The sequence below is a fragment of the Somniosus microcephalus genome, chromosome 11, assembly GCF_052327205.1.
Source record: "Somniosus microcephalus isolate GS21.2 chromosome 11, FLI_Smic_1.0, whole genome shotgun sequence".
NCBI lineage: Eukaryota > Metazoa > Chordata > Chondrichthyes > Squaliformes > Somniosidae > Somniosus > Somniosus microcephalus.
The window spans coordinates 61,939,526-62,227,883 of NC_140997.1; positions in this window are offsets into that span (position 1 = coordinate 61,939,526).

The following is a 288,358-nucleotide window of genomic DNA, read 5'->3' on the forward strand; positions in this document are numbered from 1 at the left end:
GGAAGGGTCTGCGCTGTACCTGTTGCCAGTCTGTTGCTGGATCGTCGTGGCTGGAGAACCAAGCCCAGCTCTCAACAGCCTCCCCTGCGATGTTCACTCTCTGCCGGATGAATGGGCGGTTGCTCGTGGTCGATGCCCGTGCTTCTGGCCTCGACTTTCTTCCACCGTCCTCCCGGAGCGAATCCTTGAAAGAAAATGCAGAGTTGCAGGTAGATTCGAATCGACCTCGTCACCACTGTTGAATCCATGATTCTTAAAGTATGATGTTTTCCAATAACTAGACGGAGGCTGTAAATTAACAATCAACAGGTGTTTTCTGGAGGAGGGTAGTCTAAAGACTAACGGTACAGAGGCATGCTCAAGGCTTATATACAGGTGTGGTCACTGCCGGTACTACAGTATACAGGAGCTGTAAAAGTAGTTCTCTCTTAAAGGTACATACACTACAGACCTGTATCGCCGTTCCTTCACTGTCGCTGGGCCAAAATCCTGGAACTCCCTTCCTAACAGCATTGTGGGTGTACCTACACCATATGGACTGTAGCGGTTCAAGAAGGCGGCTCACCACCATCTTCTCAAGGGCAATTAGGGATGGGCACTAAATGCAGGCCTAGCCAGCCAGCGACGCCCACATCCCAACAATGAATTAAAAAAAAGGGTGGGAGGGAAGAACCACAATATAAGTCAAACTGAGCTTGCTCTCTAATCGTTAATTTACAGAGCACCCTTGGCAAAGACCTGGGAACATGCTGTCCTGCTGATACTTTCATTCAGGAAGTGTCTTGGAAAATCCAAAAGAGACAGCATAATTTGTAAAATTGGACTGAAGTGAGAGAGGAAAGCAACACTATTCAATAGAAAGGCAATTTTACAAAGTGTGTGATTACTGTAGTTAAGACTAGTGGAATTTAGTGGGTTTTGAATTTATCCTTATTCCTGGATGAAGGTTTTTTATCATGGCCTTGTGTACATTGTCCCGACGATCCACACTATTGTAGGTGGATCTGTAGCATCAAATTGGGGCAAACACATTTTCTGGCCAGCAAATTGGGCCGGAAGCTGTTTCCAGCGGCCCCCCCCACCTCTTCTACAGCAAAGTTGACCCCCCCTACCCCGAGTTACTTAGTGCACTTTGGCCCTTCTGCGATCTGCCCGCTGAGTCCCCATGTACCTTTAAGTAAGGGCCAGTGGCACTGCAGCCTCGAATTTCCTGGTTTTACACTCACAATGCACTAGGGATAAGTTTGTATGAGAAATATAAGATGCAGCTGTTGCCAGGATCAGCTGAGATTGGTGTAAGTATGGAGTTATCAGGCCTGAAAGGGTAAAGAGAGAAAAATAATCTTAGAGTATTTTTAGTTTTGGTGGCTTTTTGGAAGGTGTTAATAAATGGTATGAGCTGATAGGAAAAGAAGCTGTGTTCAAAATTCCTGGCAGCCTACTGGAAAAACACATCAGTGCTGAGCATTTGAGTCACAATTACAACAGCTGGGAAGAAGCTTCAGCCTAGGCAACCTAGCTTCTGACAGCCTGTGGGAGTGGGAGACCACCGGAAGATTTTTGATCACCAGATACCACCCCCCGGCACCCCCCCCCCCCCACCAACCACCCTCCATCCCCACACATAACGAGGGCTTTTCATTCCTTATGGGAATACTTTTGTATACCATTATTGTGGTGAAGTACAGGGAGCAGGAGAGGATGGGGGAGAGAAAGGGCTGGCTGTTCCAAGCCCCGAGGAGGCGGGCATAGAGGCGGGACTGCCGGTAAAGTAGCAGAAAGTGGGGGCGGATGGCAAACCTGCCCCCACCCTGCCTCCGTGCCCTTTTGCCAGGAGGCGGGAAGATGCGTTGCTTCGGGTCCCATCTCCTGGAGGCGGGAAAGGCATTAAATCCTTTTAACTGCCTGTTAACAGGCAGAAAAAAGGATTAGTGCCATTTTACCTTCTCAGGTGAAGGCTTCCCGACCTCGGAGAACCCTGCCGGGTTGGAGGAGATGTGGAGGAGGTCTGCGGGGGTTCGGAGGCACCTGGAAGTAAGATGTAGAGGTGAGTGATGGGTGAAGGTGTGGAGTGGTAAGTATGTAAGGTGAGTGATAAGTGTTAAAACATGTTCACTTACCTTGTTTTCTTCCTACAGCTTTCATCCACCCTGGATCGGGAGACCTGACATCTTCCTTGTCGATTTCACAGACTGGCTGTTGGATCCTCCGAACCAACAGCCATCTGAAATCGACAAAATTGAAAGGTTTGATGAGTCCTGAACACAAGGGCTCATCAAACTACAGAGAATGTCAGTGTTTGACAGCTTCACACAGCTGTCAAATGCTGACATTTCTTCTTTCAAGAAGTCTTGACAGATAGCACGTCTGACGTTGATGTGATCTGTCAGTGACTTCCTCCCTAATTGGCCTGCTGAGCCCGCAGAGTGGGCTTAACAAGGTCAATCAGGGGAAAATCCCTCTGGTTGGTCAGACGATGATGGTGGCAGGACATTGACACGACAAGCAGCAGTCCCGCCTCCAATTCGTCTCCATTGAGAAAATCCCGAGTCAGGCAGCATTTAAGGAGAATGCATCCCACCAGATATTTCCTCCCCCTTACAGAATATGCAGGCAACACAGTACCTATAAAGAAAATGACCCATAATTTGCGGCACCTAAGGGTGTGTACGAGGTGTGTACGCGCCCGTAAGGGTCGCGCACGTTCCAGGTTTAGGCATGCGAAGCACATGCGCAAAAACCCGGAACTTGCGATCTGACAGATCCTCCGCATCCCTGGGAGAAGGGCCTCTGCGGGCGGAGAGTTGCGTTATTTGCCCAACTACTGCCCAGCGAATGCCCGTGAAATTCTTATGCCTGAAAAAAGCAGGCGTATGGCCTGCTTTTACCAGCAAGAGAGTTTCAAAAAAATTCAAATAATTTTTTTCAATCATTTATACATTAAGAAACCTGTACAATAAGGTAAGTTTATTTTTAACCCCTTTAAAACATTAAAATTTATTTTTCAAAAAATTAAATTTCTGTTTTAAATATTTAATTAAATGGCATTATAATTCATTTTAAATGTAATTTTTTTTATTTATTTGATGTGTAGATGTATTTTTGGGGTATTCCCATTCATGCTTATGGGGTTTCCGTATATAAGGAATCCACAAAAGCATGAATGGGGATTCCACTTTTTTCATTCGTTGGTCCAGCCCACGTGATCCCAGGGGCTCTCGTGAACCGCCTGCACCCTGGGATACGTGGGCCTCTACCCGCGGGTACCCACGGAGGCCCAGGACCGCGACTCACCTTACCTCCCGGACCACCAGGTACGCGGGCATTTTATTTGCGGATCGGAGGCATTTCCCCGCGGGCAGCCTCCGACCGCAAATTCAGGGCCATTAGTGTAGAGATGTGTATTAGGATACAGCACTTCACCAAGCAGTCAATAGGGGAGCCGTGCTAACTACTGTACAAGAAACCGCAACCGCAGACATCTACCCACACTGCTCTGCCTGTAGCTGTGAAGGTAATGATCCAACTCAACACTTGTGGCACTGGACCATTTGAGGCAGCTGCAGGGGACCTCTGTAATATCAGCCAGGGTGCAGGACGGAACAGTACACTTCGGGTGTGCTGCTTCTGTCTAGTGCCAAAGGAGAGGGGTGGAAAATCTGCCCTATTAACTATCGCTCAAGTAGATAAGGTGCGAATAGCAGGTCTGTTCATTATTGAGTCATTTAAACTTGCCACTTGGCCTCCAGAGAAACCATCATGATTATCTGGTGTGGATCTGCAAATTTGCACCAATTAATACTTCAAAGTTCTGAGGTAATTTTTGAACATAGGCAGCAATGTCAATGTGGAGAAGTAGCTAGCTTTAATGGCTCCCTTGCCAATATTAATGTTTCTAGGCAGTTTCATATGATTATTTTCTCCCCTGACTGACACCGTGACAAAAGAACTCCAACTTATTCATAGCTAACTGAAGTCCATTTCAGAACTCATTGTGCTTATCTAAAGCCACAGAAAATGATACAGTAAAGAATTTTTCCCATTTGAGGCGTAACAGAGTTCTGATTCGGTCGCACTGAAAATAGGCAGGAGGTCCTCATGGGGGGATTCTTCCATCGGTGCTGCTTCTTTCCAAAAACAAATTTTAAAAATTGTATTCTCTTTTGTGGGATTGTAATATCTCCTTGGAGCTAGTCCTCGATGTTGGGCTGGGGTGATTCCTACCTGCATGATCCACGAGGTGCAGTTTGTCATGACATTATTGTAGGATTCGCAAAATTGTACTTTATATTATAAAGGGTCGAATGGCAGAAGAGGCCATGATTTTAAAGACTATTTTAAAAGAAGCCCAGAAAAAGGGGCATTCAAAATGGCCGCCATACCACGTGACCGGCTTATTGGGACACTTTAAAATGGTTCCTGCGAATCCTCAGACAGCTTTGTGGATTCAACCCACAGTAAGTTCTGGAAGCCGTTTCTGAGAGAACGAAACCAGACACCCACATTTACATATGGATTGGATGCAGATCCAGTCAAGATCGGCCTGGAGACAGAGGCCATCTAAATGTTGACCCAGACAAAAGGGGACAATTTCATATTCATGAGAACAGCACCAAGGATTGATAATGAGATCAGCAGGACATTAAAAACAATGAAGGTCATTCCAGACCAGAGATGGGCCTTTACCGGCCATCTAAAATATTTTAAAATATAATAACTACCCCGCTGTGCTCCCAGCCCGCCAAAAGTTAAACAAAGACTAACCTGATTTTGGGCGGGAGGCAGAAGCTTCTGAAGGAAAAGTATTACTGGAAGACTGGGGTAGGAAGTGGAGCAGTTGAGTTAAGTTGGAGTGGAGTTGGAGCTTCTTCGGAGTGGTTGGGTGAGCCTCAGTCTTTCGAGCTCAGCCTTGGAGCGTTGGCAGCCGGTCCAGCTTTTGAGCTGGGTAAAGAGGAGCTGGTTTGGGAGAAGATCAATGAAGTCCTCTCCACCATCGGAGGAAGAAGAAGAAGACTAAGCCACCATCAAGAAGGTCGTTCGAAGCCGGCGTCCCGCCCCGGGGTTAAAACTTCGGGAGATCATCGACCAACCCCGGGCCGTTGACGAAAACGAAAGGCCATCGACCCGCTCCGGCTCGGGAGAAGAGACAAAATAAAACAACAGAAGCAGCCGGTGTCCAGCCACCCCCGACCCCCACCTCAGGAGAGAGGTGTGGCGCAGCTCGCTGGGGTTCCACGATCCACGAGGAGACGGGACGCCTGAAGGGATCAAAACCCAGACTTGTTTTCAAAACCTGGTACTTCCTAGTTGGATTGGTGAGCATGTTTCTGGCCCTTCATAATCAGATCTAGATAGGTTTAAGGGGGTGGATATTTAAGGGTACAATTAACATGAGTTGTTGTCCCTCGATGTTCCGTGTGTTTCCTTATTTCATGATGGTCTTTGTAGAGTATAAGATGCCTGTATTTGCCTTAGTTAGTATTGTGTCGTTATGATTTGTTTGTGTTTTTCCCTCCCATGTACTCTCTTATCTGCTTGCATTTGATTTATTTTTCCTTATGCAATAAAATTTCATTTTGTTTCATCAAACTTGGTCTACAAGAGTTTTCTCTACATTGTAGTTCCTGCCCCTAAGTCCAGAGTATAGAATCTAAGGGGCGAGTGGGTCGAACCACTCAAGGTTTACTGTGCAAGAGAGAGAGGCCTCTAGAGAGAGAAACCTCTGTGATCTAAAACCCCTTACATTATCTACAAATGAATTTGTGCATACCATTTCATAAATGCAATCTGCTGACAGGCAGATATTAAGATGAAAAGAAAGGGTTTGGTCCGAGTGCTTATAGTATCAGGATTGCAATTGGACTAGAAATCGGCTGAGCTTGTGGGACAGCAGAAAAGTGGGTCAGCACAGTGTCCTCTCATATTTAGAATATACAGGACACTGGCTAGCCACATCATGGCATGCTTCTTATACAGTTTGCTTGGCAACAGAGATTCCATTTAAGCTGGAAGGACACATTTTGATCACCAAAACCAAACATTTAAAACTCTCTCTCAAAGATTGCACAAAAAATAAAAAAAGTAAAAATTTCACAATTTTGTAATTTTTTTTAAAGAGTGGCTTTAAAACCCCGGTGAAAATGAATTGTTTCTATACATCATGGAGACATAAAAATATCTCTTGGCTTGTTTATGTGACTAATATTACTTGATAGACTGACTCTCGAAGAAGGATTTATTACTAGTGGAGGGAAAGATGCTCTTAATATATTGAAGTAATATGATTAATGCTGGAATGGCTACATATTGTATTGATGGTCAGTTTCTTCGAGTATCATCCTGGTTTGTAGTAACTGTAAGATTTCTTCCCCATTTCATTGAAGCAGGCATCTTGTCCCTGAGCGTTACTTAACTCAGCAGAAAATTGCATGACAAATTGCTAAGAGTCAACTTAGACAGTAAATGCTAGTAAGAACAAGAGCAGGAAACTTGTGATGTTGCTGAAAAAGATCTATTGCACCCAACTGACAGTGAAACAAATGCAATAAATATTGAATACAATCACTGATAGTTAAATATTTAATTATTTCACAATTTATTTGGTGCTCTTATAACAGCCTAGCGATAAGTCTGATAGCAAGTGAAAAGTCTATTGAGTCATTGTAAGTAATGGGGTCCAGAAGTAACTGTGCTTGATGTTTATTGAACTGTATTTGTCGGCTCAGGATAAACATGCAACAGTGGGCATTAATGTAAATGTTTTTTTTCCTCCCGAAATACATGTAAGCTCAGTAAATGAGAGAGAAACCTGGGCAGATTTGGGCAGCTGACTGCAGAGTGCGCCAACCAACCGCCTGTTCGTGGGGGAGAAGAAGCCGGAGCCATTTAGAGGCCTGGGCCTCATTTAAATGGAACCGGTGAGCTGAGGGCGCCCAACATGTGTCTTGATCCAGCTCCTTGGTTTTGGGCCTGGTGACGGTTAATGGGGGAGGTGGGAGATCCTGGAGCCTGGGCTAGCAGCAGCCCACAGTATTTTTGTGGAACCAGGAGGAACACTCCTGCTCCTCCTGTCTCCACAGAAATGTAACTTCGATAAAGTTTTGGGGTCGTTTTTTGGAGCAGAGAGCAGTGGTCCTTTTAAGGACCGCTGGTTAGGCCGCTCAGTGCCAGGATACATGGGTGCACATTGGGTGCTCCGGCCGCCTAAGGGAAGGCCCCTTTTAAAATGGCAGCATTTAATGAGTTGACATCTGGTAAAAGAGCCTGGCCAATTAAAGCTGCCATACAAATAGTGGTGTTGATGGTTGTTACTATTGGGAATCTCCTCTCTGCAAAGACTGATATTAGACACTTCGCTGAGCAGGATATCATTTATCCAAATGGTCCATGGCCAATTTTTCTTCTATGATTATAAATAGGAGGAAAATCCGACCTTCCTCACCTGATTTTCCTCTCTGGGCTGCAGCAGGTGATAATTTATGCTCAGGCACTAAAAACAAAAATCTATCACAGTGACATTTGGATTTACAATAGGATTAACTCCTGCGTCCAGTTCACACATAGAGGCTTTCTCAGCCTCCATCTCCTCTGGACCCAGTTCACAGAGATGTTGGCCGGAATTTTCTGTACCTGGGCGGGTCGGGTGCAGGCAGTCGCCGTGGCAGGTCGTGACCCCGTTTTTCATATCATGCCGCTCCTGAGATCGACTTTGCGTTAATGGGGCCTATTAAGGCCGCCCTGCGCGTTACCCGGCCCTATTAAATGGTGCGGGTCTGATGTTGTCAGCGATGATGTGTTTTCAGCCGGGATACTTAAAGGGCCATGGCCACATTGCATTTGAAGGTTCATCTAGGATTGTGCAGGCAGCACACTGCACCATTGGACTGATACAACAAGCGAAACCTGACTGCACAGAGACTGAGGGCTGCACCCAGGTTCTCCGATGACTCCCTCCATATGCTTGTGGAGGGAGTGAGAGCACGCAGGGAGGTCCGCTTTCCTTCTAATGGGCGTAAGAATCATCCCCAGGAGACAAAAGAAGCCTGGCTCCAAATAGCAGAGGAGGTCAACAGAAGGGGTGTGGTCAGGAGGACCTGGGTGCAGTGCCGCAAACATTTCAATGATCTAATTAGATCAGGAAAGGTGAGTACAAAGCCACACTCAACTTCATCCTGCTGCGCCTCCCATCATATCCCCATCACTCTGCCTTCCCAACCCTGCTCCTGCACATCCTTACTCACACCAACAAACCTTGCATGCCCACCCATCCCTCTCTCTCTATCTACATTATCACATCCCCATCTTACTAGCCACCCCTCATGCTCACCCTCAACCTAATGCAATCATACCAACTAACAACACACAAGGAGGCCACTTGGCATTGCCACCCCACTCCATCATAGTCACCCTCTACAGATGTAACCCATTCATTCCTTACACTCATTCCATCACTCTCACTCAACCTTCTCTTCTTCCCAAACTTGCAGGAAAAGAGAGCCCACAATAAGAGGGAGAGGGAGAGAACCGGAGGTGGCCCTCCATTATTGGCCACCCTAACATCAGCAGAGGAGGCTGCCTTGGAAGTGTCTGGAGTTGCCGAGCAGCTGGAGGTGGGAAACAGAGAGAGGAGCAGATCTCAGCAATTTTGTAACAGAATGACATATCATACACTCATATGGGGACTGATGTCAGCAGCCATTGAATGTTCATCATGTGCATAATGGTATCTGTACCCATTCTTCATATGATAGATCTAACTCATCTCTTTACTCTCCCACAGATCCATCAATAGGCCCCCCCACCCGCACTCTCCAGGAGGAAGAGCAAGATGACTCCTCAGAGGAGCCTCCAGCCTTTGAGGGCACACAGTCACCAGGCATAAGCGCACCCAGCAGCAGCGCAGATACTTACGCCTTGGTGGGTCCTTTACGCCATAGAGTAGTGTTGTCACCTGGTGTCTCACAAGTCACAAGTAAACAAGAGCAGATGGTGGAGACAGGGACAGCAGTGGAGACTCCTGGCCAGAGGCCGAAGAACGCTCCCAGCTCTGCTCAGCTGAATGCAGACGCTGAGCCTCGGGGGCCATCCAGAAAGAGGGCGACCCTGGAGGTGCAGGAAGAAGTACAGGGGGCTTTGACAGGTTTTGCAACCACGATGTCTGCAACTGTGCAGAGAATGGAGGAGTCCATCTCCAACATGAGCACCACCGTGTCGCAGGCGATGGCGACTGTAGCCTCTTTCATGGATATGATGGCCACCTGCATGGAGCAGCTAATGCACCACTCACAGGAGCACATGGTCTCTATGGAGAATAGATGGCTATCGATGGAGAATAGATGGCAGAGGCTCATAGATGTGCTCTCTAGGAGAAATGTCAACATAGAAGTGGGTCCTCATGGCCCCACTGCTGTGCTGCAAGGTGCTCTCCCGCTCCTTGCTAGCAGGGAAGTGCGGGTGGCCCATGAGAAGGATGATAGTGAGAGGAGACATGCAAGTGGGGGCTCCTTTCAAAATGCTCACACTTCTCCCCCATTGTCCCCTGCTCAGTAAGCGCCCCAGATGCCTCTTTGGATCGCAATGGCCGAGTTTGCCCCTTCACAGTCGCAGGAGGAGCAGACATTGGCGGGGCCATCAGAGGCTCCAAAATCCAGAGGACGTCTGCCAAAAGAGTCTGTGCTGTCACAGCAGGGAAGTGAGCAGGCTGCCTCTATCTCTGCTGAAACCACAGGGGTAGCATCTTGTAGAAGCGTGCATAAGAGAAAGATGAAACACAAGTACATTCACAAAATTAGCCACTTGGGTGATTTATTAAATGTTTCTGTTGTAGCGGTACCACCGAGTGTCCCTTACTTACCGTACATAATTCCCTTTAATGTAACGATGTAGCCGGTGCGGGGCTTTCCTCCTTTGGGAGTGCGGGCGAACGCGATGACGCGGGTTAACGCGATGACGTCACGTTGCACATCACGTGACCGTCCCAAGCGCGGGCAAACGCAATGACATCATTGCGCAAGTCACGTGACTACCCAAGCGCAGGAAGAACGCGATGACGTCATCACGCAATCCACGGGGCTGCCTACTCAGTCCTCGTGGCGTCTCCGTCTGGTGAAGACCTATTTTATGGCTCTCCTGTACCTAGCTCTGCAACCTGTTTGAATTCCTCTGTTCCTGCATTAAAAACCTTTTTGATTGTTCTCCTGGAGTCGAACTCGATTATTAAGTAGGAATTCGTCCAATACCTACATCGGTGAACCCGAATACCTACAATTGGTGACCCCGTCTCCGTGAACATTTTTCACGGAGGAAGCGCACAGCCTGAACCCCGTCTCTGTGAACGTTTCACAGAAGAACGGCACGACGAACAACAACCGACGAACAACAACTGACGAACACCAATTCCTACAATTGGTGACCAACGACGTGAGGACGGGAGCTCATCAATACCTACATTGGTGACCCCGTTTTTCGTGAACATTTTTCACGAAAGCAGCGCAGCCGGACCCCGATTTTTCGTGAACGTCTTTCATGAAAGAAGCACGCCTGGAAGCTACAGCCATTTCGCTCAACTACCGCAACACTGGGAGCAACAACCGCCCTCGTGCTTTATCCTGGTAGAAGCCCCATTCGCCTTGTGCAACATCGATACGGCGCAGACCACGTATCTAGATATGGTCTCCGTTTTCGACAGCTCTACCGAATTTCGGAGTGTCAGCCTCTTCAACAACCCCATGGCAGAACAGCAAGTATAACACCCTCACAGCACGGGTACAGCACGTTTACGGGCTCACAGGATCGGAGCGCGCTCTGGCGGAGAGGCCACGAGGACTCAGTCCTCGCAAACCACCCCTCGCAACCCACGAGGACTCACCCCTCGCAATCCACGAGGATTCGCCCCTCGCAACCCACGAGGACTCACCCCTCGCAACCCACGAGGACTCGCCTCTAGCAAACCACGAGGGCCCATCCCCCACCGACGCCGCACCAGCCCGCCAGCCTGCTGGTCTGTCTTTTCTACCACACTTTTCGGCGCGATGGCCAAGCGTTGCTGCCCTCCCGGCAGTTTTTCCCTCTACCGAAATCAACAACAACTAGAAGCGTGCCGCCCTCCCAGCAGTTTTTCCCCCTACCGAAATCAACAACAACTAGAAGCGTTGCCGCCCTCTCCACAGTTTTCCCCTCAACAAAAGCAAACATCTACTGACGCTGCGACCATCGAGGACGGGTCCAACGGGCATCCCGCGGCTGCAATCGGCCACGCGAAAATTGCTGTCATCACCGATCACTGATCAACGCAGCAACGGTTCACTCTCTTCTGTGTTACCATAGTAGCACTACGGCACGCACCGTTCCGTGCGTTCCCGACTGCCGAAGAGTTCGCTCGCCTGTCGGCGAGTTCATCAACCTGCCAAGACCCATGTTTATTTCCTCCTGGATCGCCCGTTCAGCGTTCCTGCAGATTTCGTCAGACTGGGGACCTTTTCCCAACAATGACAGAGCCATGGTCCGCGTCTGCCCAACCTGCCAGTCACTATGACGCGGCCAGCTGTTTCGTCCCGCCGCCCGCTTCGAACCACGGGCTACAGAGGTCACATGCTTCCACGGTCCTTCGCATGGCTGAATACGTTTTATTCGCCATGACGCCACGGTCCTTCGCAAGGCTGGATATGTTTTATCCGCCACGACGCAAGGATCCACTCACGACCAGCACATATTTGGACCTCGCCCGCCAAGTCGAGACAGCACAACCGCCGAGACCACCGCCCACCCATCGTCGTTACGCCAACCCAAGTACGACCGCCCGCCAGACCGTCAGCCACCCAGCAGTCTCCGTCTTGAGACTGCAGGAGTCGTTTGGACAGGCTCGTCAGACCACCTCACCTTTTGACGTCCGTTAAAGTGAATTCTGGGGAGGCGTATGCAGCGGTACCACCGAATGTCCCTTACTTACGTACATAATTCCCTTTAACGTAACGATGTAGCCGGTGCGGGGCTTTCCTCCTTTGGGAGCGCGGGCGAACGCGATGACGTCACGTCACACATCACGTGACCGTCCCAAGCGCGGGCAAACGCGATGATGTCATCGCAAGTCACGTGACTACCCAAGCGCGGGAAGAACGCGATGATGTCATCACGTAATCCATGGGACTGCCTACTCAGTCCTCGTGGCGTCTCCGTCTGGCGAAGACCTATTTTATGGCTCTCCTGTACCTAGCTCGGCAACCTGTTAGAATTCCTCTGTTCCTGCATTAAAAACCTTTTTGATTGTTCTCCTGGAGTCGAACTTGATTATTAAGTAGGAATTCGTCCAATACCTACATTGGTGAACCCGAATACCTACACTGTAAAATTTCCGTTACTGTGATGTCACAGATAAAAATCTTTATTTTCGCCACTTTGCGGTCATGGACAAATTTGTGTGTACCTTTAGTGAGATGGAGTGAATGGTGAGACATAACGTTATCTCCAGCATTAGTGGTCAGTGTGAAAGGAATGGCTTGGTCATTGTAGGGATGCTTCATGGTGTTGCTGTGGGGTGGTGCCAACCTGGCACAGCATGTGACAGCCATATGGATGTAATGCATAAAGTTAAGTAAATCTGGCCATGACGAGCCCATTCCTGGCCTCCCGGGCAGCAATGTGTTCGGGTGCTGGTGGGATCTGGACCACACGTTCCTCCTGCTCCTTCTCCTCCTTCTCTAAAGAGGCTGTGCGCTCAGTTTCTTGCTCCTCCTGCAGCGCTAATCCTTGCTGCTGCGCTATGTTGTGCAGGGTGCAGCAGACCACGCCGATTCTGGAAACCCTGGCTGGTGCATACCGAAGGGCTCCTCCAGATCTGTCAAGGCATCTGAAGCATATCTCTAGCATGCCTATTATCTGTTCTATGACATATCTAGTGGATATGTGGCTTTCATTATACCTCTCCTGAGCCTCAGTACTTGGCCTCCTCAAGGGTGTTATGAGCCATGTCTTCAGTGGATAGCCCTTGTCTCCAAGCAGCCAGCTGGAAAGTCTATTTGTAGGTGCGAAGAGCTGAGGGAGGGTGGACTGGCACAGGGCGAAAGAGTCATGACAGATGTCAGGGAATTTTGTGCACACATGCATGATCATCTTCCTATGGTTGCAGACCAGTTGCATATTGAGGGAGTGGAAGCCCTTGCAGTTGACAAAGACTCCTGGGTGATGATGGGGTGTCTTGATAGCCACATGTGTGCAGTCGATGATATCCTGCACCTGTGGGAAGCCAGCCAGAGTGGCAAAGGCCAGCGCCTGCTCAGTAACACTGGCTTCATCAGTGGCAAAGTTGATATAATTGGCTGACTTGTCAAACAGGGCATCGGTGACCTGTATGATGTATCTGTGGGTGGCCGACTGCAAGATGCAGCAAATGTCTGCTGCAGATCCCTGGAAGGAGCCTGAGGCGAAGAAGTTGAGGGCGCTGGTGACTTTGACAGCCACTGGTAAGGCATGTTCACCCGCTCCTCTGGGCAGCAGGTCTTTCTCCAGCAATGTGCAAACATCTGCGACGACCTGGCGTGATAGCCTGAGCCTCCTTTGGCACTGCTGCTCCATCATGTTGAGGATGCTCATCCTCTGCCTGTATACCCTGTGTTGAGGGTATCGCCTCCAGCACGGTGCAGCCCTGTGCTGGTGCCCTCTGTCCTGTGCAGCTTCAGGTGGTTGAGGAGAAGGTTGGTGGTGTTGTTGTTGGTGCTGCTGGTATGCTTGGTGCTGCTGGTGTTGGGGCTCATCATGGTCCAATCTGAGGACCAAGGTGAAACAGTATAAATGGCACCCATGCTGATGGAGCAGAGATGACAGAAGCAATCTGTCAATGGTGTGATAGGTTTTACCAATGAGGTGACACTGGATGCTGACACTTCTGGAAACACTTGTAACCTCTAGAAAGCTAAATGTGTGCTGACAATGCAGTCAGCAACAACATTTGCCTTAGGAAAGTGCTCAGCTGTCAGGTGGGAGTTTTTATTGTACTTTTCATGCTGTGCAAAAATGAGCTGGATCAATGGCCACTCAACTTCCGCCTCAGGTGCACAGACATGGTTCCTGAGCTGCGTGATTCCCATGCTAATCCAGGGAAATTTGAAAGGTAGGGTGAAAAAGGCACTTAAGTGTCTGACAAGTAACTCAAAATTTAAATTAGCTCACCTGCCTCTGCTGTTCGGTTCGCTGCCGCGCCGGCAAATGTGCCCGAGGGAAAGGCGTGTGGAGGCAGGATGATGGTGGGTTCCTGACCTGCTGCAGTTTATTTCAAATTTCCCTCCCGACCCGCCTCCAATCGCGTCTGTGCGGACTCCAGAAAATTCTGGCCATTATCACATTCAACTGCCTACCCTTTCACAAAGGCACACTGTCATCCTCCAACCCTCCCAGTTCAAACTGATACCCTTCTTCCAACCCCCATTCAAGCTGGCGCTCTTCCATCAGAGTTAATGCTGGCATCCTCTCTTCCCACTATTTCTTAATTAATGTTTGCACCCTTCCTCCTCCACCCTAAAGTACCACTCCTTTGCTTTCTATTTCCTCTGCCCTCTCCCCTTCATTGCCATCCATTTCCCCTTTCCCTCTCTCTTGGTGATATACTTTGTAATGTTGTATCAACATATTATCTCAATGAAATAGAATGAGAACAAAGTTATTTATGCAGTTAAGTTTCCCTGTTAAATCACAAACACCAAGAGCCTGGATTGTTAGGATGAAGCTGGAGAAACAATACCTTCAGGACAGGAAGGAGAGCAAGTGCTAGCAGTAAGCACTCTGCTACCGATAGCAGTTTACTTCATATCGATGTGAGGGGATTTCACACTGCCACTGTGTTGGTCTAATAAGTGGTTTTCCATCAAGTTTAGTCAAAACTGCATCTAATGAGATGATTTCAGCCAATGCCTATTGCGGTCAGAGTAATTTATAGAAAAGTAATTATACCTCCTGTGGTAGTTCACTTCTGCCATTTCTAGCCGGCAGTGTCAGATCTACTGTCAGTCTTTTTGCCTTTCAGTTGAATGTCTTCTGTGCTTCCATATGAGCATGAGAAATTAAAATAATGAAATTATTCATGAATAATACAGCCCATGAATATTAGCTTATGAAATAATGTGCTTTGACTATAGATGTGATTAATATTTTATGTGCTATTCACTGGAATTTTACAAGCAAATTTGCATTTTTGTTTTTAGCTTTTAGTTTTATGTCTGATAATGAGATATACATGTTGACCTCCTAAGGCATTGCAGATGCTGAGTTGGAGGTTATACTTTTGCAAAGGGATGGGGAAAGGTGTGTGTGCAGGTATGGGAAAGGGATGCATCTGTTTACTGGAATGGTCTTGGAAAGACTTTTAAGTGACATGCTCATGGACAGTGAAATAAGTGTGGGATGAACACATGGCTAGATGCAACATTTTATATACATATAAAATTTAATATAATCTCCTATAGCATTGCTAATACATAAAAATAGTGCTCTACTTACCCATTGCAGATATATTTGTTACCATCACATACTGGAGTTACATAAATAAAACTGAATATAACATGCTGCAGCTGTATAAAAACCCTCTTGTATATAATACGTTACATACATTTTAGTCAAAGTTACCACTTATGGTTCAAAAGGTCACGTTTTACCTTGTTTGATGTTTTTATTGCAAATGAAATGAATTCACAGTTGCATTCAAAGTATTCACCTGTCATAATAATAGCTTCCTGGGTTTTAGTGTCTTTTCCTCAGGTCTTTCAATCGCTGGACAAGGAGAAGGTGACAGCACTTACAACCAGCTTGTTCTGGCCATTCTGTTAGTAGCTTCTGCGGAAAAGCTCCCAGATGGCAGCAGTGCCACTTTCTGCAGGCAACCTGTGCAGTACAACTTCCAGAATACAGATACAGCTGCTTCCCTTCTGAACCTAATGAACACCACCTCACTTTGGTGTGTATGGGGCGGGGGCGGGAGGGAAGAGAGCATAACACGTTAAGATTTATTATGATTAACAACAAAAACAGGCGTATATAGGGTATACCAAGACTTGCTGTCTGAAATCACCGACCTCCTCCTAGTCTAGCAATAAAAAAGGTAAGTGATGACATAATTAAGAGCTGGGAAACCATCATTATAACTGTATAAAAGCATGAGACAACGCTAAGCTTGAACTTTGTATGTGTGGTAAAATGATGTAATTATTTTCAATTGGTGATTTGCAGTGCAGTACGTTACTTGTTTTAGTTGTGTAACAGTGGTATGTGAGGGGAATAAATTTGTTTCTTTATCCATTTACAGTGGCTAATGAAACAGTATTTATTTTACAGTAGCCAATGAAAAAACACTTCACCTTCTCCGAGCACATCTCTTGTGTGTAGTCATATGGACACGGGGCAAGTTGATACGCACCTTAATACCATCCCAAAGCTATATTGTTTTCTGCAGGCTCCTGTTCCTGGAGGATGGCTGAATGCAATGTTAACTATGTTGGTGATAGTGTCCTTCTTTCTGTTCCACATTGTTCCACGTTGTGACACTTAACTTTGTATGCACATTCTCTGGTGGAGGTTCCAAAGGATGTTTCCTCTTCCTAATGTCAGCTTGTCTCAGTCATAAAAAGTCATGGGTTTAAGCCCCACTGCTGGACTAGAGCATGAAATCTCAGCTGACACTACAGTGCAGCACTGAGTGAGTGCCATCTTTTGGATGAAATGTTAAACCAAGGTCCCATCTGCCTGTTCAGGTGGATGTAAAATGTTCACATGTTCTCCCAGTATCCTAACCAACACTTATTCCTCAACCAACATCTCTAAAACAGATTAACTGGATATTTATCTCATTGCTATTTATGGGACCTTGCTGTGTGCAATTTGACTGTCATGTTTGCCGACAAAATAAGAATGACTAGATTTATAAAGTAGTTCATTGATTGTAACAAATATAAGGACATCCTCTGGACATGAAAGATTCTATTTAAATGCATGTTCTTTCTTTCATAATGGGTAGCTGAAATGTCTTCTCTGCCACCGCAGGTATCATGTCATGGGAGATGGTATATTGAAGTGTTGGTGGCAATATTATCAAAATTTCAGTCCCCTCCTTATCTAAAATGCTGGATTCCTTATGGATATATGCATGTGAGATTTGTGGCTGGGACTGTATCAATGAAGCCCTTGAGGACTGAGGTGGCACCTATCTTAGCAATGCCAATGTGTTTATAGGACCTGTTTCTGATGTTAGCAAATTAGGAACAGGAGTAGGCCATTCAGTCCCTTGAGTCTGATCTGCCATTCAATTAGATCATGGCTGATCTGTATCTTAACTCTATTCATCAATATCCTTTTATACCCTTGTCTAACAAAAAATTATTGATCTCAGATTTTTTAAATAGATTTAATATTAATAATTGAGCTAGCATCTACTGCTTTTTGTGGGAGAGAGTTCCACACTTCTACCACCTTTTGCATGAAGAAGTGTTTCCTAACTTCTCTCCTGAATGGCCTGGCTCTGATTTTAAGGCTATGTCCCCTTGTCCTAGGCTCCCCCAACAGCGAAAACATTTTTCCCCTATCTACCCTATCAATTCCTTTCAAAATCCTAAAATCTTCAATAAAATCACCCCTTAACCTTCTATATTCCGGGGAATACTAGTTTATATAATCTCTCCCCATAGTGTAACTCTCGGAGCCCTGGTAACATTCTAGTGAATTTGTGCTGCATCCTGCCAAGGTGAATATGTCCTTCCTAAGGTGTGGTGCCCAGAACTGTACACAGTACTCCAGATGTGGTCTAATCAGGGCTTTATAGAGCTTCAGCAAAACTTCCTTCCCTTTATATTCTAGCCCTCTAGATATAAAGGCTAACATTCCATTAGCTTTGTGATTATTTTTTGTACCTGACCACTACATTTTAGTGATCTGCGTACATGGACACCTAAATCTCTTTGGACCTCCACTGCTACTATTTTTTCACCATTTAAATATACTCGGATCTATCCTTTTTTGGTCCAAAATGGATGGCCTCACACTTACCTGCGTTGAAATCCATCTGTCACAGTTTTGCCCATTCACTTAATCTATCAATATCTCTTTGTGATTTTATGTTCCCATCTACACTACTTATTATGTCACCAATCTTTGTGTCTTCAGCAAACTTGGATATATGGTTCTCTATTGTGTTATCTAAGTCATTAATAAATGTAGTGAATAGTTGAGGCCCCAGCACAGACCCTTGTGGGACACCACTAGTCACTTCCTTCCAATTCGATTACATACCCATTATCCTTACTCTCTGTCTTCTACCATCTAACCAAACTCCTAAACAGGTCAATAATTTGCCTTCAATTCCATGAGCTTTAATTTTAGCTAACAATCTCTTATGTGGAACCTTATTGAATGCCTTTTGGAAGTCCATATAAACTACATCCATAGACATTCCCCCATCAGCTACTTTAGTTACTTCCTCAAAAAATTCAGTTAGATTCGTTAGACATTACCTACCCTTTACAAATCCATGTTGGCTTTCTCCGATCAGCTCAAATTTCTCTAAGTGCCAGTCACTCTGTCCTTATTTATAAATTCCAATAACTTCCCCACAACAGCTGTTAGACTAACAGGGCTATAATTTCCTGGTTTCTCTCTTTCACCTTTTTTAAATAATGGAGTTAGATTTGTAATTTTCCAATCTAAAGGGACAATCCTGAATCAAGAGACTGAAAGATGATGGCTAAAGCATCCGCAATTTCCTCATCTACTTCCTTTAAAACTCTGGGGTGGAAACCACCAGGTCCTGGAGATCTGTCAGTCTTTAGTGCCATTATTTTTTCTAATACTGTTTTCTTGCTTACGTTAACTTTAGTGAGCTCCAGTCATTTCTTGTTTTTCCTACATTTTGGTGCATTCACAGAGAGACCTGGGGGTAATGTGTACAAATCGTTGAAGGTGGCAGGGCAGGTTGAGAAAGCGGTTAAAAACGCATAGGGGATCCTGGGCTTCATAAATAGATACATAGAGTACAAAAACAAGGAAGTTATGATGAACCTTTATAAAACACTGGTTCGACCTCAACTGGAGTATTGTGCCAATTCTGGGCACTTTAGGAAGGCCTTAGCGAGGCAGAAAAGATTTATAAGAATAATTCCAGGGATGAGAGATTTCAGTTACGTGGAAAGACTAGAGAGGCTGGGGTTGTTCTCCTTAAAGCAGAGAAGGTTGAGAGGAGATCTGATAGAGGTGTTCAAAGTCATAAGGGGTCTAGACAGAGTAGATAAAGAGAAACTGTTCCCATTGGTGGAAAGGTCGAGAACCAGAGGACACAGATTTAAGGTGATTGGCAAAAGAACCAAAGGCGACATGAGGAGTGGTGGAGGCAGTGTCAATCATGGGAATTGGATAAGTACCTGAAGGAAAAAATTTGCAGGGCTATGGGGAAAGAGTGGGCGAGTGAGGCTAGCTGAAGTGCTCTTGCAGAGAGCCGGCATGGGCTTGACGGGCCGAACGGCCTCCTTCTGTGCTCTAACCATTCTATGATTCTATGATTCTATCCTTGATTCATTATTAATTTCCTTGGAATGTCAGGTATATTATGCCAGGTTATGTTGCCTGTATATACAATGCCTACTGGACCCAGACCAGAAGCTCCTTCCTGTGCTGGCATCGGAGGAGTCTGCATTGATGCAGGCGCATTATCACCAAGAGAAACAGTGACATCAGGAGATCTGTGACCACTCCTTGTAGCCTACTACTGTTGGGTCAGTTGGGCTACTGGTCTGTGTGAGAATAGGGCATATTGTCTCAATTAACTAGAGTGCTCTTCTGGCCAACTATGGAAGTAATCATTGTTGTCACTCTGGAAGTGACAACTATCCTTAGGGCCTCTTCTTAAAATTTTAAGAGTGCATTGATCTCCTGGACTGATACAGTCACCAGCTGTCCCTCTCTCCCCGCTTTTTATTCACCTTGACCATTTCAGCTGCAGCTAGACCCAATTTCACTCTCTCCCAGCAGCGGAGACCCATTTAGAAGCAGAATTGCCACGGCAATCCATCCTGCATAGTCAATGAGGCCTCGCTCCCACCCCAAGGAAAATGTAAAATACCGTAGTAAGGTATCGTGAGATCACATGGGCAGGCAGAACTCCTGCCCCCTCATTTTTTCCAACGACCTCAGAACAATCCAATCCTTGGTGTCGTGTCCAAAACATTAAATGGAATGCCTTATAAATCTGTAACAAAGATGTTTTTTATTTAATTGAGCAGTTTTATAGTCTGTGCACATACTGCAGGTTTAAGCAGCTGATTAATTGTATACCAACTCCACCTTTGCAAACACTAATTTGTGAATTGTTCATCTAAACAGGTCAGTTTAACACCTCATTATTCATGATTAGAGTCTAGACAGTGTAAGCGTCTTCAGTCAGTCATTACTAAGGATGTGATTAGTGGTTCCTCCCAATGCACATGTTGCTGCAGGACAGTATCAGCTGATGCCATTACTGCAGATGTGCAGAGTAGATGTAGAGTGTGGCAGGTGAAGTGGTCGTGTGTTGTGAATGTTTACATTTTTCTAAATTGTTCTATTATTGCAAGTGCAAGTTAAAATGTTTATGAGTTGGGTGGTTCATTGAGTTTAGACACTGGTGTTTCTGGGCAGCTGGGTGGTGCCGTGGATGAGTCACTGACCTTTCACCTTTGGGACTTGGGTTTAAATCCAGCCTAGTCGGATGGAAGTCTCCTCTGCCTGCTGGCTGTAAGAATCCTATGCAAAATGAGGTTGAGCAGCCTCAGCCCAGTTTATCGTGGGTATGGGCCTCAAGCACAAAACTGCCCTTAATTTGGCATTAATTGTCATGGTCACTCAGAGAGGCCGAAGGATGTTTAGAAAACATGCTACATTGCTGCAGTAAGGGGTGCTCTTCTGACATTGGGGTTAAAGCATATCATTGAGGCAGAGTAGAAGGAGTTGTGCTCTGGATCTGGCTGTGTAATATTGTAATTTTATTCACTTGCCTACCTCTCGGCCTTAATATACTGAGTGGAATAATGAGTTTCAAACAAATTCAATTGTCCTCATAACACTCTTTACTTTTTAGTTTAAGTCATACAATTCTTAATGTAATTGTCAGTGTAATATTCAGTACAGTTTCCTTAACTTTAACAGATTAGATACATACAACCTTTAAATGGGCTGTACTGCACTTGGAACACTGAGGTGTTAGAACATAAGAAATAGGAGCAGGAGTAGACCATACGGCCCCTCGAGCCTGCTCCACCATTCGATCAGATGGTTGATCTTCGACCTCAACTCCACTTTCCTGCACTATCCCCATATCCCTTGATTCCCCTAGTGCCCAAGAATCTATTGATCTCAGTCTTGAATATACTCAACGACTAAGCATCCACAGCCCTCTGAGATAGAGAATTCCAAAAATTCACAACCTTCTGAGTGAAGAAATTTCTCCTCATCTCAGTCCTAAATGGCCAACCACTTATCCTGAGACTATGTCCCCTAGTTCTAGAAAATAGCCCAGAACAACAGAGGGAGAGAATCGGAGGTGGGCCTCGGCATTCACACAATTGACTTCAGCAGAGGAGGAGGCCCTGGAGATATCCAGAGTTGCAGAGCTGCTGGTGGTTGCAGATGGAGAGAAGGGGACCTCCCAGCAACCTGGTGACAGAATTACATCTCATACAGCCACACGGCATACAACAGTCATTCATATGGTGACTGATGTCAGCAGCCAGTGAATTTTTCTCATGTGCATAATGGTAATGTAACACTTCTAAATCATCTCTTTACACTCCCACAGGTCTATCAAGTGTCCCCACCCCCACCCCCCGACTGTCCTGCCAGAGGAGGAAGGCGACTCCTCAGAGCAAGCTCCAGCCTCTGAGGGTGCACCGTCAGCAGACCGAAGCGCACCAAGTGCCCGACACTCTGGCATCTTTTGCAGCTGCGATCTTTGCAAATGTGCAGAGAATGGAGGAGTCCATTTCCAACATGAGCACCACCATGTCACAGGCGATGGTGACGATGTGCTGTTCCATGGAAAGGATGGCCACCTGCATGGAGCAGAAAATGCGCCACTCACATGAGCACATGCTTGCTGTGGGAAACAGATGGCAGACACTCATAGTCCCTAGGAGGCATATAAACGTTGACTTGGGCCTTCATTGTCCCACTGCTTTGCAACAGGGTGCTCTTCAGCTCCTTGCCAGCAGAGAAGTGCGGGTGGCCCATGAGAGGGATGGTGGTGAGAGGGGACCTGGAAGTGGGGCCTTCTTCTCAGAGCACTCCCACTTCTCCCCCATTGCCTCCCCCTCAGTCAGAGCCCCACATGCTTCCTCGGATCCCGATAGCCGAGTCTGCCCCTGCACAGTCGCAGGAGGAGCAGACTTTGGCGGGGCCAACACAGGCTGCAAAACCCAGAGGACTTCCGCCAAAAGTGTCTGATGAGTTGCAGCAGGGAAGTGAGCAGCCTGCAACTACCTCTGCTGAAGCCATAGGGGTTGCACCTCGTAGAAGCACACGGAAATAAAAAAGACACAAAAGTAGATGCACAAGGGTAAGCACATGGGTGTATCAAAAAATGTTAGTGGTAAGTTTCAGTTATATTTATGACACTTATAAAAGTATTTCTTTGCACCACTTTCCGGTCTTGTACATTTTTGCCTCAAACCTTGGAAGTTGCTTTGTCACTTGTTAGGAATGGTGAGACAATACTTAATCTTGAGCAATTGGTGTTTGGGTGACAGGAATGACTTGGTCATTGTAGGGATGCTTTATGTTGTTGTTGGTGGGATGGGGGTGGTGGTGGAACTTAGTACAGCATGTGGCAGCCATATGGGTACATTGGAGGAAGTTAAGTAAATCTGGCCATGATGAAGCCATCCCGGGCCTCCCAGGCAGCAATGTGCGCCGCTGCTGGTTCCATCTCCACCTCAGGTTCCTCGTCCTCCTTCTCCTCGTCTTCCACCTGCTCCTCCTCGTCTGAGTAGGCTGTGCGCTCTGCGCCTTGCTCCTCCTGCAGCTCCAATCTTTGCTGCTGCACTGTGTTATGCAGTGCACAGCAAATGATGATGATTTTGGTGACCCTGGCTGGTGCATACTGAAGGGCTCCTCCAGATCTGTCAAGGCATCTGAAGCGCATCTTCAGCATAACAATTTCTTGCTCTATGACACATCTGTGTGGACATGTGGCTCTCAGCATAATGCTCCTTGGCCTCATTACTTTGCCTCCTCAAGGGTGTCATGAGCCTTCAGTGGATAGCCCTTGTTTCTAAGCAGACAGCTGGTAAGTCTGTTTGGAGGTGCGACTGGCGCAGCACAAAAGAGTTATGACAGCTGCCAGGGAATCTGGCACACACATGCATGATGATCTTTTTATGGTTGCAAATGAGCTGCACATTGAGGGAGTGGAAGCCCTTGCGGTTCACAAACTGTGAGGGTGCCGGTCAGTTCCTTCAGTAACCCCTAGATGGCACCTTCACTGGTTTGTTCCTCTTTTGCGAGACAAATAAGTTAAACAAATAAACTGTAAACAAAACTCTAATAACCCTTTAAATAAACCTTAACAAATCAAATTAAAATTTGGTTGTTTGAACTAATTATGCACTCCAGTCCCCGCGGCGCCCACCGGTCACGAAATTGCTCGAGCGCGCCGGTGGACACCGCGTGCTCCATCTCTAGGGCCACCCGGACGCGAACATGGCCACGGAAGAGAGGGAGGCAATCCGGTCGGACGACCCCCTCGACCGCCCGCTGCCTGGACCAATTAATGGCCTTCTTGGCCAGGCCCAGGAGCAGACCCACGAGGAGGTCCTCCAACCTGCCTGCTCCCCTCCGCACCGGGTGACCGTAGATCAAGAGCGTGGGACTGAAGTGCAACCAAAACTTGAGGAGCAGCCCCTTCAAATAATGAAAGAGGGGCTGCAACCTCTCACACTCACTATATGCGTGAAACACGGACTCCTCCAGACCGCAAAACAAACAGGCGGCCTGGGAGTCCGTAAACAAACTTAAGAGTCTATTGCACGGGACTGCTCTGTGCAACACCCTCCAGGCCAAGTCCCCAATAGAACAAGGGAGGACTCCCGCATAGAGAGCCCCCCATTGGGGACCTCCGCCTCCGTCGGAAGGTAAAACGGCACGCCACGGCGTGTCTGGACGGCAGGCGAAGATGGCAAAGTGGAAGGTGTGCAGGAGCAGCCCGTACAGGAAACCCCTCCGTGCGGAATGAAAAGGCACGGAGGGCATTTCCTCGAGACGGCTCAGGTTGTGAGGCGCCGATCCCCGAGGGGAGTTTCGGGGCAGGGCGCCGATAAGGAACTCCGTCCGAACGGGGGTAAGCTTGGACGGAATCACCCCACGCGCCCGAGCCGCCTCGATACACCTCGTGGCGCCGGGGGGCAGCATCACTTTCACCGCCCCGATGGCATTGGCTGCGAGCCGGACGCTGTTCCAGGGCATGCGCCGCGCCAACTCCTCTGGCGCCATCCAGCCCGCTCCTCCGCCATCGAGTAGGTCCCCGACTCTAGTCAACCTGGCAGGCACAGCCCTGCGCTCCGCCAGCCACCCGAACCCGCGGACGTGGAGGTGCGGATTCCTGAACAGCGGCTCCCGGAGGACAGCCGCCATTCCTGACGGGGGAGAGCTCCGCCTGGAGGCGACGCAGCTCCAAACCCATAGTAGTTCCTGGTAGAAGACAGGCAGCTCCCGCAGGCTGGCATGCCTGCCGCTCAGTTCCAAAAACAGGAGCTGCATGTCGTAATTGAGGCCGTGCAGCTGGCGGAAAAAATACGTCACCAGCGCACACCATCTCGGAGGATTCTCGACGTACAGGTATCTCTGCAGCGTCTGAAGACAGAAAGTTGCAGCCTGGGTGCGGAGGCACATCAACGCCTGACCGCCCTCCCTAAGCGGGAGACTCAGAACTGCGGCAGAGACCCAGTGCTTCCTTTCGTCCCAGAAGAAGTCGACGAGCTTCTTTTGTATCTTGGCGACAAACGCAGGGGGAGGGATCAAAGTGATGAACCGGTACCACAACATGGCGGCCACCAGTTGGTTTATGACCATCGCTCGACCCCTGTAGGACAACACTCGGAGCAATCCTGTCCAGCGTCCTAAGCGAGTGGCGACTTTGGCCTCCAACTCTTGCCAGTTCGCCGGCCAGGCGTCCTCGGCAGGGCTGAGGTAGACTCCCAAGTAGAGGAGGTGTGTAGTGCTCCAGGCAAAGGTCCTGAACTCCTCCGGCAGGGAGTCCACCCGCCACTGACCCACCAGGAGTCCGGAACATTTCTCCCAGTTGATCCTGGCGGAGGATGCATCCGAGTAAATCTGCTGGCATTCCCGCATCCTCCGCAAGTCAACGGGATCCGTGACCATGAGGAGCACGTCATCGGCGTAAGCCGAGAGGACCACCTCCACGCCCGGCCCTTGCAGAGCCAGTCCCGCCAACCTCTTCCACAAGAGGCACAGGAAAGGCTCTACGCAAATGGCATATAACTGGCCGGACATGGGGCATCCCTGACGCACCCCCCTCCCGAAGCGAAGGGGCGCCGTCAAGGACCCGTTAACTTTAATCAGACACTCCGCGGCAGCATACAGAAGTCGGATCCGGGCGACAAAATGCGTCCCGAACCCGAATGCGCGCAGAGTCCCGAAAAGATACTCGTGATCCACCCTGTCGAACGCCTTCTCCTGATCCAAGGAAAGGAAGGCGACCGACAGACCAGCCCTCTGGGAATGGTGGACCAGGTCCCAGACCAGATGGATGTTATCATGGATGGTCCGGCCCGGGACCGTGTAGGACTGGTCGGGGTGGATCATGTGGGCCAGCACGGCGCCAAGGCGAACAGACATGGCCCTGGCAAAGATTTTGTAATCCGTGCTGAGGAGGGAGACCGGGCGCCAGTTCTTAAGGAGGCGGAGATCACCCCTCTTAGGCAGCAGGGCAATCACCGCCCTGCGCCAAGAGAGGGGCATCTCCCCGGTCGCCAAACATTCCCCCAGGACCCGCGCGTAGTCGCCCCCCAGGACGCCCCAGAACGCCCTGTGGAACTCCACGGTCAGCCCGTCCAGCCCCGGGGACTTCCCCCTAGAGAGCTGGCGGAGGGCGCCGGACAGCTCCTCCAAACTCAGAGGAGCGTCCAATTTTTCGGCGCCCTCCAGGCCGACCTTCGGCAGGTCCTCCCACAAAACTCTGCGCGCGTCCTCGCTGGACGGATCCGGAGAGAACAGAGCCCCGTAATAGGCGCGGGTCTCCGCGCGGATTCCCTCCGGATCCGAGACCAGAGATCCGTCGTCGGCCAGCAGCTCCAAGAGCTGCTTACGGACCCCCCGTCTTTTTTCCAGCGAGTAGAAGAAGGGGGAGCCGCGGTCCAGGTCCCGCAGGAACTGGATCCGCGACCTCACGTACGCGCCTCGGGACCCGACGAGCTGCAGGTCCTTCAGCGCGCCCTTCTTCTCTTCGTACACCAGCCGCAGGGCCGGGTCCTCGACGACTTGACCGAGACGGGACTCCAGGTCGAGCACCTCCTTCTCCAACTGCCCGACCCGGGCCTCCCGCCTCTTGGTCGACCCCTTCGCGTACTCCTGGCAGAAGAGATGGATGTGAGCCTTGCCCACATCCCACCATAGCCTCAAGGAGGGGAAGCCCCCCTGCTTCCTTCTCCAGCCGGCCCAGAACCGACCGAACGAATCCCGGAACCGTGCGTCCTCCAGCAGCAGGTTGTTAAAGTGCCAATACGCGGACCCCCCCCCGTGTGCGCAGCGGAACGAGCTCCGCCCACACCAGGTGGTGGTCCGTGCATGGCACCGGCCGCATGGAAGCCGCCGGAACGCAGGAGACGTATGCCCGAGAAATGTAGAGGCAGTCGATCCTGGACACTCCTCTCCCAGACCTCACGCAAGTGAAGGCGCTGGAGTTGGGATGGAGATTTCGCCAGATGTCCACCAAGTCGAGGGACCCGACCAGGTCCCTCAACTTCTCCGTCGCCGCCGGGCAAGGCAGGGCGCCCGTGCGGTCCCTCGCCTCGAGGGTACAATTAAAATCCCCCCCGAGGATAACGCACTCGCCCGCGTCGATGGAGCCCAAAAGAGTGGACACTTCTTCAAAGAAGCGCGCCTGCTGCGCACCGGCCTGAGGGGCGTACACGTTCACTAGATGGAGCGGCACGCCCCCCAGGCGAACAGTGACGTGGAGCAAGCGGCCCGGCATGAGCTCCTTGACCCCCAAGATCTCCGGCTGAAAATGCGGGGCCAACAAGATAGCCACCCCGCTGGAAACACTGGAGAGGTGACTCATGTTGACCCCTCCTTGCCACTCCAGGAGCCACGTGGCCTCGTCTCCCGGAACGGTGTGGGTTTCTTGCAGGAAGCACACCGCATACTTCCCGTCCCGAAGGACCGAAAAGTTATTAAATCTGCGGCTAGCTTCCCTGCTGCCGTTGATGTTGAGGCTGGCTATGGTTATCTTCATTTCAGAAGCATAAACCAACCCCTACTTATCACTAACGGGGGAAGGAAGGGCGGCCGCTAGTCGACCGCCACTTCCTTAGCAGCCCAGTGAGAAACAACCGGAACTGACGCAGCTCGAGCGGGCTCACGCCCGCGTCCTCGCCCAAGGTCTTGTAGGCGACGCGGGCCGACCCGATGAGCAGCGCCAGCTCCGGCCATCTGTCGAGGGCCCGCCGGGTGCTTTGGCGACCCTGGCACGTGGCCACAAAGTCCCGGAGCTCCCTGATGGGAATAAGAATGAGGGGGGTCCCAGCGAGGGGCGCGAGGTCATCCATCGCCTCATCGGCGAAGGAATCTAAGTCCTCCTCCGCCCCTACCACCGAGTCCCCGTCCTCCTCCGGGGGGTCGCCACTGGCGGCCGAACCGTCCGCCACGCAGTGCGCATCGGGCGGCCCGGCCGCGACGGCCGACCCCGCCTCCGCCCGGATCCCACCCCCAGGATCAGTAGCGGAGGATTCCTCCCTGGGCTCCTCTAGGGGGGCCGGGCCAGAAGACGGCGGCGGTTCGGAGACCCCCTCCGCCCCGGGCGCCGGAACGACCGGAGAAACCGGAAAGACGGGAGAGTACGTGGACCCGACCTCCTCCAAGTCGCCCGGCGCCGGAGACACAGACAGAGGGCCCTCCTCTGCTACGCCACCGGCCTCCGACCCAGCAGATGGGGTAAATTTTTGACAGACCTCGACGAAGTCGAGCAGCACCTGGGAAAAGTCCGGGCCGCTCTGGGCGAGCTCATCTTCCGCGAGCTCGCCCGACCCAGACCCCAAGCCGCCCGACTCGTCGAGGGGCAATTCCACCGTTAAGGGGTCAATCCCCGCCGCGGGTTGTTCCGCAACCCCCCCCACGGGCAGGGTCTCATCCCCATCCCCGGGAGGCACAAACTGGGCAGACGCCTCTGCCTCAGCCTCCCCAGGGACAGGCGACCCCTGCCGTTCGCCCGCGATGGTGTTAGCGGTGGGGTGGGGCGCAGTATCCGCGGCGGGCGACAACTCCCCCCGACTGGAGGGACCTTCCTCCTCCCGGTCCTCCTCCTCATCCAGGGGGTCGCGCCTTCTCTTGAGCGCGGAGGGGTAGAGGGAGGCCTCCATTTCTTCAGGGGCCTCCCCTGCTCCCTGCGGTGGAGCGAGTTCTTCGGGTCCCCCGGCCGTAGGTTCTGGTGTGCCCGCCTCGGCGGTCGCGGCCACGGGCTCAGGCACGAGGTCCCCCTCACCTCCGCACTCCGCGATCAGCGCGATGACGCGCTCGGGCATCAGGGGCTCCAAATTAAGGGGGACGCCCTCCACGGGGGGACCCACCCTGCGGTTTTTGGTTTTGCACCGCGCCTTCTTTCCGACCGGACCTCCCTCCTCCCCCCGCCGGAGGCCAGGATGGCGATGGCCTCCGACGACGACCGCGCCCCGGTGGCATTTGTTTGGGAGGGGGCACGGCTAGACCCGGAGGGAGGAGCGGCGGCGGCGCCAGCCTTGGCCACGCCAGTCACCCTGGCGGCTTTGGAGGCGGGGCAGTTTTTCCGAACGTGCCCCACCTCCTTACAGGCGTGGCACCGCACGCCGTCCGTCGTCCAGAAGACGCGGTACGGAGTCCCCTCGTGGAGGACCATAAAGGCCCCGTCCGTCTCCCCCTCCCGTGCCAGCTGGATAAAGGCCTGGCGCCGGAAGGAGAAGACATGGCGAAGGCTGCTCTCCCGGAATCCGAGCGGGATCGGAGAAATCCCCGACCTCACCTCCCCGAGTTGGTATAAGTGGGGGAGGAGGAGCTCACCGGCGATAAAGGGCGGGACGTTTGACAGAACGACCCTCTGCGCAGTGGCCTCAAGAGGGTCCACCGGCAGGAAGGTCCCGCCCACGGTGAGCCCCTTGGCGATGGCCAGGGCCACCGCCCGCTCGGACTCCAGGAAGAATACAGCCTTCCCATACATCTTCGAGGCGGCCACTATGGCCGGAGGGCCGACAACCCCAGCCATAGCCTTGACGCACGCCTCGATGGTCATGTTGGGGTGGGTGTAGCTCTTCACCCCAAGCTTCTTAGTCATTAGCCGGAACGGCGACGGGGCAGCAGCAGCAGCGGGAGCAGCCGTGGCTTTGGCCGCCGCCGCCGCAGAAGTCATCGCCGGCCCCGTCACCGCCGAAGAAGTACTGGCCATCATGGGGTGGTTCTTAAAAAAGAGCTACACGCACCCCAACTTCGTCATAGGCCTGGAGGTTTTTAATGGCCTCGGTAAGAGAGTCCTGAGCAGAGGGAGTGTAAATGTACTGGGCCACCTCTCCCCTTGATGGTATAAATTGGGAGGGGGCCCTTTCCTCCCTCTGCTCAATTAGTAATAATAAATAATAAGGAAGGTGCCTTTTGGAGAGGCAGAGAGAGGACAAAGAGAGAGAGAGGGGGGTGGGAAGGAGGGGGGGGCCGCAAAGGCAGGGTCCCCACTCAACGATGGTAGACGGTGGGTGGGTGTCGGCAGGGTGCACTCCCCCGATGGTGACTCACAAAGTCTTTAAGCCGGTCTTCGGGCAGGGGGAGAGGATGTCTTCGCCTGGGCAGGCCGGAGAACGCCCAAGGTCCGCCCACACCAGGTCTTCTCGATGCGCAGGAACAAGCTTCACCTGGGCAGGCTCCAGCCAACCCAGGCCAGGCTTTCGGCCCGTCTTCTTTTCCTCCCCCCGCCTAGAATGCAAAAGTCTTTAGGGGGAATACACAGAGACACCCACCTGCAGATGTTAGAGTTGCAGCTCCTCCCCTCCTTCCAAGTGGAGCTGTTTGTATCCTCTCTCCCTCTCTCCCTCTCCTGGGCTGGAGGCCGAATTGGGAGGCAGTGCTGGAAAAGGCCTCTCCCGTTCTAATGCTGGCCTCCTCCTCTGTCCTCCACTCCTTCCTCTCCAGGCACCTCTGTAGATGATGTAGATGGGTTGGTGTGGGTAGGTTGTAGTGGTGGTGGCCTGGGGTCACTCCTTCCACTCCACTCTACTCCCAGGCCAAGGCAACCACACACTCTCCCCACAGCAGTAGCAGGAGCAGCTCAGCAACACAACCTGCTCCTCTGACTGCAAGGAACAGACTGAGCTTGTGTGAGGGTGCCGGTCAGTTGCTTCACTAACCCCTAGTTGGCACCTTCACTGGTTTGTTTCCTTTTACTAAATTGTTACTAGCTTACTTAACTGCCTTTTATCAGGTTTATTGGTTTCACCTGTTTTTGCTTGTATTTAAGTTCTGTGGTTTCTTCCCTCTGTGCTCAGTCTTGACAAGGTGCTCAGTTTTGGCAAGCCTGTTGCCCTGTGGTAGCTTGCTTTGAGCTCAGTCTTGACAAGCCGGTTGCCAGTGGTAGCTTGTCTTGAGTTCCTATCTTGACTAGCCGTTTGCCTATGTGGTAGCTTGTCTTGAGCTCTTATGTTTGTAACTGTTTACCTGTGTGATTCTAGTAAAGTACTGTTATTTAAGACTGCATACCTGCTTCTCGCCTTGTCTGTCTGCACTTGGGTCCAGAACCAGCCTCGCCCGGACCTGCGCCCTGACAGCACGGCCCCGTGTTTACACGGCCCCCTGCCAACAAACACTCCTAGGTGATGTGGGGATGCCTTTTTTAAAATTTGTTTATGGGATCAGGGTGTCGCTGGCAATGCCAGCATTTATTGCCCATCCCTAGTTGCACATGAGAAGGTAGTGGTGAGCTGCCTTCTTGAACCGCTGCAGTCCGTGTGGTGATGGTACTCCCACAGTGCTGTTAGGTAGGGAGTTCCAGGATTTTGACCCAGTGACGATGAAGGATCGGCGATATACTTCTAAATCGGGGATATACTTCTAAATCAGGATGGTGTGTGACTTGGAGGGGAACTTGGAGGTGGTGGTGTTCCCATGCGCCTGCTGCCCTTGTCCTTCTAGGTGGAAGAGGTCGCGGGTTTGGGAGGTGCTGCTGAAGAAGCCTTGGCGAGTTGCTGCAGTGCATCTTGTAGATGGTACACACTGCAGCCACGGTACGCCGGTGGTGGAGGGAGTGAATGTTTAATGCAGTAGATGGGGTGCCAATCAAGCAGGCTGCTTTGTCCTGGATGGTGTTGAGCTTCTTGAGTGTTGTTGGAGCTGTGCTCATCCAGGCAAGTGTAGAGTATTCCATCACACTCCTTACTTGTGCCTTGTAGATGGTGGAAAGGCTTTGGGGAGTCAGGAGGTGAGACACTCGCCGCAGAATACCTAGCCTCTGACCTGCTCTTGTTGCCACAGTATTTATGTGGCTGGTCCAGTTAAGTTTTTGTTTAATGGTGACCCCCAGGATGTTGATAGTGCGGGATTTGGCGATAGTAATGCCATTGAATGTCAAGGGGAGGTGGTTAGACTCTCGCTTGTTGGAGATAGTCATTGCCTGGCACTTCTGTGGTCCGAATGTTACCTGCCACTTATCAGCCCAAGCCTGAACGTCGTCCAGGTCTTGTTGCATGCGGGCATGGACTGCTTCATTATCTGTGGAGTTGCGAATGGCGCTGAACACTGTGCAGTCATCAGCGAACATCCCTATTTCTGACCTTATGTTGGAGGGAAGGTCATTGATGAAGCAGCTGAAGATGGTTGGGCCTAGGACACTGCCCTGAGGAACACCTACAGCGATGTCCTGGGGCTGCGATGATTGACCTTCAACCACCACAACCATCTTCTTTTGTGCTAGGTATGACTCCAGCCAGTGGAGCATTTTCCCCCTGATTCCCATTGACTTCAGTTTTACTAGGGCCCCTTAATGCCAGACTCGGTCAAATGCTGCCTTGATGCCAAGGGCAGTCACTCTCACCTCACCTCTGGAATTCAGCTCCTCTATCCATGTTTGGACCAAGGCTGTAATGAGGTCGGGAGCCGAGTGGTCTTGGCGGTACCCAAACTGGACATCAGTGAGCAGGTTATTCGTGAGTAAGTGCCGCTTGATAGCACTGCTGATGACACCTTCTATCACTTTGCTGATGATTGAGAGTAGACTGATGGGGCGGTAATTGGCCGGGTTGGATTTGTCCTGCTTTTTGTGGACAGGACATACCTGGGCAGTTTTCCACATTGTCGGATAGATGCCAGTGTTGTAGCTGAACTGGAACAGCTTGGCTAGAGGCGCAGCTAGTTCTGGAGCACAAATCTTCAGCACGATAGCCGGGATGTTGTCGGGGCCCACAGCCTTTGCTGTATCCAGTGCGCTCAGCCATTTCTTGATATCACGTGGAGTGAATCGAATTGGCTGAAGACTGGCTTCTGTGATGGTGGGGACCTCGGGAGTAGGCCGATATGGATCATCCACTCGGCACTTCTGGCTGAAGTTGATTGCAAACGCTTCAGCCTTGTCTTTTGCACTCGCGTGCTGGGCTCCACCATCATTGAGGATGGGGATATTCTTAGAGCCTCCTCCTCCCGTTAGTTGTTTAATGGTCCACCACCATTCATGACTGGATGTGGCAGCTTTGATCTGATCTGTTGATTGTGGGACCGCTTAGCCCTGTCTATAGCATGCTGCTTCTGCTTTTTAGCATACATGTAGTCCCCAGGTTGGCACTTCATTTTTAGGTACGCCTGGTTCTGCTCCTGGCATGCTCTTCTACACTCGTCGTTGAACCAGGGTTGGTCCCCTGGCTTGGTGGTGATGGTAGAGTGAGGGATATGCCGGGCCATGAGGTTACAGATTGTGGTGGACTACAATTCTGCTGCTGCTGATGGCCCACAGCGCCTCATGGATGCCCAGTTTTGAGCTGCTAGATATGTTCTGAATCTATCCCATTTATCACGGTGGGGGTAGTGCCACACAACACGATGGAGGGTGTTCTCAGTGTGAAGACGGGACTTCGTCTCCACAATGACTGTGCGGTGAGGAGGATGCTGAGAAACTCCAGTGTGATTTGGACAGGTTGGGTGATTTGGCAGATCCAGTATAATGTGGATAAATGCGAGGTTATCCACTTTGGTGGCAAAAACAGGAAGGCAGATTATTATCTAAACGGCAATAGATTGGGCGAAGGGGAAGTGCAACGAGACCTGGGTGTCCTTGTGCACCAGTCGCTGAAGGTAAGCATGCAGGTGCAGCAGGCGGTTAAGAAGGCAAATGGTATGTTGGCCTTCATAGCGAGAGGATTCGAGTACAGGAGCAAGAATGTCTTGCTACAGTTGTACAGGGCCTTGGTGAGACCACACCTTGAGTATTGTGTGCAGTTTTGGTCGCCTTATCTGAGGAAGGATGTTCTTGCCATGGAGCGAGTGCAGCGAAGATTCACCAGACTGATACCTGGGATGGCAGGAATGACATATGAGGAGAGATTGGGTCAATTGGGCTTATATTCGCTGGAGTTTAGAAGAATGAGAGGGGATCTCATTGAAACTTACAAAATTCTAACAGGACTAGACAGACTAGATGCAGGAAGGATGTTCCCGATGGCGGGGGAGTCCAGAACCAGGGGTCACAGTCTAAAGATAAGGGGTAAGCCATTTAGGACAGAGATGAGGAGGAATTTCTTCACCCAGAGAGTGGTGAACCTGTGGAATTCTTTACCACAGAAGGCAGTTGAGGCCAATTCATTAAATATATTCAAGAAGGAGTTAGATATATTTCTTAAGGCTAAAGGGATCAAGGGATATGGGGAGAAAGCAGGGACAGGGTACTGGATTTGGATGATCAGCCATGATCTCATTGAATGGCGGAGCAGGCTCGAGGGGCCAAATGGCCTACTCCTGCTCCTATCTTCTATGTTACTGCTGCCATGGACAGATGCATCTGCAACAGATAGTTTGGTGAGGACGAGGTCAAGTCGGTTTTTCCCTCTTGTTGGTTCACTCACCACCTGTCGCAGGCCCAGACTTGCAGTTATGTCCTTCAAGACTCGGCCAGTAGTGGTGCTACCATTGAAGTCCCCCACCCAGAGTTCATTCTGTGCCTTTGCTACTCTCAGTGCTTCTTCCAAGTGGTGTTCAACATGGAGCAGTACTGATTCATCAGCTGAGGGAGGGCGGTAGGTGGTAATCAGCAGGACGTTTCCTTGCCCATGCTTGACCTGAAGCCATGCGACTTCATGGGGTCCGGAGTCAATGTTGAGGACTCCCAGGGCCATTCTTTCCCGACTGTATACCACTGTGCCACCACCCCTAGTGGGTCTATCCTGCCGGTGGGACAGGACATACCCAGGGTTGGTGATGGAGGAGTTCGGGACATTGGCTGAAAATTATGATTCTGTGAGTATGACTATGTCAGGCTGTTGCTTGACTAGTCTGTGGGACAGCTCTCCCAATTTTGGCACAGGTCCCCAGAGGTTGGTGAGGAGGACTTTGCAGGGTCGACTGGGCTGGCAGTGCCATTGCCATGTCTGTAGCCGTTGCCGAGGTCGATACCGGGTGGTCTGTCCGGTTTCATTCTTATTATTTTGTTTCGTAGCGGTTAGTTACAGCTGAGTAACTTGCTCAGCCATTTCAGAGGGCAGTTAAGAGTCAACCACATTACTGTGGGTCTGGAGTCACATATAGGCCAGACCAGGTAAGGATGGCAGATTTCCTTCCCTAAAGGACATTAGTGAACCAGATGGGTTTTTACGACAATTCGATAGTTTCATGGTTACCATTACTGATACTAGCTTTTTATTCCAGATTTATTTAATTAACTGAATTTAAATTCCCCAGCTGCCGTGGTGGGATTTGAACTCACGTTTCTGGATCATTAGTCTAGGCCTCTGGATTACTAGTCCAATGACATTACCACTACGCTACCATTCCCTCGATGGTCATGTGTGCAGTCGATGGCGCCCTGCACCTGTAGGAAGTCAGCCAGAGCCGCAAAGCAGAGCACCCACTCACTAACACTGGCTTCATCAGTTGACATAATGGGCTGTCTTGACAAACATGGCATTGGTCACCTGGTTGATGCATCTGTGGGCGGCCGACTGCGAGATCCCACAAATGTCTGCTGCATATCCCTGGAAGGAGCCTGAGGTGAAGAAGTTGAGGGTAGTGGTGATTTTGACAACCACTGGTAAGGCATGTCCACTTGGTCCTCTGGGCAGCAGGTCTTGTCCCAGCAAGCTACAAATGTCTGCGACAACCTGGCGTGATAGCTTGAGGCTCCTGAAACACTGCTGATATGATATGATTGGGATTACGGAAACATGGCTCCAGGGTGACCAAGGCTGGGAACTCAGTATCCAGGGTATTCAATGTTCAGGAAAGACATGCAAAAAGGAAAAGGAGGTGGGGTAGCATTGTTGGTTAAAGAGGAGATTAACACAATTGTAAGGAAGGATATTAGCTCTGATGATGTAGAATCTGTATGGGTAGAGCTGAGAAATACCAAGGGACAGAAAACGTTAGTGGGAGTGGTATATAGACCCCCAAACAGTAATTCGGAGGTTGGGGATGGCATTAAACAGAAAATTAGAGACGCGTGCAATAAGGGCACAGCAGTTATCATGGGTGACTTTAATCTACATATAGATTGGGCTAACCAAATTAGTAACAATACCGGGGAGGAGGAATTCCTAGAGTGTATACGGGATGGTTTCCTGGACCAATATTCCGAGGAACCAACTAGAGATCAGGCCATCTTAGACTGGGTGTTATGTAACGAGAAAGGATTAATTAGCAATCTTGTTGTGCGAGGCCCCTTGGGGAGGAACAACCATAATATGATAGAATTCTTCATTAAAATGGAGAGTGAAGTAGTTGACTCAGAGACTAGGGTGCTGAATTTAAATAAAGGGAACTATGATGGCATAAGGCACAAGTTGGCTAGTATGGATTGGGGATCGTTACTTGAAGAGTTGACGGTGGATAGGCAATGCCAAACATTTAAAGGTCACATGGATGAACTACAGAATTTGTTCATCCCTGTTTGGCATAAAAATAAAACAAAAAAGGTGACTCAGCCATGGCTAACAAGGGAAATTAGGGATAACATAAGATCCAAGGAGAGGACATATAATTTGGCCAAAAAAGCAGCAAACCTGAGGATTGGGAGCAGTTTAGGATTCAGCAAAGGAGGACAAAGGGATTAATTAAGAGGGGGAAATAGATTATGAGAGTAAGCTTTCAGGGAACATAAAAACTGACTGTAAAAGCTTCTATAGATATGTGAAGAGAAAAAGATTGGTGAAGTCAAGCGTAGGTCCCTTGCAGTCAGAATCAGGGGAATTTATAATGGGGAACAAAGAAATGGCAGAACCAATTAAATACATACTTTGGTTCTGTCTTCACAAAGGAGGACACAAATAACCTCCTAGAGATGTCGGGGAACATAGGGCCTAATGAGAGGGAGGAACTGAAAGAAATCAGTATTTGTAGGGAAATGGTGTTAGGGAAATTGACGGGATTGAAGGCCGATAAATCCCCAGGGCCTGATAATCTACATCCTAGGGTACTTAAGGAAGTGGCCCTAGAAATAATAGATGCATTGCTGGTCATCTTCCAAAATTCTATAGACTCTGGAACAGTTCCCATGGATTGGAGGGTAACTAATGTTACCCCATTATTCAAAAAAGGTGGTAGAGAGAAAATGGGGAATTATAGACTGGTAAGCCTGACATCGGTAGTGGGGAAATTGTTAGAGTCCATTATAAAAGATGTAATAGCAGAGCACTTGGAAAACAGTGACAGGATCGGACAAAGTTAACATGGATTTACAAAAGGTAAATCTTGCTTGACTAATCTACTGGAATTTTTTGAGGATGTAACTGGTAAAATAGACAAAGGAAAACCAGTGGATGTGGTGTATTTGGACTTTCAGAAGGCTTTCGGTAAGGTCCCGCATAAGAGATTAGCGTGTAAAGTTAAGGCACATGGGATTGGGGGCAAGATACTGACTTGGATAGAGAACTGGTTGGCAGACAGGAAGCAAAGAGTTGGAATAAACGGGTCTTTTTTCGAGTGGCAGGCAGTGACTAGTGGGGTACCGCAGGGATCGGTCGTTGGACCCCAGCTATTCACAATATATATTAATGATCTAGACGAGGGAACTAGATGTAATATCTCCAAGTTTGCAGACGACACAAAGCTGGGTGGGCGTGTGTGCTGTGAGGAGGATGCCGAGAAACTCCAGTATGATTTAGACAGATTGGGTGATTGGGCAGATGCATGGCAGATGCAGTATAACTTGGATAAATGCGAGGTTATCCACTTTGGTGGCAAAAACAGGAAGGCAGATTATTATCTGAACAGCAATAGATTGGGAGAAGGGGAAGTGCAACGTGACCTGGGTGTCCTTGTGCACCAGTCGCTGAAGGTAAGCATGCAGGTGAAGCAGGTGGTTAAGAAGGCAAATGGTATGTTGGCCTTCGTAGCGAGAGGGTTCAAGTACAGGAACAAGGATGTCTTGCTGCAGTTGTACAGGGCCTTGGTGAGACCACATCTTGAGTATTGTGTGCGGTTTTGGTCGCCTTATCTGAGGAAGGATGTTCTTGCCATGGAGGGAGTCCAGACTGATACCTGGGATGGCAGGAATGACGTATGAGGAGAGGTTGGGTCGATTGTGCTTATACTCGCTGGAGTTTAGAAGAATGAGAGGGGATCTCATTGAAACTTTTAAAATTCTAACAGGACTAGACAGACTAGATGCAGGAAGGATGTTCCCGATGGCCGGGGAGTCCAGAACCAGGGGTCACAGTCTAAAGATAAGGGGTAAGCCATTTAGGACAGAGATGAGGAGGAATTTCTTCACCCAGAGAGTGGTGAACCTGTGGAATTCTTTACCACAGAAGGCAGTTGAGGCCAATTCATTAAATATATTCAAGAAGGAGTTAGATATATTTCTTAAGGCTAAAGGGATCAAGGGATATGGGGAGAAAGCAGGGACAGGGTACTGGATTTGGATGATCAGCCATGATCTCATTGAATGGCGGAGCAGGCTCGAGGGGCCGAATGGCCTACTCCTGCTGCTATCTTCTACATTTCTATGCTCAGTCATGTCCAGGAAGCTCATCCTCTGCCAGTGTACCCTATGTTGGGCACGGTGCACCCCTGTGCTGATCCCCACTCTCCTGTGGAGCACCAGTTCGCTCTGGAGAATGCTGCTGCTGGTGTTGTGGTTGCTGCTGCTAAATCTCTGCACAAAATGGAGTAAGCAAGAACCTTTCCATCAGCCAAGCAATCAGGTGTAATGTGGGAGTATTTATGTGTTTTTTCCACTCGCACAATGGCCACTGAGCTTCCGCCTCCCCTTTGCAGGCGAGGTTCCTGAGGTGCGTGGTACCCGTGCTCCTGAAGTTAAATCCAAAGTTGGTGTTAAAAACCCCCTTAAGGGTCTCTCAACAAGCATTTAATTACTTGAATGAGGTCGCCCGCCTCTCCTGATTGGGTCTGTGGCGCACCTCCAAATGTGCCTGAGTTAAATGCAGAACTCGGCGGGATGATGGTGGGTTCCTGATGCGCTGGGAATTTCAGCGATCTTTACTGCCGACCCACCCCCCCAAACCCACACACTCGGCAATGCGAAAATTCCGGCCATACACTCTGTCATCATTTTTATATGATATTTTGATTTCAAAATTATTATTTATAGTTAAATAGCAAAACTTATGGCAACTTGGAAAGCAGAGAAGCAGAGTTGTTTGGAGCATAGGATTTCTCTGCAGTACAAGTCAAGGATCTGGGAAATGCGAAACAGGTGCTGCAGTGCCATGAATGCATATGTGGCCAAACAGTTACAGGGGCAGGCAGTGCAAAAAGTCCTGATATGCACCTTTTTACTTTTATGAAAGTGTCCTCCACATATGGTACTCCCTCCCCATAGCCCTTGCAGGCCATTCTCTTCTACTTCTCCTCATCCGTCAAACAGCAAGCTAAAAGCTTTGGGTGAGGCTTGCCTTATATGAAGTATAAATGCAAGAAGAGGTCACAATGGCATGGTAGCACAATGGGACTTTTTAAAGCGAAAATTGTCCCTCGTGTATTTTTCTCCCCCAGCAACGTGACCCCGCGTGGGCTCACTCTGGTGTAGTCCCTTTTTATTGTCGTGAAATAATATGGATATTGAAATTACCAATCATACCAATGGAATGAAATAATCTAGGTTAGGTTATTGCCTAAGTAGCTTCTATTGATGTGGAATGAGTTGCTTAAGGTTTTGACACCACCATTTTGATAGCGCCAATGCATTAATATGTTTCATAGTCTTATCAGCATAAGCTTCAATGCAAATTACTCCAATTATCATCTGTTTTTACTTTGAGGTAAAACTCTACTGAATAACTCAACCCTAAGTCTAAGTGATGGCCTCTCTTTGTCTCTGTCATTTATTGACAGAACATATGAATGACTAGCTGCCTTTTGTCCTAGCCTTATACACTGACCTTCCTGTAATGACAAAGAGGTTCCTTTCTTCTTAGAAAGTAACCTTTTCAAAACGATCACATCTGTCATGAAATATTAATGAGAAGACAATGAATAATAAATGCTTCCTAACACAGTCTGCTTGTTTGAATTACATCGCTGAATCCTTGAAGGGTAACTGTCATATTTTGCCAGTGAACTGAAGGTAGACCTCACTGGTTAAGCTCAATGCAGAAGTAGATGTAAATTCAATTATTCAAGAAGTCTGCCAATTACATGGAGATTTTGGGGATATATTTTACTCCTTTTGTTAACGTTAGTGAAAAAGCTACTATGAGCATCATGTGAATGGAGAAAGATATACTCTCACATGGTACAATCAGGGATACTGTCATTTTGTAACAATGGTATATGTACAGTTTTTCTTAATATATTCAAGAAGCCAGTCATTACAAATAAACCAAATTACAAATGGAAACAGGAAAACGTCCCAACATTTAACAAGCAGCTGTCAAGATGTTAAAATTGTTGCAATTTTTTTTGTAATAGAGAGAAATTGTACACCGGATTTCACATTGATATAGCAGTGGCATATATATGCGGATTCCGCCCACTAAGGGGCACAATGGACATGGTCTTCACCGCACGTCAATTACAAGAGAAATGCAGGGAACAGCACCAACCACTGCACATGGCCTTCTTTGATCTCACAAAGGCCTTCGACACTGTCAACCGTGAGGGATTATGGAGTGTCCTCCTCAAATTCGGCTGCCCTCTAAAGTTTGTCACCATCCTCCGCCTGCTTCACGACGACATGCAAGCCGTGATCCTGACCAATGGTTCCACCACAGACCCAATTCACGTACGAACCGGGGTCAAGCAAGGCTGTGTCATCGCACCAACGCTCTTCTCGATCTTCCTTGCTGCAATGCCCCATCTCACCCTCAGTAAGCTCCCCGCCGGAGTGGAGCTAATTTACAGAACAAACGGGAAACTGTTCAACCTCCGTCGCCTCCAGTCCAGATCCAAGGTCGTCCCATCCTCTGTCGTCGAATTACAGTATGCAGACGACGCTTGCGTCTGCGCTCACTTGGAGGTCGAACTCCAAACCATCGTCAACACCTTCACCGAAGAGAGCATAGACCTTACACTAAGCATCCGTAAGACAAAGATCCTCTACCAACCTGCCCCCGCCACACAGCACTGCCCCCCGATTATCAAAATCCACGACAAGGCCTTGGAGAACGTGGACCACTTTCCATACCTCGGGAGCCCACTGTCAACAAGGGCAGACGTCGATGATGAAGTCCAACACCGCCTTCAGTGTGCCAGTGCAGCCTTCGGTCGCCTGAGGAAGAGAGTGTTTGAAGACCAGGACCTCAAACCCGGCACTAAGCTCATGGTCTACAGAGCAGCAGTGATACCCGCCCTGCTGTATGCCTCAGAGACATGGACCATGTACAGCAAGGTCCTCAAAGCACTGGAGAGGTACCACCAACGCTGCCTCCGCAAGATCCTGCAAATCCATTGGCAGGATAGGCACACCAACATCAGTGTTCTTGCTCAGACCAACATCCCCAGCATCGAAGTTTTGACCACGCTCAATCAGCTCCGATGGACGGGTCACATTGTCCACATGCCCGATACGAGACTCCCAAAACGAGCGCTCTACTCGGAACTCCGACACGGCAAGAGAGCCCCAGGTGGGCAGAGGAAACGCTTCAAGGACACCCTCAAAGCCTCCTTGAAAAAGTGTAATATCCCCACCGACACCTGGGAATCCCTGGCCCAAGACAGCACAAAGTGAAGGAGAAGCATCCGGGAAGGCGCTGAACACCTCGAGTCTCTTCGCCGGGAGCAAGTGGAAGCCAAGCGCAGGCAGCGCAAGGAGCGCACGTCAACCCAAGCACCCCACCCACCCGCCCTTTCAACAACTGTCTGCCCGACCTGTGACAGAGACTCAGGGACTGCCTAAGAAGATATATTCTCAACAGGGAATTTAAAGGCGAGCACATTAATGGCATAGTTGTGCATGTTTGTACAATAGTTTAACATGCTTCAGGATCAGAGATTTGTTTTGAGTCACAAATGACTGAAATAAACCTTTCTCTTGGTGTCCTTGGCAACGTGGACCTGATTGAAAGAAATAGAGATTGCTATTTAAAATAAAACCTCACAGATGTGATTCATAGTTCAATGTGATATTTCTATATCTGCTAAAGTGGACACAATTTTGATTTGACCACTAGCACAATTCTTTTTTTTTAACCATCTCACAGTGTACAATGGCCGCAGAGAGGTGATCCGATTTCCCAAATGGTGCATTTATTAACTTCAGCCTATTCTCATGAGATTTGAGGAACCACAAATAGCTTTAGTTTGTCTGCTCTTGCACTTATTGAGGTAATCAATTCAAACTTGTTTTTTTGGGTATTTTTTTAATGTTTGGATAAAAAGTTGGAGAAATAGCACATTAACGTAACTTATCTGTGCATTCGAATGTGAAGCTCTTCTTGTTTCCCAGCAGCTTCCAGTTGCCAGTTCTGCAGTTCTGGGGTGTTCTGTGCCATTTGTTAATCTATTTATATTGGACTGTTGGATCACTCTTCACCAAACTCATTTGGACGAACCTCAGTGAAGCCTACCCATCAAGATCACACGAGCTGACTCTGGTCAGGTTATGATATCTTTGTAATTTGAATCAGCTCCAAGCAGTGTTGCTTTGGAAATAACAACAGAAAATGCTGCAAAAACTCAGCAGGCCAGGCAACATCCGCGGAGAGAGAAACAGAGTTAACGTTTCAGGTCAAAATCCTTCTTCAGAACTGAGAAAAAAGCAGGAAATGAAACAGATTAAAAAGCAAGTGAGGGGGCTGGGAAATGGGGGAGGGGATGAAAGAACAAAAGGGAAGTTCTGTGAGAGGTGAAGAGACATTAAGAGATATTCAAGGCGAGACGAGATGGTAATAAGACAGGTAAAGAGGCAAAGGATGGCTCTAGATGAAGTGTGAAATGCGCTGGCAGAATGAAAGACAGCTGCCATGTGGGAGAGAAGAAAAAAAGGAAAAGGCACAAACCAAAAGTGTGGATAAAAATTATATAAAATTATAATAGGGGCTGAGGTTATGATCTGAAATTGTTGAACTCGATATTGCGTCCGGAAGGCTGTAAAGTGCCTAATCAGAAGATAAGGTGCTGTTCCTCAAGCTTACGCTGAGCTTCCGTGTAACAATGCAAGAGGCTGCGGACGATGAAGTCTGAGTGGGAATGGAGCGGTGAATTGAAATGACAGGCGACCGGAAGCTATCGTATTAGTGTTGCTTTGGTCTGGCCTTCAATGCCTCTATGTATTTAAGAAGAAAGATGACTAGGAGCCTGATAATTCTGTCTAGAACAAACCAATCTCTACCTGTCTGCAACAAACCAGTCTCTCCCTGCCAATGTCATGGTTCACTTACTAGGCTTGTAAATGAGCTGACTAACTACTCTGCTGCTCATCTTCCAGGGACGAAGGAAATTGGGGATGTGCAAGAGGCCAAAGAGAGAACCGGAGATGAATCAACAGAGACGATTTCCCTATGATGCACTCAGAGAGAATCACCCATGCATTTTCCACCCCCACCAACTGCGTCTGTTGTGTGAGTCTGCATGCCTGAGTCACAAGGCATCAATTTCCTGGCAGGAAATGTATGCAGAAGCCACACACACGGGTGCCAATGGTTCCGCAGTTTCTCCTATTCATCCTGCATGACTGCATAGATGGTGGAGCAGAATCTCCAAAATGCCATGCAGGGAGCTGTGAGCATTCTCAAAGGACTGCATGAAATACTCAGCTCATTAATAGATTCTCCTCTATAGGCAACCCTTGTAAGGGAAGAATTCCCTAGCCATTGGAAAGATTCCATTTTTGAAGCACTTCACAAACAGTAATGTTTCAAAAAAGCAGCAGTCCTTTAAGAGCTGCCGCTCCCATGATACACCATCCAATTTCAGCCCTAGGGTTCCCTGTGCTCCTGGAAAATGTGCAGGGAACACGTGCTCATTATTTAAATGGGTTGACCTTACTGAATCCAATGAGGCCAACTTCCCACTCCCCATGCACAATGCTCCTGTGCCTGCTGCAATTCCCAGGGCCATTTTTCCTGCGATTATAGAATTGACCCTAATTATATGATTTGAGATACAAATCTCATTCGCTAGATGTCAACCATATGCTTTGTAAATGTTACACTGTTGTAGGGGGTGGTGTGTGTGCAGTCAGCTTTGCCCCTGACTGGGGTTTGAGTGGTTCAAATCGCTCCCACACCCCTGGGTTCTAGACACCGGACTTAGGTACAGGCGGCGATACAGAATTGGAGTAGACGACTGGTTTGGTGCAAGAAAACTGTATTTTTTATTAAAAGGCACAATAAAATCACAACACTGAAAATTACTGGAATAGTTACAGGCTTACAAGAGTACACTTAATTAGGAATGGGGAACACACGGCACATCGAGGGAAAAATCACTGTAATAATTCCCCTACCCTTGTCCCACCCCCAATATCTGACTAAATTGTGCTGTGAGGGGCCAAGGATTATGCTCGCCAATAAGGGTTTCTGGACAGGTCGAATCCTGTCGATCAAGCCGGTTGCGGTTTTGGGATTCGCTCTTTGTGTCCTTTGGGGCCTGCCATTGTCACGTGGTCCCAGGGCGCGGTGGTGGAGTCGTCTGAGTAAAGTACCCTCTTTTCTCCGTTAGAGATAGGGAGTAAAGTCTTTGTTGGGTACTTTACCTTGTAGAGTGGAAAACTTCGGGTTTTGTTCTTCTGGTGGTGGTCTGGTTGTCGAAGTTTTGTTGCGGTTGGGGTTCGGTTGGCGGTCTTCGGTATTAGCTCGGTCGCGGTGGCCTAGATCACTACCTGTGCAGTTGTAATGATCCGAAGGTATGGTTTACCCGGCCCTTTGTTACCATGGTGCTCGTGGTCGTTCTGCTTCTTTGAGTTTCGAGTATCTCTGGACATGAGCATGTGCCTGCTCGTCCCCACCCAATGCTTCCTTGCGTTTCGAGTGACCTGGGCCTGAGCATGTGCCTGCTCGTCCCCAACGCTTCTCCACACTGCCCTTCTCTGCTTGCTTGTCGGCCTGCCTTTGTCTGCTCCAGCCCGCTTTCCTTAGTCTGCCTTTGGTTACCGGTGGGCCTACAGTTATACTCTTTCGGAGATTGTTATCTGTGCACCAAATCAGGGTTAGTTCTTTGTCTAATTTTGGCGGGCTCGTCTAAGGTGATTATAGTCGTTCACCTTAACTGCTTTTTGGGTGGTTGCCCCGTTGCTAAATGATCTTTAATGTCTCGGTGTTTGTTATTCATAATGTTTAATCGGTGTCTTCCTGGCTTGGTAGCTACTTCAAACTGGAACCGATTATTTATGCAAAGGTTTGATGGGTTCAAGATTAAGTCTTTCCTGAGTTGATTAAGGATGCGTATTCTGTATTATCTAGTTGTCTGGCTTCAGAAATAACAAGTCTCACAGGCCCAGGCATGTCAGGTTTTTCAAAACCCTTTTGAATTTGACCTGTCGTTTTTGCAGGGCCCTGCTTGCCAATCTTGCAGGCTTCTGCCACGAGGTCCAGAAGCCATTTTCTTTAGGGTACCCTTATTAATAACTTTGTCCTTCAGGGTCCCTATATAACTAACTTTGGGGAATGTGGGAATTTTGAGAACCCTACACTGTACATATTAAAAGATGTGTCAAAGCTATCAAGTGGCAGAAACCAAGTACAATGCATTCTTTTAGGTTGCTGCCTGAATTGGAATTTTCATTGACTCCACATTTAGGGGCTGAAATTCCAATTTGGGACAGAATCCAATTCTGCTGGGATTTCACTATGTTCCAAGCACCCCCGCCCTTTAAATTCCAGTGAAGGGGTGGTGGGAGTGTGTCTTGTGTCCACCCATGTTAAGGAAGCATGATTGAGGGAGTTCCTGGGCTACCCTAAGAATTCTGCCCACTATGGTATTATGAGGCTGTAAGATTTGCAAAATTTGTGCATCTCCCGAAGGTTATCTATATATATAATAAACGGATACTTCTTTCTGTCTGTCTGTCTATCTGTCTGTCCTTCTGTCTGTCTGTCTGTCCTCACGTGTGCGTCTGTCCGGCTATGCGCTCGAAAGTTACAGAGCATACCTACGCGTGCGTTACGTCAAAAGAAAGCTCACCGTTCCAAAACGATGGTAAGCGTATTTACGTTTCGGCCGGACAAAAATTGCGCCCGCGGTATCCGAAAAACCTTCAACATTCCGCTCATTAGCATCTCATTATCCGCTCATTAGCGACAGAGTGACCTCGAGGTCGACCAATCGTATGCCAGGTTCCTGGCGCGTGCAGCCGGGCCCTCCTACGGTCGAGTGACGGGACGATTGACCAATCCTACGCTTTGGTGACCTGACGGTCGACCAATCGGTGCGTGTGTGGGCGGGCCTTATGGTTCTGAACCGAGGTGAGTAGCCGCCATCTTGCTTCCATTCTTTTTCCTGCTTTCTGCATCTTTCTTTACAAATATACATTTCCAGCAAAATAAAATTGCTTTTATTAAATTGTTTTAAAAAAAACTTCATTCATTTGTAAATATTTTCTCTAACCTGAAGATTCTTTTTCCTACCTTTCCCTGTTTTTGTTAGGCCTCAAAGCCTGGGCCTTTCTTGCCCAGCCAGGCCCGAGCTAGGTAATTGTCCCACGGCTTCTGCTAAGCTCCTCACCACCCCCCCGTGTCACATTACCCGGGGCAATGGCGTCAGCCACGAGGGTCACGAGGGTCAGGGTGCGCGTGCAGCAGGAGCAGCTGAGACGCGGCGTCGCTCTCTGTTCCCCCGCTCGGCGCGGGCGTGGGGGGCGGGGCTCTCGGGAGTGCGGATCTCGGGCGGGGCTTGGAGAGCGGGAAGGGTTACCCCGGCAACCGGGCCCGCCGGCCGTCTCTCACAGCCGCAATCGGTGGGCTTGAAGCCAGCTCGGGAGGGTGGGGCACGGCGTCTCTCTCTGTTCCCCGCTCGGCTCGGGTGGGGCTTGGTGAGCGGGAAGGGTTACCCCGGCAACCGGGCCCGCCGGCCGTCTCTCACAGCCGCAATCGCCGGTCTTGAAGCCAGCTCGGGAGGGCGGGGGCTTCGGAGAGCGGGAGGGCGGGGGGCCGGAGAGCGGGAGCGGGAGGCGGGGCCGGTGCTCGGGAGATCGGGCCTCCGGAGTTCGGTGCTTGGTTGGCGGGGGGGGCGAGCCTCGGGAGATCGGGGGGGGGCGAGCCTCGGGAGATCGGGGGGGGCGAGCCTCGGGAGATCGGGGGGGGGCGAGCCTCGGGAGATCGGGGGGGGGCGAGCCTCGGGAGATCGGGGGGGGGGCGAGCCTCGGGAGATCGGGGGGGGGCGAGCCTCGGGAGATCGGGGGGGGGCAACCTCAGGAGTTCGGGGGAGGGGAGTTCGGGGGGGGTGGGGGGGCGAGCCTCGGGAGATCGGGGGGGCGGGGCTCCGGAGATCCGGGGGGGGCGGGGCTCGGGAGATCGGGGGGGGGCTTGGGGATCGGGGGGGCGGGGCTCGGGAGAGCGGGGGGGGGCTCGGGAGATCGGGGGGGCGGGGCTCGGGTGATGGGGTGGGCGGAGGTCAGGGGGCTCGGGGACTTCCCCCGGGTCTCCCCTCCCTTCCACCTCTCCCCCTCCCCCCCCTTCCCCTTCCCCCCCTTCCCCTCCCCTCCCCTCCCCCTCCCCCTCTCCCCTCCCCCTCCCTTCCCCTTCCCCCCTCCTCTTCCCCCCTCCCCCTCCCCTCCTCTCCCCCCTCCCCTCCCCCCTCCCCTCCCCCTCCCCCTCCCCTCCCCTCCCCCCTCCCCCTCCCCTCCCCCCCCTTCCCCTCCCCTCCCCTCCCCCATCCCCCTCCCCCTCCCCCATCCCCCTCCCCTTCCCCCTCCCCTCCCCTTCCCCCTCCCCTCCCCTTCCCCCCTCCCCTTCCCCCCCTCCCCTCCCCTTCCCCCCCTCCCCTCCCCCCTCCCCTCCCCTTCCCCCCCTCTTCCCCCCCTCTTCCCCCCTCCTCCCTTCCCCCCTCTTCCCCCCTCTTCCCCCAGTCGCTCTCTCTCTTCCCCCCAGTCGCTCTCTCTCTTCCCCCCAGTCGCTCTCTCTCTTCCCCCCAGTCGCTCTCTCTCTTCCCCCCAGTCGCTCTCTCTCTCTCTCTTCCAACAACAACATGCCCTCGAAAAAGCCTCAGCACCGCCGGGCACTTCAGCTAGTTATCGATAAAAGAGAGCCTGCGTGGACATTTTTGAATTAAAAAGGGTACCCAAGATGGCGTCCGTGCTTCGTGGCAGAAAGCTTACAGGTCTCCAAAATGGATTCTGCAGCGCAAACAGCTTGGGGGAAGTCGAAACTAAGGCTGCAGGCTTTCTGTGAAAAGAACTTTGTGTTTTGGGACCCAGACAGAACTGTGAATTATGTATTAGACCGAATTGGAGACAGATCTAAATTCAATGAGGCCTACAGTTAAAGCCATCAAACAGTCTGCATACATAATCAGAAACAGATTAAGCACATCCATCGAGGCTGGACAAGCCCATCAAGGACTTTCAGGACAATACGAGTCAATTATCGGGCTGGTAGATGCAATTACCGGCCATCTAAAAACCGTCAATATAGATTGCTACCATTATTTTAACTAGCCCGCCAAAATTAAAACAAAGAACTAACCTGATTTGGCGCGCAGATAAGGGTTTTTCGACGAAGGTATAATTGAAGGCCCCCAGGTAGCAATCGGTGAACTCCTGCTCTGCTCTCCTGCTGCTGTGCTAGCGCTGGTGGTGGTGCTGCCGCTCCCCGGCTCTTCGGCCCCTCGCCCTCGTGGCCGCCGCTCTTCCCCCACCCCGCGCTTACCCCCTGGCCTTTGCCCGTGCCCTCTCCCACTCTATCTGGACTCACCCTGGCACCGGGTCGGGCAAACACGGGCAATTCAGGCCAGGCGAAGCAGGACGTGATGTGGGGAGGAGGAGGGAAGACCACCGGAGGGAAGGCCAACTGAGGGTAGGCTTCGAATCAGCGGGCCTTGAGCCCCAGCTGACCTGCGACTATCTTCATGCAAACTCAAGCTGTTGACGAAGGACCATCCCTGCAAGGTAAAGTACCCAAGCAGAGACTTTAACTTTGGGGTACTCGAACCTGGACAATGCCCTTGAAGCACCCGAAGCCCACGTGATGACGGCAGGCTCCAGAGAGCACCAAGAGCGAACCCCGAACCCAACCGCTGTTTTGAGTCTAACAAACCCTTTTTGATTGGTGAGCATGAATTCTGACCCCTCATAGCTTAACCTAGTTAGCCACGACAAGGCCTTGGACAACGTGGACCACTTTCCATACCTCAGGAGCCTACTGTCAACAAGGGCAGACGTCGACAACGAAGTCCAACACCGCCTTCAGTGTGCCAGTGCAGCCTTCGGTCGCCTGAGGAAGAGCGTGTTTGAAGACCAGGACCTCAAACCCGGCACTAAGCTCATGGTCTACAGGGCAGCAGTGATACCTGCCCTGCTGTATGCCTCAGAGACATGGACCATGTAAAGCAGGCACCTCAAAGCACTGGAGAAGTACCACCAACGCTGCCTCCGTAAGATCCTGCAAATCCATTGGCAGGATAGGCGCACCAACATCAGTGTTCTTGCTCAGGCCAACATCCCCAGCATCGAAGCTCTGACCACGCTCAATCAGCTCCGATGGACGGGTCACATTGTCCGCATGCCCGATACGAGACTGCCAAAACAAGCGCTCTATTCGGAGCTCCGGTATGGCAAGAGAGCCCCAGGTGGGCAGAGGAAACTCTTCAAGGACACCCTCAAAGCCTCCTTGAAAAAGTGTAACATCCCCACCAACACCTGGGAATCACTGGCCCAAGACCGCACAAAGTGGAGGAGAAGCATCCGGGAAGGTGCCAAACATCTCGAGACTCTTCGCCGGGAGCAAGCGGAAGCCAAGCGCAGGCAGCGCAAGGAGCGCACGTCAACCCAAGCACCCCACCCACCTGCCCCTTCAACAACCATCTGCCCCACCTGTGACAGAGACTGTAGGTCCCGCATTGGACTCATCAGTCACCTGCGAACTCATATTTAATGTGGAAGCAAGTCATCCTCGGTTCCGAGGGGCTGCCTAAGAAGAAGATAGGGGGTGGGATAAGGATAAGGGGATTGTTAAGATAATTGTTTTCCCTCGATATGCCGTGTGTTCCCCATTTCCCTGTATAAGTATAAGTATAGTATTATTATGACTCTCTTGTAATTTTTGCCCATAGAAGTGTACATTAGTGATTTTCCATACGATTGTATCAAGTTTTCCTCTTCAATAAAAATCTTGGTTTTGTTTGCATCCAACCACCTGTCTACTCGAGTCTTCTCTGTATCGCTGCCTGTATCTAAGTCCGGTGTCCAGAACCCAGGGGGCGAGCGATTTGAACCGCTCAAGGAAGGTAGCCAGAGGCAAAGCTGACTGACCCGAACACACCTGTGCAAAACCTCCTACAAGGCCTCAACAGGCACCCTTGTCAGCTGAGAGCCGGCATGAATTCCTTTGAAGTTCTTGCAAAGCCCAGTCGGCACACACACGATGCCAAATAGATTATCTGCTGCACTTATGGCTCCTTTAGGACCCGAATATGATAAAACCAGCCAAAGTGCTTCAGTCCTCAGGGGATCTCCAACAGAGCATCAGTGGGCCACTGCGCTGTACAATGGCAGATCACGGTGGGCACCTCTGAAGGGCCCTTGCAGGTGCGGGTGGCCTGCCTGAACTGTGAAAGTGATCCCTGTGATTTGAGGTGGTGTCTGTGGCCATCAATTTGGGTGGTTGTGAGGTCCACTCTGCCACACCTGCACTGGTACAGCAAGTCCATCGGAATTTCAGCTGCTCATTGTATAAGCGCCTTGGGACGTTTTACTACAATAAAGGCACTATATAAATACATGTTGTTGTTTTATAAGAGCCTTACTGATCTCGACAATAACAAAAACCAGTTAACATGTACTACCTTTCTGCTAATGTTTAGGTGAGTGAAAGGGTGTGAAATCAAAATGAATTTATTATAGTGAACTTATGCCTCATAGTTCTCAATTTATGTAAGAGTGCAGTCTGATTTCTAAGTTTGGCTTGGCTGCGAGAGTCAAACTCAACCCCTGCCGCGGACCAACCTCCGCTCAACCTTGAAAATATCTGATTGCTGCCCCCTACCCATAGCAGCTCGAGCTTGATCTAATATCCAACAGTTCTGTTGACAGTTTAAACTATCCAGGTCACAGTTATATCCAATTATACTGCCATGAGGCTTTCTTTTCCAGTTCTGCAGAAAATTACTTTATTTTAATATTTTTAAAAGACAAAAACAAGAATTTAACCTTTTGCTGGCACTATCTTTATGGAAATATGAATACAATTCCTCATGACTGGCGGGCATTTATAGTTGTTGCAGACTCAGCTGTATGCACTTAGAGAGTGAATATAAAATTAATTAAACAAAAATCCATTTTATTGTACATTATCAACCATACTTAGGTCTTTTACAGTGGTTAAAGAAAATCCATTGCAGATGCAGAAGGATGGAAGAGCAATGTGTGTGTGCTTTACAAAAAGGGATCATCAGGATTTTGATAGCTAAGCATTCTCACCGGCAGAATGCTAATCCCTCCCCATGTCAGCCGTGGCTCAGTTGGTAGCACTCTTGCCTCTGAGTCAGAAGGTTGTGGGTTTCAAGTCCCACTCCAGAGACTTGAGCACAAAAATCTAGGTTGACTCTCCAGTGCAGTACTCAAGGGATGTGCTGTCTTTCAGATGCCGAGGCCCCTGCCTGCTCTCTCAGGTGGACGTGAAAGATCCCATGGCACTATTTCAAAGAAGGGCAGGGGAGTTATCCCTGGTGTCCTGGCCAATATTTATCCCTCAATCAACATCACAAAAACAGATTATTTGTGGGACCTTGCTGTGCGCAAATTGTGCTGCAATATTTCCTACCTTACAACAGTGACTACACTTCAAAAGTACTTAATTGGCTGTAAAGCACTTTGGGATGCCCTGAGACCCGTGAAAGGCACTATATAAAGTCCATGGGCTAGAAATTTGTGTGTTTAGCACCACATGTTCAGAGCTGTACTGCCAGCTGATGGTAGTTCCAGCGCCGCACGCCATATCCGTCTTGCCGGTAGTGCTGCTGGTAAACTCGATCGCCATGGAGATCATGACGTCAGTGAGTGTGCAATGCTCACTTGACACCCAAACTCTCAACATCGTTTTGGTCATTGAACTTATCGGCTGGAGAAAGCAACGACAAGTTGAGGTGGCATGCAGCAGCAAATAGCCAGCTCCAGTGACGCTATTTAAAGGGTTTCTCACCAATCACTTGGACCTGATAGGCTGTGTGCCACTTCCTGCTACTGGTAGAGTTTTCTTTATTCATTTCAAGGTTCTTTGGTATCAGGCAGTGTTGCTGCAAGTACAAAACTCCGTAATTATTTCTGAAAAGCTCCAACCTACAACACTTGCTAAAAGTCATGGGGGCTGTACTGGCAGTGGACCTTGCCCTCCAGGATCTACAGCAGAGGGAGCGGAGGCGAAATGAGACAATCGGCCTTCTGGATAGGCTGTACGTGACCAGCTCATCAGACTCCAATTTGCATGAATGAAACCCCAGATCACCGTAGTTCACCACATCTCCATCATACAATCCCTATCTCATGGTATATCACAGGGTTCTCCTGGGCACAAAGGTGAAATGAGAGAGACCACAAAATATTCCAAACACAATTAATAACTTTATCTATAAACATATCATACATATCACATGAATTCTAATAACTAATGACCCTTGTGCCTGCCATAGTTGAATAGCTGTCATTGTGTGCAAGGTGTGAGATGTGGGTGTGAGTGTTGTGAGGTAGAGATTGTTGGTGGGTGAGTGCTGAGGGTGTGGTGCATTGAACAATGGTGGTATGTAGCATTTGTTGAAGCCTTCACTCACTCTACCCGTGTGAGCTCATTAAATTTCTTCCCGCACTGTGTGTGGGTCATGGGGACCACAGTGCTACTCGTGATGTGGTGTGCCACCTCCCTCCACATAGTCCAGCAGACTTGTGGCGAGGGCCTCCTGCTAGTTGGTGGGTACAGGACCGCCCACCTTCTCTCCACCGCTAAAACCAATGCCTCCGAAGCTTCATTGGAAAAACTCTGGGCTGTTTCCCTGGGACGGCAATCTGCCATCAAGATTTGTTAGTAACTGCTCCATCTCCTTGTCCTTCTTCTTAGGATTGTTGGGGCAGCTACACACCCAACAATGCTGAGAATGAGGTGCTGCAGCATCAATGAACCTCTCCTTTAATTAGTGAAAAAAGCCTGTGGCAATCATTACTTGCGATTAGACTTCCCCCGATATTGGGCCATCTTTTCAGTGTAACGCCAATGAGTTTGGGTTTTTCGATGAGAATCATAACTGCAATCATTTTAATGAGGAATGAGGATGAATTTTATGTGCAGCCTAGACGATTTTCAGGTGGCGCTACTTAACCATTTTTAGTCTAAACACTGTCTATTTCTTGGCTATAATGAATTTCTAGCTCCTTCTTCTTTCTAACAAATATCAAATTGTGTTGACAGAATGAAGTGAGCACTGGTAGAATATGGGGCTCTTATTAAAAATGTAATATTTCAGTCAAGAAACAGAACAGGCGTTTATAATTTATTGGCCATTTTGCTGGTTGTCAAACAGTCATCCTCATAAAAGTAAGTGACTGTCGCTCTGTGGTTTTAATTTCCAACAGATGAATGAATGGTCTAATTCTATACAGCAACCTGTGATGAAAAATCAGAATTGATGCCACAACCGCTAGCAAAATCGCTTTATTTTTGGGACAAATGTGCCCATCACCTCTAACAGGTTCTTCCCAAAGTTCATTTTTCATAACTTGCTTAAGAATTCAGCTGTTGTGTTTCAGTGCTCATCTTGAATTCCTGCGAGACATGGCTCTGATAGTGTCCGATATCAATTGCACTGTGATAAACAATGCTGAAATGACAGATTTATGGCCTAAATGAAATTGTGTTCTATAAACTGTGAAACAAAGACTCATGACTCACCTCAGCTCCATACATTTTAACCAGAGTTATGTTTTATGCTCTGATCTACACTGTATCATTTTGCTGAGTGGCCTCATGCATGATATCAATCAAAGCTCTCGTTGCAGGATGTAAAATAAAGGGCCATATAAAATCTTGGTACACAAACTGTGCATCCATTTATCTGCTATAATGACAAATAGAAATCGTTCCATAGGCCAGTTTCAATCTTGATTGATTACAGCTAAATGTGTCTTGAAAACTCTGGAGGATACAGTTATATTATGATAAAGACAGGTTTCGTAATAAGTCCTGCTGAATATTTCCACCTTCAGCAATTTGCCAAAATATTACAGAGGTTTACATAAACTTGTAAAAATATTTTTGATTGAACAATGATTCCATTTGAATATTAATAAGTCACTGTACTTTTCCACCTCCCGTTTTACTTATGAAGTAATGCTGTACTGCTACTGGATGCAAAATTTTGAAAGGACAACTCCACGGTATTTGTGGTTGTGGATAGTGTGAAGGATGGTTTGTTACCCTGAAGCCTGTGTATGCTGATGTACATCGCGCATGTGCAGCAAAGAACTGAGTTCAGAAGAAGGATGTTGAAAAGATTGTGACAACATTTCAGCAACATGTTAATGATTATAGTGTTGTGTAGGTTAATATAGTCTTATATTGTGTCAAAAATTATCATGAGATAGTTTGACATTTCGGACACCCATCATTGATTTTATGTAAGGATACGGACTGATGATAGTTCATGCTAATCGGATCTGAACAGATGCGTTTATCAATGAGAAACTTCAAATCAACATTACTCATGAATTAAAAAAGGATGGTCCCTCAGTATTCTGGTACACTGTAAAGGTTTTAACTGCTGTCCTGGCTAGAGAGATGCTCAGTGCAAGCTGACAATCATCAGGAGAGTCTAGAAGTATCATGATGTTAAAGGAAAATATGCGCAGAGCTAAGAATCTAAAATAAAATTCCAGCAACATATTATAAGGTCTTTAAGTATTTCTTTATGACATTGCAGATTCAGAACCCTCAAGCACTATAGATCGTCAGCTCTTGGCTCCACAGCACAATGAGGCCTACCAGCTCTCCCACGTTTGGTGGGAAATTGTGAACTCTGGCCTCCCACCTTAGGACCACAATCTAGGGTGTGCATGCACAGTGACACCATTTCTCTTACATTCCTTTTGTAGAGAACCAGGCTCCCTGATGGCTTATTTGATAAATACACGAAGTGGTGTGGTACTGAGCCCCACAAAAGAGGAAAGTTCCAAATTTAAACCTGATCTGTGCTGGCATAGCTGATCGAAGTTAGGTTGGCAGCCAGGTTCTACAATTGGCATTGGTGTCCCCAGATCGCGGGCAATATTAAAGAAAATGCTTTATAGAAGTATTTCGCAGGACTGAAGGGCAACTTATGTGTGCTTTACAAAAAGAGATAATCAAGCTTTTAATGGCTAAACATGCTCACCAGAATTATACTAAATGCCTTCTCCAACAAACATCAAATTCAGTTGCCAGAATGAGCAGTGAGCATAGCTGCTTCTTTTTGCTATCCAGTGGCCCTTGCTAGAAGTGCAAGCATGTGGCTGTCAGGTCAGGACAGGGTCAGGCTCAGCTGTGATAACCCCCATGATTGAATAACCTTCTGACATTCTGTAGTGGTTGACATGTGAAGGATGACCACTTGACTGAGGTCTAAACCAGCTGCTGCCACCTTTGGGATTACATCCTAGCCTGAGTCATTGGCTTCTGGATATGAGGGTTAAGGAAAGAAAATGAAGGAGATTTTAAAAAAAACACAGCAACTAAATTGGAAAAGAACAACTGATCCTAAGCAGACCAGAGAGTAGTACCTTCCTCTGCATCTCTTCATTCTCCACTAAGCAATGGCCCGTGCCCTACCTATCTCACTAACTGACAGCTCATATCCGATCTGGCATTGTACGATCTCAGGTTCAGAGGAAAGGGAACTCAAATGTCCATAACAGAGATTTAATGCTAAAAGCATTGATTGCGTTGTGAAACAATATATTTCATAGCTTCACTTTTACATCTGTAAATGTGTCAAAAATCATCAGTTGTGTCATAGGAGTAGTTGATGGTTTTCTTTCCACGATTGTTGATTGATTACTGGTCTTTGGTAGAAGTAGTGCAGCCAGTGTCTGGGGAAAAATAAGGACACACATCAGTAGCAGATGTGACATGAGCTATCACTCAGCCTTCTAGGTGCTTCTAGATGGTACTTGACACAATGGTAAATGGACATAGAGGAATGCAAAGAAAAAATATCACAGTCTGGATTGACTGGGACCAGCTATCCTATTCTAGTTATTTGTAATCTACTGAACAAAGCTGATGTCAAATTGTTGGCAGGAATTGGCATTGTGAGGTATTGGTGTAAAGCTGGTTCGCCTTCATTTTCTACATAGTGTCTAGGATATTCCACCTTTCTAATTCCTTTATTAGGCAGGAACTTTTACATACTGTAGTTAGATATTCCGGGGTAGAGTTTTCACTTTGGGTGCATTCAGGGAAATTGCGCCAAAATATGCTTGAAATTGCGATGGTGAGGTTACAGTTCAGGTTTCCGCTAAAATTCATTTGCATAATCACAAAGGTAAAATCTTCCATCAACCAACGCAATTGGGCAGTGTAATTGCATGTAATCGTTTCTTATTTGATAATCCTTGATGTATTTAAGAGCGCAGTTTTATTAATTCAGCTGAAAATGGGGCAATCACCAAAAATAAGCATATTTAATAAAGGTGTCCAGTCCTCTGCCTGTGAGTAACCTGATCTAAAATCACTCAAAATGACTTCAAAAAACTACACTGAACCATTTAATAGTTTCATTGATGTACACTAGTCAGTTTCTTAGTAAATTAAATACATTTTTGACAAGGAAAACTTTTTAAAACGTGCCTACTAGTGCCTGCGCACCTAAAAAAACGAGCGCAATTTGAAGAGCCTTCCCGGACCAGCGCAATCGGTGGAATCTCGCAATTTTGACCTGGGAGCATTGCCAGTTTGTGGGCAGGACCTGATTCGGGCGAATTGAATCTTGAACCAGTGTAAAAGATCATGGAAAAACACAAATGTAAGTCTTTTGGGTGTAACTCACTTACGTTTAAAATTTCCCAATCTTTTGTGCCGGTTTCACCGATTGCGCTGAAACCTGGGCGCAAAACGAACGAAACAAATGCAAACTCTGCCCCTCCATGGTTTGTGACTGATAAAGTCAACTGGGAGATTGACAGAAGGAAGAGTATGGAATCAATGAAAGCTGGGAGCAGGTGTCCTGGATTCACTATAGAAATCTGCAGGTTTTTACATTTTTTATATTTGTTAAGTATCTCATTTTTTAAAACCCTTCTGAGTATGAACTACCCTTTACAGCTTTTCAACTTAACTGAACCAGCCACATAAATACTGTGGCAACAAGAGCAGGTCAGAGGCTAGGTATTCTAAGGCGAATGTCTCACCTCCTGTCTCCCCAATGCCTTTCCACCATCTACAAGGCACAAGTAAGGAGTGTGACGGAATACTCTCCACTTGCCTGGATGAGTGCAGCTCCAACAACACTCAGGAAAGCTCGACACCATCCAGGACAATGCAGCCTGCTTGATTGGCATCCATTCCACTACCTTAAACATTCACTCACTCCACCACCAGCGTACCGTGGCTGCAGTGTGTACCATCTACAAAATGCACTGCAGTAACTCAACAAGGCTTCTTCGGCAGCACCTCCCAAACCCGCGAACTCTTCCACCTAGAAGGACAAGGGCAGCAGGCGCATGGGAACACCACCACCTCCAAGTTCCCCTCCAAGTCACACATCATCCTGACTTGGAAGTATATCGCCGATCCTTCATTGTCGCTGGGTCAAAATCCTGGAACTCCCTCCCTAACAGCACTGTGGGAGCACCTTCACCACACGGACTGCAGCGGTTCAAGAAGGCGGCTCACCACTACCTTCTCGAGGTCTGGCCTTGCCTCGCCTGCGACGCCCACATCCCACGAACGAATAAAAGAAAAACTAATGGAGTTCAACTATACAAATACATTCTTCACTCAGCATGTAGCAAGGAATTTAACTGAGCTCGGTGCAGTTTTCTGTGGGCTGCTGATGTGTTTACTCGTCTGATTGCAGCCTCTCATGTTTTCATTTGCTTTTGCATGCCAGAGATTGAAATGTCACCATGTCAATTTTGTTTGGGGAGTTTTTTTTGGTGCTGCAAATCCAAATAGGAAGAATTACCATATCTTTAAAACTGCATTTAAAATTTCTATATTAATTGCATAAGATTAATATTATTAGTAACAAAGCTACTCCTGACATAATCTGATGGTTTGTCTCAGTGTCACAGAGACTAGCTGTAGGTGGCAATCATTTACCTGGACCTCCCAAATGTCAGAGGATTAAAATTGGTATTCTTTACAAATGATTATTGGGTTACTGCATATGTCTTCTGTAATAAAACATGTGCAGCAATCATTTCTGTACATTTTGAGTTCTCTGATTCTTTAAAATTATACATACAGGGCTAGATTTTCAGTTGCTAGCGCCAGCAGTTAGCGCCTTAAGAGAAGTGATTTTCGGGCGCTATGCGTGTAGCGCCCGTGTGCAGCGCAGTTTGTGCCCCGCCCCAAATTAAGTTGCCCGTTAGCGCCGGCGCAAAGTTTAGCGCCCGCCCGGATGCGCGCGCAGAAAATGACGTCACATCCTCGTGCAACGCCCTTTGGCCGCCCCGATTCCAAACTTCAGTCGGACCGCCCCATTGTGCGGCTGGCGGCCGGAGCGTTTGGAAAAAGGAACGCAACACAACCAGCGCGGGCCCCGGGGGGCGCAAATTAAAGGGGACGTGCTCTCCAGTATAAAGGCCAGCCTTTTTTCAGAAAACACTCTTGTGCAACGCATTTCTGGAGACACAACAAGGAGGATAGCTAACTGGTTTCAAGCAGCAAGAGCTCAGGTATTTTTGGACTCAGGCCAGAGCGCTGCAAGTGGCCTTTTGGAAATTTGAGTGTTTGCCAGGATTTGATGGGGGTTGCATGGGGTGCCAACGCGGAGCTGCAGCTCCATGTCCGTAGGGCTCGCAGACGCATTGTGAGAGGGGCAGCCCTGGCTAGAGGCAGAGGGGGCTACAGGCGTCGGCCACGTAGGCCATACCCAGTCAGGCTATACCGCCAGCAGCGCTCCTACCTAAACATGAGTGCCGCGCGATGTGTTAAAAGGCTCCGATTCCGAAAGGAGGTGATTGCAGAGATCTGCCACCTGCTTCGCCGAGATCTGCGGCCAAAGCTCAGGTGCAGGACGTCTCTGTCGGTGGAAGTGAAGGTGACGGTGGCATTGAACTTCTATGCCACCGGCTCCTTCCAATACGCTGCTGGGGACATAGCAAACATCTCCCAGTACGGCGCGCATCGCTGCATCCGCCAGGTGACCGAAGCACTGTTCAGAAGGAGAAGCCAATTCATCTCCTTCCCCATGGCCCTGGAGAGCCAGCATCAGCGCGCATTGGGATTTTCCAGACTCGGGGAATTCCCCTTGGTGCAGGGCGCCATTGACTGTACGCATGTGGCTTTGCGGGCCCCTCTGGAGCATGGCGAGCAGTATCGCAACAGGAAGGGCTACCATTCTCTGAATGTGCAGCTGGTCTGTGACCACAAGCAGCGCATCATGGCAGTCAATGCCAGCTTCCCAGGCAGCAGCCACGATGCCTTTATCCTGCGGCAGAGTACTGTGCATGACATGTTCCAGGCACAGCCTCCCCCAAGAGGATGGCTACTCGGGGACAAAGGCTATCCTTTGTGCACCTGGCTCATGACCCCGCTCCGCGCGCCCAGGACCGCTGCTGAAGAGGCCTACAACGAGAGCCATCAAACCACCCGCAACATCATCGAGCAAACTATTGGGGTCCTCAAGCAGCGGTTCCGCTGCCTTGATCGCTCCGGAGGAGCTCTCCAGTATTCGCCGGACCGGGTCTCCCAATTTGTGGTGGTTTGCTGCATGCTACACAACCTGGCTATCCGCAGGACTCAGGCACTGCCACCTGACGTTGGACCAGCACCTCGGGAGGAGGAGCAGGAGGAGCATGAGGAGGAGGAGGAGGAGCAGGAGTACGTTCCCAGGAGGGAGCGACCAGGGCCAAGGGCCGCACGACGCCACCTTATTACACGGTACTTCTAAGCCCCCTGTCAGGGAATGGCCAGGGGCCATGAGGGAAGATGAATGCAGCCGCTCCGCAAGCCCTCAGCCGGCGAAGCCAACAAACACTAAGAAGAACAACCATGGAGACTGCATGAATAAAGATGATTATTTATTACACAAAAATGAAAAGCCCTTCCCACATGAATCCCCAAAAACAATAAACGGGCCCCACAAAAAGCCCAACAAACGACTCACTCCCACAAACTGGGGAGGAGTCACTCCACATTTCTTCAAACCGGGCCTCAACGTCGGCCTAACGCAAAAAATAAGCCCTCCAACAACACAACCATGGGCAAAATAAAGATGGCCACCGCCATATAAAAGGAAAGCTGGCCACACCCTCTACTGAGTGGCCCGCGAGGGCGAGACCTTGCCCAGCCTTTTGCCTCCCCTGCCCGGCCTGCTGCTCCTTCGCAAGCTCTGCCCAGTGGCTGCTGCGAGGCTGGGGGAAGGCGCCTGAGGCTCAGATGCCCTTCCGCCAGATGCCGCTGGGGGGCGGCCTACACGGCGTTTGGGCCTCGAGGGGCCGTCTGCTGAGTGGCGCACCTGAGCCTGGCCACCATCAGCTGCAGCCGCTTGCCCTTGACGCCCCAGTGGGGGAATGGCGGCGACGGATGGCGCAATGTGGGCCAGCTGGCGTCTGGGATGCGCTGGCTGGTGCTGTGGCGCGGTGGCACTCGGCCGGGCCCGCACTGCAGGATCCGCAACAATCAGCCAAGGGACGGCTTGCTGGGATGGTCCAGCGCGGCGGCTGCCCTGGCGATGCCTGCCTGAGACAGCGCGTGTGGCAGCAGTGAGTGCCCCTGTTGTCCTGGTGTGCGCCCGCATCACATCCGCCAGGGTCTTGACGGCATCAGTCAGCATGCCGCCACTCGCGGCAGTTGCTGCTCCGAACTCGCACACACTGGTCGCCAGCGACTCGATGGCCTCAGGCATGCGCCCCACCACGCTCATGAGCTCCGTGTGGCGCCGGTCCGAATCCTCGGCCATCTTATCCAGCTTCCGCACCTCCTCCGAGGTGAAGGTGTCCGGACTGGAGTCGCGACTCTCCCGCTGGGGAGGAGGGGGCCGAACTAGGGGACCCTTGCCACGTTGGTGGCGGCGAGTGTGCCGATCAGCAGCACTCCCCTCTGATCCTTGCCCCCTTTGGGGGGAAGGCCGCGGGCCACGCGCACGGCTCCTGGGTGGCTGGACGCCACTGGTCCCAGAAGCTGCATTGCCCTGCGACAGTTCCTCCAGGCACTCGTCCAGTGAGGAGGTGTCAAGCATTTCCTCCTCTCCTGCGGGACGTGACTGTTCCCCCGATGGTCCGGCTTGCTCCTCCTCCTCCTCCTGCTCGGAGGTGCTGTCACTGGCAGCTTCAGGGTCCTGGTCGTCACCAGCTGAAAGCAGGAATGCACAAGAGTAGCTTCAGAGTGAGAAGACGGCGTCAGCGAGGGAGTTAGGACTGGTGGCATTCAGCGCATTGGTGGGACAGTGGCAAAGGAGGTAGCTCGGATGGGCCAGTGCGACGCGAGAGGGCCAAAAGGCGAGGTCCTTACCATTGCCGGGCAGTGGAGGGTCGGCTACTCCGCACGCTGTGGGGACGAGCACACGGGCTCCCATGAGCACACACACGCGCTCCTCCAGCCGAGTGAGCTTCTGCAGCTTGGCGCGGCCACCCCTGGCACGGGCCTGGCGATTAAAGGCTACTTTAGCCTGCAAGAGAAAGGACGGGCTGTAAGTGCGCAGTGTAGCCCTGATGTAGTGTGCACTGCCTCCCATGGTGGAATAGCTTGGCCAGAGTGAAGCCCTGATGTAGTGTGCACAGCCTCCCATGGTGGAATAGCTTGGCCAGAGTGAAGCCCTGATGTAGTGTGCACAGCCTCCCATGGTGGAATAGCTTGGCCAGAGTGAAGCCCTGATGTAGTGTGCACTGCCTCCCATGGTGGAATAGCTTGGCCAGAGTGAAGCCCTGATGTAGTGTGCACTGCCTCCCATGGTGGAATAGCTTGGACAGAGTGAAGCCCTGATGTAGTGTGCACAGCCTCCCATGGTGGAATAGCTTGGCCAGAGTGTAGAGTGCCGAATGGCCAATTGATGCTCATGACTGTCCCAATGCTGCTGGCTGAGGGCTGGCCAATAGGACTTTCAGCTCCCTTTGCCCATCATGTCAGGTGTACATGCAAGAATGAGGAGGAGACTGGAAAGGGTACTCACCCTGACAATCCTGGTCAGGTCGTTGTATTTTTTACGACATTGTTTGTGGGTCCTGGGGGCATCGCCGGTGAACGTCACCCTCTGGGCGATCTGCTTCCAGGCTTTGGTGTAGTCGTGGTGGGTTGGATTCCTCCCACTCTCTGGGAACAAGATCTTGCGCCTCACCTCCAGAGCTGTGACCATTATGTCCAGATCACCCTCTGAGAAGCGCAGGGCACGCTGACGGGCCTTCTCTGGCGTTGCCATGACTCCCTGGGGCTGAGCAGCAGTGTTGAGGCCTCTTTGCAAGGCTGCAGTGTGCAGGGCGTGGCAGCAGACCAATTCGTCCCTTCCCCCTTTAAGAGCTGGTCGGCGCCACGGGGTCTGCTGTCAGTCCAAAAATGACCGCACCCGCGCTGCGCCCCGCCTGGGCGCTATCCCTCGACCGCCGGCTTAGCGCCTAAAGATAGTAGTGGAACGCCTCTTTTAGCGCTCCACCAACCTCTTAGGGCGAAGCCACTGAATTTCCGGCAACGGGGCGCTACTTTGGGGCGGGCGCTAACTTCGGGCGGGCGCTAAGGTTAGCGCCCCAAAACTGCCTATACTGAAAATCTAGCCCACAGTCTCTGTAACACAAATTTTCTACATTAAAAAAAAAATCTTCCTCATAAAAGTCAGGAAAATAAATAAATATATTCTGTAAAATTCCATATGTATCAAAATGGGGAATATGCAGCATGAATACTACATGAAGCTAGGTTAGACATGTTGCCAGTTACTGTCCATGAGAACAAAATAGAGAGGAAAGGGAAAACAACACAAAACTTTATTTTCCTAATAAGGATATGTATTCCAAAGTGGATGTAACAGTATATTCCAGAGAAGGTAGCTTTGTAAAAGTTGAACATTGTAAATTGGGTTCTAGGTTCTATTACCTGCTCCTGCTCTACTCTGTAATTGGAATGCAATACTTTCTTACTGTGCCACCCTCTCAAACATCCTCATTATGTCCAAACTGAGAGACCCTGCTGACTTATAATGGGGAGACCGTGCCCATCTCTCATATCATTCCCAGTTTGAATCCCTTCGGTCTGGATTTTGCCCTGCTCAGAGCACTCAAATGGCCCCAGCCAAGGTCACGAATGATATTCTCTCTGCCTCTGGTCACGGTGATTATCCCTCCTTGATCTTCCTGGAGTACTCAATACAGTTAATGATAGTATTCTCCTCCAACAGATCTCCTCTATCTTCCCAGTCCCTGGAATTGTCCTTGCATGGTTCCAGTCCTACCTATCTTATCCTACCAGAGCACCCCAGCTTCTATTTCTTCCCTCTCACCAGCATCTCCAAGGTCCTCCAAAGCTCTATCGTGGTCCCTTCCTCTTTGTTATTACAGGCTGCTCCTTGGTGTCAGGCTGGCATGGATCAGCTTGCACATATATGCTGATGCTATCCAGATTTACCTCTTGATCTCTTGACTGCTTCTGTGCTGTCAGACTGCTTGTCCAATATAAAGCTTTGCATGAGCCTCAACTTTCTGTAGCTCAATATTGGGAAGACCAAAGCCATTGCCTTCAACCCCCTACCACAAATTCTGCTCCCTCACCACTGACTCCAAGCCCTCTCCTGGCCATGCTCTTTGTCTCAACCACATCATTCTCAGTCTTCATGTCCTATTCAGCCCTCAATTGAGCTTTAAAGACCACATCCTATCTATCACCGAGGATATTTACTTTCACCTCCTGCTCGTATCTCAGCTCCTGCATTGTTGAAATTCTTAACCTGCCTATACTAATATTTTCCTTGCTGGCCACTCATCCTCCACCTTTCATAAACTCCAATTAGTCCAAAGCTCTGCAGCATATATTCTGTCCCGCACTAAGTCCATCTTTCTCATTGCCCATTGCTGATTTACACTAGCTTCCTATCCACCAATGCATCAAATTTCAAATCCATGTCCTTGTCTATAAATCGCTTCATGATTTTGCCCCATTCTGAAATCTCCTCCAGCTATATCTCCCTACTCGAAAGCTTTTTCCATTGACTCTGGCCTCTTTTGACTCTCTGCCCCACCAATGGTGGCAGAGCATTTAGGCACCTCGGTCCTACTCTCTGGAATTTCCTCCCTAAACTCCTTCACCTCCCCCATCTCTCGCTATCTCTAGAATCCTGCTTAAAGCCCATCTCTTTGAGAAAGCTTTCAGGCAACCCTCCTATCTCCACCTTCCTGACTTGGTATCCATTTTGTTATGCCTATTTTTGAGGTACTTTGGGAAATGTCTTTACATTAAAGGTGCTATATGTAAAGACAAGTTGTTGTTGCTCTTGTTGCTGTTGCTGTGTTGTGAACAATGGTCCTTGAGCAGTGATGGACAAATTCCTCTGCCTCTAGGGGAAATCCTACTGTAAAAATCAGGATTCAGACATAGGTGTCCTTCCTGGGAGTCTAACCCTTGGCTGCAGTAGTTATTGGGCCAAAATATATTCAATTTTACTGTAGTAATGCCACCTTTTAGATTGCATTTTTATTATTTATATCATGAAATGTAGTTTTTACTGCATCAGCACTGTTTGAGTAACTGCAGGAGTGGCATCATGAACAGATGCTTGATTGAGAGATTTTTCATTCCTTTAAATTCCATTTATTCATCATGGATTATCAAATTCTTGTTTTTGAGGACTTCAGATGTGTTAAAGTGACAAGATGTGATTGCCACTGCTCAGTTCTGATCGGCTGAATTAAATTCCTAAGAGAGTGGCACGACACTGCCTTTGATGGGAAAGTGCTTTGTTTCTGCAAGGTTGCTGGTTTTGTTTGTTCGCACAAAAAAAAAATCTTCCATGAAAGGCCCTAGGAAATGATGCCTGGAAACGCACTCTATTATTATCTTCAATCGCTCCGATATAGCTATTGGAACAAGTTTGATTGGATTGTAGAGTTGTCTGCAGTAACATTTCTAAATAAAGGGTCAGAAATCATCAGCTGATTTTGTTCTCATTTCCATACATTTAGTTTGCCTTGATTATTTCATAAATTGTCACCAGGCATGACAAATGTACAAATAACACTGAGCTAGATGTAACTGTCAGTGAGGTGCAGTTTCTGATATGTGATTGTGGCTTGAGTTGTGAAATAGAGAAGGTTTTATTATAGGAGGTTTATTAGCCAGATTTTGATTGCTTCAGATACTTTGGAGCAAGGACATTAGTAAAATTATTAATATTTAAATTTCAAACTTGCTGTTATTGAAACTACAATACCATTGTTCAAGATTCCTGAAAGCAATCACTTTGGAATACAACAGAATAGAAGAGATTATCAATGATCAGAATCTTAAAATTTGGTCCGTCTACAACAGGGTTTGTTTACAGTAAATAGAAAGAAAGGACTTGCATTTCTATAACACGTTTTATGACCTCAGGACGCCTCAAAGCTCTTCACAGCCAATTAAGTACTTTTGAAGTGTAGTCACTACGGAAAATGTAGGGAACCGCAACAGCCAAATTATGCAATGCAAGATCCTACAAACAGCAATGAGAAAAACAAGCAGATAATCTGTTTTAGGTGATGGTTAAAAATATAGGGGGAGAAATTGAGTGAGTAGCGCCACTTGTTAGCGCCTAAAGAGGCAGGCAGTGGCTGTAGTGCCACTGGCTGCACCTCCCGCGATATTGAGCAGGGGTGCTAATGGTGGCGTTAGCCTTTTGCGCTGCGCCGCCACCGATGACATCATCGGTGTGCGCAGCGCCCCATTCACGCCCCGTTCATGATATTTGGTTGCGAACGCCACTACCCGTGCCCGGTTCACGGGGCCTTACTGTGCCGGCAGCAGCGCAAGTTAAGGTGGAGGTGCGGGGCAGCCGCCTTTTTTGGCGGCTGCCTGCCAGCACCTCCGTCCCCGGCCTCCTGACCCCCCCCGCCCCCCCGCGGCATTGCCGGCTGTTTCCCGAGAGCCCGGCACTTCTCCTCAGTGCCGGGCTCTTTTGCCGGCATTCGCGATCGGGGATCGCGCTGTTGCAGGCCCCTCCCCCTTAACAATGGGAGGAAGGCCTGCAGTACCGCAGCATGCCGTGCCGCAGTGTGTGGCGCTGCGGCACGTTGCGCTGCGATATTCAGTTTCAGCGCCCTAAGAGGGACGCGGAGCACATCGAGCCTCGCCCTGTCTCCCTCTAGGGGCAATGAAACTGAATATCGGACGATTGCTGAAGACTCGAACGCTCCGCTAAGTCCTGCGCTCAGGCGAACTTGGCGCCAGTTTGGCGCCTCAACCCAATTTCTAGGCCATAAGAACATAAGAAATAGGAGCAGGAGAAGGCCTTTCCTGCACTATCCCCATATCCCTTGATTCCCTTAATATCCAAAAATCTATCGATCTCTGCCTTGAATGTACTCAATGACTGAGCCTCCACAGCCCTCTGTGGTAGAAAATTCCAAAGATTCACCAGCCTCTGAGTGAAGAAATTTCTCCTCATCTCAGTCTTAAATGGCCGACCCCTTATTCTGAGACTGTGACCCCTGGTTCTAGACTCCCCAGCCAGGGGAAACATCCTCTCTGCATCTATCCTGTCAAGCCCTGTAAGAATTTTGTATGTTTCAATGAGATCACCTCTCATTCTACTAAAATCCAGAGAATATAGGCCTAGCCTACTCAATCTCTCCTCATAGGACAACCCCCCTAATCCCAGGAATCAGTCTGGTAAATCTTCGTTGCACTTCCTCTATGGCAAGTATATCCTTCCTTAGGTAAGGAGACCAAAACTGTACACAATGGGCAGGATTTTCATTGAGCCGTGGAGGTGGGATTGGAGGTGTGTGGGGGGTTAAAATCTTGAAATCGGGGGGCACGAACCCATCCCGCCCCCAACCCGCCTCCATGCCAGTTTCAAAGTAGGCGGGTACCCGACCCGCACTAGGGCCCGCCTCCCCGAGGCGGGAAGGGGATTAGTGCCAATTAACTGCCTGTTAACAGGTAGTTAACAGGCAGTTTTTAGCCTAATCCCTATTTTCATTCTTGAAGTGTGGGATTCCTGACAGCTCCAAACCATGCCAAGTTAGCGAGGCGGGCCGTCAGGCTGAAAGGCTTGGAGGGGTCGAGATGTCCGGTGTTCAGGTGAGTGATGGGTGCATGAGTGCAGAGGTAATTGTGTTTGGTGTGTTTAAAGTGTTTAAAGAAGTTTTACTTACCTTTACAGCCTTCCTTCCTTCAGGTCTCGGGAGTCCCTCATCTCATCGGCACAGAAAGCAGAATGGCCGCGATCTGTCAAAAATTGCAGCATTCAGCTTTCTGTTCCGGAGAGATCTCTAAATCATCCTGAGAAGAAGGAATTAACTTGGAGTACAGATTGTCAGTGTTTGACAGCTTCAAACAGCTGTCAAACGCTGATATTTCATCTGTCAAAAGGTCTTGACAGATGAAATTTCAATCTGTGATGTCACCTGTTGCCAGGTGGCCTTTAATTGGCCTGCTGAGTCAGCTGGGCGGGCTCAACAAGGTCAATCAAGTCAAAATCGCGTGGGTTGGCTACAACTCGATGGCGGCGGGACTACAACCCCGAAAATTGTAGTCCCGCCTCCTCAATGAAAATCCAGCACAATACTTCAGGTGTGGTCTCACCAAGGCCCTATGTAATTGCAGTAAGACGTCTTTACTCTTATACTCAAATCCTTTTGTAATAAAGGCCAAAATACCATTTGATTTCTGAATTTTTCCATTTAAAAAATACTCTGCTTTTCTATTTTTCCAACCAAAGTGGATAACTTCACATTTCTCCCCATTATATTCCATTTGCCATGTTCTTGCCCACTTAATTAGCCTGTCTATATCCCCTTGCAGCCTCTTTGCATCCTCCTCACAACTTACATTCCCACTAGCTTTGTATCATCAGCAAACATGGCTATATTACATTTGGTCCCCTCATTCAAATCACTGATATAGATTGTGAATAGCTGAGGCCCAAGCACTGATCCTTGTGGTACCCCACTCGTTACAGCTTGACAACTCAAAAATCCTCAATCCATGCTAGTATATTACCCCCAATCACATGAGCCCTAATTTTGTTTAATAACCTCTTGTGTGGCACCTTATCGAATGCCTTCTGAAAATCCAAATACACTACATCCTCTGGTTCCCCCTTGTCTATCCTGCTAGTTACAACCTCAAAAATCTCTAACAGATTTGTCAAACATGATTTCCCTTTCATAAGTCCATGTTGACTGTGCCCAATCCTGTTATTACTTTCTAAGTGCCCTGTTACCACGTCCTTAATAATTGACTCTAGCATTTTCCCTGGCTAACTGGCTAACTGGTCTATAACTCCCCGTTTTCTCTCCCCCTCCTTTCTTAAATAGTGGGGTTACATTTGCTTGCTTCCAATCCACAGGAACCATTCCAGAATCTATGGAATTTTGGAAGATGACAACCAATGCATCCACTATCTCTATAGCCAACTCTTTTAAAACCCTAATATGTAGGGTAGGATTTATTGGCTTTCAGTCCCATCAATTTATTCAGTACTATTTCCTTACTAATACTAATTTCTTTCAGTTCCTCATTCTCACTAGACCCTTGGTTCTCCGTCATTTCCAGAATGTTTTCTGCATCTTCTTTTGTGAAGACAGACACATAGGCCAGAATTTTGCCGATCCTCAGAGTGCGGGATTGGAGGTGGGACCACTGTCAAAATCGCAAAGATTGACAGCGGGCAGGAAACACGCTGCCAACCCGGCTCCAATCAATCTTCCCAAGTGTCGGGTCCCCGATTTGCGCACGGACCCAACACCTAGCGGCGGGAAGAGGATTATAGCCACTTACCTGGCTGTTAACAGGTACTTGATGCTTGTTAACAGGCTCTTTTTCAATTTTGCCGCTTCTGTCTCGGGTTCCCTGATGTCTGGACACCACGCCAGGTAAGTGTGGCGTGTTGTGAGTCTGCTGTAATGTTTCTGCATTGATGACAGCTGCAGAAGTGGTGTGAAGGATCCAATGGTGCACTGGTGAGTTTCAGAGGTAAGAAAATGTTGGGAAAATCATTTTTAATGTATTTACTCTTTTCTGTAGATAACAAGTTTTGAATTGGCTGTCTAGTCCCACCTCATTGGGAGAACCTCTCTCACCAGTGACAGATCGCTTCTGTAACCTCAGGTTTTAAGAGAGCGAAAAATAAAAATGACAGCAGAGAAGGCAATAGAGCAAGGTAGCAGTGGGGGAATTAAAAACCAGAGCATGTCAGGAAGGGACAGAATGTATAATGATAAAGGTAAAGTAGTAAAAGGGGTAAAAGCAGGAATAAATTGTCAGAAAACATATTTGAAAGTTCTTTATCTGAATGCACGCAGCATTCGTAACAAAATTGACGAGTTGACGGTACAAATAACTACACATGGGTATGATCTGGTGGCCATTACGGAAACATGGCTGCAAGATAATCGTGACTGGGAACTAAACATACAAGGGTATTTGACAATTAGGAAGGACAGACAGGAAGGAATGGGAGGTGGGGTTGCTATGTTAATCAAGGATGGAATCACTGCAATAGTCAGAAATGATATTGGGTCAAAGGATCAGGATAGTGAAATAGTTTGGGTGGAGATAAGGAATAATAAGGGGAAAAAGTCACTAGTGGGCGTAGTCTATATGCCTCCTAACAGTTGCAACTCTGTTGGTCGGAGTATAAATCAGGAAATAGTTGGGGCTTGTAATAAGGGAACAGCTATAATCATGGGTGATTTTAACTTTCATATTGACTGGACTAATCAAATTGGGCATGGCAGCCTTGAGGAAGAGTTCATAGAGTGTATTAGGGATGGGTTCCTTGAGCAGTATGTAACTGAACCAACCAGGGGACAGGCAATCTTAGATCTGGTCCTGTGTAATGAAACAGGTTTAATAAAAAATGTCCTAGTAAAGGATCCCCTTGGAATGAGTGACCATAATATGGTTGAATTCCAAATTCAGTTTGAGGGTGAGAGAGTTGGATCTCAAACCAGCATACTGAGCTTAAATAAAGGAGACTATGAAGGTATGAGAGTAGAATTGACTAAAGTGGACTGGGAAAACAGATTAAAGTGTAAGACGGTACAAGAGCAGTGGTCTACATTCAAGGAGATATTTCACATCTTTCAAGATAAATATATTCCACTGAGGAAAAAGGGGAGTAAAAGAAAAGACAGCCATCCGTGGCTTAGTAAAGTAATAAAGGATAGTATCTGACCGAAAACAAGGGCATATAAAGTAGCCAAATCTAGTGGGAGGATAGAAGATTGGGAAGCATTTAAAAGCCAGCAAACAATAACTAAAAGATGAATTAAGAAAGGGAAGATAGATTATGAAAGTAAACTAGCAAAAAATATAAAAACAGATAGCAAGAGTTTCTACAGCTATATAAAAAGAAAAAGGGTGGCTAAAGTGAACGTTGGTCCCTTAGAGGATGGGACCGGGAAACTAGTGGTGGGGAACATGGAGATGGCAAAGACGCTGAACAAATATTTTGTATCAGTCTTTACAGTAGAGGATACTAAAAATATCCCAACACTGGAAAAACAGGGGGCAATGGGGGGGGGGGGGGGAGGAGCTAAAGACGATTAAAATCACTAAGGAGATGGTACTCAGTAAAATAATGGGACTTAAGGCGGATAAATCCCCCGGACCTGATGGCCTACATCCTAGGGTCTTGAGAGAAGTGGCGGTAGGGATTGTCGATGCGTTGGTGATTATTTTCCAGAACTCCCTGGACTCAGGAAAGGTCCCGGCAGATTGGAAAACTGCTAATGTAACACCCTTATTTAAGAAGGGAAGTAGACAAAAAGCTGGAAACTATAGACCAGTTAGCCTAACATCTGTGGTTGGCAAAATGTTGGAGTCCATTATTAAGGAAACAGTAACAGAGCATTTGGATAAACATAATTTAATAGGACAGAGTCAGCATGGCTTTATGAAGGGGAAGTCATGTTTGACAAATTTGCTCGAATTCTTTGAGGATGTAACATACAGGGTGGATAAAGGGGAACCAGTGGATGTAGTGTATTTGGACTTCCAAAAGGCATTTGACAAGGTTCCACACAAAAGATTACTGATCAAGATAAGAAATCATGGGATTGGGGGTACTATACTGGCATGGGTGGAAGATTGGCTATCTAACAGAAAACAAAGAGTTGGGATAAATGGTTCATTCTCGGGCTGGCAATCAGTAACTAGTGGTGTTCCGCAGGGGTCAGTGCTGGGACCCCAACTCTTTACAATCTATATTAATGATTTGGAGGAAGGGACCGAGTGCAACATATCCAAGTTTGCTGACGATACAAAGATGGGAGGGAAAGCAATGAGTGAGGATGACATAAAAAACCTGCAAAAGGACATAGACAGGCTAAGTGAGTGGGCAGAAATTTGGCAGATGCAATATAATGTTGGAAAGTGTGAGGTTATGCACTTTGACAGAAAAAAATCAATGAGCAAGTTATTATCTAAATGGAGAGAAACTGCAAAGTGCTGCAGTACAAAGGGATCTGAGGGTCCTGGTGCATGAAACACAAAAAGTTAGTATGCAGGTGCAGCAGGTGATCAGGAAGGCCAATGGAATCTTGGCTTTCATTGCAAGGAGGATGGAGTATAAAAACAGGGAAGTCTTGCTGCAGTTATACAGGGTATTGGTGAGGCCACACCTGGAATACTGCGGGCAGTTTTGGTTTCCATATTTAAGAAAAGATATACTTGCTCTCGAGGCGGTTCAGAGAAGGTTCACTCGGTTGATTCCGGAGATGAGGGGGTTGACGTATGAGGAAAGGTTGAGTAGGTTGGGACTCTACTCATTGGAGTTCAGAAGAATGAGAGGCGATCTTATCGAAACATATAAGATTGTGAGCGGGCTTGATCGGGTGGATGCAGGGAGGATGTTTCCACTGATGGGTGAGATTAGAACTAGGGGGCATAATCTAAGAATAAGGGGCTGCCCTTTCAAAACTGAGATGAGGAGAAACCTCTTCACTCAGAGGGTAGTAAATCTATGGAATTTGCTACCCCAGAGAGCTGTGGAAGCTGCAACAGTAAATACATTTAAAATGGAGATAGACAGTTTCCTAGCAGATAAGGGAATTAGGGGTTACGGGGAGAGGGCAGGGAAGTGGACGTGAGTCTAGATTCAGATCAGCCATGATCCTATTGAATGGCGGAGTAGGCCCGAGGGGCCGTATGGCCTACTCCTGCTCCTATTTCTTATGTTCTTATGTTCTTATGTTCTTATGCAGCTGTCATCTGTTCTAGCCTAAGGAGGGAGTCACTGGAGAGCCTGGGCGCAAGAGCTCACCTGTGAACAGTCATTGTCAGTGTTTGCAGCACCTTAATGCTGTCAAACACTGAGAAATGAGCTGTCAAAGAAACATTGTGCATGGTGCCTTTAAGAAAACTGGAAGATGACGCGTCATCAAATGACGTCATCTGACTGGCTTCTTCTTAATTGGCTGGCAAGCCTGCAGGGCGGGCTTAACAAGGCCAATTGACGTAAAATCACATCTGTTGGCCGGATGCAGTTGGGGGTGGGACTGGAACCTGGAAACCAGCTGACCCACTCCCAAGCCGCATCCATTGGCAAAATCGTTGCGTTAGTATTTGTTTAATTTCTCTGCCATTTCCTTATTCCCCATTATAATTTCTCCTGTCTCAGCCTGTAAGGGACCCATGTTTAATTTCACTTATCTTTTCCTTTTTACATACCTATAGAAGCTTTAACAGTCTGTTTTTATGTTGCTCACTTGTTTACTCTCATTCTATTTTCTGTTTCTTTATCAATTTCTTGGTCATCCTTTGCTGAATTCTAAAATCCTCCCAATCCTCAGGCTTACTATTCTTTTTGGCAACATTATAAGCCTCTTCCTTTAACCTTTATTTTCTCTTGTTAGCCATGGGTGGACCATTTTTCCCGTGGTGTTTTTATTCCTTAAGGGAATATATATTTGTTGCGAATTATGAATTATTTCTTCAAATGTTTGCCATTGCTTTTCTACTGACATAGCTTTTAATTTAGTTTCCCAACATTCCTTAATCAACTTGCCTCTCATACCTATGTAGTTTTCTTTGTTTAGATTTAGGACCCTAATTTCGGACTTAATTAAATCACTCTCAAGCGCAACATAAAATTCTATCATATTATGATCACTGCTCCCCAGAGGTTCGTTTATGAAAAGGCTATTCATTAACCCTGTCTCATTGTACAATACTAGATCTAAAATAGCCAATTCCCTTGTAGATTCCTCGACATACTGATCTAGAAAACTATTTTGAATACATTCCATGAACTCTTCCTTTGCATTATTACTGCAAATTTGGTTTGCCCAGTCTATATGAAAGTTAAAATTCCCCATGATTACCATATTACCCCTGTTACATGCATCTCTAATTTCCTGATTTATACTCTGTCTGCCACTACAACTACTGTTAGGGGGCCTATAAACTCCTCCCACTAGTGTTTTCTGCCCCTTGTTGTTTCTTAGTTCCACCCAAACTGATTCTACATTTTGTTTTTGGGAGCCAAGATCCTTTCTCTCTACTGCCTTTATCCCCTCCTTTATTATGAGGGCTACCGCCCCTTCCTTTTCCACTCTGTCTGTCTCTTCTAAAAGTCAAATATCCTGGAATATTTAGTTCCCAACCTTGGTCACTCTACAACCACGTCTCTGTAATGGCTATTAGATCAAACCATTTATTTCTATCTGTGCTATTAATTCATCTATTTTTTGCGGTTGAGGGATAAGTGTTGGCCAGGACACCGCGAGAACTCTCCTGTTCTTCTTTGAATAGTGCCGTGGGATCTTTTATGTCCACCTGAGAGGGCAGATGGGGTCTCAGTTTAGAGAAAGACAGCACCTCCGACAGTGCAGCATTCCCTCAGTACTGCACTGGAGTGTCAACCTAGTGTTGAGTAGTGACTGTAGCTTTCAAAATGCACACAAGATTTTCCATCTTATGACAGCTACAAAAATAATTTTCCACATTTTGCATACTAAATATTAGGATGTAAAAATAGAAAAATGTAGATATTTGGGATGCAAGAATTTTGTTCCTGCGCTTACAAAGGGGCTGCAAAATGAATCTAAAAACATTGGTTAATAACTTCTTACAAGACTAACATTTCCCACAAGATTTACTTTACCATTACATATTAGATTTTTTCTATTTAGGATTTAGCAATGCTGCTGGTCTTTACAATATATATTTATCCGAATACATGGACACACTCTAACTGTTTCACTATGGTGTGGAGGTACATGCTAACATGGAATAATACCAGAAACGGCATCAGATACCATGACAGATATGTAATATATAGAAATAATGGGCCGTAATTTGCGGCCCCTACAGGTGCGTACGAGCTGCGTCATCTTGACAGATCGTAGCCATCCCTGGGAAAAGGGCATCTGTGGGCGGAGAGTTGGGATTTACCCGTGAAATTCTTATGCCTGGTAAAAGCCGGTGTAAGGCCTGCTTTAACCAATGTAAGAGTTTTAAAAAACATTAAAATATTTTTTTTTCATTCATTTAAACATTAAAACACACGTACAATAAGGTAAGGTTATTTTTAGTCCCTTTTAAACATTTAAATTTATCTTTCAAAAAATGACATTTTTGTTTTAAATATTTAATTATAGTGTATTATAATTAATTTTAAATATGTGATTTTTAATGTTAATTGTATTTTTTGTCATCCCCATTCATGCTTATGGAGGTTCCGTACATATGAAATCCCCATAAGCATGAATGGAAATCCACTTTCTGATTGGTTGGGCCAGCCCACATGATCCCAGCGTGCTTGCAAACCACGTGCGCCCCTGGGATACGTGGGCCTCTACGCAGGCCTACGTATAGAGGCCCAGGAAAACGAGTCTCCGTGGATCCCGAGGCAGAAGGCAAGTTCGTAGAGTTTTTGCTGGTCGGAAGCATCCGCCTGCGGGAAGCCTCCGATCGCAAATTCAGCCCCATTATTATCTTAACCACATTTGCCATAGTTATTGGAGTTGAGATGTCAGTTAATAGATGTATACCATTTAAGATGTGAAATCAGGCTATCTGTTCAAAACAATCAACAGTGTACTTTTCAATATAGAGAAACAACAGGAGGTACTTCATTCCATGAGGTCGTTCTAAAATTTGGTCCATTAATTCAAAATAACCTAAAGATAAGGCTGTTACCTTCAGTTGTATCCTGTTCAAAAAATTCCTACCAGCAGTAAACAGTATTCTCAAATCAGTTTGCTATATCAGTGACAAAGAAATTGCAGAATTTGTTAACACTTTAAATACAGTGAGCTAGAAATTCGTTATAGCTAAGGATTGGGCGGTGTCAATTGAAAAGTTGAAGAATTAGGCTCAAATGCTTTAGACTGCACGCAAAATTCGCCCTCACTGCTCAATAAAATGATTGGCGTCCTAAATCAAGTCTTAAAACCCAAGCTCATTGGCGTTACCCTTAAAAGCTGGATGAATATCGGGAGCAGTCTAATTGCAACTCATCATTGCTACAGGCTTTTTTCACTACTTAAAGGGGAGGTTCATTGATGCTGCAGCACTTCATTCTCAGCATTGCTGGCTGTGCAGCTGCCTCAGCAAGCAGAAGCAGAACAAGGAGAAGGAGCTAGAGGACTGAACCAGGTGTGCTCATGGCAGGTCCACGCCCCAGGGAGAGAGCCCGCAGATTCTCCGATGAAGCATTGGAGGCTTTGGTTTTTGCTGTGGAGAGACGGTGGCCAGTGCTCTACCCGGCAAGTGGCAGGAGCCCTCGCCACAAGTCTTCCACACCATGTGGAGGGAGGTAGCACAGCACTTCTTGGGCAGCACTCTGGTCCCCAGGACCCAAACACAGTGCAGGAAGAAATTTAACAACCTCAGTCAGGCGGTCGGGGTGAGTGAATGCTTCACCACCATCTGTGCCACAATCTTCACACACTGCTCAAAGCACCACACCCCCAGCACTCACCCACCAACAATCTCTACCTACCAACACTCACAACTACATCTCACACCTTGCACACAATGACAGTTATTCAACTATGGCAGGCACATCACCCAAACACATTGCTCCACTCACTCACACACTTGCCTTTCTCTTGCAGGCCAAGGTGGCGCACAACAGGAGGGAGCAGGAATGCACAGGCAGGGGACAAGCCGACACCCAACCACTGTCTGTGCTGGAGAATCGAGTGCTGCAAATCATTGGGCACCAGGTGGTGGGCGCCGTGGCCACCGGCGACATTGACCCCCTTGGGGATAACAACGGTATGTTCATCACTACTCCTTCTCACATCCCACTTCCTCCTCACCCCACAAGCGTTTCACAATTTCCAGCTAATCATGCTGTATGCATGCATTTCTCCCTTCCTGCTCCCTCCCCTCAGCTTAACCCGAATCTTGTGCCTTTATGCTTTCAGATAATGAGCAAGCAGCTGAGCAGCCTGTCCCTGAGGGCACCATAGAGAGCGAAGCGGGAGAAGAGGAGGAGGAAGAACACACCGTGTCACTGCATCTCTCACCCACAGGCACCAGCTCAGATACTGGCACTACGCATTCTTTAGAGGCTAGTATAGTAGCGGGATCTGCACAGGGTGAGGCACCGGGATGAATGGGCTGCAGCAAGGCCAGGGGGAAAGGGTAGCTCGGGGGCCAGCTCCCCGGAGGGCGAGTTCGCGCACGGGTTCTGCTGCACAGGACTCAGATGAGGACCTCGATGGGGAGGCCTTTAGAAGAAGGATTGATGGGCATGCACACAGAGATGATAGGTGCAATGACAAGGGAGCCCGAGATTCTCTCGGTAATGATAAGGAGCGTGGAGGAGTCCATCTCCAACATTGCACAAGGCTCTGCGCACACCATGGAGCCCATCATTTCCAGTCTGCCTCCTATTGGAAAAAAATCTACTGACTTACCTGAGGGGCTCCTGAGGTCCTGACACTTCCGCTCCTGGGCCTCTCCACAGTCGGAATGCACAGGGCCCACGTATCCCAGGGGCGCAGGCAGTTCGCAAGCGTCCCTGGGATCACATGGGCCAGGCGAGCCAATGAAAGAAGGGAATCTCCCTTCATACACTTGACAGATAGATCCGTCAAATATATGAATGGAGATCACCCCAAAAACACACGAAAACACTAAATACATTTTTTTTTAAATCACATTTTGAGTTAACCACAAAAATGAGTTAAAATTACATTAAATTAAATATTTTAAACAAAAATTTAATTTTTTGAAAAAAATAACTAAAGTTTTTACGGCGCTAAAAATAAAATTACCTTTTTTAAAAGTTTTAAAATTATAAATGAGTGAAAAAAATTTTTTTTTTACTTTTTTAAACTCTTATGCTAAGATTTCTAAGGGTTTTCAGTGGGCGGAGGTTCTGCAGAAAGTGGAACTGTCCACCCACAGAGGCCCTTCTCCAGGGCAGGTGTTCGATTTGTCAAGAGGATTCTTGACAGATTGGAAATGCCGGTCTTCAGCGCATGCTTTGACCCTTAGTGTTAGGGGGATTAAATACGTGGGGTTACGGGGATAGGGTGGGATATGTGTTGGTGTAGGGGTTACGGGGATCGGGTGGGATATGTGTCGGTGCAGGCTCGATGGGCTGAAATGGCCTCTATCTGCACTGTGGGGTTTCTGTGATTCTGTGATTTCCGATGTCCCTACGGGTGTTGTGTACACAGCGTGTACCCACCCGTAGGCATCGGAAAATACAGGCCAGGATGTTATGTAAATTTCCAGTGACAGATATCTTACAAAGTAGAAGAGAAATTCAGAGAGCAACAAGACCTTTTCCTAATTCATAATATTAGTGGAATAAGAGAAAACATTTGTGGTTATAGTGCTTTATTCATTTGGGTACAGAAGCATCACTGGAGAACTTAAAGGGCTTCATTGAAACTTATAAAATTCTAACAGGACTGGACAGACTGGATGCAGGAAGGATGTTCCCGATGGCTGGGGAGTCCAGAACCAGGGGTCACAGTCTAAGGATAAGGGGTAAGCCATTTAGGACTGAAATGAGGAGGAATTTCTTCACCCAGAGAGTGGTGAACCTGTGGAATTCTCTACCACAGAAGGCAGTAGAGGCCAATTCATTAAATATATTCAAGAAGGAGTTAGATATATTTCTTAAGGTTAAAGGGATCAAGGGATACGGAGAGAAGGCAGGGACAGGGTACTGAATTTGGATGATCAGCCATGATCTCATTGAATGGTAGAGCAGGCTCGAGGGGCCGAATGACCTACTCCTGCTCCTATCTTCTATGTTTCTATGTTTCTATGAAGGAACCGCAGGCACTATAGTAAGGAGTATGCACACAGACTTATGTCGGCTAATCATAGTATGTTTTGAATGCATTTTAATCAAAAAGGATCTCAAGCAAAATCTGAACAAATGAAATCCCTTTCTAATATTTCAAAGCTGCAGAATCCATATTCTTAAGTCTGTTCCAGTTTTTGTTTTGAAAATGAAAGTACATTTGAATTTCTAGCCATGTTACAATAGTTAAGCCGGCTAATTCTCAATTTCTAAAACCAGTGCAAAATCCATATTTTTGTTCTATTTCAAGACACCTTTTTTTTGCATCTTTCGAAGTACTTTTGCAGTTTTCAGGAAATCCTGCATCAATGATGATAAGATTCAACTCAGTTATTTTTACCACCTCTCACATTTAAAGTACCATAATTTCATTTTGAATCGTACTTAAAACAAACTGATGTCAACTAAAGATCAGAGTATTCAACAATAATTTTCAAATTCCTTTCGATTTAGGCTAATTTTATATGGTAGATATACAAACCAGTAAAACACTGATCTTAATATCACTGAGTCTTGAACGTTGGACCTTTCAAGTTTAGCACACAATTAGAGCCACACACATTGATCATTTGAAAACCATTCATCTGTAATGTGCAGATTGCTAAAAATTGATCTTCACTAAAAATTACTCATTGTAAATCTAAAATCAGCAGCCCAACTAATGATGATCGGTTGAAATATTCTTTAAAAGGTTCTTGCTGCAGCATATTTATCAGCAGCATTGTTTCCAAACCCTTTCCTGCTGCTTTGCTGGTTGATTTTTGAATTAATGAAATGAAAGGGCAATTTCTTCTTATTATTAACGCTAAACTAAATCAATGAAAGAAACTATTGGAACTCAGAAGAGATACTGCAGAATTAATAAGAAGTTGAGCACCATCATTAATTATGTAATCTGCTAATCCCAGCCTACTTCACGAATGCCATGTTATAAATTTTACACCATGGTTAGATTTCTAACGGATTAAACAATAATTGTATTAAAAAGGATTAATCTCATCTTCCTCAGAGAATATGCATCTAATGATGCTAATGGAAAAGTTAAAAAAAATCTATGTTGTTTTTTGAATATAGTAAAGCATAAGCATTTTGTTTAAATTTCCAGTTTTTATATATAAATCATTACAGCTAAGTTTGATTATATGCAGTACATTTGGGGTAAAATTTGAAGTACATTTTAAACACTGTTCTATAGTGTGTGTCTTTGGTACATGAGCTATGAAGTTATAAATTCAGGATCGTGTGTGCAACGAATGATGGAGGTTTCCAAAATAAGGGAGCCATTATTCAGTGTATATTACTGTCCAGCGATGTAGCTGCAGCTATTTGCACAGAATTCCACCGGAGCAGCAAACAAGTTATTAAATAAAAGTCTGGGTGATTGATTTTCTTTTGACATAGTTTTAGATCTTGTCACAATACGCTGATAATAAATGTTACCAGCTACCTCAATGACTTGATGGATAAATGTTCCAAGTGGTGTGGTACAGAGTTCCATCCCTCAATTTGAGATTATTGGCAGGAGAATTGCAAACATCGCAATTCTTTACTTAGCAACTTGCTAAACAAAAATGTGTCCTTAATAATTTATCTTTTAATTAAGTGAGAAGTAGCACTTCAGCTAATCCAGCAGGATCACCATTGTCTAGGCAGGATGAGGGAAGTGCAACTGTGGGCTCCTAGGCCTAGAAATTCAGTTAAGGCCCGCCAGCAGGCTAACGCCCAAACGTTAGCGCTGCGCGCGGAGCCAGGTGCGCCCGTCAGATATTCGGCTTTTGCGCCCCAAGTCGGAACCGGGCGCTATTCCAGGGTGTGCCCGCCCCCGCTTGGGGCGCTGAAACTGAATTTCTGCGCTGTAGGCCCCGCTGCGCCACCCACTGCGGAGCGGCAGGCTGCGGTACTGCAGGCCTCCTCCTTCTCTTAAGGGGGAGGTGCCTGCAACAGCGAGATCGCCGCTGGATTGTGCCGGCAAATGAGCCCGGCACCACGGAGAAGTGCCGGCAATGCCGCGGGGGGGGGGGGGTGGAGGAGGCCGGGGAAGGAGGTGCGGGCAGGCGGCCGCCGAAAAAGCGGCCGGCCGCACCTCCGCCTTAAAGCGCCCCAGTAGCGCAGCAGTACGGCCCCGTTTTTCAATCGCTGTTTGCGGCCACTGCAGAAGAGGCGGCCGCAACTAAATATGGGGTTTGGGCCGGAAGCGGGGCGGAACCGGGGCACTGCGCACACTGATGACGTCATCGGTGTCGGCGCAGCGCTACCGGCTACCGCCGCCATTACCGCAGCGCTGAATATCAGCGCACCCTCTTACACTGGCTCAGAAACCCTATTTGGGCGGTAACTGGGCGCAAAGCCCACTGAATTTCTAGCCCCTAATCTCTTGACTGCAGTGCATGATATAATCACTGATGAAATAGGCTCACTGTCACTACAGCTGACCCAGCAACACGCCTTGTTTAAACGAGTGGGCTGACCCTCTAGAAGGAAATTTAGGAACAAACTAATATTTCAGAAAGGATAGGAGTATGTTAAAACACCACTAAAATGTGAGTTGTCCAAGGCCTTGTCATGGGTTTTGATAATCGGGGAGCAGTACTGTGTGGCGGGGCAGGTTGGTAGAGGACTTTTGTCTTACGGATGTTTAGTGTAAGGCCAATGCTCTCGTACACTTCGGTGAAGGTGTTGACGATGGTTTGGAGTCCGACCTCCGAGTGTGTGCAGATGTAAGTGTCGTCTACTCGGAGCTCCGACACGGCAAGAGAGCCCCAGGTGGGCAGAGGAAACGCTTCAAGGGCACCCTCAAAGCCTCCTTGAAAAAGTGCAAGATCCCCACTGACACCTGGGAATCCCTGGCCCAAGACCGCACAAAGTGGAGGAGAAGCATCCGGGAAGGCGCCGAACACCTCGAGTCTCTTTACCGGGAGCAAGCGGAAGCAAAGTGCAAACAGCTCAAGGAACGCATGTCAACCCAAGCACCCCACCCACCCGCCCCTTCAACCACCATCTGCCCCACCTATGACAGAGACTGTAGGTCCCGCATTGGACTCATCAGTCACCTGAGAACTAATTTTTAATGTGGAAGCAAGTTATTCTCGGTTCCGAGGGACTGCCTAAGAAGAAGAGAAGAAAATGTGAGTTCTACATCTTGAAAAGGTCACTGGAATCTATCATCAGAGACAGAGTAATTGAACACTTGTACAAGTATGAGCTAATCAAAGAGAGTCAACATGGATTTGTGAGGGGTAGGTCATGTTCAATTAGTTACATTATTTGAGGGGGTCATTAGCATGGCGGATAGGGATTTCCAGAAGGCATCTGATAAATTCTGCATAAGAGATTACATACAATTACATAGAACTCACAGCTCAGAAACAGGCCATTCGGCCCAACTGGTCCATGTCTCACGGGGGCGGGTTTGCTAGTGCTGTTGGGGAGGGTTTAAACTAATTTGGCAGGGGGCTGGGCACCAGGATATAGCATTAGAAAGGAGAAACAAGGTGCACAAAGGATTGGGAGAGACAGATAGCACTAGAGTCAGAAATAGTACGGTATTAGGTGGGGTCAGACTAAGAGAGAATACAAGAAGGTCTAAGACAGGTTTACAGTGCATGTGTGTAAACGCACGAAGCGTGGTAAATAAGGTTGGTGAGCTGCAGGCACAAATAGCCACATGAGAATATGATGTCGTGGCAATAATGGAGACCTGGCTCAAAAAATGGCAGAATTGGGCACTAAATATTCCTGGATATAAGGTGTTCAGGAAAGATATGGAAAAAAAGAAAGGAAGTGGGGTGGCAGTATCGATTAAGGAGAATATTACAGTGCTGGAGAGAGAGGATGTCCTGGAGGGGTTAAAGACAGAATCTATTTGATTAGAGTTAAGAAACAATAGAGGTCCCATTACACTACTAGGTGTATTCTATAGGCCACCTACTAGTGGGAAGGATATAGAGGAGCAAATTTGCAGGGACATTACAGAGAGGTGCAAGGATTATAGTGTAGTGATAATGAGGGACTTCAACTATCCTAATATAGACTTGGATAGTTATAGTGTAAAGGGCAGAGAGGGGGAAGAATTTCTGAAGTGTGTTCAGGAGAACTTTCCTGATCAGTACATTTCTGGCCCAACAAGGAAGTAGGCATTCTGGATCTGGTTCTGGGGAATGCGATGGGTCAAGTGGAATAAGTGTCAGTGGGGGAAAATTTAGGGAACAGTGATCATAGTATCATAAGGTTTAGATTAGCTGTGGAAAAGAACAGGGAGCAATCTAGAGTAAAAATACTTAATTGGAGGAAGGCTAATTTCAGTGGGTTGAGAATGGATTGAGTGATTGGGGAGAGGGAGGGAGTCATGCATTGAGAAGTGTGTGAGGCTAGTGGTGCAGTTGGCAGGAGATGACTTTTGAAGATGCAGTCACTGACCTTGACCACTGGTCTGAGATCATGAAGCTTCTTTGGGCACTGGAGTCAGGTGGTGGGGGCGACACTGCTGGCAGTGATGGCCTTGGTGGTTTGGTTCCACAACCTACTTTCTAGATGGCCTCCTGGTCCCTGTGGGTAGAGGACCTCTCTTACAGTGTTGATCCCCTGCACAAAGCTGGAGTGTTGCATGCTAGACCCTGGATGCCCTTTACCTGGCTTGCTGAGCCATTTGTGTTAGTGCTGAAGCACTTTTCCCATTTTTTTATGTGCGGAAGGCAATTCAGTTTTAAGGGCTGAAGACTCCCTTTTGGGAATTCTTTTTAATGTTAATTTTTTTTCAGAAGGCAATTGAGCTGTAAGGGCTAAAAACCACCTATTTTTAAATGATTTTAATTTTTTCATTTCAGAAGGCAGTTCCCCTTTAAGGGCTTTTTGAAATGACAGCCTTGCTTTAAGAGAAGGCTGATCTTGCAGCAATGATGCTACGGCCACACTACATTGGGCCTCCTCCCGGGGCTAATGGCATGACAACGGTCTGCACGGTGAGATTAGTGCTGGGCTAATGTTAATTAGCAACCATCACAAATATCCCGGTCCTGCCAGCGCCATCAATTTCGGCGGCTGTTAACACCAGCCCACAGTGACACCGGCAGGTTTTTAGCGTTCTCGAATTTCTAGGCCAAAGTGTTTCCATTTAGTTTCCAGGTAGGTAGTTATTGGCTTCAGTCAAGCAGTGGAATTAGCTGATATGTCCATTTGGTTGGTTAATGAGTTGAAAACTTTCAAACCACTGCCAAATTGACCTAGTGTGGTGGAGCCACTAAGGGACTCCAATCAATTGTATATAATTCCCTTTAATAATATGTTGGCTGCAGCTTGAGTCTGTATCTTTGTTTTCACTGTTTACATGTACAGAGCGCGATCACTTTAATAGCGCGGGTAAACGCGATGACGTCATGACGTCAGCCACGGGACCACCCTAGCAGTCCTCGTGGAGCCTCCGAACTGACTAGACCTATATTCGATGTTCTCCTGTAGTTATCCGTTAAACTCTGTTACTTTTCATTAAACCTCATTTATTTGATCGCCTGAGTGGACCTCAGTCTTTTGGATAGGAACTAGACATTCCTACATTGGTGACCCCGACTTTTGCGAACGGTTTTCGCAGAAGTTACCGAACATGGAATCGAATGCCGTTGCTTTAAAGCTACCACAGTTCTGGGAGCAACAGCCAACCACGTGGTTTGTCCAGCCTGAAGCCCAGTTCGCAATCAGGAACATCGTTGCGGATCAGACCCGTTACTATCACGTGGTCTCCGCCCTCGACAGCGCCACAGCCTCGCGGATCGTCAGCCAGCTTGGTAATCCACCAGAAGATCGCAAGTATGATACGATAAAGGCGCGGTTGTTACAGGTCTGCGGGTTCACGAAGTCGGAGGGCGCCCACTGGCTGCTCAATATGCCCGGCCTCGGGGACTCCAAGCCGTCCGAGCTCATGAGCCCAATGATCACGCTCCTGGGCTCCGAACCGGAATGCTTCCTCTTCAGGGAGCTATTCCTCAGCCAGCTACTGGAGCAAGTTTAAGCTGCCCTAGCCAGGTCGGAAGTCACTGACTGCGCAGAGCTGGCTGCCGATGCGGACAAGATCTTCGCGGTGACACAGCAGTACTGCGCTGCCACGAGGTGCCCATCCCCCACAGACGCCGCTCCAGCCCCTCAACCTGCGGGGTTGTGCTTCTACCACGCCCGTTTTGGCGCGAAAGCAAGATGCTGCCGCCCTCCCTGCAGCTTTTCGCTCAAAAAAAACCCAGCAGCCACCCTGTCGAAAGAGGACCGGTTATAACGAGCACCCCGCGGCTGGGATGGCAATCGGTAATTTGGGAAAACGCCTCTTCATCAACGATTCCCTATCTGGTTGACGTTTCCTTTGCGACACCGGGGCGCAGTGTAGCATCCTACCCGTGTCCAATCTTGATCTACAAGTTGGGGGGCACGGACCCTCCCTCCAGGCGGCTAATGGCGGGGCCATTCAGACCTTCGGAAGCTGGCGGGTCCAGGTGTGCTTCGGCGGCTAGGGGTTTTACTGGGATTTGATCATGGCCAAAGTCTCTCAAGCCATCCTCGGGGCAGATTTTTTGTGTGCCAACGGCCTCCTGGTGGATGTATGGAACCGCCGGTTGATCAATGCGGCCACTTTTCATTCCATCCCGTGCTACCGCGGTAACACCGTGGCGCGCACTGTCTCCTGCACGTCCCCACCTCCGGATGACTTCACTCGCCTCCTCGGAGCTTTCCCAGACCTGACCAGACCCACTTTCTCTTCCACGGCCACGAAACATGGTGTCGAACATCACATCACCACTACTGGCTCCCTGGTCTACGCATGGGCCCGGCGCCTCGAACCTGGCAAGCTCGTGGCTGCGAAAGCGGAGTTCGACACGATGGAGCGGCTAGGGATTATTCGCCGGTCGAATAGTCCCTGGTCTTCGCCTCTCCACATTGTTCCGAAACCTGGCGGCGGATGGCAGCCTTGCAGTGACTACCAATGCCTGAACGACGCCACTACTCCTGATCGGTACCCGATCCCTCATATTCAGGATTTCTCTGCACATTTGGTGGGAAATACCATTTTTTCAAAAGTCGACCTTGTCCGTGGCTACCACCAGGTCCCTGTACACCCGCAAGACGTCCCGAAAACTGCAGTCATCACCCCATTCGGCTTGTTTGAATTTCTGCGGATGCCGTTTGGATTGAAGAACGCTGCACAGGCTTTCCAGCGCTTGATGGACTCCGTGCTTCGGGACCTCAAGTTTCTGTTCGTCTACCTTGACGACATCCTCATCGCCAGCCCTAATAAAGAGGAGCACATCTGCCATTTGCGCACCCTCTTTAGACGCCTCAGTCAACACGGCTTGATCATCAACCCGGCCAAGTGCCAGTTCGGCCTGCAGCAGATTGATTTTTTAGGCCATCGCATCACATCAGACGGCGCAATTCCCCTGCAAACGAAGGTGGAGGCAGTTACTTTGTTCCCGCGCCCGCAGTCCATCAAGGCCCTGCAGGAGTTCCTCGGGATCGTAAATTTTTATCACTGGTTCATCCCTAATGCAGCTCTGCTCATGCAGCCCCTGTACGAGGCCCTCAAGGGCAAGTCCGGCAAGGATCCGATTAGCTGGACGGCCGAAATGGACCGGGCGTTCGTCGACACAAAAGGCGCTTTAGCCAACGCAACCATGCTGGCACACCTGCTGCCAGGTGCCACCATCGCCCTTACCACCGACGCGTCAGACTACGCCATCGGCGCAGTGCAGGAACAGTGGGTGCATGGGACGTGGCAACCGCTGGCGTTTTTCAGCCGTCAACTGCGGCGAAACGAACGAAAGTACAGCACGTTTGACCGGGAGTTGCTGGCCCTTTTTCTGGCCATCCGCCATTTCCGGTTCTTGGTAGAAGGGCGTCCGTTCGTGGCTTTTATGGACCATAAGCCACTAACGTTCGCTATGGCCAAGACCGCCGAACCGTGGTCAGCTCGGCAACAACGTCAGCTGACGTTTATCTCAGAATTCACCACTGACATTCAGCATGTGTCCGGTAAGGACAACCTGGTAGCGGATTGCCTCTCCCGCGCGACCGTTCATGCAGTCCAGCTCGGCATCGACTATGCCCTCATGGCTGCGGATCAAGCCTCGGATCCGGAGGTCCAATCTTACAGCACCAACCCCTCTAGCCTCCAAGTGGCTGATGTCAAATTCCATGCCGCAGGCACTACGCTACTCTGCGAATTCTCCGTAGGAGATCCTCGCCCTATCGTTCCGGTCGCCTGGTGCCGAAAAGTTTTTGACGCCATACACGGGTTGTCGCACCCTGGCATGAAGGCCTCGCAATGGTTGATGTCGTCCAAATTCGTGTGGCGGGGCATTCACATGGATGTTCGCAACTGGGCCAACACCTGCGTGGTCTGCCAAAAGGCCAAGGTGCAGCGTCATGTCAAGGCTCCATTGGCCACTTTCGCCGTTCTGGAACGTAGGTTTGATCATGTGCATGTGGACCTGGTGGGGCCACTTCCGCCTTCGCACGGGTTTACTCATCTTCTTACAATGGTGGACCGCACCACTCGATGGCCGGAGGTGGTTCCTCTGTCTTCCACCACTTCCGCAGACGTCGCCAGGGCATTCATCTCCTCTTGGGTCACCCGCTTCAGGGTACCGGCAGACATCTTGTCCGATCGTGGGCCACAGTTTTCTTCGGAGCTCTGGAATGTTGTGGCTCAGGGGCTCGGCATCAAGCTACATCGCACCACTGCCTACCATCCACAGGCGAACGGCCTGTGCGAACGATTCCACAGGTCGCTCAAAGCCGCACTGCGAGCCAGCCTTCAAGGCGCGGGCTGGGTGGACAGGCTTCCATGGGTCCTTTTGGGTCTTCGTACGGCACCTAAAGAAGATTTTCAATCGTCCTCGGCGGAGCTCGTGTATGGCCAGCCGCTATGCGTACCAGGGGATTTCCTTCCGTCTCCAACAGAGCCATGGCCCGCGTCCCAGCAGCTCATCAGCCACCAGGAGGCAGCCAGAAGTTTCGCTCCAGTGCCTACGTCACATCACGGCTTGCAGAGCTCCCACGTCCCAGCTGAGCTGAAGAACGTCGACTATGTGTTTATCCGCCACAACGCTCATCGGGACCCGCTCAAACCCCCTTACACTGGTCCTTTCCGTGTGATAGAGCCGGGAGACAAATCTTTTTTGGTCGATGTTGGAGTTAAACCGGACCACATTTCGGTTGACCGGTTGAAGCCTGCTCACTTGGACCTTGACCGCCCAGTCGAGATCGCACAACTGCCAAAACGTGGCCGACCGCCCACAGTCGCCGTGCCAGATCAAACGCAACCGCCCGCCAGCTCGCCCGCCGTCCATCAGCTTCCACTTCAAGGCTACAGAAGTCGATCTGACAGGCTTGTCAGGCCTCCTCGCCGTTTTACTTTTGCTATTAAAGACAATTCTGGGGGGGCGCATGTGGCGGAGCCACTAAGGGACTCCAATCAATTGTATATAATTCCCTTTAATAATATGTTGGCTGCAGCCTGAGTCTGTATCTTTGTTTTCACTGTTTACATGTACAGAGCGCGATCACTTTAATAGCGCGGGCAAACGCGATGACATCACGCCGTTCATCATGTGATCCCCCACTGGCGGGAAAAACGTGATGTCGTCATGACGTCCTAGCAGTCCTCATGGAGCCTCCGAACTGACTAGACCTATATTCGATGTTCTCCTGTAGTTATCCGTTAAACTCTGTTACTTTTCATTAAACCTCATTTATTTGATCGCCTGAGTGGACCTCAGTCTTTTGGATAGGAACTAGACATTCCTACACTAGAATCTTTTGCACTTTTGATGTCACAGGATATAATTCCATGCATATCATTTCAAAGCGAGCAGTTAAAATGCTTTACTTAGTCCAAGATTATACTTCTAATGGAATTCGATGTTCACAGATACCTGTGTTTCAATTTGAGACTGGGATTTCACCCATACGCAGTGTACGGATAACATTAGCACCTCTGTGATGCCAGTTTCATTTGATCATTGAGCCAGAAACCAGAATCAAGGTATTGCTTGCATGTACCAGATAGGGGTCAGATAGGGGTCAGCTGGTGTCAACACCTTTCAAGATCTCAGCAACAGATGCAAAGTTTAGTGACTAATATATTTTCTAATTAACTTAAAAATGTCACAAATGGATTTACAGGGCTTTGCAGCTTTGATACATTTAGAATTTCTGATATTTCTCACAGGATTTCTTAACCCTCAGGACTATGACATTTTAAACTGCGGATAGAAACATTAGAAATAGTCCTGTAAGAAAACATGCCTTCATAGCTCAGTCAAGAAAATGTTTTTTGAGAACTTACTCGTTATTTATACTGCAAGAAGTATGATATCTATCCGTTTTGACACCGTTGCCATAAGATCCATTATTTGTACTCATGTGTCAGCTGTGGCTCAGTTGGTAGCATTGTCTAGGTGGGAGGGGCTAGGAGTGAGCAGGTGTTACTGGTTGCCTGATTGCTGCGGGAGTTGGAGTAAGTTTGTAAAAAGTTGCTGGTGGATTTTTTTCAGGTTTTAGGGCCTTTTTGGCCCATAAACAACAGCCAGATGGCTGCTGAGGGGTCTGGAGTGCCGGGCCCCTCAGAGGGCAGTGTTCCCAAGATTAATTTAATTAGGGGAGAAACTGTGGTTGGAAGGGAAAGAAAAAGGCCCAAAGATTTGGGCCGGGACCCCAGAAGGTTTGGAAAAGAAAACACAGTGGTGGTTCAGTGTGAGGATAAGGAGATAAGAGCTTGGGATATTATCCAAGCGGTACTTGAGGACTGCGGCGAGGAAAGCTGCTTTGCCTGCCGACCAAAGCCGAATGTTGGGTTCGAGGTGACGGTCAGTGGCCGAGAGGAGGTGGAAAGACTTTTACTCAGTTTGAAAGTTGCCGATAAATTCTTGGAGGTATCTCTGCTATATTCGGAAGAGGTGGTGGTCTCATTCTTAAACTTGCCAGTTTATATTGAGGACGATGTACTAATCAAAAAGTTCGAGACATGGGACATTAAAATTTTCTCAGCAATAAAGAGGAGATTGTGGCGGTACCACTGGTTGTCCCTTACATTGAGACACATAATTCCCTTTAACTTACCTTACTGTATGTTTAACTTACCTTTTGGGGCCGTTGCCCTTTTAACTTACCTGTTGGGGCCATTGCCCCTTTAAGACGCGCCCTAGCGCGCTGACGTCACGTCACATACAACGTGATGTGCATGCGCCGGCACAGCCCGGCCTAGCGTCTTCAGCCTCAATGGCCAGCCGACGGGAGCGATGCGATCTTACACTCCCGCAGCAAGCACCGGCACAGCCCGGCCTCCCGACTGCGGCCTCAACAGCCAGCGACGCAACGACGCGCATCACGTGACACCCTAAGTGCGGGAAACGCGAACAACGTGATGACATCACCACACAAACGCGATGACATCATCACGCTCCCCACAGGACTGTGAACTCAGTCCTCGTGGAGTCCCCGCTGGGACAAGACCTACACCACGGTGCTCCTACAGTCAGCCATCTTACCTGCTATCTTACCTGCTGTAATTAGCCTGTTCCTGTAAATAAACAACTTATTTATAGTTCGTCGAAGTCAAACTCTTATTTAGTGGTGATCTACACGAACCGCTACAAGATACTATCCAGGAACACGGGTAGCAGATGGAACCCGTTACATAAAGGTGCAGTTCCCAGAGGGGGTGAAGTCATTACCATACAGCATGAAATTCGAGACAATGGAAGGAGTGCAGTACTTCCGAGTACTGCATGATAACCAAGTGAAGGTTTGTTATTATTGACTTGGACACAACCATCTTGTAAGAAACTGTCCAGACTTGTACTGTTATAATTGCGGCGAGTCTGGACACATCGCTCAGAGCTGCAAGGCGGAGAGCTGTGGGGTGTGTCACAAAGGCCCCACCTGCTATGAGTGTGAGGCAGAAGGAAGCTCTATGAGTGATGAGGAGATGGGAGAAGGAGCAGGAGGTGTGAGTGGAATGGCCAGAGGAGCGAAGCAGTCGGAGGACTCAGCTGGTAAATTGAAGAAGAAAAGAGCACAGGAAGAGGCAGAACATTGCAGAGCAGAGAACAGGATGGAGATGGTGGAAAACACACCAAGTACAGTGGAAAAGAACAAAGACAGCAGAAGGCAGCAAGGGTTGAGTGTAGACTCGAGCCTTAATATGGTTCAGCTCTCCCGAAAGAATCTGGTGTCCGCAGGGGGAGAGGAGGCGGGAGCGGGGTGCATGGTAACTCTAAGTACTCCAAAGAAAGACGGGGAGTTGGACATCTCGGTGAGCAGGAGGGGGCAAGAAAAGGAGAGGGTGCAAGAGGCAGGAGCCTTAAAGGGGCAGCAGGACGGGAGCGGCGAGACAAAGACGCCAGATGGGAGCAATATAGGTGCGCCATTGTCCCAGAGAGAAAAGGATCAGGGAGCAAGGGTCAGAGGTGGAGATGAGGTCGCAGGGAGCTGCACTGTTGGAGAAACTGCGATAGCAGGAATGACTCACTATGGGAGATGATGTATCTGACGGGGAGCAGGATTATGTATCTGACGGGGAGCAGGCACAGAGGGTTGCAGAAGAGCTTGAGAGTGAGGAATTAGAGGGGGACAGAGACATGGAAGTGGGCGGTGGGGTGGTATCATGTAGAAAGGGAAAGGTTAGTGAGGAGCAGAAGGAGGGAGTAAGGGCAGCTCCTTGGCCTAAACTTAATGCAAGGAAGAGGCTGAAACAGCAGGGAAGGTTCAAACAGGAGGTGAAAAAGAGTCGGAGGCTGCAGGAAAAAGCAACAGCTGGCCGAAAAGTTGGGAAGGAACATGAGAGGATGGAAGGGCCAGAGATTAAATGATGGGGAGATTATCAGGCATACTTCCTTTCTTCGGAGCCATGATTACGTTGGACTCGATTAATGTGAACGAACTGAGGGTGAGAAGAAATTGCAGCAGTTGTTGCAGGGTTTTAAAGGCACGGACTTGTTGTGTCTGCAAGAAACCTTTTGGGATGAGGATATCCTAGAAAGAGTTCAGAAGGTTTGGAAGGGAGAGGCGTTTGCAAGTTGTGCAAACAATAACCGTAGAAGCATGGCAGTTTTGGTGAGTCCGTCCATAAAAGAGAACATTGCCTTGGTGGACAAGGGCACTGAGGGGAGATTTTTACGGCTAAGGGTAAAAATGGAGGAATTTAATTGCGATCTCTTTAATATCTATGCACCAAACGACCATTGCAAGCGTCGCAAGTTTTTTCGGGGGTTATTCATTGAAGTGGCAGAGGTGGAAAATCCTTGTATAGTGGGGGATTTTAATGTATTTTTATCTCAGATGGACATTTCAGCCCAGATGACCATTAAGGATGATAACCCCAGAGGGATGATTGTAAAAATGATGGCAAATTTAAATTTGAGAGACTTATGGAGGGACCGGAACCCCATAAAAAGGGAGTTCTCCAGAACAGGTTGTGTGGGTGATGTTTTAAAACAGAGCCGAATAGATTTTGTGTTAATGCGGGAAGGGTTAAGTTCTGAGGTGATGGAGATTTATTATATAAAAGGATTTTTTAGTGACCACTCGGCTTTGGTTCTTAGAATTAGGAACAGCAGAGTTAAAATCGGTTCAGGGGTGTAGATTTTAAACAATCAATACCTGAAAGAAATTGCTTATAAAGAAGGGATTTTAAATATAATGAAAAATGCACGGAAGGAACCTTTGTTCTTGAAAGAAAGAAGAGTTTGGTGGGACAATTTCAAATATGAGGTAAAAGTTTTTCCTGTATGTTATGGGAAAAAGAGAACAGCAGCTAACCGGTGTCGAGAAGAGAATACAGGAAACTTTGTGTTATCCGGAGGCTAAATGTCCGGCAAGCTCGAGCCACCGGCAAAAATCAAGAGCCATTTTGTCAGGTTTTTTTTCTTCTCGTGGCTTTTTTTTCAACAGTCAGGCTCTGCAAAGTCTCTCTGAAGCTGTTGCTACGCGACAGAGACGCTGCCAAGGTACGGCCAACTGTTTAGAAGCTGTTGCTAAGCAACAGTGTTTGTTGCCAGATACGGAGCTGAAAAGCTCCGTGTGCTTCAACATTAACGCTGGTTTGTCCAGCAGTTTTGAGGGAACGGCAACAGCTTGGTCCCGTCGGTGCCGGATAGCACAAAGTTTCCTGTATAAACAAAAGGTTTCCGGATGTCTGTAAAGCAGTTGACGGAGCGGATAAGGGAGCTGAGACTAAGTTCCGGGTGCTAAAGGAAGAGTGGGAATTATTGCAAGCTGAAAAATGCAAGGGCGCCATTCTATGTGCAAAGGCTAGAGATGCATTGGAGGGCGAAAGATGCAATAGATATTTTCTAGAGCAAGAGAAGCTGTGACAGAGATTATCATTAATTGGCGAGTTGAAGTTTGGGGAGAAGATCATTCATGAAAGTGGGAAGATTTTAGAGGCGGCTAGCAGCTTTTATCAAGAGTTACATAGAAACAAAGACGATAGGAGCAGGGGTAGGCCATTCGGCCCCTCGAGCCTGTTCCGACATTTAATGAGATCATGGCTGATCATCCAAATTCAGTACCCTGTCCCTGCTTTCTCCCCATATCCCTTGATCCCTTTAGCCTTAAGAAATATATCTAACTCCTTCTTGAGTATATTTAATCAGTTGGCCTCAACTGTGGTAGAGAATTCCACAGGTTCACCACTCTCTGGGTGAAGAAATTCCTCCTCATCTCAGTCCTAAATGGCTTACCCCTTATCCTTAGACTGTGACCCCTGGTTCTGGACTCCCCCGCCATCGGGAACATCCTTCCTGCATCTAGTCTGTCTAGTCCTGTTAGAATTTTATAAGTTTCAATGAGATCCCCTCTCATTCTTCTAAACTCTAGCGAATATAAGCCTAATCGACTCAATCTCTCTTCATACGTAATTCCTGCCATCCCAGGTATCAGTCTGGTGAATCTTCGCTGCACTCCCTCCATGGCAAGAACATCCTTCCTCAGATAAGGCGACCAAAACTGCACACAATACTCAAGGTGTGGTCTCACCAAGGCCCTGTACAACTGCAGCAAGACATCCTTGTTCCTGTACTCGAATCCTCTCGCTATGAAGGCCAACATACCATTTGCCTTCTTAACCACCTGCTGCACCTGCATGCTTACCTTGAACGACTGGTGCACAAGGACACCCAGGTCTCGTTGCACTTCCCCTTCTCCCAATCTATTGCCGTTCAGATAATAATCTGCCTTCCTGTTTTTGCCACCAAAGTGGATAACCTCGCATTTATCCACATTATACTGCATTTGCCATGCATCTGCCCAATCACCCAACCTGTCCAAATCATACTGGAGTTTCTCTGCATCCTCCTCACAGCTCACATGCCCACACAGCTTTATGTCATCTGCAAACTTGGAGATATTACATCTAGTTCCCTCGTCTAGATCATTAATATATATTGTGAATAGCTGGGGTCCTAGTACTGATCCCTGCGGTACCCCACTAGTCACTGCCTGCCACTCGGAAAAAGACTCATTTATTCCAACTCTTTGCTTCCTGTCTGCCAACCAGTTCACTATCCAAGTCAGTACCTTACCCCCAATCGCATGTGCTTTAACTTTGCATGCCAATCTCTTATGCGGGACCTTATCGAAAGCCTTCTGAAAGTCCAAATACACCACATCCACTGGTTCTCCATCTTTTATAATGGACTCTAGCATTTTCCCCACTACCGATGTCAGGATTACCGGTCTATAATTCTCCGTTTTCTCTCTACCACCTTTTTTGAATAGTGGGGTTACATTAGCTACCTTCCAATCCATGGGAACTATTTCAGAGTCTATAGAATTTTGGAAGATGATCAGCAATGCATCTACTATTTCTAGGGTCACTTCCTTAAGTACCATAGGATGTAGATTATCAGGCCTTGGGGATTTATCGGCCTTCAATCCCGTCAATTTCCCTAACGCCATTTCCCTACAAATACTGATTTCATTCAATTCCTCCCTCTCATTAGACCTTATGTTCCCCGAAATCTCTGGAAGGTTATTTGTGTCCTTTGTGAAGACAGAACCAAAGTATGTATTTAATTGGTCAGCCATTTCTTTGTTCACCATTAAAAGTTCCCCTGATTCTGACTGCAAGGGACCTACGCTTGACTTCACCATTCTTTTTCTCTTCACATATCTATAGAAGCTTTTACAGTAAGTTTTTATGTTCCCTGAAAGCTTACTCTCATATTCTATTTCCCCCCTCTTAATTAATCCCTTTGTCCTCCTTTGCTGAATCCTAAACTGCTCCCAAACCTCAGTGTTGCTGCTTTTTCTGGCCAATTTATATGTCCTCTCCTTGGATCTTATGCTATCCCTAATTTCACTTGTTAGCCACGGTTGAGTCAACTTTTTTGTTTTATTTTTATGCCAAACAGGGATGAACAAATTCTATAGTTCATCCATGCGATCTTTAAATGTTTGCCATTGCCTATATACAAAACAAGACATTTCCAATTTGGCGATGGAGAAGGTAAGTGCTTTTATTGAAGAGTGTTTAAAGGAGGATGAGAGAAGCATGTGTGACAAAGAGGTAGGATTAGTGAAAATAAAAGTAGCAATAAAGGGGGGTGGGACGGAATCCCCAGGGTCCGATGGACTAAGTGCAGAATTTTATAAAGAATTTTTTGAGATTTTAAGTCCATTGCTCTTAGAAGTTTTTAAGGAAATTAAAATTGAGGGAAGCCTGGCCCCATCTATGAGGGGAGGTGTCATAAGCTTAGCTTATATAAAAATAAAGGGGATAGAAGGGATCTGAAGAATTGGAGGCCCATCACATTATTAAATTATGAGATCTTAGTGAGGATTATGGCAAATCGTATGAGCGAGGTGTTGCCGCAGGTAGTTTTGCCCTCTCAGTCCTATGGAGTCATAGGCCGGGACATCACAGACTCGGTGGTCTCAATCCGAGATGCGATAGAGTTCATGGAAGAAAGTGGGAGGGAGGCTTATGTATTAAAGATAGATCAAGAGAAAGTCTTTGATAGGGTCGCTCATGAATTTTTATTGAAGGTTTTGGAAGCATTTGGTTTCGGGGAAAATTTAATTGAGTGGATAAGGGTTTATTATTCAAACATATTTAGCTGTGTTAAATGTAATGGTTTTTTATCCAAGTATTTTCCGATACAGAGATCAGTGAGACAGGGTTGTCCTCTGTCCCCATTGCTGTACACATTGGTAGCAGAACCATTAGGTTACATGATGCGAAAGAAACAAGGTATAGTTGGAATTGTGGTTCCCAGTTCCGGGCTGGTGTCTGTGATACACCAATATGCAGATGACACAACCTTAACATTGAGAAATGGGGAGTCAGTGAGGAAAGCTATGGATGTAGTGGAGGAATATTGTAGAGCTTCAGGAGCCAGAGTGAATTATAGTAAGTCCCAATGCCTGGTTGCAGGAAGGGGTAGGGGGGTATGGTTGGGGGAAAGCCCCTTTAAGGTGGTGGAGGTTTTTGGAAGTTCTGGGGTGCATATGGGGTGCAAGAAAGACAGGGATGAAGTGGATCGATTAAATTGGGAACCGAAGGTTATGAAAATTTAAAAGATTTTGGGAAGATGGGAAAGAAGGTGGTTGAAAGTGCAAGGAAGAGCAACAGTGGTGTCTGCTCTCCTGCTATCTAAGCTATGGCACTTATTGAAGGTGGAGGATATTCCTGAGTGGGCGGAAAAGTCCATCTGAGAGGCTTGTGTGAGGTTTTTATGGGAAGGAAAACCAGCCTTGGTGGCTTGCAATACCATCATTGGACGGAGAAATCAGTGAGGACTCAATTTCCCAGATATTGATTTGAAGAAAAAATCCTTTAGAATCAACTGGGTGAAGAGATTTCTTCAGAAGTCAAATACAAGTTTTTGGAAGAGTTGTTTTGAGCATTTTTTAAAACGAAGTGGAATAGGAGGGCAGGGGATATTGTATATGGAACACAATAATATGTTTTTGAAATCGATTAAACTGCTCCCTAGATTTTATAAGGGGGTGGTAGAGACTTGGGCCCAGTTTTTAAAAAGTGTGCAGTTTATGCCCAAGGGGGCTGAGGAATTTTTAGAACAGCCCTTATTTTTGAACAGGTGGGTCAACATCGAAGGAGAGGTTTTATTCAATCAAGCTTTTATAAAAGCTGGTATTATATGTGTGAAAGATGTATTATAAGAGGTAATCCCAGGTTGGTTGCCGGAAGTGATGGTGAGGGATATGGTGTGGGAGGAGGATCAGGAGGTAGAGGAAAAAGCAATAGGGATCATGTATGAGAAGATTGTGAGGGCAATGCCATAGGATTGGATGGAAGAAATAAATGCGGAAATCTCCAAAGGAAGTAAAATGCGTCCCGCTATTCCAAGCTTTCTGCTGGAGAAAGGGGGAGAGTTGGTCCAATTTGACAACTGTAATACTCGAGATTTCTATGAGGTATTTAGAGAATGGAGATTCAAGACACCTGTTGGTCAGGAATTTTGGCAGAGTATATACCCACAGCTGGACTTCAACAGGATTTGGAAGGGAGTGTGGGCGAATTTTAAATGTCCAGAGTGGATTGAACTGGATTTCAAATTGGCGCATAACCGGATTTTTACCATGATGGTCTTGTGCAAGATTGGACGAGTGGAGGGGGCAACTTGCCCAGTGTGTGGGACACAGGAAGAGACTGTCCCATTTACTGGTGTTATGTCCACAGTTAAATGATTTTAAGTACAATGTTCAACAGTTGTGTGAAGTTTTTTTTGCTGGGTGGGGACCAAAGAGCGAGAATGGGAATCCCGTGGGACTCAATTTTGAGATGGGGATTGCAGGAGTGTCTGCCCGAGTCCAACGGAGCGGCAATTAATTTAATGTTCAGTTTGGCTAGATTCGTGATTGTGCAAAGAAGGAATGCTCTGTTTTTTAAGGGGAGGAGAATCAATCTAAAAGAGTATTTTAAATATAAGCTAAAAGATCATTGTAAGGCTCTGTGGATGATTTATTCAGAAAGGAATTTAAAGATAGTATTTTACAATCAATTTTTAAAGTACAATCGATTAATATATGTTACAGGAGACAAATTAAACTTCAGGGCCTAGAAATTAGCTATAGCCCCGCCAGCTCGCTGGCGGCCAGAATTTACCGCTGGGCGCGGAGCCACTCGCGCCCAGCCGATATTCAGTTTCAGTGCCCAAAGTCGAGGACGGCCGCTGTTCAAGGGTGTGGCCGCCCTCGCTTGGGGCGCTGAAACTGAATATCGGCGCGCTAGTGGCCGCAGCGCCACCCGCAGCGGAGCGGCAGGCTGCGGTACTGCAGGCCTTCCTCCCTCTCTTAAGGGGGAGGTGCCTGCAGCAGCCGGAGCCCCGATCGCGAGTGCCGGCAAAAGAGCCCGGCACAACGGAGAAGTGCCGGGCTCCCGGAAACCAGCCGGCAATGCCGCGGGGGGTGGTGGAGGAGGCCGGTGAAGGAGGTGCGGGCAGGCGGCCGCCGAAAAAGCGGCCGGCCGCACCTCCACCTTAAAGCGCCCCACTAAGGCTGCTGTACGGACCCGGTCTCCGAATGTTATTAGCGGCCGCCACGGAAGAGGCGGCCGCTACTGAAGATGGGGGTCGGGCCGGTGTCGGGGCGGTACCGGGGCGCTGCGCACACTGATGGCGTCATCGGTGGTGGCGCAGCGCTAACGGCTACTGCCGCAATTAGCGCGTCAATGAAGTTCGCCTGAAGTTTGCAGACTGGCGCAGAAGCCCTCTTTGGGCGGTAACTGGGCGCAAAGCCCACTGAATTTCTAGGCCCAGGTTTTTATGTTAAAATGTGGTGGCAGAATGGCTGTGCAGAGCGGCGGAATTGATTTGTATGAAACAATGAAATGATCACGATGTTGTAAATGTTTTTAATGTTCAATAAATTATATTTAAAAAAATGTTGGTAGCACACTCGCCTCCTGAGTCAGAAGAGTTGTGGGTTCAAGTCCCACCCCAGACTCTTGAGCACAAAAATCCAGGCTGACACTCCAGTGCAGTGCTGAGGGAGTGCTGCACTGTCGGAGGTGCCGTCTTTTGGATGAGACGTTAAACCGAGGCCCTGCCTGCTCTCTCAGGTGGACGTGAAAGATCCCAAGGCACTATTGCGAAGAAGAGCAGCGGAGTTATCCCCGGTGTCCTGGCCAATATTTATCCCTCAACCAACATCACTAAAACAGATTATCTGGTCATTATCATATTGCTGTTTGTGGGAGCTTGCTGTGCACAAATTGGCTGCCGCATTTCCCACATTACAACAGTGACTCCACTTCAAAAAGTATTTCATTGGCTGTAAAGTGCTTTGAGACGTCTGGTGGTCATGAAAGGCGCTATATAAATGCAAGTCTTGCTTTTTCTCTTTTATTTGTAAATTATCTTGTCTAATTTTGTTTTGCTATAAATGAACACACCAATTGGTAAGCTGTGATGGGGCTATACCTACAGCTGCTGTACTTCTTGAAATACAACGTTACAACATTGCAACAGTGACTACACTTCAGAAAGTATCTCATTGACTGTAAAGTGCCTTGGGACGTCCTGAGGTCATGAAAGGCGCTATCTAAATGCAAGTCTTTCTTTATAACAAGATGGTGGTTTCATGTGCAGCTTCAGTAGAGGAAGAAAATGATGTTTGGCCTGAGGTGAATTTCACTGAGAGGTTTGTGACAGTCAGTGATTTCAGGGAAAGTTGCAGATTGATGCTACGTGAAAACCGGCACACTCATGTTGGCAGGTTAGGACAGTGATGATATTATACAAGGATTGTGCAGCTTTGGCCGCAATTTCGCCTACCGAGACGGGTCCGGTGCGGCCGGGGTCGATGGTGGGGTGTGACCCCGCTGCTGGCTCCATCCCGCTCTGTGAAATGAATTTCCCCCGATTAGGCTTGTTAAGCCCGCCCAGTGCATTTGCCAGCCAATTGAAGGAAGTTGGTCTGATGATGTCATTTGATGATGCGTCATCGGCCGGTTTCCTTAAAGGGGCCATGCTCAAATTGATTTTGACAGTTCTGCTGTCAGTGTTCTACAGCATTGAGGTGTTGCAAACACTGACAAGCACTATACAGAGGTGCACACCTGCACCCAGGCTCTCCCATGACTCCCACCATATGCTTATGGAGGGAGTCACAGCACGCAGGGAGGTTCTCTTCCCTTCCAATGGGCGGAAGAGACCACCCTAGGAGATCAATGCAGCCTGCTTGCACATTGCACAGGAGGACTCAAGCAGGGATGTCATCAGGAGGACCAGACTGCAGTGGCGTAAACCTTTCAATGATCTCAGTAGATCATGAAACGTTACTACAAAGCCGCACTCAGCCTCATCCTGCTGTACCTCTCATCACATCCCCATCACCCTGCCTTCCCTACCCTACTCCTGCACATCCTTGCACTCCCACCCATCCCTCTCTATCTACATTATCTCTTCTCCATCTCACTAGCCACCCCTCACACTCACCTTTATCCTAGTCCAATCATAACAACTAACAACACACAAGGGTAGGCACTTGGGTGTTTTAGCCAATGTTCATGTGAAGTTTCTGTTAATGTGCTGTCAAACATTGAAATCATTATTTTCAACACTTTGCGTTCTTGGACAGATTTGTGTGCATCTTTGGAAGTGGCTTAGTGAGTTGCGGTGAATGGTGAGACATAACGGTACCCCCCGTAATGGCGATGAGTGTGAAAGGAATGGCTTGGACATTGTAGGGATGTTTTATGGTGCTGGCGCTGGGTGCTGCCAACCTGGTGCATCATGTGGCAGCCAGGATGTACAGCGTCAAGTGAAGGAAATCTGGCCATGGTTGAGCCCATCCCTGGCCTCCTGAGCAACAATGTGGTCGGGTGTTGATGCCTTGTGTCCTGTGCCGCACCAACTGATTGCAGAGAAATTTGGTGTTGTTGTTGGTGCTGCTGGTGTTGGGGCTGATCGTGGTGGGATTCTGAGGACCAAGGTGAGATTTTTTCAAGGGCACCGATGCTGATGGAATAGGTGGCAGGTGAGGTTGAGATGACAGAAGCGATCTGTCAATCATGAAAGAGGTTGTTCCAATGAGGTGACACTGGATAGAGAGTTTGCTCCAAACACTTGCAACCTGCATAAAGCTCAATCAGTCTTCCAAATGCAGTAATCAACAGCTTCTGAGCTTGGAAAGTGAACAGCTATGAAATGGGAGCTTTTATTGACCATTTGCAGCTGTCAAGTAAAGAAATCATCCCATGCTGACACAACACCCGACCTCCTTACCTGACGTGTTCCCAGAGCAGCGGGGAAGCCATTGGCGAACTCTAAAAATCTAAAGATAAGCATAAAATACTAGTTAGTTGCCTCTTAACAATCTATCTAATGATATAAATTGCCTCACCCGCCGCTTGGTGTCGGATCTGTTCAACGATGACAGACCCGACTTCTGGGAGATGAGCATGGAGGCGGGTTGACAGCGGATTCCCTACCCGCTGTCAAAAAAAAACATTTTCCCAGCTGATTCACCACAAAACGTGCCCCCTGACCCCCTGAAAAATTCTCCCCTTTGTTTCAGTACCCCCCTCACTTTCCTCACTGTTATCTTAAAACTTTCACTGCTGTTCCAAGGATCGGCCACAGTTCAAGATAGTGAAAAGTAGAGAGTAAATGCCACTGCTCCAACAGGACTTCAGACGGAATATAGAAACATTAGGAACAGGAGTAGGCCATTCAGCCCCTCGAGCCTGCTCCACCCTTCAATTAGATCATGGCTGATCTGCACCTCAACTCCATTTAACTGCCTTTGCTCCATATCCCTTAAGACTCTTGACTAAAGGAAAATCTATCTATCTCAGTCTTGAAAGCTCCAATTGTCCCGACATCCACAGCCTTTTGGGTGAGGGAGTTCCAGATTTCTATTACCCTTTGTGTGAGAAAGTGCTTCTTGATTTTGCTCCTGAATGGCCTAACTCTAATTTTACGATTATGTCTCCTTGTTATTGATCCACCAACTAGAGGAAATAGTTTGCCCGTATCTACCCTATCGAACCCTTTTAACATTTTAAACACTTTAATCAGATCACCCCTCAATCTTCTATACTCAAGGGAATACAAGACAGGTTTATGCGACCTGTCCTCATAATTTAACCCTCTAAGCCCTGGGATCATTCAGCAACTAACCACGGGAAGGATAGGCTGAATACAGTGGTAGCAGAAGACTGGTAAAACACTGGATTGCATATTGGTTTGTGGGTTTGAATGTTGGTCTGCACAAAGACTCAAATAGATGACCACAGCATTGTGAAACCAACACTTGATGGCTACACTACCAGGTCCCTGTGGGTAACTGCAGATTTAGAACAAAGCAACGGTAATCTACTGTTACAGAAACAAGCCAGTTGTGCCAGAGGAAGAAGTATGTGCATTTATTATAAAATATACTGGAGCTCAAGGATTATATTTTGAGTCAGAGACTGCCTGACTTACTTTTATTTGCCTCAGTTATAATGAGTTTTGTTAGTTCTTGGACAGAAGGGTCAGTAAATATTGCCCATCTATCCTCACTGCACGTGTGCATCAGCTGCCACTAGATAAACATTGTTTCATTGCAATTAAATAACTGCAGAGAAATAATCTGTATTTCAATATGGCCTTGCCATGTCCGCAGGTCATCCCAAAGTGCTTGGCAACAGGACTTGGATTTACTCCACAATTATACACAGCTGATCGCTGCCTTAATCTGGACATATTCCTTCTGCAGGTTTCAAAAAGTAACGTAACATTTAATTTTGTTGTTTAGCTGTGAAAACTATATATACACCTTTTATAGTGTCATTTACTTTGAACTTTCGACAGTAACAATCCCTTTCTTCTACTGCACACAAAAAGAGGCTTGCATAAATATTGAACAGCAATTTAGCAGTTTAGAATGGACACTTGTAGAGAGATTTAAAACTATGCTTTGATGAGATTTTCAACCCCCCTGGGTAACAGACAATCTTTATCATGTAACAGTTTAGTAGCAGCATGGTCTTCTAATGAAAATGAAAGAATGATGCTACTTTTTTTCAAGCTCCTAAAATAAAATGCCCTTCAATTTATTACCAAAAATTAATAATTCCCTTTATTGATATGCTGGAAAAGTTTGCCAGGAAAGAATTTGCATGACAAGCTTTTTTGTGTGAGAGTAACCTTTCATAGGTTGCTCACATTATTCTTGAAGCACCTGAAATTGATACTTGATCCCTTTAGAGAGCCATTCAAATACCATGCATGCAGCCATTGTTTATGGGCTATTAGAATGAGCAGCCAAAGCAATGTTTGAGATATCTGAGGTTACAGTTTAACATATTCTATTAAAGGGTAAGTGTGGTTACTGCAGCCTGTCATAATCATATGTACAATATTACACGGGGACACAGTAACTGCACTGAGCAAGGGAACGATCTGATTGCAGTTATTTATATTTTTTAATACAAAGGTTTTTCGCACTTGTTGGAAAAAATGTTCTGAAAATTTCTGATCAAATTCCATTTAAAGCTGTGACGATTGCCTGTTAACTATCTTTATAGTAGCTTTCTACAGATAACTTTACAGAATATGCTGATAGGGGGAGATGAGGTAGGGTGGGAGGAGGCTCTTGTGAAGCATAAACTCCAGCATAGACCAGTTGGGCCGAATGGCCTGATTCTGTGCTGTAAATTCTATGAAATTCTATGCAGCGTTCTCCACTTGATCTACAGTTCACCTTGTACCCATACTCCACCAGTAATGTTTTCCTTGCCGAAATAATTTCTTTCCATCACATTAGTCAAATCCAACCATCACTTCATTAATATCACAAATTGTGGATCCCATTTTTTTCCTCTTTTTCTACTCCAGTGCAACAAATCATAGAATGGTTACAACACAGTAGGGGGGCCAGTCGGCCCGTCGAGCCTGTGCCGGCTCTCTGCAAGAGCACTTCAGCTAGTCCCACTCCCCCACCCTTTCTCTGTAGCCCTGCCAATTTTTTTCCTCAGGTACTTATCTAATTCCCTTTTGAAAGCCACAATTGAATCTGCCTCCACCACCCTTTCAGGCAGTGCATTCCAGATCACAACAACTCGCTGTGTAAAAAAGATTTTCCTCATGTTGCTTTTGGATCTTCTGCCTTAAATCTGTGTCCTCTGGTTTTCGACCCTTCCGCCAATGGGAACAGTTTCTCTCTATCTACTCTGTCTAGACCCCTCATGATTTTGAACACCTCTATCAAATCTCCTCTCAATCTTCTCTGCTCTAAGGAGAACAACCCCAGCCTCTCCAGTCTATCCACGTAACTGAAGTCCTTCATCCATGGAACCATTCTTCTAAATCTTTTCTGCACCCTCTCTAAGGCCTTCACATCCTTCCTAAAGTGCAGTGCCCAGAATTGGACACAATACTCCAGTTGTGGCCGAACCAGTGTTTTATAAAGGTTCAACATAACTTTCTTGCTTTTGTACTCTATGCTGTTATTTATAATGCCCAGGATCCCGTATGCTTTTTTAACTGCATTCTCAACCTATCCTGCCAACTTCAATGGCTTGTACACATATACCCCCAGGCCTCTCGGTTCCTGCACCTGCTTTAGAATTGTACCCTTTAGTTTATATTGCCTCTCTTTGTTCTTCCTACCAAAATGTATCACTTCGCACTTTTCTGCATAAAACTTCATCTGCCACGTATCCGCCCATTCCACCAGCCTGCCTATGTCCTCTTGAAGTCTATCCCTATCCTCCTCACTGTTCACTATACTTCTAGGTTTTGTGTCATCTGCAAATTTTGAAATAGTGCCCTGTACACCTAAGTCCAAATCATTATTATATATCAAGAAAAGCAGTAGTCCTAATACCGACCCCTGGGGAACACCACTGTGTACCTTCCTCCAGTCCGAAAAACAATCGTTCACCACTATTCTCTGTTTCCTGTCACTTAGCCAATTTCGTATCCATGCTGCCACTGTCCCTTTTATTCCATGGGCTTCAACTTTGCTGGCAAGCCTATTATGTAGCACTTTATCAAATGCCTTTTGGAAGTCCATGTACACTGCATCAACCACATTGCCCTCATCAACCCTCTCTGTTACCTCATTAAAAAACTCAATCAAGTTGGTTAAACACACGATTTGCCTTTAACAAATCCACGCTGGCTTCCCTTAATTAATCCACACTTGTCCAAGTGACTGTTAATTTTGTCCCGGATTATCATTTCTAAAAGCTTCCCCACCACCGAGGTTATGCTGACTGGCCTGTGGTTGCTGGGTTTATCCTTACACCCTTTTTTGAACAAGGGTGTAACATTTGCAATTCTCCAGTCCTCTGGCATCAATCCTGTATCTAAGGAGGATTGGAAGATTATGGCCTGTACCTCTGAAATTTCCACTTTTACTTCCCTCAGCATCCTAGGATGCATCCCATCCAATCCTGGTGATTTATCTACTTTAAGTACAGCCAGTCTTTCTAGTACCTCCTCTTTATCAATTTTTATGCCATCCCATGGCCGGAACTTTCTGTACTTGGATGAGTCGGGTGCGGGCGGTCGGCGTGGCGATCGCGACCCCGTTGCTGCTTCCATCCCGCTGCAGAAATCGGCTTTGTGATAATGGGGCCTATTAAGGCCACCCTGCACGTTACCCAGCCCTATTAAATGGTGCAGGTCTGATGACGTCATCCATGACGCATTTTCAACTTGTATATTTAAAGGAGCCATGGCCACCTTGCATTTGAAGGTTCATCTAGGAGTGTGCAGGCAGCACACTGGAGGTTTTCATTGGTCAAAATAGTTGGAAAGATGGCTGCACAGAGGCAGAGGGCTGCACCTAGGTTCTCCGATGACTCCCTCCATGTAATTGTGGAGGGAGTCAGAGCACACGGGGAGGTCCTCTTCCCTTCCAATGGGTGGAAGAGACCTCCCCAGGCGACAAAAAAAGCCTGGCTCCAAATTACAGAGGAGGTCAACAGCAGGGATGTGTTCAGGAGGACCTGGGTGCAGTACCGCAAACCTTTCAATGATCTCATTCCTGTAAAGGTGAGTACAAAGTCACACTCAACTTCATCCTGCTGTGCCTCTCATCACATCCCCATCACTCTGCCTTCTTTACCCTGCGCCTGCACATCCGCACTCACACCAACATACCTTGCACCTTCACCCATCCCTCTCTACATTATCACATCCCCATCTTATTAGCCACCCCTCACACTCAGCCTCATCCTAAAGCAATCATACAAACTAACAACACGCAAACAGCCTACTTGGCATTGCCACCCCAAAACATCATAGTCTCTCTCTAAAGATGTAACCCATCAATTCCTTACACTCATTCCATCATCTTCTCTTCTTTCCCTCCTTGCAGGAGAAGGGAGTGCACAATAAGAGGGAGAGGGAGAGAACTGGTGGTGGCCCTCCATCATTTACCACCCTTACAGCAGCAGAGGAGGCTGCATTGGAAGTCTTGGGAGTGGCTGAGCAGCTGGAGGTGGGAGACGGAGAGAGAATTACATATCATACAGCTACATGGCATACATCAGTCACTCATATGGGGACTGATGTCATCAGCCACTGAATGGTCATCATGTGCATAATGGTATGTGCATCCATTCTTCATATGGCATATCTAACTCATCTCTTTACTCTCTCACAGGTCAATCAAGAGCCCCCCGCACTGTCCAGGAGGAAGAGGAAGATGACTCCTCAGAGGAGCCTCAAGCCTCTGAGGGCGCAGCGTCACCAGACATGAGCGCACCCAGCACCAGCGCACATACGCATACCTCAGTGGGTCCCACGCGAGATAGAGTAGTGTTGTCACCTGGTGTCTCACAAGTCACAAGTGAGCAAGAGGAGATGGTGGAGACGGACAGCAGTGGAGACTCCTCATCAGAGGGCGCAGGACGCTCCCAGCTCTGCTCAGCTGAATGCAGATGCTGAGCCTTGGGGGTCATCCAGAAAGAGGGCGATCCTGGAGGTGCAGCAAGAAGTGCAGGAGGCTTTGGCAGGTTTTGCAACCACGATGTCTGCAAATGTCTAGAGAATGGAGGAGTCCATCTCCAACATGAGCACCATCGTGTCGCAGGCGATGGTGACTGTAGGCTCTTCCATTGAAAGGATGGCCACCTGCATGGAGCAGCTAATGTGCCACTCACAGGAGCACATGGTCTCTATGGAGAATAGATGGCTGTCGATGGAGCATAGATAGCAGAGGCTCATAGTCCTCCTGTCTAGGAGGGATGTCAGCGTAGACGTGGATCCTCATGGCCCCACTGATGTGCAGCAATGTGCTCTCCAGCTCCTTGATAGCATGGAAGTGCGAGTGGCCCAAGAGAGGGATGACAGCAAGAGGGGAGCAGGAAGTGTGGGCTCCTCTCAAAGCACTCACACTTCTCCCCTGTTGCCACCCCCTCAGTCAGAGCCCCAGATAGCTCCTCGGATCACGATGGCCGAGTCTGCCCCTGCACAGTCACAGGAAGAGCAGACTTTGGCAGGGCCATCACAGGCTCCAAAACCCAGAGGACATCCGCCAGGAGTGTCTAAGCAGTGAGCAGGCTGCCTCTACCTCTGCTGAAGCCACAGGGGTAGCACCTCGTAGAAGCACGCGTAAGAAAAAGATGACACACAAGTAGATTCACAAGGGTATCTATCCACATAGGTGTTTCAGTCAATGTTAATAGAAAGTTTCCGTTAATGTATTGTCAACCATTAAAATCTTTATTTTCATCACTTTCCTGTCTTAGACACATTTGTGTGCACCTTTGGAAGTTGGTTAGTGAGTTGGAGTGAATGGTGAGACATAACAGCCCAGATTTTCCGATCGCAGGCCTCCCGCGGGCAGAGGGCTGCGATCTGGAAAAATCTGCGCCCTTACCTGCGGGCTCCCGGGAGGCACAGAGTTCCGATGCTGGGCCTCTCCAGACTGCCGTTGTACAGGGCCCATGTACCCCAGAGGTGCAGGTAGTTTGCAGTGTCCCTGGGATCACGTGGGCCATGGGGAGCCAATCAGAGAAGGGAATCTCCCTTCATACATTTGACAGGAAGACCTGTCAAATATATCAATGGAGATCATCCCCAAAAACATAGTAAAACTTCAAATAAAGTTTAAAAAAAAAAATCACATTTTTAAAATGACTTGAAATTACATAAATTAACTATTTTAAACAAAAATTTAAATTTTTGAAAAAAATAATTAAAGTTTTTAACGGGGCTAAAAATAAACTTACCTTTCTTTAAAGTATTTTTAAATGATAAATCAATGGGGAAATGTTTTAAAAACTTTTTTTCAACACTTATCCTGGTAAAAGCAGACCTTACGCCTGTTTTTATCAGGTGCAAGAACTGTAAGTGTTTTCTGTGGGCGGAGGGTCTCCAAAAAGCAGAACTATCTGCTTGCAGAGGCCCTTCTCCCGGGCAGCCGGATGATCTGTCAAGAGCTTTCTTGACAGATCGGAAATGCCGGTTTCCAGCGCATGCGCAGTGCATGCCAGAAACCGGCATTTCCAATGTCCCTACGGGTGAGTACACAGCGCGTACCCACCCGTAGGGATCGGAATATCTGGCCCATTGTCACCGCCAGCAATGGTGGTCAGTGTGTGAAAGGAATGGCTTGGTCATTGTAGGGATCCTTTATGGTGTTGCTGTGGGGTGGTGCCAACCTGGCGCAGCATGTGGCAGCCATATGGGTGTACAGCGTAAAGTTAAGTAAATCTGGCCATGATGAGGCCATCCTTGGCCTCCCAGGCAGCAATGTGCTTGGGTGCTGATGCCCTCTGTCCTGTGCAGCATCAGATGGTTGCGGAGAAGGTTGGTGGTGTTGTTGGAGCTGCTTGTGTGCCTGGTGCTGCTGATGTTGGGGCTCATTGTGGTCAGATTCTGAGCACCAAGGTGAGACAGTATAAATGGCACCCATGCTGATGGAATAGATGGCAGGTCAAGTAGATCTGTCAATGGTGAGAGAGGTTCTTCCAATGAGGTGACACTGGATGGAGACTTTGCTGAGAACACTTGCAGCCTACAGAAAGTTAAACCTGTGCTGGCAATGTAGTCAGCAACAGCTTCTGCCTGAGAAAAGTGATCAGCTGATTACATACGTGCAATGTAAACCTATCTTAGACCTTCTTGTATTTTCTCTTAGTCTGACCCCATTTAATACTACTCTCTTACTCTAGTGCTATCTGTCTCTCCCCATCCTTTGTGCACTTTGTTTCTCCTTTCCCATGTTACATCCTGGTGCCCATCCCCCTGCCAAATTAGTTTAAACCCTCCCCAACAGCACCAGCAACCCCCCCCTGTGAAGACAATGGTTCCAGCTCTGTTGAGGTGCAACACGTCTGGCCTGTACAGGTCCCACCTTCCCCAGAACCGGTCCCAATGTCCCAGGAATCTAAAGCCCTCCCATCTGCACCATTTCTCCAGCCACGCATTCAACTGCTCTAGCCTCCTATTTCTATACTCACTCGCGCGAGGCACCAGGAATAATCCTGAGATTACTACCTTTGAGGTCCTGCTTTTTAATCTTTTCCTAGCTCCCTAAAATCTGCCTGCAGGACCTCATCCCTCTTTCTACCTATGTTGTTGATACCAATATGGACCCCGACCTCTGGCTGTTCACCCTCCCCCTTCAGAGTGTTCTGCAGCCGCTCAGTGACATCCTTGACCCTGGCACCAGGGAGGCAACATACCAGCCTGGAATCACGTCTGCAGCCGCAGAAACGCCTGTCTGTTCCCCTAACTATTGAATCCCCTATTGCTTTCCTGATCTCCCTCCTCCCCCTCTGTACAGATGAGCCATCCGTGGTGCCGTGGACTTGGCTCTGGCTGTATTCCCCAGAGGAACCATCGCCCTCACCAGTACTAAATGCTGGTTGGAGAGTGAGATGCACTCAGGGGACTCCTGCACTACCTGCCTGGTCCTCCTTTTCTGTCTGGCAGTCACCCATTCCCTCTCTACCTGCGTACTCTTAAGCTGTGGGGTGACCACCTCCTGAAAAGTACTATCCACGTAGCTCTCAGCCTCGCGGATGCACTGCAGTGACGCCAGCTGCTGCTCAAGCTCCGAAACCCAGAGCTCGAGCTCCTCCAGCTGATGACACTTCCTGTACATGTGGTTGTCCAGGACACGGGAAGCGTCCTGGATTTCCCACATGGCACAGGATGTACATTCCATGGGACTGAGGTGCCCTGCCATGCCTCTATTTTTTGGACTATTAAATAATTTAGCAGAAATAAACTTAAAACTTAAAAAAACACTCACTAGCTACTCGTCAATCAGCTCCTTCGCTTGTGCTGATGTCACTTTAGGATTTTTACTCTGACGTCACTCTTTCAAATTCTGCCTGTGTTGATTTGCTGCCAGCTCCACTCGCACTCCGCTCCCGCTCAGGTCTGCTTCGCTCCCGTTCAGGTCTGCTCCGCTCCTGCTCCGCTCCCACTCAGGTCTGCTCCGCTCCCACTCAGGTCTGCTCCGCTCCCACTCAGGTCTGCTCCGCTCACGCTCAGGTCTCGCTCCGCTCCCGCTCAGGTCTGCTCTGCTCCTGCTCAGGTCTGCTCCACTCCCACTCAGGTCTGCTCCACTCCCGCTCAGGTCTGCTCCACTCCCACTCAGGTCTGCTCCGCTCCTGCTCAGCTCTTGCTCCGCTCCCACTCAGATTTGCTCCGCTCCCACTCAGGTCTACTCCGCTCCCATTCAGGTCTGCTCCGCTTCTGCTCATCTCTCGCTCCACTCCCACTCAGGTCTGCTCCGCTCCCACTCAGGTCTGCTCTGCTCCTGCTCAGCTCTCGCTCCGCTCTCACTCAGGTCTGCTCCGCTCCCACTCAGGTCTGCTCCGCTCCTGCTCAGCTCTCGCTCCGCTCTCACTCAGGTCTGCTCCGCTCCCACTCAGGTCTGCTCTGCTGCTGCTCAACGCTCGCTCCGCTCCCTCTCAGGTCTGCTCCGCTCCTGCTCAACTCTCGCTCCGCTCCCACTCAGGTCTGTTCCGCTCCTGCTCAGCTCTCGCTCCACTCCCACTCAGGCCTGCTCCGCTCCCACTCAGGTCTGCTCCGCTGCCACTCAGGTCTGCTCCGCTCACGCTCAGGCCTCGCTCCGTTCCCGTTCAGGTCTGCTCCGCTCCTGCTCAACGCTCACTCCGCTCCCACTCAGGTCTGCTCCGCTCCTGCTCAACTCTCGCTCCGCTCCCACTCAGGTCTGTTCCGCTCCTGCTCAGCTCTCGCTCCGCTCCCACTCAGGTCTGCTCCGCTCCCACTCAGGTCTGCTCCGCTCCCGCTCAGCTCTCGCTCCGCCTCAGGTCTGCTCTGCTCCTGCTCAGCTCTCGCTCCGCTCCCACTCAGGTCTGCTCTGCTACCGCTCAGGACCATTGCCTCTGGTCTCAGGCCGGCTCTCGCCGTGCTCTTTATCCCCGCTCAGCTCTCGCTCCGCTCCCGCTCAGGTCTGCTCCGCTCCTGCTCAGCTCTCGCTCCGCTCCCACTCAGGTCTGCTCCGCTCCTGCTCAGCTCTCGCTCCGCTCCCACTCAGGTCTGCTCTGCTCCTGCTCAGGACCTTCGCCTCTGGTCTCGGGCCGGCTCTCGCCGTGCTCTTTATCCCCGCTCAGCTCTCGCTCTGCTCCCGCTCAGGTCCGCCGCCTCTGGTTACTTAGTTAATACTTTAAGACATATTTATTGTTGCGCATCCATCCACGTGTGCTGACATACACCTGGTGATGATTTGACTGACTTTCTCATAAATGCATGGCAATGGCCCAGATTTTTCTCTCAAAATAATGATGAGGCTAATGGAGCTCCCCGTTATTTATGCGCAAATGCTACTGCAGCTTCAGACGAGGAGGCAGATGCGAAGTTAAACACAAATATCCAAACATTTCTGCCCGAGTTCCACCGCTTCACTGTCAGCTTCTCGAAAATGGCATCGCGCCGTTGAAATGCATTGAATGGCGTGAAGTTGCCGTATTTGCGTGGTAGATACGAGCTAAACTCGCCACAGAACATTAAGTCTTGTCCATGCCAGTCTCAGTACCCTTTTAACGATGTGGTAAGTGCTAAGTACTGCCAATCGACCTCTCTGGCATTGAAAATTAGCTATTACAAGTGTGGAGACTCATTCCTTCAGGTTTTGTTGTTGGAGATTTAAAAAATGTCAAATTTATAATTAAACTTTTTTTTTACTTTTCCTTTCTGTCTCTTTTTTCTCTCTCTCTTAATCCAATCTTTTGTTTCCTCCCTTTATTTCTCTTTCTGTGTCTGATTTGACATTGAATTCACCCTCTCTAATTTACATTTCCTTCTTAGTCTGTTAATTTCACAATCCTTCCATCTGATTGGTTAAGGAGATACACAGTTGCTTGCCCTGTTCACTCAAGTCCCAGATGCCCGGTTTCCCTCGCTGTGACATTATCAGGTCGCACTTTCAGCAACTTACAACACAAAAAATGTAAAAACCTAAATGTTTGCAAGGGCAAGTCTAACTAATGGCAGATGCTGTTAGATGTCCTGCCACAGCAAATTATGGCCCGATAGTTCACAAAGTGGAGTCTTAAAAAAGGTACAGAAAGCGCAGGAGCTGTAATATCAGCTGGAACCATTTTCATCTAAGTAGAGGCAAGGGCACTGGGACAGGCTCATGGTCCACGGTTCCTTGAAGGAATAGTGTCTGAGTGTAATGAGTTCCAATTGATGCTAACAAACTGGAGTCTTAGAAAACCAACAATTTATTTATGTATGACACTAACTGAGCAATGGTGTGACCAACTCCAAAGTTAATTTCAAGTCAGTGCTCAATGGGACATCTTTACTCGCAACGTGGTAAGTGTTGTCTTTTACGGCCTTATGCCTAATACAAGTGCTTCAAATGGATTTTAAAAAAACACCATTGTGTGCCTCAGTTATTTTCATCTGTACTTTCAGCTCACAAGTATATTTCTACCAGAAAATGTGTAGAGTACTAATAGCTTAGAAACATTAGATTGTCAATTGTATCACATATTTGAGACTTCTGTATTCTTTTGTCCATCATGTGACAGCCCCAGCACCTTGCTTCACTTTATTCAGACAACACCATATCATAGTGTGATGGATGTTTGTATTTGATCGGCAGCTCAAAATCAGCAGACAGTCCTGTTGATCTTTTGGTGAACTCCGAGCTAATTTGATTGCCCAGCTAATTGGAGAGCTGCTGATGCAAACCCAGGGCAGGCTTTTTATGCAGCTCAAGTACAGGTGGAATTGTACTAATATATTGAATAGGTTTCAAAGGGGGAGCCTCCCTAGGTCCTCAATGAGACCCTGCAGCTGAATCATGACATGCTTCATTATGTTCACAAGATGCCCATCCAAGGTGAGGAGATGGGACTATCCTGGTTTAGAGCAGCCAGGTACTTCAGGTGAAGTCCATGTGTGTCTCAAATGTGTATGCCGAGACAGAGTCAGTTAGTTGTGTAGGAGTGGTGGAGGATGTTGGAATGAATAACTACACTAGGGATCACACACTGCATTACAGACTACCTGTGTAAGTTTAGAACAGAAGTACTTCCTGTATCATAATATTGCTTAATTTGTCAGGTGGCGAGAGAACCACACATATGCAATTGATTGATTGATCTCTAGACACTTGAAAAGCCTGCTGTTTGTAAAAACTGCAGCTGTGGGGCTGTCCTCGGAGAACAAATATAATGACCTGTTCTCCTGACAACAGTAGCTGTTACCTGAGACACAGGCAACGCAGATCAATAACTTACTGGTACCAGCAATATTTCCCATAAGGGTCTGAAAGAAACTTGATATATAAAAGACTAATGCAGCTCTGACCTTAACACGGACTTGGAGAGCATGATTTTTGGCAATGCTGAACTCCTTTGAGTCCATAACAGAGTGCTGCACTGCTTGTCTGTTCAGTCTATATATTCTGGTAAACTGCATTTCGGTTGGGCCCAGAAAAGTAACCCTGAATATATTCGGACATGTTGTGTGACATTTTCTGATTTACGATTCTCACTCAGTATTTTTTGAAAAATCATGTTGTCATATAGGAACATGTTGCCTGGCAATGCTGAGTAATGTCTGCAGACTTTGCAGATGGTTTACAGCAGCTGGGGTTCGTACACCTATTGCTAATTTGTGTGCTTCCAGAACATCATCAGTAGCAGAAGCATGCTAATTTGCACTGGAGTGCCTCCACATTAATGGGAAACAAAAGTGCTGCAAAAAGTCCCTAGTTGGATTTTCTTTTTACAGAAATCCTGTTTGTAAATAGCATTTATTCACAAAAACTCTGCATGCATAAAACTGGAGAACGGCCATTTTAATGTCTTTGTTCACATTCAACTTTTGAAAAACTTTGTAAAACTATTTAATATAACTTGCCACGAAAGGTATTAACAAGCATTTAATCTCATTCCACAAAAATCAATATTAATGCATGTTTTTGTGCCCACCCTCCCCCTTGTGATGTTATGATGGTGCTCTATTCCTCCTTAATTTCTCCTCTGCCTTTGATACATTTGAGCATTCCACAATCTCTCTCTTACCTTTATCTGCAGTCCACTTCTGGGGCGCCACCTTCTCCTGGTTCCAGACCTCCCTCTTTCAATATAGTCTATTCATTGGCCCGTATTTTCCGATCGGAGGCTTCCTGCGTGCGGAGGCCTCCGATCTGGAAAAAATCTACGGACTTACCCGAGGGCTCCCGAGGTCAGGACCTTCCGCTCCTGGGCCTCTCCAACTCGAAATGTGCAGGACCCACGTATCCCAGAGGTGCAGGCGGTTTGCAAGCGTCCCTGGGATCACGTGGGCCATGGAGAGCCAATCAAAGAAGGGAGTCTCCCTTCGTACACTTGACAGATAGACCCGTCAAATATATGAATGGAGATCACCCCAAAAACACTGTAAAACATGAAATTATTTTTTTTAATCACATTTTTAAAATGAGTTGAAATTACAATAAATTAAATATTTTAAACAAAAATAAAATTTATTGAAAAAAATAATTAAAGTTTTTTATGGGGCTAAAAATAAACATACCTTTTTTAAAAGTATTTTAAAATGATAAATGAGTGATTTTTTTTTTTCAACTCTTATGTTGGTAAAAGCAGGCCTTACGCCTGCTTTTACCAGGCATAAGATTTCTAACGGTTTTCTGCGGGCGGAGGTTCTATTCGCCCGCAGAGGCCCTTCTCCAGGGCAGGCGTCTGATCTGTCAAGAGCATTCTTGACAGATCGGAAATGCCAATTTTCAGCACATGCGCTTCGCATGCCTGAAACCGGCATTTCCGATGTCCCTATGGGTGTGTACATGATCAACTTTCATGTTTCCCAATGCTCTATCATTGGCCCCTTCTAGTTCTTGATCTATATACTGGCCCTCAGCTGGTAAAAGGGCATTAACTTCAGTATGGATGCCAATGACACCCAATTCTCCATCACAATGCTCGACTCCATAACTGTCCCCAATTGTCTGGCATCACATCTTGGAATAGGCAGAACTTTCTTTGTTTCAACATCAGCAGTGCTGAAGACATTGTCCTAGGTCCTCTGATTAAAACACCAATGATAACCCTTTAAAATGAATGGGCTACTGCCAGCATTACGGTCAGAAAACCGAGGCCATCATGGCTTGACTCTTACCAGAAACATCACACCTCAAGCATCTGTTCCATTTCCCTTTCAAGCTATTTGCTCAGACTGAGCCCATAAATGTGAAACCTTGATGGTCCGCTTTTTCCTGAACAGAGATTCAAATACCACATCTGGTCCAATGCTATGAACATTTACTTCAACCTCTGGAACATTGCATGCCCATGCCTCTACTTTGCCCTCAACACTGAAAACATCCACCCCTTTGCCAACTCAAGGCTTGATTTTCCTGATGCCCTCCTTGTCAGCCATGCCAGCTCCATGCTGTACAAACTGCAACTCACCCAGAACTCTACATCTCATTTCTTGTCCTGGGCAAAGTCTTGTGCAGCCATTACCCCTGTACTCACTGACATTCAGTGGCTCCCTGTCCTCCAGTACAGCAACTTCAAAATCATTGTCCTCATCTTCAAATCCCTCCTCTGCATTCTTCTCCAGCCCTACATCCTAGCATGCAACTTCCACTCTCCTAAGACTGGTCTACTATTTGCACCCTCTCTCAAGGGCCCTGTACTTGGAACTCTCTCTGTAGACCTTTTCACCTTGCTACCTCTCTCTTTACCATCAAAAGCCCTTTTACTCTGGCAAACACCAACAGCCTATATATCCTGGCGGGTATCGCTCCCCCTGATATAAGAAGAACGGTAGCCAGCAAGAAAGAGCGACTCTGTCAAACATCAGATGAGAGGCACCCTCTGCATTGTCATACACCTACACCCAGCTGCCTAAAGTCAAGAAAGAGCTTCATGAACAGTGTTGTTCCATTACAATCAACCTCATCTGAAGCCCGCATCGCCTTGTGGAAAGATCGGCTCGCTAGTCTTGAACAACCCCCAGCGATGGAAATTTTACCTGATGAAAGCCTTCCCCCAGGAGCTAATTGCAACTGGGCAATCTGGAAGTGCCTTAACAGACTTAGGACCGGTGTAGGTTGCTCAAAGGTATCACTAAGCAAATGGGGATATTCAACCAGCCCGACAACTTGTGAATGTGGAACTGAGGCACAGACTATGCAACATCTCCTGCAATGCCCATCGTTAGAGGAACCTTGCACTGTTGCAGATCTTGCCGAATCCAACAACAAGGCGCAAAAATGTGTCCAGTTCTGGCTGGGCTATGTATAGACTGTCCGTGGACACGATAAGAAGAAGAAGACTCTGGCTTCAGGGACATCTAACCTTCTCCCTTACTTTGGGCTCAGTATCGACTACTCCTCCTGTAAATTGCCTTGTGATTTTTTTATGTGAAAGGTGCTAGATAGATAAAAGAATATAGTTGTTGAAAATTTGATCTTTCCTTTAGGGTTTTTATTACAGCTTGATTTTGATTTTCAAAAATGAGCATGTTTACTTCATAAATAAAAAAGCAAAATACTGCAAATGCTGGAAATATGAAACAAAAACAGCAAAGGCTGAAACTGATGCTGACTGACCAGCATGTGTTTCTAGCTTTTTTTTTCTGTTTCATGTTAATTTATGATTGATATAAAGAGGTAACATTTCCGCCAGGGGTTCTCCTGATCTGACGCCATAACTTCGAAAGTTCGCAAATGACGATTCGCGCCATTTCGCCAGGATTACTGCGGGTCCTCTGCCAAATCTATGGCAGCAGGTTGGGAGAAATCCGGTGAGGATTTTACCCCTTATACGTTTCCTATCCTGTAAATACTATTTTGATACAAAAAGTGTTAAACAGACGTTAGGAATTTGTGAGATCAATCTCAAAATTGATTTGTGTTATTTGCTCTTAAATAATTTGCTTTTAAGTATATTGACCAGCAATCGTGGCATGGTAAATGTAAGAAACTGAAGCAAATTATTGGTTGGTTACGCAGGGTAGTGTGCTCACGCACTGCCCCACAAAGAGGCCTCAATAAGGCGTGGGCTTGTGCGATCAATCTGAGTCCTATACTGACTGATAACAGAGCAGCTCAAGTGGATCCTGGGGCAGGCTAATCCTGCCACACTCAGGTGGACGGATAACAAAGTGGGAATGGAAAACAGTTGGAAGAAAAAAGATACTTGGAATAAAAATGCCTACAAAAACTTGGAAAAGGTAAACAAAATATAGATGAATATAATTTACTGAGAAAATCTGAGAAGCATCAGTCAGTATTGTTTTATGACTCTTAGTAACCCATTGGTGACTACACCAATATATCGGTACCAAAACCAGAAATGTAACAGAATCTCAGGGCTGGATTTACTCAATGGTGGCACTTTGGGGGCGGGACTGCTCCTTGTCGGGTTTCAGTCCCGCCCCCAACGATGTCTAGCCAACCCACGCTATTTTCCCTTGATTGACCTTGTTAAGCCTGCCCTGCGGGCTTAGCCAGCCAATTAAGGGAAAGCCGGTGACAGAGGACCTCAGCGTATGACGTTTCATCTGTCATGAATTGTCAGCGTTTGACAGCTTTGAGAAGTTGTCAAACACTGACAATCTCTGTTCTAAGGTGAGCCCTTGGACTGAAGACTCAGCAAACCTCTCTCCTTAGCAGAAATCAGATGGCTGCTGCTTTGGAGAATGCAGCAGCCATTCTGTCATCTCTGCCGTTGAGATGAAGCACCTCTGGATCCCCAAGGGTTGAAGCCTGCAGGAAGAAGCAAAGGTAAGGAAACTTTTCCTAATACTTTGCACTCACCTCTCATACTTACCTCTCCACACTTGCACCCATCACTCACCTCCACAGTGCACTTTTCAACCCCTCTCACCCCTGCAGACCCACTCCTCGCCTCGCTGACCCAGGCGAGGTTCGCAGCCATCAGGAAGCCTGCACTTGTGTGGGTAAAATGGGGATAAGCCTCTTAACTGCCTGTTAACTACCTGATTGATAACGGCAATATTTCCTATAAGTTCATTAGGGCAACTTTCAGTCATTCTGGGTGGTCGCCTGTATTGCGTGCTGAAGTTATCTCGATCTTCTTACCCTTGCCACGGTCGCCCTAGCATCTCTGTGGAACACCACACAGTCACAACCTTCCACCCCCTTTTCCGTCCCCTTAATTCCAAGGGGGTAATTAATGTCCACCTATTCTAAGCTTCTACCCTTCTTTCCTGCATATGCACCAAAGCAACGGGAGGCATAGGAGGAGGAAGATTATGATGGTGATGGTGAAGAGGATGATGAGGACCAAGCTACCCAAGAGTTGCAGCTGCATAATACTGGGTAGCAGCACACTCCAGGCCTTGACTATCCCTCTCACAGTAGTATACTATTGGAACGTAGGAGGTGATACCAAGCTGCCCAGGAGCAAGCTGACCTGAGACCAGGATCCCACAACACTTCTGTACAGCACGAGGAGCCAACCACATGCCGTGATCCTGGTCCTCAGATGTGATGGGTAGTGGTTTGAGGGAATGTCTCTTTATTTGTAAGTGTGGGAGAAGGAGTTCAGGGGTCCGTCTTAACATATGCATTTTGGGCCCTGATGTCGCAATTTTAATTGGAGGCCGAGCAGCAAGAGGAGCCCAGCCAGAAGCGGCCCAGAAAAGTAAGTTGATTTTTTAAAAATTTCTTTGTGGGCCAGGAGAAGCGGGAGTGCTCCTCCGGACCCAACAAGGAAACCTTGAGCCAACCCTGCCCTGGGCTTAAACCTCCCCCGCCCCTGCCCATTAGATCCTCCTGGCACCCCTCTCCCAACTGCTTACCTAAGTGATAGGGCCGTTCCTTTGGGCCCTCAATGGCTGCCCTTTAATGTTTGTTGGTAAGCACTTCTATAATGTAGTACAAGTATAGAATCCTAGTTCAGATAGACCTTAAAACCTCCCATGTTGAGCACGCAAAATCAGATAGTCACATTTTGGACCCTCCCTCTCTTATCATTAACTTTTATTAACTTGCTGTGCAAAATAACAACGAATGGTAAACGTGTCCATTGCTGAATTGTTGCCTATGATCCCATTTTACATTGCATGGTAAATCCATGCAATCACCAATCCACTTTGCAAAACCCAGTACCAGTTTATTTATTTCCAAATGTTTTGGGGTTATATAATGCTTAAAGTGGATAAATTGATGCTTAATCAGCATAAATTAAGAACAATGAAAGCCCATTCACATATTTACTGCTCTTGGCTTGATGAACAAGTCCAGAGATCAATACGACATTATGTTTGCATTGCCAGGTGTACTTGTTGAGAAGGTCAGGAGTTATTAGATTTAACAGCACAATTCTTTCTCTCTAAGTCAGGCCTTTTTTTCCTGGATGAGGAAAGCAGCTATTGGAAATCAATGTCAGACTCTGCAAAATATGAATGGTATTTTAGAGCACCACTGAAGGCTGAAAATAGGTGATTTCATTCTGCCTAGGTCTTATGGGACGACAATTACTCTGCTCTCCAGCTAAAGGCATACTGAAAACATAACTGTGGCCTTATACTTTTTACAGCTGTTGTTCCCATTCTTGGAAATTCTATATTTCTTTTAAGTATAAACTAATAACTCTGAAACAACACACAGAACAAAGTAATTGTTGCAGCTTGTTTGTTTTTTCAGTATCCTTAAAAACAGGTGGATAGAACTCGTGTTTACTCTACTGAGGAACAAAAACCTGATCGCTTCGATTTTCCGCACAGTTTACACCAGCTACTAGACATGACTTGGCCGGACCGAGGCGGAAACGTCTTTGTAATGTCCGAGGATCAATAATACTCAGACTGCAGGAGAACAATAAAACAGGTATTTACTGAACAGACACCTACAGAATGTTTGAAAATGTACCTTTTTGCTATGTAAGCTTTGGCAATATGGTTCTCTGTAAACTTTCATGCCAATAAAGCATTTGAATTTGAATTTGAATTTGATTTGAGTAATTCAAGACTGAAATACAGAAGCCTGCTATGGCTTTATATACAGGGGTGGTCACTGCCGGTACTGCAGTATAGAATCAGTTCTTCTCTTAAAGGTACATACACAACAATTCCTCCCCTTTTAGATAAACAGTATATAACATTCATTTAACAACTAAATAATAACTAATTATAATTACAATTTTCTCTGTACTATATACATCAACTGAAATAATCATTTATAAGTTCAGTCTTTGAGGAGGCTTCCTGATCCTGACTGGATAGCGCCTTTCTCGAGTATCCTGTTCTTGCGGCGGAGTTGATTCTGGCTCATTGTCATTGGTTGGTTCGTCAGCTGCCAATACCACTGATTCTGAGGTAGACGCAATCTGTACTTTGGGTTGATTACCAGGTGTACCTGCTCGTGGTATGGGTTTGGCTTGTTCCTGTGACTCTAGAATCTGGTCAGCATGGCGTCTCACGATGCTCACCCCAACGTCCACTGTGTACATTAGTGGTCCCTGCTGTGTGCATATCGTTCCTGGCTGCCATTTTTCTGTTCAGTAGTCACGGGCCAAGACTGGTTGCCCTATCTTGAAGCTCCTGGTTGGCTTCTCATTTATGTGCTGGAATTGCTTATCCTCAACATCTCGTCTTATGTTTGGTTTGAGCAAATCCATGTGACATCTTAGCCTTCGGTTGAAGAACATTATGGCTGGAGCTTGGTTGGTGACTGCATGTGTCGCATTCCGGTAAGCAAACAAGAAATTATCCATCTTGTGTTGTAGTGGTATGTCGTCATTATGCATTGCCTTTATTGCCTTTTTAAAGGTCTGAACAAACCTCTCAGCCAATCCATTTGTGGCTGGATGATATGGGGCAGATGTATAATGCTTCACCCAATTATTCCTCAGAAACCTCCGGAAATCCTCTGACACAAACTGTGGCCCATTGTCGGAGCAAATCTGTTCTGGCAAGCCATTCCTGGCGAAGATGGTCCGTAGGACTGCAATAGTTTTCTCCGTGGTGGTGGAGGACATTTTGATGACCTCTGGCCATTTCGAATGGGCGTCCACACCGATTAGGAACATTGAGTCCATAAATGGACCAGCAAAATCAATGTGTACCCATTGCCATGGAGATGAGGCCACTCCCATGGATGTAGCGAGGCCTGTGCTTTGGACCTTCTGGCATCCTGTGCATTTCTTGGTCATATCCTCGATTTCTTTATCGATTCCCGGCCACCACACAAACGCCCTGGCTAGGCTCTTCATTTTTACCCCTCCCAGATGACCCTCATGAAGCTCATTGAGCATTCTATCTCTCAACTTGGGTGGAATTACCACTCGGGATCCACACATCAAGGTCCCCCGGCACACTGACAGCTGTTCTCTCCTTGGCGAGAATGCTGGCAACAGTGAGTCGCCATGTGCTGGCCATCGCTTCACCGTCAAATCATAGACCCGAGAGAGTGTCGGGTCATTTCGGGTTTCCTTCTCTATACTTGAGTTTGCAACAGGTAGACATTCGACTGTGGTCGCATGGAATATCTCAACAGGGTCCACTGCAGGTGCTTCCTCTACCGTAGGTAACGGTAGGCGCGACAGCCCATCAGCGTTTCCATGCTGTTTCGTACCCTTGTACTCTATGTCGTACTGATGTGCCCCTAGAAAAAGTGACCATCTTTGCAGCCATTGCGCCGTCATCACCGGAACGCCCTTCTTTGGGTTAAAAATGGAGACCAGGGGCTGATGATCAGTCAGTAGGGTGAATTTCTGCCCATGCAGATAGTGATTGAACTTCTTCACCCCCCACAGCAGGCTGAGGGCCTCCCTGTCAATCTGGGCGTAGTTAGGCTCGGCTGAGGTTAACGAGCGCGACGCAAAGGCTATTGGCCTCTCTGAACCGTCAGGGAATTTGTGTGACAGCACCGCTCCGATGCCATAGGGAGACGCATCACATGCTAACCGAATCGGTAGTGTTGGATTGTAGTGGGCCAATACTTCTTTTGAAGTGATTTGGCATTTACATTTCTGAAAGGCACGCTTACACTCATCACTCCATTTCCATGTTACTCCAGTTTGCAGTAGGGCATTCAGTGGGTGCAGAATTGTAGATAAATTCGGCAAGAACTTATGGTAGTAGTTCACCAACCCGAGGAACGACCTCAGTTGCGACACATTTTCCGGTGCTGGAGCCTTGACTACAGCCTCAATCTTGTCCGGCGACTTATGCAACCCTTCCTCATCAATCATGTGGCCACAATACGAGATTTGTCTCCTGAAGAACTCGCATTTGGGGCGGTTGGCTCGTAGCCCATATTCCTGTAATCTCGTGAGCACCTGCTCCAGGTTGGCAAGGTGTTCACTGTCATTTTCGCCTGTAACCAGGATGTTGTCCAAATAACACTGGGTCCCCGGGATCCCTTGCAGGACTTGTTCCATCACCCTCTGCCAAATAGCCAGGGCTGATGCTACCCTGAATACCAGTCGATTGTACTGGTAAAGGCCTTTGTGAGTGTTTATCGTGAGGTATTTCCTAGACGCTTCTTCCACCTCCATTTGTAGATACGCTTGGGCCAGATCAATCTTTGTAAAGCATTTCCCTCCAGATAGTGAGGCGGAAATATCTTCTATCCGTGGAAGCGGATATTGCACTGTGTGCAGGACTGGGTTCACAGTTACCTTGAAGTCCCCACAGATGCGAACCTTTTTCGGCTCCCCAGGCGTGCTGCTCAATGATTTCTTCATTACAGGAACGATGGGTGTGGCCCACTCGCTCCAGTCCACCTTGGACAGCACACCCGAACGCTCCAGACTCTCCAGCTCTGCTTCAATGGCTGGGCGGATCGTGTAAGGTACTGGTCTGGCCTTAAAAAATTTTGGGTTTGCGTTATCTTCGATTTTTATCATTGCCGTTACTCCTTTTAGAGTCCCAAGTCCTTGTTGGAACACCTCTTTCGCGTCAGTTAGAATCTTTGACAGTCGTCCAGGTGTGACGTCATCATCCTTTTTATCAGTCACAGTTAGCGCCTGAATGGAATGCCAATCCAATTGTATTTTTCGGATCCATTCACATCCCAATCATGGTGGTCCTCCATCTGGTAGTATATATAGATACAGTTTCTATGTTTCCTTGCCGTTGTATTCAACTGGCACCCTTATTTTTCCTCTGGGGTAGACTTTTTGCCCCGTGTATGTCTTCAATACAATGGACGTGTCCTTCAAGGGTATGTGTGAGAATAGCTGCTCATAGTCTCGTCGATTCATGACAGTTAGGGCTGATCCTGTGTCCAATTCCATCTTTACTGGGGACCCTGCTATCATGAGGGTGACCCAAATGGTTCGGTGATCCTCCTTTGCGATCACGTTGTGTAACTTTAGACAACTTAGTCTCCTGCTCCCGGAGTCCTTATCACTCTCCTGATCTTCTGAACTACTGTCTGCCAATTTCTTTACTTTCTTGTACTTTTCCTTAGTAGTTCTTGTAGTGTTGGTTTTCTTTCCCGACCTGCAGAATCTTGCTATGTGTCCCATTTTCCCACATTGCCTGCATACTTTGTCCTTAGCCCAGCAGTCCTTCTGATCATGGGTTGTTCTGCCGCAGCGATAGCACTTTTCTGCTCCATACGCCATTTCGTTAGCGCTGTATTCCTGTGGTTTCTGTTGTATTTCCGCAGCTCCCCGTGCTGCTGCTTCGTAGGATACTGCCACGCTGAAAGCTTGGTCTAGCGTCAGGTCCTTTTCTGAAAGTAGTCGTTTCTGGGTTCCTTCACTCTGGAGCCCGCAGACAAACTTATCCCGCAAGGTGTCTGCCAGTCCTGCTCCGAACTTGCGTAGTTCCGTAAGATAGTCAGCATTGCTCTCATTTTTGTGCTGGTTTCTTTTATGGAACTTGAATCTTTCTGCTATCAGCAGCGGTGTAGGGTTTAGGTGTTCCTGTAAGATATTAACAATCTCCTCAAAACTTTTCTCCATTGGTTTAGCTGGGGTAATTAAATTCCGCAATAGGCCGTACGTTCTCGTGCCCATCAAATTTTATAATACCGACGCCTTCTTTCCATCGGCCACCTCATTTGCCTCGCAGTACACTTCAATTCTTTCCACATACGTGGTCCAGTCTTCTACCTCGTTGTCAAAAGCAGTGTTACTGCCACTTTTTGGCATCTTGGGTGATTTAAAATGGCGCCTCCCGCGCTTTTTCTTCTTCCTCAATGTAATAAAATGGCACCTCCCGCGCTTTTCCTTCTTCCCCAATGGAATAAAATGGCGCCTCCCGCGCTTTTCCTTCTTCCCCTTGCTGCCACGCTGCTCCTAGCGTTCTACAGGGTAATGGCGGCGACCCGCGGCTTTGGCGCGTATCACTTTTCCTTCCCCGCGTTCTATCCTCTCCGCGCTGCCCTGTTCTTGAGCACCGACCATGCCTTGTGCGCTCCACCCTCCCTCTCTCTCTTCCTCCCGACGACGCTGCACGGCCCCTTTGCAGAGCCGCTCGATCGAGCCCGAGCCCGCCGCAGTCCGGAAGGGTCAGCGCAGTACCTGCTACCAGCACGACTTGCTGGAACACCTCAATTGGGGAGCCAGGCCCAGCTCTCCACAGCCCCCCCTGCAACTCTCCGATGGATCCCTGGGCGGTTGCCTGCGGTCGACGCCCGCCGTTCTGACTTCGACCTCCAAGAAGCTTCTCTTCAGGGAAAAGATCCCCGTGAGGTGATGCAGTACTGCAGGTGAGTTCAAGCCTGCCCGTCGCCAGTGTAATGTCCGAGGATCAATAATACTCAGACTGCAGGAGAACAATAAAACAGGTATTTACTGAACAGAGAGTAATTCAAGACTGAAATACAGAAGCCTGCTATGGCTTTATATACAGGGGTGGTCACTGCCGATACTGCAGTATAGAATCAGTTCTTCTCTTAAAGGCACATACACAACAGTCTTCAGGAGATTCTCTCCCAGCTCATCATGCTCCTCCACCACGCCTGGGATTTCACAGGGGTGGGAGTGTAGTAACGGAATGCAATGGAAATACATCATTCATGGTAATGACGGGCTTGAACTCCTGCCCCACAAAAATACAATAAAAGCCATTTTCTGAGATGCCTCCAGCAGTCTCTTTAAAGACTCTGCTCAATGCCGATACAACGTCAACATACTTCTAGCTCAAAATTGTAATTGGGATCCTATGTAAGAAGGACTTGCATTTTTGTAGTGCCTTTCGCAGCCTCAGGTCACCCAAAGTGCTTTACAGCCAATGAAGTAATTTTTGAAGTGTAGTCACTGTTGTAATGTAAGAAATTTGGCATACAATTGGAGCACTGCAAGGTCCCACAAACAGAAATGTGATAATGACCAGATAATCTGTTTTTTTGCATTGATGTTGATTGAGAGTTAAATATTGGCCAAGACACCGGGGAGGATAACTTCAAAATAATGCCATGGGATCCTTTGGCCGCGATTTTATCAATGGAGGCGGATTGGGTGCGGGTCAGGTGGTTTCCGGCTACCAGTCTTGCCCCCCCAGCTGCATCCGGCCCACAGACGTGATTTTGCCTTGATTGACCTTGTTACGCCGCCCTGTGGGCTTGCCGGCCAATTAAGAGGAAGCGTGTCAGATAACGTCATTTGATGACGCGTCTTCTGCCAGATTCCTTAAAGGGACCACACACAATTTTTTTTGACAGTTGATTTCTCAGTGTTTGACAGCATTGAAGCGCTGTAAACACTGACAATCACTGTACAGAGGTGACCTCTTGCACCCAGGCTCTCCAATGACTCCCTCCATAGGCTGGAATAGATGGCAGCTGCAGGTGAGTTGACAGAAGCGATCTGTCACTGGTGAGAGAGTTTCTCCCAATGAGGTGGCACTGGACATGGATTTAAAAACTTGTAACCTAAAGAATAGTGTAAATGTATTAAAAATGCAGTTCCCAACATTTTCTTTCCTCTGAGACTCACCAGTGCAACATTGGGTCCTTCACACCACTTCTCCAGCTGTCATCAATCCAGAAACATTACAGCAGACTCACAACATGCCACACTTACCTGGCGTGGTGTCTGGACATCAGAAAACCCGAGCCAGAAGCGGCAAAATTCAAAAATAGCCTGTCAACTACTAGCAACTACCTGTTAATAGGCAGGTAATTGCCTTTAATCATTTTCCCGCCACTAGGTGTCGGGTCCATTCGCAAATCGGGGACCTGACACTTGGGAAAATTGTTTGGAGGCGGGTTGATGGCGGGATCACAACCCGCCGTCAATGAAAACAATTTTAACCTTTGACCCGCCTCCAAACCTGCCCCCTGAGCGCCGGCAAAATCCAGCCCTTTATGTCCACCTGAGAGAGGAGATGGGGCCTCGGTTTAACATCTCATCCAAAAGACGGCACCTCCGACAGTGCAGCACTCCCTCAGCACTGCACTGGTGTGTCAGCCTAGATTTTTGTGTCAGGTCACTGGAGTGGAACTTGAACCCACAACCTTCTGACTCAGAGGCAAGCGTGCTAGCAACTGAGCCACAACTGATGTATGTCATAGGACCTTGATTTGCATATTAAAGTGGCCTCCTGCCTGAAACAGGCAGGCGCTCCAGCTACCTATCTCAGGACCCTACCCAAGCTGGTGGCAATGGAGAGTCAGCATAAACGGGTCAGTAAGTGACCCAACAACATTTGCAGGCTGCTACCACCCCATTTACACCTGGCAGGGGTCCTTAAGATCACCTCCACTGTTGCTACCTAATGCTCTCGCCCAGTTTCTGCCCCTTCTCTGAATTGCAGCTCCAACAACATCCTAGAGCTGGCAAGCTGCGAATTTGAGCCCCAAAGATACATGGAGCAACCGACCTGCTGAGGGCCAAGATGAGGAGGAGGTTAGCCGCAAATGACTAACTCTGCTTTACTCTCACCACTCGTATTGCAGTATTTCCATATTACCTCACAGCTGTCTCAGAATTCATCACTGCACTCTTGCTTGTCGAGATCCTATATTGCAGCCTAGTTCCCTCATGAACAACAAAACTGTCGAAAACCCTGTCATCAACCACTTTTGCAACGGTCTATAATCTCCAGCATTTCAAAAGACATTTTTTTTTAACTATCTTTCAAATAACCTGGAGCAACACATTGCTGTAGACCTTTAGTTAAGTAGCTAAATGTCTTTTATCAGACTTAGCCAGCTACTGTGGTTCACATTTAATTTAAAAGCAAAAAGTTTCTGGAGTGGACTGCAGAGTTATTATTGTGTGATACATGATATTTTACCTGACTATTTACCTTTAGGTCTCAAGTCACTAACACCTTGGCCCTGATATTAACTTGGAGCCACGTTGGGAGTGGGGTTGTCCAATATCGTGTGAGAAACCCAGAAGTAAGTTTGGCCCGTCTGTCAGTGGCTAACCCCTTACCTACACCCAAACCCACGTGCTCCTCCAGGTTAAAATTCCCCATCTTTAGTTCCATCTCATTGCCTCTGCTATGCTTTAAATGCCCACAGTATATTGGTATGAATATGAGTATGAATTGGTATCATGTAAACATTGGACTTGTATAGTATAAAGCATGACACTGATTAAGGGAGGTAATTCAATCCTGTGATTATGCAAATACTTCAATAGAATTTTGGAGCACAGAAACAGGAGATTCAGCCCATCAAGTCTGCACCAGTTTATTTCTCCATGAGCCACCTGGGCTAATCCCACTCTCCTGCTTGCTCCCCGTACTTTTAATATCCCACTTTTTCAAGCTGCTATCAAATTCACTTTGAAAAAAATTTATGGATTCTGTTTCAACAGTTTGTGGCAAAGAATTCCACATTCTAACTACCTCCTGTGCAATATAGCCATTTTTTCTAACTCTCTTTAATATTTTGGTGTTATTCTTAAATTGGTATCCACCTTTTACCACCTTGATGAACAGTTGAAACAATCTATAACTATTAACCTAATCACACCCTTTCTAAACTTGAAGACAACTTTCAGATCATCTCTTAATTTTCGCAGCTCTGCTGAAAAAGCCCTAACTTCTCAAGTCTCTCTTTATAACTGGAATCCCTCATCGCTGCTAACATCCTAGTGAGTGTTCTTTCCCTTGCTTTTGCATACTTCCTATGACGGGCATGCGGAACGTTACATGATACTCCAAACTACGGCCTAACTAAAGACTTGTGCGAGGCCAACGTTACCTCTTTGCCTTTGTATTATATGCCTTTAAATACAAAACCAAGAATTTTGTTTGCCTTTTTGAAGGTCTTAGCTACCTGGCATTTTTCATGACCTATATCTGCACACTAAGGCCCCTCTGCTACTCTACTCCATTGAAAATTTTACAATTTAAGGTGTATTTCCATTGCTTACTCCCAAAATGTATTACTTTACATTTTTCTACATTGAACGGCACTTGCCACCTATCTGTCTACAATGCTAGCCTGTGTATATCGTCCGGCAGTCTTTCACAATCTTTGTCATGCATTTCCATATCTGCCAATAATGTTCCCTCAATTCCTAGGTCCAGGCCAGTCCACTTTTAACTCACGTTCATCCAAATCTCTCTGCATTGAATTGCTAGATGGTGGCTCATGGTCAGCCATCTGTTATATCAGTTTTTTTCTGAGTAAACAAAGGCACAGGAAAGCCGGTGCAACTTTCACAATTGCGTACGTATTTATTTCAGTGTTGTTTTTGCATGGATGCGGAAGAATTTGGAGTATTGCTTATTTGTAGGAAGTGGCACATATGGCAATATCTGCAAGGTTGCTGTGTGTCCTCGAGTCCCAACGATGCAATGGGGAGAACTGGGGTGGGCGTGTACAAACTTCAAATTGCTAGCTCTGGCTGTAAATGTAAATATGGGCCAATATCAGAGATGTGATAAGAATTGGCAATTACTTGTTTGGCACTTTCTTCTCCCCTCATCTTCACAATCAATAGTTGTCCATGTCGGCACATTGCTACTGTCACCTTGTTCCCTTTATGTAGTCTGGCTGTTGATGGTTGGCTGCATGTTGATGAACGAGCAGCCCAGGAATATACACTGAAAGGTGAAGAGAGGATATCATCTGTTGTCATATGTAAAAGTTCAGCTATCAGTGGTAATTGTAAGCTAATGAAAGTAGCAAGACTCAGTGCTACACACACCTCAGCCCAGGGGAGAGATAGAGTGGCCCATAGTCTGCACAGAAAGTGAAAGAAGCTGAGTAATGAAGTATTCATTGGCAGTTTTAGATCACAAGAACTGTTAGCTGCAACAACTACACGTTGTAATTATTCTCGGACAGCACAAAAGGCCAGCAATTCTGAAATACAATTGCTGCTGGAATAAATCAATAGCTGAGATTTATGGGTTGTTAATTATCAATTTAGGACAGATAATTAGAAGTCATCTAACGAAAGGAGGGAAGCTCATGGTGAAAGACTCACACTGAAGAACCAAGAATTTAAAAATCAATTGTCTAACAAACATAATGCAACCTTCGGATGCTGATTAGATTCAGGAAAGGGCAGAGTCTGCAATATAAATCATACTGAACACATATTAAAATATTTTAATGGTGTATATTTGTAACTGATAATGTCCAGCTTCACAGTGGTGAAGGAAAAGTCCATGCTGCCCATTGAGGACAGAAGAACAAGTCTTGGGTGGTTCTTTTTAAGAGGAGAAAACAGAAAGAAAAAACAATTCTAAAATAAGCAGGGAATTAAAAAGAACAAGAGAGTAAGTGAGAATCTCAAAAATTGTTTTCAGAGTTCAGCATGTATATTAGGATTGATCCTGGAATTTGCTGCACGAATGATCTTGGCAGAATTTCATTCACTCTTTGGTGTCTCAGGGCACCAGTTTTGTAGCTCCATTGCACTGAAATGTTCGATAACGCCTGGTAATTTTATACAGCTCAATAATAGTACAGTTAGCTTCTCGGGACTTTTGTCTCACTCACGGCACCCGCTAAACAGAGAGCAATTGTAGAAGTGAATAGACTCTTATTATTAATTGGCAGAGAACAACTTCTAGCTGAATGTAACTGTTATGAGAACAGATGTCTCATGAATGTGACTCAGGAGGTTGCTAGAAGAAAAATTGGAAAAGTTATATTAGGGTATCAATTGGCAGGTTTCTCATTATCTAATACCCAAAAGCTTCAACAACATTGGTTCAGCAACTGATGGCTAACTTTTCATTTGAACTTCTGTATACAAAGGAGAGAGTTACAGATAATGATTGATTGGGAGAGAGGTTGACAGATAAGAGAAATGGTCTGTGAAATTTCACTAGTGGTATTCTACTTGAGAAGTCTAAGTCTGGCACTCATTTTTTTTTCATTGCTGTCCAAATTTAATAAGATATATGACTTGGGCATACATTCGGGCCACTTAGGGTAGACTGGTCGGAGGATTTAGAGAATGATACTCCCTCTCTAGTTCCTGTATAATATTATGGTTACTATTTGCAATGTGAGACTTATACCCTAAATTCATTCAAATTAGAATTACTAATAGGTCTTGTATCATTATAGTGAAATCTCAAAATGAATGGACAGAGTCTTTTGTAAGGGGGCGGCTGAGGGACATCGTGCTCCCACTGCCAGTGGATGCCAAAGAATTGACTTTCTGAACACGGCGCTGTAAAAATAGCTGACGTGTCCCTACGGGGAGTAAGCATTCCATTGTACTAGTACATATGGCAAATAACATTGAATTGAATTGGTTCGCAGGAGAAGTGGTGAAGAAATAATAGCTTCATGCACCGCCTGCGTGAGGGTGTCATTGATGTTGCTGGTCTGGCGTGCTGTTTGCTTCCCTGTCATGAATTATCCTTAGGCTACTTACCATTTACTGGGATTCTCATGTAAGATAAGATTTTGCCTGTTGGATTTCTTGATTTATTTTACAGAGCTGGAAGAGCATAATAATTACCCTCTATTGTGAGACGTATATGAACTCTCATATTGAAGGACATCTAATGTTCCTCATCCACCAATGTATTTCTGTTTCTCCTTTGATGATTTAGTATGTCTTCCATTGAAGCAGGGCTACAAGGCAATGCCCATACATAGCTGGTTGAATGGGATTTTAAAATGATTCTTAGGATGTGGGCATCTCTGGCAAGGCCGGTATTTGTTGCCCATCCTGAGTTTCCCTTAGGATGGTGGTGGTGAGCCTTACAGCACTAGATATGATTTGCTTGCTCTGCACTCAGAGATGTCTGGATCTTCTAACATATAGATGAGATCCCAATCTCAAGCAGCAACCTCCTGTTTGAGGCCATTTCAATTGACCATCGCATTCAGGTACATCTGGTACTTGGTATCCCCTTTAAGGAACCAATGAAAGCTGCTTGGATACAAATGGAGTTGTTACTTTCTCAAGTATTTTTGGGCAATTAGGGTATGCAGACATTGCTGAAACTAATAGGTAATTCCTAGTTCTGACAAATGGTCTTTAACTGAGACATTCCCCTGTTTTTTCTTTCTTTTGGATGCTGATGGATCTACTTTGTGCTCCCAGTATTTCCTGTTTTAGTTTCAGATTTCCAGTATTTGAAGTTTCTGTTTTTATCTCTAAGTTGGTATTATCTGTTAGATAATAAAATCATTTTATAATAAAATAATACAATAATTTTATAATCTAATATATAATAACATAATGATTTTACTACTGACTTGCCAATCCTCCTGGTGGCAATCTGACAATCTACATGAAAATGAAATCACCATTAAACTGTTGCTAAAAAAGGACCTTTCTATTCTGGAGAAACACTTTGGTACAAAGCACTTTAATAGTAGTAATGATAATAAGTAGGTATTATCTGTTTCTGGAGAGCAAACCAGCTCTGTCAATCCATTAGTCATTGAAAAAGAGAGCTCAGCCATGGTGGTAGATTTTGCTAGGTTTTGCTGCTTCCTTGCTGATCCTCTTGGTGGCAATCTGATACCTATGTGAAAAGCAAATCACCATTAACTCTATTCTGGAGGTATAAAAGCACTTGAATGGTTCATGATTCCAAAATTTGCCTGCCTGCCTGCATTTGCCAAGAAAAGGACATAAAGGGACGCTGTCTGCTTCACTTAAAACATAACAGAGCTTTGGTGAGAAAATCTTAAAAGCAGAAGAGTGACAATATGTGGATGTGTGTCTTACTTATGACTCGTTAAAAACATTATGGTGGAAAATTATTCGTGCGTTTTTCGGACTAACATTTCTCCGGATATCAGCAAAAAAAAAAGATGTGAGTAAAGAGCAGTAGAATGTCAGAAAAATCTGTCAACAGATTAATTGTCCGTGTTTAGCATGGTTCTCAGCATTCTACCTCACAGAAACAGGAGTAAAAATACACAAAGTTTATTTTTTTTAAAAACAACTTGCTAATTGTTGTTAAAGGTCAGTAATAGGAGGAACCTGTGCAAGATTTTACAGCCATACAGAAACATCCAAAGGTTAATATTTAATTTTGGGTCAGCCCTGGCGATACTGAGGATAATTAGGATGAAGAGTTGTAAATATCTGGAGAGCAGTGAAGCCTTTGAATACTTGGAGAGTTTTCCGATGGAGAGCATCTGTGTAACAGCCACAGCCAAGTGTATTATGGTGGGGATGAGAAGGAGGGTGTTTGGGAAAGTTCACAGGTTGTAGCCGATACTACCTCTGGTCTATCGCAGTAGAGTCAGAGGAGTGAGCTCGAGGAAGCCCAAGCTCACCAAGCTGTGGCAGACATTGCTACTGCAATATATGTAGGTAGAACAAATGAAGGACAGAGACACAATGAGTTAGTTGTCAGTCAAGGTGCTTGTTTACTAGGCCAGAGCGAACTGAGCATGCTCATACTAAACCATGTGACAAACCATGTGATAATACATTACACTGCTTTCCCCTTAAAAAAAATGCACATATTTCCCTCTCAAATACAGCAAAACTATGGTTCCATCTTTCCCAGCATTACATGTACCACATAACAAAAACTCCTGGCTTTTTTTCTTTTAAATCAACTACAAATGAACTACAAATCCAGTTTATCACCCGGTTTGTGGAGCCTTCCTGATCTCCTTACAAAAGCTTTAGGTGTTGAACCAATTTTCGGGCTGTTTTGTTTTGGTTCTGAACTCAAAGTTGATCCTGTTTCTATCTCAGATTTGTTTGAACCTGGTACTTCAGTTTCTGAAGTCTGAACGGAGTCAAACTCATGTATGTGTTCATGATCAAATGGTTCAGCACCACGTCTTGGTTCATCTCTAGCAGAGATCATTTGATCTATATGAACACTTCAGATGTTGTCACCAATTTCAACCAAATATCTCTAGGTTCCACCAACCTCTACTATGGTTCCTACATCCCACTTGTGTTAACTCGACTTGCCAAGGGGACTGAGAACATGAACACACTCATTTTGTATGAAACTGCATTCTTTCTGCTTGCTGTCATAATAACGTTTCCGACTCAACTGTTTGGCCGCGATTCCGCCTACCTATTCATGGCGAGAGAGTGCATTGGCGGAAAACAACTCCGCTGCTGTGTTGATCCTGCTGAGAGAAAAGATTTTCCCGTAATTGGCCTTGTTAGGCCTGCCTTGCGTATTACCCGGCCCAATTACAAGGTGCGGGTCTGGTGATGTCAGCGGATGATGCTTTTGTTGCCAGTATATTTAAAGGGGCCATGGCCCCATTTGCTCTCACTTGTCATTTCAAGGGCTTCAGTGCTGCAGGTACCTGAATCAGTGAAGAATGCGTGCAGAAAGGCAGAGGGCTGCTCCTAGGTTCAGCGATGACTCCCTCCATGTTCTTGTGGAGGGAGTCAGAGGATGCAGGGAGGTTCTCTTCCCTATGGATGGTAGGAAGAGACCTCCTCAGCAGATGAAGGCAATGTGGCTGCAGATTGCTGAGGAGGTGATGGCCAGGTCAGTGGTAGTTCAGACCTGGGTGCAGTGCCGCAAAAGGTTTAATGATCTTATACGATCAGGAAAAATGAGTAAAAAGCCACATTTACCTTCATGCTGCTGTGCCTGTCATCACATTCCCATCACTCTGCATTGCCATCCCTACTCCTGCACATCCTTACTCACCCCAACATCCCTTGCACCATCCCCATCCCTCTCTCTCTATCTACAGTATCAAATCCCCATCTTACTATGCACCCCTCACACTCACCTCAGCCTAATACAATGACACCAACTAATAACACAAAAGGAGGCAACTTGGTATTGGCACCCCACTCCATCATAGTCGCATGAGAACATGGTCACACTTCTAAATAGATGGTCATCTATGGAGGATAGATGGACATCTATTGAGGGGAGAAATCAAAGGCTCATAGACGTCATTTGTAGGAGGAATGTCAGTATAGACATGGGTCCTCATGGCCCCACTGATGTGCAGCAAGGTGTTCTCCAGCTACTTGCTAACAGAGAAGTGCGTGTGGCCCATGAGAGGGATGATGGTGGGAGGGGATATGGAAGTAGGGGCTCCTCTCCAAGTGCTCAAACTTCCACCCACTTGCCAACCCCTCGGTCAGAGCCTCAGATGTCTCCCCGGACAGTGATGGCCGAGTCTGCCCTGCACAGCCACAGGAGGAGCAGACTTTGGCGTGGCCCTCACATGCTCCAAAACCCAGAGGATGACCGTCAAAGGTATCTAAGCAGGTGCTGCAGGGAAGTGAGCAGGCTGCCTCCACCTCTGCTGAAGCCACAGGGGTAGCGCCACGTAGAAGCACTCGGAAAAGAAAGATCCTACATAAATAGTCACAATGGTAACCACTTGGGTGTTTTCCAAAAAATGATTGTTAATTTAATGTTGTTTTAACTTGTTGTAATAAACCATTTATTTTGGAAAGTTTGAATTATTGCCAAAGGCGTGCTCACAATTGGATGTGGCAGAGTGAACGGTCAGGACTCCTTTTATGTCCAACAGTGTTGGTGACAGTGAAAAGAATGCACTGGTCATTGTAGAGGTGCTCTATGGTGTTGAAGTGGGGTGATGCCACCCTTCATGTGCATGTGGCTGTCACATGTCTGTGCTGCATAAAGTTAGATGAATCTGGCATTGATTCGGCCATCCCTGGCGTCACGGGCAGCAATGTGTTCACGATCTGATCGCATTGGGACAGCCGGCTCCTCCAGGTCTTCCTCATGCTGAACCTCATGCTGCTCCTCCTCCTCTGCAAAAGCTGTGCGCTCTGCGCCTTGTTGCTCATGCAGTGCGAATCCTCGCTGCAGCGCTATGTTGTGCAGTGCGCAGCAGACAATGATTCTGGAGACCCTGTTTGGTGCACACTAAAGGGCTCCTCCAGATCTGTCCTGGCATCTGAAGCGCATTTTGAGCAACCCTATTGTATGCTCTATGACATTTCTGGTGGACATGTGGTTTTGATTACAATGTTCTTCAGATTAGTTTGATGGCCTCCTCAAAGGTGTCATGAGCCACTTCTTCAGGGAATAGCCCTGGTCTCCAAAGAGCCAACCGGAAAGTCCATTTGGCGATGTGAAGAGCTGAGGCGCAAGATATAAGAGTCATGGCAGCTGCCAGGGAACGTGGTGCACACATGCATGATGCTCTTCCTATGGTTGCAGAGCAGCTGGACATTGAGGGAGTGGAAACCTTTGCGGTTGACAAATACTGCTGGGTGATGATGGGGTGCCCTGGTGGCCACATGTGTGCAGTCGATGATGCCCTGATCCTGTGGGAAGCCAGCCACAGTGGCAAAGGCCAGGGCCCGCTCAGTAACACTGGCTTCATCAGTGGCAAAGTGGATATAATTGGCGGACTTGTCAAAGAGGACATTGGAGACCTGCGTGATGTATCTGTGGGCGGCCGACAGGGAGATCCTGCTAATGTCTGCTGCAGATTACATAGAAACATAGAAGATAGGAGCACGAGTAGGCCATTCGGCCCCTCGAGCCTGCTCCGCCATTTAATGAGATCATGGCTGATCATCCAAATTCAGTACCCTGTCCCTGCCTTCTCCCCATATCCCTTGATCCCTTTAGCCTTAAGAAATATATCTAACTCCTACTTGAATATATTTAATGAAATGGCCTCAACTGCCTTCTGTGGTAGAGAATTCCACAGGTTCACCACTCTCTGGGTGAAGAAATTCCTCCTCATCTCTGTCCTAAATGGCTTACCCCTTATCCTTAGACTGTGATCCCTGGTTCTGGACTCCCCGGCCATCGGGAACATCCTTCCTGCATCTAGTCTGTCTAGTCCTGTTAGAATTTTATAAGTTTCAATGAGATCCCCTCTCATTCTTCTAAACTCCAGCGAGTATAAGCCCAATCGACCCAATCTCTCCTCATATGTCATTCCTGCCATCCCAGGTATCAGTCTGGTGAATCGTCGCTGCACTCCCTCCATGGCAAGAACATCCTTCCTCAGATAAGGTGACCAAAACTGCACACAATACTCAAGGTGTGGTCTCACCAAGGCCCTGTACAACTGCAGCAAGACATCCTTGTTCCTGTACTCGAACCCTCTCGCAACGAAGGCCAACATGCCAATTGCCTTCATAACCGCCTGCTGCACCTGCATGCTTACCTTCAGCGACTGGTGCACAAGGGCACCCAGGTCTCATTGCACTTCCCCTTCTCCCAATCTATTGCCATTCAGATAATAATCTGCCTTCCTGTTTTTGACACCAAAGTGGATAACCTCGCATTTATCCACATTATACTGCATCTGCCATGCATCTGCCCAATCACCCAACCTGTCCAAATCGTACTGGAGTTTCACGACATCCTCCTCACAGCTTACCCTCCCACCCAACTTTGTGTCGTCTGCAAATTTGGAGATATTACATCCAATTCCCTTGTCCAGATCATTAATATATATTGTGAACAGCTGGGGTCCTAGGACCGACCCTTGCAGTACCCCACTAGTCACTGCCTGCCACTCGGAAAACGACCCGTTTATTCCAACTCTTTGCTTTCTGTCCACCAACCAGTTCTCTATCCAAGTCAATACCTTGCCCCCAATCCCATGTGCCTTAATTTGGCATGCTAATCTCTTATGTGGGACCTTATCAAAAGCCTTCTGAAAGTCCAAATACACCACATCCACTGGTTCTCCCTTATCTATTTTACCAGTTACATCCTCAAAAAATTCCAGTAGATTAGTCAAGCATGATTTACCTTTTGTAAATCCATGTTGACTTTGTCCGATCCTGTCGCTGCTTTCCAAGTGCTCTGCTGTTGCATCTTTTATAATAGACTAGCATTTTCCCCACTACCGATGTCAGGCTTACCAGTCTATAATTCCCCGCTTTTTCTCTACCACCTTTTTTGAATAGTGGGGTAACATTAGCTACCCTGCAATCCATGGGTACTGTTCCAGAGTCTATCGAGTTCTGGAAGATGACCAGCAATGCATCTACTATTTCTAGGGCCACTTCCTTAAGTACCCTGGGATGTAGATTATCAGGCCCTGGGGATTTATCGGCCTTCAGTCCCATCAATTTTCCTAACACCATTTCCCTACAAATACTGATTTCTTTCAGTTCCACCTTTTCATCAGACCCTATGTTCCCCGGCATCTCTGGGAGGTTGTTTGTGTCCTCCTTTGTGAAGACAGAACCAAAGTATGAATTTAGTTGGTCTGCCAATTCTTTGTTTCCCATTATAAATTCCCTTGATTCTGACTGCAAGGGACCTACGCTTGACTTCACCAATCTTTTTCTCTTCACATATCTATAAAAGCTTTTGCAGTCAGTTTTTATGTTCCCAGCTAGCTTACTCTCATATTCTATTTTCCCTTTCTTAATTAATCCCTTTGTCCTCCTTTGTTGAATTCTAAACTGCTCCCAATCCTCAGGATTATTGCTTTTTCTGGCCAATTTATTTGTCCTCTCCTTGGACCTTATGCTATCCCTAATTTCCCTTGTTAGCCACGGTTGAGTCATCTTTTTTGTTTTATTTTTATGCCAAAGTGGGATGAACAAATTCTGTAGTTCATCCATTCAGTCTTTGAAGTTTGCCATTGCCTATCCACCGTCAACCCTTTGAGTGCCATTCCCCAATCAATCCTACCCAACTCGCTCCTCAGACAATCATAGTTTCCTTTATTTAAATTGAGGACCCTAGTCTCTGAGTCAACTACTTCATTCTCCATCTTAATGAAGAATTCGATCATATTATGGTCGCTCCGACCCAAGAGGCCTCGTACAACAAGATTGCTAATTAATCCTTTCTCGTTACATAATACCCAGTCTAAGATGGCCTGATCTCTGGTTGGTTCCTCGACATATTGGTCCAGGAAACCATCCCGTAAACACTCCAGGAATTCCTCCTCCACAGTATTGTTACTAATTTGGTCTGAAAGTCCAAATACACCACATCCACTGGTTCTCCCTTATCTATTTTATCAGTTACATCCTCAAAAAATTCCAGTAGATTAGTCAAGCATGATTTACCTTTTGTAAATCCATGTTGACTTTGTCTGATCCTGTCACTGTTTTCCAAGTGCTCTGCTGTTACATCTTTTATAATGGACTCTAGCATTTTCCCCACTACCGATGTCAGGCTTACCGGTCTATAATTCCCTGTTTTCTCTCTACCACCTTTTTTGAATAGTGGGGTAACATTAGCTACCATCCAATCCATGGGAACTTTTCTAGAGTCTATAGAATTTTGGAAGATGACCAGCAATGCATCTACTATTTCAAGGGCCACTTCCTTGAGTACCCTAGGATGTAGATTATCAGGCCCTGGGGATTTATCGGCCTTCAAACCCGTCAATTTCCCTAACACCATTTCCCTACAAATACTGATTTCTTTCAGTTCCTCCCTCTCATTAAACCCTATGTTCCCCGACATCTCTGTGAGGTTATTTGTGTCCTCCTTTGTGAAGACAGAACCAAAGTATGTATTTAATTGGTCTGCTGTTTCTTTGTTCCCCATAATAAATTCCCTTGATTCTGACTGCAAGGGACCTACACTTGACTTCACCAATCTTTTTCTCTTCACATAGCTATAGAAGCTTTTACAGTCAGTTTTTATGTTCCCTGCAAGCTTACTCTCATACTCTATTTTCCCCCTCTTAATTAATCCCTTTGTTGAATACTAAACTCCTCCCAATCCTCAGGTTTGCTGCTTTTTCTGGCCAATTTATATGTCCGCTCCTTGGATCTTATGCTATCCCTAATTTCCCTTGTTAGCCACGGTTGATTCACCTTTTTTGTTTTATGTTTATGCCAAACAGGATGAACAAATTCTGTAGTTCATCCATGCGATCTTTAAATGTTTGCCATTGCCTATCCACCGTCAACCCTTTGAGTAACATTCCCCAATTAATCCTACCCAACTCGCGCCTCATACCATCGTAGTTTCCTTTATTTATTCAAAGGAGCCTAGAGCCTGGAAGGAGCCTGATGCAAAGGATTTGAGGGCGGTGGTGAGTTTGACAGCCACTGGAAACTGGTGTCCACCTGCTCCTCTGGGCTGCAGGCCTTGCTCCAGCAATGTGCAAATGTCTGCGACGACCTGGCGCCTGAACCTCCTTTGGCACTGCTCCTCAGTCATGTCCAGGAAGCTCATCCTCTGCCTGTATACCCTGTGTTGGGGGTATTGCCTCCGGTGTGGTGCAGCCCTGCGCTGATGCCCTCTGCCCTGTGCAGCATCAGATGTTTGAGGAGAAGGTTGGCGCTCTTGGAGTTGGTGTTGCTGGTGTGCCTGATTCTGCTGCTGTTGCGGCTGATCGTGGTCAGATTCTGAGGACCAAGGTGAGAGAGCATAAATCCTGCCCATTCTGATGTAATATATGGCAGGTTAGGGTGATAGAAGCAATCTGTCAATGGGGAGAGAGGCTCTTCCAAGGAGGTGACAATGGATAGAGAGTTTATTCCACACACATCCAACCTGTGTAAAGATCAAATGTGCCTTCCAAATCCTGAAATCTGCAGGTTTGAGATTGGAAAGTGAACAGCTGTGAAATTGTAGCTTTTATACTACATTTGCAGCTGTCAACTATTCAGAAGAATGGATAGTCATTGAACTCCTGACCTACTTACCTGATGTGATCTCCAAATTCCATTAACCTCATGAAAAGGTGTAAAAATAGTAAATACCTGGTAAAATTGTGTTTAACAACCTTTTAAATAGCTTTTAATGAGCTTAATTGCCTGACCCACCGTTTGGTGTCGGGTCTGTTCAGTGCTGAAAGACCCGGCAGTTGGGAGATGTGTGTGGAGGCGGGTTGACAGCAGGCTCCCGACCCACTGTCAATCATTTTGAATTTGACAGCTGACCCGCCTCCGATCCCGTCCTCTGAGCACTGGTAAAATTCTGGCCTTTCTGTTCAACTCTTGAGGCCAAATTTGGTTGAACTAAACTCAATCGAGTTCTCAATCTCCTCTTCATCAAGAGTTCTGCTGGGTTATATCCAGTTGTAGTGTGCGGAGTAGTTCTGTACTTCAGCAAGAAATTTGCCAAATGTTGCAATCTTGATGTGGCTATTCCAGGTTTAGTCCCCAATGTTGCTAGGAGCAGTTTTTGATCGGTTATCAGGGTAAAGTTTCTGCCGATCAGGAACTGTTGGAATTTGTTAATTTCGAACACTATGGCGAGTGCTTCCTTTTCAATTTGCGCGTAGTTTCTTTCGCTCTTTGTGAGGGTTTGTGATGCAATTTCTCTTGGCCGTCATCCATTACGTGGTTTAGGACAGCTCCCACACTTTAACTGGCAGCATCACACGATAACTTAAGCTCACGCTCTGTGTCCTAGTGCACAAGTAGAGCATTGCGAGAGGGACTTCTCTTACAAGCGTCGTAAGCTTCCTGTTGCACTTTTGTCCACTTCCACTGGACATCCTGCTTGAGGAGCTCGTGCAGTGGAGCTAACATGGTTGCTAATGCAGGTAAGAAACGTGTGTAGTACTGGACCATTCCAAGGAAAGATCTTAACTCAGACACGTTCTGTGGCTTTGGAGCATTGATGACAGCATCAACCTTTTCCTTCACTGGTTGCAAGCCATTTGCATCAACGTTCAGACCAAGGTACACAATCTCGGACTGCACAAAAGCACATTTGCTCCTCTTCAATTTGACATTATGGGAATTCAGCCTTTGAAGCACTAAATCTAACACTTCTAGATTGTCTTCCTCACTGCTTGTTGCGATCAGCACATCATCTTGGTTGCATAAGCTAATCGGAATTCCTTGCAAAATCTTATCCATCTGCAGCTTGGTGTATGAATACAGTCCCTTGTGTGTGTTGATGGTGAGATACTGTTGACTCTCTTTGTCAACATTCAGCTAAGCATAAGCGTGCGATAGGTCAAGCTTGGAGAAAACCTTTGACCCAGGGAGTGCTGCATACAAATCTTGTGATGTAGGTAACCGGTACCGCTCATCATCAACTGCTTGGTTGATAGTAACTTTGTAGTCACCGCACAAGCGTACAGTTTTGTCTGCTTTGGGCACGACCACAATCAGGGTAGCCCATTTACTTTTGTCAGTTTTTACCAGCACTCCGTTCTCTCTGATTTTCTCTCTTCCTCCACCTGACTTTTCAACACATAGGGGATCGACCTTGCCTTACAATAGACAGGCTTCACATTGGACTTGATGCGGATATGTGCGTCATACCCAGTGATGCCGTCATAACTGTCTGAGAACATGCTTTTATACTTGTTCAGCATTGTGTCGAGTCGCTTTGTTGAAGCATCCACATTGAAGATGTTTTTCCAGTCTAGTTTCAACTTTCTCAACCAGTCTTTACCCATGAGGGTTAGCCTGTTGTAGCTCGCTACAATAATAGGCAGCTTTATTGACTGGCCATTGTGTTGAACTGTACATTCCATTTCTCCACACGTCTCTAGGATTTCTCCAGAGTAGGTTTTTAACTCTACAGTACTTTTGTAAGTGGTATTAGATTAAACTTCCTTTCATATGTGTCCTTACTCATGATAGAGCAGTCTGCCGCTGTGTCGATACACATATCAATATATTGCTCGTAGATCAAAAGTTTTGTACGGAGGCCTGTCTCACAGCTGCTAGCGTTGCCGCTAGTGGCATAGATAGTGTAGATGCCTAGTTCTTCAACATCCGGTGTATTCACTTGAATATTGTAGGGGGTGGGGTGTGGTGTCCGCTTCACCTCTGACTTATGAACGGTTCGAATTGCTCCCACTCCCTTGGTTCTAGGCCTTGGACTTATTTGGGGGTTGTGATAAAAGTGCAGCAGACAACTGGTTTTGGTGCAAGAACTTTGAATTTTATTTGAGAAAAGAAAATACAACACAATAATAACACTCTAATAAAATGGGGAAACACTTCGACATGCATGAGGGAAAATTACAGTAGACAAATATCCCACCCCTCCCAATCCCACCTTACTAGCTAAGTTAGGCTCTAAAAGGACCAGGGATAATGCTCACCAAACGACTCCTTGACAGTTGAGCTGGTTTGCGATTTCGGGGTTCGCTAGATGTGTCGGTTGGGGCCTGCCATACCCCGGATGCGGTAGAGGACTTCACCTGCGTATCTGGTCAGTCTTCACGAGTCCGCAGATGCGGTAGGATGCGTATTGGATCGATCAGGTGAGTACCCAATTTTCTTTGGTTATAAATAGGGCTTAGAGTCTTTTTGAATGAAATCTTACCCAGGGGTAAGTCAGGATAGTTTGTAGAGTGGAAAAAAACTTGCGGATCTTCGGTTTCTTCCAAGTTGGTTTTCCGTTGGTTGCGGTCGCCCAGTATTACTCGGTTGGCTGAAGGTAATATTCGGTTGGTTGTTTCGTGGGGCCCTTGGTGCCGCGAGGTGTCCGATGGTGTGTTACTTCTTCTCCAAGAGGGAACTGCTTCGAGATGCTTGCTCCTTGATCTTGATGTTGGTTCTTCTTGAACTCCTTTCTTCAACTTGTACTTGGAACTGTTTATCAACCGTTGAACAGGCCTCCAATTATACTAATCGAGGCCTGCTAATCTGCACGCCAAATCAGTTTAGGTTTATTGTTACATTTAGGCGGGATCGTTAACATTGAGTTGTGTAAATTGTTTAAGCGGTTTCGGGATGGCTCCCTGAGCTGTTGAAGTTGTTTAAAAATGTGCGAAGTGGTTTCGAGATGGTTTCCTGAGCTGTTGAGCTCTTATTTAATTGTAGTGAAAACAATAAGGCAGAGGTTGAAGATGGCATTAAAAGGGAAATTAAAGAAGCGTGCAATAAGGGCACAGCAGTCATCATGGGTGACTTTTGTAATGTATATACCTTTAAGGGGGGAACTATCTTTTACAGCTCATGTATACTGCAGTACCGGCAGTGACCACACCTGTATATAGCACTGAGTAGTAATCTGTACGGATCAGTTCCCGTGTGAGCCACATTGAGTAAACACCTGTTGTACCGTTCTCCTGCAGTCTGTGTCTTATTATACACGGACACAACATTGGCGACAAGGCAAGTTCGAACCTACCTGCAACTCTGCATCACCTCCCGGGGATTCGTTCCTGGAGATCAGTGGATTGGAGGTCAAGGCCAGAGACGCGGGCGTCGACCACGGGCAACCACCCAGTCATCCAGCAGAGACTTGAGAGTTGTGGGGGAGGCTGTCGAGAGCCAGGCTTGGTTTTCCAGTTGAGGTGGTCCAGCAAAACGGGCTGGCAACAGGTAGTGCGCAGACCCTTCCCGGACAGCGGCGGGCTAGAGCCCGACCGAGCGGCACAGCAAAGGGTCGAGCAGCGTCGATGGGGGAGAGAGAGAGAGGGCAGAGCACACATGGCACAGCCGGTGTTCAGGGGCTGAGCAGCGTCGAAGAGAGGGAGAGAGAGATGCGCAGAAACCCACGAGGCGCCACCATTGCCACGAGAACCACCGGGAGCGGCGTTGGCAGCAGCGGGGGAGGAAGGAAAGCGCGGGAGACGCCATTTTAAGCCATTGGGAGACGCCATTTTAAACCACACCCAAAATGCCGAAGAGTGGCAGTATCACCGCATTTGACAATGAAGTTGAAGATTGGACTACATATGTCGAACGAACAGAGGAATACTGCAAGGCAAATGAGGTGTCAGATGACAAGAAAGCATCGGTATTGTTAAATTTAATGGGTGCAAAGACGTATGGTTTATTACGAAATCTAGTAACCCCAACGAAGCCCCAATGGAAAAGAGTTTTGAAGACATAGTAACGATACTACAGGAACATTTAAACCCCACACCGCTGCTGATAGTAGAAAGATTCAAGTTTCACAAACGGAACCAGCATAAGGATGAAAGCAATGCTGATTATTTAACAGAACTGCGCAAACTATCGAAACACTGCCAGTTTGGAGCGGGACTGGCAGATACCTTAAGGGACAAGTTTGTGTGTGGGCTTCAAAGTGAAGGAACCCAGAAACGGCTTTTATCTGAAAAGGACCTTAAACTGGAAAAGGCTTTCAGCATTGCGATATCATATGAAGCAGCAGCACGGGGCGCTGCAGAGATACAACAGAGACCGCAAGAATATGGCACAAACGAAATGTCATATGGAACAGAGAAGTGCGATCGCTGCGGCAGAACAACACACGACCAGAATGATTGCTGGTTCAAAGACAAAGTGTGCAGACAGTGTGGAAAAGTAGGACACATAGCATGAGTCTGCAGGTCAGGAAAGAAAACCAGCATCAAGAAAACTACCAAAGAAAAGTACAAGAAGGTACATAAGATGACGGAGAATAGTTCAGACGAACAAAAGAGTGATAACGACTCCGAAAGCAGGGAACTGAGTTGTCTGAAACTACATAATGTGATCACAACGGAGGATCACCGAACCATTTGGGTCACTCTCAAGATAGCAGGAGTCCAGGTAAAGATGGAATTGGACACAGGATCAGCCCTAACAGTCATAAACCGACGGGACTACGAGTGGCCTATTCTCACACATACCCTTGAGGGACACAAAAATTATTTTGAAGACGTACACGGGGCAAAAAGTCTACCCCAAAGGAAAAATAAGGGTGACCGTTATATATAACAGTAAAGAAACACCAAAACTAGACCTGTATGTATTGCAAGATGGAGGACTACCATTACTGGGACGTGAATGGATCCGGAAAATACAACTGGATTGGCATTCCATAAAGGCACTGACTGTGGCTGACAAAAAGGATGATGACGTCAAACCTGGGCGACTGTCAAAGATCCTAACTGACGCGAAAGAAGTGTTCCAGCAAGGACTCGGAACACTAAAAGGCATGACAGCGATGATTAAAATTGAAGAAAACGCAAGCCCAAAATTTTTTAAGGCCAGACCGGTACCTTATGCGATCCGCCCAGCCGTCGAAGCAGAGCTGGAGAGTCTGGAACATTCAGGTGTACTGTCCAAGGTAGACTGGAGCGAGTGGGCTACACCCATCGTCCCTGTGATGAAAAAGTCGTTGAGCAGCACGCCTGGGGAACCAAGGAAGGTTCGCATCTGTGGGGACTTTAAGGTAACAGTGAACCCAGTCCTTCACACCGTACAATATCCACTTCCGCGGATTGAAGATATTTTCGCCTCACTATCTGGAGGGAAATGCTTCACTAAGATTGATCTGGCCCAGGCGTATCTGCAAATGGAGGTAGAAGAAGCATCAAAAAAATACCTCACAATCAACACCCATAAAGGTCTCTACCAATACAACCGGCTGGTATTCGGGGTAGCATCAGCTCCGGCTATTTGGCAGAGGGCAATGGAACAAGTCCTGCATGGGATCGCAGGCACCCAGTGTTATTTGGATGACATCCTGGTCACGGGCGAAAATGACAGTGATCACCTTGCCAACCTGCAGCAGGTGCTCACTAGATTGCAGGAATATGGGCTCCGAGCTAACCGCCCCAAATGTGAGTTTTTTAGAAAACAGACCTCGTATTGTGGCCACGTTATCGATAAAGAGGGGTTACATAAGTTCCCAGAGAAGATTGAGGCAGTAGTCAAGGCTCCAGCACCGGAAAATGTGTCACAACTGAGGTCGTTCCTCGGGCTGGTGAACTACTACCATAAGTTCTTGCCAAATTTGTCTACAATACTACACCCACTGAACACCCTACTGCAAACTGGGGTGCCATGGAAGTGGAGTGACGAATGTAGATGAGCTTTCCAGAAGAGCAAAACACTAATCACATCGAAAGGGGTATTGGCCCATTACAACCCAGCATTACCAATTCGGTTGGCATGTGCTGCGTCACCCTACGGCATTGGAGCGGTGCTGTCGCACAAATTCTCGGACGGCTCAGAGAGGCCAATAGCCTTTGCGTCACGATCACTAACCTCAGCCGAGCGTAAATATGCCCAGATTGACAGGGAGGCCCTCAGCCTAGTGTGGGGAGTGAAAAAGTTCAATCACTATCTGCATGGGCAGAAATTCACCTTGCTGACTGATCACCAGCCTGTTGTCTCCATTTTTAATCCGAAGAAGGGCGTTCCGGTGTTGACTGCGCAACGACTACAAAGATGGTCACTTTTTCTAGGGGCGCACCACTATGAGATTGAATATAAGGGCACGAAACAGCATGGAAATGCTGATGGGCTCTCACGCCTGCCACTGCCTACTGCGGAGGAAGCACCAGCAGTGGATCCTGTTGAAATATTCCATTCGACTATAGTTGAATACCTACCGGTAACTAACGCTTGTATCGAAAAGGAAACCCGAAATGACCCGACACTGTCTCGGGTATATGATTTGACGGTGAAGGGATGGCCAGCACATGGCGACTCACTGTTGCCAGCATTCTCGACAAGGAGAGAACAGCTGGCAGTGTGCCGGGGGACCTTGATGTGTGGATCCCGAGTGGTAATTCCACCCAAGTTAAGTGTGCTCAATGAGCTTCATGAGGGTCACCTGGGAGGGGTAAAAATGAAAAGCCTAGCCAGGGCTTATGTGTGGTGGCCGGGAATCGATAAACAAATTGAGGACCTGACCAAGAGTTGCTCAGGATGCCAGAATGTCCAAAATGCACCACCACAGGCCCCTCTACACCCATGGGAGTGGCCCTCATCTCCATGGCAACGGGTGCATATTGATTTTGCTGGTCCATTCATGGACTCAATGTTTTTAATAGCCGCGGATGCACACTCGAAAAGGCCTGAGGTCATCAAAATGTCCTCCACCACCACGGAGAAAACTATTGCAGTCCTACGGACCACTTTTGCCAGGAATGGCTTGCCAGAACAGATTTGCTCCGACAACGGACCACAGTTTGTGTCCGAAGAGTTCCGGAGGTTCTTGAAAAAGAATGGGGTAAGTCATTACACATCCGCCCCGTATCATCCAGCCACAAATGGATTGGCTGAGAGGTTCGTACAAACCTTTAAGAAGGCAATAAAGGCTATGTACGATGACAACATTCCGCTGCAGCACAAGGTGGGCAATTTCCTGTTCGCCTACCGGAATGCGACACATGCAGTCACCAACCAGGCCCCAGCCATGATGTTCTTTAACCAAAGGTTAAGATCTCACCTGGATTTGCTCAGACCAAACGTACGAAGAGATGTTGAGAGTAAGCAATTCCAGCACATCCATGAGAAGCCAACAAGGAGCTTCAATGTAGGGCAACCAGTCTTGGCCCGCGACTACCGAACAGAAAAATGGCAGCCAGGAACGATATGCACATGGCAGGGCCCACTAATGTACACAGTGGACATTGGGGAGAGCATCATGAGACGCCATGCTGACCAGATCCTAGAGTCACAGGAACAAGTCAACTCCATGCATCGCCCATACGTACCTGGTGATGAACCCGACGTGCAGGTCGCATCTACCCCAGAAACAGTAGCATCGGAAGCTGATGAACCAACTGACGACAGGGGGCCAGAATCACCTCCGCACCAAGAGCAAGACACTCGGGAAAGGCACTATCCAGAAAGGATCAGGAAGCCTCCCCAAAGACTGAATATATAAATAGACTATTTTCAGCTAATGTTGCATGTTAAAAGTGTTAATTGTAATTAGTTTGATATTGAATTGTTAAATGAGTGTTATGGTACTGTTACTCTAAAAGGGGAGGAATTGTAATGTATATACCTTTAAGGGGGGAACTATCTTTTACAGCTCATGTATACTGCAGTACCGGCAGTGACCACACCTGTATATCGCACTGAGTAGTAATCTGTACAGATCAGTTCCCGTGTGAGCCACGTTGAGTAAACACCTGTTGTACCGTTTCTCCTGCAGTCTGTGTCTTATTATACATGGACACAACAACTTTAATCTACATATAGATTGGGCCAACCAAATTAGTAACAATACTGTGAAGGAGGAATTCCTGGAATGTTTACGGGATCGTTTCCTGGACCAATATGTCGAGGAACCATCCAGAGATCAGGCCATCTTAGACTGGGTATTATGTAACGAGAAAGGATTAATTTGCAATCTTGTTGTACGAGGCCCCTTGGGTCGGAGCGATCATAATATGATCGAATTCTTCATTAAGATGGAGAATGAAGTAGTTGACTACAGCACGGTGGCATAGTGGTTAGCACTGTTGCCTCACAGCGCCAGGGACCCGGGTTCGAATCCGGCCTCGGGTGACTGTCTGTGTGGAGTTTGCACATTCTCCCCGTGTTTGCGTGGGGTTTCCTCCGGGTGCTCCGGTTTCCTCCCACAGTCCAAAGATGTGCGGGTTAGGTTGATTGGCTATGATAAATTGACCCTTAGTGTTAGGGGGATTAAATACGTGGGGTTACGGGTTAGGGTGGGATATGTGTTGGTGTAGGGGTTACAGGGATCGGGTGGGATATGTGTCGGTGCAGGCTCGATGGGCCGAAATGGCCTCTATCTGCACTGTGGGGTTTCTGTGATTCTGTGATTCTGTTCTGTGACTCAGAGACAAGGGTCCTCAATTTAAATAAAGGAAACTACGATGGTCTGAGGAGTGAGTTGGGTAGGATTGATTGGGGAATGGCACTCAAAGGGTTGACGGTGGATAGGCAATGGCAAACATTCAAAGACCGAATGGATGAGCTACAGAATTTGTTCATCCCACTTTGGCATAAAAATAAAACAAAAAAGGTGACTCAACCGTGGCTAACAAGGGAAATTAGGGATAGCATAAGATCCAAGGAGAGGACATATAAATTGGCTAGAAAAAGCAATAATCCTGAGGATTGGGAGCAGTTTAGGAGTCAACAAAGGAGGACAAAGGGATTAATTAAGAAAGGGAAAATAGAAGATGAGAGTAAGCTTTCAGGGAACATAAAAACTGACTGTGAAAGCTTTTATAGATATGTGAAGAGAAAAAGATTGGTGAAGTCAAGCGTAGGTCCCTTACAGTCAGAATCAGGGGAATTTATAATGGGAAACAAGGAAATAGCAGACCAACTAAATACATACTTTAGTTCTGTCTTCACAAAGGAGGACACAAATAACCTCCCAGAGATGCCGGGGAACATAGGGTCTAATGAGAGGGAGGAACTGAAAGAAATCAGTATTTGTAGGGAAATTGTGTTAGGAAAATTGATGGAACTGAAGGCCGATAAATCCCCAGGGCCTGATGGTCTACATCCCAGGGTACTTAAGGAAGTGGCCCTAGAGATAGTAGATGCATTGCTGGTCATCTTCCAGAACTCGATAGACTCTGGAACAGTACCCATGGATTGGAGGGTAGCTAATGTTACCCCACTATTCAAAAAAGTGGTAGAGAAAAAGTGGGGAATTATAGACCGGTAAGCCTGACATCAGTAGTGGGGAAAATGCTAGAGTCTATTATAAACGATGTAATAGCAGAGCACTTGGAAAGCAGTGACAGGATCGGACAAAGTCAACATGGATTTACAAAAGGTAAATCATGCTTGACTAATCTACTGGAATTTTTTGAGGATGTAACTGGTAAAATAGATAAGGGAGAACCAGTGGATGTGGTGCATTTGGACTTTCAGAAGGATTTCGATAAGGTCCCACATAAGAGATTAGCATGCCAAATCAAGGCACATGGGATTGGGGGCAAGGTATTGACTTGGATAGAGAACTGGTTGGCGGACAGAAAGCAAAGAGTTGGAATAAACAGGTCGTTTTCCGAGTGGCAGGCAGTGACTAGTGGGGTACCGCAAGGATCGGTCCTAGAACCCCAGCTGTTCACAATATATATTAATGATCTGGACGAGGGAATTGGATGTAATATCTCCAAATTTGCAGACGACACAAAGCTGGGTGGAAGGTTAAGCTGTGAAGAGGATGTCGTGAAACTCCAGTACGATTTGGAAAGGTTGGGTGATTGGGCAGAAACATGGCAAATGCACTATAATGTGGATAAATGTGAGGTTATCCACTTTGGTGGCAAAAACAGGATGGCAGATTATTATTTGAATGGCAATAGATTGGGAGAAGGGGAAGTGCAAAGAGACCTGGGTGTTATTGTGCACCAGTCGCTGAAGGTAAGCATGCAGGTGCAGCAGGCGGTTAAGAACGCAAAAGGTATGTTGGCCTTCATAGCAAGAGGGTTCGAATACAAGAACAAGGATGTCTTGCTGCAGTTGTACAGGGCCTTGGTGAGACCGCACCTTGAGTATTGTGTACAGTTTTGGTCACCTTACCTGAGGAAGGACGTTCTTGCCATGGAGGGAGTGCAGCGAAGATTCACCAGGCTGATACCTGGGATGGCAGGAATGACGTACGAGGAGAGATTGTGTCAATTGGGCTTATACTCACTGGAGTTTAGAAGATTGAGGGGGGATCTCATCGAAACCTATAAAATTCTGTCAGGTCTGGACAGACTAGATGCAGAAAGGATGTTTCTGATGGCCGGGGAGTCCAGAACCAGGGGTCATAGTCTAAGGATAAGGGGTAAGCTATTTAGGACTGAAATGAGGAGGAATTTCTTCACCCAGAGAGTGGTGAACCTATGGAATTCTCTGCCACAGAGGGCAGTGGAGGCCAGTTCATTAAATATATTCAAGAAAGAGTTGGATATATTTCTTGAGGCTAAAGGGATCAAGGGATATGAGGAGAAGGCAGGGACAGGGTACTGAATTTGGATGATCAGCCATGATCTCATTGAATGGCGGAGCAGGCTCGAAGGGCCGAATGGCCTACTCCTGCTCCTATCTTCTATGTTTCTATGTCCTCAGTGTTTGAGTTTCCTGTGGGGTCTGAGATTCTTTGTAGGTTGGCGAAGCGATTTGTTTTATGCATGTTTTTGGATGGGTCCTGTGAGGCTGTTCTTCCGTGGGTCTATTGTTAGCATGTAAATTTCTTGATAGGGGCTGAGTGACGTTTATAGTTCCTCCAGACAGTTTGACTGTCTCGAATACTGTAACTGTCTACTGCAGAGGTAGATCCCAAATTCTGTAACAGCCTTTTTCATTACAAGCCCGAACATGTCCAAAGTCATTTTTAATAGGGTTTTCCTTCGTTTTGGGGATCTGTTCATTTTGAGAATCCTACAATATTGTGAATTCCTCCCTTTTGTTGCCACTGCTTTGTATTGCCGCTAGAATGGTTCTTACTTCCTGCTTTCTTTCTGGCTCTGTAAGCTGTTGAAATTTGGCCTTGCTTCTGGCAGTGAAAACACTTCACATTTCTGTATTGGCAGGTCTGTGGTGAGTGATTTTCATTGCAGCGATAACAATTCACTGAACTGCTCTCACTGACATGCTTTTGACTTGGTCTCATAGCTTTAGGTTCGGCGGTGGATTTGTGACTGGAGACCTCAGCTGCACGAGTCACTTGAGTTGGACGGAGCTGCCTAGCATTCTTAGACGCTATCTCCATAGATAGGGCAATTTTGCATGCTCTGTCAAACGTTAGGTTCAGCGTGTTCAGTAATTTGGACTGTGTGCGCTCATCCACCAGTCCACGCACAAACTTATCTCACAACGCATGATCCAAAAATGTGCAAAGTTACAATGCAAAGACAGGTTCTTAAGAGCTACAATGTACTTACTGATGGTTTCACTTTGATTTTGGTTTTGGGTACCGAACATATAGCTCTCTTCTATTTCTAATTGCTTTGAGTCGAAATGGTCCTCGAGTTTCTCGACAATGTCTTCAAATGACGCATCCTTAGCATTCCCTGGGGTGAGTAGGTGTGTTAACATTCTGTAGACATCTGGCTCGATGACTGTTAGAAAAATTGCTTTCTCCCATTCACAAATTACTTTATTTTGAGCTTGAACATTCTCATCTTTGGTCTCAAAAATGTTACTGGCCCTAAAAAACATCTCCATCCGTTCAGTGTAAGAACTGAATGGTTCGCGAGCTCGGTCAGGCATGCTGAGGCTTCTGATGAATCCCGTAAGTACGGCCATGATTGTCCTGATCCCGTCGAACAGTGACTCAGCACGCTACCTGAGTACCTGTGAGAATCAACGTCGCTGTTGCTGTGTATACATACACGCAAAGGTGAAGCACAGACAATTTGCATCAGTATTAACAGTAAAACATCGCAAAAATTCAGATTTGGTGTCACAAATTCACCTTAAACTTTTCCACTCGAAGGTTGAACATTGTGTCCTTCCATGATCCCTAAAAATGGCTTTGGGATCCCATTCTCGTCACCAAAAATGGAATATATGTGGGTAGAACAAATGAAGGACAGAGACATGATGAGTTGCTGGTCAAGGTGCTTGTTTTACTAGGCCAGAGTGAACTGAGCATGCTCATACTAAACCATGTGACAAACCATGTGATAATACATTACAGCTACCTTGGCCAAGAAGCCCTACAGGGACAGCCACTGTATGTTCCTCACCACTGCCCTCATCATTTTTTTAATGAACTTAATAAGGCTGTTACAAATATGCTTCTGCCATAGATTTCTTTCTCAAATTCTGTGGCACCAGTCACTCCTGCAATTGGTCTGAACATCTTATGCTTAGGGGTGTTCCTGTACGGCCCACTGCCTACCTATACAATACCGAAACCCTAGGGTGTAGCAAGAGTATCGCCTTGTGTTCTGAACCGGATATTTGTGTCTTTCTCACATGTCCCCACTCCAAACTTTTCAAAGGCCGACCAAGAAAATACCTGGTAAGACCAGATTTGAATCATTAAGCTGCTTTAATTCACAGCAAGTGAACAAACAGTAACATTAACCTGTCCCATTACCATCTCCTTTTGCCTTGAATATCCCTTAATGTCTCTTAACTTCTCCTGCCTTCTATCCTATCACAGACCTTCCCTTTTGTTCTTTCATCCCCTCCCCCATTTCCCAGCCTCTACACTTGCTTAAAAATCTGTTCCATTTCCTGCTTTTTTCCAGTTCTGACGAAAGGTCATCGACCTGAAACGTTAACTCTGTTTCTCTCTTCACAGATGCTGCCTGACCTGCTGAGTATCTCCAACATTTTCTGTTTTTATTCCAGATTTCCAGCATCTGCAGTATTTTCTTTTTGAAACAGAGTAACAGTTATGGTCAGACTCACTTCGATCAGAAAAACAATCAGTCTTTGTGTAATAATACCAAATAATGAACAGCTACACTTCTCTACATATTTGACTTAAGCAAAATAACTCCTAACTACCTTAGGAACATAGGAACAGGAGTAGGCCATTCAGCCCCTTGAGCCTGTCTCACCATTCAATGAGATCATGGCTGATCTGCAGCCTAATGGCATTTACCCACCTTTGGCCCATATCCCTTAACACCTTTGGTTAACAAAAAGCTATCAATCTCAGATTTAAAATTAACAATTGATCTAGCATCAAATGCCGTTTGTGGAAGAGAGTTCCAAACTTCTCCCACCCTTTGTGTATAGAAGTTGTTTTCTAATTTCACCCTCCTAAGTTTCTGAGCTCGGCAATAGCTTGTTTCCTCTGACAGACTGCTTGTATTCTGTCTTTTTATCCTTCTGTGTTCATAACCTGAACGGAGCGCCTGTCCTCTGCCGAGTGCCTGGGACCAGGGACCTCTTAATGCATGGGTGTGAGGTGTTTATTGATGTGAGACAGGCTACTTATTGTTTACAGTCTTTGCGGAAACAACATCAAAGTTTAACCATTAGCATTTTAACCACCTTTCATCTCAGCGCTTCTTTTTAAGCTTGTGCGCAACTTTAAACACAACTAATCCTTTCCGTGGAAAAATGGTCAAGAAAACCCAAGGGCTTAACAAGCATAAATAATTCTTCCTAACTTTTCACTAATGTTCATTAACTGATCTTTGGAAAGATACGAATAATCACTGATGCTACACATGGGTGATTAGTCTATTAGTGCTTCCCACCAGTATTACACCACTGTTTACACACATCTGCACATATAAACACAAGTTGCTGTTGTTGTCTATCATTTTTGATGATTTACACAGAGGTGAACATGGAAATAGAAACTTATCTGTGGCCTGAGAGTGTCACTTTGACAGTTTGACCCAGTGAAGAATCCTGCCAGTGAAAATAATTAATTTACAAAATCAGTCTCTAAAAGTGAAGCGAACTGTGTTATTTTAATTATGTGAAATAGTTAACTAGTTTTCCTTGCTTCACTACAAACTTGTCAAATACAATGTTTTATTAAAACTTCTGCCTGTCTTCTTGCTATTCCACTTTAGGGAACACTGACGTAGTGGAAGGGTTCGAGTTTGACTGACTGTGGTAACAGGCCTTCCATGGCCATAACCATCTGTAAACCAGCCGATACGATGGGTAGTCCTATGCGGCGGGAGGGTTTTATGGGCTCCCACAACCCATATCATGAGAAGGGGTGGGGGGGGCACCCACACGCCCACACCCACACCCTCACACAACCACACACAACCACACCCTCACTCACACACACGCACGCCCACACACCCTCACCCACATACACACATCCGCACACACACACGCACGCACACCCACACGCACGCCCACGCGCACACCCATACACCCAAATGCACACCCACACACACACCCACATGTCCACACCCACACTCTCGCCCATGCCCACAACCTCGCCCACGCTCATGCACACATACACTGACACCCACCAGATGCGAGTGTCCTGCTGGATGTCAACCCACAATTCAAAGCCGGAGCTGCGACTCCACTCGCTGGGACTGTCTGGAGTGGGGTTCGAGTCCTGCACTGTCTGGCCCAGAGGCAGGAGTACTACCATTGCACCAAAGGCTCACTCCGCTTCTGCCGCTGAATCAACAACAACAATTTGCATTTATACAGTGCCTTTAACGTAGTAGAACGTCCTAAGGATCTTCACAGGAGCGTTATCAAATGAAGTTTGACACTGATCCACAAAAGGAAATATTAGGACAGGTGACTGAAGGCTTGGTCAAAGAGGTAGGTTTTTTGCGTGGCTTAAAGGAGGAGAGAGTGGTGGAGAATTTGGCCCCGATTTTCCCCCAGCCGTCGGGCGGGTTTTCAGGCGGGCGGGGGTTGAAAAAAAATCGCAGAAATAGGGGGTCACGGCCCCCCCTGCCCGATTCCACGCCCCGCCCGACTTTCGCCCCCATGTTTCAGCGCGACCCGAATCAGTCCCGCCCGCAGCAGGCGGGAATGGTCGGCGGGGGCCTAATGATCAATTATTGGCATGTTTAATCCTATTTTCAGGGTCCCTTGCAATTTTCAGCCTTTCTCCACGTAAAACACGCCTGGTGGGGACACCGCTGATGAAACCTGGCGTGAACAAAGTTGGAGTGAGTGTAGAGATTGCATAGCACAGCATAGATACTTAGAAGGAGACAAAGATGTGAGGCTGCAAGACCAAGGGCCCTCCCTGTGTGTTGTCAGTTGTGTTCCAAGCATCAGAGTGAGAGGCAGTGTGAGGGCTGCATGGTGGAATAGTTATGTGAATGTGAGCATAGAGAGATAGGGAATGGGTAAGGGTGCATGGATGTGACTGTGAAGTGGGATGTGGAGGAAGAGATTGCTGAAGCCGAGTGCTGTTGGGGAAAGGCAATGGGGATCAGGTTGAGGGTGATGGAAACTTCGTACTTACTTTCCCTGTGCGGTGAAGGTCATGGAAGCACTTCCTGCACTGCATCCAGGTCCGACGGGTGACTCCCAGAGAGTTGACCTCTGCAGCCACCTCCATCCAGGCAGCCCTGGTCTCTTTGGGAGGCCTCTTCCTCCCTGAGCGAGGGTAGAGGATCTCCCTGTGGGCCCTTACCCCATCCACCAATGTCTGGAGTGACGTCTCATCGAATTTGGCGGCAGCTTGGCCTTTGCCGCTGGCAACAGCTGGTGCAGGCTCCTCTGCCATTCTGCAAGACTGGTTGAGAAGCCTGCAGAGGTTGAGAAGCTTGCTGGACACTTTAAAAGCACCACGAATGATGACATCATACTGTGGGGCTTTCTGACTGGAAATGGGCAATTAGCAAGGGTGCCCACATGTTGGAACTTAATTGGCCACTTGAGGGAAAATTGCATCCAGCTGGCTGACCCATTTTTTTTCGTGTTGGAACCCGACATTCGGGGAACCCGACAATTCCCCGCACCTGCGGGAAAATCGGGGCCTTTGTGTGACCACTTGGCCGCGCAGTACTCCAGGGGTGAGCCGGCTTTTAAACAGAAAACAAAAGCACATGCGCGGACTTTTGAATGGGCTGCGCAACCCGTTAAAGGGGTCGCGTGGCTCAAAAAATGACAGGTAACATCGGTAGAGAGGCGGAGAGGTTTAGGGAGGGAATTCCTGATCTCAGAGCCTCGGCAGCTGTGTAATGTATATACCATTAAGGGTGGGAACTATCTTTTACAGCTCATGTATACTGCAGTACCGGAAGTGACCACACCTGTATATAGCACTGAGTAGTAATCCGCACAGATCAGTTCCCGTGTGAGCCACGTTGAGTAAATACCTGTTGTACCGTTTCTCCTGCAGTCTGTGTCTTATTATACACGGACACAACATTGGCGACAAGGCAAGTTCGAACCTACCTGTAACTCTGCATCACCTCCCGGGGATTCATTCCTGGAGATCAGTGGATTGGACGTCAAGGCCAGAGACTCGGGCATCGACCACGGGCAACTGCCCAGTCATCCAGCAGAGACTCGAGAATTGCGGGGGAGGCTGTCGAGAGCCAGGCTTGGCTTTCCAGTCGAGGTGGTCCAGCAAAACGGGCTGGCAACAGGCAGTGTGCAGAAGCTTCCTGGACAGCGGCGGGCTAGAGCCCGACCGAGCGGCACAGCAAAGGGCTGAGCAGCATCGACGGGGGAGAGAGAGAGAGGGCAGAGCGCACAGGGCGCAGCCGGTGTTCAGGGGCCGAGCAGCATCGGAGAGAGGGAGAGAGAGACGCACAGAAACCCGCGAGGTGCCGCCATTGCCACGAGGATCGCCGAGAGCGGCGTTGGCAGCAGCACAGGAGAAGCGCGCGAAACCTACAGGGCACCGCCATTGCCACGAGAACCGCCGGGAGCGGCGTTGGCAGCAGCGGGGGAGGAAGAAAAGCGCGGGAGACGCCATTTTAAGTCATTGGGAGACGCCATTTTAAACCACACCCAAAATGCCGAAGAGTGGCAGTATCACCGCATTTGACAATGAAGTCAAAGATTGGACTACATATGTGGAACGAATAGAGGTGTACTGCAAGGCAAATGAGGTGCCAGATGACAAGAAAGCGTCGGTATTGTTAAATTTAATGGGTGCAAAGACGTATGGGTTATTACGAAATCTAGTAACCCCAACGAAGCCAATGGAAAAGAGTTTTGAAGGCATAGTAACGATACTACAGGAACATTTATACCCCACACCGCTGCTGATAGCAGAAAGATTCAAGTTTCACAAACGGAACCAGCATAAGGATGAAAGCAATGCTGATTATTTAACAGAACTGCGCAAACTATCGAAACACTGCCAGTTTGGAGCGGGACTGGCAGATACCTTAAGCGACAAGTTTGTGTGTGGGCTTCAAAGTGAAGGAACCCAGAAACGGCTTTTATCTGAAAAGGACATTACACTGGAAAAGGCTTTCAGCATTGCGGTATCATATGAAGCAGCAGCACGGGGCGCTGCAGAGATACAACAGAGACCACAAGAATATGGCACAAATGAAATGTCATATGGAACAGAGAAGTGCTATCGCTGCGGCAGAACAACACACGACCAGAATGATTACTGGTTCAAGGACAAAGTGTGCAGACAGTGTGGAAAAGTAGGACACATAGCACGAGTCTGCAGGTCGGGAAAGAAAACCAGCAATAAGAAACCTACCAAAGGAAAGTACAAGAAGGTACATAAGATGACGGAGAATAGTTCAGACGAACAAAAGAGTGATAACGACTCCGAAAGCAGGGAACTGAATTGTCTGAAACTACATAATGCGATCACAACGGAGGATCACCGAACCATTTGGGTCACTCTCAAGATAGCAGGAGTCCAGGTAAAGATGGAATTGGACACAGGATCAGCCCTCACAGTCATAAACCGACGGGACTACGAGCGGCTATTCTCACACATACCCTTGAGAGACACAAAAATTATTTTGAAGACGTACACGGGGCAAAAAGTCTACCCCAAAGGAAAAATAAGGGTGACCGTTATATATAACGGTAAGGAAACACCAAAACTAGACCTGTATGTATTGCAAGATGGAGGACCACCATTACTGGGACGTGAATGGATCCGGAAAATACAACTGGATTGGCATTCCATACAGGCACTGACTGTGGCTGACAAAAAGGATGACGACGTCACACCTGGGCGACTGTCAAAGATCCTAACTGACGCGAAAGAAGTGTTCCAGCAAGGACTCGGAACACTAAAAGGCATAACAGCGACGATTAAAATTGAATAAAACGCAAGCCCAAAATTTTTTAAGGCCAGACCAGTACCTTATGCGATCCGCCCAGCTGTCGAAGCAGAGCTGGAGAGTCTGGAACGTTCAGGTGTACTGTCCAAGGTAGACTGGAGCGAGTGGGCTACACCCATCGTCCCTGTGATGAAAAAGTCGTTGAGCAGCACGCCTGGGGAACCAAGGAAGGTTCGCATCTGTGGGGACTTTAAGGTAACAGTGAATCCAGTCCTTCAGACCGTACAATATCCACTTCCGCGGATTGAAGATATTTTCGCCTCGCTATCTGGAGGGAAACGCTTCACTAAGATTGATCTGGCCCAGGCGTATCTGCAAATGGAGGTAGAAGAAACATCAAAGAAATACCTCACAATCAACACCCATAAAGGTCTCTACCAATACAACCGGCTGGTATTCGGGGTAGCATCAGCTCCGGCTATTTGGCAGAGGGCAATGGAACAAGTCCTGCAAGGGATCCCAGGTACCCAGTGTTATTTTGACGACATCCTGGTCACGGGCGAAAATGACAGTGATCACCTTGCCAACCTGGAGCAGGTGCTCACTAGATTGCAGGAATATGGGCTCCGAGCTAACCGCCCCAAATGCGAGTTTTTTAGAAAACAGATCTCGTATTGTGGCCACGTTATCGATAAAGAGAGGTTACATAAGTCCCCAGAGAAGATTGAGGCAGTAGTCAAGGCTCCAGCACTGGGAAATGTGTCACAACTGAGGTCGTTCCTCGGGCTGGTAAACTACTACCATAAGTTCTTGCCAAATTTGTCTACAATACTACACCCACTGAACACCCTACTGCAAACTGGGGTGCCATGGAAGTGGAGTGACGAATGTAGACGAGCTTTCCAGAAGAGCAAAACACTAATCACATCGAAAGAGGTATTGGCCATTACAACCCAGCATTACCACTTCGGTTGGCATGTGATGCGTCACCCTATGGCATTGGAGCGGTGCTGTCGCACAAATTCTCGGACGGCTCAGAGAGGCCAATAGCCTTTGCTTCACGAACACTAACTTCAGCCGAGCGTAAAGTTCAATCACTATCTGCATGGGCAGAAATTCGCCTTGCTGACTGATCACCAGCCTCTTGTCTCCATTTTCAATCCGAAGAAGTGCGTTCTGGTGATGACTGCGCAACGACTACAAAGATGGTCACTTTTTCAAGGGGCGCACCACTATGAGATTGAATATAAGGGCACGAAACAGCATGGAAATGCTGATGGGCTATCACGCCTGCCACTGCCTACTGCGGAGGAAGCACCAGCAGTGGATCCTGTCGAAATATTCCATTCAAATATAGTTGAATACCTACCGGTAACTAACGCTTGTATCGAAAAGGAAACCCGAAATGACCCGACACTGTCTCGGGTACATGATTTGACGGTGAAGGGATGGCCAGCACATGGCAGCTCACCGTTGGCAGCAGTCTCGACAAGGAGAGAACAGCTGTCAGTGTGCCGGGGGACCTTGATGTGTGGATCCCGAGTGGTAATTCCACCCAAGTTAAGGGATAGAGTGCTCAATGAGCTTCATGAGGGTCATCTGGGAGGGGTAAAAATGAAAAGCCTAGCCAGGGCTTATGTGTGGTGGCCGGGAATCGATAAACAAATCGAGGACCTGACCAAGAGCTGCTCAGGATGCCAGAAAGTCCAAAATGCACCACCACAGGCCCCTCTACACCCATGGGAGTGGCCCTCATCTCCATGGCAACGGGTGCATATTGATTTTGTTGGTCCATTCATTGACTCAATGTTTTTAATAGCCGTGGATGCGCACTCGAAATGGCCTGAGGTCATCAAAATGTCCTCCACCACCACGGAGAAAACTATTGCAGTCCTACGGACCATTTTTGCCAGGAATGGCTTGCCAGAGCAGATTTGCTCCGACAACGGACCACAGTTTGTGTCCGAAGAGTTCCGGAGGTTCTTGAAAAAGAATGGAGTAAGTCATTACACATCCGCCCCGTATCATCCAGCCACAAATGGATTGGCTGAAAGGTTCGTACAAACCTTTAAGAAGGCAATAAAAGCTATGTACAATGACAACATTCCGCTGTAGCACAAGGTGGACAATTTCCTGTTCGCCTACCGGAATGCGACACATGCAGTCACCAACCAGGCCCCAGCCATGATGTTCTTTACACGAAGGTTAAGATCTCGCCTGGATTTGCTCAGACCAAATGTACGAAGAGATGTTGAGAGTAAGCAATTCCAGCACATCCATGAGAAGCCAACAAGGAGCTTCAATGTAGGGCAACCAGTCTTGGCCCGCGACTACCGAACAGAAAAATGGCAGCCAGGAACGATATGCACACGGCAGGGCCCACTAATGTACACAGTGGACGTTGGGGAGAGCATCGTGAGACGCCATGCTGACTAGATCCTAGAATCACAGGAACAAGTCAACCCCATGCCTCGCCCATACGTACCTGGTGATGAACCCGACGTACAGGTCGCATCTACCCCAGAAACAGTAGCATCGGAAGCTGATGAACCAACCGACAACAGGGGGCCAGAATTGCCTCTGCACCAAGAGCAAGACACTCGGGAAAGGCGCTATCCAGAAAGGATCAGGAAGCCTCCCCAAAGACTGAATATATAAATAGACTATTTTCAGCTAATGTTGTATGTTAAAAGTGTTAATTGTAATTCGTTTGATATTTAATTGTTAAATAAGTGTTATGGTACTGTTAATCTAAAAGGGGAGGAATTGTAATGTATATACCTTTAAGGGGCGGGGAACTATCTTTTACAGCTCATGTTTACTGCAGTACCGGCAGTGACCACACCTGTATATAGCACTGAGTAGTAATCTGTACAGATCAGTTCCCGTGTGAGCCACGTTGAGTAAACACCTGTTGTACCGTTTCTCCTGCAGTCTGTGTCTTATTATACACGGACACAACAAGCTGAAGGCACAGCCACCAATGGTGGAGCGATGAAAATCGGGGATGTGCAAGAGGCCTAAATTGAAGGAGCACAGCGATCTCAGAGGGTTGTAAAGCTGTAAGGCTGGAGGAAGTTACAGAGATAGGGAGGGACTTGACTCGAGTTTGGATATGGGCAGCAGAGTTTTAGATGAGCTGAAGTTTATGGAGGGTGGAAGATGGGATTTTTTAAATCGAGGCGTTGCTTGACCAGTGAGCACAGGGGTGATGGTTGAACGGGACTTTGTGCGAGTTAGGACACGGAGCAAAGTTTTGGATGAGCTTAAGTTTTTGGAGGGTGGAAGATGGGAGGTCAGCCAGGAGTGCATTGGAATAGTCGAGTCTAGAGGTAACAAAGGGTTTCAGCAGCAGATGAACTGAAGCAAGTGCAGAGACGGCAATGTTACGGAGGTGGGAGTAGACGGTCTTAGTGATGAAGAGGATAGAGCGCCTGCATTAAAACAATGTTGCATAATCAACAAATTGTTAACAAAATCCAAAGTATTGTCCGTGCTGAACTGAACTTTCTCTTTAATATTCTGAATGGCATCCTGTACATTTCTGGCATATTCTGTTTTTATTTCAGTATTCCAGTATCCTCTGTTCTTTTGTTGTTGTCACATCTCTAACCAGGCTTGATGCTTCTGCTGACAGAATGTTAGTTCATAAAACAATTAGATACGTAAAGAATACAAAATAAGGCTGCTCACTGACCTTTAGCCTGTCTCACATCTGACAAATATGACAACCTGATCAAGGTCCACAGTGAAGAAAGAAATGAGGTTGCCTGATCAGTTTCAGTAATAAGAAATCTAGTTTATTGCTTGTGATTCCACGTATCAGTAAATTATCTTCACAAGTGCTGACGGTGTTACATTCGGCAGTCCAGGGACCGTTAACAGTTTAAACGATCAGCTTTTGCAAATAGGAGGGATTTAATAATTAAACAATGTGGAGTGCAACAGCTATGGTTTGCCAGTCAACAACTGTTTAGTGGGCTAAGCAATAAAGCGTGTTAGCTGAGCTCCTTCAAATAATTGCTGTTCTAAATTTTGTGGTTTTTGCCCATGCTATGTCCAAATCTACCTCTTCTATTTAATCAACAAAGTACTCTAGACTGAATCTGTTTTCACTGGAAGCAAAGTGATAGATGCTTTTACTGCATGAGAAACTTCAGCACTATTTGGAGAATAAGCGATATCTAGAAATTATTGCAAGGCTATAATCTAATCAGGCAATGTTAGAAACAGTACAGTGTTATAAGCCTCAAATTAGATTACAGCCTTGTGTTCGCTCCTTGAGATTTAGGGGGAAATTCTCCTCCATGATCCCACCCAAAATTGGTGGGATGATGATGGAGAACTTGCGCGGTGAGGTCTACTGCCACTCTGACCAAGATCTCCCTCCCCCATCCATGACTGGAGTGCAACTGGCTGCTCCTTTCCCGCCTTCTGCATGTAAATAGCAGTAGGGGGTGGGGGCTGGGTCCCTGGAGCCCTGGTGAAATTCCCTCGCGTCCACCCCACTGACCACTGATTCTCAGGGTCGCCATGGGATAGGGGGCAGTTGGGTCCCCAAAAGTGATGGTACAAACCCCAAGTTCCCCCAGTGGAGGGAGAGGGCAATCTAGCAGCCTCCTCTGTTTGGCCAGAAAAAGCAGCAAACCTGAGGATTGGGAGCAGTTTAGGATTCAGCAAAGGAGGACAAAGGGATTAATTAAGAGGGGGGAAATAGAGTATGAGAGTAAGCTTGCAGGGAACATAAAAACTGACTTTAAAAGCTTCTATATATATGTAAAGAGAAAAAGATTGGTGAAGTCAAGCGTAGGTCCCTTGCAGTCAGAATCAGGGGAATTTATAATGGGGAATAAAGAAATGGCAGACCAATTAAATACATACTTTGGTTCTGTCTTCACAAAGGAGGACACAAATAACCTCAGAGATATCGGGGAACATAGGGTCTAATGAGAGGGAGGAATTGAATGAAATCAGTATTTGTAAGGAAATGCTGTTAGGGAAATTGATGGGATTGAAGGCCGATAAATCCCCAGGGCCTGATAATCTACATCCTAGGGTACTTAAAGAAGTGGCCCTAGAAATAGTAGCTGCATTGCTGGTCATCTTCCAAAATTCTATAGACACTGGAACAGTTCCCATGGATTGGAAGATAGCTAATGTAACGCCACTATTTAAAAAGAGTGGTAGAGAGAAAACGGGGAATTATAGACTGTTAAGCCTGACATCGGTAGTGGGGAAAATGCTAGAGTCCATTATAAAAGATGTAATAGCAGAGCACTTGGAAATCAGTGACAGGATCGGACAAAGTCAACATGGATTTACAAAAGGTAAATCATGCTTGACTAATCTACTGGAATTTTTTGAGGATGTAACTGATAAAATAGATAAGGGATAACCAGTGGATGTGGTGTATTTGGACTTTCAGAAGGCTTTCGATAAGGTCCCGCATAAGAAATTAGCGTACAAAGTTAAAGCACATGGGATTGGGGGTAAGGTACTGACTTGGATAGAGAACTGTTTGGCTGACAGGAAGCAAAGTGTTGGAATAAGCGGGTCTTTTGTGGCAGGCAGTGACTAGTGGGGTACCGCAGGGATCGGTGCTAGGACCCCAGCTATTCACAATATATATAAATGATCTAGACAAGGGAACTAGATGTAATATCTCCAAGTTTGCAGACGACACAAAGCTGGGTGGGCTTGTGTGCTGTGAGGAGGATGCAGAGAACCACCAGTATGATTTGGATAGGTTGGGTGATCGGGCAGATGCATGGCAAATGCAGTATAATGTGGATAAATGCGAGGTTATCCACTTTGGTGGCAAAAACAGGAAGACAGATTATTATCTGAACAGCAATAGATTGGGAAAAGTGGAAGTGCAACGAGACCTGGGTGTCCTTGTGCACCAGTTGCTGAAGGTAAGCATGCAGGTGCAGCAGGCGGTTGAGAAGGCAATTGGTATGTTGGCCTTCATAGTGAGAGGATTCGAGTACAGGAGCAAGGACGTCTTGCTGCAGTTGTACAGGGCCTTGGTGAGACCACACCTTGAGTATTGTGTGCAGTTTTGGTCGCCTTATCTGAGGAAGGATGTTCTTGCCATGGAGGGAGTGCAGTGAAGATTCACCAGACTGATACCTGGGATGGTAGGAATGACGTACGAGGAGAGATTGGGTCGATTAGGCTTATATTCGCTAGAGTTTAGAAGAATGAGAGGGGATCTCATTGAAACTTATAAAATTCTAACAGGAGTAGATAGACTAGATGCAGGAAGGGTGTTCCCGATGGCGGTGGAGTCCAGAACCAGGGGTCACAGTCTAAGGATAATGGGTAAGCCATTTAGGACTGAGATGAGGAGGAATTTCTTCACCCAGAGAGTGGTGAACCTGTGGAATTCTCTACCACAGAAGGCAGTTGAGGCCAATTCATTAAATATATTCAAGAAGGAGTTAGATATATTTCTTAAGGCTAAAGGGATCAAGGAATATGGGGAGAAAGCAGGGACAGGGTTCTGAATCTGGATGATCAGTCATGATCTCATTAAATGGCGGAGCAGGCTCGAGGGGCCGAATGGCCTACTCCTGCTCCTATCTTCTATGTTTCTATGTTTCCAGTTGGCCCCAAATACTTACTGCCTGAAGGCTTCAGTCTCAGCCAAGGCCTTCAGTCAAAGGCTTCATTCCCATCTTTGGGGTGCTTCTGGCTCCTCGCCACCTATTTTGGACTTTCCTCGGATGCTTTGCCGGGCTGTGGGATGCTGGGAGCTCGCTGCATACATGGCTGAGCCCCTACCCAGGAAAATGCATCGGGGTTAGGGTGGATGCGGGTGGAGGTCCGCCGCAAAGGAAAGAATCCACCAGACTACCTTACATCTACATCTTGCCCCTCGGGGACGTCATCCGAAAACACAACGCCAGATTTCACATGTACGCTGACAACACCCAGCTCTACCTCACCACCATCTCTCTCAATTCCTCCACTGTCCACTGCTTGTCCGATGTCCAGTACTGGAGGAGCAGAAATTTCCTCCAACTAACTATTGGGAAGACATTGTCTTCGATCCCTGCCACAAACTCCGTTCCCTAGCCACCGATCCCATCCCTCTCCCTGGCAACTGTCTGAAGCTGAACCAGACTGTTCGCAACCTTGGTGTCATATTTGACCCAAGATGAGCTTCCGACCACATATCCACGTCATCACTAAGACAGCCTATTTCCACCTCCGTAACATCGGCTGACTCCACCCCTGCCTCAGCCCATCCGCTGCTGAAACCCTCATCCATGCTTTTGTTAGCTCTAGACTCGACTATTCCAATGCACTCCTGGCTGGCCTCCCATCTTCCACCCTCCAAAAACTTAAGCTCATCCAAAACTTTGCTGCCCGTGTCCTAACTCACACCAAGTCCCGTTCACCCATCACCCCTGTGCCCACTGACCTACATTGGCTCCTGGTCAAGCAACGCCTCAATTTAAAAAATCTCATCCTTGTATTCAAATCCCTCCATGGCCTCACCCCTCCCTATTTCTGTAATCTCCTTCAGCCCCACAACTCTGCACATGCATAATTATGTTTACTTGCTTGTGCTTGCAATGGATGTCCATGCAATCCTTGTCTTTAGCTGCAAAGCCACTCACAAAATGTACTAATCCCATGTGATGTCACTACAAGCTTACCCTACAGATAGTGAATTTGATATAGCTATATATAATACGCGCTTTACATAGAAAGCCCTTATAATGTGCGATGAGTTATCTAAATAATGGATATCAGAAAGTAGAGTAGGTTGCAGTTTAATTGATGCATGAAAAAGTAGGTCAATTAAACATCTGTCTTCAATTACAAATTAGGCAACAACCATTAGAGTGATTCAAATACTGTCAAGTTTCAGTGTTTAATTTTTGCTATTTTTGGTGCTTATTTTGTCCATTGTTTTCAGCTTTGCTATCATTGTTTTATATTAGTACGTCCTATCAAAAATCTGAGCAAATATTTAAATTTCACTCGGTTTACTGTGTTCAGTGGATGGGCAGCTGGTGGAAATAACAGTCCCGTGCAGTCATGTATTTTGAGAGAAGCTCAAACATTATTTGATGTTATTAAAATGAAATTGTGAAAACTATTTTGAATTTAAAGACTTTTTATTGGGTTTTAACAACATTTTCGAATTTTTTGTTGGGGAGGTGGTGGGGGCAGGAGAGGATTTATCGGGTTTTATTGCCTTGATCCAAAAGCTGGAAAGTTAAAAAAAAATTAAGATTTTCTTGCATTGATTTCTTTTAATTTTCTTTAACATAATTTGGACTCTTATAAGGTCAGAGGCAGCATCGTAAAGCTGCAGCTTTAATAACACTGCCTGTAAGTACCTTGTTAAATTTTTCATATCCAGTTATATTTTGAATATCTCGTGATAGAGATCCTGGCAGTATTATAAATGTACCATTTACTTTCCTGCCTCTGGACCTGCTGAGCTGCCACAGACAGCACAGCACAATAGGTATGTCCTTCACTGCTATATGTGTTTCTCATTGGTCATCTGGGTAAAGAATTGGCTGGTACGGTGGATTACTACCCCGGCCCTTCAACCTTTCAGACCCTTCCTGAACGAAATGATTTCAAGAAGTATTTTTAAAAATCACCCAAGAAAATAACAGGGAACATTGGTTTTGCGACTATATTTAAAGGAGTGCTCTCTGCCTGAACAAATATTTGGCAGATTTTGTTTGGGTCAATGGGCAGGTACTCTAATTGGCAGGATGTGACTAGTGGTGCCCCGCTGGGATCTGTGTTGGGGCCTCAACTATTCACAATATTTACTGCCGACTTAGATGATTTGTATAGAAAGCTATATGTTCAAATTTGCCGATGACACAAAGATAGGTGGCATTGTAGGCAGTGTAGATGAAAGCATAAAATTACAAAGGGATATTGATAGATTAAGTGAATGGGCAAAACTGGCAAATGGATTTCAATGTAAGCAAATGTGAGGTCATCCACTTTGGACCTAAAAAGGATACAACAGGGTACTTTCTAAATGGTGAAAAGCTGAAAACAGTGGTTGTCCAGGGAGACTTGGGGGTCCAGGTACAGTACATAGATTATTAAAGTGACATGAACAGGTACAGAAAATAATCAAAAAGGCTAATGCAATGCTGGCCTTTATATCTACAGGACTAGAATACAAGGGGGTAGAAGTTATGCTGCAGCTGTACAAAACCCTGGTTAGACCACACCTGGAGTATTGTGAGCAGTTCTGGGCACCACACCTTAGGAAGGATATATTGGCCTTGGAGGGAGGGCAGCGTAGGTTTACCAGAATAATACCCGGACTCCAAAGGTTAAATTACGAAGAGATTTTACACAAATTAGGGTTGTATTCCCTCGAATTTAGAAAGTTAAGGGGTGATCTGATCAAAGTTTTCAAGATATTAAGCGGAACAGATAGGGTAGATGGAGAGAAATGATTTCCGCTGGTTGGGGAGTCTAGGACGAGGGGGCATAGTCTAAAAAATTAGAGCCAGACCTATCGGGAGTGAAATTAGAAAACACTTCTACACACATAGGGTGGTAGAAGTTTGGAACTCTCCCCCGCAAATGGCAATTGATGCTGGATCAATTGTTAATTTTAAATCGGAGATTGATAGCTTTTTGTTAACCAAAGGTATTAAGGGATATGGGCCAAAGGCGGGTATATGGAGTTAGGTCACAGATCAGCCATGATCTCATAGAATGGTGGAACAGGCTCGAGGGGCTGAATGGCCTACTCCTGTTCCTGTGTTCCTATGTTTGGGGAGAGAGAAAAGTCATGCACCATTTTTGCCACAATCATATCAGACACAAGTGATGTGCAATGGATTTTGATCAAGCCAGTTGATAAACGTCTATCATTACCAAAAGTTGTCCAACATATGAGCAAGCCAGAGACCATGCAACCCTTTCAGCCACCAATGCCGGATGGAAGTGATGGTGCAAGGTTGTTGGAAGGGCCATGCTAACCAGGCAACGCCCATGGCTCTTGCCACAAAGTGCCCAAAACACAAAAACAAACCTAATGTGCAGGAGTTGTTAGATGCAGGGAAAGCGTGGCTTGCAGGCAGGAGCCTGAGTTCTGCGGAATGCTGGAAACTGAAAGATTTGCCAGCAGTGTCCCTGAGCAAGACACTATCTGGCTGATTTTATGAGTGCAGCTAGCAGCAGGGAGCTTCCCCCACCAGAAGGACCCATTTGTAAAATCAGCCAATATCAGACCGATTTTCACCAGTCCCACACAGGAATAACACCTGGGAGTAGTCTCACCAGGGAAAAGCTGTGACAGACCCAAGAGTCTATCTTGCATGAGATTATTAATGTCTATGTCTCTCTATCTATTATTTATTAAAATTGCTCGGTGGGCTGCAACATTCAATTTAAAAAGGCAGTGAAATCTGTTATGTCAGGCGCTCCCTATGAGAAAACCCATTTTAAAAGTGTCCATAATGGCTGCAAACTGTTCGTGAAAGATGCTATATAAACACAATTAATTTCTTTCTATTTCCAGTGTATATCTCAATGATAAAGTGTTCATTGTTTGCCCAGAGGCCTGCTATCCTAAATACTTTGCATGCAAGGTCAAGTTGAGGTCCATTGGAAATACACTTGCCTACAGAAGCAGACTTCTGCGTTGAACAGAAAGAAAAAGTAGCTGGAAGTAGCCTAAATGGTGACAGAAGCCAGTGAAAAAAGTATTTGTCACTCCTGAAGCTTCAGCAGACAAATCTCCCAAGTTCCATGCAGCAACATTGTCTGGAAGGAGGGACTTCCAATATATGAAATAGATTGTGAATCATTACTGATGGTACTGTGCCCTCTTTGTTTAGGTAGACTACTGAGGTACAGTTGCACAGATCTGTGCTCCTGGCATGAATATATATTACTAAAAATTCTTATGGTATTGCTCTGGTTGTGATATTATACAGGGCTGGCCATTTCAAACACATCTCTCATTAATTATACAGGATGCCGTGGAGTAGGTCATTCTCATCTAGCCAATGGATTAGCACAGGTTTGGACTGCACCAAGTCCAGAAACAAGAGATGGATTTTCTTTGTAGAAAATATTCCATCGATGTGTGGATTAAAAAACAAAAAATGTATTCGTTTTTATGGGATGTGGGCGTCGCTGGCAAGGGCAGCATTTATTGCCCATTCCTAGTTACCCTTGAGAAGGTGGTGGTGAGCCATCTTCTTGAACAGCTTCAGTCCGTGTGGTGAAGGTACTGCCACAGTGCTGTTAGGGAGGGAGTTCCAGGATTTTGACCCAGCAACGATGAAGGATCCGCGATATACTTCCAAGTCAGGATGGTGTGTGACTTGGAGGGGAACTTGGAGGTGGTGGTGTTCCCATGTGCCTGCTGCCCTTGTCCTTCTAGGGTTTGGGAGGTGCTGCTGAAGAAGTCTTGGCGAGTTGCTCCAGTGCATCTTGTAGATGGTACACACTGCAGCCACGGTATGCCGGTGGTGGAGGGAGTGGATGTTTAAGGTGGTAGATGAGGTGCCAATCAAGCAAGCTGTTTTGTCCTGGATGGTGTCGAGCTTCTTGAGTGTTGTTGGAGCTGCACTCATTCCATCACACTCCTTACTTGTGCCTTGTAGATGGTAGAAAGGCTTTGGGGAGTTAGGAGGTGAGACACTCGCCGTAGAATACCTAGCCTCTGGCCTGCTCTTGTTGACACAGAATTTATGTGGCTGGTCCAGTTAAGTTTCTGGTCAATGGAGACCCCCAGGATGTTGATGGTGGGGGATTCGGTGATGGTAATGCCGTTGAATGTCAAGGGGTGGTGTTTAGATTCTCGCTTGTAGGAGATAGTCATTACCTGGCACTTCTGTGGCACGAATGTTACCTGCCACTTATCAACCCAAGCCTGAACGTCGTCCAGATCTTGTTGCATGTGGGCATGGACTGCTTGCATTATCTGAGGAGTTGTGAATGGCGCTGATCACTGTGCAGCCATCAGCGAACATCCCCATTTCAGACCTTATGTTGGAGGGAAGGTCATTGATGAAGGAGCTGAAGATGGTTGGGCCTAGGGCACTGCCCTGAGGGACTCCTGCAGTGATGTCCTGGGGCTGTGATGATTGACCTTCAATATTAGAGCACCGAAGCTGCTGAAGGAGATGAGCACGGCAGAGCTTTCTTGAAGACTTCAAGTCATCTAGCGGTTTTTCGAACCGCTTTTGCCACACGTTTGCTCCAGCATAGTTTGGATGTAATCACAAAGACCAGGAATGGAGTGGTTTTGGCTCAAGATTGAATAGTCCACGGCCGTAGGCAGCAAATTTAAATTTGTACATAGTCCTTACGGCGGTGATGCCATAAGCATTGCTAGGATGGTCAAGGGTCTCACCCGTGGAATTTGACATTCAATATCGTGTATTCAGACTCATTTTAGAACATTTATTACTTCAGATTGCTTGAAAAATAAAATGTGAAAACTATTGTTGGCTATATTCAAGGGGTGACGATAGCCTTTTAAATTAAAACCCTCGCAGTAGTGCTATTCTCAACGGATAAAGAATGAATTACAATAGGGATACCTTGCACTGATGCTGACAGCACATTGGCAATATAAAAATGCAGAAAGAAGAGAGAAACTGAGCAACAAAAGAGAGAAACAGAGAGCGAGAGGATGATTCATTTCTGCCATATTGAAGGCAGATAAGGAATTTAAACCCTTGGGTGCCCTTAAAATTTGAATCTCTGATCTGTGATTACAGGATTTAAAAAAAAAATGAAATATGTTACAAGGTTTACTGTGTTACTTTTCAGCATTCTAAGTTATTATTAGGGAAGGAACATTTAGAAGCGGAAAGATAGTAAACAGCACCTTGCTCCATTAAAATAATTGGAATACATCTAGGGCTCCAAATGCATTTTCCTCCCCTTTAGAGTTTAACATTTCTTTCCCTCAGTAGCAGAAGACAGGAGAAAGATTTTTTTAAATTAAAAATCCTTTGGTGGCAAATCAAGAACCCTGGACTTTGTATCCATCGGGCTCCAGCCCTTTATTACCTTTTTTTTAAAACACATTTTAAAAAGCACTCAAATTATTTTATTTAAAAAAGAAATAGCAATTTCAATTTGAAGAGAAGGGCATTTTAGTGCTTTTTGCTTATGGCTCTGCAAAACAACACTGTAGAATATCACTGTACAACCGTGTAATATATTTGCCTGAAATTCTTGCCCCCACTGTTTTAGTGGAGGTGTTAACTGGTGTAAAATAAATTGATTAATGCCTCCAATAGATTAGTGGAGAGAGGAAATTCAGACAAACCAGTTAAGTGCTCCGGACCAGTATCACAATTTTGGATCATTGTGTAGAAAAAGACCCCGGGGGAGAATTTCCATTCCATTGTCGGCAGAATTTAAGCGCAGAATTGAAGCAAGTGACTGTGGCAGCATAATGGGGCGGAAACCATTTGTCACAAATTTACTCTTTGGCCCATCCCACGATTCGCCTGCTGAGCCCAAGTGACCTCATTTAGATATATGGTAATGAGGATCAGTGATGCCGCTGCTGAGCAACTGAGGCTGAGAATTTGAAGGAACAGCTGAGGCAAGCACAAGTGAGGGGCATGTGGGACTCAAGATGGTGCAGAGTTTCACGAGTGATTTCTGAAGCTGGGAATCACTTCATTGCAGCATTTTTTTTTGTCATTCTGTCTACACGCACCTGGACTTGCTTTTCATTGCTGTCTGAGAACATAAGAACATAAGAAATAGGAGCAGGAGTAGGCCATTCGGCCCTTCGAGCTTGCTCCGCCATTCAATAAGATCATGACTGATCTTCTACCTCAACTCCACTTTCCTGCACTATCCCCATATCCCTTGATTCCCTTCAAATCCAAAAATCTATCGATCTCTGTCTTGAATATACTTAACGACTGAGCCTCCGCAGCTCTTTGGGATAGAGAATTCCAAAGATTCACCACCCTCTGAGTGAAGAATTTTCTCCTCATCTCAGTCCTAAATGGCCGACCACTTATTCTGAGACTGTGACCCCTGGTTCTAGACTCCCCAGCCAGGGGAAACATCCTCCCTGCATCTACCCTATCAAGCCCTGTAAGAATTTTGTATATTTCAATGAGATCACCTCTCATTCTTCTAAACTCTAGAGAATATAGGCCTAGTCTACTCAATCTGTTCTCATAGGACAATCCCCCCATCCCAGGAACCAGTCTGGTGAACCTTCGTTCTACTCCCTCTATGGCAAGGATTTTCTTCCTTAGATAAGGATACCAAAACTGTACACAATACTCCAGGTGTGGTCTCACCAGGGCCCTATATAATTGCAGTAAGACGTCTTTACTCTTATGCTCAAATCCTCTTGTAATAAAGACCAACATACCATTTGCTTTGCTAATTGCTTGCTGTATCTGCATGTTAACTTTCAGTGATTCGTGTACAAGGACACCCAGATCCCTCTGAACACCAACATTTCCCAATCTCACACCATTTAAAAAATACTCTGCTTTTCTATTTTTCCTACCAAAGTGGATAACTTCACACTTCTCCACATTATATTCCATTTGCCAGGTTCTTGCCCACTCACTTAGCCTGTCTATATCCCCTTGAAGCCTCCTTGCATCCTCCTCACAACTTACATTCCCACCCAGCTTTGCATCATCAGCAAATTTGGATATATTACATTTGGTTCCCTCATCCAAATCACTGATACAGATTGTGAATAGCTGAGGCCCACGCACTGATCCTTGCAGTACCCAACTAGTTACAGTTTGCCAACCTGAAAATGACCCGTTTATTCCTACTCTCTGTTTTCTACCTGTTAACCAATTCTCAGTCCATGCTAGTATATTATCCCCAATCGCATGAGCCCTAATTTTGTTTAATCTTCTTCTTAGGCAGTCCCTCGGAACCGAGGATGACTTGCTTCCACATTAAAAATGAGTTCTCAGGTGACTAATGAGTCCAATGTGGGACCTACAGTCCCTGTCACAGGTGGGGCAGACGGTGGTTGAAGGGGCGGGTGGGTGGGCTGCTTGGGTTGGCATGCGCTCCTTCCGCTGCTTCCGCTTGGCTTCTGCTTGCTCCCGGCGAAGAGACTCGAGGTGTTCGGCGCCTTCCCGAATGCTTCTCCTTCACTTTGTGCGGTCTTGGGCCAGGGATTCCCAGGTGTCAGTGGCGATGTTGCACTTTTTGAAGGAGGCTTTGAGGGTGTCCTTGAAGCGTTTCCTCTGCCCATCTGGGGCTCTCTTGCCATGTCGGAGTTCCGAATTGCCGTCCATCAGAGCTGATCGAGCGTGGTCAAAGCTTCGATGCTGGGGATGTTGGCCTGAGCGAGAACACTGATGTTGGTGTGCCTATCCTGCCAATGGATTTGCAGGATCTTGTGGAGGCAGCATTGGTGGTACCTCTCCAGTACTTTAAGGTGCCTGCTGTACATGGTCCATGTCTCTGAGGCATACAGCAGGGTGGGTATCACTGCTGCTCTGTAGACCATGAGCTTAGTGCCGGGTTTGAGGTCCTGCTCTTCAAACACTCGCTTCCTCAGGCGACCGAAGGCTGCACTGGCACACTGAAGGCGGTGTTGGACTTCGTCATCGACGCCTGCCCTTGTTGGCAGTAGGCTCCCGAGGTATGGAAAGTGATTCACGTTGTCCAAGGCCTTGTCGTGGAGTTTGATAATCGGTGGCAGTATTGTGTGGTGGGGGCAGGTTGGTAGAGGACCTTTGTCTTATGGATGTTTAGTGTAAGGTCCATGCTCTCGTATGCTTCACTGAAGGTGTTGATGATGGTTTGGAGTTCGACCTCCGAGTGTGCGCAGACGCAAGCGTCGTCTGCATACTGTACTTCGACGACAGAGGATGGGACGACCTTGGATTTGGACTGGAGGCGACTTGTGTGGCACCTTATCGAACCTTCTGAAAATCCAAATACACCACATCCACTGGTTCCCCCTTTTCTATTCTGCTAGTTACAATCTCAAAAAACTATAACAGATTTGTCAAACATGATTTCCCTTTCATAAATCCATATTGACTCTGCCCAATCCTATTATTATTTTCTAAGTGCCCTGTTAACATGTCCTTAATAATAGATTCTAGCATTTTTCCTACTACTGATGTCAGGCTAACTGGTCTGTAGTTCCCTGTTTTCTCTCTCCCTCTTTTCTTAAATAGTGGGGTTACAGTTGCTACCCTCCAATCCGTGGGAACTGTTCTAGAATTTATGGAATTTTGGAAGATGACAACCAATGCAGCTACTATCTCTATAGCCACCTCTTTCAAAACCCTAGGATGTAGGCCATCAGGTCCAAGGGAATTATTGGCTTTCAGTCCCATTAATTTCTCCAGTACTATTTTTTTTAACTAATACTAATTTCTTTCAGTTCTTCATTCTCGCTAGACCCTTGGTTCTCCACTATTTCTGGGAAGTTTTTTACATCTTCTTCCATGAAGACAGACACAAATATTTGTTTAATTTCTCAGCCATTTCCTTATTCCCCATTATAATTTCTCCTGTCTCAGCCTGTAAGGGACCCATGTTTACTTTTGCTAATCTTTTCCCCCTGCCCTCAACCCACATTTAGGACTTCTCAGCATCAGGTATGGCATTCTTTATGGCCATTATGTATGCAATTAGCACGGAGGAGGTAAATGAGCAGCGCAGGATGGAGCAAAGGAGAGTCAGGCAGCATTTAAGGAGAATGCAGTATATTCAGGTGGGTATCCGTGAGTTCTGGGTCCCACAACTCCAAAACTGTAGGCAGCCTTCTCCTCAGCCTCCGCTAGGAAGGTTGCACATTCTTACTGACCACACTCCTCCAAGTTCCACAAATAACTCCGTGCCACATCCTTGCTAACACTACCTATTTCCCCTTGGTGAAAGTATCTGGGCTTGTGTGTGAGACTAAAGAAGCAAGCGATACAGGAGGTGAGTTCAAGGAGGTTGGGACAGAGGAACATGGAGCAGGAGATCTCTGCAGGAACACATGGGTAGACTTAAGTCATAATTCATGTGCTTCATCTCCCTCTTCTTCATCATCCTCCTTGTCCCTCACATCATAGTTCACAAGGAGATAGTTGTGTTGCTGTTCCTCCTCGCCAGGTGTGCATTACCTCTTTGGATTAAGGAAACAGCGAAGATAGAAGCCTGTGACTGTGTAGTGCTGCACAGGGGTACCAGGGTGACAGTGTTGGTGTTTCAGTCACCAACCTGGCACTGGAAATATGCCCCAGACCTCGCCATCTTCAACGGCAAGAGCAGAGCGCTTTCCCATAAGTTTCATGGCATTCTTTTTGAAGGATATGAGATGTTTCAGCTTAGAGATGCCCCCTCCGGTGGTCCGTCTCTCACATCCTGCACCATTTTCTCCTGCAACAAGATTGAGTAAATAAGAGGAAAGCTCGCAGTTGTGGGAGTGTGCGCCAAGTGGCTTGAGAAAGAAATGTGGGGGTATCAGCCTGATAAAATGGACGAAAATGTCCATCCAATAATTGGAATGGTCAGCCCTCTAGCAGTAACTTGTGGGAAATCCTTTTTCAATTTCTTTCTTGCTACCGCCCCATTTTTAGGTGTAAACGAAGAGCCAGCGAGACAATAATCGGCCCCCTGACAATCAATTGAATGAGCCAAGCCTTGTTCCTTACTTATCTGCTGCTCCCCCAGCCTGCAATCCTCAGTTAGAGCTAGCTTTTTAAAGGCTGCATTCTAATTTCCATGCACCCTGCAGATTACACCGGTTTTACACCATTTTTATGCCAATCTTTACTCTAACGGATTTGCAAATGAGCTGATCCAGGAAATTTCTGTGTAAGCACTTCTTCAGATCATCAGCAGGTGCAACACTGTAAAAGTGGGTCAAAAGACCGTGTGGAAATCCCCTCCCCTCCCCCCACCAGTCTAAAATTAGGGAATTTTAAAATGACAAAAGGAACTCATGGGGTAATCTTAACTTAGATCTGGATTCAGGTGGGTGGGGCGTAGGGTGAGCATCAAATGCACCCCCTGACCTTGGCATTGTGGTGCCCTGGCAAATGTAACTCCCAGGCCTCAGCTGCATGCCGCTGGTCTGCTGCCTGGGCAGGAAGTGGAAACTGGCCAGCGGGCGAGAGTGGAAGTTCGGGTGGCAGCAGGCCACTGGCAGGCATCAAAGGGAGGTTCACTGGCAAGAAGCTAAGCTGTAGAGAGTGGGTTTCCAGGAGGGTCTTGCAGAAAGGGAGGGGAGGAGCACAGGTCAGGGGGAGGCCTAACCTTTCTTTGTGGGGTTTAGAGGAGTGCAGCACCTTCACCTGGCCCCACAAGGAATGTAAAACAAAAACTTACCTTAAATGGCCTCTTCTGGTCCTCTTCCCGCTATCTTTACCTGGAGGGAAAGCCATAACACATGGTGTTAGGTGGGGTGGAGAGCGTATATATTGTGATATACACATGGTAGCACAATTGTTTGGGCCAGGCTGCAAGGACCAGAGGGTCTTCCCCTGTCCGTCATTGTTTGTATGTTTGTAACAGCTTTCCCGCTCAGGCCAGAATTAAAATTGTAGTCGGGGCCCAATGACCCCTATCTGCATATTTAAAGAAGGACCCCACTAGCTTCAGGCAGGTGCCCTTGCCGCCTGCTCAGAAGAGCCGGGTAAAATTGAGGACAGCGGGATCGGTGCGGGGCGTCGATGGGAAAGTCACCCGACCGATTTTAACTGCCCACTCACACAATTTCCGCCCAGTGGATGGGGTTAAAAATTGCCCCTTACGTTGTTTTTAAATGATTTACTGCTCTCTGTTCTAATGAAGCATTTTTGGCCTGGGGAAGAATCAGCAGCCATGGGAGAGCAGAGAAAATAGATAGCAGCCTTGAAAGACCCAGACCGAGAGTTTAATATTAATTGAAAGACCCAGACCGAGAGTTTAATATTAATTGAAAGATCCAGACCGAGAGTTTAATATTAATTGAAAGATCCAGACCGAGAGTTTAATATTAATTGCAGCTGAGGTTTGAAACTGTAACTCTTTGACATTGAGAGTTCTGGAAGTGAGTAAGAGGGTGCTACAGTGGCCAAAGCTGGTGGGAAATGGTTTACTGTTAAAGGCAAAAGATTGGTTAGCTCCACTCTGTGTGCCAGATCATTACAGTGCGGAAAGAACAAAGTTCAAGAAAATGTCTTCCCCTCTCCACTCTTCTGCCACCAAGATTCCTCCGGGAGGCAAAGGAACTGTTGCAAAGCAAACTGATTCGCTGTTGCAGGGGATAATAAAAGTACACATTTATGTACAGTGCACATGCCAGAGGCTTGATTTCCTCGGAGATTAGAGATGCATGGGTTTCAACAGCATATTGACTTTGTCTTCTTATTGCTGAAGATAATATACCATTTGGCTGCCTAATGTCCAATTTTGTCTCTGTCTGCCTGCAGTAAGTCAACTGCTGCTTGCCTTTCAGGTGGAGAGCCAAGCTCTCTGTAGAGGCTTGTGGCATCAGTTGAGAAAACAATCTCACTTCTCACAACATAGACTAGGCCTTTGCTGAAGGTAAGAAACAGAAGGGCTGATTTTAACTTTTGGCGGTGGTGGAGAACTGTCAGTAGCAGATCAGTCGCCTGAAGTCAATGGAAAGGAAATTTGGGCGGGGTGAATTTTGGGCACCCGATCTGCTACCCCTCATTATCTATCACTGCAAAAAGTTAAAATTAGCCCTAGAGTGAGGCCATTCATGCTTCCCAGGGAGACTGTTGTCTAGATATTGCAATAAGATGACAATGTCCATCTGTTGTTACCCCAATGTTTAACATTTCTAATTCAACAGATCCCTGTATATGCTACAAAAAGTCAGCTTCTCAGCACTTAAGCTTAACACTACCTCAGAAATACTTTGATAAGTTTTGCATTGGCACAAAGCACGGATTGAAATTGATGAAAATGATTGATTTTTGAAATAGTAATGTAGCTTGTTGCTCCAACCTGCTGCTCTGTGCAGAGGTAAGATTCGATTTATATCAGTGATTCCCATTCCGTGATTTCCCAATTGTGGCCGGATCATTGAAAGGAAACACTGACTGGAGCTAATCAATCTGTTGTCTTTAGCAATAAATTATTAGCCCTCAGCATTGACCATTGTTGCACATTCATACTTCTAGAAGTCTCAAGTCAATCAATTATAACTTTACACCTCAGCTGCAGTCAATATTTGTAATATTTAACTTGCAGCTCAAACTGGGAAGCTTTCTTCTGCCTCTAACTCATTGCACATTTACCAAGTACCTTTAATACAGTGAATTGACAGCATTTATAGGGTAATTTGTGTTAAAGCTACCTCTGCCTCTATCTCATTATTTTCAAAAAAAAATTAGGCCCATTTTTGGCATCAGATGCCTGAAAAATTACAGGATCTTGGTGACAAAAGTAACAACCAAATCATCCAGTACCATTACGTTGACTAATCTGTTAAATTAGTTATTTAAGTAGTATAATTAGACAAGAAAATTTGTTGGTTTAGCACTACATAATTCAGAAGGTTCAAGTTTATGATGAGATTTCACATGCTGATACAGGACCATTATTTTTTTCTTGTACCTTAGTATTAGTTCTGAAAATATGGACTGCTGGGCTAATGTCTATGAATAAAGTGGAACTTCGAGAGATTACTGACATGTAACTTACTTTAACTCAATTTTGGAACATTATTTCCTAATCTGCAGTAATTTAAATTCCAGGGGAAGAAAAGTAACACAAGAGCAAAAACAGATGAAGCAATTTATTGAAGAATTTTTAAAGCCCTTTAGGAATATTACTATCAAGGCACATTTATAATAATTTAGTATAATTACTTAGTCTGCCATTTTGTATTCCATTTTGCCTCCCTCGCTGGATGCCTGTAGGATATTGCACTACACTCATTTATATTCCCTAATATAACGGATGGATTCTTTAAATAATACATGCATCACATCTGGCCACTGAATTAGATATTGTTCCTTAAACATCACAGTAGATTTATGCCTCGCTCTTAACTGTCTGCGTTCTTGGATATATGTGACTGTAAAAATAGCCGTACATTCCAAAACTGAGATCAAATAATGGCACTGGGTTTGATAACTTATCATTATTTAACAAATACAACATTTAATTTGTGACATAGACACAATCTAACAAAATGATTTATTATCACCTCTTTTAGTTTGACAGTTGTCTTCAATTCCTTTGTTATTTTCAGCAAATTCTAGGGTGCCCAAAGCAATGGTATTCTCTCATCTTGCAAGATTTTTCTGTCAGCTTCTTTGGTGTGAAAAAGAAACTCCTGTCTAAATACATGGTGTAACATTAAGATACACAATTCTTGTGCTGGTTATTAATTGCATGACTAAGTGCCCACATACTGCATAGATTAGAAAATGCTTAAAATAAAACAATGGGAAAGAACAACAAAGGATTCCCTTTTGAGTGTCGATGAAAAAATATAATGGTGACTATATGCACTTGGTCTGAAAGAACAGCAACTGTGATGAGCAGAGCTCGGCCCTGCATCAAATGATAGGTTTGGGGTCTTTAAATGGTTTTGTTTTCATTAGGGCTTTAGTTGTATACGTATAAGTCATCCTCATATATGTCATCCTCAGTCCCGAGGGACTGTCGAAGAAGAAGAAGTTGTATGCAAGATTATGCGGCTGTTTTTGAAATAACTAGTGGTAAGATGGATATTGTGTCTCCCTCTCCCTCCCCCAGCTTCAAATTGAGAATGGGTGCCTGGAAGTCTGCAGGATTCAGGTCAAGGTATTCGGTTTGGAGATCAGACAGGATTCAGATTCCTTTTTCTAGGGCTAATCTAATCACGCCTCATGAGGACATAGATTGGACCAGGTGTAAATTACAAATCCTCCCGCTGTTTCATGTACCATTATGTCTTTGATCTGGCTTGATTGACAGCCCTCGTATTGCCGGGTGAATAAAAATGACAGTTCTTCCTGTAATCTGCGGTTTATGTTTTGGTTATGTTTAATGTGACGTTTGAGGTCTGTGCCTCACCCTTTTTCAAACATTATATCAGGAAGCTCACAAAAGTCCTTGACTTTTGTAGTGTATGTAACTGTTCTACCTTTAAGAGAACTATTGTATGTAACCGTCCACCTTTAAGAGAATTATTTTAGGTGTGGCACTACTTTATCCTGGCTGCTGTATATTGTAATACCGACGGTGACCACACCGGTATATAAGTGCTGTGGCAGAATTTATTGGGCAGATTCGCCCTGACCTTCGAATAGTAAAGTCCTGTTTAAGTTACTCTTGTAGTCTGTGTATTACTTCACTATACAACCCACAGACTTTACAGTGGCGACGAGTTCGATCTTACCCTGCGGCAACAATACTTCTGAAGAAGTAAACGAGCGTCGAGAAGAGGCACCCGCCCTCGTCATTTTGCTGAGAGAAAACTCGAGTCTGCAGACCAAGAAAGGAGGAAGATTTCAAACACGAAGTCTTCCATCAGCAACAGGCACGGATTGTCCCTTCTGCCACGGTGGTGAGTGAGCCGATCAACACGAGAAGCAAGTCGGCCACGGTGACTGTGAGTAAAGGGAAAATAGAAACAAATAAACGGAGGATAAGGGCGGTGCACTCGACCATGGTCGAGGGGGAAAGGAGCCGGACAGAAGTCGGGCCCAGAGGCGCTGAGACTGGGGCAGCGTGGAGCAGAAGCCGCGGTACAAGCGGGCTAGGGAGCGTCGTGAGACGACTAGACCGCGACGGCGAAAAAGGCCGGACAAATACCGCGACCACGAGGCACTGCGACCGGGATCGTAAGGCGCGGGAAGATATAAACATAAATAAGCCACGGAGAACTCAGCCGCAGCCGGGGAGGAAAGCACCGGACTGCGAGAGGGCTGGGAGGCGCGATTGGAGCGAAAAAGGCCGGGCACCTACCAAGGCCGCGAGGCGCTGCGACTGGGATCATAAGGCGCGGAGGCAATAAATAAATAAATAACTAAATAACCCGCGAAGAATCAGCCGCAGCCGGGGAGGAAAGGACCGGACTGCGGGAGGTCTGGGAGAGGCGTTTAAAGCTGCTGAGGGAGAGCCGCGCGAGCGGGAGAGACAGAGCCCGAGAGAGAGCGAGCGAGAGCCGCGCGAGCGGGAGAGACAGAGCCCGAGAGAGAGACCGAGCGACGTTCCGGCCAGCGGCTTGCAGCAGCTGCCGTGAAGGACCAGGAGCTGGATCTGTCCGACGCCAACTGGTTGTCCCCAGCGCCGGTTGCCCCTGCCGAAAAGAAGAAGGGGGGGGGAACAAGGAACGCGATCGTCTTTTCTAGCGCGTGCTTCAGAATAAACTGAAGCCGGCGCACAGGCTACAAACCTCGTAAACCAGCGGTCGTCGCCCGAGGGCAAAGCTTACCCCTCCCACCAGAGGAAGAAGTCAGGAGCGGGAAACCGCCATTTTGCCAGTAGGGGGAAGAAGACAAGCGCGGGAAACCGCCATTTTGCCAGTAGGCGGGGAAGAAGACAAGCGCGGGAAACCGCCATTTTTGGAAAAAAAAAGAAAAAGTTAAAAAGTTAAAGAGAAATCCTGTTGTTTCGCAGAAAGATAGTGGGAGATAGTGAAGATGCCTAAGCATGGTAACATCAACAACTTCGATGCCGAGGTGGAAGATTGGGCCACATACGTAGAACGTATCGAGATATATTGTGAGGCCAATAAAATAGAAGATGATGATAAAGCTATAACCTTGCTAAACTCGATGGGCGCGAAGACATATGGGTTATTGAAGCATCTTCTATCACCAGCTAAACCGGCGGATCAGACTTTCGATAATATTGTTGCTGTTCTGAAGGATCACTTGAACCCCACACCACTGATGTTGGCGGAACGATTCAAATTTTATGCGAGAACGCAACGGAAAGAGGAAAGCAACGCGGAATACTTGGTCGAACTGCGTAGACTAGCGAAATACTGCCAGTTTGGAGGAAATCTGACAGAGGCATTGCGAGACAAGTTCGTGTGCGGGCTGTCGAAGGAAGGAACGCAAAAGCGACTACTCGAAGAGAACGACCTTACACTTGAGAGGGCTGTCCTTATTGCAGCATCGCACGAAGCCGCAGCGAAAGGAACTGCGGAAATGCAGCTAAAGGCAGCGGTACTCAGTGTGGATCAAATTACTTTGGGTACAACGAAATGTTATCGTTGTGGGAAGACAACACACGACCAGAACCAATGCTGGTTTAAAAACCAGGAATGTAGAAAATGTGGCAAACTGGGTCACATAGCTAAAGTATGCCGGTCAGGAAAGAAGACCAACAACCAAAAAAAGCCATCACAGGGAAAGTACAACAAAGTACACAAGGTGGCTGAGAAGAGTTCAGACGAACAGAATTCGGATTCAGACCCAAACGGCCAGGAACTGGGTAGTCTGAGAATTCACAATGTGAGTAAGAAAGCTGACCTACAAACTATCTGGGTCATGCTAAAAATAGCCGGAGTCCAAGTGAAAATGGAGTTGGACACTGGATCAGCCCTATCAGTCATAAATCGAAGGGATTACAACCGGCTATTCTCACATATACCCTTGAGAGATACCAAGTTCGTATTGCAGACATACATGGGGCATAAAGTATACCCCATGGGGAAGATAAGAGTCAAGGTGAGAGACAGGGGTAAAGAACACCCAGGAATGGACTTATATGTACTACCTGAGGGAGGACCACCACTTCTAGGACGGGAGTGGATCAAGAAAATAGACATGGAATGGCACTACCTAAAAGCAATAACGAGTGAGGACTCGGTGCAGACAATCAGCTCAGACTCTGAAACGGATGACGATGAGACCAGCCCAAGTATGAAAGACAAGTCTAAAATGAACTTGCTGACTGAGGTTGGAAAAACGAAGGCGTGCATAAAGGCTTATGCTCCAGAGGAGAACAAAGTTTCAGAACAGAATTCCACTGAACAACAACAACATAGTTTGACAGAGAATTCTGAGTCTGTCCAGTTTACAGACATATACATTACTGAGGAACACCGAGCTCAAACTCAACTTTATTTCAAATTACAACAGCAATTAGAACAATTGAGTTGCCGTCTTGAGCAAGAGACAACAGCAATGAAAAAGTTCTTGGACACGGAGTGGGAGAATCTGGAAAGACAACAGAAGCAGCTGGGGGAGAAAATGGAGCAGGAGCACACAAACCGTCTGCGCGAGGAGGCCAAACGAATCAAAGCTGATTCGGTCTCTGAAGGTGCGTGCTCTAATCTGGTGGAGCAAGATGTTCAGCAACTGAAGGCGCTTGTTGGCAGGTTGCAGGCAGAAAAGGCTGATTTGGTCGCTATGAATTCCGAGCTCCTACTGAAGTCGGGTGCAGCATCACCGGACGATTCATTTGTGGAAATTTGAATGGTGGAGGCTGCGGATGATGGCGAAGTAGAAGCAGCAAAGGGACCCCAGTGCAAGGTTCTAAACAGCCCTGCAGCTAATGGGAAATGGATGATGGCAGAAGAGTTAACAGTCAGCCAACTCCTCCAGGGCAAGGTTATAAACAGCCCTGTAGTTAATGGAAAAGGGATGATGGCAGAAGAGTTAACAGTCAGCCAACTCATTCATATGCTGAGGGATAAAACTCTAAAATGGGAAAAACTTAAATACGAGCCTCAATCTTCAAAGGGAAGGGAGCTCTCAAAAGTCATTGGAAGAGCTGAGGTGGCAACCCAGACTGAGAAGTCTGCAGCAGAACAGCCCTTGGATGCCAAAAATACGCTGACGCACGGCAATGTAGAACAACAGAATACTGAAACAGCTACTTCAGTAGAGGGATTGAATAGTCCGATCAATCAATCTCCGAATGAAGTTGAAGTATTGAAATCACAAATGAGGTCATTAGTGAAAGACTTGCAGGAAGCCCAGAAAAAGCAGGATGAATCTGAACGCATGATGAAGTCTCTTCAGGACAGATGTCGGGATTTGGAACAAAAGTCGGCTAACGTCCAGCTGGGTAAGGAGGAAATAGAAGACCCTCTCGCTGGCCTAGCTCAGGACGACACCGAATATTACCATGATCTGTTGAGTGACACTGAATATTACGAGGACCTGGTCTGCCCAGCTTGTGCCGAGAACTCCCAAAGTGCCGAAATCAGGATGAATCACTTAAAGTCTAAGGAACATAGGGAGATGGTGGCGTTACAGCTGGCAGCTGACAATGGAGCTCCGAGAGTCTCCAAGAAGCAAAAAAGGAAAAGACGAAGCAGAAGATGATAACCATCTGAACCATTATTACCTCTACCCGATCACACACGTGGTCCCCCGAACGGAGCCAAATCAGTTGGAAGGTAGGAAAATTTCCCAAGGCAATCCAACTGTTTTTTGTTTGTTTTAAAAAGTCAGCAATGCTGGTTCAGAAGTGATGGAAGTAAAGCTGTTAAGTCTAGGGAAGGACTATGGGATGAGTCCCTCTAGCAAGGTGACCCGACTACACCACGGAGGCGTGGTCCGGACCGAGTCAAGAAGATCAGAGACTGAATCTGTGAACTGTTTCCCGCAGAGACTGAATCTGTGAACTGTTTCTGCAGAGACTACCTTTGTGAACTGTTGTAACATGAAGTTGGATATGTTATGATGTTATGTTAATGGGGAATAAGTATGTTGTAAGCTAAAAAGGGAGGATTGTAGTGTATGTAACTGTTCTACCTTTAAGAGAACTATTGTATGTAACCGTCCACCTTTAAGAGAACTATTTTAGGTGTGGCACTACTTTATCCTGGCTGCTGTATACTGTAATACCGACGGTGACCACACCGGTATATAAGTGCTGTGGCAGAATTTATTGGGCAGATTCGCCCTGACCTTCGAATAGTAAAGTCCTGTTTAAGTTACTCTTGTAGTCTGTGTATTACTTCGCTATACAACCCACAGACTTTACAACTTTCACAAGTACCTGCTGCTTACTGGACAAACAAACATGCTCTAAAGAAGAAAGTTTTAAACTGTGGTGGACAGATGCAGCCATTGCTGCTTTATAAATATTCAAATTACCAGTATCTGGCTGTATTCTTTTGCTTCTGTGTAATCCTGATCTTACTGTAAAGAATTTTGATGATAGGTTATAGCTTGAATGTTGCAGCCTGATAATGTCATATTTTCCATCTTTCTGACTGGATTATATATAGTGTGTGGTGGGCAACCATGTCAAGCTCTGGTGTCAAATATCCCTGTAAAATGGTAATTGTTGATCCTGTGGCGCACCACTCCATTCACAGCACACATTAATGGTAATTGTTGATCCTGTGGCGCACCACTCCATTCACAGCACACATTAATGGTAATTGTTGATCCTGTGGCGCACCACTCCATTCACAGCACACATTAATGGTAATTGTTGATCCTGTGGCGCACCACTCCATTCACAGCACACATTAATGGTAATTGTTGATCCTGTGGCGCACCACTCCATTCACAGCACACATTAATGGTAATTGTTGATCCTGTGGCGCACCACTCCATTCACAGCACACATTAATGGTAATTGTTGATCCTGTGGCGCACAACTCCATTCACAGCACACATTAATGGTAATTGTTGATCCTGTGGCGCACAACTCCATTCACAGCACACATTAATGGTAATTGTTGATCCTGTGGCGCACCACTCCATTCACAGCACACATTAAGGTTCAGTTTTCTGACCATAGATGGCATGAGTCTGCCCGTGGCAACTTTTTAAAATTCATTCATGGGAAGTGGGCATCACTGGCAAGGCATTTATTGCCCATCCCTAATTGCCCTCAAGAAGGTGGTGGTGAGCCACCTTCTTGAACCGCTGCAGTCCATGTGATGAAGGTACTCCCACAGTGCTGTTAGGGAGGGAGTTCCAGGATTTTGACCCAGTGACGATGAAGGAACAGCGATATATTTCCAAGTCAGGATGGTGTGTGACTTGGAGGGGAACTTGGAGGTGGTGGCATTCCCATGCACCTGCTGCCCTTGTCCTTCTAGGTTGTAGAGGTCACGGGTTTGGGAGGTGCTGCCGAAGAAGCCTTGGCCTGTTTCAGCAGTGCATCTTGTAGATGGTACACACTGCAGCCATGGTGCGCCAGTGGTGGAGGGTGTGAATGTTTAAGGTGGTGAATGGGGTGCCAAACAAACCGGCTACTTTGTTCTGGATGGTGTCGAGCTTCTTGAGTGTTGTTGGCATCCAGGCATGTGGAGAGTATTCCATCACACGCCTGCCTTGTTCCTTGTAGATGGTGGAAAGGCTTTGGGGAGTCAGGAGGTGAGACACTCGCTGCAGAATACCCAGCCTCTGACCTGCTCTTGTACCCACAGTATTTATGTGGCTGGTCCAGTTAAGTTTCTGGTCAATGGTGACCCCCCCCAGGATGTTGATGGTGGGGGATTCAATGATAGTAATTGTAAAGTCTGTGGGTTGTGCAGTTAATAAATACACAGACTTCAGAAGTAACAAACAAAACAGGTCTTTACTATTCGAAGGTCCGGGCGAATCTGCCCCAGCAATCCTGCTACAACACTTATATACTGGTGTGGTCACTATCGGTATTACAGTATACAGAAGCCAAACAAATAGTGCCACACCTAAAGTAGTTCCCTTAAAGGTGAACGGTTACATTCAATAGTTCCCTTAAAGATAGACGGGTACATACACTACAATCCTCCCTTTTTAGCTTATTACTTACAGAGTCCCCGTTAAACATACATATCTTCAACTTCCTATAAAACAAATTACAGATATAATCTCGGTGGAGTCAATGTCATATAAAACAATTTACAAATATAATCTCGGTGGAAACAGTTCACAGGTTCAGTCTCTGCGGAAACAGTTCATAGATTCAGTCTCTGATCTTGACTCGTTCCGAATAACATTTCTTTGGTGTAGCCGGATTACCTGGCTAGCGTGACTCCTCCATAGCCTTTTTCTTGACGTAACAGCTTGAACCTTCGTCCTGTTGAACCAGCAGTGCGGACTTTTACAACCAATTGGCTGTCTTGACATTTTCCAGTTTTTCAACTAATTTAGCTCCTTTCGTAATGTCCCGCCTGGAATGGTAGAAGTGCTAATATTTTAGACAGTTATTATCTTCTGCTTCTTCTTTTTCTTTTCTGCCTTTTTGAAACTCTCGGAGCTCCTTTCTCGGCTGCCAGCTGTAGCGCCACCAACTCTCTATGTTCCTTAGACCTTAAATGCTTCCTCCAGATTTCAGCACTTTGAGAGTTTTCATCACAAGCTGGGCAGACCACATCCTCGTAATATTCAGTGTCACTCAACAGGTCATGGTAATATTCGGGTTCGTCCTGAGTTAGGCCAGCGAGAGAGACTTCTTCTTCCTCCTCACCCGTCTGGACGTTAGCTGACGGTGGTTCCTTCCCTAAACATCTTTCTTGAAAAGCCTTCTTCATGCATTCATATTCATCCCGCTCTTCCTGGGTTATCTGCCATTCCTTCACGACGGACCTCATTTGTGAGTTCAATACCTTCCTTTCCATCAGTAATTGCGTTATCAGGCTATTTAACCCTTCTACTGAAGTAACGGTTTCCACATTCTTCTGTTCACCTTGACGTGATTCAACGTACTTTTGGCATCCTTGTAAAATTTGTGTTGCCACCTCAGCTATCTCCGTGACTTTTGAGAGCTCCGAACTCGTGCCCCCTGAAGATTGAAGCTCGTGTTCAGATTGTTCCCCTTGCAGAGTCTTGTCCTTCAGCATATGAAGGAGTTGGCTGACCGTTAACTCTTCCCTGGGAACACGGTGGATCAGAGTCTTCTCCATTTCCTCCACCTCTTTCTCCAATACTTCCACCTTACGTTCCTCTTGAACTTTGGCTTTCAGTGCTCGGAAAAGTTGCGCCCTGATGCTCTCTAGTTCATGTTCAGGGACCATTCTTACAGTGTCCTGTTCTTCCACTGAAAGGATTCCCAGTTGAATCTGTTCTTCAAGCTGTTGAACCTCGGTCATTGCCGCCTCATATTTGTCTTGGGTGTCCTTCAATGTTTTTATAAGTTCTTGGACATCCTGTCTTTCATGCTCTGCCATGATTTTCACCTCTAATTTCTCATCTATGGATGGATCTCCTACCGATGAGTCTGTCTTGGCCTTGAGCTCATCAAGAATTTCCTGCAGCCTTTGGACTTCTTGCTCATGTTCAACCTTTAGTTGTTCATATGCTTCTACTGAAACTAGCTTTTCGGAGGTTGCCGAGTTAACCCCCTCCAGAATTGTAGCCTGGGCCTGTTCATACTGTTCTTTCAACTTCTCACACTCTGCTTGTAAGGAGTCGTAGAGAAGAACTGGAATAAAATCCTGGCTCCCTGAAGATTCCTCTTCCTTTGGTTCATTCTGTAAATATTCTAGTTCCTGAACAGCATCAGGGGAATGTGATTGGTATTTGACCACGATGGCTCTATGGTCGCTCTCTGCTTGAGCTAGCTGTCTCTGTAGTCTTTCCAGGTTCTTCCATTCGGTGTCCCAGAACCTTTCCATATTTTTCATCTCTTGTACGAGACGGTCACTCAACTGTTCTACTTGTTGTCGTACTTTGACATAAGTTTGCGTCCGAGCTCGGTGTTCTTCCGTCATGGATGAATCCTTTGCTTGAACAGGCTCAGAATTCTCTGTCAACCTGGAGTTCTGCTCTGCAGCTATATTCTTCTTGGTACCATAAGTCCTTCTGCATGTCTTCGTTTTCTTTCCCATCGTCGGCAAGTCCCTTTTAGCCTTGTCTTCCATATTCGACTTGGTCTTATCATCATCCATTTCAGAATCTGAGCTAATAGCTTGCACCGAGTCCTCCCTCATTATGGCTTTTAGGTAATGCCATTCCATGTCTATTTTCTTAATCCACTCCCATCCTAGAAGTGGTGGTCCTCCCTCAGGTAATACGTACAAGTTCATTCTTGGGTGTTCTTTACCCCATCTCTCACCTTGACTCTTATTTTCCCCACGGGGTATACGTTATGCCTCGTGTATGTCTGTAATACGAACTTGGTATTTCTTAAAGGTATGTGAGAGAATAGCCAGTGGTAGTCCCTTCGGTTGATGACTGATAGAGCTGATCCAGTGTCCAGCTCCATTCTTACTTGGACTCCAGCTATTTTTAGTATGACCCAGATGGCCTGTAGATCCGTTTCTTTACCCACATTGTGGATTCTCAGCCTACCCAGCTCCTGGTTGTTTGGGTCTGAGTCTGAATTCTGTTCGTCTGAACTCTTCTCAGCCACCTTGTGTACCTTGTTGTACTTTTCTTGTGGTGGCTTCCTTTGATTATTGGTCTTTTTCCCGGACCGGCATACCTTCGCGATGTGACCCAGTTTGCTACATTTCCTACATTCTTGGTTCTTAAACCAGCATTGATTCTGGTCATGTGTTGTCTTCCCACAACGGTAGCATTTTGTTGTGCTTGAAGTAATTTGGTCCACCCCGAGTGCCGCCGCCTTTAGTTGCATTTCCGCCGTTCCTTTCGCTGCAGCTTCGTGCGATGCAGCTATAAGGACAGCCCTGTCCAGTGTGAGGTCGTTCTCTTCCAGTAGTCGCTTCTGCATCCCTTCTTTGGACAATCCGCATACGAACTTGTCCCGCAGCGCTTCTGTCAGATTCCCTCCGAACTGGCAGTATTTCGCTAGCCTACGCAGTTCGACCAAGTATTCCGCATTGCTTTCGTCTTTCTTCTGCGTTCTTGCGTAGAATTTGAATCGTTCAGCCAGCATCAGCGGTGTGGGGTTCAAGTGGTCCTTCAGCACAGCCACAATCTCTTCGAAGGTCTGATCCGCTGGTTTATTTGGTGCTATTAGATGCTTCAAGAACCCGTATGTTTTTGCCCCCATCGAGTTTAGCAATGTTATCGCCTTGTCATCTTCCTCTATTTTGTTGGCTTCGCAATAGATCTCTATGCGTTCCACGTACGTGGCCCAGTCTTCTATTTCAGAATTAAAGTCGTTAATATTCCCTCGCTTAGGCATTTTTCTTCCCTTGGGAGCAGCACCAGTATTTCTTTAAGTATTCTTATTTATTTGTTTGTTTCTAAGATGGCGGTTTCCCCGCGCAATCGGCGGTTTCCCGCTCTTTCCTTCTCTCCCCGCCCACTTCAATGGCGGTATGTCAATCAAGATGGCGGTTTTCCCGCGAAAATGGCGGTTTCCCGCTCTCACTTTCTCGCCCCGCCCACTTCAATGGCGGTTTCCCGCTTCTGGCGTCTTCTCCGCCTAATGGCGGCTTCCCGCGTTTCTTCCCGGTGGAAGGGGTACGCTTCCCCCACAGCGGACAGGTTCAGCCGCTGGCTGGCTTCCGCACAGCTCCCCTTACTCGGCTATGTCTTTTCCTCCCGCCCGCACGGCTCTACCGGCGCTGGGTACACCCCGTTAACGGAGGACAGTTCAGCCGCTGGACTGGCTCTCGTGCAGTCTCTCTCTCCGTACCCGGCTCTGTCGCTCTCTCACCCGCACGTTCGGTGCTACCGGCCCTGGGTACCCCGTTGGTGGAGAACAGTTCAGCCGCTGGACTGGCTCTCGCGCAGTCTCTCACCCCGTTTTCGGCTGTGTCTCTCACCCACTCCCGCACGTTCGGTTTTGCCGGCTCTGAGTACCCCGTTGGTGGAGAACAGCTCAGCCGCTGGACTGGCTCCTCGCAGTCTCTCTCTCCGCACCCGGCTCTCACCCGCACGGTTCCCGTTCACCTCCCCAGCCCTCTTGCAGACCGGTGTTTCCCTCCCCGGCTGCGGCTGGGTTTCTCTTCCCGCGCCTACTCGCAGGCTCAGCGCTTCGTGGCTGCGGTCGCTGCCCGGATTTTTCCCGCCGATCGCGGTCCGGCTGTCACCCGACGCCGTTGGACCCGACTTTTGGCCAGCACAGCTCCCCCTCGACCGAGGTCGAATGCTCTGCCCTTATCCTCCGGATACTTCTACACCTTCCCCTACTCACAGTCTCTTCGGCCGCCTTGTTCCCTGCTGATCGGCTCACTCCGCACCGTGGTAGAAGGGTAGTCAGTGCCTGTTGCTAATGGAAGCTTTTGTTGCTAAAGTCTTCCACTTTTCTCCTGCTGCAGCCTCGTGTTTTCTTCCAGCAGCACAACGAGGGCGGTTGCCTCTCTTCGACGCTCTTCTTGCTTTGGTAATCTTGCCGCAGGGTACGATCGGACTCGTCGCCACTGTAAAGTCTGTGGGTTGTGCAGTTAATAAATACACAGACTTCAGAAGTAACAAACAAAACAGGTCTTTACTATTCGAAGGTCCGGGCGAATCTGCCCCAGCAATCCTGCTACAACACTTATATACTGGTGTGGTCACTATCGGTATTACAGTATACAGAAGCCAAACAAATAGTGCCACACCTAAAGTAGTTCCCTTAAAGGTGAACGGTTACATTCAATAGTTCCCTTAAAGATAGACGGGTACATACACTACAGTAATACCATTGAATGTCAAGAGGTGGTGGTTAGACTTTCTCTTGTTGGAGATAGTCATTGCCTGGCACTTGCGTGGCGCGAATGTTACTCGCCACTTATCAGCCTAAGTCTGAATGTTGTCCAGGTCTTGCTGCATGCGGGCATGGACTGCTTCATTATCTGAGGAGGTGCGAATGGCACTGAATACTTTGCAATCAATCAATCACCTGCGAAGTTGGGAGACAGCCCAAAACATTTCCTGGTGTTTCACATCCTCTTAATCTTGTAGATCTGTTTATGCTAGAATACATTTATATTGCAGCTACCAGTCTGAGACCAGCAGCGGCATTATTAGTTCCAGCCAGACATTCGTTTATACCAAAATAAAAACAGGAAACACTCAGCAGGTCAGGCAGCATCTGTAGAGAGAGAAACAGAGTTAACGTTTCAGGTCGCTGACCCTTCGTCAGTCGTTTGTACTGCCTGTCTCTAACTGGAATTCTCCCCCCACCCCCACCCTCCCCCAAGGGACAGTTCTGCACATGCAGCGGTCCCTTCCCAGCTATTTAGAGTGCACTGGCAGGAGCATTCACATTCTCTCAACATTTAAATCATCTCCGAATAAGCTGAAACCAGGTTTGGACACCACACTGGAGGTTACAATTATCAAACCCAAGCAGTATGAGATTGAGATTGCCTCCTCCAGCCCCCACCCCACTCCCCCTGGGTCAGAGTTCTGCGGGTAAGCTGTCGGGATGAGCCAGGATCATTTGGCGTAGATCATGACTTTGTGTGATCATGTAAAACAGGTGACAGTGAGTTGGAAGCCCATTGTACATCTCTCCCCGATTTTTGTTTCCATTGACTTCATCGCAGAAAGTCAGGATCGCCCCCATTGATTTATCCCTGATATATCCACTATTCTGCAGCAGGCTATCCATCTGATAAAGAACAATATTTTTTCTCATCATTTTCATTTTCTTTTTACTGATCAACAGTAATATGATGACATCATCACATACATCAAACTTATAAATAGAGAGAGATTGCTTGAATGATCTTTTAGCAAGATGACAAGGCTCCTTTGAAAAACCTTTGAAGGTATTTTATCCAATTTTTAGCCTATAAGTATAGTAGGAATGTGTTTACAGTATATTAAGAACATAAGAAACAGGAGTAGGAGTAGGCCAATTGGCCCCTTGAGCCTGCTCTGCCATTCAATAAGATCATGGCTGATCCAATCTGGGCCTCAACTCCACTTTCCGGCTCTCTCCCCATACCCCTTGACTCCCTTGTAGTTCAAATGTCTGTCAATCTCTGCCTTGAATATATTCAATGACTCCACCTCCACAGCTCTCTGGGGTAGAGAATTCCAAAGATTCACGACCCTCTGAGAGAAGAAATTCCTCCTCATCTCTGTCTTAAATGGGTGACCCCGTTAATTAATTAAAGGAGTGAACATTCCCTCCTTCCCAAGGAATCGTTACAGCTGCCATTACACATGCCTGTATATACAAGTGTAGCTTCGAGATTGGGCTCCTACCTGTTTTTCTACAAGATCGTCTTCGAACCACTGTTATAAGACTGTTTGAAGCTCCTCTGTGAAAATACCAGCAGACATCTGAGAAAAGATACATATCAAGATGGTGTTCTGACTCTCACAGGAAAATCACCAAATCTACCTGTGTAAATTCTAGAGTCCTGAATAGATTAGATCTGAAAAATAACCCCTATATCCCAAAGTGCCGTGCCTCCAAAACAATATCGCTGTTCCTGGATCTTCGATATATGAGAAAGTTCTACATTTATTGTAAAGCTTTGATTATTTCCCACAAGAATTTATCACATTGAGATCCTCTTGCCTTAGGTGAAAGACCACAATACCTAGGATTCATTTATGCGGAGGCAGGATTCCGAGATTAGTTTCCATAGGAACCGTAGAAATATTTTGCTGCGCTGCCTGGCATAATATTAAAAAAAAGGTCTGAAAAATTAAGTTTGTAACGTATTCACACACAATCTATCTCAATGAGTAATACAAAGATCACTGTCTGGGAGTTAGCAGAGAATCATTAATAATATTTACTCTGGATTTTCTTTATAACATTTTTAGAAGTTTGAATGGAAAATGGTTGATATAGAGGACATTTGACAGGAAGCAGCAATTCAGAAAAATACTGATGAAGATAGCTCATACCAATAGCAGCTCTCAAGTTGCATATTCTGTTTGCCCTCTGTATTGTTTGGCATGTTATTTATTGGGGAAATTATATATAATCCTTAAAAATGTCCTTTTAATATATAGATATATACTGACAGTATTATTTTTCTGGTGTAGGGGTGGTGGTGTGTGTCAGCTTCACCTCTGACTTATGAACAGTTCGAATCGCTCCCACTCCCTTGGTTCTAGACCTTGGACTTATTTGGGGGTTGTGACAAAAGTGCAGCAGACAACTGGTTTTGGTGCAAGAAACTTTGATCTTTATTCAAGAGAGAAAATATAACACAACAATCTTAACACTAATAAAATGGGGAACACTTTGATACATGCGAGGGAAATTACAGTACAAAAATACCTCACCCCTCCCAATCCCACTTTACTAGCTAAGTTGGGCTCTAGAGGACCAGGGATAATGCTCACCAAACGAATCCTTGACAGTTGAGCTGGTTCGCGGTTTCAGGGTTCACTGGATGTGTTGGTTGGTGCCTGCCGTACCCCGGATGCGGTAGAGGACTTCGACTGCGTGTCTGGTCAGTCTTCGCGAGTCCGCTGATGCGGTAGGGTGCATATTGGATTTATCGGGTGAGTACCCACTTTTCTTCTGTTAGAGATAGAGTTTAGAGTCTTTTTAAGTAAAAATTTTACACAGGGGTAAGTCAGGAATAGATTGCAGAGTGGAAAACTTGCGAATCTTCGTTTTTCTCCCGAGTTGGTTTTCTTTGGTCGCAGTGGCCCAATATTACCCGGTTGGTTGGTGGTAATATTCAGTTGGTTGTTTCGTAAGGCCCTTGTTGCCATGAGGTGTCGAATGGTCACTGGAACTGTTGCTCTGGTTTCTTCTTGTGTGTTGACCTGCTTCCAGAACTGTGAACTTCTTCAAACTCGATGAACTCCTGAGAACTGCTGAGATCTGTAGAGCTTGTAGAGAACTTGTTGTAACTGTGTAACTGCTGAACTGTCTTCTTGAGAAAACAGGCCTTCAATTGTACTAATTGGGGCCTCCTAATCTGCGCGCCAAATCAGTCCTGGTTTATTGTAAGATTTTGGCGGGCTCGTTAATAGTAACTTGTTTATGAATGTGTGAAGTGGTTTCGGGATGGTTCCATGAGCTGTTGAGCTCTTACTTGATTGTAGCCATTGTGCTCAGGTTTCGAGTTTCCTGACTGGGCCTGAGATTTCTATGGAGTTGGGCGAGGTGATTTGTTTTATGCATGTTTTGGATGGGTCCTGTAATTTGGGTGAGGACTGCTCTTCCGTGGGTCTATTGTTAGAATGTAAATTGGCTGACAGGGGCTGAGTGGCATTAGACAGTTCCCCAGACAGTTTGATTAACTCCAATACTCAAACTGTCTATTACAGAGGTTGATCCCATCTCCTGTTGCAGCTTTTAAAAATACCAAATCTTGGTTTTTGACCTTGAATCTCCCTCTGTTAGGCCCAATACATTTTATCATCCTGACATGGTTAGAAAAGAGTCCAAAGTCCTTTTCTTTAGGGTTTTTCTCTGAGTTTTGGGGATCTGTGAATTTTGAGAATCTTACACTGGTAACTAACTGTAGATTATCATTTGATAAACCTGTTATAATTACGTCACAGTTGTTAATCCAAAACACATCAGCTACACAAAGCATCCTGGATGTCAATGCCCTTCATTTTGCTCACTGCCAACAAAAGGAACTGGTTGGAAATGGAATACAATTACCACCCCAACTCCAAAGTATATGTAATTACAAACAACAGGCCAGAGGTTCTGCAAACCCATTGAGGGTGACAGAAGAGTGGCGAGGGAGGGGTAGATTTTTGCCTACTGATTTGGCCTCTGCATAACCCCATCCAAAATCCTGGGCATGACGTCATTTAAATATTTATGCTGTCTTATCTGGTTGAAGATTCAGGTGGTTAAAAACAATTTTTCCCTTTGTTGATTTTTTATAGGCCCACAAAGGGACTCCGGAACCCATAAATAAGAAAGAGAAAAAGACTTCCATTTATATAGCGCCTTTCATGACCACCGATGTCCCAAAGCACTTTACAGCCAGCAAAGTACTTTTTGAAATAACAACAGAAAATGCTGGAAATACTCAGCAGGCTAGGCAGCATCCACATTCAACGGATCATCCTCCACCATTTCCGCCACCTCCAACGTGATCCCACCACCAAACGCATCTTCCTCTCACCTCCCCTTTCAGCATTCTGAAGGGACCGCTCCCTCCGCGACACCCTGGTCCACTCCTCAATCACCCCTAAAAGCCCTTCCCCTTCGCCTGGCACCTTCCCGTGCAAGCGCAGGAGATGCAACACCTGCCCTTTTATCTCCTCCCTTCCCACTGTCCAGGGCCCAAAACACCCCTTCCAGGTGAAACAGCGATTTACTTGTACTTCTTGCAATTTAATATACTGTATTCGCTGCTCACGATACGGTCTCCTCTACATTGGGGAGACCAAACGCAGATTGGGCGACCGCTTTGCGGAACACCTCCGTTCAGTCCGTAAGGGTGACCCTGAGCTTCCGGTTGCTTGTCACTTTAATTCTCCGCTCCACTCCTACTCTGATCTCTCTGTCCTCGGCCTGTTACATTGTTCCAATGAAGCTCAACGTAAGCTCGAGGAACAGCACCTCATTTTTCGATTAGGCACTTTACAACCTTCTGGACTCAATGTTGAGTTCAACAATTTCAAACTGTAACCCCTGCCCCCATTTTTCATGCTGTATGATTTTGCCATTCCCATTTGCAACATTTTATCTTTCCTGCCTCTTACATATGCACAGTATATTCCTTCAATTCCTTCCTCCCCTCCCACCTCCCCCCTCCCCCCCACAACCGTCTCTGCACATGCTAAATATCTGTTACATCTCCAGCTTTTTCGAGTTCTGATGAAGGATCCCAGACCTGACACATTGGGCTGGATTTTGCTACGGGGGCGGGTTGGGGTCGTGTTCCCCACATTTCGTGTTTCCCACACGAATCCTGAACGATGTGGGAAATTGATGCAATTTTGATTTTATAGCCCAATTGATTCCCCACGTGTGGGAACCCCTAGCCGGAGAGCTTTTCAGGTGGGAAGCTCGCCTCCGATGACATCATCACTGCTGCTTCATTTAAGGGCTTCCACAAGCCTTGCTCACTTCAGCAGACTGCCAAGCTTCTGGCCCTGGCAGCTGCTGCTACCATCATCAATCATGGCGACACATCGGAGTAAGGCATCCCCTAGATTTGACGAGGCAGCCCTCCAGGCATTGGTGGAGGGAGCGACAGAGAGCGGGGAGGTGCTCTTCCCCTCCTCGGGGAGGAAGAAGCCACCCCAGCAAACCAAGGCTGTGTGGCTGAGGGTGGCAGAGCAGGTGAACGCCAGCTCGAATACCAGCAGAACATGGATCCAGTGTCGGAAACGCTTCCATGACCTTCTGCGCACTGGAAAAGTGAGTATGATGTTCCCATCACTCTTAACCTGATCCCCATTGCCTTTCCTCACCAGCTCTCAGCTTTACCAATCTCTTCCTCCACATCCCACTTGACACTGACATCCATGCACCCTTTCCCACTCCCTCTCTCTCTATGGTCACATTCACCTAACTAATGGACTATGCAGCCCTCACACTCCCTATCACTGTCATGCTATGAAAACAACTTACATCACATAGGGAGGGCCCTTGGTCTTGCCATCTCACTCCATCTTTCTCTCCTTCTAAGCATCTATGCCATCGATTCTCTACACTCACTCCTTCATTCTCGCTCAAACTCCACTTGTCTCCCCCATTGCAGGAAAAGAGAGCTCACAACCGAAGAGAGCGAGCCAGGACAGGGGGAGGGGCAGCCTCCTTAGCCCAGCTGACCCCATGGGAGGAGGCGATCCTGGAGATCGTCGGCATCCAGGACGACACACAAGTGGGGGACGGAGAGACCGGTGCAGCAGAGCAAGCTGGTGACAGAAGAGTTTTCCAACTCTCTCAATTGCATTGCATGACTCGCTGATAATGACTTGGAAGCTCTAGCAGATGGGCCTCTGATCATCTGCAATAAGCACTGTGCAGGTAACCCTGGCCTCTCATCTCTGACACTTTCCTTTACTCCCCCACAGGACCATCGCAAGCTCCCGTCTCCAGGACGCAGGAGGAGGTTCAGCCTCAGCATCCAGACTCCTCAGAGGAAGCTGCAACCTCTGAGGGCGCAGCGTCAGCAGAAGGCAACGCACCCAGCACCAGCGCAGACACTCACACCTCGGTGGGACCTTCGGGACATAGAGTAGTGTTGTCACCTGGTGTATCACAGCTCACAAGTGAGCCTCAGCAGATGGTGGAGACGGGGACAGCAGTGGAGAGTCCTAGTCGGAGGGCGCAGCACTCTCCCAGCTCGGCTCAGCTGCATGTCGACCCTCTGCCTCTGGGTCCATCCACAGTATCAGCGGTGATGGCACTCCAGGAAAATATGCAGGAGTCTCTGGCAGGTTTTGTCTCCAGGGTTGCTGTGAGTGTGGAGCAAATGGAGGAGTCCGTCGCTAACATGAGCAGAGCCTTTGTGGAGTCATTGCCGCATCAACGCATTACCACGGAAAGGATGGCAACCTCCGTGGAAAGGCTGGCTACGGCCATGGAGGAGATAAGTCGCGCGAGTGTTGAAAACATGGTGAGTGTTCAGACTAGACTGACATCTCTGGAGGAGCGATGGGCAGCTATTGAACAGAGAAACCAGACCTTCATGGCAGTCCCTCTGAGAAGGACTGCCAGTCCCGACACGGGTCCCCATGGCTCCCCTGATGTGCAGCAAGGTGCTCTCTCGCCACTTGCAAGCGCTGAGGGGGACCTGACCCATGAGAGGGATGATGGTGGCAGAGAACAAGGAGGTGGGGGCTCCTCTCCAAGCGCTCAAACTTCCATGCCACTGACAAGTCCTCGGTCAGAGCCCCACCTGAGTCAGCACCCAAGTGAGATCGGCGTCTCAGCCCCTGCACAGCCGCAGGAGCAGCAGACTGTTGCGCAGCCCTTACAGGCTCGCAACCCCAGAGGACGCCCGCCAAAGGTGTCCAGACAGGAGCAGCAAGGAAGTGAGCAAGGGGCCTCCACATCTGCTGATGCCACTGGGGAACCACTACGTAGGAGCACGCGTAAGAGAAAGAAACTGCACAAATAGTCACAAGGGTAGTCACTTGGGTGGAATTTAATGTGTTATGGTTGAAAGCCATCAGAATAATGGTAATAAATCATCTGTTGGCTACTGCTGTAGTTGTGGCGTGTGCCATTTCGCGAATGGGACTTTCACTTTGAGGTCAGTATGGTGGTCACATCGCTAGAAGTCAGCTGGTTCCTGGCTATTGTCAGTGCTCAGGTAAAAGGATGCGAGGCAATAGTCCCTCATGGGCGAGGCTCAGCAAATCTGCCCAATATGAGCGCGTTCCTTGCATGCTGGCCACCAATGTTCTCGTGCACTGCTGCCGCTGGTTGATGAGCCTCTGCAAGATGTTCGTCTTCGCTCTCCTCCTCCCCCTCCTCTTCCTCCTCATCTGAGGAGGATATGTCAGGAGCCACTTGGTCCTCGGCCATCTGCAAGCCATGACGCTGTGCCATGTTGTGAAGCACACAGCAAACCACAACGATTCTGGAGACCCTGGCTGCTGAGTATTGCAGGGCTCCACCTGATCTATCCAGGCATCTGAAGCGCATCTTCAGCAGACCAAAGGTCTGCTCGATCATGGCTCTGGTGGAAAGGTGGCTGGAGTTGTAGTTCTCCTCAGCTGCGTTGGCTGGCCTCCTCAGCGGCGTCAATAGCCACGTCCTCAAGGGATAGCCCTTGTCTCCAAGTAGCCATCCGTTAAGTTGGCGTGGCGGACTGAATAGCGGAGGCACAGTAGACTGGCGCAGTATGAAGGAGTCATGGCAACTGCCAGGGTACTTGGCACAAACATGCAAAATTTCCTTCTTGTGGTCACACACCAGCTGAACGTTGAGGGAGTGGAAGCCCTTGCGGTTGACAAAAATACCAGGATTGCGATGGGGAGCCTTAAGGGCCACATGTGTGCAATCAACGATGCCCTGCACCCTTGGAAAGCCTGCAAGATTAGCAAATCCAACCGCTCTCGCCATGACACTTGCTCGATCCTTGGTGAAATGGATGTGATTGTGCGCGATGGCAAAGAGGGCATCGGTTACCCGCTTGATGCAGGTGTGTGCGGCCGCCTGGGAGATGCCGCTGATGTCTGCCGCTGATCCCTGGAATGAGCCTGAGGCAAAAAAGTTGAGTGCGATGGTGACTTTGACGGCCACTGATAAGGGGTGTCCAGCTGCTCCTCTGGGCTCCAGGTCTTGCTGCAGCATTGCGCAGATGTCAGCCACTATCTCTCGCAAAAGTCGGAGCCGCCTTTGGCACTGCTGCTCAGACATGTTGAGGTAGCTGACCCTGCGTCTGTAGACCCTGTTTGGGGGGTATCTCCTGCGCCGACGGCCTTCCATGCGCTGGCCCCTTCTGGCCTGTGCATCCTCAGGTGGGGCAGCAGCAGCTTGGCGCAACTGTTGTTGCTGCTGCTGTTGGGCGGCCTCATGTAACATCCAGAAGGGCAGGACAAAAATGGCTCCCATGCTTCTGGTAGATGCCTCAGTTGAGGAAGCGCTCAGTGAAGGTGGCGAAAGGGGTTTCCCAGGAGGTCACACTGGAGATGGTTGTCAGGCTGCAAACTTCCAGAGCTGTGGGTATGCCTTCTGAAAGATCCCCCAGACCTGAGAGAGCAAAGTTATGCCACCTGCAATTAAAGCCTGTTCAAATCTGCCATTTAATGGTTGAGCTGCAGCTGCTACTCCGCAAGCCAGTTGTGCTCCCGCCACGTTTCAGATGTGTGTTTCCCACCAGGCGTGTTTCACGTGGGACAATGATTAAACTTGCAACTGGTTAGGAAATTGGGATTATAGAGCCAATTGAGGGCTTGTTAAGGGCCTTAAGGGCCTATCCCGCCTCCTGGAGGCGGGACGGAGTCGGGACCAGCAGACACGAATTTAGGAAAATTGCGTGGAGGCGGGATGGAGGCGGGTTTGGGCCTGCACGCCAGTTTTGCGATTTTTATCCCCCACACGCCTCCAATCCCGCCTCCCCGGCCCTAGCAAAATCCAGCCCATTAACTCTGTTTCTCTCTCCATGGATGCTGTCTGGCCTGCTGAGTATTTCCAGCATTTTCTGTTGTTATTTCAGATTTCCAGCATCCACAGAATGTTGCTATCGTAAAAGTACTTTTTGAAATGCAGTCAATGTAGGAAATGCAGCAGCCAATTTGCACACAGCAAGCTCCCACAAACAGCAATGTGATAATGACCAAATAATCTGTTTTAGTGATGTTGATTGAGGGATAAATATTGGCCAGGGCACCGGGGAGAAGTCCCCTACTCTTCTTTGAAATAGTGCCATGGCACTTTTTACATCCACCTGAGAGCAGACGGGGCCTCGGTTTAACGCCTCATCTGGAGTGTCAGCCTAGATTTTTGTGCTCAAAACTCTGGAGTGAGACTTAAATCCACAACCCACAACCTCCTGACTCAGAGGCAAGAGTGCTACCAACTGAGCTATGGCTGACACATGGCTGCTGGACAAAATTCTTGGGGTAAAGAAAGAAAGAACTTGCATTTTTATAGCGTCGGTCACATCTTTGGAATGTCCTAAAGTGCTTTATAAGCAATGAATTACTTTTGAAGTGCAGTCATTGTCCTTCTCTTCTTAGGCAGTCCCTCGGAACCGAGGATGACTTGCTTTCACACAAAAAATGAGTTCTCAGGTGACTGATGAGTCCACTGCAGGACATAGAAACATAGAAGATAGGAGCAGGAGTAGGCCATTCGGCCCCGCGAGCCTGCTCCGCCATTCAATGCGATCATGGCTGATCATCCAAATTCAGTACCCTGTCCCTGCTTTCTCCCCATACCCCTTGATCCCTTTAGCCTTGAGAAATATATCCAACTCCTTCTTGAATATATTTAATGAATTGGCCTCTACTGCCTTCTGTGGTAGAGAATTCCACAGGTTCACCACTCTCTGGGTGAAGAAATTCCTCCTCATTTCTGGCCTAAATGGCCTACCCCTTATCCTTAGACTGTGACCTCTGGTTCTGGACTCCCCGATCATCGGGAACATCCTTCCTGCATCTAGTCTGTCCAGTCCTGTCAGAATTTTATAAGTTTCAATGAGATCCCCTCTCATTCTTCTAAACTCCTGCGAGTACAAGCCCAATCGACCCAATCTCTCCTCATACGCCATTCCTGCCATCCCAGGTATCAGCCTAGTGAATCTTCGCTGAACTCCTTCCATGGCAAGAACATCCTTCCTCAGATAAGGCGACCAAAACTGCACACAATACTCAAGATGTGGTCTCATCAAGGCCCTGTACAACTGAAGCAAGACATCCTTGTTCCTGTACTCAAACAGTCTCTGTCACAGGTGGGGCAGACGGTGGTTGAAGGGGCGGGCAGGTGGGGTGCTTGGGTTGTCGTGCGCTCCTTCAGCTGTTTGCGCTTGGTTTCCGCTTGCTCCCGGCGAAGAGACTCGAGGTGTTCGGCGCCTTCCTGGAAGCTTCTCCTCCGCTTTGTGCGGTCTTGGGCCAGGGATTCCCAGGTGTCGGTGGGGATGTTGCACTTTTTCAAGGAGGCTTTGAGGGTGTCCTTGAAGCGTTTCCTCTGCCCACCTGGGGCTCTCTTGACGTGTCAGAGCTCCGAGTAGAGTGCTTGTTTTGGGAGTCTCGTATCGGGCATGCGGACGATGTGGCCCGTCCAGCGGAGCTGATCGAGCATGGTCAAAGCTTCGATGCTGGGGATGTTGGCCTGAGTGAGAACACTGACGTTGGTGTGCCTATCCTGCCAATGGATTTGCAGGATCCTGCGGAGGCTGTGTTGGTGGTACCTCTCCAGTGCTTTGAGGTGCCTGCTGTACATGGTCCATATCTCTGAGGCATACAGGAGGGCAGGTATCACTGCTGCTCTGTAGACCATGAGCTTGGTGCTGGGTTTTAGGTCCTGATCTTCGAACACTCTCTTCCTCAGGTGACCAAAGGCTGCACTGGCACACTGAAGGCAGTGTTGGACTTCATCATCGACGTCTACCCTTGTTGACAGTAGGCTCCCGAGGTATGGAAAGTGGTTCACGTTGTCCAAGGCCTCGTCATGAATTTTGATAATTGGGGAGCAGTACTGTGTGGCGGGGGCATTTTGGTAGAGGACCTTTGTCTTACGGATGTTTAGTGTACGGCCCATGCTCTCGTATGCTTCGGTGAAGGTGTTGACGATGGTTTGGAGTTCGACCTCCGAGTGTGCGCAGACGCAGGCGTCGTCTGCATACTGTAATTCGATGACAAAGGATGGGATGACCTTGGATCTGGACTGGAGGCGATGGAGGTTGAGTAGTTTCCCGCTTGTTCTGTAGATTAGCTCCACTCCAGCGGGGAGCTTACTGAGGGTGAGATGGAGCATTGCAGCCAGGAAGATTGAGAAGAGCGTTGGTGCAATGACACAGCCTTGCTTAACCCCAGTCCATACGTGAATTGGGTCTGTGGTGGATCCGTTGGTCAGGATCACGGCTTGCATGTCGTCGTGAAGCAGGTGGAGGATGGTGACAAACTTTTGAGGGCAGCCAAATTTGAGGACACTCCATAATCCCTCACGGTTGATGGTGTCGAAGGCCTTTGTGAGGCCAAAGAAGGCCATGTACAGCATTTGGTGCTGTTCCCTGCATTTCTCTTGTATTTGATGCGTGGTGAAGATCATGTTCATTGTGCCCCTTAGTGGGCGGAATCCGCATTGTGACTCTGGGAGGAGCTCTTCAGTCACTGGGAGAAGGCGACTGAGGAGGATTCTTGCGATGACTTTCCCTATCGCAGACAACAGGGAGGCTCCTCTGTAATTACCGCAATCGGACTTGTCACCTTTCTTGAAGATGGTCACAATTACGGCATCTCTGAGATTCCCTGGCATGCTCTCCTCCTTCCAAATAAGAGAAATGAGTTCAGGTATTCACGCCAATAGTGCTTCTCCGCCATGTTTTAGTGCCTCGGCGGGGAATCCCAACTACTCCTGGGGGTCACCATTGACCAGAAATTCCATCTGTTATCATGTAGGCAAACACAGCAGGCATTCTGTGCACAGCAAGATTGCACTAACAGCAATGAAATAAATGACCAGTTCATCTTTTTTTATTCATTAATGGGATGTGGGCATCATTGGCAAGGCAACAATTATTACCCATTCTTAATTGCCCTTGAGAAGGTGGTGGTGAGCTGCCTTCTTGAACTGCTTCAGTCTGCATGGTGAAGGTACTGTTAGGGAGGGAGTTCCAGGATTTTGACTCAGTGACAATGAAGGAACAGCGATATAGTTCTAAGTCAGGATGGTGTGTGACTTGGAGGGGAACTTGGAGGTGGTGATGTTCCCATGCACCTGCTGCCCTTGTCCTTCTAGTTGGTAGAAGTTGTGGGTTTGGGGGGTGCTGTTGAAGAAGCCTTGGCGAGTTGCTGCAGTGCATCTTGTAGATCATGCACATTGCAGACACGGTGCGCCGGTGGTGGAGGGAATTAATGATTACAGTGGCGGGATGGGGTGCTTTGTCCTGGATGGTGTCGAGCTTCTTGAGTGTTGTTGGAGCTGTACTCGTCCAGGCAAATAGAGAGTATTCCATCACACTCCTGACTTGTGCCTTGTAGATGGTGGAAAGGCTTTGGGGAGTCAGGAGGTAAGACACTCGCCACAGAATACCCAGCTTCTGACCTGCTCTTGTAGCCACAGTATTTATGAGGCTGGTCCAGTTAAGTTTCTGGTTAATGGTGACCCCCAGGATGTTGATGGTCGGGGAGTTGCGGATGGTAATCCCATTGAATGTCAAGGGGTGGTGGTTAGACTCTCACTTGTTGGAGATAGTCATTACCTGGCACTTGTGTGGTGCAAATGTTACATGCCACTTATCAGCCCAAACCTGAATATTGTCCAGGTCTTGCTACATGCGGGCACAGACTTCTTTACTGAGGAGTTGCAAATGCAACTGAACACTGTGCAATCATCAGCGAACCTACCTACTTCTGACCTTATGATGGGGGGATGGTCAATGATGAAGCAGCTGAAGATGGTTGGGCCTAGGACACTGCCCTGAGGAACTCCTGCAATGATGTCCTGGGCTGAGATGATTGGCCTCCAACAACCACAACCATCTTCTTTGTGCTAGGTATGACTCCAGTTTCCCCCCTGATTCCCATTGACTTCAGTTTTACTAGGGCTCCTTGATGCCTCACTCAGTCAAATGCTGCCTTGATATCAAGGGCAGATAGTTTCACCTCACCTCTGGAATTCAGCTCTTTTGTCCATGTTTGGACCAAGGATGTAATGAGGTTTGGAGCCAAGTGGTCCTGGTGGAACCAAAACTGAGCATTGCTGAACAGGTTATTGGTCAGTAAGTACCGCTTAATAGCAGTGTTGTTGACACCTTCTATCACTTAGCTGATGATTGAGAGTAGGCTGATGGGGTGATAATTGGCTGGATTGGATTTGTCCTGCTTTTTGAGGACAGGACATACCTGGGCAATATTCTACTTTGTCTGATAGATGCCAGTGTTGTAGCTGTACTGGAATAGCTTGGTTAGCAGTGCGGCTAGTTCTGGAGTACAAGTCTTCAGCACTACAACAGGGATGTTATCGGGGCTCATAGCATTTGTTGTATCCAAGGCGCTCAGCCATTTCTTGATATCACATGGAGTGAATTGAATTGGCTGAAGACTGGCTTCTGTGATGTTGGGGACCTCAGGAGGAGGTCGAGACGAATCATCCACTCGGCACTTCTGGCTGAAGATGGTTGCAAATGCTTCAGCTTTGTCTTTTGCACTCATGTGCTGGGCTCTGTCATCATTGGGGTTGGGGATGTTAATGGAGTCTCCTTCTCCCGTTAGTTGTTTAATTGTCCACCACCATTCATGACTGAAAGTGGCAGGGCTGCAGAGCTTTGATCTGATCCATTGGTTGTGGGATTGCTTAGATCTGTCTATAGCATGCTGCTTCCACTGTTAAGCATGCATGTAGTCCTGTGTTGTAGCTTCACCAGGTTGGCACCTCATTTTTTGGTATGCCTGGTGCTGCTCCTGGCATGCTCTTCGACACTCCTTATTGAACCAGGGTTGGTCCCCTGGCTTGATGGTAATGGTAGAATGAGGGATATGCCGGGCCATGAGTTTACAGATTGTGGCGGAATACAATTCTGCTGCTGCTGATGGGCCACAGCACCTCATGGACACCCAATTTCGAGCTGCTAGATCTGTTCTGAATCTATCCCATTTAGCAAGTGGTAGTGCCACACAACCCGATGGAGGGTATCCTCACTTTGAAGATGTGACTTCGTCTCCACAAGGATTGTGCGGTGGTCACTGCTCCCAAAACTGTTATGGACAGATGCATCTGCGGCAGGTAGATTAGTGAAGATGAGGTCAAGTTGTTTTTTCTCTCGTGTTGACTCTCTCAACACCTGCCACAGCCTGGCAGCTATTTCTTTCAGGACTCAGCCAGCTCAGTCAGTAGTGGTGCTACCGAGCCACTCTTGGTGATGGACATTGAAGTCCCCCACCCAGAGTACATTCCGTGCCCCTCAGTGCTTCTTCCAAATGGTGTTCAACATGGAGTCATACTGATTCATCAACTGAGGGAGGATGGTAGATGGTAATCAGCAGGAGGTTTCCTTGCCCATGTTTGACCTGATGCCATGAGGTTTCACGGGGTCTGGAGTCAATGCTGAGGGCTCCCAGGCCACTCTTTCCTGACTGTATGCCACTGTGTTGCCACCTCTGGTGGGTTTGTCCTGCTTGTGGGACAGGACATACCCAGGGATGTTGATGGAGGAGTCTGGAATGTTGACTGAAAGGTATGATTCTGTGAGTATGACTACGTCAGGCTGTTGCTTGACTACTCTGTTGGACTAGTCAATTTTGGCACAAGTCCCCAGATGTTAGTGAGGAGGTCTGGGTTGACTGGGCTCACTGTGCCTTTGCTGTGCTGGAATCCGTTGCCTAGGTTGATGCCGGGTGGTCCGCCCGGTTTTATTTTTATTGTTTTTCCTAACAGTTTGATACAACTGAGTGGCTTGTTAGGCCATTTAAGAAGGCAGTAAAGTGTTCAACCACATTTCTGTGGGTCTGGAGTCACATATAGGCCAGACCATATAAGGGCGGCAGATTTCCTTCACTGAAGGACATTAGTAAACCAGTTTATCTATATTTGGTGATATTGGTTCAAGGATAACTGTTGGCTAGGCCACCGGGAGAACGTCCCTACTCTTTTTGGAAGAGTGCCATGGAATCTTTTATGCCCACCTGTACAGGTGGACGGGGCCTCCATTTCACATTTCATCTGAAAAACAATGGAGCAGTCATTCAGCCCAGATTATGTGCTCAGGTTCTGGATAAGAGCTTGAATCCACAACCTTCTAACTCAGTGGCAAGAATGCTTGCTGAGCTGACACCTGGATTGGGGTTGTGTCTTGGGGCATTCTGGCGTAGCCCAGGAACGCCATCCGGCATGGCTCCAAACTGCTGCCAGGATGTAGAGGATGGGGTGCAAAAGAAGTGCTCTCCCCCATGCTGGGACTTTCGACTTAACGTAAATGGGGTAGAAACTCAGTGAGATCCAGGTTCCGTCCCAAGTTGTGATCCCCCTGCAGCAACAATGCTGTCATTTCCCTCTTCCCTCGCCGAGCGGAATTTTAAGCCTAACACATACCTGTTTACATAATAATGATGGATGATGATTTTCAAAGATTATTTACGTGGAGGATAATAAATAATATAGAGTTTATACAAAGCCATAGTCTAATAGAGAGATTCCGATTATGTTTTTTGAGCAGTTTATAATGATTGTCTGAAATCAATGCTGAAATTATTGGGGAGATTTTTGCCTTCGATGCCAAGGAATCTGGCAGAGCAGGTAACCCGCCCTTTAGACATCCCACCTGATTTTCAGTCCATTGATGGATTGATAGTTGTGCAGGTTCTACAAAGGGTGCATGATTCACTCAACCCGATTATTTCCCCGGTGGTGAAATCGAAAATCCGCCCTGGTTTTGTGATCACATCCTTTTATCCATTACTGTCCATACAAATTATGCATTGAAATTTACAATCATTCTTCCACTCCCATTTTTTAAAATAGTTTCTCCTTTAGGTTCACCATACAATGTTGCTCAGCATCATTGACTTGGCAGAAGGGCAGGGAACCAGCTTCCCTGGCGTCAGGCAATGCTGCTGTCAAGCCAACTGCTAAGAGGCGCATCATCAGATTGCACCACCTCTGATCAAATTGATCCAATGTGCCGCACCATCAGATTGTTTCAATGTGCTGCACCATTGTTTTTCTTAGCAGATGGAATGATTCTTAGTCTTACAGGAAATAAACATTGTGTATGATAAACAATACATCAGATGTTTACTGTAACAAAGCATAAAAGAAATTCAGTCAGACACGAAGGGCCAGCAATTGCGTATTGCGCGGCGAACAGCGACTTTTCATCTCACGTTCACATCGCATTCATTTTTTGCCGCAAATTGCTGGATTCATTTTTACCAATTAATAACGGCGAGGGCCCTTAATGCCTCATTATTGTCCCAGCAAATTCTGGCCTGAGGTTAAAAGGTATGTGCCCCTTTCCCATTCTTTCTTATGCCTCCTAGCTTAATCTTTAAGATAACCTTAAGCTCCAAGGCAACACTGATTTCAATTGTAAGTGTTTGCTGTAACGAGGCATTCAGAGATCTATTCACAGCTACACACCTGAATGCTTCAGTGTTGGTTTGTAGTTTAGATCAGGAAACCAGACCTCTGTTTGGCTGCTTCTTTATTTTTGTGTAACTCACAGTCGAGGTGTTAAGACTCACACACTTGACTTTTCTCTTGCTGGATTACAAATGCCAGACTTGTCTGGAATGGTCACCTTCGTGAGTGCAATATTAATGGCACCCTTCACAGCCAGGTTCCAAAAGCAAAATAAATGAAAATAGATATTTACTGCTTTATATGAAATGTTATAATGCTGATGGTTAGAGAACCCCCGCTGTATGAAATGACCTTGATATATTTGAAGGATCTGCCAGCCAGGAGCTCAGTTTGACCTGCGTGACTTACTGCGGGGAACACGGGAGCTGGTTCCTGACACATCATTTGAAACAACACCTTCACGCGCTTCATGTATCAGAGAGTTGATAATAAACAGCAGACTGGTGTCTAGAGTGAGTCAAGTGTCAGAAAATGAATAGGAGATCAGCTAGCCGCATTTTCCATTTCACTTACTGAGAATATACTTATACTTAGATAATGTCTAAGGATGCATATAGGTTACTGAATATATAGAAGAATTTACAGCAATTGTATTTAAATAGCCATTTGGTATTCTGGTTCACACTTGAATCTCAGACATGTGTTACCACAATCCATCTTCTACTGATCTCTCCTTTATTAAGGTGACGTTTAGATCAGGTTCAATGGGGTGAAAGTCGGTTATAGTCCATTTTCGGGTCCATAATTGATGGTATGCACGCGAGCAGGTGCCACAACTGGGAGGCCCAAGGCCGGCCTGAAATTGGGCCTCGAGCCTCAGGCCTCATTGCAATAATTTAGACGAGCTGCCACTGCCTGTCACACCTCCAGAGGCAGCTGACCTATTTGAAACAGATGAATTAATGTTATACTATCAAGCAACTCCTGCTCCTCGTGGCTCCATATGAACCGTAAAAGAAATTAGCTACCTTTTTTATGGCGGTCACTTGCTGGGCTGCATCCACACCCAGAAAACGTGAGTGGAGCAGCCCAATGTCTTCATAGTGACCTGAAACAGGTGCTCAACCCCTCATCAGCATATGCAAGTGTAGGGGTCGCAAAATCCCCTCAGCCCCCGAAGATCGGGAAATATTAATCCACATCGTGGACGAAGACCTGTGTGATTTAAATTGCCTCTGGGTTGGACAATGTTTTAAAACATACCCAGAACCGCAAAAGGCTGCGTTAAAAAGCTCGTAAGCTGGGCAGCACTTGGACACTGGAATCAAAGAACTTTGTGAAAATCACACACTTTAAGATTGTACATTTTATTAAAAGATGTACTCTTGAGTTTTGGACTGTTAAAAATGGCTGAACAGGCCTCATGGAAACAGAATTTAAAAGGACAGACAGGCTGTTAGCATATGAAACAGACAGGCTGTTAGCATATGAAAAAGCTCAGTGCTGCCCTGTAGTGGGTTTGAATGGAGCCCGAGCTGTCAGTCACCCTGTGGTATTGGGCGAGTCCGGTAACCTACAAGCTGTTTGTTTACACTGGGGAGTAGCCCGTTTGAATCAGCCAATCATCGGACAGCAAGCACACTGGGTTGTTTACACACATCCATTCACTGAAATTGACTCTAAGATGAAGTGCTTGAAACTGCCAGCATGAACAAAGGGACTTTGTTTGCTAAGCACTCAAGACTGTCAATCAATTGCGGTTCCAGATGACCACAGGACAATGCTTTGTTTACAAAGCAATTGAATGCTATTAGCATTTGGGAGAACACATTCAAACCACTGCAACTTTATCCAAACCCATCCCAGGCAAGTGGACAGTTTGGATCTCTTTTGTTTTAGCCCAGAAACATCAGATCTGGGTGGGCCCCAAAAAAAGGGGTATAAAAGATAGCTTCCCAGAAGCATCTCGCTCGTCTCTTTTACTCTTTGGACTGCAGGTGAGCAAGGCTTCTGACCCACTAGCAAGACAATCTAGTGAGAAGTAAAGGGGTGGTAATTTAAGGGAGCTGTTGCTAAGATTGTAAAATTAACATTGTAGCCATTTATCCCTCGTTTTTGCCATCTGCCTTCCCCTGTTAGGCAATTTTACCATGATTACTTTGATCGTGTGGTGTAGTTTCTTTAGTTTTAATAAATTTGACTTTCTTGCATCCAGACCATTTGTCCATTTTTAATATATCATTAATTATAAGTTCCTCCAGTCAGAACTGGAAGGATTGTTTAGCGATTCGAAACCACTGATTGGAATTGGTCACAGTGCAATGGCAAAAGGCTGCCTGACCAGGTAAATTACCGTAAACCAGGTAAAGGATGCCCCCCTACACAAGGGGGCCTCACGCCTGTCTAAGGCGGTCACCCAGAAAATCATCTGAGGCCAATATTTCTGACTTTTTTAGGCGCCCTTGGGGCACAGGGCATAGCCCTGCAAAATTGGTCATCCATCTAGAAAACAGGTGCAACAATGTCCAATTTCTACCTCATAATAGACTCAGATTTCACTGTGGATGGGCAGCCATGGGTTTCTGCTGTTGTCACTCTCACCCTTTTTTAGGACTTTCATGAACTGTAATTGACTAGCATATTAGGCCGCGAAATTCAGTATGTTAGCGCCTCCCATTAGCGCCTGGTTGGGGGGGGCTAAAGGGGCGCTAAGGGGTTAGCGCCCAGGCATGGCGAATGCAGCGTTGCCCGCAAACTTCAGTGCCAGTTTGCGCCTGGGCCTCTGGCGCCTCGCAGATCGTGATGTCATAAAGTGTGCAGCGCCCCGTTATCGCCCCGTTATCACCCCAGATGGAAAATTGACTCTCACCCCCTGCTTTATTGCCTCGTGCCGACAACGCCAGCAAGAGGAGGCATTGTGAACTTGGCTGGCTGCTTCGGGAGCTGCAATTAAAGGGAATGCTTTTCAGCTCACGCAACCTTTATTATTTGCACCAGTCTGGTGCCTGCGCAAAGTTTTTAATGTTTCATTGATGCAAGATGTCCAAGTCCTCCACTTTGTGAGAGCGTTTGGGGCTGTAATGGCAGTCACCCAGGTCACCTTGCAAAACAGAACTGACGACAACTAGCTTGTGCAGCATCATTGGCCATTCCCTTTAAGCAAGGGAATCAGCCTCTGTAATGAAAAAGTGCCATTTACAGTGCGCTCAAAATTGTTTAGCGCTCTGCCGCTACCACCCCGCTCTCAGACTTTAGCGCCCTAAGAGAAGTGGTTAGTGCTTGATTTAGCACTCCACTTCCCTCTTGGAGCGCTAAAACTGAATTTCGCAGGAGGCGAGAATGATTAGCTCCTGGCACTAATTTTTCAACTTTTAAAGTTTTAGCGCCCCAAATAGGGCTCTAACGAATTTCTCCCCCTAAATGTTTAAATGCTCACCAGCCAGACTTTAAGGGTTACAGTGGCCTTGTTATCTCAGCTGCGGAGTGAAGGGGACAAGTACTCTGATTGAATGATAAATGGGGACCAATTGTAAGTTTAAAAGCCGTTAACTGAAATCAGAGATTCCTGTTTTTTAGCACACAACATTGCTCCAACTCGAGTCTGACTCATGCATTGTATGATTCCCAGGCCTAGAAATTCATTGTAGCCACTTTTGGGGCGTTAAAGTCGGGCGGCCGCTAAAGTTTGCGCCCGCCGCCAAATCGAGGCCACTTCTGCGATATTCATTAGCTTCGCCCTAAGAGTTTGCTCAAGCGCTAAAACTGGTGCTGGACGCCTCTCTTTAGGCGCTAAGCTGGAGGTGCTGAGCGAGAGCGCCCAGGCCGGGCGCAGCGCAGGTGCGGCCATCTCGTGATTGACAGCAGACACCCTGGCGCCGGCCAGCTCTTAAGGGGGAAGGGTCGACTTTGTCTGCTGCCACGCCCTGGATAGTGGAGCCCTCCAGCTAGGCCTGAACACTGCTGCTGGACCCAAATAGCGCCTGAAGCCATGCAGAGGGCCCGTGAACGAGCGCAACGCTTCTCAGAGCGTGATCTGAGTGTGCTGGTTGGTGGTGTGGAGAAGAGGCGCCATATTTTGTACCCGGACAATGGCAGGAAGGCGCCGGTCCGCGCCTACCGGAGAGCCTGGAGGCATGTCACCAGCAAGGTGTCAGCCAACAGCGAGGTCCCCAGGACCGGTGTCCAATGCCGCAAAAAGTTTAATGACCTCACGCGGATTGTCAGGGTGAGTACCCTTTCCAGTGACCTCCTCATCCTTGCATGTGCACCTCACATTATGGGCAAAGGGACCTCAAAGCCCTAATGGCCAGCCCTCATCCAGCAGCTATGGGACAGGCATGAACATCAATTGCACATTCTGCACTTAACACACTGGCCAAGCTATTCCACCATGGGAGGCAGTGCACACAAGATCAGGGCGACACACTGTACTTAGAGGCCGTCCTTTCTCTTGCAGGCCAAGCTGGCTAATAATAGGAAGAGCCGGACTGCGACCGGGGGAGGCCGACCCCAGATCCAGCCGCTCACTGAGCTTCAACATCGCGTGGAGCGCATCATGGGTGCCCGGGTGATTGGCCCCGTTGCATGTGGAGATGCCGACCCTGTTCTGGGCACCAATGGTAAGGACATCCACGTTTGGACCTCTCTCGTCCCACTTGCGAAACAGATCTACATCCTTTGCCACTGTCCGACCAATGCGCTGAATGCCACCACTCATGCATCCCTCGCTGATGCCCTCTCCTCACTCTAAAGCTACTCTTGTGCCTTCCTGCTTTCAGATGGTGAGGAGGAGGTCCCTGAACTTGCCAGTGACAGCCCCTCAGAGGAGGAGGAGGAGCAAGAGGAAGGCGGCCCATCAGGGGAACCCTCAGCCGTGGCAACCCATGCCAATGTAGGGGACACGTCTTCCCTGGAGGGGAGCGTCGCGGAAGTGTCGGAGGGGAGGGGAGCTCATGGGACCTGCGGCCTGCAGAAATGCGGGAGGGGGGTGCCAGCTCGGCGGCCTTCTCCCCAGAGGGGGGAAGGGTCGGAGGGGAGTCCAATTGCTGGGCCCAGCGGCCTCCAGCAACGCAGGAATGGTCGGCCAGCTCGGCGGCCTTCTCCCCAGAGGGAGAGTCCGGCCTCCAGTCCGGAGATGGTCTTCGCCGAGGAGATGGAACGCCTCGAGGACTTGTCCGCGGACTCGGAGCGCCGGCACACGGAGCTCATAGGGGTAGTGGCACGGTTGCCTGAGGCCATTGAGTCCCTCTCTCGGAGTGTCACCGACGTCGGGGCCTCACAGGCCATCAGTTTGGCGGAATTCGGGGCAGAGCAGGCAGCGAGTCGGGCGGCATTCGGGGCAGATCAGGCAGCGAGTCGTGCGGCATTCGGGGCAGCTCAGGCAGCGAGTGGGCAGCTGATCAGTAGTGCCGTGCGTCACTGGGTGCTCTGATGAGGTCACTGAACAGGTCAACACGGGCACTCACTGCTGCCACACTCGCTGTGTCAGCCAGGCATCGCCAGGGCACCCGGCGCGCTGCAGCAGCACAGCGGTCTGTCCCTCGGCAGATTGGTGCGCATGCTGCAGTGCTGGCCCGGGCGAGTGCCAGTGTCTCAGGCGACCAGCGAGCGCCTGCCATCCGCCAGCTTGCCCCCATTCCTCCAGCCGCCACTGCCACTCCCCCAGTGGAGCTGCCAGGAGCTGCTGCAGCGACTGATGCTGGCCAGCCACAGCTGCAACATTCAACAGCCGCCCGCTCAACGGCCAGACCTCGACTAGGCCGACCCCCAAGGGCATCTGCCGTCACGACATGTGCCCCTCTGGAGCCTGCCCCCAGCCTTGCAGCAGCCAATGGCCTTACTTTGAGGAGGAGCAGCAGGGCGGGCAGGGGCCACACAAAGATGGCCAAGGCATCGACCTAGCGGGCCAAAAAGTCGAATGTGTGGCCAGTTGTGTTTGTTTTTTGAGGCCGAGAATTGGATGTTTGTTTTTTGAAGGCCGAGGATGTGATGTTTGTTTTTTACGAAGGCCGAGGATGACGGCCATTTTAGTTGCACTGTTTTGTTAATCCTCTCCAGGTTGTGGGAGCGAGTAATGTGTTTGAGTGTTTTTTGGGGGTTTCGTCTGTTTTTGGTTTTCATGTGGGAGGGGCCCTGAGTTTGTACAATAAAGTATTTTATTTATTAACATTGTCCATGTTTGATCTTTGAAGTGTTTGTTGCCTTAACCGGCTGAGGGCTTGTGGAGCGGCTGCAATCATGTTCTTTCATTGGCACAAGCCATTCCCTGACAGGGGGCCTAGAAGTGACGTTCAATAAGCTGCCGACGGGCGGCCCTTGGACCTTGTGCCTCCCTCCTGGGCTGGTACTCCTCATCCTCCTCCTCCTCATGCTCCTCCTCCTGAGGTGGGGGTCCAACGTGAGGTGGCAGTGCCTGAGTCCTGCGGATAGCCAGGTTGTGCAGCATGCAGCAAACGACGACGAATTGGGAGACTCGGTCCTGCGAATACTGGAGGGCTCCCCCGGAGTGATCGAGACAGCGGAACCATTGCTTGAGGACGCTGATTGTTTGTTCTATGATGTTCCTAGTTGCTTGATGGCCCTCGTTGTATGCCTCTTCAGCAGGGGTCGTGGGCGCGCGGAGCGGGGTCATGAGCCAGGTACACAAAGGATAGCCTTTGTCCCCGATAAGCCATCCTCTTGGGGGAGGCTGTGCCTGGAACATGTCAGCCACAGTTGTCTGTCGCAGGATAAAGGCATCGTGGCTGCTGCCTGGAAAGCGGGCATTGACAGCTAGGATGCGCTGCCTGTGGTCACACACCAGCTGTACGTTGAGGGAATGGTAGCCCTTCCGGTTGCGGTAATCCTCGGCATGCTCCAAAGGTGCCCGCAAAGCCACATGCGTGCAGTCAATGGCGCCCTGCACCATGGGGAAGCCCGCTATTCTTGCAAATCCCACTGCACGCTGCTGCTGCTTGTCCAGGGTCATGGGGAAGGAGATGAATTGATGTCTCCTTCTGGAAAGGGCATCGGTCACCTGGCGGATGCAGCAATGCACGGCGAACTGGGAGATGTTAGCGATGTCCCCAGCAGCGGATTGGAAGGAGCCGGTGGCATAGAAGTTGAGAGCCACCGTCACCTTCACTGCCACCGACAGAGACGTCCTGCGCATCGGCTGTGGCTGCAGATCTCTCTGAAGCAGATGGCAGATGTCTGCAACCACCTCCCTTCTGAATCGCAGCCTCCTTACACACATCGCGGCAGACATGGTCAGATAGGAGGACCGCTGGCGGTATACCCTGGGTGGGTAAGGCCTCAGTTGGCGACGCCTGTTGCCCCCTCTGCGTCTAGCCAGGGCTGCCACTCTCTCACGGCGTCTGTAAGCCCTTCTGGCATAAGGCTGAAAGTCAGCGTTGGCACCCAATGCAGCCCCCATTATATGCTGGCAAACAATGAGCTCTCAATGAAGGCAAAGATAATTGCTAAGCTCTGGCCTGAGCCAAAAATACCTGTCCTAGTGTTGGTCCAAACCAGTAAGCTCTCCTCCTTGGTCTCTCTCCAAAAAACCGTTGCACAAGAGTGAATGCTGCAAAATGGCTGCCCTTTATAGTGCAGGGTAAGTGCCCTTTAATTAGCGCTCCCCGCGGCCCGCCTCGGCTGTGTACCGTTCCACTTCACAGTTGTTCGGGCCGCCCGGCGCACAATGGGGCGGCGTGAGTGACGTTCCGGTTCGGGGCGCACAAAGGGCGTAGCACTAGTAAATGACATCATGATCTGCGCGCGCAGCAGGGCGTGCGCTAAGACTTTGCGCCAGCGCTAAATGTGTACTGAAGTTGGGGCGAGGCGCAGATCGCGCTGCGCCCGGGCGCTAAGCGCCTAGCGCTCGAGATCTACTCCTCCTAAGGCGCTAACGGCTGGCACGCCCAACTGAATTTCTAGGCCCCAGACTTTTATTTAAATGATGAAGTTATAAAGCTAACCGAACTGGACTTCTCGCTGGCATCATTATATGAAAATAGCTTATAGGTTGGTCGCTCTGCCAACTTCTGCCTTAATTACTGGTCAGATACCCCATCTTCCCCACCCCCATTCTAAACTATAGTGCTTCTCACACTGCCAGCACCGAAAGGGGAAGGGGACAATAAAAACTTGATTGGAAATCGCCAAACATCTGGCACTAACATAACTCACAACTGCTGCCAGATATCTAAGTCATTGTGTATGATAGAAAATGTACATTCATATTACTATTGATGGGACTGAGGAGCAGTTAACAGCCCAGTGCTGACAAACTGAGCAGATGGTAGAGTCTACTTGGATTGAAAGCTTGTCTTTATGAGACTGTATTGCTGATAAAACTGAATATGGCATCACTGGAATACCAATAAAATACAGGAAAAAGATTACAGTGGTTGGACACTTTGAACAAAATTTAAAGTAACTTTCTTTTTGAAGTGTTACAATAGATCTACAAAGTAGGAGAAGAAGGAAAAGAAAGGAAAGGATGATTATGCTCTGCAGAAACGACCCTTCAAAATCAGCAGTTTGCAAAAATAACTACAAATGTCACACAGCTTGAGGTTAAAACTCCTTTTCCCTTAAATTCATATTGCCGTAAGTCAGTGGTGTCCAGTTAGTGAGTCATACCTACATGAAAAGAATGTAAAATAACAACCTCCTGAAATGCTATGACGCAGTGTAAAGACTTTGCTAACTCCAGTATCCCAGGAGCAGATGGTCAAAATATGTAAAACAGGAGCAAATCGATCCCTAACCATTCATTTCAGTAAGTCGCTAGATGGGTGACATTTAGAAGACGGCAAAATATTCACATGGAACATTCAGTTATATATTGATTTACCTGCATTACGCTTACATTATATATGGCAACTCTGCTTATTAGTCTTTCATAAAATGTTATCCCTGAATGGACTCATTGGCACTTTAATAAAAATATTCTGCCATATTTGTAAGCACATTTTACTGGGCACTGTTGTACACTAAAAGCACAGTGTTTGCTTGTTCAATTAAGGAGCTGTGCAGCACTGAATCCTATAGCAGATGTTGCACTGTAGTTACTCAGTGTAATATAATAAATAAATTCCTTTATTGGGCCCAGCAGGTAGTAGAAAGCCCACCGTTCACAGATGGTGAGTGATTAAACTAGCAATGCAGTGACATCTCCACTGACTAACTCAGCTGGACACAGCCCAGCTCCAACCACAACAGGAGTCAAATGCACACACAATGCAGCAGCAGGCAGTAGTCAGAGCTACTTTTCTGTGGAGACGAACAGAGCTTTTAGGCTAATTAGTGTGCAGTAATTGCAGCATTTTTCCGAGATGCATGGTGTGAAACAAGTGATCTTTACAGAGCCACCTGTTGCAAGAGTGACTTTGAAATCTCTCTCTGATCCACTTTACCATTGGGATAACCTTTTGGTAGCCAGCAGGTGTGCACTCCTATTCTGTGATGCAGTGTTTCATCTCAGACATTCCCTTTGCTGTAAGCAGGGGTCTTTTGTGTTGAACATGCATTGCAAATACAGCTCACAGGATTCGATGGCTGCCTTCTCTGAGCGAGCAGAGACATGAGAGTGTTTGGAGAAATAGGAAGGCTCTTGTTCCTAATACCTGTAATATCTCAGACATTGTGGGACTGATTCCTTATAGCACTTTTTCTTAAATGAAACTGCCAAAGGTGATTTATTTCTTTAAATGGAAGCACATGTTTTAAAATACTAAACTGCTGTGTAAAACATTGAGTGAACCAAGAATACTGAGCTGGCTTGATTTTGCCAAGGTCACAAAGATAGTAGAGATGAGGGAGGCTCCTCTTTTCCCGAGAAAATCGCTCCAGCCTGCTCAAACATTCCTGATAGTTGCATTCTCTCAGTTCTGGTTACATCCTTGTAAATCTTTTCTGCACTTTCACCAGTGCCTCTATATCCTGTTTGTAGCACTGTACACAGTACTCCAAGTGTGGTCTGACCATGGCTCTATATACATTTAACATTACCTCCCTACTTTCATATTCTATTTCTCTAGAAATTAACCTCAACATTTTGTTTTCACTCTTTATGGCCTTATCAACTTGTGTTGCTACTTTTATCGATTTATGTGTCTGTATTCGCAGATATCTTTGCTATTCTAACCCCATTTAGTTTCTTACCTCTTAGCCTCTTTATTCCTCTTACCACAATCAACTACCTCACATGTTGCTATATTGAATTTAATTTGCCAATTGTCCACCCGCTCAGCAAGTCTGTTTATGCCTTCCTGTATTTTGGTGCAGCCCTCCACATTATTAGTACTACCCCCCAATTTCATATCACCTGCAAATTTCAACACCATACCTCCAATTTCTGAGTCTAAATCATTATGTATATGGTGAACAACAGTAGTCCCAGCCAATGTCCCCGATAAGGTGCGTGGCCACTCAGCTGCGCAGTAAACTGCAAGGTCCCGCAAAAGCCGCTCACCGGCCTTTCCATTGTAAATATCGCGCATGTGCAGAAATTTAAAGGGACCGCCCATTAAAAGAAACAGGCTGTGCAGAACAAAGCGCAGCTCACAGGGAACATTGGTCCCAGCATGGATCCCTGTGGGACGCCATTTCCCACTTTCTGCCAGTCCGAGAAAGCCCCCTTAACTCCTACCCTCTCTTCTCCATTTTGTAGCCATCTTTCAATCCATTCTTCTACCTGACCCCTGACTCCACACACCAATGTTCCCTTTAATTTTATTTGGCTCCGCGCGACCCCTTTAAAGGGCTGCGTGGACTAATCAATATACTGCGCATGCACGGTTCTTGTATAGAAAATCCAGCTGCGCGGGTTCCCTAGAGTGCAACGCTGCAGCTTGCAGGGAACATTGCCACACACCCTGACCTCTTTCTTCAGTCTCTCATGTGACACCTTATCAAAGTCTTCTGTGTAGTGTATGTACCTTGAAGAAGGAACTATATTCTGCAGCCCCTGTATACTGCAGTACCAGTAGTGACCACCCCTGTATATAAGCCTGTGTAGTAACTTTGTATAGTAGTTCCAGTTTTGTCTCCATTCAGTAAACATCTGTTATAACCAACTTCTGCAGTCCGTGTCTCAATTACACATGGACATTACATTGGCGACGAACAGATCCGAACTTACCTACAGTTCTGCACCACCTCACGGGGATCCATCCCTGAAGCGAATTTATTAGAGGTCGAAGCCAGAAGGAAGAAATCCAAAAAGAAAAAAAAAACCAAACAAACAGAAGAAACGGGCGTCGACCGTGGGCAACCGCCCTCTGATTCATCGAATTCGAAGATTTGCAGGAGAGGCTGTCGAGAGCTGGGCTTGGTTATCCAGTCTATGGTGTTACAGCTAATCGGGCTGGTGGCAGGTAGGACACTGATCCTTCCTGGGCTGCGGCGGGCTAGAGCTTGATCGGGTGGCTTTTCAACGGGGCCGAGCAGCGTTGTCGGGAAGAGGAGAGAGAGAGAGAGGGTGGAGCACACAGGGCGCTGCCGGTGCTACGAAGCCGGGCAGCGTACAGACCCGAGAAGAGGGAGGGAAGTGTCCCATAGGGTCTGCTCTGACGATGGGAACAGTAATTAAAATAGAAGAAAAAGAAATTAGAAGCGCAGAAAGCCGCGAGGAGCTGCAGTTTGCCACAGGGACCGCGGAGAGCGGCGTTGGCAGCAGCGCGGGGGGAAGCGCGCGAAGACCAAAGGTGTCGCCATCAAGGCATAAAAACGCCAGCAACAGCGCTGGCAGCAGCGGAAAAGACAGAAAGCGCAGGAGGTACCATCTTAATCCAGCGGGGAAGAAGGCAAAGCGCGGGAGGCGCCATTTTGTTCAATCGGGGAAGAAGGCAAAGCGCGGGAGGCGCCATCTTAGATCTCCAAGATGCCGAAGCCTGGCAATATCACTGCCTTCGATAATGCAATAGAAGACTGGACCACGTATGTGGAAAGAGTCGAAGTATATTGCAAGGCAAATGAAGTAGCCGATGAGAAAAAGGCATCGGTACTACTAAACTTAATGGGCGCAAGAACGTACGGCCTATTGCGGAACCTGATCACTCCAGTCAAACCGATGGAGAAGAGTATTAACAAAATTGTTCATAGCCTACAGGAACACCTAAATCCTACACCGCTGCTGATAGCAGAAAGATTTAAATTCCACAAGAGAAATCAGCATAAAGATGAGAGCAATGCTGATTACCTTACGGAACTATGCAAGCTATCAAAGCACTGCCAGTTCGGAGCAGGACTGGCAGATACCCTACGGGACAAATTTGTCTGTGGACTCCTGAGTGAAGGAACCCAGAAGAGGTTACTCTCAGAGAAAGAGCTGACGCTAGATAAGGCTTTCAGCGTGGCAGTATCATACGAAGCAGCAGCAAGGGGAGCTGCGGAAATACAGCAAAAGCCACAGGAATACGGCACCCATGAAATGACACGGGGATTTGAAAAATGTTATCGCTGCGGCAGAACAACCCATGACCAGAAGGACTGCTGGTCTAAGGACAAAACATGCAGGCAATGCGGAAAGATGGGACACATTGCACGAGTTTGTAGGTCCGGGAAGAAGACTAACGACAACAAAAAGACTACTAAGGAAAAGTACAGGAAAGTACAAAAGATGACGGACAGTAGTTCCGAAGACCAGAAGAGCGATAGTGAATCCGGGAACAAGAGACTAAGCTGTCTCAAAGTACACAACGTAATCACAAAAGAGGATCACCGAACCATTTGGGTCACCCTCACGATAGCAGGGTCCCAAGTCAAAATGGAATTGGATACAGGATCAGCCCTGACCGTCATGAATCGACGAGACTACGAGCGGCTATTCTCACACATACCCTTGAAAGACACATCCATTGTCTTGAAGACATATACGGGGCAGAAAGTATACCCCAGAGGGAAAATAAGGGTGCCTGTCGAATACAACGGCAAGGAAATACAGAAATTGTATCTGTACATACTGCAAGATGGTGGACCACTGTTATTGGGACGTGAATGGATCAGAAAGATAAGTTCAGACTGGCACTCCATTCAGGCACTGACTGTGGCTGGTAAAAAGGATGACGACGTCACACCTGGATGATTGTCAAAAATCTTGGCTAACGCTAAAGAGGTATTTCAACAAGAACTGGGAACTCTTAAAGGCGTAACCGCCTCGATAAAAATAGAAGAGAATGCAATTCCCAAGTTTTTCAAAGCAAGACCGGTACCGTATGCAATTCGCCCAGCTGTCGAGGCAGAGCTGGAGAATCTGGAGAATGCAGGCGTGTTAACTAAGGTAGACTGGAGCGAGTGGGCGACACCCATCGTTCCTGTCATGAAGAAAACGTTAAACAATAAGTCTGAGGAGCCAAGGAAGGTTCGCATCTGTGGGGACTTCAAGGTGACCGTGAACCCAGCCCTTCACACAGTACAGTATCCTCTTCCGAGGATAGAAGATATTTTCGCCACACTATCTGGAGGGAAACGTTTTGCAAAAATTGACCTAGCGCAAGCATATTTGCAGATGGAGGTTGAAGAATCCTCTAGGAAATATCTCACGATAAACACTCACAAAGGCCTTTACCAGTATAATCGACTGGTATTCGGAGTTGCATCAGCTCCGGCTATATGGCAAAGAGCGATGGAACAAATCCTGCAAGGGATTCCGGGGACTCAGTGTTACTTGGACGACATCCTAGTGACAGGTGAAAATGACAGTGAACACCTTGCCAACCTAGAGCAGGTGCTCACTAGACTAAGAGAACATGGGCTTCGAGCCAATCGCCCCAAGTGTGAGTTTTTTAAGAAACAAATATCGTATTGTGGCCACGTGATTGATGAAGAGGGGTTACATAAGTCCCCTGACAAAATTGAAGCGGTAGTTAAGGCTCCAGCGCCTGAAAATGTGTCGCAACTGAGGTCATTCCTCGGATTGGTGAATTACTACCATAAGCTTTTGCCGAATTTGTCCACAATTCTGCACCCACTGAACGTCCTGCTACAAACTGGAGTAGCATGGAAATGGAGCGATGAATGTAAGCGGGCCTTTCAGAAGTGTAAAGGCCTGATCACTTCAAGAGAAGTATTGGCTTACTACAACCTATCACTACCGATAAGACTGGCGTGTGATGCGTCTCCCTACGGCGTTGGAGCGGTACTGTCACATAAATCTCTTGATGGTTCAGAGAGGCCGATAGCTTTTGCGTCACGCTCGTTAACTGCAGCCGAGCGTAACTATGCCCAGATTGACAGAGAGGCCCTCAGCCTGGTGTGGGAGGTGAAGAAGTTCAATCACTACCTGCACGGACAGAAATTTACTCTACTAACTGATCATTAACCTCTTGTCTCCATTTTCAACCCTAAGAAGGGCGTCCCGATAATGACAGCACAACGGCTACAGAGGTGGTCCCTTTTCCTAGGGGCACACCAATATGACATCGAGTACAAAGGAACTAAACAGCATGGGAATGCTGATGGATTGTCGCGCCTACCGTTGCCGACGGTGGAAGAAGCACCTGCAGTGGATCCTGTGGAGATATTCCACTCGACCACAGTCGAATGTCTACCTGTGATGAATGCAAACATAGAAAAGGAAACACGAAATGACCCGACACTCTCCAGGGTCTATGATTTAACGGTGAAGGGATGGCCAGCACATGGCGAACCACTGTTGCCAGCATTCTCGCCGAGAAGAGAACAGCTGTCAATGTGCCGAGGAACCTTGATGTGTGGATCCAGAGTAGTAATTCCACCCAAATTGAAGGATAGAGTGCTCAATGAGCTTCATGAGGGTCATCTGGGAGGGGTAAAAATGAAGAACTTAGCCAGAGCGTTTGTGTGGTGGCCGGGAATCGATAGAGAAATCGAAGAGATGACCAAGAGCTGTACAGGATGCCAGAAGGTCCAGAACGCCCCACCACAAGCCCCTCTACATCCATGGGAGTGGTCCTCATCTCCATGGCAAAGGGTACACATTGATTTTGCTGGTCCATTTATGGACTCGATGTTTTTAATTGCAGTGGATGCACATTCAAAGTGGCCAGAGGTAATAAAAATGTCCTCAACCACCACAGAAAAAACTATCACAGTCTTACGAACCATATTCGCCAGAAATGGGCTGCCTGAACAGATTTGCTCCGACAATGGACCACAGTTTGTGTCTGAAGAGTTCCGGAGGTTCTTAAAGAACAATGGTGTTAAGCATTACACATCCGCCCCATATCATCCAGCCACCAATGGATTGGCTGAGAGGTTCGTTCAAATATTCAAGAAGGCTATCAAGGCAATGTGTAATGAAGACATACCCCTACAACACAAGGTGGATAACTTCTTGTTTGCCTACCGGAATGCGACACACGCGGTTACCAACCAAACTCCAGCCATGATGTTCTTCAATCGAAGACTAAGATGCCGCTTGGATTTGGTTAAGCCAAACATCAGAAGAGATGTGGAGAACAGGCAGTTTCAGAGTATGAATGAAAGGCCAACCAGGAGTTTCAAGATAGGTCAACCAGTTTTGGCCCGGGACTACCGCACAGAGAAATGGCAGCCAGGAACGATCTGCACACGGCAAGGACCTCTAATGTATACCGTGGACGTTGGAGAGAGCATTGTAAGACGCCATGCTGACCAGATTCTAGAGTCACCGGAAAACGTCAAATCTACACCACGACCCTATACACCTGGTGATGAAACTGAAGTACCAATTGCATCGACCTCAGAATCGGTGATATTGGAAGCAGACGAACCAAACAACGACGTTGATCCCGAATCAACTTTGCCAGAAGAACCTGATACCCCAAAGAGGCGTTATCCAGACAGAATCAGGAAGCCTCCTCAAAGACTGAATTTATAATTGATTAACTTCAGCTAATGTATATAGCAACTGTAATTGTAAATATGTTATTTAATTATTAATCGAATGTTATGTACTGTTTAGCTAAAAGGGGAGGAATTGTAGTGTATGTACCTTGAAGAAGGAACTATATTCTGCAGCCCCTGTATACTGCAGTACCAGTAGTGACCACCCCTGTATATAAGCCTGTACAGTAACTTTGTATAGTAGTTCCAGTTTTGTCTCCATTCAGTAAACACCTGTTATAACCAACTTCTGCAGTCCGTGTCTCAATTACACACAGACATTACATTCTGATAGCCTTTCAATGCATTACCCTTGACTACTTGTTCTGTTATTTCTTCAAAGAATTCACTAAGTTTGGTTAAACATGACCTTACTTTTAGAAATCCATGCTGACTTTTTTTATTATATTCTCCATCTTTAGATGTTTTATTGTCTGATCTGTTAGCAAAGATTCTAGTATTTTTCCTACCACTGACATTAAGTTAACTGGCCTATAGTTCCCTCGGTTAGTTCTATCTCCCGTTTTGAAGTTGGAATTACATTTGCTGTTCGCCAATCTGCTGGTACTATTCTCCTTTCTACTGAATTTTTATATATTGGTACTAATGAGAATTTGGAACTCGCTACCACAGGGAGTAGTTGAGGCAAATAATATAGATGCATTTAAGGGGGAAGCTAGATAAGAAAATGAGGGAGAAGGGAGTAGAGGGCTATGCCAATAGAGTTAAATGAGGATGGATGGGAAGCTCGAGTGGAGCATTTACACCGGCATGGACTGGTTGGGCTGAATGGCCTGTTTCTGTACTGTATATGCTATGTAATGCCTCCCTAGTTTCTTTGAGCAGGTGCAATCCAACTGGACTCAGGGTTTATCCTAACATTTGGCTGATTTGTATAGTATCTCATTTATTTATATCTTAACTGTTATAATATCTCTCTTGACTTCTACTGTTTTACTTCTACTGTTGTAATTTCCTCTTTGGTAGCCTCCTCATAGAAAACTGAGGCAAAGTATCAATTCAGTATCCCTGCCATTTCAGTATCACCTGTGTGTTTTTCTTGCTCATCCCTTAGTGGGCCTATGCCTAGCTTAGTTCTCCTTTGTCACTTAAGTGAAGGTTTGTGAGGCATTCACAAACATTATGACAGGGTCACTGTACACTGGGGAGGTACCAGAAGATGGAAAATCAGTCAGTGTGGTGCCCATACTTAACAAGGGCGACAAGTCAGACCGAGACAGCTACAGACTCATTAGTCTTACTTCAATCCAGATAAAGTAATGGAATCGACTATCAGGTACAAATTTGAAGATTACCTGTCCACTAATAACTTAGTTAAGAACAATTAACATGGATTCAGAAGGGGAAGATCCTGCCCGACCAACCTCCTTAACTTCTTTGAGATAGACTGTGGTAAACCCTGCGATCCACTGGGGGTGAAATTGGTCTAAGCCAGTAGTGAATCAGCAGCCCGTTTTACACCACGTGCAATTTTCTTTTCCTTTAAGGTGGTTCAGAAATTACAGAATGAGTTGGACAAAATATGTAAGTGGGCAGAACAATACCAGGTGAAATTTAATAAAGACAAGTGTAAAGTACTGCACATAGGAGGGAAAATGGACAACACAAGGGGCTGGATTTTGCCACCTGAGACAAGTTGGGGGCGGGACTAGAACCCAGAAGGCAGCGATGTCTGATGAACAGACGCTATTTTCCCTTGATTGGCCTTGTTAAGCTCACCCTGTGGGTTTGCCGGCCAATTAAGGGAAAGCCGGTGTCAGGTGATGTCAGTGCATGACGCTTCATCTGCCAGTTTTCTTAAAGGGACAGGCCCCATAATTTTTTGACAGATGAATTGTCAGTGTTTGATAGCAGACCAACAGCTTCCCGCCACTAGGAGATGGGTCCCTGTGCGAGTTGGGGACCCGCCTCCCAGGAAGATGGTTCGGAGGCGGGCTGGGAGCGGGGTTGGGACCCGCTCCCAATTTTTCCCATTTTCCCAGCAGTCCCGCCTCCAAACCCGCCTCCTCAGGGCTGGGAAAATCCAGCCCAAGTACTCCGTGAATGACATTAAATTAGTTACGGATGAAGTTTTTACTCAATGTGGTAGATTTTTGTCTGCACTGCCTGGGCTGTAATCTTGTTTCCTGGATCTGTCTGAGAAGCAGGCATTAGGATGCTATGCTTCTCCTGGCAGGCTAACATTGACCTCTGCAGCCTCCTGCAAGAAGATCTACTGCCCGCTGGGTTAGGTGGCCATGCTTTGCCAGTGGCTGTGAAAATCGGCACCACCCTTAACCTCTATGCTGCAGGCTCGTTTCAGGCTGCTACAGGAGAAATTTCCCGTATCTCGCAGTCTGCAGTTCATAAGTGCATCAAGCAGGTCACCATGCCCTCTTTGCCACGGCCAACAAGCACATTGCTTTCTCAATGGATGGCAGCAGTCATTTTTTAAAATTTGTTCCTGGGATGTGGGTGTCGCTGGCAAGGCCAGCATTTATTGTCCATCCCTAATTGCCTTTGAGAAGGTGGTGGTGAACTGCCGCCTTGAACCGCTGCAGACCGCTTCTTGAACCGCTGGTAAGACCTCCCTTAAATGCATTGTTGAAAGGGCTCTGTAGTGGCTGGCTTCCCTCAAGTGCAGGGAGGTCATAGACTGCACACATGTAACCATCACGCCAGCCAGGAGCATTCGGAAACAGGAAGGGATTTCATTCCATCATTCCGCAGCTGGTCAGTGATCACCGCAACTGGATCATGCAGGTCTGTGCCAGGTTTCCAGGCAGCTGACACAATTCCTTTATCATGTGCCAGTCACGCAATCCCCATCCAGGAACATTAAAGGATGGCTGCTTGGGGACAAGGGCTAACCATGGCTGATGACAACACTGCACAACCCCAGCACACCTTAATAGCTGAGATACAACAAGAGCCATGGGGCCACCAGAATAATCATTCACCACAAGACAGGTCTTCTCTAGTTTAGGTGCCTGGATAGGTCTGGGGTTGAGGTTGGGGGGGTGGGGGGTCACTTCAGTATACCCCAGAGAGAATCTCACGCTGTATCATACAAAGAGGATTGCACATGGAAGAAGCAGGCAAGAAGAACACTCACCTTCTGAGGAGAAAGACTTGGGTGAAGGTCCAGGAGGAGCAGAAGAAGTCGGGTCACTTCAACACCGAGATGCCAGGAATGAGTTAATTGAGCAGTACCTCGGTTAACCTGCTCATCTCCCTGAAAAGTTACACAATCCCTTCTGCATTAACAGTCCTTATTATCTCCTGCTCCACTCCTTTTACCCTGCAATAAAGAACATTGAAACCATTCAACCAGCGATCATCTGTATAACATACTGACAATGCAGACTCACAAGTTGCTATGAAAACACACTGCAGACAAAAGTGCTAAATGTGAAAAGGTGAATTATTTAATGGAAAACACAATAATTGCCTTGAATTCATTTCTCACCCAAGTGTCAACCCATGGTGTCTTTCTTAAACAAATTACTGCGGATGCTGGAAATCTGAAATAAAAGCAGAAAATGCTGGAAATACTCAGCAGGTCAGGCAGCATCTGTGGAGAGAGAAACAAGAGTTAACGTTTCAGGTGGATGACCTTTCATCAAAACTGGAAGATGTGTGCCTTTCTTAAATGATGGTTTACATTGTCTACTACTCCTATGAGACGTTTCATAGTGGCTTTAGCATAGCTGGTGGGAGGCCACTGTTGCTCAAGTGATCCTTGAGATGCTCGGACCTGAGAGGTCCTGGCTGCAGGCTGTCGAACTTTAGCTGGTGCTGGGCCACTCTGGCCAAGCTAGCTTTCTGGCATCATGGGGGATGTTGGTTGAGGAGGTGGCGAGGGATCAGATATATGCTGACATCCTGAGAGAGAGGGCCACTGTCACTCCCTGGAGCTACAGCTCATCACTCCCGCTGATCTGCAAGAGAGCAGATTGTAGGAAATATGTGATGCCGTGAAAGCCCCTATCTGTGTGGTCTACAAGTGTGGAGCATACATTGGAGCCCAGAGGCTGGATGCCAGTCATTTAAGCTCCCACCAAAGCTACAAAAGCTGGTGGCACAGAGCCCGGTTGCAACGCCCACGGAGGTAGCCACACAAGGTCCAAAGTAGATTGCAGAGTCCTGATGTCCTGCGACAGAATGTCATACAGGCTGAAGCCATACTTTCAGTCAAGGTGCAGCAACTGCTTAGCAGGCCTTCCAATACACTCTACAATTGCACGTGTGATGAAAGGAGATTGCTTTTGAAGGCTGGGCTCCGAAGTCCACATCTTGTCCAAGGTTGGACGTGACCTTCCTCTCTGCCGAGCTGTCTTCTGCGCTTCCCTTCCACTACTACCTGCTCCTGCTCACCTGTGCTCCACCAAGTACAGACCTGTCTAACTCACTGCCTAACCCATCCAGGGTGCCAATCTCTGTGCTGATATTTTGGAGGGATGGAGCATGTGATGGTGCATCTTCTGGAGGATTATCCTCCTCCTCTGACGTGTCTTCAAAAGGTTTCAGGTACTGAGAATCATCTCGAGAATAGAGAAAAAGGACAAGCGTTAAAAGGTCACTGGCAGGCGAGACAGTAGCAGATGAGAGGTTTCACAATGCAGTACAAAGTTGTCAAGCTGGTTGAATGTACGATTTCTTGAGGTAAATTAAGGGATTGAAGTAATAGGGAGACACCCTGCTCAATGAAACCTTTCACCTCACTATCTCCAAGGCTTTTTGCTTTGCAAGGCCACTGATCTTCAGGGCTGCCTGCTGTAGGGTTCTCAAAATTCCCACGTTCCCCAAATGTTATGGATAAAAGGGACCCTGTATGGACAAGTTACTAAAAAGGGTACCCAAAATGGCTTCTGGAACCTCGTGACCAAAACCGACAGGATTTTGAAAGCAAGGCCCTGCAAAAGGCAGGCACTTTTCAAAACCTGAAACGAAACCTAACATGCATGAATCTGTGAAAAAGTTTGTGAAGCCAGACAGCTAGGTAAACACAGAATATGCATTCTTCACCTTGAAACAGATCAAGTCAGGATGGGCCTAATCTTGAGGCCATCAACTTTTTGCATACATAATCGGTAACAGATCAACGTGGTCACCGAGCCATGAAAACCCGATTAAGTTTCATAAATAACAAACACCAGGATATCGAAATCATTAAACCAGGAGACAACCACCCCAGTAGTCATTAAAATAAATGACTGTAATCATTTTAAACAAGCCCGCCAAAAGTTCGACAAAGAACTGACCTGATTTGGTGCGCAGATAAGGGGTGAAGAACCGAGTATAATTGTAGGCCCACCGGTAGCCAAGCTCTCTCTTCTCTCTTGCCTCTTGCTCGGCCCCTTGCTCGCTCCCTTGCCTCTTGCCAAGGATGCCCATTACAACACCGGGGGCCAAACGGGGAAAAGAACAAAACTGAATCGAGCACGCACAGGACACACGGGGCCACGAACGGGTAGATGAGACGAGACAAGACGAGGCGAGAAAAACGGTAAAACCGGTAAAGGCAGAGAAGGGCAGTGGAAAGACGCATTGGTGGACAAACGGCCTAGTTATAAGCTGGCGTTTGATGAATAAGTTGTCGTTTGAAGCATGGATAGTCAAGTCAATTAATGAATAAGTTGGCGTTTGAAGCTTTGGTAGAAAAATCAGGTTAACGGTAAAAACCGCCAACCGAGCCCCAACCGCAACAAAACCGTCGGCGACCGAACTGCCTGCAGAAGAAGACCCATCGCGACAAAGTACTCAACGAAGACGTTAACGGAGGAAAAGGAGGGCGCTTCGCACAAACAACTCCATCGCCGCGCCCTGTGACCACGTGATGACGACGAACCTCAAAGGACAACAAGAGTGAACCCCAAAACCCACAACCAGTTAAATCAACAAGGTTTCGAATTGGTGAGCATGAATTCCTGGCCACTCGTAGCTTAATCTAGTTAGGTATTGGGGGTGGGATAAGGGTAAGGGAATTTTTAATGTATTTGTTTCCCTCGATGTGCCGTGTGTTCCCCATTCCCAAATAAGTGTATTGGTTTTATATGCCTGTAATTATTCCAGTAATTCTCAGTATTGTGTTTTATTTAGCCTTTTAATAAAAATTACGGTTTCTTGTGCTAAACCACTTGTTTACTCAATTTTCTGTATCGCCGCCTGTACCTAAGTCTGGTGTCTAGAACCCAGGGGTGTGGGAGTGATTCAAACCGCTCAGAGACAGTCAGGGGCAGAGCTGACTGGGCACACACCACCCCTTACAGAAATGGCGACCACAGCAGGACTCCGGCAACAGGGGTGCGATACAGTAGACAATGGTTCGGAAGAGCAAACCATGATGGAGGAAAGGATTTCTGATTATGTGCTTAGTAAGGTGAATATCACAAAGAAGTGGATCACCACTCTGTTAAAGGCTGGATGTCCGGTAGATGTCGCAGCTAAGTGGACAGAAGGGAAGGAGCACAAGAAATCCCTAGAGAAGGCAGTCTGGCTGATGTGCTTCAAGAAGCAGGTCCAGCTTTTGGACAGGCTTGTTGCAGCACAGGCAGCCGAGATAAGGGAGTCAGCCCTGGAGATCCAGGACAAGGCTCTAGCAGGGGAGAAGTTACTGGTAGCATTGCAGGCCCTGAATCAGGAAAGGGTGCAATTAATGGGAGAACATAAGGCCAGGTTGGAATACCTACAGTGCCAAGTCACCAAAGCCAAGGGTAACGAGTTGAGGTTGCGGGAAAAGACGCCCGCCTAGCGAGACAAGTAAGAGAGCAGGAGGAGAAAGTAAAAGAAGTAAAAGCAGCCTATAAGTTTGGCAAGCGAACAGGGGTTTGAGGATGCTATCACGGCCCCTGCAAGGAACAGATAGAAAATCTGAACTTGGCCCTAAGGAAGGCAAAGGGCATGGTGTGCCTCATAAGCCAGAGGGCAGGCCAGGCGGATTTTACAGGGAACGAGGGGAGAACGGTTCAAACACCACTGGTAGTGCCAAGGGACGACCCAGTTGAGGAACAGGAGGTCCCGCGCCCACCACCCGTAGCACCAGGTTTTAGCGAGGTCTGGCAGCAAAGGGGGGTGGAGTCAGGGGTAGAAGCGGAGGTGGAACAACCCCCGCAAGAGAGGCTAGAACCAGGCCCGATGTGCCTAGCCCGGCATAGGAGGTTCGGCCCACCCGCTAATGGCGAGGACGTGGGACCCCTCCAAAACCAGTTCGTATTACCCTATAGCACCCAACAGCTTAGGGCTATGGTGAGCCATATCCCAAAGCTCGCCAAAAAAGGGGACCCCTCGGTCCACTTCAGGGAAGTGGAACAGGCAGCCAGCGTCAACAATTGCAATGATGCTGAACAGACCAAAATGCTACTGTTCTCTTTGGAGAGTCGGCTCCTCCAGTCCCTTTCTGATGAATGTAAGAGGGGGCAGAGCGGGTATGAGGAGCTCAGGGATGAAGTTCTGGAGGCCATGGGGATGAATGAGGGACGCCCTTTCTCCCATGTGGAGAAGACAGTACAGCTCGCAGGACAGGTTATGGCCGGTATATAGGAGCTCCTGTCCTGGGCACCTAACCGGGCATTCCTGAACCGGGATTGTAATGATATCAGGAAATAGTGATGTTATTTGCCTGTTTGATTATCATGCCTCACCAGCATAGTTGCATGTATTGATTACTTATGCCTGACCAGCAGAGGTCAGGTGAGAGACAAGCAGTTTGGTTTAGTTTCAGTTTCGTTCTAGATGCTTCACTAACATCGTGTCTCCTGTAAAGCTGTATAAAGAGTTGAACAGACTTTAGATTAAAAAGACATTCTCTGTCATAAATGTCTCGTCATTGAACCCACAAAGAAATCAATACATGGTGTCAGAAGTGATTGAAAGAGATGAAGAGAAAAAATCTGAAGTTAAATCAGCTCTCCACAAATTAGCAAGCCAAAAGAGAACATTGTTGCTTACCATTGGAGAATAGCTAACGAAGTGAAAAATGGAAGGTTTATACCCACCAGCGACGCTTCAGTTGACAGGTAATGTGGCTGAAAATTGGAGGAGGTTCAAACAATGTGTGGGGTTGTATTTAGCGGCAATCGGAGCTGACGAGAAAGGTGATAAAATAAAAGCGTCACTGTTCTTACATGTCGTGGGTGATGAAGCGCTGGAGGTGTATAATAACTTCACATTCGCTGCTGATGGAGACAAAATGAAGTTAGATAAAATAATGGAACAGTTTGAGGCCTACTGCATACCTAAGCGTAACGTGACGTTTGAGAGGCACAGATTTTTCACATGTGTACAGAAAACGGGTGAGACTATTGATCAGTATGTGACTGAACTGAGAAACCGAAGCAAATTGTGTGAATTTGGGGGACTGACAGACTCGCTGATAAAAGACAGACTGGTGTGTGGTATTCCAGATAATGGTCTAAGGGAAAGACTGCTAAGAGAGCAAGATCTAGACCTGGGAAAAGCCATAGCACTGTGTAGGGCTACAGAGACTGTGAAGTCGCAAGCAAAAGAGCTGTTCAGTGATAGTAGCTGCAACGTGGATGCAGTGAGAAAGAAAGGATACAAACCGTTTAACAAAAAGAGCGCCAATGTGAAAAAAGAGGCGTGGCCAGCGAACGAAAATGAAAGGGACAATCGAAAGACATGTAGTCGATGCGGTACACAGCATACACCAAGAAAGTGTCCAGCATTTGGTAAAACATGCAATAGTTGCAACAAAAACAACCATTATGCCCGTTGCTGCAAGAACCAAGCGCAACAAAGCAAGGTCCATGCAGTAGATGAAAGCGAGGTCTTCACAGACAACGGACCTCAGTTTTACAATGCAAGTTTCCGACACTTTGCCAAAGAGTGGGACTTTGTCCACACAACGTCAAGTCCTCACTTTCCACAGTCCAATGGGCTAGTGGAAAAATCGGTCCAGACAGTGAAAAGACTGATGTACAAGGCAAAAGACAGTGGAACTGACTTCTACCAGAGCATGCTTGTATACCGCACAACGCCGCTCGAGTGTGGTATGTCACCAGCCCAACTCCTTATGGGACGTAGGCTAAGGTCAAACCTACCCATCCCGGAGAACCTCCTGAAAACAAAAGAGGGGGAGAAAGTGAGGAAGTTCAAAGAACAACAGAAAGTAAAGCAAAAGTACTACTATGACAGAGGAACACAAAACCTACCTGAACTCCACACTGGTGACCAAGTAAGGTTCAAAGACAAAATAAACACATGGACTCAGAAGGGAACTGTCCTGAGTGAAGTTCAACCAAGATCATACACCATTCAGACAGATGAGGGTGCTGTTCTGAGAAGAAATCGTCGGGATCTTCTCATGGGACCAGCCACAGCAGGTCAAGAGACTGATACTGTTGAACAACCTGATTACACAGCTGAGAACCAATCATCTGAGGCAACAACTCAGATTCAAGGACAATCAATCAGAAAATCCTCAAGACACGTGAAGCCTCCTGAGAGACTCATTGAGCAAATTTAAGGACTATTGTTATAGAAGGAAGTAATGTTATCTTATTCTTTCTTCAAGTTCTAGTGTATTGACATATTTCATGTGAACACACAAAGCAAGGTTAAAAAACCTTGATCATGATAATGATAATGTAAGTTCATTAAGTGTTACAGTTAAAATGCAGATTAATACAAAGAAAACATGTTGTTAGTTAAAAGTAAAATACTTTTGTTTTAAGAAAGGGAGATGTAATGATATCAGCAAATAGTGATGTTATTTGCCTGTTTGATTATCATGCCTTACCAGCATAGTTGCATGTATTGATTACTTATGCCTGACCAGCAGAGGTTATGTGAGAGACAAGCAGTTTGGTTTAGTTTCAGTTTCATTCTAGATGCTTCACTAGCATCGTGTCTCCTGTAAAGCTGTATAAAGAGTTGAACAGACTTTAGATTAAAAAGACATTCTCTTTCATAAATGTCTCATCATTGAACCCACAAAGAAATCAATACAGGGATCAGCTGGCCCACTGGCTCCGTTGCCTGGTGGCAAACAGCTTGCCACAGGTCCGGGCCAAGGCGGAAGTGTGGTTCGACCCTAGGAATCCCCTGACCACTGAACTTACAGTGATTAGACAGTTGACCCTAGCCTATAAGAATGGTAGTGGATCCGAAGCACACCCATCTAAGGGGAAGGTGCATGAGGTAAAGCCCGGACAGGGTAGGAAGGAGTGGCATCAGGAAGGGAATAACCCTTAGAGCACTAAGCTCAATTGTTACGGGTGTGGGAAGGATGGTCACTGGAGGAAGGAGTGCAAAAACCCTTGGAAAGTTAATAAGGGAAAGAATTCCACAGCCCCAGCCCAAAAGGCAGAGGCAGGAATCCCTCCCGCTGCGGTCGAGTCATTTTGGGACACCATGAGGTCCTTATTGACTGGCCAGGGGAGAGTAGCCGCCGCTACCAGTGCTCTGACCCCATCAGCCCCATCCAACCCACAGCCATGACTAGAGCCAGCGCAGCCTGTTTACCTGTGTTCCCTTCGGTACGATGTATGGAAGAGACCCCTCGTGGAGATGGAGGTAGAAAAAGGTGAAGGGGACCTATCTGTTGGACACGGGGGCATCATGCACCGTGGTCCATTCAGCTAACCCCACCACCTCACCTCTATCTAACGGGGTCCCATACAGTCTGGCGGGATTCACAGGCAGAGAACAGGCCGGCTCATTTTCCATCCCGCTCGCCATTCGTTTAGGTACACTCCGCTCTAAGTGGACCTGTATCCTAATGAAGTCGGAACAGGAGGGTGGAAGAGGGATCCTGGGAGCCGACTTTATTGTAGGCCACGGGATCCTGGTGGATTTAAGAAACCATTGCCTATGGGGGGCAAGTACAGGAAAGGACGGCGAGGTAGTAGCCATCCCAGGGAAAGAAGGGAAGGGGACCCTGTGCACCACTGTAAGATTTGCAAAATTTCTGCATTTCCCCGAAGGCTGTTATTAATAAACGGGACCCTGCGTGGACTTTTTAAATCAAAAGGGGTACCCAAGATGGCGTCCGTGCCTTGTGGCAGCAAGCCTGTGAGATTCTAAAATGGACTCTGCAACGCAGACAGCTTGGAGAAATCGAACCCAAGCTGCAGGCTTCTGTGAAGAGAGACTTTGTATTTTGGAACCAGACAGGACTCTGAATTATGCAATAGACCGAATTGGAGGCAAATCTAAATTCAGTTTAGGCCTATAGTTAAGGCCATCAAGCAGTCTACATATATTATCGGAAACAGATTAACAGAGCCATCGAGGCCGGACAGGCCCATCAAGGAACTTTCAGGACAATACAAGCCAATTATCGGGCTGGTAGATGTGATTACTGGCCATCTAAAACCAGTTAGTATGGATTGCTACCATTATTTAAACTAGCCCGCCAAGATTAAAACAAAGAACTAACCTGATTTGGCACGCAGATAAGGGTTTTCGATGAAGGTATAATTGAAGGCCCCCTCGGGTAGCAAGGGGCTTCTTGTTAAATCCGTGAATCTTGATGTATGGTGTCCTTCAAGAAATAGACAGAGACTGCAGAGGAACAATCAACAGGTGTTTACTGGATGAGGGTTACTCTAAAACTAGCAGTACAGATCCCTACTCAGGGTTTATATACAGGTATGGTCACTGCCGGTACTACAGTATACAGGAGCTGTAAAAAGTAGTTCTCCCCTTAAAGGTACATACACTACAATTCCTCCCCTTTTAGATTAACAGTACCATAACATTCATTTAACAATTAACACTTTTAACATGCAACATTAACTGAAAATAATCCATTTATAAATTCAGTCTTTGGGGCGGCTTCCTGATCCTTTCTGGATAGCGCCTTTCCTGAGTGTCTTGCTCTTGGTGCGGAGGCGATTGTGCCCCACTGTCGTCGGTTAGTTCATCAGCTTCCGATGCTACTGTTTCTGGGGTAGATGCTACCTGTATATCGGGTTCATCACCAGGTACGCGAGACATGTGGTTGAATCATTCCTGTGACTCTAAGATCTGGTCGACATGGCATCTCACAATATTCTCCCCAACATCCACTGTGTACATTAATGGCCCCTGCCGTGTGCATATCGTTCCTGGTTGCCATTTCTCTGTTCGGTAGTCGCGGGCCAAGACTGGTTGCCCTACATTGAAGCTCCTTGTCGGCTTCTCATTGATGTGCTGGAATTGCTTATTCTCAACATCTCTTCGCACATTTGGTCTGAGCAAATCCAGACGAGATCTCAACCTTCGGTTAAAGAACATCATGGCCGGGGTCTGGTTGGTGACTGCATGTGTCGCATTTCTGTAGGCTAACAGGAAATTGTCCACCTTATGCTGCAGTGGAATGTCGTCATCGCACATGGCCCTTACTGCCTTTTTAAAGGTTTGTACGAACCTCTCAGCCAATCCATTTGTGGCTGGATGATACGGGGCGGATGTGTAATGCCTTACCCCATTCCTTTTCTTAAAATTCCGAAACTCTTCGGACACAAACTGTGGTCCGTTGTCGGAGCAAATCTGTTCTGGCAAGCCATTCCTGGCAAAAATGGTCCGTAGGACTGCAATAGTTTTCTCCGTGGTGGTGGAGGACATTTTGATGACCTCAGGCCATTTCGAGTGCGCATCCACGGCTATTAAAAACATTGAGTCCATGAATGGACCAGCAAAATCAATATGCAACCGTTGCCATGGAGATGAGGGCCACTCCCATGGGTGTAGAGGGGCCTGTGGTGGTGCATTTTGGACTTTCTGGCATCCTGAGCAGCTCTTGGTCAGGTCCTCGATTTGTTTATCGATTCCCAGCCGCCACACATAAGCCCTGGCTAAGCTTTTCATTTTTACCCCTCCCAGATGACCTTCATGAAGCTCATTGAGCACTCTATCCCTTAACTTGGGTGGAATTACCACTCGGGATCCACACATCAAGGTCCCTCGGCACACTGACAGCTGTTCTCTCCTTGTTGAGAATGCTGGCAACAGTGAGTCGCCATGTGCTGGCCATCCCTTCACCATCAAATCATATACCCGAGACAGTGTCGGGTCATTTCGGGTTTCCTTTTCTATACAAGCGTTAGTTACCGGTAGGTATTCAACTATAGTCGAATGGAATATTTTGACAGGATCCACTGCTGGTGCTTCCTCCGCAGTAGGCAGTGGCCGGTGTGATAGCCCATCAGCATTTCCATGCTGTTTCGTGCCCTTATATTCAATCTCATAGTGGTGCGCCTCTAGAAAAAGTGACCATCTTTGTAGTCGTTGCGCAGTCATCACCGGAACGCCCTTCTTCGGATTAAAAATGGAGACAAGAGGCTGGTGATCAGTCAGCAAGGTGAATTTCTGCCCGTGCAGATAGTGATTGAACTTTTTCACCCCCCACACTAGCTGAGGGCCTCCCTGTCAATCTGGGCATAGTTACGCTCGGCTGAGGTTAGTGATCGTGACGCAAAGGCTATTGGCCTCTCTGAGCCGTCCGAGAATTTGTACGACAGCACCGCTCCAATGCCGTAGAGTGCCGCATCACATGCCAACCGAATTGGTAATGCTGGGTTGTAATGGGCCAATACCTCTTTCGATGTGATTAGTGTTTTGCTCTACTGGAAAGCTCATCTACATTTGTCACTCCACTTCCATGGCACCCCAGTTTGCAGTAGGGTGTTCAGTGGGTGTAGTATTGTAGACAAATTTGGCAAGAACTTATGGTAGTAGTTTACCAGCCCGAGGAACGACCTCAGTTGTGACACGTTTTCCGATGCTGGAGCCTTGACTACTGCCTCAATATTCTCTGGGGACTTATGTAACCCCTCTTTATCGATAACGTGGCCACAATACGAGATTTGTTTTCTAAAAAACTTGCATTTGGGGCGGTTAGCTCGGAGCCCATATTCCTGCAATCTAGTGAGCACCTGCTCCAGGTTGGCAAGGTAATCACTGTCATTTTCGCCCGTGACCAGGATGTCGTCCAAATAACACTGGATCCCTGGGATCCCTTGCAGGACTTGTTCCATTGCCCTCTGCCAAATAGCCGGAGCTGATGCTACCCTGAATACCAGCCGGTTGTATTGGTAGAGGCCTTTATGGGTGTTGATTGTGAGGTATTTTTTTGATGCTTCTTCAACCTCCATTTGCAGATACGCCTGGGCCAGGTCAATCTTAGTGAAGCGTTTCCCTCCAGATAGCGAGGCGAAAATATCTTCAATCCGCGGAAGTGGATATTGTACGGTGTGAAGGACCGGGTTCACTGTTACCTTAAAGTCCCCACAGATGCGAACCTTCTTTGGTTCCCCAGGCGTGCTCCTCAACGACTTTTTCATCAAAGGGACGATGGGTGTAGCCCACTCGCTCCAGTCTACCTTGGACAGTACACCTGAACGTTCCAGACTCTCCAGCTCTGCTTCGACGGCTGGGCGGATCACATAAGGTACTGGTCTGGCCTTAAAAAATGTTGGGCTTGCGTTTTCTTCAATTTTAATCGTCGCTGTCATGCCTTTTATAGTTCCGAGTCCTTGCTGGACCACTTCTTTCACGTCAGTTATGATCTTTGACAGTCGCCCAGGTGTGACGTCGTCATCCTTTTTGTCAGCCACAGTCAGTGCCTGTATGGAATGCCAATCCAGTTGTATTTTCCGGATCCATTCACGTCCCAGTAATGGTGGTCCTCCATCTTGCAATACATACAGGTCTAGTTTTGGTGTTTCCTTACCGTTATATATAACGGTCACCCTTATTTTTCCTTTGGGGTAGACTTTTTGCCCCGTGTACGTCTTCAAAATAATTTTTGTGTCTCTCAAGGGTATGTGTGAGAATAGCCGCTCGTAGTCCCGTTGGTTTATGACTGTTAGGGCTGATCCTGTGTCCAATTCCATCTTTATCTGGACTCCTGCTATCTTGAGAGTGACACAAATGTTTCGGTGATCCTCCGTTGTGATCACATTATGTAGTTGCAGACAACTCAGTTCCCTGCTTTCGGAGTTGTTATCACTCTTTTGTTCGTCTGAACTATTCTCCGTCATCTTATGTACCTTCTGGTACTTTCCTTTGGTAGGTTTCTTATTGCTGGTTTTCTTTCCCGACCTGCAGACTCGTGCTATATGTCTTACTTTTCCACACTGTCTGCACACTTTGTCTTTGAACCAGCAATCATTGTGGTCGTGTGTTGTTCTGCCGCAGCGATAGCACTTCTCTGTTCCATATGACATTTCGTTTGTGCCATATTCTTGCGGTCTCTGTTGTATCTCTGCAGCGCCCCGTGCTGCTGCTTCATATGATACCGCAATGCTGAAAGCCTTTTCCAGTGTAAGGTCCTTTTCAGATAAAAGCCGTTTCTGGGTTCCTTCACTTTGAAGCCCACACACAAACTTGTCCCTTAAGGTATCTGCCAGTCCCGCTCCAAACTGGCGGTGTTTCGATAGTTTGCGCAGTTCTGTTAAGTAATCAGCATTGCTTTCGTCCTTATGCTGGTTCCGTTTGTGAAACTTGAATCTTTCTGTTACAGCAGCGGTGTGGGGTTTAAATGTTCCTTTAGTATCATTACTATGTCTTCAAAATTCTTTTCCATTGGCTTCGTTGGGGTTACTAGATTTCGCAATAAACCATACGTCTTTGCACCCATTAAATTCAACAATTCCGACGCTTTCTTGTCATCTGACACCTCATTTGCCTTGCAGTACACCTCTATTCATTCGACATATGTAGTCCAATCTTCGACTTCATTGTCAAATGCGGTGATACTGCCACTCTTCGGCATTTTGTGTGTGGTTTTAAATGGCGTCTCCCAATGGCTTAAAATGGCGTCCCCCGCACTTTCCTTCCTCCCCCGCTGCTGCCAACGCTGCTCCCGGCGGTTCTCGTGGCAATGGCGGAGCCTCGCGGGTTTCTGCGCATCTCTCTCTCCCTCTCTCCGATGCTGCTCGGCCCCTGAACACCGGCTGTGCCCTGTGCGCTCTGCCCTCTCTCTCTCTCCCCCGTCGACGCTGCTCGGCCCTTTGCTGTGCCGCTCGGTCGGGCTCTAGCCCGCCGCTGTCCGGGAAGGGTCTGCGCACTACCTTTTGCCAGCCCGTTTCGCTGGACCACCTCGACTGGAAAGGCAAGCCTGGCTCTCGACAGCCTCCCCCGGAATTCTCGAGTCTCTGCAGGATGACTGGGCGGTTGCCCGTGGTCGATGCCCGAGTCTCTGGCCTTGACCTCCAATCCACTGATCTCCAGGAACGAATCCCCGGGAGGAGATGCAGAGTTGCAGGTAGGTTCGAACCTGCCTCGTCGCCAATGTTACGTCCATGTATAAGAAGACACAAACTGCGGAGAACGGTACAATAGGTGTTTACTCAACGTGGCTCAGACTGCAACTGATCTGTACAGATTACTACTCAGCATTATATACAGGTGTAGTCACTGCCGGTACTACAGTATATATGAGCTGTAAAAAGTAGTTCCCCCCCTTAAAGGTACATACATTACAGCAGCCAGCAGGGACAGCCTGAGTGCTGTGCTTCTCCAAGAGCGGCACAGCCGGCTGAGGCCGGTGGTCTACTCCTCCAGAATACTCACGGATGTGGAGAAGAGCTGCTCCAATTGTGAGAGGCACCTCTTGGCCGCACATTGGGCTGTGAAAAGATCGCTGATCTTCACAGGCACCTCTCCCATCACCCTCCTCACCCATCACACACACACCCAGATGCTCCTGGATGGGAGGATCAAGGATGGAACGGTGAGCAGTGCCCGCATTGCTCGCTGGAACCTGCTCCTCTCACAGATGGACTTAAAGATGAAGGGTCTCTGTGAGCCAAAGCTCACAGCCAACCTGGTATATCCTGGAACAGCCCACCGGTGTTCCATAGAAGGGGTTTTGGAAGTGGACATAGGTTTGCGAGCCGGGGTACATCCCACGGGCCACGAGATCTATGTGAACGGCTCCAGCACGGTATCTGCCAGCGAGCAACTCACGGGGTGTGGAGTTTATGACCCAGCGGCAAACATTGCCCTGGCAATTAAGCTCCCCAGCACCATGAGCACCCAGCAGGCTGAACTGCCCACGGTAGTGTACGTTGTTACACACCCCAAAATCTTCCCCACCCCATACACGATTTGCTCAGACAGTATGTTCTCGTGCAATTCGTGTATGGAGTACCTGGCCATCTGGTCCCGCCGCGGATACACCTCCGCCGACGGGAGACCCCTCACAGTGAAACCCCTGCTGGAGAAGATCTTAGCAGCAGTGGGGGAGGAAGGGGAAGTTTTCATCCATAAGGTGAAAGCTCATTCCTCCACAGAACCCCATAGTCAAGGCAACCAGCAGACTGACATGCTAGCTAAGGAGGGTGCTCACACAGGCACTTTCTGGGACCCATATGGGTCCAGACCCATAGCAGCAGTCAGGGGTTGGGATGGGACACAAAGGAGTACAGGGGTAGCTTTCGTCCCGGACCTCAAGATGGTCCAAGCCCAAGACCCCGTCCTTAAGGCAGTCCTCAGTGCAGTGACTGAGGGAAAAAGGGTAGAGGGCCCTTACGGCACAGCAGCCCTCTCCGTGAAAGAAGGCATGCTGTTCCGGGGAGAACAATGGGTTGTACCGCAGCAGCACCGGAGGGAATTCCTTGAACTGGCCCATGAGGGTCCAGGAGCGAGGCATCCCAGGCCTGAGACCACCTGGCAGCGGGTGGAACAGGCGGGATGGTGGCCAGGACTCAGGGAAGATGCCCGCGAGTTCTGCGCCGGCTGTCTGGTGTGCGCTGCTAATAACCCTGAGCCCCATAAAAGGAAGGTACCTATGGGACACATCAGGAGGGTAGAGGGACCATGGCAGTCGATACAGGTCGACTACATCGGGCCCCTACCCACCGCCCAGGGAGGCTATAAGTACTGCCTAGTCCTGGTAGCTGTGGTCACGAAATGGCTAGAAGCCTTCCACTGCAGAACAGCCACAGCTCTGGGTACAGCCAGGATCCTGGTCCAGGGAGTGTTCTCGCGGTGGGGCTACCACAGTATGTGGAGTCCGCCCAAGTGAGCCACTTTACCGGGCAGGTAATGCAGAATACACTTATGCTGCTCGGCATCGAGGGGAAGTGGCACGTTGCCCACAACCCACAGTCTTCAGGGATTGTGGAGAGGATGAACAGGACCTTAAAGGAAAGGTTGAGGAAAGAGATGGTGGACTCGCCTCGAAAATGGGCAGAGGTCCTACCATTGTTCCTGATGGGGATCCGGGCCAGCCAGTCCAAAAGCATGGGGTACTCCCCGTACGAGCTGATGACTGGCAGGGTTATGCGGACCCCCACCCATGTACTAGCCCCGGTGCTCACAGAAGGTCAGCTCAGAGAGGTAAACCGGGACAGGTTCGCCCGAAACCTCTTTGAGCAACTTAAGCAGGTCCACGGGCAGGCGGCTGGGAACATGGGAAAGAAGCATCGTAGCAACCGATTGCTGTTAGAACCTCGAAAACACCACGAGTGGGAGGTAGGGGATCAGGTCATGGTGAGGAATTTCGCTCGGGTAGGGAGTCTAGAACCATTATACATGGGGCCCTACAGCATTGTAGACAAGGCCAGCCCCATGGTATATGCCATTAAGATGCCTCGGCGCACCAAATGGTTCCATATTAATCAGCGTAAACTGTTTAAGCCCGAGAAGAGAGAACAGCCAGTTGGGGCAAGGTCTGAGGATAGAGATCCTCAGCCTGCAGCGGGAACAAGTTCACAGACTGCACAGGCAGGCGCTGTGGCTTGTTTAAGGGGAGGGGCCATCCCGCCCATCGATTGGGACACTCCCCCACTCTTCTGGGATCCAGATGAGGAGGGACCCGAGGGCGAAGACCCCGCCCCTGACCCAGGTTTAGAGGAGGAGGGACCTGAGGGCGAAAACCCCGCCTCGGACCCCGTTTTGGGACCTGGGGGTGGAGACTCTCAGCCTGCAGCAACAGGCTGCAAAAAGTCTCCTGCCCCTAGCTCAGGTTCGGGAGAGGTAAAGCCTGAGGAAGAAGATCCCCAGCCAGCGGTAGTGGTAAGTCCACAGACCGCACCGGAGGGGGCAGTGGCTCGGGTTAAAGGCCCACCAGTGAGAAAACCCCCACCCGCCAAGGTCCCCAGAAGGTCCCCACGGACGCCCCCGCCAAGGAAACCGTGGTCACCGGCTCCCCATTTATAAAGGGCAGCCTCTCGAATGAGGGATTGGTCTGAGGGCAGAGGTCCCCAGCCAGCAGCCACAGGCGGTGAGGGACCGAAAGTACAGGATGGTGCGGCCGCACCGAAGGGAGCGGTGTGCCGCAGCCCGAACAGGAATTAGGCTGGCCGCCCGGAGACGGGCAGCGGATGTACATAGTTTAGGTAATTTAAGTGTGATATTGTTAAGTTTGGGTGTTTAGTTTAAGTTTAAATGAGGTGCTGGGTAGTTTATATAAGAAGTAGTATTGTTAAGAGTGTTTATATTGAGTCGAGGTCGCAAGACTCGACTATGCTTCACCCAAGCCAGAGAATCTCCTCGGGACCTGGCTGTATGCTTTTGTATCTCTTTGCAGAAAGGATTTCAGGATGAAGGGGGCGTGCTCCTACTCACCCTGATAGGAATGAGTATTGGAAAGCGAGGTGACGTGGAGGAATCCCACATCTATGGGTGCTCAGGAGAGAGAGCACCGATAGTTACCGATGGAAGTGGCAAACGGGATGTGGAGGAGCTCGCCCTCTACTTCCACGAGGGAAGGTGGCCAGGGTGGCTGGGGTCCAATTCGTCTCAGTACTCCAGCCAGACCGGGTTCACCTATGGGGAGGCCTCCCTCCTGTGCCCCAGGGTACAGTTCATTGCCACGAGGGTTAGCGTCACCGTAGGGAAACGTGTATGTTTAACATGCAAGGAACAGATTCCTTTGGATAGGTGGTGGTGGCTCAGAAAACTGAGCAAAGATATGGGAAACCCCGCAGTCGAGTGGGAATGATTGGGGAACAATACCCATCGGACGATTACAGGGACTCACGGGGGATTGAGTGTGTGCTGGGACAAGTGGTGGGAACCGGATCAGGGGATTTATGTCTGTATGTGGGGGTCAGAGAAGGTCTGCCCCACAGGCATATCCATCATTTTCCACCGGCAGTGGCAAGGTGCTGGGGAGGGGGTGGAGTGGGATTCCAGCCCGAAGGTGTGCGCGGTCCCATACTCCCTGATCCCAGTGAATGCCACTGAACTTGTGACCTGCCCCCGAAAGCCCCTGTCCATGACCCAGGCAGCAAGGACACACAGGGAGGGGTGCCCCGCCACCACCAAGGGACCAGGGAATGGGCTGGAACTAGTGCCTATGGATCAGGTGCTGTACCAGGGAGTACATTACGCGGTAGCCTCCGTGATTTTAAACCTCACCGAGGTACACTTACCGGAGTGGTGCCCCAAAGAGACGGAACAGCTATACCAGGCCCTGTTAAAAGAGATGTTTAGGAAATTTTACGAGTTCAATTTTGCCAATGTCGACAAAACAGAACTGTACACCACACACCATGAGTTTTTGGGTAATACGGGAAGACAAAGAAGGGGAGCATGGAATGATGTTTTTACTGCGTTTAACACAGGGTCCTCTATCATCAACAGTTTGGATGACATAAAATTGCAGACACAGATAAACGGTTTAAAAACACAGTTGAGGAAAATCTTAATGGATGAAAACAAGGTAGTAGGCTCAGAGTTACATGAGGACCAGGCCATGACGGTCCATTTAAAAGAAATTATAGCTGAGCTGGAGAAGGATGCAAAGACTGTAAATGCCCTCATAAGAGAGGACAGAAATGCTTCAGACCAGGCTGCACAGAATGAGGTGTGCGTGCTGTATGGGGCGTGGTTGCTGGGCGAGGGCCGCAGTAATCTGGAGGATTTAAAACAGGGTTTAGTCCCCTCCTGGATCAACAACAAGCACCTCGCATTCCTCCATCTGTTTGAGAATGCATTAAGCCCGTGTCAACTCCGGCTAGCTTCTGAGGCCTACCCAGTCCCAGTAGATTGTGGACGTTCAAACCATACTATCATGGGTATAGTAGTAAGAATGGGTGGGACAGCCCGACCCACACCGGTATACAGGGTAGAGAACATTGGAGTCATTCAAGGGGCTGCACACATCCGTTTCACAGCGGTCCCACCTTATGTCATAAAGTGGGAGCACGCTATGACAGGTACTGACTTCTCGGGGTGCCGGAGCCGGGCAGCACACATAATACTGTATCCCCAACACTTGAATGCCTATTCAAAACCATGGTGTGGAGATGCCGGAGTTGGACTGGGGTGGACAAATGTAAGAAGTCACACAACACCAGGTTATAGTCCAACAGTTTTATTTGAAATCACAAGCTTTCGGAGCGCTGCTCCTTCATCGGGTGAAGTGGAGAGATGCATAAAAACACAGCTTATATAGTCAGAGAATAATGTCAGATGTTTACAGGTAATCTTTCTAACTGCCATTTATCACACCTCGGCAGAGAGATAATCACAGCAATCAAAGGTGTGAATGGTGTCCAAACAGGTTAGTCAGGAAAACATTACATCAAAAAACAATGAGGTGGGGTCACAGGGGATCAAATGTTGCAGTCAACAGTCAAGGACATTCAGCCTCCGATCTTCGGGTAAGCATTCTCCAAGGCGGCCTTCGAGACACACGACAACGTAAAATTGTCGAGCAGAAACTGATAGCCAAGTTCCGCACCCATGAGGACGGCCTGAACCGGGATCTTGGGTTCATGTCACGCTACATGTAACCCCACCTAACGTAGGGTCATCCAGACTCGAGTCGTCATTGGCTTGTTCTCTCCACACAGATGTGGCCGGACCTGTTGTGATTTCCAGCAAAAAAAATGTTTTTTGTCTGTTTTTTTGTTTTTTTGTATTTTTGTTTTTCATACAGACCCCAGCATCTGCAACATTTGACCCCTTGTGACCCCACCTCATTGTTCTTTGATGTAATGTTTTCCTGACTAACCTGTTCGGACGCCATTCACACCTTTGATTGCTGTGATTATCTCTCTGCCAAGGTGTGATAAATGGCAGTTAGAAAGATTACCTGTAAACATCTGACATTATTCTCTGACTATATAAGCTGTGTTTTTATGCATTTCTCCACTTCACCTGACGAAGGAGCAGCGCTCCGAAAGCTTGTGATTTCAAATAAAACTGTTGGACTATAACCTGGTGTTGTGTGACTTCTTACATTTATTCAAAACCACAGTGCGGGTTTGGAGCTGCTGGCGCAAAACCTATAAATTGTACCATGGAGGTAATGGCACAAGGCCATGTTCCCCCACAGGTAGCATATATAGGAAGTGGGACATACTGTGTCACCACAGGTGCACCCCACTAACAGCATGAACAGCATAGCTGGTGTCCGGTAAGTGACAGCAGTTTCTGCTTTAAACCCGAGGCAGAAGTTCAAGTGGCCCAGGAACGAATTGTCCCCAATTCTGAACCCTCCGCTGTTCACCTCACTGTAAAAGAGAACTTCACCAACCTGCAAAAGTATGTAGCGCATTTCGGCTATGAAATCCCCCCTCTCCCAGAACATCTTACCAAAATTCTCAAAGCAGTAATAGTCTCACAGAAACATTTCTACACTCTGGAGCAGAAGACAGTAGAGATAGGGGCCAAGATATTGGACATTGTAATTCCACCCTGGTGGGACATTTTTGAAAATATAGAGTTCCCTTCGTGGATTAGATTGGCTTCCCACATTCTCATGGTTTGCCAGCTGGGAATATTATTGTACCTAGTGTGCACTCAGTGCAAGGGAAAAGGTCAAATACTAGAATTCCGAAACCAAAGGACCTGGGAGGAACAATGGGCCAGAAATTCGGCTCTCCCCGGGTGAGTACGCATGGGGTACTCACCCGTAGGCCGAATAGAATTGCCGGTTTCCTGCATGAACTGCGCATGCGCGGGAAACCGGCACTTCCGATCCTCTGAACGAAGAGGTTCAGAGGTCGAACGCACGCGCAGGGGAGGCTGCGCGTGCGCTTTGAACTTAGTTTTTTTTTGCAGTTTTTCACGCGAGGTTAAGCCTGCAGGATTTACACATTTAAAAAGTAGGCGTAAGGCCTGCTTTTTGCAAGGTAAGTAGTCAATTAATTAAAATTAAAACATTTTTTCCACAGGTTTATTATTTTTAAATACTTTAAAGCAAGGTAAGTTTATTTTTAGCCCCGTTATAATTTAAAATTATTTTTTTCAAAAATTTAAATTATTGTTTAAAATAGTTATTTAATGTAATTTATAGTTTATTTAAAAAGTGTGATTTAAAAAAAAATTTATTTGAAGGTTTACTGCTATTTTGGGCCCGTAGTATTTATAAGTTTTGACACCTGTCAATCTTATGAATGGGCTTTTCCCTCCTCCGATTGGCTGCCCATGGCTCACGTAATCCCAGGGGACACAGCGCACTAACTACGCCCCTGGGACACGCAAGCACAGCGCGCCGGCAGCTGGGCCAGGCCCCGTAGCGGAATTCCACGGGGCCCTACAGCTCAACTGCCGGTGCACAAGGTAAGTGCAGGTCGGGGGCTTGTACCCGCGGGAAGCCCCTGACCCAAATTTCTGTGCCATTATGTTAAGGTGGAGGGAGATACACCTGTTTGAATTTTTGTGTGTTTTCTGAATAAAGAATTGTTTTTTTGTGTTCTTTTTGTTATTTTTAATAAAGATTTTTGACGTGTTGTTTTAATAAAGATGTATGTGTACCAAGTGGTGCAGGGGTGTTGGACCCCCTCCATGCTTGGATGTGTGTAAACGCCTGTATTCCTGTCTATGTTTGCTTATGTACACTACATTTTTACAGAATGGGAAATGCATGTGTCGTGGGATTGTAGATAAGTAATTACAGGGGAAGATTGACTATGGAGGGTCGGAAATTTTGCTCACCTTGTCAGGATGATACTTAAAGCTAGTTTAGTATCAGCAGGGGGGGGGCTGTAGGGTTCTCAAAATTCCCACATTCCCCAAAAGTTATGGATAAAAGGGACCCTGTATGGACAAGTTACTAAAAAGGATACACAAAATGGCTTCTGAAACCTCGTGACCAAAACCGACAGGATTTTGAAAGCAAGGCCCTGCAAAAGGCAGGCACTTTTCAAAACCCGAAACAAAACCTAACATGCATGAATCTGTGAAAGACTTTGTGAAGCCAGACAGCTAGGTAAACACAGAATATGCATTCTTCATCTTGAAACAGATCAAGTCAGGATGGGCCTAATCTTGAGGCCATCAACTTTTTGCATACATAATCAGTAACAGATCAATGTGGCCACTGAGCCAGGAAAACCCGATTAAGTTTCATAAATAACAAACAGCCAGGATATCGAAGCCATTAAACCAGGAGACAACCGCCCCAGTAGTCGTTAAAATAAATGACTGTAATCATTTTAAACGAGCTCGCCAAAAGTTCGACAAAGAACTGACCTGATTTGGTGCGCAGATAAGGGGTGAAGAACCGGATATAATTGTAGGCCCACTGGTAGCCAAGCTCTCTCTTCTCTCTTGCCTCTTGCTCGGCCCCTTGCTCGCTCCCTTGCCTCTTGCCAAGGATGCCCATTACAACACCGGGGGCCAAACGGGGAAAAGAATGAAACCGAATCGAGCACGCACACGACACATGGGGCCATGAACAGGTAGATGAGACTAGACGAGATGAGATGAGACGAGAAAAATGGTAAAACCGGTAAAGGCAGAGAAGGGCAGTGGAAAGGCGCATTGGGGGACAAACGGCCTAGTTATAAGCTGGCGTTTGATGAATAAGTTGGTGTTTGAAGCATGGATAGTCAAGTCAATTAATGAATAAGTTGGCGTTTGAAGCTTGGGTAGAAAAATCAGGTTAACGGTAAAAACCACCAACCGAGCCCCAACCGCAACAAAACCATCAGCGACCAAACTGCCCGAAGAAGAAGAAGACCCATCGCGACAAAGTACTCAACGAAGACGTTAACGGAGGAAAAGGAGGGTGCTTCGCACAAACAACTCCATCGCCGCACCCTGTGACCATGTGATGATGATGAACCCCAAAGGACAACAAGAGTGAACCCCAAAACCCACAACCAGTTAAATCAACAAGGTTTCGAATTGGTGAGCATGACTTCCTGGCCCGTCGTAGCTTAATCTAGTTCGGTATTGGGGGTGGGATAAGGATAAGGGAATTTTTAATGTATTTGTTTCCCTCGATGTGCCGTGTGTTCCCCATTCCCAAATAAGTGTATTGGTTTTATATGCCTGTAATTATTCTGGTAATTCTCAGTATTGTGTTTTATTTAGCCTTTTAATAAAAATTACGGTTTCTTGTACCAAACCACTTGTCTACTCGATTTTCTGTATCGCTGCCTGTACCTAAGTCCGGTGTCTAGAACCCAGGGGTGTGGGAGCGAGTCAAACCACTCAGAGACAGTCAGGGGCAGAGCTGACTGGGGCACACGCCACCCCCTGTACTGCTGCATTTGGGTGAGGGCCATGAGTTCCACCCCAGGTCTTGCTCCTCTTTCTTATGCAGTGAGTCAGTTTCTCCTGCAAGCAGAGTGGGAGAGAGTCAATGAGTGGCTATTGAAAATTAAAATACACACGTGTGTGGTTTCTTCATGTAGCCCATATGCTGAGAGGACAAAGAAGCAAGTTGCAACAGGATGGGGAGGTGTTCAATGGAAAGAAAGCGGCTCAACAGTGAAGTGAGTCAGCAGAGGAGTTCAATATCCAGCGCACCATACTGAAATTTAACTTCTAACTTTAAGTGAGGCCCTGACTAGGTGTTAATTGTTATGGCTGAATGTTGACTGACCAGTTGTAACTATCGTGATTCTGAAGGAATATATTAGAGGGTTATCTGCAAAAGCACAGAGCTGGGTGAATCGATAAAAGGAGTGAGTTGATAAACAGAGTGAAGACGGCGCTAAGTAATTAAAACCAAGGGGCAAGTAAATCAGTAAATATATTAATAAATAATCAGGGTAATTAATTAGATCTAAGTGAATAAAATTAAAATTAACTAAGTCGAGGATGCCGACATTAAAGAGATCCGAAATACATTAAGTAAAAAAATCTGATATATATAAATAATAAACAATAAATAGGGAGGCAAGGGGATACTAAAATAAAGAAGTAATTAAACAAAAAAAGACTAATTAATTACAAATTAACCTCAAATCAAGCTAAATCCATTTACTAAATATAATGTAGATCTCAAGTAATTCTATTATATCTAGAATTAAATATCTATTACCAAATAAATAAATAATGGCTAGACATGGCAATGCAAAGTCCTTGAGATGGAGCTTGAGTTAGAAACACTCCAACACATAAGGGAGGGGGAGGAATTTCTGGATTGTTTTCTCCAAAGTGCAGTCACACCTCAGAGGAAAGCATAGGTGCAAGAAAGGGAGAGTGTGACTGTCATTCAGCAGGGTAGGGGGAACTGAGGGGAGAAAGAGGAGGTCCCGCAGACACTGGTCCTATCTGACAGCTACAATGTACTTGATATTTGTGAGGATAAGGAGAAAGATTGCAAGGAGAACAGCCACAATGCTGACCTAGGCACCTTGGAGCAGAGGGCTGTCCAAATCTGGGAGGAGCAGAATAGAAACGTAGTAGTGTGAAGGAATGAGCCATATCTATTCAGAAAAATACACCATCCTATGAACAGAATTCTAACTTTATTAAAACATGACAAAATGGGTTTAAAAATCTAAAAGCCTCAACGACACAAATCTGTAAACAGCATACAAGCTTTTGAGATAAGAATCAATAGCCCTATTGAAGCAGCAGGTTGGAGCTTCCAGAAAGTCTGAGCTTTGGAAAGAACACAATAAGATATACCCAGTTAAATTGTTTTAAACCAACACTTTGAAAACAGGCACATGAAAGAGCACAATGGTATAATGTTAAGGTGTCATAAACCAACACTTCGGGAAACAGAAACGCAGAACATTAAAGAAACATATTTTTTTATTTATTTTTTTATTCATTGATGGGATGTGGGCGTCGCTGGCTAGGCCTGCATTTAGTGCCCATCCCTAATTGCCCTTGAGAAGATGGTGGTGAGCCGCCATTTTGAACCGCTGCAGTCCATATGGTGTAGGTACACCCACAATGCTGTTAGGAAGGGAGTTCCAGGATTTTGGCCCAGCGACAGTGAAGGAACGGCGATACAGGTCCAAGTCAGGATGGTGTGTGGCTTGGAGGGGAACTTGTAGGTGGTGATGTTCCCATGCGTCTGCTGCCCTTATCCTTCCAAGTGGTAGAGGTCATGGGTTTGGAAGGTGCTGTTGAAGGAGCTTTGGCGAGTTGCTGCAGTGCATCTTGTAGATGGTATACACTGCAGCCACAGTGCGCCGGTGGTGGAGGGAGTGAATGTTGAAGGTGGTGGATGGAGTGCCAATCAAGCGGGCTGCTTTATCCTGAATGGTGTCGAGCTTCTTGAGTGTTGTTGGAGCTGCACTCATCCAGGCAAGTGGAGAGTATTCCATCACACTCCTGACTTGTGCTTTGTAGATGGTGGAAAGGCTTTGGGGAGTCAGGAGGTGAGACACTCGCCGCAGAATTCCCAGCCTCTGGCCTGCTCTTGTAGCCACAGTATTTATATGGCTGGTCCAGTTCAGTTTCTGATCAATGGTAACCCCCAGGATGTTGATAGTGGGGGATTCAGCGATGGTAATGCCATTGAATGTCAAGGGGAGATGGTTAGAGTCGTGCTTGTTGGAGATGGTCATTGCCTGGCACTTGTGTGGTGCGAATGTTACTTGCCACTTGTCAGCCCAAGTCTGAATGTTGTCCAGGTCTTGCTGCATATGGACCTTCATAAATATGACATCAAATGAAACAAGGAGACATGAAGTCTGTAATACAACCAACTAAGGTAGCTAGGAAGACAATCATGTACTCGGTTGAAATGTTTTTAATATACATGTTGTAAAAGATACAAACAGAAGACTTTGTAAATATGACATTATTGATGCACCAAGCAATCACATGGTTTTTGTATTGAACTTGGAACACTTAGGAGACACAAAGTCTGCTTACAACCAGCTGAGGTGACTTAAGAATTGAATAGAAGCCCTTTGTAAGAATGGCATCACATAGATACATCTGTTATAACCGTTTTTTATGATAAGATTTGAACACCTACACAGCAGTCGGAATTCTGCAAGCTAACAGCTGAATTGACAGTAAGAATAGAAAGAAGTCAACAGAAAAATGACTAGAGATAATTAGCTTACATCAGCAGAAAACTTGAAAGGATATACCACTGAAAAAAGGGTATACAATATGGAACTTTCAAATAGGAAGACAGAAATCGCTGGAAGGGGCAAAGCGATTCTCGGCTTCAGAGCCACTCGGTAAGCCTACAACTCTTTGGGCTGGATTTTGTCAGTGTGGGCGGGCTGGGGCGTGTCAGGTGGAAATCGTGTCAGGACCCCGACTCCTAAGTGATGTGTTGAAAAAGTGGGATTTTCCCCTAATTGGGCAATTGATTTCCTGCGTGTGGGAACCATTGGCCCAATGAGTCTTTTCATACAGAAAGTTGCCTCCGATGACGTCATCAATGCTGTTTGATTTAAGGCCTGCAAGCAGCCTTGATTCTTCTGGAGACTGGAAACGCTTTGGACATTGTATGAAGGACTTCATTTACCGACCATGTCCACCAGCAAGCAAAAGTGTGCATCTCGCTTTGATGAGCCCTCCCTCCCAGCTCTGGTGCAGGGAGCAAGATCTAATAAGGAGGCGCTCTTCCCTTCCTCAGGGAGGAAAAAGCCACCGCAACAGACTAAAGCTGTGTGGTTGCAAGTGGCCCAGGAGGTCAATGCCATCTCTATGTGCCACAGAACCTGGCTGCAGTGCAGGAAGAGGTTTCATGACCTTCCCCGCACAGGTAAAGTGAGTATGACTTCCCCATCACCCTCAATCTGATCCCCATCGCCTCTCCTCACCAGCACTCAGCTTTGCCAATCTCTTCCTCCACCTCCCACTTGACCCTGCACCCTTACCCATTCCCTCTCTCTCTATGGTCACATTCACTTAACTATTCTACCATGCAGCCCTCACACTCCCTATCACAGTGATGCAATGGATTCTCTACCTTTAATCCTTCATTCTCACTCAAACTCCACTTGTGTCCCTCATTGCAGGAAAAGAGAGCCCACAATAAGTGGGAAAAAGTGAGGACAGGAGGAGGGCCACCCTCAGTAACCCAGCTCAACATCTCAGAGGAGCCAGCCCTGGAAATTGCCGGGATCGCAGAGGATTCCCAAGTGGGGGACAGACAGGCGGTCGTATCACAGCAAGCTGGTGACAGAATAGTTTGGCATCTCTCTCATTGACATTGCATGAGTGACTAATAATGAATCTGATGCTCTAACAGATTGATGTATGATCATCTGCACAATTCAATGTGCATGCAACCTTTACCTCACATCTCTAACTCCTTTATTCCCCCACAGGACCATCGAGAGCCCCCATTCCCACTGTCCAGGAGGAAGAGCCTGAGCTTCCAGACTCCTCAGAGGAAGCTGCAACCTCTGAGGCGCTCCGTCAGCAGAATTAAGCGAACCCTGCACCAGCGCAGACTCTCACACCACGGTGGGACCTTCGGGACATAGAGTAGAGTTGTCACCTGGTGTATCACAGCTCACAAGTGAGCATCAGCAGATGGTGGAGACAGGGACAGCAGTGGAGAGTCCTCGTCGCAGGGGAGAGGACGCTCCCAGCTCGGCTCCGCTGCATCTCGATCCTGTGCCTCCGGGTCCATCCAGAAGGAGAGCGGTGCTGGAACTCCAGGAACAGGTGCAGGAGCCTCTGGCAGGTTTTGTCTCCAGGGTCGCTGCGAGTGTGGAGCAAATGGAGGAGTCCAGCGCTAACATGAGCAGAGCCTTTGTGGAGGTGTTGGCGCATGAACGCATCACCACAGAAAGGATGGCAACCTCCTTGGAAAGGATGGCTACATCCATGGTAAGGCTGGCTACCATAGAGGAGAGGATGGCTATGGTAAAGGAGAGGATGGCTACGTCCATGGAGGAGCTTAATCGCCAGGGTATGGAAAACATGGTAATTCTTCAGAATAGACTGACATCTCTTGAGGAGCGATGGTCAGCTATTGAGCAAACAAACCAGACCTTCATGCAAGTCCTCTGGAGTAGGACTTTCAGTGCAGAAACGGGTCCTCATGGCCCCCCTGCAGTGCAGCAAGGTGCTGTCCAGCCACTTGCTAGCTCTGAAGTGGGGCTGACCCATGAGAGGGATGTTGGTGGCATACAACAAAGAAGTGGGGGCTCCTCTCCAAGCACTCACACGACCATGCCACTGCAGAGCCCTCGGCCAGAGCCCCATCAGAGTCCCCATCCAACTGAGATCGGCGTCTCAACCCCTGCACAGCCGTAGGAGCAGCAGACTGTTGCCGAGCCCTCACAGGTTCGCAACCCCAGAGGACACCCACCAAAGGTTTCGAGACAGGAGCAGCAAGAAAGTGAGCAAGGGGCCTCCACATCTGCTGAAGCCACAGGGGAAGCAGCACATAGGAGCACGCATAAGAGGAAGATAATGCACAAGTAGTCACAAGGGTAGTCACTTGTGTTGTGTCCGTCAGTAGTAAGACACAGACTGCAGGAGAACGGTACAACAGGTGTTTACTCAACGTGGCTCACTCTGGAACTGAACTGTACAGATTACTACTCAGTGCTATATACAGGTGTGGTCACTGCCGGTACTACAGTATACATAGCTGTAAAAAGTAGTTCCCCCCTTAAAGGTATATACATTACAATTCCTCCCCTTTTAGATTAACAGTACCATAACACACATTTAACAATTAAATATCAAACTAATTACAATTAACACTTTTAACATACAACGTTAGCTGAAAATAGTCCATTTATATATTCAGTCTTTGGGGAGGCTTCCTGACCCTTTCTGGATAGCGCCTTTCCCGAGTGTCTCGCTGTTGGTGCGGAGGCGATTCTGGCACCCTGTCGTCGGTTGGGTCATCAGCTTCCGATGCTACTGTTTCTGGGGTAGATGCGACCTGTACGTCAGGTTCCTCACCAGGTATGTATGGGCGAGGCATGGGGTTGACTTGTTCCTGTGACTCTAGGATCTGGTCAGCATGGCGTCTCACGATGTTCTCCCCAACGTCCACTGTGTACATTAGTGGGCCCTGCCGTGTGTATATCGTTCCTGGCTGCCATTTTTCTGTTCGGTAGTCGCGGGCCAAGACTGGTTGCCCTACATTGAAGCTCCTTGTTGGCTTCTCATGGATGTGCTGGAATTGCTTACTCTCAACATCTCTTCGCACGTTTGGTCTGAGCAAATCCAGGCGAGATCTTAACCTTCGGTTAAAGAACATCATGGCCGGGGCCTGGTTGGTGACTGCATGTGTCGCATTCCGGTAGGCGAACAGGAAATTGTCCACCTTATGTTGTAGCGGAATGTTGTCATTGTACATAGCCTTTATTGCCTTCTTAAAGGTTTGTACGAACCTCTCAGCCAATCCATTTGTGGCTGGATGATACGGGGCGGATGTGTAATGCCTTACCCCATTCTTCTTCATAAAAATCCGGAACTCTTCGGACACAAATCTGTTCTGGCAAGCCGTTCCTGGCAAAAATGGTCCGTAGGACTGCAATAGTTTTCTCCGTGGTGGTGGAGGACATTTTGATGACCTCAGGCCATTTCGAGTGCGCATCCACGGCTATTAAAAACATTGAGTCCATGAATGGACCAGCAAAATCAATATGCACCCGTTGCCATGGAGATGAGGGCCACTCCCATGGGTGTAGAAGGGCATGTGGTGGTGCATTTTGGACTTTCTGGCATCCTGAGCAGCTCTTGGTCAGGTCCTCAATTTGTTTATCGATTCCCGGCCACCACACATAAGCCCTGGCAAGGCTTTTCATTTTTACCCCTCCCAGATGACCCTCATGAAGCTCATTGAGCACTCTATCCCTTAACTTGGGTGGAATTACCACTCGGGATCCACACATCAAGGCCCCCCGGCACACTGACAGCTGTTCTCTTCTTGTCGAGAATGCTGGCAACAGTGAGTCGCCATGTGCTGGCCATCCCTTCACCGTCAAATCATACACCCGAGACAGTGTCGGGTCATTTCAGGTCTCCTTTTCTATACGAGCGTTAGTTACCGGTAGGTATTCAACTGTAGTCGAATGAAATATTTCGACAGGATACACTGCTGGTGCTTCCTCCGCAGTAGGCAGTGGCAGGTGTGATAGCCCATCAGCATTTCCATGCTGTTTCGTGCCCTTATATTCAATCTCATAGTGGTGCGCCCCTAGAAAGAGTGACCATCTTTGTAGTCGTTGCGCAGTCATCACCGGAACGCCCTTCTTCGGATTAAAAATGGAGACAAGAAGCTGGTGGTCAGTCAGCAAGGTGAATTTCTGCCCGTGCAGATAGTGATTGAACTTATTCACTCCCCACACTAGGCTGAGGGCCTCCCTGTCAATCTGGGTGCAGTTATGCTCGGCTGAGGTTAGTGATCGTGACGCAAAGGCTATTGGCCTCTCTGAGCCGTCCGAGAATTTGTGCGACAGCACCGCTCCAATGCCGTAGGGTGACGCATCACATGCAAACCGAATTGGTAGTGCTGGGTTGAAATGGGCCAATACCTCTTTCGATGTTATTAGTGTTTTGCTCTTCTGGAAAGCTCGTTTACATTCGTCACTCCACTTCCATGGCACTCCAGTTTGCAGTGGGGTGTTCAGTGGCTGTAGTATTGTAGACAAATTTGGCAAGAACTTATGGTAGTAGTTTACCAGCCCGAGGAACGACCTCAGTTGTGACACGTTTTCTGGTGCTGGAGCCTTGACTACTGCCTCAATCTTTTCTGGGGACTTACGTAAACCCTTTTTATCGATAACGTGGCCACAATACGAGATATGTTTTTTAAAAACTCGCATTTGGGGCGGTTAGTTCGGAACCCATATTCCTTCAATCTAGTGAGCACCTGCTCCAGGTTGGCGAGGTGATCACTGTCATTTTCGCCCGTGACCAGGATGTCGTCCAAATAACACTGGGTCCCTGGGATCCCTTGCAGGACTTGTTCCATTGCCCTCTGCCAAATAGCCGGAGCTGATGCTACCCCGAATACCAGCCGGTTGTATTGGTAGAGACCTTTATGGGTGTTGATTGTGAGGTATTTTTTTGATGCTTCTTCTACCTCCATTTGCAGGTACGCCTGGGCCAGATCAATCTTAGTGAAGCGTTTCCCTCCAGATAGCGAGGCGAAAATATTTTCAATCCGCGGAAGTGGATATTGTACAGTGTGAAGGACTGGGTTCACTGTTACCTTAAGGTCCCCACAGATGCGAACCTTCCTTGGTTCCCCAGGTGTGCTGCTCAACGACTTTTTCATCACAGGGACGATGGGTGTAGCCCAGTCGCTCCAGTCTAACTTGGACTGTACTCCTGAACGTTCCAAACTCTCCAGCTCTGCTTCGACAGCTGGGCGGATCGCATAAGGCCTTAAAAAATTTTGGGCTTGCGCTTTCTTCGATTTTAATTGTTGCTGTCATGCCTTTTAGTGTTCCAAGTCCTTGCTGGAACACTTCTTGCGCGTCGGTTAGGATCTTTGACAGTCGCCCAGGTGTGACATCGTCATCCTTTTTGGCAGCCACAGTCAGTGCTTGTATGGAATGCCAATCCAGCTGTATTTTCCGGATCCATTCCCGTCCCAGTAATGGTGGTCCTCCATCTTGCAATAAATACAGATCTAGTTTTGGTGTTTCCTTACCGTTATATATAACGGTCACCCTTATTTTTCCTTTGGGGTAGACGTTTTGCCCCGTGTACGTCTTCAAAATAATTTTTGTGTCTCTCAAGGGTATGTGTGAGAATAGCCGCTCGTAGTCCTGTCGGTTTATGACTGTTAGGGCTGATCCTGTGTCCAATTCCATTTTTACCTGGACTCCTGCTATCTTGAGAGTGACCCAAATGGTTCGGTGATCCTCCGTTTTGATCACATTATGTAGTTTCAGACAACTCAGCTCCCTGCTTTCGGAGTCGTTATCACTCTTTTGTTCGTCTGAACTATTCTCCGTCACCTTATCTACCTTCTTGTACTTTTCTTTTGGAAATTTCTTATTGCTGGTTTTCTTTCCCGACCTGCAGACTCGTGCTATGTGTCCTACTTTTCCACACTGTCTGCACACTTTGTCCTTGAACCAGCAATCATTGTGGTCGTGTGTTGTTCTGCCGCAGCGATAGCACTTCTCTGTTCTGTATGACATTTCATTTGTGCCATATTCTTGCGGCCTCTGTTGTATCTCTGCAGCGCCCCGTGCTGCTGCTTCATATGATACCGCAATGCTGAAAGCCTTTTCCAGTGTAAGGTCCTTTTCAGATAAAAGCCGTTTCTGGGTTCCTTCACTTTGAAGCCTACACACAAACTTATCCCTTAAGGTATCTGCCAGTCCCGTTCCAAACTGGCAGTGTTCCGATAGTTTGCGCAGTTCTGTTAAATATTCAGCATTGCTTTCATCCTTATGCTGGTTCTGTTTGTGAAACTTGAATCTTTCTGCTATCAGCAGCGGTCTGGGGTTTAAATGTTCCTGTTGTATCGTCACTATGTCTCCAAAACTCTTTTCCACTGGCTTCGCTGGGGTTGCTAGATTTCGTAATAAGCCATACGTCTTTGCACCCATTAAATTTAACAATACCGGCGCTTTCTTGTCATCTGACACCTCATTTGCCTTGCAGTATACCTCTATTTGTTCGACAAATGTAATCTAATCTTTGACTTCATTGTCAAATGCAGTGATACTGCCACTCTTCGGCATTTTGTGTGTGGTTTAAAATGGCATAAAATGGCATCTCCCGCGCTTTCCTTCCTCCCCCGCTGCTGCCAACGCTGCTCTCGGCGGTCCTCGTGGCAATGGCGGCGCCCTGTAGGTTTCGCGCGCTTCTCCTGCGCTGCTGCCAACGCCGCTCTCGGCGGTCCTCGTGGCAATGGCAGCGCCTTGTGGGTTTCTGCGCGTATCTCTCCCTCTCCTCGACGCTGCTCGGCCCCTGAACACCGGCTGCACCATGTGCGCTCTGCCCTCTCTCCCTCTCTCTCCCGTCAACGCTGCTCGGCCCTTTGCTGTGCCGCTCGGTCGGGCTCTAGCCCGCCGCTGTCTGGGAAGTGTCTGCGCACTACCCGTTGCCAGCCCGTTTCGCTGGACCACTGCGACTGGAAAGCCAAGCCTGGCTTTCAACAGCCTCCTCGCAATTCTCGAGTCTCTGCTGGATGACTGGGCGGTTGCCCATGGTCGATGCCCATGTCTCTGGCCTTGACCTCCAATCTACTGGTCTCCAGGAATGAATCCCTGGGAGGTGATGCAGAGTTGCAGGTAGGATTGAATTTGCCTCGTCGCCAATGTTGTGTCCATCAGTAGTAAGACACAGACTGCAGGAGAACGGTACAACAGGTGTTTACTCAACGTGGCTCACTCTGGAACTGAGCTGTACAGATTACTACTCAGTGCTATATACAGGTGTGGTCACTGCCGGTACTACAGTATACATGAGCTGTAAAAAGTAGTTCCCCCCTTAAAGGTACATACAATGTTGTGTTTAACTTTGAAAAGCCACCAGTTGCTTATTTTCATAAAAAATTCTGATGGCAAACTGTTGCATTTGTGGCATGTGTCATTTCACTAATGGAACTTCCACATTGAGGGCTTAGGGCGACTTGCAATTGTCAGTATGGTGGTCAGAGTGATAGGAATCCGTAGGTTATTGGTCATTGTCGATGGTCTGTTAAGAAGGTGCGAGGCAAATGTGTTTGATTGTGCAGGCTAAACAAATCTGACCAAGATGACTGCGCCCCTTGCATTCCGGGCTGCAATGTGGTTGTCCACTGGCGCCTTCTGGCCTGTGCAGCTTCAGGTGGGTGAGCAGCAGCTTGGCGCTCCTGTTGATGCTGCTGCTGTTGCTGGTGCTGTTGTTTATGGTTCTGCTGCTGCCACGGCTTGTCTTCATCCGATTCTGATGTCCAGGACGAAAGGAAATAAATGGTTCCCAAGCTTCTGGTATATGCCTCAGTTGAGGAAGCGCTCAGTCAAGGTGGCATGAGGGGTTTCCCAGGATATCACACTGGAGATTGGTGTCAGGCTCCAAACTTCCACAACAATAGGTATGCCTGCTAAAGTTCCCCGAGACTGGAGACAACAAATTTCTGCCACCTGCAAATGATGATTGCTGAAAACTCCTTTTTAATGGTGGAGCTGCAGCTGTTAGTAGGCAGTCCACTCGTGAGGCTGCCAGGATTCACTGGCGTGTTCCAGAGGAGACATGCAGGACATGGGAAAAGTGGTAAAATCAGAAAGGCCTCTCAAAATGGGATTATAGAGGCACTTAACTGGTTGTTAAGGGCCTTAAGGGCCTATCCCACCTCTTGGAGGCGGGATGGAAAAGGAGTCAGAAAACACGCATTTGAGAAAATTGCTCGGAGGCGGGATGGAGGCGGGATCGGGCCCGCCTGCCATTTTTTGCGATTTTACCACCTCACACGCCTCCAATCCCACCTCCTCGGGCCTGGCAAAATCGAGCCCTTTGAGTCTCGGCTAACCAAAGGTATTTGATTTTGGTGGATATCCTGGATTAAGAATAAGTAGAAATGTAAAAATGTAACAAAGTTAAGATTTGAGAATAAGGATCTCTGATGATAAGAATTGTAAGCTATTTGTTTTTGGAACTGTTAAAGTTGCAATTGACTCTCTAGCTGTTAACTGCATGTTGGTTCTTTAATAAATCTATATATTTTTAGAATTGTCTCACATAGTACTTCTGTATCAAACTCGCGAACTCAATCTCTGTACAGTCTTTGGTGAGGAGTTGCAGAATTCTGGGGGAGTTTTCTGGACCCTCATAATATCCGGAAGGTTACAGTCTAGTTAAACTTATTAAAAGTGCTATCTGGAGGATGGTAGCGTCTTCAGGTTGTTCCTTTCCTTTAGGGAGAGATAGTCTGGACCTTTAGACCCAGTTAAGCATCTATAGGATTCGGCTACCTCTAACTTTAGTTGAAGGTGAACGTCTGGGGAATACACCTGATCCGGGGTAGCCTGAAAAGGGCTAGGACTAGTAATTATCCCTTCAGTAGTTATAGGGGATTCAATAATTAGGGGATAGATAGAATTCTCTGCAGCCACGATCGAGAGTCCTGAAGGGTATGTTGCCTTACAATGCCTAACAAATATTTCAATGTAGCTGGAAGGAAATTTGGAAAGGGAGAACATAAGAACAGAAGAAATAGGAGCAGGAGTAGGCCATTCGACCCCTTGAGCCTGCTCCGCCATTCAATAAAATCATGGCTGATCTTCGACCTCAACTCTTAGTATCCAAAAATGTATCGATCTCTGTCTTGAATATACTCAACGACTGAGCATCCATAGCTCTTTGGGGTAGAGAATTCCGAAGATTCACAACCCCTTGAGTGAAGAAATTTCTTCTCATCTCGGTCCTAAATGGACGACCCCTTATTCTGAGTCTGTGACCCCGTGTTCTAGACTCCCCAGCAAGGGAAACACTGCTTGAGTGGCTGCCTCCTCCCTCATTCCTGTTCCTCCTCCTCGTCCTCCTCTTCCTCTTCCTCCTCATCTTCCTCTTCCTCCTCGTCCTGGTCCTCTCCCTCTTCCTCCTCCTGAGGTGGTCCCACAATCCCTGGTGGCAAATGCTGGGCCCTCATGATGGCCAACTTGTGCAGCAGACGACGACGAAATGGAACACCCGCTCCGATGAGTAATGGAGGGCTCCTCCCGAGCGGTCAAGGCAGCGGAACCATTGCTTGAGCACCCCGATGGTGTGCTCAATGATGTTCCTAGTGGCGGCATGGCTCTCATTATATGAGTGCTGGGCAGGAGTGTTGGGGTTGCAGAGGGGAGTCATGAGCCAGGTGGAGAACGGATAGCCCTTGTCTCCAACCAGCCAGCCGTGAGCTTGATGTGGTGGCTGGAAGAGTGCTGGCACACCAGTCTGGTGCAGGATGACAGCAACGTGACTGCTGCCAGGATAGCAGGCATTGACGGTGAGCATTCGCTGTCTGTGGTCGCACACCAACTGCACATTAAGTGAGTGGTAGTCTTTGCGGTTATGGAAGATGCCAAGATTGCTATGTGGTGCCTGCAAAGCCACGTGGGTGCAGTCAATGGCGCCCTGCACCATGGAGAAGCCCGCTATCCTGGCAAAGCCACATGCACGCTCATCCTGCTTCTCTCTGGTGATGGGGAAGGAAATGTAATCCCTTCTTCTACTGTAGAGAGCCTATGTGACCTCCCGGATGCAGCGATGGATAGCGAACTGCGAGATGTTAGCTATGTCTCCTGTTGCAGACTGGAAGGATCCGCTGGCAAAGAAATTGAGGGTGACGGTGACCTTGACTGCCACTGGGAGAGCCATGGTCGTCCTGGTCTGAGGCTGGAGGTCTGGTTGCAGGAGGTGGCAGAGTTATGTGATCACCTCGGTGAAGCGGAGCCTTCTAATACACAGCACCTCACTTAATTGAAGGTAGGAGAAGTGGTCTCGGAATACCCTCGCAGGGTAAGGCCTCCAGTTGAGTGCCCTCATGGCCCTCCTCCTCCCTCTGGCCACATATTCCAGTCTTTCTCGCTGCTTCTGCTCCCTCCGCCATAGATCGTGGAGGGCAAGGTCGACTGCCGATACAGCCCCCATTAATGTAAGAAAGAGCAGCAATTTGATATGTTGTGAGAATAAATGTAACTCATTTTTAGTAGCCACAACACTCCAGAGACTAAACAAACTTTATGTGGCTGAATTAAAATGTTACACAATGTGAAACTGACAAGGAAGCAGTGAAACTGCACTAACATGAGAGCTGCGACTCATTACTCATGATCCCTTTAAGTAGCGGCCCTGGAGCCGGCTACTGACTGCTTCACGCATCCTCTCCCTGTCGCTGTCGGGGTGAGATGCTAAGGTAGGGGGCGATAATCAGTTTTGCAGATTGGGCACCCCTCACTGACATCATGATCTGCCTAGCACTGAAGTCCCCGGCGCTAACTCATAGCAGCAGTGCTATGGGGGTGGGCCGGATTTGGCGTGCATTGCTGGATTTTCCTCGCCGCAGCGCAACTGCCTCAACGCCCCATTAGTGCCCCCGCCAGGTGCTAACTGGAGGTGCTAAGGTACCGAATTTCTCACCCGGAGTGCTTTAACAGGATGCCAAGATTTTGTATGGCCTGGTTGTAAGAGCAGTAAGTTTAGTTAGCCCAACAGGAGAAGGGATTGGAGGGAGGAGAGGGGAGGGGGGAGATGAAAGGGGTTCAAAGGGGCAGGAGAAAGGGGATCGAAGGGGGCAGAGGAACTCAGAGAGGGAGCAGGTCGGAGAGGGAGGAGCTCGGAAAGAAAAGCTTCAAATGGGTTGAGGGGAAGTTCGGGACCTGGGGGGGGGGGGGCGGGGGTGATGTCAGGAACTCGGGGAAGAGCAGGTCAGGAACTTGTTGGGGGTGAGCATGGTGAGAACAGTGGGGAGTGGGGAAGAACGTGATCCAGGTCTAAAGGAGGGTGGGGGAATGACAACCAGAACGTGATCCCTCTGTTAGGCCTGGATCACGTTCTTCCGCCCCCATCCCCTTTACACCTGCACTACATTCTCACTCTCCTCCCAAAAGCCCCTACTTGACCTCGTCCTCACCAATCTACCTGTCGCAGATGCATCTGTCCATGACAGTATTGGTAGGAGTGACTACCGCATAGTCCTTGTGGAGACAAAGTCCTGTCTTCACACTGAGGATACCGTCCATCGTGTTGCGTGGCACTACCACCGTGCTAAATGGGATAGATTCAGAATAGACCTAGCAGCTCAAAATTGGGCATCCATGAGGTGCTGTGGCCCATCAGCAGCAGCAGAATTCTATTCTACCACAATCTGTATACCTCAGTCTACCATTACCATCAAGCCAGGCGACCAACTCTGGTTCAATGAAGATTGTAGAAGAGCATGCCAGGAGCAGCACCAGATGGACCTAAAAATAGGGTGCCAACCTGGTGAAGCTCCAACATAGGACTACATGCATGCTAAACAGTGGAAGCAGCATGCTATTGACGATTCACTCCATGTGATATCAAGAAACGGCTGAGCGCCTTGGTTAAAGCAAAGGCTTTGGGCTCCGACAGCATGCCGTGCTGAAGACTCATGCTCCAGAACTAGCTGCGCCTCTAGCCAAGCTGTTCCAACAGAGCTATAACATCAGCATCTACCCAACAAAGTGGAAAATTGCTCAGATATGTCCAGTATACAAAAAGCAGGACAAATCCAATCTGGCCAATTACCGCCTCATCAGTCTACTCTCAATCATCAGCAAAGTGATGGAAGGTGTCGTCAACAGTGCTATCAAGCAGCACTTACTCACTAATAACCTGCTCACTGATGCTTGGTTCGGGTTCCGCCAGGACCACTTGGCTCCAGGCCTCATTAGAGCCTTGGTCCAAACATGAATAAAAGAGCTGAATTCCAGAGGTGAGGTGAGAGTGACTGCCCTTGACATCAAGGCAACATTTGACCGATCGTAGCATCAAGGAGCCCTAGTACTGTAAAATTGAAGTCAATGGGAATTTGGGGGAAAACTCTCTACCGGCTGGAGTCATACCTAGCACGAAGGAAGATGGTTGTGGTTGTTGAAGGTCAATCTAGGCCCAACCATTTTCAGCTACTTCATCAATGACCTTCGCTCCATCATAAGGTCAGAAGTGGGGAGGTTCACTGATGATTGCACAGTGTTCAGTTCCATTCACAATTCCTCATATAATGAAACAGTCCATGCCTGCGTGCAGAAAGACCTGGACGACATTCAGGCTTGGGCTGATAAATGGCAAGTAACATTCATGCTACAAAAGTGCCAGGCAATAACTATCTCCAACAAGCGAGAGTCTAACCACCACCCCTTGATATTCAATGGCATAACCATCGCCGAATCCCCACCATCAACATCCTGGGGGTCATCATTGACCAGAAACTTAACTGGACTAGCCATATTAATACTGTGGCTACAAGAGCAGGTCAGAGGCTGGGTATTCTGTGGCGAGTGTCTCACCTCCTGACTCCTCAAAGCCTTTCTACCATCTACAAGGCACAAGTCAAGAGTTTGATGGAATACTCTCCACTTGCCGAGATGAGTGCAGCTCCAACAACACTCAAGAACCTCGACACCATCCAGGACAAAGCAGCCTGCTTGATTGGCACCCTATCCGCCACCTTAAATATTTACTCCTGCCACCACCAGCGCACCGTGGCTGCAGTGTGTACCACCTACAAGATGCACTGCAGTAACTCACCAAAGCTTCTTCGACAGCACCTCCCAAACCTGTGAACTCTTCCACCTAGAAGGACAATGGCAGCAGGTGCATGGGAACACCACCACCTCCAAGTTCCCCTTCAAGTCACACACCATCCTGACTTGGAAGTATATCGCTGTTCCTTCATCATCGCTGGGTCAAAATTCTGGAACTCCCTCCCTAACAACATCTTGGGGCACCTTCAACGCACGGACTGCAGCGGTTCAAGAAGGCAACTCACCACCACCTTCTCAGGGGCAATTAGGGGTGGGCAATAAATGCTGGCCTTACCAGCGATGCCCATATCCCAGGAACAAAAAAAAAAAATTGCAGAATAATAGATAACAGAGGATCTTCACAAAGCTAACTACACTTCCACTTTCTGTCGGCTGCGTGACAAGACTGGATCAAATTATACATTGCAGACAAACGGTTGGGTGTGTCTTATCCTCCAAGGGGACTAATCAGAAATGTGGTCCAATCCACTGGTGTTGCAAATAAACACTGCCTAAATTTATAGCTCATGGAAATGAAGGTAACACATTTATCTGGTTAAGAGATTGGTTAGGCAGTATAAGTCAGAGAGGGATAATGGGTTTGTACTCCTATTGGAAGGACGTGACTAGTGGTGTCCCACAATGATCTGAGCTGGACCTCAACTATTCACTATATTTATTAATGACTTAGATAACACAAGAGAGAGCCATATATCCAAGTTTGTCAATGACATAGAGATGGGTGGTACAGTAAATAGTGTAGATGGAAGCATAAAATTACAAAGAAACATTGATAGATTAAGTGAGCGGGCAAAACAGTAGCAGATGGATTTCAATGCAGGTAAGTGTGAGGTCATCCATTTTGGACCAAAAAGGATAGATCCAAGAATTTTTTAAATGGTGAAAAGCTAGGAACAGTGGAGGCCCAAAGAGATTTAGGGGTCCATTTATACATATCAATAAAATGTAGTGGTCAGGTACAAAAATAATCCAAAAGGCTAGAAAGCTAGAATATAAAGGGGAGGAAGTTTTACTACAGCTATACAAAGCCCTGGTTAGTCCCCACCTGGAGTACTGTGTACAGTTCTGGGCACTGCACCTTAGAAAGGATATATTGGCCTTGGACTGAGTGCAGCGCAGATTCACCAGAATATTACCAAGGCTCCAAAGGTTAAATTATGAGGCGAGATTACGTAGATTACATAAACTGCTTCCAGTTAAAATCTACGCTTACATGTCATAGGGAGTTATGATTAAACTATACAGTGCTCTGGTCTGACAGCATTTGAGTACTGTGTCCAGTTCTGGCCACCAGGACACAAGATTCAAGTTTTGGAGGCAGTGCAAAGTAAAAAGGAAAAAGAGGGGTAGAGCTATAGTGATAGGGGGTTCTATTGTAAGGGGAATAGATAGGCGTTTCTGCGGCCGCAAATGAGACTCCAGGATGGTGTGTTGCCTCCCGGATGCAAGGGTCAAGGATGTCTCAGAGCGGTTGCAGAACATTTTGGAAGGGGAGGGTGAACAGCCAGTTGTCGTGGTGCATATAGGTACCAACGATATAGGTAAAAACCGGGATGAGGTCCTAAAAGTTGAATATAGGGAGTTAGGAGGTAAATTAAAAAATAGGACCTCAAAGGTAGTAATCTCAGGATTGCTACCAGTGCCACGTGCTAGTCAGAGTAGAAATAGGAGGATATTTCAGATGAATACGTGGCTAGAGGAATGATGCAAGGGGGAGGGATTCAAATCCCTGGGACATTGGAACCGGTTCTGGGGGAGGTGGGACCAGTACAAAACGGACGGTTTGCACTTGGGCAGGGCCGGGACTGATGTCCTAGGGGGAGTGCTTGCTAGTGCTCTGGGGGAGGGTTTAAACTAAAATGGCAAGGGGATGGGAACCTGAGCGGGAGACAGAGGAAAGGGAAACAAGGATAAAAGCAAAAGACAGGAAGGAGAAAAACAAAAGTGGCAGACAGAGAAATCAAGGGTTTAAATCAAACATGGCCACAGTAAATAATAATTCTAAAAGGTCTAAGAGCGTTAAAAAAACAAGCCTGAAGGCTTTGTGTCTTAATGCGAGGAGCATTCATAATAAGGTGGATGAATTAGCTGCGCAAATAGAGGTAAATGAATATGATATGATTTGGATTACGGAAACATGGCTCCAGGGTGGCCAAGGCTGGCAACTCAACATCCAGGGGTATTCAATATTCAGGAAAGATAGGCAAAAAGGAAAGGGAGGTGGGGTAGCATTGCTGGTTAAAGAGGGGATTAACACACTTGTAAGGAAGGATATTAGCTCTGATGATGTGGAATCTGAATGGGTATAACTGAGAAATACCAAGGGGCAGAAAACGTTAGTGGGAGTGGTATATAGACCTCCAAACAGCAATGCGGAGGTCGGGATGGCATTAAAACAGAAATTAGAGAAGCGTGCAATAAGGGCACAGCAGTTATCATGGGTGACTTAAATTTACATATAGATTGGGCTAACCAAATTAGTAATAATACTGTGGAGGAGGAATTCCCAGAGTGCATACGGGATGGTTTCCTGGACCAATATGTCGAGGAACCAACTGGAGATCAGGCCATCTTAGACTGGGTATTATGTAATGAGAAAGGATTAATTAGCAATCTTGTTGTACAAGGCCCCTTGGGTCGGACCGATCATAATATGATAGAATTCTTCATTAAGATGGAGAGTGTAAGGGGGGTGGCGTGTGCCCAGTCAGCTTCACCTCTGACTGTCTTTTGAGCGGTTCAAATCACTCCCACACCCCTGGGTTCTAGACACCGGACTTCGGTACAGGCGACGATGCAGAAAATCGAGTAGACAAGTGGTTTGGTGTAAGAAAACCAAAATTTTATTAAAAGCAGAATAGAACAATCTTATGAAAATGACTGGTATGAAAATACAGGCCTAAACAATTACACTTATATGGGAATGGGGAACACACGACACATCGAGGGAAAACAATTACATTAACAATACCCTTATCCTTAATCCTACCCCCTATACCTAACTAGATTAAGCTATGAGGGGCCAGGAATTCATGCTCACCAATCCAAAACCTGTTGCTTTAATTGGGTTGGTTGTGAGGTCCGCCCTTGCTGTCCTTTGGGGTATCCCATCGCCACGTGGTCTCAGGGCGCGGTGCTGGAGCTGTTGATGCAAAGCACCCTCCTTTTCCTCAGCTACCATCGTTGTCGAGTCGCGATGGGTTTTCTTCTTCTTCTCCCTCGGGCGGTCGTCGGCAGTATTGTTACGGTTGGGGGTCGGTTGGCGGTTTTTACCGTCTAAAAGATTTTACTACCCATGCTTCGAACGCCAGTTTATTCATCATGGGCGCTGCTACCCATTCTTTGAATGCCAGCTTATTCGTCACAATGGGGTTTTACTGTCCATGCATGCAACGCCAACTTATTCACCAAACGCCAGCTTATAACTAGGCATTTGGTTTTTCCCCAATGCGTCTTTCGCTGCCCTTCTCTGCTCTTATCGGTTTACCTTCTTTTTCGTCTCATCTCGTCTCATCTACCCATTTGTGGCCTGTGTGTCCTGTGTGTTTTTGAACTTGGGTTTCGTTCTCCTCCCGCGTTTGGCCCTGGTGTAATGGGCGTCCTTGGTTGTTGAGCGGTGCGGGGAGTGAGAAGAGAGCCCGCCACGAGGCCAGGGCACGAGAATGAGAGGCAGCAGCAAGAGCTAAGGGCAAGAGCCAAGAGCCAAGAGAAGAGAGATTACCACTGATGGGCCTACAATTATACCCGTTCTTCAACTCCTTATCTGCGCACCAAATCAGGTCAGTCCCTTTGTCTAACTCTTGGCGGGCTCGTTTAAACTGAATACAGCCATTTATTTTAACGACTTGTGGAGTGGTTGTCTCTGGGTCTAATGGCCCCGATGTCCTGGTTGTTTTTCATGGATGAAACTTATTTGTCCCCATCCTGACTTGATGGCTACCGTGAGCTGTTACCGATTAAATATGCAGAAACCTAATGGCCACGATTTTGGGCCCATTCTAGCTTTATTTGCTTCAAGGCAAATGAATGCATATTCTGTGTTTACTTTGGCTGTCTGTCTCCACAGAGTCCTCCTCACAGATTCCTGCATTTTAAGTTTCGTCTCCAGGCCTGCCTGTCTGCAGAGCCCTGTTTTAAAAATCCTGTCGGTTTGGTCACGAGGCTGCAGAAGCCATTTTGGGTACCCTGTTCTTAATAACTTGTCCAGAACAGGTCCCTTGATCCATAATTTGGGGAGTGTGGGAATTTTGAGAACCCTGGATTTACACTCCCCCCTGTTGATACTAAAATTGCTTTAAGTATCATCCTGATGAGGTGAGCAAAATTTCCGACCCTCCAGAGTCAACCTTCCCCTGTAATTACCTATCTAAGATACCCACGACACATGCATTTCCCATTCTGTAAAAATGTAGTGTACATAAGCATACATAGAATAATTACAGTCATTTAAACACATCCAAGCACGGAGGAGGTCCAACACCCCTGCACCACTTGGTACACATCATCGTTATTACAAACAACACACTGAACATCTTTATTAAAAACAATAAAAGAACTTAAAAAGAACAACAATCTTTAATCAACGATACAAACAGCAAATTCAAACAGGTGTATCTCCCTCCACCTTAAAATAATGTTACTTCCAGTTCCTTTGGTTTCGGAATTCTAGTATCTGACCCTTCCCCTTGCACTGAGTGCATACTAGGTACAATACTATCCCCAACTGGCAAACCACGAGAATGTGGGAAGCCAGTCTGATCCACGAAGGGACCTCTATATTATTGAAAATGTCCCACCAGGGTGGGATCACAATGCCCAATACCTTAGCCCCTATCTCTACTGTTTTCTGCTGCAGAGTGTAAAAATGTTTCTGTGAAACTATAACTGCTTTGAGTTTTTTGGTCAGGTGTTCTGGGAGAGGGGGAATTTCATTCCATGCTCCCCTTCTTTGTCTCCCTGCATTACCCAAAAACTCATGGGGTGTGGTGTAGAGTTCGGTTCTGTCGACATTGGCGAAATCGAACTCATAAAATTTTCTGAACATCTCCTTTAATAGGGCCTGGTATCGCTGCTCTGTCTCTCTGGGGCACCACTCCGGTAAGTGCACCTCGGTGAGATTTAAAATCACGGAGGCTACTGTTAAGTCTGTGTGTTCTAGTTGTATTTAAGATTAATTACTGACACAGGCTACAAGAATAACGTTTCAACAGGTCTTTACTAGTTGGAGGTCAGGGCTATACTAACAGCAATATCACTACACAGTACTTATATACCGGTGGTCACCACCGGTATTACGTATACAGCAGCCAGAGAAAGTAGTACATCTCTTAAGGTGGAACAGGCTTAAGTTCTCTTAAGGTGGAACAGGTTACATATACCACAATCCTCCCTTTTTAGCTTAACAGTCATATCCCCATTTAACATAACATAATAACATATATACATATATAACTTCAGGTATAAACAGTTCAAAGGTTCAGTCTCTCAGGAGGCCTTCTGATTCGGGTTCGATAACGCCTTTCAGTGGTCTCTGATTCTTGTTGCTGAGGTGACTCCTCTAGTTGGTTTCCTATGTATTGGATGTCATCATCAGGTACATTCCCTGTCGAGGTAGATGCTTCAGGTTCATTGACGTCTTCCACAGTTGTCTCTGTCGCAACCATGGGTTCGACCGTTGCTCTCGATTCTACCAGTTGATCCGCATGACGCCTTATCACATTGTTACCAATATCTACTGTGTACATCAGAGGTCCTTGTCTGGCCCGAATTGTTCCGGACTGCCATTTTTCGTTTCCATAGTCCCTTGCCAACACTGGTTGTCCTACGTCGAAACTTCGAGTGGTCTTGTTATTAATATGCCGGAACTGTTTGTTTTCCACTTCCCTCCACACATTTGGTTTTAACAAGTCCAACCTGGACCGCAACCTCCTGTTATAAAACATCATGGCAGGACTTTGGTTAGTCACTGCATGAGCGGCGTTTCGATATGCCATTAGGAAATTGTCCACCTTGTGTTGTAGCGGAATCTGATCATCGTTCATGGCCTTTATTGCCTTTTTGAATGTTTGGACAAATCTCTTGGCCAACCCGTTTGTCGCCGGATGATATGGGGCAGAGGTATAATGTTTCACCCCATTCTTCTTTAAGAATTTTTGGAATTCTTCCGACACGAACTGTGGTCCGTTGTCCGAACATATCTGTTCTGGCAATCCGTTCCTTGTGAATATTGTTCTTAACACCGCAATTGTCTTTTCTGAAGTAGTGGTATTCATCTTGATCACTTCTGGCCATTTGGAATGTGCGTCCACCGCAATTAGAAACATGGAGTCCATGAATGGACCAGCAAAGTCAACATGTACGCGTTGCCATGGGGCTGAAGGCCATTCCCATGGGTGTAGCGGTGCGATCGGAGGTGCATTTTGCACTTTTTGGCACCCAGCGCAGCTTTTCGTCAACTCCTCTATCTGTTGGTCAATAACCGGCCACCATACATAAGCCCTAGCAAGACTTTTCATCTTAACTCCCCCCAGATGACCTTCATGCAGTTCCTTTAGAACTCTTTCCCTTAACTTGGGAGGAATAATCACTCTTGTCCCATACATCAAAGTACCATGGCAGACAGACAGCCGGTCTCGCCTTGCCAAGAATGCCGGTAACAGAGGATCACCATGTGTTGGCCATCCCTTCACTGTCACCTCGTAGACTCGGGACAGTGTCAGGTCGTTCCTGGTTTCTCTTTCAATACTTGCATTGGTGACTGGTAAACACTCGATGATGGTCGAATGAAATAACTCAACAGGGTCAACTTTCATCGTCTCTTCTTCTTCAGGTAGTGGCAGGCGCGACAGCCCATCAGCATTGCCATGCTGCTTTGTACCTTTGAATTCTATTTGATATTGATGTGCCCCTAGGAAAAGGGACCATCTCTGGAGTCTCTGTGCTGTCATCACCGAAACACCCTTCTTAGGGTTAAAAATGGATACCAACGGCTGATGGTCTGTCAGAAGTGTGAACTTTTGGCCCTGCAGGTAATGATTAAGCTTCTTCACTCCCCATACAAGGCTGAGAGCCTCCCTATCGATCTGCGCACAGTTGCGCTCAGCGGAGGTCAATGATCTGGATGCAAACGCGACTGGCCTTTCCGTGCCATTTGGCAACTTGTGTGAGAGTACTGCCCCAATACCATATGGAGAAGCATCACAAGCCAACCGAATAGGCAGTGTCGGGTTGAAGTGAGCCAACACTTCCTCTGAGGTGATCAATTCTTTGCTTTTGCGAAATGCCTTCTTACAGTTTTCGCTCCATTCCCATGGTACCCCCTTCTGTAAAAGAGCGTTCAGCGGGTGCAGTACCGTGGATAGATTCGGTAGAAACTTATGGTAATAGTTAATCAATCCTAGAAACGACCTCAACTGAGAGACATTATCCGGAGCGGGAGCCTTTACAACTGCCTCTATCTTGTCAGGAGACTTATGAAGCCCCTCCCGGTCAATGACATGACCACAGTACGAGATCCGCTTCTGGAAGAACTCACATTTCTGCCGATTAACTCGAAGTCCATACTCTTTCAGTCTGTTGAGCACCAGTTCCAAGTTTGCGAGGTGTTCTTCATCACCATCACCTGTAATCAGAATATCGTCCAGGTAACATTGTGTGCCTGGAATTCCCTGTAATACCTGCTCCATGGCCCTCTGCCAAATTGCTGGAGCCGATGCCACTCCAAAAACCAGCCTATTATACCGGTACAAACCTCTATGCGTGTTGATCGTGAGGTACTGGCGTGACTCTTCTTCAACCTCCATCTGCAAGTACGCCTGCGCCAGGTCTATCTTGGTGAAGTGTTCCCGCCAGACAATGAAGCAAAAATATCCTCAATCCGCGGAAGCGGATACTGCACCGTGTGAAGCACCAGATTAACAGTGATCTTGAAGTCTCCACAGATGCGAACCTTCCCTGGTTCTCCTGGCTTGTTGCTCGAAGGACGTTTCATAACAGGAACAATGGGCGTAGCCCACTCACTCCAATCTACCTTAGACAGTACACCTGAACATTCTAGCGCTTCCAGTTCCGCTTCTACAGCAGGTCGTATTGCATAGGGTACCGGCCTGGCTTTGAAAAATTTTGGGTGTGCATGTTCATCAATCTTGATGTTTGCCGTAATTCCTCTCAGTGTTCCCAGTCCCTGCTGGAACACCTCTTTAGCATCATCCAATATTCTGGACAATTGTTTAGGTTTGACATCTGTTTCCCCGGAATCTACCGTTAGTGCCTTTAAGGAGTGCCAGTCCATATTCATTTTCCTAATCCACTCCCATCCCAGTAGTGGTGGACCTCCTTCAGGTAGCACATATAAGTCCATTACTTGGCTTTCTTTGCCCTTGTGGACCACTTTTACCTCTATCTTTCCGATGGGGTACACTCTTTGCCCCGTGTATGTTTTCAATATAATCTCCGTATCCCATAGGGGAATATGTTGGAATAACCTTTTGTAATCTTTCTTATTCATGACGATCAATGCCGATCCAGTGTCCAATTCCATCTTTACTTGGACTCCTGCTATCTGAAGAGTGACCCAAATTGTCTGGAGATCTGCATCCTTACCAACGTTGTGTACTCTTAAGCTACCCAGTTCATTACTGCTGGCGTCTGAATCTGACTTCTGTTCGTTCGAACTGTTCTTTGTCACCTTGTGTACCTTTATGTATTTTCCTTGCGGTGACTTTTTGTTGCTGGTCTTCTTTCCTGACCAGCATACTTTAGCTATGTGGCCAAGCCAGCCACACGTTCTGCATTCTTGGTTTTTAAACCAACACTGGTTCTGATCGTGCGTTGTCTTTCCACAACGATAACATTTTACAGTACTCAAAACCAATTGATTTGTACTGAGTTCCGGTGACCGTAGCTGCATTACTGCCGTGCCTCTCGCTGCGGCTTCGTGTGATGCTGCCATAGTGACCGCTTTCTCAAGCGTCAGCTCATCCTCCTCGAGCAGTCACTTTTGTGTATCTTCTTTTAATAATCCACACACAAATTTATCTCTTAGCGCATCTGTTAGTCCCGTTCCAAACTGACAGTACTTTGCTAGCTTACGCAATTCCATTAAATATTCAGCATTGCTTTCATCTTTCAGCTGCTTTCTGCTGTAAAATTTAAATCGTTCCGCTAGCATCAGCGGCGTGGGGTTTAGATGATTTCTCAGGACAGTAACAATCCCCTCGAACGTCTTCTCCACCGGTTCATCTGGTGATAAAAGGTGTTTCAATTGCCCGTATGTCTTCGCACCCATTAAGTTTAATAAAGTTAGTGCTTTCTCATCATCTGGGATTTTATTTGCTTTACAATAATTTTGTATGTGTTCTACATACGTGGCCCAATCTTCGATGTCGCTATCAAAGGTATTAATGTTCCCATGTTTAGGCATCGTTGCAATTTTTTTAGTGATTTCCCTTTTTCCAAGATGGCGGCTTCCCGCTCTTGTCTTCGTCCTCCGCCTACAAAATGGCGGTTTCCCGCGCTTGGCGGTCTTTCCCGCGCTCGCCTTCTTCACCCGCTGGCTGCAATGGTGTTTGGCGTGCCGCTGCTGCTCCCCTTTCCCAGCGGTTAGTAACTCCCCCGACGCTGTCTCCGCTTCACCGCGGCTCCCTCGGGCATTCGCGCTTCCCCGATGTCGCGCCTCGCAGCCCTTCTTACAGCCCGGTTATTAGCACCGGCTGCGTTCGCCTTCACCACGGCTCTCGCGCCTTCAGTCGCCCCAGACGCTGCGCCTTTTTGGCCCAAATGCGGCCCGGCCCTTATCACCAGCCGCGATCGATGTCCCCGCGCTGCGCCTTTTGGCCCGAATGCGGCCCGGCCCTTATCTCCGGTCGCGATCGATCTCACCGCCCTTATTCCTCCGTCTTCCCTCCCCGTCTGTACAGCCAATGCGGCCGACTTTCTGCTCGCGTCGCTGACCGGCTTACCCACCACCGAGGTAGAAGGAAGATAGCTGACTGCCGCTGATGGAGGCTTCGAGTTCAGGATGTCTTCTGCACTCCGGGTTCTCGATGCCTGCCGCGCGACGTGTCTTCCAGCAGGGTGATGAGGGTAGATGCCTCTCTTCGACGCCCGTTCTGTGGACGAAGCCGCCGTGGATATAAACTGCCGCAGGGTAAGAATCGGACTCGTCGCCGCTGTTAAGTCTGTGTGTTCTAGTTGTATTTAAGATTAATTACTGACACAGACTACAAGAATAACGTTTCAACAGGTCTTTACTAGTTGGAGGTCAGGGCTATACTAACAGCAATATCACTACACAGTACTTATATACCGGTGGTCACCACCGGTATTACGTATACAGCAGCCAGAGAAAGTAGTACATCTCTTAAGGTGGAACAGGCTTAAGTTCTCTTAAGGTGGAACAGGTTACATACACCACAGCTACCGCGTAGTGTACCCCCTGGTACAGCACCTGATCCGTAGGCACTAGTACCAGCCCATTCCCTGGTCCCTTGGTGGTGGCGGGGCACCCTTCCCTGTGTGTACTCGCTGCCTGGGTTGTGGGCAGGGGCTTATGGGGGTGAGTTACAAGCTCACTGACATTGACTTGGATCGGGGAATGTGGGACCGCGCACACCTTCTGGCTGGTATCCCAATTCATCCCCTTCCCGGCGTCTCGCCACTGCCGGTGGAAAATGATGGATATGCCTGCGGGGCAGACCCTCTCTGACCCCCACATACAGACATAAATCCCTTGATCCGGTTCCCACCACTTATCCCAGCACACACTTAATCCCCCGTGAGTCCCTGTAATCGTCCGGTGGGTATTGTTCCCCAACCGTTCCCACTTGACTGCGGGGTCTCTCATATCCTTGCTCAGCTTTCTGAGCCACCACCACCTATGCAAAGGAATGTGTCCTTTGCACGTTAAACATACGGAATGGTCATGGCCCTGTGGGTAGTGGAGCGGGCCCAGGGGCCGTGTAGCCTGGTTCTGCTCCTACTTCTTGTGTTCTAATTCTGTGTTAGATTTCAGGAGATGGTTTTATTCCTGTTCCTGGCTGGGGTGGAGATCGCCTTTACAGAAGGTAAGTACTGTAGAAAATATAGGGACAGAGTGATCTCCTGGAAGAGTTTCGATCGCCTAGATGGGTCGGAGAGGAATTTCCCAGATTTTTTCTCCCAAATTGGCCATTGGGTTTTTTATCTGGTTTTTCGCCTCTCCCGGGAGATCACATGGGTTCGGGTGGGATGGAGAGTGATAGAAGATTTGAGGTTAGGATCAGATCAGCCATGATCTTATTGAATGGTGGAGCAGGCTCGAGGGGCCGATTGGCCTACTCCTGCTCCTATTTCTTATGTTCTTATGTTCTTATACACGTTTCCCTACAGTGACGCTAACCCTTGTGGTAATGACCTGCACCCTGGGGCACAGGAGGGAGGCCTCCCGTATGTGAACCCGGTCTGGCTGGAGTACTGAGACGAATTGGACCCCAGCCATCCTGGCCACCTTCCCTCGTGGACATAGACGGCGGTTTCCTCCACGTCCCGTTCGCCACTTCCATCGGTTACTATAAGTGCTCTTTCTCCTGAGCACCCATAGATGTGGGACTCCTCCACGTCACCTCGCTTTCCAATGCTCAGTCCTATCAGGGTGAGTAGGATTACGACCCCCTTCATCCTGAAAATCTTTCTGCAACAGATACAAAAACATACAGCCAGATCCCCAAGAGATTCTGTGGCTTGGGTGAAGCATAGTTGGGTCTCGCGACCTCGACTCAAATACACACATTACTTACTTAAAACTACCCATCACCTTATTAAATGCTTAAGCTAAACACCCAAACTTAAGCTAAATACCTAAACTTAAATTACCTAAACTATATACATCCGCTGCCCGTCTCCGGGCGGCCAGGCTAATCCCTGTTAGGGCTGCGGCACACCGCTCCCTTCGGTGTGGCCGCACTGTCCTGCATTTCCGGTCCCTCGCAGCCTGCGGCTGCTGGCTGGGGACCTCTGTCTTTGGAGTTACCCCTGAATCGGGAGGCTGTCCCTTTAAAATGGGGAGCCGGTGACCAGGGTTTCCTTGGCTGGGGCGTCCGTGGGGACCTTCTAGGGACTTTGGCGGGTGGGGTTTTCTTGGCTGGTGGGCCTTTAACCCGAGCCGCCGTCCCCTCCGGTGCGGTCTGTGGGCTTACCACTGCCGCTGGCCAGGGATCTTCTTCCTCAGGCTTTATCTCTCCCGAACCTGGGCTCAGGGCAGGTAACTCTTTGCAGCCTGTTGCTGCAGGCTGAGAGTCTCCACCCCCAGGTCCCAAACCTGGGTCCAGGGCGGGGTCTTCGCCCTCGGGTCCCTCCTCCTCTAAACCTGGGTCAGGGGCGGGGTCTTCGCCCTCGGGTCCCTCCTCATCTGGACCCCAGAAGAGTGGGGGAGTGTCCCAATCGATGGGCGGGATGGCCCCTCCCCTTAAACAAGCCACAGCGCCTGCCTGTGCAGTCTGTGAACTTGTTCCCGCTGCAGGCTGAGGATCTCTATCCTCAGACCCTACCCCAACTGGCTGTTTTCTCTTTTCAGGTTTAAACAGTTTACACTGATTAATGTGAAACCATTTGGTGCGACGAGGCATCTTAACGGCGTATACCATGGGGCTGGCTTTGTCTACAATGCTGTAGGGCCCCATGTATAATGGTTCCAGACTCCCTACTTGGGCATAGTTCCTCACCATGACCTGATCTCCTACCTCCCACTCGTGGTGCTTTCGGGGTTCGAACAGCAATCGGTTACTCCGATGCTGCTTTCCCATGTTCCCAGCCATCTGCTCGTGGACCTGTTTAAGGTGCTCGAAGAGGTTTCGGGCGAACCTGTCCCGGTTTACCTCTCTGAGCTGACCTTCTGTGAGCACTGGGGCTAGTACATGGGTGGGAATCCGCATAACCCTGCCAGTCATCAGCTCGTACGGGGAGTACCCCGTGCTTTTTGACTGGCTGGCCTGGATCCCCATCAGAACCAACGGTAGGACCTCGGCCCATTTACGGGGCGAGTCCACCGTCTCCTTCCTCAACCTTTCTTTTAGGGTCCTATTCATCCTCTCCACAATCCCTGATGACAGTGGGTTGTGGGCCATGTGCCGCTTCCCCTCGATGCCTAGCAGCATAAGGGTGCTGCTAGGCATCCTTATGGTGAAGTGACTCCCTTGGTCGGACTCCGCATACTGTGGTAGCCCCCACCGCGAGAATACCTCCCGGACCAGGATTCTGGCAGTACCCAGAGCTGTGGCTGTTCTGCGGGGGAAGGCCTCTACCCAGTTGGTGAACATATCCACCAGGACTAGGCAGTACTTATAGCCTCCCTGGGCGGTGGGTAGGGGCCCGATGTAGTCGACCTGTATCGACTGCCATGGTCCCTCTACCCTCCTGATGTGTCCCATGGGTACCTTCCTTTTGTGGGGGTCAGTGTTATTAGCAGCGCACACCAGACAGCCGGCGCAGAACTCGTGGACATCTTCTCTGAGTCCCGGCCACCATCCCGCCTGTTCCACCCGCTGCCAGGTGGTCTCAGGCCCGGGATGCCCCACTCCTGGACCCTCATGGGCCAGTTGAAGGAATTCCCTCCGGTGTTGCTGTGGCACAACCCACTGCTCCCCCCGGAACAGCATGCCCTCTTTGATGGAGAGGGTTGCTATGCCGTAAGGACCCTCTACCCTTTTTCCCTCAGTCACTGCACTGAGGACTGCTTTGAGGATGGGGTCTTGGGCTTGGACCATCTTAAGGTCCGGGGCTAATGCTACCCCTGCACTCCATTGGGTCCCGTCGCTACCTCTGACTGCTGCCATGGGTCTGGACCCATATGGGTCCCAGAAAGTGCCTGCGAGGGCACCCTCCTTGGCGAGCATGTCAGCCTGCTGGTTGCCTTGGCCGCGGGGTTCTGTGGAGGAATGGGCCTTCACCTTGTGATTGAAAACCTCCCCTTCCTCCCCCACTGCTGCCAGGATTTTCTCCAGCAGGGGATTTACTGTGAGGGGTCTCCCGTCAGCGGAGGTGTATCCGCGGCGGGACCAGATGGCCAGGTACTCCGTACACGAATTGCACGTGAACATGCTGTCCGACCAAATCGTGTATGGGGTAGGGAAGATTTCGGGGTGTGTAACGACGTACACTACCGCGGACAGTTCAGCCTGATGGGCGCTCATGGTGCTGGGGAGCTTAATCACCAGGGCAATGTTTGCCACTGGTCATAAACTCCACACCCCGTGAGACGCTCGCCAGCAGATTCCGTGCTGGAACCGTCTACATAGATCTCGCTGCCCATGAGATGTATCCCGGCCCGTCAACCTATGTTCACTTCCCAAACCCCTTCTATGGAACACCGACCGGCGGGCTGTTCCAGGATATACCAGTGTAATGAAATCTGTTTGTCTTGCCTGTATTCATTTTGCACTCATGTATATTACCCTCCCCCACACGGTGTATAGTTTCACTTCCTCTTCCCTGACTAACCTGGAAGGTTCCAGGTCTTGGCTCTTGGCTCCGCCCCTGACTTCTCTTACTTAAAGATCCCAGGATCTGTATGACTCATTCCTGTGAGCCAGTCAGTGTGTTGAGATGTTAGCTCTGATCTTAGTGATTAAAAGCCAACTTGTTAAAGTCTATAACTTCTAGTTTTGTGGTTATTGAAGGCACATCAATTTTAATCACTAAAGAATACTAGGATGGATCGACTCCTAAAACCAGAGCGTCTGGACTTGGATCCACATTCTGCTGAAGCATCAAATCAATTTGGACACTGGCTCAAATGCATCGAACTCTTCGTGAGGGCCTCATCCGCTAGCGAGGTAGATAAACTGAGTCTACTGACTACTCGCGTTAATCATCGGATTTATTCGTTCATCCGGGACACCACCTCTTACACGGAGGCCATCACTATCCTGAAGGCCCAATACCAGAGGCCAGTAAACGAAGTGTACGCCAGACATCTGCTGGCTACACGCAGGCAGCGACCTGAGGAATCAATGGACGATTTCTTACAGGGCCTAAAGGACTTGGTCTGGGACTGTAACTGCAAGGCCGTGACGGCCAACGTGTACTCTGACGAATTGGTCTGCGATTCCTTCATCACGGGCCTCAAATCGAATTATATCCGGCAGAGACTGCTGGAGAAGGAGGTCCTGGACTTAAAAAAGGCAGTGGCCACTGCGCGATCGCTGGACATGGCCCAGAAAAACTCTGACTCTTATTCTTCCGGCCATGCGGCCCTAACCGCCTCGTGCGCGCCGAGCGGGCCGCCATCTTGGAATCAGCCATCTTCCCCATCCAGGTCTCAGACCAGCTCTACACCGCCGGAGTCCCCACACAGAAGTTCACCCAGGAGTCCTACTACAGCGGCAATGTCTCGAGGCCCGAAATGCTACTTCTGTGGCCAGGCCAAGCACCCCAGACAACGATGCCCAGCGAAGGACGCTACATGCTTCAAATGTAAGAAAAAGGGGCATTTTAGCAAAGTCTGCAGGGGGAATCCGATTTCCAACTCTGTCACCGCCTCGTGCGTGCCGTGCGGGCCGCCATCTTGGGATCCGCCATCTTTTCCCGACTCAACGGCCGCCCAGGGCCCAACAGTGGCTTCGATCACGGTGGATCAATCCAGGCCACACCCGTTGACAAAATCTATGACGGACATACAGGTAAACGGGAATTTAACGAAATGTTTAATTGACTGTGGGAGTACCGAGAGTTTTATCCACCCTAGCCTGGTACGGCGGCACTCATTAACAGTAACCCCTACACGGAGCAGAATTGCTATGGCTGCTAAGCCCCACACTTCGGACATTTTGGGCTACTGTGTGGTAACACTGACTGTAAAAGGCACGGACTACAAGGATTTTAAACTCCTCGTGATGCCAGAACTCTGTGTTAATGTAATCTTGGGCCTGGACTTCCAGTGCCACCACGAAAGTGTCACGCTAGCATATGGCGGGTCCCAGCCGCCACTCACAGTCTGTGGCCTATCAAGCTTAAAAATCAGCCCGCCCTCTTTATTCGCTAATCTCGCTCCGAACTGTAGGCCCATAGCGACCAAAAGTAGACGGTACAGTCTGGAAGACAGACACTTTATCAAGGCGGAAGTGGACAGACTCCTGCGGGAAGGCATTATTGAATGCAGTACCAGTCCGTGGCGTGCCCAAGTAGTCATAGTTAAAAATAGCGAAAAGAAACGGATGGTAATTGACTACAGCCAGACTGTTAATATTTATACCCAGCTGGACGCCTACCCTTTACCCCGCATATCAGAAATGGTCAACCAGATCGCGCAATACCGAGTCTTCTCGACTATCGACCTCAAATCCGTGTATCACCAGCTCCCCATTAGAACGGAGGACCGCCCATACACCGCCTTTGAGGCGAACGGACGCCTCTACCATTTTCTCAGAGTGCCCTTCGGGGTAACAAATGGGGTCTCGGTCTTCCAACGTGAGATGGACCGCATGGTTGACGAGAATAAACTACAAGCTACCTACCCCTATCTGGACAATGTCACTATCTGCGGGCACAACCAGCAAGACCATGATCTAAATCTTGCGAGATTTAAAAAAACTGCCCTAAAGCTGAATCTAACCTACAACGAAGACAAATGTGTCTTCAACACAACCCGTCTCTGTATCCTCGGCTGTGTGGTGGAAGATGGGGTAATTGGACCGGATCCTGACCGATTACGCCCCCTAAAGGAACTGCCTCTGCCACACAATCCCAAAGCTTTAAAAAGGTGCCTGGGATTTTTTTCGTATTATGCCCAATGGGTGCCCAATTACTCTGATAAGGCCCGACCCCTCATTAAATCGACGTCCTTCCCACTATCAGCTGAAGCTCGGGAGGCTTTCACCAGTATCAAACAGGACATTGAAAGGGCTGCACTGTGTGCAGTGGATGAAAGCATTCCCTTTCAAGTCGAAAGCGATGCGTCAGACTTTGCCTGAGCTGCGACCCTCAATCAGGCTGGGAGACCTGTGGCCTTCTTCTCCCGAACCCTTCAGGGATCTGAAATCAGGCACTCTTCTGTCGAGAAGGAGGCACAGGCTATAGTGGAGGCAGTGCGGCACTGGAGACACTACCTAGCCGGCAAACGTTTCACCCTGCTCACCGACCAGCGGTCGGTGGCTTTCATGTTTAATAACAAACAAAGGGGGAAAATCAAGAATGACAAAATACTCAGGTGGAGGATCGAACTATCCACGTTCGACTATGATATTATGTACAGGCCGGGAGCCCTTAATGAACCCCCAGACGCCTTATCGCGGGGAATGTGTGCCAGCATTCATACGGACAAATTACAGGGTCTCCACAACGACCTCTGTCACCCAGGGGTCACCCGACTATACCATTTTATAAAGTCCCGCAATCTGCCCCACTCCATCGAGGAGGTCAGGGCAATGACCAGAGCCTGCCGCACCTGTGCGGAATGCAAGCCTCATTTCTACAGGCCTGACCGTGCACACCTTATCAAAGCCACACGGCCATTCGAGCGCCTAAGTCTGGACTTCAAGGGACCCCTTCCCTCTGCCGACCGTAACGTATACTTCCTCAATATCATCGATGAATATTCCCACTTCCCCTTCGCCATTCCCTGCCCAGACATGACCAGTGCCACGGTCATCAAGTGCCTCTGTAATCTATTCTGCATGTTTGGCATGCCGAACTACATACACAGCGGTAGGGGGACGTCATTTATGAGTGACGAACTGCGCCAGTTCTTGCTCTCAAAGGGGATAGCCACTAGCAGAACCACTAGCTACAACCCCCGGGGTAATGGGCAAGTGGAAAGGGAGAATGCTACTGTTTGGAAGGCCGTCACGTTAGCCTTAAAGTCAAAAGGCCTTCTGACCTCCCGCTGGCAGGAAGTCCTCCCAGACGTGCTCCACTCCATAAGGTCTCTGTTATGTACAGCCACTAACGCTACCCCTCACGAAAAGATGTTTGTTCTCCCCCGGAAATCCACCTCGGGCATATCTCTACCCGCGTGGCTGACGTCTCCGGGGACAGTACTATTGCGGAAGCACGTGAGAGGCCATAAAACGGACCCCCTTGTGGAAAAGGTACAGCTCCTCCATGCAAACCCCCAGTACGCCTATATCGAATACTCTGACGGGCGAGAGGACACTGTTTCCATAAAAGACCTCGCTCCCTCGGGGAGCAGAGAGAACGATGAGGGACTACCCGAGGAAGACCTACACCAAAAAGAGACAGGACGCCCGGAGGTATCAATACCCAACTTTAACCTGGAGGACACTGCAGATAACCTGGAAGACACTGCGGAGGCCCGGACAGCGGAGGAACCAGAATCCACTCCCCTAGAGGCACCCCAACCGGCTTTGCGCCGATCACTGAGAACCGCAAAACCTCCTGACAGACTCACTTATACCAACTTTTAAGAAATATCACCCCGATGGACTAAATCTAAAGAAGGGGTGAATGTAATGAAACCTGTTTGTCTTGCCTGTATTCGTTTTGCACTCATGTATATTACCCTCCCCCACACGGTGTTTAGTTTCACTTCCTCTTTCCTGACTAACCTGGAAGGTTCCAGGTCTTGGCTCTTGGCTCCGCCCCTGACTTCTCTTACTTAAAGATCCCAGGATCTGTATGACTCATTCCTGTGAGCCAGTCAATGTGTTGAGATGTTAGCTCTGATCTTAGTGATTAAAAGCCAACTTGTTAAAGTCTATAACTTCTAGTTTTGTGGTTTTTGAAGGCACATCAACCAGGTTGGCTGCGAGCTTTGGCTCACAGAGACCCTTCACTTTAAGATCCATCTGTGAGAGGAGCAGGGTCCAGCGGGCAATGCGGGCACTGCTCACTGCTCCATCCTTGATCCTCCCATCCAGAAGCATCTGGGTGGGTGTGTGATGGGAGAAGAGGGTGATGGGAGAGGTGCCTGTGAAGATCAGCGATCTTTTCACAGCCCAATGTGTGGCCAAGAGGTGCCGCTCACAGTTGGAGTAGCTCCTCTCCATATCTGTGAGTATACTGGAGGAGTAGACCACTGGCCTCAGCCTGCTGTGCCACTCTTGGAGCAGCACAGCACTCAGGCTATCCCCGCTGGCTGCTACCTCCAGGAAAAACTCTTTCCCCCCATCTATGGCCCCTAGAGCTGGTGCGGTCTGCAAGTCCTTCTTGGGCCTGACAAATGCTGCCTAGCAATCCTCATCACAAAGCCACCCCACTCACTTGTGTAGGAGTCGGAGCAGAGGGGCTGCTGTGGCTGCATAGTCTTCAATAAAGTCCCTGCAGTACCGGGTTAGCCCTAGGAACGACCTCACACCCGTGACTGTGTTGGGGACTGTTAGCTCTTGTACCGCTTCTCTCCTAGCCTTATCTATGACCCTTTCTCCAGCGCGTACGGTCAGGCCTAGGCATTTCACCTCTTGCTGGCCGATCTGTGCTTTCTTGGGGTTTACTTTGAAACCCTTCTGCCCGAGCAGCTCCAGCAGTTCGGCCAGTAGTGGGCCATGCTCCTCTCTCGAATCGATGAAGAGAAGCAGGTCATCCACATATTGTACCAACTGTCTGGGCTGACTGAAATCCATTAAACTGTTTGCCATGCACTGATGGAAAATGCTGGGGCTGTTATGAAAGCCCTGAGGCAGGCAGTTCCACGTGTACTGTTGCCCTTTAAATGTAAAGGCAAACTTGTACTGATCCTCCCTCCTTAAAGGGATGGAACAAAACCCGTTGGAAATATCCAGCACCGTGAATGTGGTCGTGGATGCTGGGATACTTCCTATCAGGTCGGCAACTGCTGCTACCGTGGGTGCACAGGCTGGGATGTTACTGTTGAGCACTCGATAGTCCACCGTGGCCCTCCAGGAATTGTCCGGCTTTCTAACCGGCCACAGTGGAGAGTTTATGTGGGTAGCTATCGGTCTTAGAACCCCCTGCTGTACTAAGGAGGACATGGCTGCTTCCATATCTGGCTCCGCTTCCCTGGGGAAGTTATACTGTTTCTGTGGTCGGGCCATGGGGTCCCCGTCTACGCTGACCTCAAACCCGTTGACCCTCCCGCAGTCGTGTTTGTGTGAGGCAAATGTGGCCAGGTGGGCTCGCACAAATGCCTGGAACTCCTTTGGGGTGTTACTGACCATGAGCTCGAGGTTATAACCCTCTTTGCGCTTCATGGTGCATAGGGTCCCCTTCCCTTCTTTCCCTGGGATTATTAGTACCTCGCCATCCTTTCCTGTACTTGCCCCCCATAGGCAATGATTTGTTAAATCGACCAGGATCCCGTGGCCTACAATAAAGTCGGCTCCCAAGACCCCACTTCCACCCTCCACTTCTCATTTCATCAGGACACAGGTCCACTTAGAGCAGAGCGGTCCTAAACGAATGGCAAGCAGGATGGAAAATGAGCCGGCCTGTTCTTTGCCTGTGAACCCCGACAGACTGTATGGGACCCCGTTAGATAGAGGTGAGTTGGTGGGGTTAGCTGAATGGACCACGGTGCATGATACCCCCGTGTCCAACAGATAGGTCCCCTTCACCTTTTCTACCTCCATCTCCACGAGGGGTCTTTTCCATTCATCGTATCGAAGGGAACACAGGTAAACAGGCTGCGCTGGCTCTAGTCATGGCTGTGGGTTGGAAGGTGCTGATGGGGTCAGAGCACCGGTAGTGGCTGCTACTCTCCCATGGCCAGTCAATAAGGACCTCATGGTGTCCAAGAATGACTCGACCGCGCCGGGAGGGATTCCTGCCTCTGCCTTTTGGGCTGGGGCTGTGGAATTCTTTCCCTTGTTGTCTTTCCAAGGGTTTTTGCACTCCTTCCGCCAATGACCGTCCTTCCCACACCCGTAACAATTTGTCTTTGGGTTGGGGGGGTTATTCCCCTCCTGATGGCACTCCTTCCTACCCAGTCCAATTTTACCTCGTGCACCTTCCCCTTGGGTGGGTGTGCATCGGTTCCCCTACCGTTCTTATAGGCTAGGGTCAACAGTCTGATCACCATAAGTTCGGTGGTCTGGGGATTCTTGGGGTCGAACCAGACTTCCGCCTTGGCCCGGACCTGTGGCAAGCTGTTCGCTACCAGGCAATAGAGCCAGTGGGCCAGTGGATCCCCGTTCAGGATTGTCCGGTTAGGTGCCCCCGGACAGGCACTCCGGTACACCGGCCAAAACCTGTCCGCGAAGGCTTGCGGGGTTTCCCCTGCAAGCTGCACCGTCTTCTCCACACGGGAGAAAGGACTTCCCTCATTCATCCACATGGCCTCCAGAACTTCAACCCTGAGCTCCTCACACCTGCACTGCCCCTTCGTACACTCATCAGAGAGGGATTGGAGGAGCCTACTCTCCAAAGAAAACAGCAGCATTTTGGGCTGCTCAGCGTTATCGCAGTCGTTGACGCTGGCTGCCTGCTCTACTTCCCTGAAGTGGATCGAGGTGTCCCCTTTTTCGGAGAGCTTTGGGATATGGCTCACCATGGCCCTAAGCTGTTGGGTACTATAGGGTAATAAGAATTGGTTTTGGAGGGGTCCCTCATCGTCACCATTGACGGGTGGGCCTAACCTCTGATGCCGGGCTGGGCACATTGGTCCCGGCTCCGGCCTCTCTGACGGGGTTTGCTCCACCTCCGCTCCCACCCCCCCTTGCTGCCAGACCTTGCTGAAACCTGGCGCTATGGGTGGTGGTCGTGAGACCTCCTGTTCCTCAACCAGGTCATCCCTGGGCACTACCAGTGATGTTTGAACTGTCCTCCCCTCGTTTCCCATAAAATCCGCCTGGCCTGCCTTCGGGCTTATGAGGCACCCCATGCCTTTTGCCTTCCTCAAGGCCAGGCTCAGATTTTCTATCTGCTCCTTGCAGGGGCCATGATCTGCATCTTCAAACCCCTGTTCACTCGTTAGCTTGTAAGCTGCCTTTACCTCTGTTACTTTCTCCTCCTGCTCTCTAACTTGTCTTGCAAGGCGGGCGTTCTTTTCCCGCAACCTTAACTCATTACCCTTGGCTTCGGTGACTTGGCACTGTAAGAATTCCAACTTGGCCTTGTGTTCTCCCATTAAATGCAACCTCTCCTGATTCAGGGCTTGCAATGCTACCAGTAACTTTTCCCCTGCTAGAGCCTTGTCCTAGATCTCCAGGGCTGACTCCTTTAACTTGGCTGCCTGTGCTGCAATGAGCCTGTCCAAAAGCTGGACCTGCTTTTTGAAACACATCAGCCAGACTGCCTTCTCTAAGGACTTCTTGTGTTCCCTCCCCTCTGTCCACTTAGCTGCTGCATCTACCGGACGCCCAGCCCTTAACAGAGTGGTGATCCACTTCGTTGTGTTAGTCAACTTGCTAAACACATAATCAGAAATCCTTTCCTCCATCATGGTTTGCTCCTCCGAACCATTGTCTACTGCATCGCACCCCTGTTGCTGGAGTCCTGCCGCGGTCGCCATTTCTGTGGGGGCGATGGCGTACGCCCAGTCAGCTTCACCTCTGACTTTCTTTTGAGCGGTTCGAATCACTCCCACACCCCTGGGTTCTAGACACCGGACTTAGGTGCAGGCGGCGAGACAGAAAATCGAGTAGACAAGT